Consider the following 260848-nt stretch of genomic DNA (forward strand, 5'->3'; position numbering starts at 1 on the left):
TACACCTCTGGTGATCGTCGAGGGGACACTGAATAGTGCACGGTACATCCAAACCGTCATCGAACCCATCGTTCTACCATTCCTAGACCGGCAAGGGAACTTGCTGTTCCAACAGGACAATGCACGTCCGCATGTATCCCGTGCCACCCAACGTGCTCTAGAAAGTGTAAGTCAACTACCCTGGCCAGCAAGATCTCCGGATCTGTCCTCCAATGAGCATGGTTGGGACTGGATGAAGCGTCGTCTCACGCGGTCTGCACGTCCAGCACGAACGCTGGTCCAACTGAGGCGCCAGGTGGAAATGGCATGGCAAGCCGTTCCACAGGACTACATCCAGCATCTCTACGATCGTCTCCATGGGAGAATAGCAGCCTGCATTGCTGCGAAAGGTGGATATACACTGTACTAGTGGCGACATTGTGCATGCTCTGTTGCCTGTGTCTATGTGCCTGTGGTTCTGTCAGTGTGATCATGTGATGTATCTGACCCCAGGAATGTGTCAATAAAGTTTCCCCTTCCTGGGACAATGAATTCACGGTGTTCTTATTTCAATTTCCACGAGTGTATAATTTTGAGACATACTGTTACATTTCGGACGTGTTAAGGCTCGTGGCTGTGTCCTATATTATAAGTCCCTGTGCCATTATATTTCAACAAATTAGTGGAAGACCCATATCATTGTGACCTATCTCAATACAGAGAGTGCTAAACTGTTTCCGTGTTCAGCATATTCACTAGATCTCTCACCCACTGAAAACATCTGGTCATGGATTCCTGAGAGACTGACACACCACCACTTACAGCCACTACGAACTCTGGCAGAGAGTTAAAGCGGCATGGAATTACATACCCTTAGCTGTCATCTAGGCTCAGTTAGATTTTACGCCTTGGCAGGCTAGAACCTTTGTTGCTGAAAGATGGGTCAGTTGTGTGTACTCAATTTCACAACCTGTATAGCCCCAAATCACCTTAACCACTTGTGCATGTTAAGTAATATTACGTTATTTGCAATTATAATAGCAATCAGAGTACAACTGTGACACTGTAAATTTTATTCTGAATTAGCAGCTATTGTAATAGAGAGGAAACCAGTTGTTTATCAGTAGTGCTAAAGGTAACTGGAGGCTTTATTCATATTCTCAGTGAATATAAGAGGCAAAGATGAAAGAAATGGTGTGATAGACAGTGACAGGGACACTGCAAGGTGTCAGCGGGGAGGCGGCGCCTGGCTGCGAGCTCTGCGTGGCACACTGCTGCGCCTGCTGCCACGGCTGCTGCTGACGCTGCTGCTGCCGCTGCTGCTGCTGCTGACTGGCTGCTGCTGCACACTGCCGCTGACAGACTGCTGTTGCACACTGCAGCGCCGCTGCGGCCCAGGACTGTGACTGTAGCTGCTCGATGGTGCTACTTCACTTCGCTGCTCCTACAAGACGTACATATCTACATTCCATTGTCTTGTAATTATATATATACAGTCCTGTCAAATTAATGTCACCACCACCTATGCTTGACATAAAAAAAAGCACTCCGTCTTCAGGCTTTAGTGGCCTACCGGGACCATCCGACCGCCTTGTCATCCTCAGTGGGGGATGAGGATAGGAGGGTTATGGGGTCAGTACACCACTCTTCCGGTCGTGATGATGGTATTCTTGACCAAAGCCGCTACTTTTCGGTCGAGTAGCTCCTCAGTTGGCATCACGAGGCTGAGTGCACCCCGAAAAATGGCAATAGCGCATCTCGGCCTGGATGGTCACCCATCCAAGTGCTGCCCACGCCTGACAGCGCTTAACTTCGGTAATCTCAAGGGAACCGGTGGATCCATTGCGGCAAGGCTACTGCATGTTCGACAACACCCAGTAATCTCCTATAGATGGCAGGTGGCAGCACTATCAGTGGATTGTACATGGTGATCAAAAATCAGTATAAATTTGAAAACTGAATAAATCACTGAGTAATGTAGATAGAGAGGTACAAATTGACACAAATGCTTGGAATGACATGAGGTTTTATTAGAACCCAAAAAATACAAAAGCTCAAAAAATGTCGGACAGATGGCGCTTCATCTTCCTCAAGAATACCTGCAGTCGAGGAATGATGTTGTGAACAGCACTGTAAAGCATGTCCGGAGTTATGGTGAGGCATTGGCGTCGGATGTTATCTTTCAGCATCCCTAGAGATGTCGGTCGATCACGATACACTTGCGACTTCAGGTAACCCCAAAGCCAATAATCGCACGGACTGAAGTCTGGAAACCTGGGAGGCCAAGCATGACGAAAGTGGCTACTGATCACACGAACATCACCAAACGACACGCGCAAGAGATCTTTCACGCGTCTAGCAATGTGGGGTGGAGCGCCAGCCTGCATAAACATCGTACGTTCCAGCAGGTGTTTACGAGCCAGGCTGGGGATGATGCGATTCTGTAACATATCGGCGTACCTCTCTCCCGTCACGGTAGCCGTTACAAAACCAGAATCACGCACTTCCTCGAAGAAAAATGGCCCGATAACGGTAGATGTGGTAAATCCAACCCAAACCGTGACTTTCTCGTCGTGCAATGGCGTTCCCACAACAGTTCTAGGATTTTCGGTAGCCCAAAGTTTGCAGCTGTGGGCTTTGACAGACCCTCGAAGCGTGAAATGAGCTTGGTCGGTCCACAACACGTTACTCAACCAATCGTCATCTTCCGCCATTTTTTGAAACGCGCAAACCGCAAGTGCCCTCCGCTTCACTAAATCGCCAGGTATCAGTTCATGATGCCGATGGATTTTGTACGGATAGCATCGGAGCGTACGCCTAAATGCCAACCAAGCAGTAGTGTATGGAATGCCGGTGCGACGTGCGATTGCACGAGAGCTGACTTCCCCGTGCATAGGCGAACCCGCTAGAGTCTCCATTTCTTCCTGAACTGTCTCATCAGCACTACGCCTTGTGCTCGGTCGGCCACTACGGGGTCTATCGTCTAAACAACCGGTGGCTTCGAACTTCGAAATCATTCTCGCCACAGCTGCATTTGTCAACGGATCTTTACCCGGTAGAATCCCCTTCCTATGGCGATAGCATCATAACGCTGAACTAGCACATTCCCCATTCTGATAATAGAGCTTCACTAAAAGCGCCTTTTCAGGTAACGTCAACATGCTGCGACTGCTGGCGCATCTGATTCTCTCTCTCATTACAACTCCTTTTATACACGATTGTCATGCGCAGTCACTGACGTTTTCTGTCCAGCGCCATCTGTCGGACATTTTGGGAACTTTTTTTTGTTCTAATAAAACCCCATGTTATTCCAACCATGTGTGTCAGTTTTTACCTCTCTGTCTACATTATTCCGTGGTTTATTAAGTTTTCAAATTTATACTGACTTTTTGATCATCTGGTATATAAGGCATGTCACAGGTAATCGGAAACAGAGGAGTCACTGTTGTGATGTGGAGATGGAGCGATTTAGTTGATGTCCAAAAGGGCATGATTATTGGTTTTCAGGCCAAGTATGGAAGCATTTCCGAAACAGCTAAGTTTGTCACATGTTCTTGAGCCACTGTCGTATACCGTGATTGGCAAAATGGCACTGTTCAAAACTCGCACGGGAGGGCCGTAGATGTTAGGGGTGAAAAAAACTATGGTAACATGTGTGGGGGAATAGATATGCAACAGATGAGCGACTGACTGCGCATATGAACCAAGGGGCTACCAACATGTCTCTTCAATGATCATTCAGTGAACGTTGCTGCTTATTAGCCTCCGCAGCATGCAGTTGACTCCAGGCTGCAGGTACAGAGCTATGCGTGATTGGGATAAACTTGTCTAAGGAAAAAAAATAGAAGATGAAGAGAAAAGAGAAATGAAAGAAATTACGAATAGTTGCTATGCCATGCTCCACTTTGGCGCGCCGTCAGAGCAACGTCCATTCTATTATTGACCATTAGAAGGGGAACGTGGGATCGTCCAATTTTGGCTGGCACGATTCGTTGAGATTCCAGCTCTGAGGCGGTTTGGCGAAGATACTCTGTAAATAGTCCGCGAAAGTGGTCCGACAGTGTCGATGTCGGCGAAGGGTGTGGTGATGTACTTGGAGGCGTGTCCAGAAGTCCGCCGTATGGACAGTGTCGTCCCGGAAGAGATAGTTGATAGTCATACCACTGCTCCATGTGATGGCACGTCACGTAGACGATGGAAAGCAGGTCGTGTGAGCATACATCATCATGGTAGAAGAAACGTGATGTGGGGGGTACTCAGAGGTACAAAGCCACAATCTTCTGTACAAGGGTCCAAACAGCTGCTGCTGGCCCACATTAAAAACGATGTAAATCTGTATCTTCGACATTGCACTTGAGGCACACGGGTGAGACCACCAGCGCGATGCAATGCCGTTTCTCTCTTGTAGTATATTTGCCGTTGGCGAGAAGATACCACGTTACGGTGGTGTCAGTGGTGTCGTATGGCTGGTGCATCGTTTTCCAAACTGTAGGCCGTGAAACCAGGGGCGACGTGCTTCGACGTGGTTTCGGGGTGGTTACGTTCGGAGAAGGCGGTAGATATCGTCGTCTGTCTGGTCCTGGGGAGCTCGGTCCATATGTAGCTGTATTCCTAAAAGAAACAGCCAATGTGCGACATCGGACATGGGGTGTGTGCCAAAGACGTCGGTGGGAGTCTAAACTAGTATTTTGGGTTTTCCATAACTGGAGCATAATATTGGTGTAAAGTGCCGAAGTCGTGGCTTTCACGTTAACCAGATCGAGGCGACCATCCCGCTTCAGTAAAATGAGGGCATCACGGTGGACTTTGAAGATGTGTCCAGAACATATTAAATACCAAAAAGCTGCCTGTAGCCTGGCTGCCATTGCCGCAGTGATGGACAGATTCTTCGCGATGTGGGGTGTCCGGGCTGCCAGATGGGTCATTGACGAAGGCGACTCTGGCACATATTCAGCGGGCGTAGTAGGTGATTTTGTATGCTTGCCCGGAAGCGTTGCAGCAGCGCCCGAAAATTGATCGCCGAGGTGCGGCGACTGTTTCGCGTGTACCCCAACCCGAGACAGCGAAGGGTGTCAACCAGTTCAAAGGGGACTTCGCTATCTGCGGGAAGGCCGCGGCTCCCTGCCCCCTGCAGTGTTACGGGTAATCCGCTGCATCGCACTTGGTACGTCGGCCCCTGAACGTATGACGAGGGCCAAATCGTCCGCATAATCTCGGCAGCGGAACACATGATCCCGAGTGGAATGTCTATCAAGCTTCGCCGCAAATGACTGATTCGTTCGCGATGGCATAAACCACCGTCAACAGTGGGCAACACTGCCGTACAAAGCGTTCAGTCCGTATAGGTTCTGCAAGTCTGCCGTTGACCTGAAGCCAGGACGTTGCCCTACAATGGAGCCGCATAATCACCTCCGTGAACGTCGGGGGAATAGCCATCCGCTCCACCACTGCGCTGAGGAATGCATGGTGGACGCGGTCAAACGCTTGGTTGCCGCAGTGATGGACAGATTCTTCGCGATGTGGGGTGTCCGGGCTGCCAGATGGGTCATTGACGAAGGCGACTCTGGCACATATTCAGCGGGCGTTGTAGGTGATTTTGTATGCTTGCCCGGAAGCGTTGCAGCAGCGCCCGAAAATTGATCGCCGAGGTGCGGCGACTGTTTCGCGTGTACCCCAACCCGAGACAGCGAAGGGTGTCAACTAGTTCAAAGGGGACTTCGCTATCTGCGGGAAGGCCGCGGCTCCCTGCCCCCTGCAGTGTTACGGGTAATCCGCTGCATCGCACTTGGTACGTCGGCCCCTGAACGTATGACGAGGGCCAAATCGTCCGCATAATCTCGGCAGCGGAACACATGATCCCGAGTGGAATGTCTATCAAGCTTCGCCGCAAATGACTGATTCGTTCGCGATGGCATAAACCACCGTCAACAGTGGGCAACACTGCCGTACAAAGCGTTCAGTCCGTATAGGTTCTGCAAGTCTGCCGTTGACCTGAAGCCAGGACGTTGCCCTACAATGGAGCCGCATAATCACCTCCGTGAACGTCGGGGGAATAGCCATCCGCTCCACCACTGCGCTGAGGAATGCATGGTGGACGCGGTCAAACGCTTGGTTGAAGTCGATGGAGATTAAAGCGCCTGGCAGTCGCGAGTGTGTTGCCACAGCGATCACATCTCGATATTCACTGAGGGCTGTCTTTATATTACGATCGCCGCCAAAGGATGTTTGTTCGTGGGAAACAATTTCTGTTAATATATGTTTGAGTCGCACAGCTAGAAGGCGTGTGAAAATCTTGAAATTGGAAATGAGTAATGTGGTCGGCCGATAACTATCGAGTCGTGTTCCTCCTGCAGGTTTCGGGACTGGTATGAGTAAGCCAGCCATGAATGTTGGTGGTGTGAGTGCCGCCCGGATAAAAGTTCGCAGTGCATGTCCCTCCATCGTGGCAACATCAAATCTTGGAAGGTTCTGTAAAATTCAAGCGGTAGGCCATCCGAGCCGGGAGATCGATTCAGTGATCCTTTGGCCACAGCGCCATGGACGTCATAGGTGGACTTTTTTGCAGTCAGGAGAGTTGCAGTCACGGTGTTTAGTGCACAACGTATCACCTGGGCAATCTTAGCAATGGCCTCTACACCGGCAGGTACTACCTGATAGAGAAGTCTGTAGTGTGTTGCGAAAGCATCCGCAATGGCAACTTGCGAAGTCAGCCGTCGCCCATCAGGTAGGTCTAAAGTTGTCATTTAGGCCTGTCGGCGTCGACGAACGTTTTGAACAATATGATGCCTAGAAGATTTTTCACCGTTAATCCTATCTTGGCGACGTGCTCATATAATGGTTCCTTCTAGATGCCACCTAGTCAAGGTTAAATACCTTGTCTTGATGCGTCGAGCTTCTTTAGGCGGCCAGGGGATGGAGGATAATCCATGAGCTGGCGTAAAGCGCTGTAGTACAAATCTGTTGTGTGGTGGTCCCACCTAGCTTTGGCTCTGCCATAGTGTGTCAAGCTGCGTCGGATGGCAGGTTTGGCTTACAGTAACCACCATTGCAGTGTGGTCTCGTAACGCATGGTGCGTTGAACACAAGGGTGCCACATGTCGGTGACCTGTTGTCGATATTCAGGGTCCCGCCGTAGCAGGATGTTGATGGTTCAAATGGCTCTGAGCACTATGGGACTTAACATCTGAGGTCATCAGTCCCCTAGAACTTAGAACTACTTAAACCTAACTAACCTAAGGAAATCACACACATCCATGCCCGAGGCAGGATTCGAACCTGTGACCGTAGCGGTCGCGCGGTTCTAGACTGAAGCGCCTAGAAACGCTCGGCCACCAGCGGCCGGCTCGGGATGTTGAGTTTCCAAGGTCCTGCAATGCGTCGTATAGATTGCCTATGTAGGTTCATGGTACAGATGCAGATGTCATTCCGGCCGGGGTGGCCGAGCGGTTCTGGCGCTACATTCTGGAACCACGCGACCGCTACGGTCGCAGGTTCGAATCCTGCCTCAGGCATGGATGTGTGTGATGTCCTTAGGTTAGTTAGGTTTAAGTAGTTCTAAGTACTCAGAAGAGCGTCAGAGACATATATTCCATCGAGTCGTCTGGCGGAGTGGCTCGTGATGTGTGTATGCTCCGGGCGGTCGCCGTGTACCACTCTCCAAGTGTCAAGGAGACGAAGAAGGCGGACGAGGAAGCGAAGTTCCGGACATGTAGTGAAATGGGGTAGTGATTTGTACGCTAGAGAACACAGTTGAACTCTCCACCTACGATGAGATGACCATATCTGCCGAGGAATAAAGGCATGGTATCTTCTGCATAGAACGGGGAGCGATCCCTCCGTTTATCAGTGCCCGATGGGGCGTAGAGATTTATGATTCTGATTCTTTCGACTGTTGTGGCCACCCTTCGCGCCGTTGGGAGATACGCGATATCGGTAACTGCGATCCCTTCTCGGAGGAGGGTGATTGCGTTTGTGTGTTCCATATCCGCCGGGCGACATACGTCTCGTATTCATAACACCCAGACCAAGTTGCTGTCCTCAGTTCTTGTAGCAGGGCGATTTCGATGTCCACTGCTTTTAGTGTGTCATGGAGCAGTTGAAGTTTAAAGTGGGAGCCAGTATTATTGGTGCTGATGGTAGCTATTCGGTATGCCTGATGAGGGATCCGTGCTGTCGATGCTTCGCTAGCTGGTGAAGATTGTCGTGGTGGATTCTAGAAGTTCATAGTAGTCGCAGGAGTCGTCGAAGAGACATACCTCATTTTAGTTTGGTCTAACGAAGGGACAGATCTCATTTCCGCATCGGGTGGAGGTGGTAAATCCGTGTCATCCACCCATGCCAAAAATTTCTGTAAGTTTCAATATTGGTGAGAGGTGGCAGCGCCGGCCGAGTTGGTGCAACTGCGGGCGTGCTATGTTCCATGGCTTCCGAGCGTCGAGGCTTGCTCACGATCTCTGTTGGGCGGCTCACTGTCTTGTGGATGACGTGTCTCCTTGGCAGAGGAAAAAGGGTTATCCCTTCGTCCTGCGCGGGGTCTCAGTGATCGATTATGATGTCTTGCGGTGTTTTTTCATCGTTTGGGCGACTTTTGCTTCCGGCAACGTGTTTCGGTGTCTGTGGAAGGAAGAGATACGCATCGTTTTGGTACAAAAGCCTCGGGTGCTGTGATGCGGTCTTCAGTCTTCATAAAACTCGCTGGTATCCTTGTGAACTTCTAGCGTGCTTGTGTCCGGCTCTAAGTCATGTTCGCAGGCGGCACTGCGGATGGCAAGGTGCTAGGACCCCTCCGGGTGTATCGGTCCAGAGAGACGCTCATGAACTGCGTCTTGTGAAGACTGGACGTGCAGTGTCGCAGCATAGGTGATTGGAAGGGCAGTTGTGTTTCGGTCGGTGTTTGTATCATCATGCCGTAGTTGCGCAATGCGGCGTTGCAGGCATTCATTACAGACATGGCTTTCTTTGCCACAACTGGAACAAATTTTAGGTCTTCCGACGTCAATGACGACTGCACGACAGCCGCCAATAGAAATGTACGATGGGATGTACCGTTTGAGATCTATTCGGACCTGTCTCACACTATTAAACACCAGATACGTCGTAGACTGTGCCCATGTCTCGGCTACGTGACTCTGGACTTTTCCGTACGGGCTTAGCGTCGTGATGACTTAATCTTCATTCACCTCGAAAGGCAGTTGGAATACACCGGTCGTTCGAAGGCGGATGGTGAAAACTGACTTTTCTCTTGCTGAACGCTGTGTTATTGAAAATTTGGTAGGTCCCAGTGTGGGACGTATTAGTTACGTAGTATGCATGACACAGTAACAGTGAAATTTTAATAGTCACGTGAAATAACGCCCATGCTAAGTCTACAATGCGAAGTCCGTGAGTACGTAATGTGAAGAGCACTTTTGAAGTTGGTAGACAATCACAGGGACTGGCTTACCATATTTGGGGCATTCGTCCATATACTAGGTATAGGAAGTGACTTATCTGAATTGTCAAATGAGGTCATCAACGGCGTTTGGTCGACGAGAGGAGGAGGGTGGGGGGGGGGGGGGCGGCGTTACTTCAGTGTAGGTAAACGTGAACTTTTCGTGCCTTTTTTTTTTTAGGAAAGTACATAGTGGGTCGAGTAACGGCACTATTTTATATAAAGTTAATGGAAACGTGTGCCTTTATTGTTCATAGTAAATACCGATTAGCACACTGTGTGATGCGTAAGAGGCATGGTGCACGTGAGCAGCACGCTGTCCAAATAAATGTTGAGGAGCCACATTTTAATAGTAGCTGTTCAGTGATATCTGATATTTATAAGACATTCAAAGGAGGCCAATAATGTTGGCACCAATATTAACGGTGCGGCATTAACGCCAAAGATTTAAAAATTTTTCGGCAGTTTAGAAAGTGCCCGCTCCTCTGTATCAGTGGTAGAGAGGGTATAGAACGGAGACTGGGAGAAACAGGAAAAGAGTTTCTGAAAAAGACAAATTTGTTAACGTTTAATGTAATGTTTGGAAATATTTTGTGAAAGTATACGTCTGAGTGTAGCCTTGAATGGAAATGTGAAGTGCACGAAAACATTCCAGAAGTTCGCAGTTCGAATAACTAATAAAGAGATACTGAACAAAGATGACAGACAAAAATTACGGCACAACCTTAGTAAAACAAGTAATCAGTTGACTTGACACATCCGGAGGCATCAAGGCATAGGCTAGCTTGCCCCAGTGACGCACAAGTCCCAGCGCTCGACAGTTTGGTTTACCCACTTGATGCTATAGGCCACAAATTGTATGCTCTGCAACTGTCGAGGAGTGCACGTCACTTTCCTTTCGTCGAGACCCAAGAGAAAGACGAGCCATGGCCCGTACGTCACATCACGTGACACTGCAGGACCTACGAGTGCCAGTAGCTGTTTCCAACGGGGAACGACTAACTATTTCAGACGAGTTTAATAATTCTTGACTGCATGTTTAAGCACATGCAAGTTCTCGATACCAAATGACAATATTAAGACCTTTTGTGGGTACCTTTTCAGTTAAATATTGATTTACTGTGTGCCCTGTACGGAGCCGAGCGTTCTCGAAGTATGGCGGACAAACCGACTAGTGTGACGTCACAAGTTCCTTGCAAGGCCCGTATATCTCGTTGGCTCGGCCTTTCGATCTTTTCAGTGATGAGAAATTCAGGTCTAATATTAAAATGTAAGTGAATTAAGAATAGGATAGCGATCTTTTATCAACAAAACACCTATATCTGAATAGTGGTAAGTCTTCTTAAACCCCAGTCTCGAACACTACGTTTAGCCAAAACGGGTACACAAAATCAGTTCAGTAGACAAACATACTGAAGCTGTCCTTCACTTTTCAGGGATTATTGCCGAAATTGGAGTTTCAACGAATTCAAAATGGGATATGGAGACAGTGAAAAAAGCAATCGAGGGCATATTAGTTAGGAAGTTCAGCATCACGGTAGCAAAAGAGGGCCTTTCTTTCCCTAGTAATTCCTTAGGTGAATATGCTTCTGCCATTAGACGAGGGGAAAGTACATCAATTGTACCATCTTGGATAAGATTTAGAAACAGTTTCAGTGATCAGTTACAACATGAACCACTCAAACACTTTTACACATGTAGGCAACTTGCTCATAAAGAAAATATAACTAAAAAAGTAGTTCATGATTTAGCGGGACATTTGAAAGTGAGTCATCAATTCAACAAGAACAAGAAGACTCTAGGCAGTCTTCACATTGGCCCTCCTCCTCGAGCGACACGGACGCGTTACCACGCGCCACTCACCCTGCCGTGAGGGCGGATCCACTGCCTTGGGTGCACTAGGAGGTGTATAGGAAGCAAACAAGTGACGCTTAAGGTGTCCCATGCGATGTGCAATATTCTCCGCCACCGCTACACACTGAGATAGGAGCCTGAAGGTGACTGACCACAGCCAACAGCACATTCAGCTTTGGCAATATATGCGAACAGCTGAAGGTGCTATTGGCTACGGTCAGTCACCTTCAGGCTGCTACCGCGGTGTGTAGGGTGTGTAGTGGAGGCGGAGAATCTGGCACGATTAGAAGTGACAGATGAAAATTTTTATCAAGGCTAGGATTCGATCTTGGGTCTCTTTCTCACCAGGCAGATTCCCTGGCTACTATGTCACACTGGCACAGTGGCTTTACACTGCACACAACTGCATGATCTACCCTAGCATGGCTTCCTCCTTGATCCAAATTCGCATTCATGCATCAGCTCACTTACTAGTCCCCCTAAACTCGAACAGCATTGCAGAGGCTGTCCAACTTGAATGGAATAGCATCTCACCATCGATGGAAACGTGCAATCCTGCCTGAATATGAGGCATAAGTGCGTTTAAACAAATGAAACAATATGGTTCCAGAGTCCTTTTAAGGTGGTGGTGGTGGTTAGTGTTTAACGTCCCGTCGACAACGAGGTCATTAGAGACGGAGCGCAAGCTCGGGTTAGGGAAGGATTGGTAAGGAAATCGGCCGTGCCCTTTCAAAGGAACCATCCCGGCATTTGCCTGAAGCGATTTAGGGAAATCACGGAAAACCTAAATCAGGATGGCCGGAGACGGGATTGAATCGTCGTCCTCCCGAACGCAAGTCTAGTGTGCTAACCACTGCGCCACCTCGCTCGGTACCTTTTAAGGTGTCAAATATCTGTGACATATAAATGCAGACTGAAGCGACAAATGAAAATTTAAACCAAGGCCAGGATTCGCATGTAGGTCTCCTGCTCACTAGGCAGATGTGCTAACCACTACCGAATTATGACAAAGTGGCTTTGTACAAACATTTGGGCTAACCTAGCATGTCTCCCTCTCAATCCTGTTTGCCATTCACGCCTCAGCCCACTTGGTATCCCCCCTACACTTGAACAGCAGTGTAGAGGCTCTTCAATTATATTGGAACAGCACCTCAGCATCGAACGGAATGGGGGTTCTGCCTGAAATCCAAATATAGGTGCTTTTAATAAAATGAAACTACATGGTTCCACAGACATTTTCAAGTTTCAAGTCTGCTAGTGTAGTCCATACAGCTGTGCAAAGCCATTGTGATGCAGTGGCGTAGTATTTAGTGCATTTGCTTAGAGCGCACCAGATCGGCCTTCGACTTCTGCACTTGATATAAATTTTCATTGTTGCTTATGGCTCCTTATATACATCCTTATTATCATTCGTTTACACAACTATTATAAAAGTGCAAAAAGGCATATGTGTGTGCTATTGGTGTGACTTCCATTAGTCAATTTTGAAACAGGACAAAGCAGTGCAGGAGTGGGGGGGGGGGGGGGTGGAGAGGGAGGGGAGGGTATAAAACTTGTAGAGGGAGACCAAGGGTTCACCACAGTCAGCAGGTTCCAATGGATTTAAGATAAAGAGGTACACAAGTGTGAAGAGGTGTGTCAAAGGGTCTCAGACTGTAGATGACAATAAGAAAGGCACCTGGTCCCAGGAGCGCTGCAGCAGCGACAGGTACTTGGCGCGGTCGTCCTCCTTCTCCCTGCGCAGCACGTCCACCCTGGTGCGCAGCAGTGCCACCTCCTCCTGCAGCAGCTCCAGCTGCTGGCGCTCCTCGATGGTCAGCAGCTGCTGCTGCAGCTGCTTGTTGGCCGGCCCGCGATAGCAGCCGACCTTCACCAGGCTTTGGCGCTCCAGTTCCAGGCGCTCCACCTGCCATCCACATACCAATTTGCACAATTCTCTTCATCACAATTGCACTATTTGATGTGGAAAGTCTTATACTGTTAACGCATTGGCTAAATGGTAACAAAATGATAACTCCAACCCTATGGGACATTTTGATTAAATTCATTCTTATCTGAGCTTATTTTCAAAACAGAAAAGGTCATTCTAACTGATAAAGAATGGTTTGGTTACATTGTAGTTATTGGGTGTGGCTAACGGTACTAGAACTTTTCAGGTGGACGTCACAATTCCGCCTTCTGATGGGATGTGCACATGCATGCTTGGACTTGACCTAAGGTCGACTCATTGCCATGAGGGACGCGTTAGCATCGTACCAATAGACCACACAGAGACTTGGCTGTAGTGCAATGACTGTAGAATGAGCAGTGATGAGATGGTCTCAGGACACTAGTGTAGCAAGGAGAGTAGACACAGTTTCTTCCTTCGACGATTGTACAACGTGGAGATAATAGGACTGTTAGAACAGCTCTGACGAATACACAGATGACAACACTGGAAATACAGGCAGACAGCGTCCGTAATGAATAGATTACTGGAAATTGGGTTTGAGCTGCCATGCATCATTTGCTACTGACACCATACCACAGTGGATAGAAACTTGCACAGTGTAGAGCCATAGTCAACTGGGATACTGAGTGACATACTGTGGTGTTCAGCTAAGAGTCTCACTTCTGAGTACGGCCGTCAGATCGGAGCTAACGTTCCTGTAGAAGGATAAAGGTCACGAAAACTGTGATTCTCGAGACCCATCATTGAATCATAGGGTGGGGAGCTATTGGATATCAAAAGACGAGTGATCTGGTAAATGTTTAAGCCATGCTCAATGATCGCCAGTATTAGACAAGGATGTTACAGCCTGTTATAATATTCATCATGAACAGGGTATTAAATGGCATATTTCAGCAGGATACCACTTTGCAGTTCGCACCTCATACATCGTAATGAATATACGTATCGTTGACTGGTCTGCCAGATTTCCTAATTTGTCATGCATAGCATGTCTGCGCTTTTATTGGAAGACCTATACTTTCAAACCAGTCCTCAGCCAGCAATATTTTCGAACTGAAACAGCGTGTATTCTAGGTATAGCAAAAGTGAAGAAGACATTGACAGTCTCTTTGATTTCTTACTGCCACAAATACAATGGTTTATTCGTGCCTGTGGTGTCACGTATGGCACTGATGTCGATAAGATTCATCAGTTCTGATGGGAACGGTAGCTTATTTATTACCTCTTATTTGACGGACATATCTACAGAGTTTGATAAATAACTGTTGCTTCATGGTGTATTCTTTTCAAATGGCTCTGAGCACTATGGGACTGAAGATCTGAGGTCATGAGTCCCCTTAACTTAGAACTACTTAAACCTAACTAAGTTAAGGACATCGATGCCCGAGGCAGGACTCGAACTTGCGACTGTAGCGGTTGCGCGGTTCCAGATTGAAGCGCCTAGAACCGCTCGGACACACCGGCTGGCTGTAGCACTTTCAGTTTCCATCAGTGTATGACAGTGTATTTCCAAACATAAATATTCTTCCTCAATACGACTACACGCATCCACAGAGAAGTTTGCATACTGATACATCAAGTGTATCTTAAAAACTTTAAATGCGTCCACATGTCCTTATCTCCTTACTTTAAGTCCAGAAATAAATGCTGTCATTGTTTCTGTGCTTTAAGTTAATTAAATTTTCTCACGAATATCACTGAAGCTATTCGCCGTTTTGTTAACAGCACTTCTAGTCTCGTCTACAAGAAGTATTGTACCATCTATGTAACCTTTGTAGTAATGAAGCCCTGAATCTCAAAGTGCGTCGCCGTATATGTGAACGTTGCTGTGAAGTGCACTGAATACTAATAAGTTATAGCAGCTGAATAAGTAATCTCACAGTAGTAAAAATCGATTATAATATTATTCTGTGGGAGAGCATTAGATGCAGCAATACATGCTGTTACATGTCGTGGCAAGCGGCTGGACTTGTGTCGATCGGTGATGACAGGTAAGTGTTACTTGAGTACACTGTGAGAACAACGAACAGAAAAAACGCACTGGTTTCCCTTTCCTAAGGATCGGAGTCCAAATACATGTGTAGACTGACTGATGAAAGTGTCCACTGTTGGTCAAACGCACTTGAAACAAACGGTGAGACTGTTGCTTCAAAATAATCTCAATCTGTCTTCTATCGTATCCGTGTTGAACATAGGTAATTCCTTGTCCGTGAAGTCACTGATGTCAACAGGGCGTTAAACTCTAGACTCGTGTCCGTCTTTTTGAGATGCTACAATCTCTGCGGGATGGAGGGAGGAGGGAGTGGAATTTAATAAATAAGTAGCGAACCTGACAGTACTTCACAATTGATAAATGTGTATGGGAATTGGATATAGTCCTAACCTTCTTCTCCCACCTCTGTCCATCACTTCTTCTCCCATCTCTATCTCCATCTCATCGTCCCCCCGCCTCTCTGTGTCCCTTCTCCTTCCGCCTCTCTACATCCATTTCCACCCCGCTTACTCTCTATTACCTCTTCCTCTTCTCCCTGATCTTGAGCCTTGTTTATTGTTATTGCCGATGAATCCTTAATAGGGAACTGAAGTCGCTTAAAATGAGTGGTTGAATCAGTTGAGATCATTGGTATACGGGTTATGAGATACCTCTCCTGTTGCTGGGTCTCTGAGGATAGCAGCCTTAATGACAGTATTACTCATTGTTTTAATCTGCAGATGGGTAGAATTACAAAGTTTCTGACGATTGAGAGTCTATGGTAGTACTCCTATCATAAGCCGCAAAGCCATAAATACAACTTTCTTGTTTTCTGTGAAAACCGGGTGCAATGAAGCACATAGTTGTGTGTACATTTAAAAAAAATATTTTAAGGAGAAAGAATATTTATGAGAGAAATAATTTGTTTAATGGTTTAAATGCTCCGCTATTGTAGTTCAGACTGTCTGCAGGAAAGAAAGCTAAAAGAAATATGTAGTCTATGTCTGTCTTGATATTTATTACAGTATCATGAAAAATTTGGAGTAAATATGTCAGTAAGTTGTCGAAACATTGTCTTACAACGTTCCCCTTTATATATTTTACATGCATATTTATATACAATGTGTATAGAAAATATAATAGCTTATGATCATCTGATTATTCATTAGAGCATATTTAAGAATTTATGTGGCTTATTCCTGTCCGAAAGTTTATTAGAGATTCGTGTAACACTTTGAAGTTCATCGGCTAAGAACTTTTCGAGAATTTTGCTAACAGCGTTTCTCCACATATGTGTTAGGTTAGGTTAGGTTAGGTTAGGTTAGTGTTGTTTAACGTCCCATCGACAACGAGGTGATTAGAGACGGAGCGCAAGCTCGGGTTGGGGAAGGATGGGGAAGGAAATGGGCCGTGCCCTTTCAAAGGAACCATCCCGGCATTTGTCTGAAACGATTTAGGGAAATCACGGAAAACCTAAATCAGGATGGCTGGAGACGCGATTGAACCGTCGTCCTCCCGAATACGAGTCCAGTGTGCTAACCACTGCGCCACCTCGCTCGGTGTCCACATATGTGTATATATATGTAAGTATGTATGTGTGTGTGTGTGTGTGTGTGTGTGTGTGTGTGTGTGTGTGTGTGTGTGTGTGTGTGTGTGGCCTACGTCCGTCCAAACGTTTGTTAGAGCTTCGTGTGGAAATTTGAAGTAAATCAGTCAAGAAATTTTAGAGATTTTTGGTAACAACGTATCGGCTTTATGGAGTACACAGATATTTGTTTACAATAGGTGTTTCAAAATATATAACCCACATCTAACCGAAGATTTATTAGAGTATCGTGTAAGAATTTAAAATGAACTGGCCAAAAACTTCTCGATATTTTTGGTAACAACGTCAAACAACCACTCGTCTTTGTAAGCTCACTGGACAAATAATCAGTAATTAGAGAAATCACTACAGGCATCATTTAATACCGTGTAATGCAGCCACTGGACTTGATAACAATTTATTTGGTTATGTTTGCAGGCAAATCGCATCCAGGTTAAGGCGCCCGCAGAGAATTTGATTGTGCAATCCCACCAAACTGTGAAGATGCCGATGTCGGCGTTTCTCCCGCTGTTCCAACAAGTCCCACATATTTTCTGTGGGGTTCAAGTCAGATGATTTTGCAGGTGAATCGAATTGTGATAGGCCGAGGGAGTAACCCGAAAACCAGTCATATATTCTTACAGGCCGATGGTTTTTGCTGTAGTCGTCTTGAAAAAAAAAAAAAAAAAAAAAAAGGTTCAAATGGCTCTGAGCATTATGGGACTTAACATCTGTGGTCATCAGTCCTCTAGAACTTAGAACTACTTAAACCTAACTAACCTAAGGACATCACACACATCCATGCCCAAGGCAGGATTCGAACCTGCGACCGTAGCAGTCGCGCGGTTCCAGACTGTAGCGCCTAGAACCGCTCGGCCACCGAGGCCGGCGTCGTCTTGAAAAACTGAAAAACTGGGGTATCAGTAGCATACTCATTACACAGACGTTGACTGAAGGAGAAAGCCCGATCGTTCAGAATTTTTAAATGAACATGCGGGTTTATGTTAGTGACAATCTCGGCGAACGAGTCCAGTTCATTACTAGAAAAACGCCGCCGAAACATCGCAGACCCACCTCCGGCTTCAGCCTGACCTTGCACACATACAGGATGAAATGTTTCACTTGACTCGAGGACGTACGTCATTTTAATATAGGCAAAAAAAGTGATTCGTCAGACCACAATGCGTTCCGCCAATCAGCTACTGTCCAAGGACGATGATTTACAGCCCGCTGAAGACGCGCAACTTTTTGTGGCTGTGTGAGCCATGGCCTCTTGCGAGGTGACCGACTGAAAATGTTCATTGGATGCAGTTCCCGTTGCTATGTTATCGCTCTGTAATAGACTGGGATGGACTTCCATTGCCTGCAGCAGTTCCTGTCGGGTTCGCACGCGACTTTTATTCACAAGCTGTGAAATGTGTCTTCGGTTCCTCTTACTCAGGTTCTTCTGACCGCAGTTCTGACGACGTGTTTCGTGACCACGTGCGTTACACCACTTCTTGACACGCTGAATAGTTCGCCGCGAAACACCAACAAATTCAGCAACTTCACACACCGCACAACCAAACACGTTTGCTCCTTTGTGGCTCTCTGTCACGTTCTTACATTTACCTACGTCTACGTATACTGTCCGCTTGAAACACAAATATCTCACTGATCGTTACTTCCTCAGAGACATGTAGAGGCTGTGCGGTTGAAAACGTGAGTCGATCATTCCACCACTGGTAAACACTTAACGACTCATCTGTGCTTGCGCACTGGGGTGACTAATTTTTTGTGCTGTGAGTCTGTATTAGTTTAATAGTACATTAGTATAGTAGTAGAAGGGTAAAAGAATTTCGGTTTGCATCAGAATCCTTGAACATATTCTCATTTCGAATATATTAAACTTTCGTGAGACTGAGGAGCTTATGTCCACGAATCAGCAGGGTTTTATGAAGTATCGCTCATGCGTAACTCAGCTTGCCCTTTTGTCATATGATACACTGCAAACTATAGATGAAGGACAACAGGCAGAGTCCATATTTCTTGATTTGCGGAAAGCATTTGACACGATGCCCCATTGTAGGCTGTTAACGAAGGTACAAGCATTTGGAATAAGCTCACATATATCTGAGTGGCTTGAAGGCTTCTTAAGTAATAAACCCAGTATGTTGTCGTCGATGGCGAGTGTTCATCAGAAACAAGGGTATCGTCAGGAGTATAATACAGTAGTACCTGTTCCATTGATCACGAATATGGCATTTTGTAATGATATGGAACGTTTAACGTAAGTTTTCTTCACATACTATAATAAATTTTGTACAGTGATTGCTTCATATCTAATTCATTTATTGGGTAGAAGGAGTTATCATTCACAAATTCTTTTAATTTGTCCTTAAATGTTGGTTGACTATCTGTCAGACTTTCAGCGCTATTTGGCAAATGAACAAAGATTTTTGTGGCAGCATAATTCACCCCTTTCTGTGCCAAAGTCAGATTTAGCACATAATAGTGAAGATCATCCTTTCTATGCACTTCGCTATCGTTTTTGGATTGTGTATGGGTTATTAATAACAAATTTCATAAGTGAATATATGTATTGCGAACGTACTGTGAATGAGCTCCAGCTGTTATTCTGTGCAATGATTACTTTTTTTATAATGACAACCTACTCCAAAATATGTTGCCATATGAAAGCAGTGAATGAAAATAGACATAGTAGGATAATTTAGTGATATGTTTATCGCCAAAATTTGGAATAACCCTAATAATATAAGTAGCAAAACCTGTTTCAGCAGATCATCAACGTGTTTCTACCAATTTAATTTCTAATCAGTCCACACAACCAAAATGTTTGTATATTCTGCCTTACCAACAGACTTCTGTTCACAGTCTTTATTTATCAATGGTGTTATGCCTTGTCCTGTACAGAATTGTATGTGTTGTGTTTTCTCAAAATTTAATGAGAGTCCATTTGCAGAGAATCACTTAATAATTTTCTAATCGACATTATTTACAATTTCCTCAGCTGATTATTGTTCCTTGCGTGTGCTTGCTACACTTGTATAATCAGCAAAAACAACTAGCTTTGCATCTTCATGGATGTAGAATGGCAAGTCATGAGCATTATTAATAACAATAATAGATCCAAGACTGAACCCTGTGGAACATCATTCATAATACTTCCCCAGTTAGAGGACTCTGCTGTTTTGCAGACTATCTGCATTGTTAGTTTCAGCCTTCTGCATTCTTCCAGTTAAATATGAAATAAACCATCTGGGCAATGTCCCACTTATACCACAATACTTAAGCTTACCTAGAAGAATTTCACTATTCACGAAGTCAGAAGCCCTTGAGAGATCACAAAATATCACAATGAGTGATGTTCCGTTATTCAGATAATTAAATATTTGATCAGTGAAAGCATACATAGCATTGTCTGTCAAAAAGCGTTTGTGAAGACCAAATTGACATATTGTTTGTACTTCATTTTTACAAAAATGTGATGCTACTCTTGACTACATTACTTTTTGAAGAATTTTGGATAAAGCTGTCAGAAGTGAGATTGGATAGTAGTTGTTAGCATCAGATGCATTCCCACTTTTATGCACGGGTTAACAATAGCATATTTCAGTCTACCTGGAAAAATCACCTGTTTCAGTGAGCTACTATATATATGAGTAACAACCCTTCTTATCTGTTGGGAACAAGCTTTTAGTACTCTTTTGGAAATGCCATCAGTTCCATGTGAGCTTTTACTTTTGAGTGAATGTACTATTTTCCTAATTTCAGCAGGAAAGTTGGGTTAAATTCAATTTTATCAAATTATGTAGCTATTGCCACTTCCATATACTGCATTTTCTAATGAATAGCTAGATCCTATTTTCTCTAGAATACTTAAAAATGCTTATTAAAATATTTTCTGCTCCTGACTTTTTGATAGTAAACTTTTCATTGAGTTTGATGGATATACAATCTTCCTGTGGTCTCAGTTGCCCTCTTTCCCTTATAACAGTATTCCAAACTGTTTTAATTTTACTATAGATGTGCTATGCACATACTTCGGGACTTGTTAATAGCTTTTCTTAGTACAGTGCAGTACTTTTTATAATGTTTCACTGTTTCTGGACCATTACTCTAGCTATAAGATGCGTTTCCCTTTTCTGTTTACAAGATATTTTTGTCCCTTTAGTAAGTGATGTCTTTTTAGATGGTTACTTGCAATTATATTTTAGTGTTTTCTTAAGGAAACTGTTTTCAGATATACTCACAAAGCACTCTCTCTTCAGGCCACAAGTGGCCCGTCGGGACCATCCAACCGCCGTGTCATCCTCACCTAAGGATGTGGATAGGAGGGCGTGTGGTCAGAACACCGCTCTCCCGGTCGTTAAGATGGTTTTCTATAAATGAGATTTGCACTCTGCAGCGGTGTGTGCTCTGATATGAAACTTCCTGGCAGATTAAAACTGTGTGCCCGACCGAGACTCGAACTCGGGACCTTTGCCTTTCGCGGGCAAGCGCTTGCCCGCGAAAGGCAAAGGTCCCCAGTTCGAGTCTCGGTCGGGCACACAGTTTTAATCTGCCAGGAAGTTTCATGGTTTTCTATAACCGAAGCCGCTACTATTCGGTCGGGTAGCCCGTCAATTGACATCACAATTCTGAGTGCACCCCGAAAAATGGCAACAGCGCATGGCGGCCCTGATGGTGGCCCATCCGAGTGCTGGCCACACCCGACAGCGCTTAACTTCGGTGATTTGACGGGAACCGGTGTATCCACTGAGGCAAGGCCACTGCCATACTCACAAAGGTATCATTAAATACATTAAATTTTAAATTAGCTTCAGGTTCCCTGTACACCTCATTCCAGTCTAACTGTTCAAGCTTTCCCTAAAATTTTCAATTGTTAAATCGTTAATTCATCGCACTGTTTTTGAGGACTGTTTTGCATTACTGTATGGAGCTACGTCATACACTGTAACTAGCTGTGCATCATATTCAGACCACTCTTAGGACGAAAAGTTTTTATTGGATTAAATTTATCTTGCTCTATAAAAACATTATACATCAGTGTACTGATTTCCTGTATCACTCGTGAACAAAAATCAATAACTGACGTTACATTGAAAGAATCAGGTAATACTTCAAGGTAAAGCTTTCTATCGGACTCTTTCAGAAAATCTACATTGATATCCCCACAAACAATAATTTACTTACCTCTGTCTGACATATAGTACAACAAAGAACTCAGGTTTTCCAAATATAACTGAAAATTTCCTAATGGGGACCTATGAATGGGTACAATTATAAAAGTACCATCATTAAGTTTAAGCGCACACGGGTATGTTTGTCTGTATTGCTCTGATCAAAATATTTCAATTTCTAAACTTTTCTCACTATGACATATTTTTACACAGAAGAGCCAAAGAAACTGGTACACCTGCCTAATATTGTGTAGGGCCGCCACGAGCACGCAGAAGTGCCGCAACATGACGTGGCACGGACTCGATTGATGCCTGAAGTATTAAAGGGAACTGATACCATGAGTCCTTCAGGCCTGTTCATAAATCCGTTAGAGTACTACGAGGTGGAGAGCTCTTCTGAATAGCACGTTGCAAAGCATCCCAGATCTGGACGTATCAGGGGTCACTCCAAATGTTCAGAGCCTCCAGCAGCTTGAACAGTCCCCTGATGACATTCTGGGTCCATGGATTCATGAGGTTGTCTCCATAACCATACATACCGTATCCGCTCGATACAATTTGAAACGAGATCCGTCCGACCGGCAACATGTTTCCCGTCATCAACAGTCCAACGTCGGTGTTGACGGGCCCAGGCGAGGTGTACACTCATCAAGGGTACGGCTCCGAAAGTTCATATCGATGATGTTTCGTTGAAAGTTTCGCACGCTGACACTTGTTGATGCTCCAGCATTGAAATCTGCAGCAATTTGTGGAAGGGTTGCACTTCTGTCCCTTTGAAGGATTCTCTTCAGTCGTCCTTGGTCCCGTTCTTGCAGGATATTTTCCTGCCGCAGCGCTGTCGGGGATTTGATGTTTTGCCGGATTCCTGATATTCACAGTACGCTCGTGTAATGGCAGTACGGGAAAATCCCCACTTCATCACTACCTCGGAGATGCTGAGTCCCGTCACTCTTGCGGCAACTATAGCACCACGTTCAAACTTACTTAAATCTTGATAACGTGCCACCGTGGAAGCAGTAACCGATCTAACAACTGCACCAGACACTTGTTGTCTTAAATAGGCGTCGCCGACCGCAACTCCGTATTTTGCCTGTTTACATATCTCTGCCAGTTTCTTTGGCGCTTCACTGTATATGGCAACCCCTCCTCTCTCCATAGTGTCTCTATTTACATGTGCTGAAAGTTTTATCCACCTGCATTTACCTTTTCCATATCTGTGACTATGTGACGTTCAGACAGGCATAGTACATATACTCCACCCTCAGTTTATAAACTGATGGTACCCGACGTCGACATCAGTCCACATAGTTGTGATGTATGAATGCGCCATAATCGAAGCAGCTCCAATCCCGATTGGTCAGCTATCTTAAGACGCGCAGAAAGCTCGAAATAAGGATAGCCGGCATTACCGAAGAGATTTTACGCTCGCAAATGTTCCCGTGAGAAAACGACGTTTGCTGTATTCCATCGGCCTCTGACGACTTCGGATGTGCTTATTTAGAGCTTCTAGAAAAGCACCTGAAGACGATAAACAGATGTCACATGAAGTAAAAGATCTGCTTTTAGACCCATCTCTCAGCGGACAACCCAAGCTACTATTTCGATTAAAAAATCTAAGATATCTAATAAAACATTTCAATACGGCAATTTCAACCTCCAATTCGTTATCAGCGATCTCATAATACCTTACATCTGAGGTTTCAGTCGAATACGCTAAAAGTATAATTCTTGACTCGCCATATTGTAACCAACATTTTGGATTCTGAAATTCCGACATCGGATTAATAATCAGTGTCATGAGAACACAGTTTTGTAGAATTTTATATCAAGTTTTCCTTTACATCTAGGTTCTGAAGCGGGTTGGCCCACTGCGCGTCGGTATTTTAGCTTTCACGTCCACGTAAGCTGCAACGAGCAGAACTTCAAATTTGTGTGTCGATAATCGCTGCGGCAATGGGTCCCTTGATCCCGATGTACGGTTCCCGTCTCCCGTGGCAAAGAAGTGGTATACGGCATCGAATATGGAGGTAAATGCACAGAGGTACATAAGCTCACTGGAGAACCTCCTTAAAGGAGTACGGGTGGTGGCTATGGTGCGATGTCGACTGCGCAGAAGTGGTACGACACGGTGACGTCATCCTCCGTCGCTGGCGTAAGTCATAGGTATGGTGTTTACATGCCAGTCGATTGTATGGAATCAGCGTAGTAAGATGGGTAGACTTGACAGAATTCCAGAAAGTTGCTATCGTGTTTGGACGTGCTCATCACCACTCGGTGAATGAAATTGCCTGATTTGTTGTTGTACCAACGCGAACTGACCAAAGTGTCTGTAAGGAATAGTGTTGCACGCGATATCATGTAACCCGGTGTAAGAACAGTAATCGTCACAAGACCCTAATCGAAAGGGCCGGAGAGTCACACCTCGTCAATGACAGTCGGTGTCAAATGTGGGAAGAATTTGTGCTGTCAGTGAATGAATTCCATCTCAACCAGTTTCCGAGCGAACACTGCGTAGGAAACCTCGGGCAATGAACATTGGGAGTCAAGTATCTTACGGATGGCCATTTCTCAGGGCAAGGGCACCATGTAAAGATGCTCGTCTTCAAAGAGCCAAAGGAAACAGAAACTGACTGGAGGCGTGAAGTGTCATGTAATGCCTCATTGCCTGTTTTCACTCTTGCGAAACGTCGAGTGCATCGATGGTCCAAAGAAGCACGTAACCTGCAGGGTGTAGTTTAGGTTGGAGATGGTTCTGTCACGATTTACGGGTGTTTTTCGTACCTTCACTAGATTCCACACACTCATGTAGTAGAAAAATATGGATCAATATGGATCAGGATGGTTATTAAACATTCCTGATCACCAAACGTTGCCCTTTCTGCTACAGGTTCATGATGAGCATGCTATGGACGCTTCCTGCTGCAGGATGACCACAGCGGATTCACAGGGCTGCATTTATGCACTGTACCGTACCTCCACTGGCCCGGTAAATCATGCTATCTCCCCCCCCCCCCCCCCCCCCCCCCGCTCTCTCTCTCTCTCGACGAATATCGGGCTCCTGACGAAAAAATCCGGGAATTAACATCGTACTGTGTGAGCGGACGATACTGCATAAATAAGCAACTTTCACACGTCGCGGCTGAATGCGTGGAGATGCTGAAATTAAGGCACAAGATGTGGAAAAGTTCTGTTATTCCGCATTGCTCTAGACCAAACGAAATGTCGACAAGCTAGATCCACACTCCACTAATACGATAGCTGAGCTGATTGCCACTTTGGAAGACCCGACATTCGTACAGACGACCACAACCGAAACAGGAGCCATAATCTCTGACAGTATGTCACCTCTATAACTGATTAGGCGCCACCACAATAGCTGTCCCAACCTCATAGTTGCAGCAATGGTCGACGTTGTGTTCCGAGTGCAGCGGAAGTGTGGCAACATCTTGATGGTATGGCTGAAAGACCACTCTGGGGTGCCTGGAAATAAACAAATACATAACCTAGCAAAGCAAACCTCTCTCCACGGCGGTATTAAATATCATAAATTCCCTCTCAGAGACATTGTACCCCTGGACAGAAAGCTCCTGTCACAGGACTGGTAGGAGGAATGATCTACGACATCTAAAATAAAAGGCAGCGAATACACAGTAATTCGTCCCACGATTCTAAGAGTACCATGATATGATAAGGCACAAACATCAAGGAGCTTCATGGCAGTTATTGCACGGCTGAAATTTAATCATTGGGAATTCAACAAACACCCCTGTCGTCTCAGCCTAAGCGCAACCCCTCTATGTGATTGCGGAGAGAAAGAAGCTCCAAACTATATATTCCCACATTGTCCTCGGAACATGTATCACGTAAGTGTCTTTACATGTAATCTTTGGGCTGCTGGTCATAAAAGCTTCCAAATCTTGTTAGTATCCAATGATACAGCAACGTATAAAATATTATACGAGTTGCTTAAGAGTGACAACATCCAGCTATAACTCCCTGTGCTGCTATCTAATGCTATTGGTAATTAGAATTCGAGCTTGCACATTTAACTGTCCTTATCCTTTCGTGGCTACTCAGCACGATGTGGAACACTCAGCCTATAAATGAATCTCTAAGTACATCCTTTGTGTAAGTGTCTGAATACTGGTGAATGGACATGTGTGGGTGCAAAACACAAATCTGGTTATTGTATACTATTCTCATGATCTGTCTACATGGTACTTCTAAAGCTGCACAAATATTAATTTCTCTGTCTGAAGCATTAAGACAATTTGTATAGTACCTACATAAGAAAATTTTGTTGTTAATTTGGAGACATTATCATTAATGTCGATTGAAATGGGGAGATTCCAAAAGTGTACGTATGCTATTATATCATTTTTTTACTGTGTTATCAGTAGGATTTTTACGGCATACTACGTGTGCTTATATTGTGTTAAAAGTTTGGCCTTGTTTACTCGTTTCACTGTACTGTGGATGTAAAATTTTTTTCATGTCGAATTCTGTCCTTTGTTAAGCCTATGTAACATCGTACAAGGGCAGGACTTAAACTAATGTATACAGGGTGGCCCATTGATAGTGACCGGGCCAAATATCTCACGTAATAAGCATCAAACGAGAAAACTACAAAGAACGAAACTTGTCTAGCTTGAAGGGGGAAACCAGATGGCGCTATGGCTGGCCCTCTACATGGCGCTGTCATAGGTCAAACGGATATCAACTGCGTCTTTTTAAATAGGAACCCCCATTTTTTATTATATGTTAGTATAGTACGTAAAGAAATATGAATGTTTTAGTTGGACCACTTTGTTAGCTTTTTGATAGCCGGCGCTGTAGTAGTGACAAACGTATAAGTACGTGGTATCACGTAACATTCCGCCAGTGCGGTTGGTGTTTGCTTCGTGATACGTTACCGGTGTTGAAATGGACTGTTTACCAATTGCGGAAAAGGTCGATATCGCGTTGATGTATGTCTATTGTGATCAAAATGCCTAACGGGCGTGTGCTATGTATGCTGCTCGCTATCGTGTACGACATCATCCAAGTGTCCGGACCGTTCGCCGGATAGATACGTTATTTAAGGAAACAGGAAGTGTTCAGCCACATGTGAAATGTCAACCACGACGTGTAACAAATGATGATGCCCAAGTAGGTGTTTTAGCTGCTGTCACGGCTAATTCGGACATCAGTATCAGACAAATTGCGCGAGAATCGGGAATCTCAAAAATGTCGTTGTTGAAAATGCTACATCAATATCGACTGCACCCGTACCATATTGCTATGCACCAGGAATTGAATGGCGACGACTTTGAACGTCGTGTACAGTTCTGCCACTGGGCACATGAGATATTATGGGACGATGACAGATTTTTTGCTCGTGTTCTATTTAGCGACGAAGCGTCATTCACTAAGAGCGGTACCGCAAACTGGCACAATGTGCTCTATTGGGCAACGGGAAATCCACGATGGCTGCGACAAGTGGAACATCAGCGGCATTGGCGTGTTAATGTATGGTGCGGCATTATGGGAGGAAGAATAATTGGCCCCCATTTTATCGATGGCAATCTAAATGATGCAATGTATGCTGATTTCCTACGTAATGTTCTACCGATGTTATTGCAAGATCTTTTACTGTATGGCAGAATGGCGATGTGCTTCCAACATGATGGATGTCCGGCACATGGCTCGCGTGCGGTCGAAGCGGTACTGAACAGCATATTTCATGACAGGTGGATTGGTCGTCGATGCACCATACCATGGCCTGCACGTTCACCGGATCTGAAGTCCCAGGATTTCTTTCTGTGGGGAAAGGTGAAGGATATTTGCTATCGTGATCCACCGACAACGCCTGACAACATGCGGCAACGCATTCTCAATCCATGTGCGAACATTACGGAAGGCGAACTACTCGCTGTTGAGAGGTATGTCGTTACACGTACTGCCAAATGGATTGAGGTTGACGGACATCATTTTTAGCATTTATTGCATTAATTTGGTATATGCAGGTAATCACGCTGTAACAGCATGCGTTCTCAGAAATGATAAATTCAGAAAGGTACATGTATCACATTGGAACAAACGAAATAAAATGTTCAAACGTACCTACGTTCTGATTTTAATTTTAAAAAACCTACCTTTTACCAACTGTTCGTCTAAAATTGTGTGCCATATGTGACAATTAGAACGTCATCCATCACAAAGCGAAACAAGTGGTCCAACTAGAACAGTCATATTTCTTTACGTACTACATGAATATGTAATAAAAAATGGGGGTTCCTGTTTAAAAAAAACGCAGTTTATATCCGTTTGATCTATGGCGGCGCCATCTAGCGGGTCAACCATAGCGACATCTGGTTTCCCCCTTCAAGCTAAACGAGTTTCGTTTGTTGTAGTTTTTTCGTGAGATATTTGACCTGGTCACGATCAATGGAGCACCCTGTATACTAGATTGTCAAAACAAGCTGTAGAATCATATTACCAGTGTTGAGACAGCTGTATGAGTACGTACCGAAAGCCAATAAATTAAAAAAATCACCTTGTCTTAATCGTACAAAAAATGTCTGGGAGTTTTTGCGACTGTTGAGGAAAGATATATTCACCATCCCGCGATCTGGTAGCGCCGCAGGATCATTAATGCTGCTTCAGCTGGATATGTCATAACTGAAGAATGTTATGGACTCACTTCCTCGCCGAATTGGGGACATTATTAAGGCTAGGTGTTCCGTGGTATTAGCGGGATGTCTGGTGGAGGTGAGTAACTTTTTGTCCGCAGTGTTTCCCTGTGTCACGGTTCCCGGGCACGAGAAGCGCCTACCTTGGTCTGCAGCTGGGCGGCGCGCGCGCGCTCCTGGCGCCAGCGGGCGTCGGCCTGCGCGGCGGCCTGCTCGCGCTCGTCCATGCGCGTGTGCAGCACGGCCACCAGCTCCAGCAGCCGGCGGCGCTCCGCCTCGGCCGCCTGCAGCGCCGGCGTGTACCTGCCAGAGCCGCACTCCGAGGGCGTGCTGCGCGGGCTGCCGCACACGCTGCCCTCCACCCTGCCAGAGGGCACGCGCACACGCCTCTCAGTTAACGCCATCAAATACTCAAGTTCCGCTAAATTGGGAGAAAATTCAAGATTTTTGTTTTAACTATTTATAATGCTAGCCAAACTGTCAATCCTTTTCAATTGCTGATTATGTATGGGAATTGCATATACGTCCTAACCTTCTCCTCTCTCCCCCTCCCTCTCCACCTCCTCGTCGCCCCTCTCCCTGTTCATCTCCTCCTCCTCCTCCTCCTCCTCCTTCTCTCCCTTTCCCCTCTTTCTGCCCATCTCCTTCTCCTTCCCCACTCTCTCTCCACCGCCTCCTTCTCCTCCCTCTCTCTGTGCCCATCACCTCCCCTCTGACTGTCCACCTCCTCCCCCTCCCTGCCAACCTCCTCCTCCCCCTCCCTGTCCACCTCCTCCCCCCTCCCTGTCCTCCTGCTCACCTCCATGTACACCCCCTACCTGTCCTCCTCCTCCTCATCCACATCCTGAAAAGAAGTTAATATTCTTACTCAAAATATTCGTGATTTCTTTCTATCGAAGACGTTATCTGGGATTCCGCCTTGAGAAGCAGTTTCTTGAAATCAGAGAAAAAGATTTACGACGGGAAGACAGAAAAGCTTCTTAATCGGTGCATAACATTTTTAGTAAGTCTAATTGAAGAAATGAAAAACAGGTTACCAGAAAATTTGCCGTTGATGGAAAAAATTTCGATGCAGAGTGTGCACTTGCTTCTTACTTGTTCAATGTTTCGTAGCACGGGAGCGAAATATCGCAGAACTTCATGCGCGATGATGCCTTCTCAGCGTGAAGTAACGGAAAATGACCTCTCAAAACTTGTACAAGTTCATGTCCACGTCAGCTATCTCGGCCCATGTGAGAATCGGCCTATGTGAGAACGCCTTCAACGCTGTTTGAGTCAGGTGTGTAACATTAGTTTGTGTAGTTTCTTGACTGCTGTGCGTCTGGTTTTTAGGCATGAAACCATCTCAAAGAAATGGCAGAAGTATTCCCAACGAATCACAGATTCACTTCTGCTGCAAAACTGGAATACTAAGGCTGGAATACGTGATGTGAATAAATCTCTCCTCAACATGACATGCGACAAATACCTTTTGTATGTTCCGTTTCCGAAACGAAAGTGGATTTAGATATTACTAGCGCTGTAAATGAACTCAATATAACATTTTTGAGATCACTTGAGATACAACAAGGTTTGAGAGCAGAAACAATATTGCAGGCTTTGCTAGAACAATCTGAGTGTACCAGTATCATAGTCGTGTTAAGCGATGCCAAAAACGAAAGAATAAAGGAAGAAGAGTTAGATGAAGAAAGTGAAGAAATGAGAGAGAAAAAAAGCATCTGAGGTCCCAACATACACATCAGAGGATTCTTCTGTGGGTCTGAACATGTAAATGTTTTATTGCTGTTCTCACAAACGCATTTTGTTTTCTGTGTGAAAGTAGTATGACCTGAATTTAAAAAATCCCGCATAGCTACCTGGCAAAGATATATACAAACACAGAGGAACTATACTCGTAGTGCAAAGGCTGGAGGCTGTCATACAGCCGCCTCGTGCGTACACGTGCGCGAGCTGGCGCCATCTCGGAATGCTGACTACTGCTAGTGTCAGTATATTGCTGCCTCCAAACATACAGCTGCAGCCTAATTGCTGGACGCCACATGCAGTAACGCTGTTTTAAGCTAGCGTAACTTGGACACGGTGTAGATGGCTTTTTCAGCTCACAATGAAGTCTTAGTAAATCCATATTTATCCCCTGCTATGGCGACAGACACAGTCATGAAGGGTCAGCGTAGCATTCGCGTTGTTATTATAAACTGTTTTTATGGAAGAAAGTGGTGAAGTCACGTACTCGGTATTCGTGTACATCTGTGCGTCACAGACCCAATGGCAACACATTCTGACAAATAGTATGGGAGGTTCTCAGCTGAGGATACAAACCTTCCCTCTTACAATAGTGAGTAGGCTCACAAAATATGAGCACAATGAAATTAACTGTGAAGTGAAAGAGGCTTTTCGTAGTGATACATAACAAACTACTAATTTTTCTATAACTCTAGAACTATAACAGTTCCAACAGTAAAATTGGAGAAACTGCTATTAATGTCATAAAAAATATGTGGCATAAATGTGGTAAACCTGCCATCTACAGGGTAGAATTTCGAAGTTTCAGAAGCTTACTCTTCTAACAAACTAAAAAAAGTCTGTTACTTTATCTCGTTCCGTTAATTTTGTAATTTGTCATATGCTAAGAAATTTTCAAAGATTTATGTATGAGTGAATCGATGGTAGTCCTTAGGGACTATCTTTAGCGTGATACACAGCAGGGAGGCAGTAATATCTCAGAGTTCTTCGTAGCGGCAGCCAATCACAGCTTGTTCTGCAAAAGTCTGAAAGGGCCGGTTTATGCTTTAGGCACTCATCGTCGAACTTCTGTAGGGGGACGCAGATTTAGTAGAAGAAGTCACATTCGGCGTTAGTTGATGAGATCACATGCTGGTCTTGTGCTTACAGAATACAGTGCTGTTGCCATTTTCTGCTTTAATTTACAAGTCATTTTACTTCTGACACTCCTTTCACACAAGAAAATCAACTCATTTTATTATCATCTCGAGTAAACCGGAACTCAATGATCAGTCAATGAGTTTGTGCTTCATATCCATGTGGTTCAGGATATCCACTCAACCTTCCATCATCAATTTTTGTACAACGTTTACATAGCCTCTATTAGTGGGAAGCAAGTCAGTTAATCACTTAACTGACTTTCTGCTGAACATTATCTTTGAATGTTGTGAAAAATTTTGCTGGATTGTTGTCTTTCTTTGCAGAGGTGAAGCACGTATGTATGAGTAATGAATATAATTACTGTTTTGTTCGTGCGCTAAAGTTTCATGAATTATGTGCGCTGTTACCTCTTCTTTCCTCCATTGTTAGTGAGCTCTCACATTATCTTGATGGATTAGCTATACTGTCACTGGTCCTACTTACAGGATAGTCTTGCTTGTAAAATGTTATGGGCTGAATGTTCAATTGTGACTGATTTTCCCTGGGATTTGTATCTATCATCATCACTTACCATCTATATGAGGATTTCATAAACCTAAAACAGATACTGTTATGTGTAAGTCCCTATGTAACTGTACTTTAGTCAACAGAAGTCTTGCATGAGGAGCTGTACAGATAGGTCTTTTTATTAACTGTAATTTTCAGCTTCACAAGTGTAGTCAACAAGCAGTGCATCCATCTGTGATCATAAGAAGTATATTCCTTTGCGTTATAATCAAGTCGTCTCTGAGAAATTCTGAATTGATATGCAATCAATAGCATAGTGCTCTTCAATACGTACATATAGGTTTACATGCTATACAGATAGCACTCACATGTTCACTGAATGGATGAATACACTAAGTGAGAATACAGTTACATTACAGTCCTCAGTCACATGTTGTATTCTTTCAGGATCTGACCATTCATGTACCCAGTAAACTGAGATTAACTCGATGTAGCATAACATGGGGTGAGATAGCCATAGGAAAAATGTATATTGTAGTTCTTATGTGTGAAAGATAATTACCTATAATCAAGCAAAGTCAGGTCTATAATAACTAGACTCGAATCTCTAAGAATCCACAATAAATGCTAACGACAGCTACCTTACAAATGGAACTACTATCGTTTTAATAGTTAGAAAAGGATTTAAAAAAATGATTTTAAAATCGGAGACATGTCTGTTTTTCCACCCACCAAGGCCATCTGCGTATGAAGATAATTCCAAAACCAGTGCCTCCTATATATTTTCATAGGAACTGAAACAGATACGGCAAGCACAATAGCACAATTAACCCTTAACTACTCTAGTGAAATGCTCATACGCTAATGCTCTAGAGGGGTCTCTACGTACCTCAGTACGATAAACGAAACTGTAATTTAAATAAATTTTGTTTTAAATTGCACTTTTATCACTGAATATTATAAACATTTTTACGCATTTGAAATATGATTACAAACCATTATGGCACACTGAAAATTCGTGACTGGAAAAAACAACTTTTGAGCTCACACACTATTTAGGTTTTCTTGTCTGCATTTCTTGCATGCATGTAGCATCTTGATTTCCTCATGGATTCTGGCTCTGAAGATATTGTGGCAAGAGGAGTACCACCAAGTTTAACAAAAACGCCTCTCAGTTCACGGGAAAGGGATAAGACATCTCGAAGAAGCATATGGGATTTTACTAAATCCATTCCAAGCCTCTGTAGCAATTCTCTTCTTTTTAAATCATCAGTTTGATCAAGTTGTTTGGTGCAGTGAAGTAAAATAGCAGCATTGACTCCTCCTATTCTTAAAATGACATAAAATACAGACATTGACCATCTGTGTGTTCGCCTTCATACCGCATAGTTGGCGCACATTTGGTCCAAAGCGTCCACTCCTCCTTTTCAGGTATTGTAATCAATTATCATTTAAGGTTTTCTCTTTTGAGTACCAATTTTCTGATCGTGGTGCACAGATGAAAGCAATACAACAGCTCGACCTTTCCGAGGAAAATAGGAACAGATTGTCTTTCCTTCGTTATGCCCAAATAATGCAGATTCAACTGGGCGCTTTCTGTTTGGTTGGAATTCTCCTGAGATCTGCCGTTTATTTAGCTTTAGATTTCCCAAGACAGTCAACTTTTTGGCTTATAGTTGATCACAGAGTTCAAATGACGTGAACCAATTGTCTACTGTCACATTTCTATTGCTTCTCTCAATTGGTGTTATTAATTTCACACATCCTGTGTTGGAATTGATAATATACTTTTATTTGTCCCTTTGCCTGTGTAGACAAACGCATTGCATAATTAGAATGTTCGTGAATCACAAAGGCACATAACTTTGAGGCTGTATTTGCCTGTCTTCTTAGGCATATACTTGCGAAATTTGCACCTATCACGAAAGGGTACTGGCATTTCATCGATTGTCATCTTCGCTCCTGGAGCATAACACTTTTCACATTTGTCTGTAAGGAGTTCCCAGACATCTCTAATAGCTGCAAGTCTGTCATTAGCCTTCCTAGCATCTCTTGTAGCAGCACAATCGAAACGCAAACAAGACAAAATGAATAAAAATCTATAAATGCACATAGTGGCTCGAAACACATCACGACCAGTTCCATCATTAGCAAAAAGTCCAACATTTTCGTGTTTAGATTTCTTTACTGCAGATAAATGAAGCAGATCTATAAATGCTCTCAGCTCTATTATATCAAGCGGCTTTATAAATGCTGGTTTAGGAGCTCTGTATTTGTTTGACATACCATGTATCTTGACGTCTGTATTAGTGAGAATTAGCTGTAATAAATCTTCAGTAATGAACAACTCCGAGCAGATAATACATCAGTTGAATCAAGCATTTTTGATTCAGGTCTAGCGCCTGGAAGCTGACTAACTACGTTGTGAGCATGGGTACGAGTTGTAGGAGGAGGTTCTTTGGACCACTTGTAGCATTGCTTCTTTCCAAAAAAATATTTGTCAATGGAAGGCCTAATGAACGCCTCTTCATCTGATTCTTTATAACTACTTTTTGATGTAACTTCGGAGGTGGAATCATGATCACTTAGTATAAATTCATCCTCATTTGTTGTGCTCTCCCTATCAGATTGTTAAAACGCAGGATCATTCACTATTATTTCCAACTCGTCATCTGTTAATGACTTCGATGATGCCATTCTCAAAAATAATGCATCCATACTCACATAACTTTAAAAATTGATGTTATCACTGAAATTTTGCTCTTTTCGAAGTACTCTAAAACTCCCGTCGCGTAAAACACTATATGAGATAATAAAACAACAACTTACATTATTACTCTGATAGGGTATTCTCAGGCCACTTTCTCTTTATCTCACAAAATATTACCGGAAACACCGCATCCAACACTCCGCAATAAACAGCATCACTTCACTGAGGACTACCAAGAACACAGGTGCCATCTGTTGTTCCATGCACATAGTATGTATTGTATTCATATCGCCTGGGGTTCTCCAGGGCTGCACTAGAGCAATTAAGGGTTAAGTAGAGTAAAATTTCAGCTACGTACTTTCGTCTTTCCACACAGTTATCAGCATTCACTTTTGGCAATGATGAATAAGAGCATGCATGCCGCACTTATAAAAACCTAAAGCAGTTGAGGCTAGCAGTTGTCTCACTCCTTTGATGACAGTAAGAGGGCCTGGAAAATGTTGATCACATAGTCCAGCCTTCATAAACCCAAAGAGATACAAATGTCAAGGTGTAAACTCAGTACTGTATGGTGTTTGTAGTAGAACATCCACATACGTAATCGTTACCATACTTGCAAAACCATTGTGGGTCCTGGCATTACAGTGTTGCAAGCAGAAGCTTGTCTTTGTCTACTGTCCAACTCAGTGAAGTTGGGCTTTAAGCCTATGTGTGTCGTCTTATGGTTCTGAACTGACAGTTGCTTCAGGATCCAAGACGTAGAAAACAACACACCCTGCCTATCCCAGAAGACTGTACACATTACTTTACTTGCAAATGGTTGTGTCCTGAACTTCTTATTTGATGGATTCATGTTCTGCACACCACAGATTATTTACAGATACTACAAAGAGCAATGTGGGGATTTGTCTGAAGAGATTTAGGGAAATATTCGAAACTCTAATTCAGCGTAGCTGTGTGGTCATGTAAATCCCTATTTCTCCCAAAAACGAGTTGTAATGGCCACAGGTATCTATGCACAGTGTGTACTGACCAAGCAACCAACAGAAAGTGTGGTGAATGTAAGGTTGTCCGCCTCGCATTGCTCACTTGGGCTGCTCCAGCTGGTCCAGGCGCAGCTGCAGCTGCTCGACCAGTCTGTCCTTCTGCGCCAGCTGCGCCGTCTGCGTGGTCAGCTGCGCCCTGAGCGCCGCCAGGTCGTCCTCCAACTGCCTGCCGCGTTCGCGCATGCGCTCAGCCTCCACCGACAGCAGCGCCCGCTTGTCCTCCGCTGCCTCCTCTGCTGACCGCAGCTGCGCCGTCAGCGCCGCCACCAGCTGGTTGTCGTGCTCGCCTTTCTCCAGCAGTACTGTCATCTGCCAAATGCATTAGGGGCACCAAAGTTTACCTTCCTATAACTTCAGAAAGGATTCTGTAGTAAGTAACTTACCTTTTATTTCACTTCTTCACATATTCGTCCTCTCCTACATAGTTTACCCTTATTAACACAGACTACCCATCAAGTGTTTCCTGATTAACGTAAATCTCAAACAGAATCATCCATCAAGCAACTGACACAAAAGCATCAAAATCAACTAAACACATTAAAAATCCAGGTGTTGATCCAACAGTTCCTCCACCAACAGTAGTACTGCCACTACCAGTTCCACATTGGGAAACATTAGTATAACCAATGGTATGCTCATGACGTCCTAAAATCGCTTCCATTTCATCACTTCATATCAACTTCATCTCATCACCATGCCATAAAGTATAACAATATACGATATGCTATGAAGGTAGCAGTCCCAAACTATAAATAATCAAATAGAATTCACTCCAGTTAAAAGACAATTTTCCTTTTCCAGAAACCTCCTTTATCTTAGACTGCTCTTATTTCAAATACAATAGCCCTAAAACATTTTCCTTTGAAATTAAAGACACTTACTAAGCTTTCAGTTCAAAACCGTCTTGTAAAATGTCCATTCCTTCGACAATATTCCCATACCATACATTCGATCACGATTTTCACCTATTCCCTGTTCCAGAGGCGTAGCCATCTGGCAATAAAACTAAGGTAACTTCCTATCTGACAACGCAGGAAGGTGGTTTAAAATTTTTATCAAACTAAACCCTCAGTGTTGAAGTCGTCAGATCAGCAACAGCAGAAGCCAGGAAGATTATGGTTTAACATAAGATTAATGGTGAACTCACTGAATAAAACACAAAATCAGAATGCATAAGACTATGTTAGAAAAGAGACCGTATCTTTATAAGAAACCATCCTTAAATTAACCTTAAGTAATTTTAGAAAACCACAGAAAATATAAATATATATGGTCAGATGGGGATTTGAAACTTTTTCCTCTCCAGTGCCAGCCTCGTCGTCTCAGAGAAGCACCTGCAACCTAGGTACCATGTAAGCTATACTTTAATGTCTCAACACATGTCCTATCATACTCTCCCTTTTCTAGTCTGTGTTATTCATACCTTCCTTTCTTCGCCAGTTATCTGGAGAAGCTTCTCGTTCTTTAAATTATCAGTCCATCCAATTTTCAACACTCTTCTGTAGCAACATATCTTCAACGCATCGATTGTCTTCTGTTCCGGCTTTTTCACAGTCCATGATGCATTACCACAGAATGCTGTGCTCCGAACGTTCATTCTCAGAAATTCTTCCTCAAATCAAGTCCTTTGTTTGTCGCTAGTATACCTCTTTTTGCCAGGAATGGACTCTTTGTCTCTGCTAGTGTAATTTTTATGTCCTCCTTGTTCCATCTATCATGGGTTATTTTGCTTCCAAGATAGCAAAATCCTTTAACTTAGTCTACAAACTCTTCACCAGTACTGATGTTAAGCTTCTCGCTATTCTCAATTTTGCTGCTTCTCATTACTTTCGACTTTCTTTGGTTTCCTCGGAGTCTGCATTCTGTACTCATTAGACTTATTATTCCATTCAACACGTCCTGTAATTTTAAATGAGATAGGTCCGCATTTAAAAGATACAAACCACAAAATACCTAATATAGATGGATCACTTCAAATATTACATAAGTTACAAAAAGGGAAAATCATGGATGTAATGGAAGAAATTGTAATTTACATACATCTAAAAGATCAGTCAGAGTGACTTTTAATTGAGCAATAAGACCTGTGAAATGGGAAATTCATAGACAACTTTCTACCAGTTGTAAGGCGAAGCATTACACAAGCACAGAATGTATAATTATCACTACACTCATTCATAAATATGACTGTAATGTGAAACATCACGGAACCATAAAGCAGTTTTTAGTTGACTCTCATAGTTCTCAGTCCTGTTTCATTGGAGTACTGTGATATGTAAAATCTTTGTACCAACTATTCAGAAATGACGTGCTCCTACAATAGCCGAACAAATATTTACAAGTTATTTTAAGGAAATTACATATAGTCATATTTACACCAATGATGAATGATAATTAAATAAAACTGAGAACAAAAGCTTATGCACGTTAAGTAACAAATTTGTATAAAATAATTATAATCTTCCTAGTGTTAAGTACGTTATATATAAGAGCTTTGCAACAACTGCTCGAAAGTAACATGCTCCTCTCGAAAGTAACGTGCTCCTAAAATACTATGGACACCTCGGATTTATTTTACGAGCATAACATGATGTCATAAGAGGAACGACGTATATGACAAAATCTGCTACTGAAAAATCATCCATAAAGTAAGTTAGAATGCAACTAGTGTATCTACAGATATGACTTGTTCCTACATCAAAAGCACAAGTGTCACTAATGTATCCAATATATGATACTTCAGTTTTAGATACTTGGAAATCGCCTAATGCCGAAAAATGTACAATCGTGCAGGAAATAAACAGAATGGCAGTTGAAGGCTTCAAGAAATCTTTCAAAAAAAGGTCCCGTAGTCCCGTAATTCTTCTTCACCTACATTGAGGATAGCAATATGATAATCAAATCTTATCCTTGATATATTTTCACCCTTAGTTTTAACTTCCTCTTATTCCGCCATTATTTCCGGCATTTTTTCTTCGCTCTGTAGACTTAACAGTAGAGGCGAATGATCCTATACTTTCCAAAGCCTTCCTCAAGTCTTGCGACGTGACCATTGTGGCATGTCATTTGGTCTGCAGCAAATAATCTCTTTCTACATTATCTGTCTGATCATTCGCATCACGTTTTCCTTTATGATACCAAGCTACCTCTCACACCAGCACATGCAAATGTGATACCATTCCGTCTACTACTACGCCTTTCCATTTCTTACAGACATTAATACTCATAATTATCTCATGCTCTCCATCCAATCCAATCACTGACAAAGTATGGAAATTATTCAGAAAGTATTATTGATGCCACATCGTCAAGCGGCATCCTCTGGATTTTAAAGCTCATCAGCAAGTACACTCCTGGAAATGGAAAAAAGAAAACATTGACACCGGTGTGTCAGACCCACCATACTTGCTCCGGACACTGCGGAGAGGGCTGTACAAGCAATGACCACACGCACGGCACAGCGGACACACCAGGAACCGCGGTGTTGGCCGTCGAATGGCGCTAGCTGCGCAGCATTTGTGCACCGCCGCCGTCAGTGTCAGCCAGTTTGCCGTGGCATACGGAGCTCCATCGCAGTCTTTAACACTGGTAGCATCCGCGACAGCGTGGACGTGAACCGTATATGCAGCTGACGGACTTTGAGCGAGGGCGTATAGTGGGCATGCGGGAGGCCGGGTGGACGTACCGCCGAATTGCTCAACACGTGGGGCGTGAGGTCTCCACAGTACATCGATGTTGTCGCCAGTAGTCGGCGGAAGGTGCACGTGCCCGTCGACCTGGGACCGGACCGCAGCGACGCACGGATACACGCCAAGACCGTAGGATCCTAAGCAGTGCCGTAGGGGACCGCACCGCCACTTCCCAGCAAATTAGGGACACTGTTGCTCCTGGGGTATCGGCGAAGACCATTCGCAACCGTCTCCATGAAGCTGGGCTACGGTCCCGCACACCGTTAGGCCGTCTTCCGCTCACGCCCCAACATCGTGCAGCCCGCCTCCAGTGGTGTCGCGACAGGCGTGAATGGAGGGACGAATGGAGACGTGTCGTCTTCAGCGATGAGAGTCGCCTCTGCCTTGGTGCCAATGATGGACATATGCGTGTTTCGCGCCGTGCAGGTGAGCGCCACAATCAGGACTGCATACGACCAAGGCACACAGGGCCAACACCCGGCATCATGGTGTGGGGAGCGATCTCCTACACTGGCCGTACACCTCTGGTGATCGTCGAGGGGACACTGAATAGTGCACGGTACATCCAAACCGTCATCGAACCCATCGTTCTACCATTCCTAGACCGGCAAGGGAACTTGCTGTTCCAACAGGACAATGCACGTCCGCATGTATCCTGTGCCACCCAACGTGCTCTAGAAGGTGTTAGTCAACTACCCTGGCCAGCAAGATCTCCGGATCTGTCCCTCATTGAGCATGTTTGGGACTGGATGAAGCGTCGTCTCACGCGGTCTGCACTCCCAGCACGAACGCTGGTCCAACTGAGGCGCCAGGTGGAAATGGCATGGCAAGCCGTTCCACAGGACTACATCTAGCATCTCTACGATCGTCTCCATGGGAGGATAGCAGCCTGCATTGCAGCGAAAGGTGGATATACACTGTACTAGTGCCGACATTGTGCATGCTCTGTTGCCTGTGTCTATGTGCCTGTGGTTCTGTCAGTGTGATCATGTGATGTATCTGACCCCAGGAATGTGTCAATAAAGTTTCCCCTTCCTGGGACAATGAATTCACGGTGTTCTTATTGCAATTTCCAGGAGTGTATATCTCACACTTACTCTAAAACTGCACTTGGGGGCACTACAAGAACGGCATTGTACATCCTGGAGAGCTGTATTCTCAAAATTCTAAGAGCCCAGATTTTAACATGAGTTAAAAATCTTATGTTGTGCACGACTTTGTACAGAACGTTAAGGAGAGGCTGGCTACAGAATGTTGAGGCAACTCTTGTCATGAGAAAGCTGGACAGCAGCAGAAATGATTCGTGAAGAAGTTACTCAGCAGACAGAAGATTTACTAACTTGTATTTCACCACATGTACGAAAACTCTTTACAGATAGCGCAGCAAAAAACAGAGTTCATATAATACAACAGCTACAACGATGATGTTGGAGCTGTGACAAGATGGCGAAGAAACAGTTGTGTGTGAGGCTCTGGTCAGATGGGGATTTGAATACAGGATGTCTTAGGAAGAATGCTCAATAGGAACGGTCATTAGGAGCACAAAAGTGTAGTATATATGAGCTCTAAAAAGCATATCTTAAGAGTTACGTGCATTTCTTTATCTTCTCTTCTACTACAAGTTCTTTGCTTTCCATATTTTGAGAGATGGCAGTGCGGACGAAAACAAGAAAAATGACCAGTAAACATGATCTCTAAAGCGCATAATTTAACAGCTATGAGCATTTTTTCATCTTCACTCCTGTGACACACTTCGGTTCTACTGAATAAATGCCGAGAGCCTCTAGGTATCCATTTTAGAGCCCATGTTTACTAGACAGTTTTCTGCTTGTTTTGGTCCATACAACCTCCTCCGAAAATATGGAAGACAAAGAGAGATTTGTTTCACAGTATCGAAGATAAAGAAATGCAAGTAACTATTAAGGTATGCATTTGAGAGCCCATAGTTACTGGAATTTGTGTTTCGAATGACCGTTCATGTTGTATCACTGAATGTTGATAATTCCTTCAGAGAAACTGCTAAAAGGTATGGGTGAAAGTTCCCATACTTATCTTACTTAAGGCATGTGGAATTGATGATCTGCCAGCAGAACTGTTGAAGCGTCTGGGAAACAAGGCAAGAAAAGAAATAGTCTACCTCTGTAATCAGATATATGACAAAGGGGAATGGCCTGGGGACTTCCTTGCAACAGTTATGATACCAGTAGAGAAAAAGAGAAACACTAAAAATGTGACGAGCATAGGGCCATCAGTCTAAGTTCTCATGCTGTTAAGGTGTTGCTGAGAGTGTTGAATAGAAGGCTACATGTCAAGCTGGATAGAGAAATTGCAGAGAAGCAGTTCGGATTTAGAAGAGAAAAAGGAACAAGAGATGAGGTTGGCCTGTTAAGAACTATAGGGGAAAGATATATGGAAAAAGGCAGAGAAATCTTTGCTGTTTTTATAGACTTGGAAAAGAATTTTGACTGAGTTCAGTGGAACAAGCTGATGGATATTTTGAATAGGAAAGGAGTAGACTGGAAAGAGAGACGACTGATACAGAATCTATATTTACACCACAAAGTATGGATAAGGACTGAAAATGAAATGTCAGAAGGAAGCAAGATTGGACGAGGTGTTAGACAAGGTTGTTGCCTTTCCCCACACTTGTTTAACGCATGCCTTGAAGAGATTATTGCGAAAGGCTTAGATAGGAAAAGAGGAATATGTATTGGTGGAAAGAGAATAGAACATATAACATTTGCTGATGACATGGTATTAGTGGCAGAAAGTGAGCGGACAGTGAATAACATGCTGAAAGGTCTGAATGAAACTTGTGTGGAATATGGGACGCAAATAAACACAACAAAAATAAAGAGTATCGTCATTAGCACAAGACGCAGACTGCCCAATATGAAAATAGGACAAGCTGCCATTAGCCAAGTAAGTGCATTTAAATATCTTGGAAGCACAATAACCGAAGACTTGAGATGTCACCAGGAGGCGAAAACTCCATTTGCCATCATGAAGAAAATGAAATAAAGTCCCCTGCTTCTTGACAGAGCGTAGGGGAACAATGCAGGAGACCCGCACCGCCATACTAGGCAAGGTCCTGGTGGAGGTGGTTTGCCGTCCCCTTCCTCCGATCTCATGGGGATGAATGATGATGATGAAGAAGACGACACAAAACACCCAGTCATCTCAAGGAAGGTGTAAATCCCTGACCCCTGCAGGGATCGAACCCGGGACTCCGTGCTCGGGAAGGAAGGACGTTACCGCGAGACCACCAGCTGTGGACATAGCGAAGGAGGCATTCAACAGAAAGAGGAGACTCTTATGTGCCAAATTAGATAGACGTCTAAGGAAAAGACACGGCAAATGTTTTGTGTGGAGTGTGGAACTGTATGGGTCAGAAACATGGACATTAGACGAGAGGATGAAAAAAGGTTAGAAGCATTTGAGATGTGGATGTGGAGGAGAATGGAGAGGATAAGCTGGATGGAAAGGGTCAGTAAAGAAAGTATATTGGAAAAGGTTGGTGAGAGAAGATGTCTGCTGAAGGCTATAAGAGAAAGGAAAAATAACTGGTTGGGACATTCATTGAGAAGGGAGTGCTTGCTAGCAGATGCTTTGGAAGGACTCGTTTGTGGGAGAAGACTGAGAGAAAGAAGGAGATACAATATGATAGACGACACAAAGGGAAGAGGAAATTAAGAGGGCCTGAAGACCAGACGGCCTGGAGAACTACCGTGTGAAAACCTGCCTTTCGGCAGAACGCTATTGATGATGATGATGGTCTTACTCTTTGGTTAATGTTTTCTGGAACTATTACATTTTAGAGGATAAATCTTTAACTTCTGATTCACGTACAGTGATTGAAAGTGCACTGGGATTGGTTTAGTTTGTCGTGGTTCCCGTAACAAGTGTCGTTTCGCCGTTTTAATGTCTTCTCGTAGTCTACAAACGAGTGGTAAGTTGCTAAACTGAACTCTCTTATTTTTTCGTTTTGAGTGTTAGTCTGAAAATAGCCTTCAACCTGAATTTGATGTTCCATTTCTAAAGCAACGTTGGTTATCTGATATTTGCACATCTCTATTAAGAAGTAATGCTTTATTAACTGTTTTGGCGTACACTTTTTAACCATGTGAGTGAAATTTGGGGGCAGTTTATAACTGACATTTCCCTCTGGTACCTCTCTCCAGCCTTCCAAACTCCACAGAACTCCTCCTGCATACCTTGTGGGAATAGCACATGCGGTAGATGGGATATTCTGGAGAAATGGGTTAGCCACAGCCTAGAGGATTGCGTCCAGAATGAAAACGCCGATTTGAAACTTTCTGGCAAATTAAAACCGTTTGCTGGATCGAAATGGTAAGTGGTGTCTGGATAACTCAGTCTGTAAGAGCATGGCTGAGGTTTTATCCCTAGACTAGCAGCTTTAACCTGCCAGATGGTGTTAGTTCAGTGCTCACTCCATGACAGAGTGAATGATTCCTTCTGGAGCTACGTGAGTGACAACGCTATAGTTAAACTGCAGCTGCCGCCTGTGGCTAAGAAGTGCTGGAGTGGTTAAGTGGTTCCAGCACACATTACGGGCACCACTGACAAGCAGTGATGCAGACGGAGCGGGTTTGGCAGGCTGCGGGTCGGCCTACCTTCTGCTTGAGGTCGCGCAGCTCCGCCTCCAGCACCTTGGTGCGGGCGCGCTGCCCCTCCAGCCGCCTCCTGGAGTCCTCCAGCTGGAGCTGCGTCTCGCGCAGCGACGTCACCGTCTGCTCGTGCGCCGCCCGCCGCTCCTTTTCCATCTGCTGCAGCAGCTGCGCCAACAACACCTTGTCCAACAACTAATGTCAAGATTACGGCTGTTTCTGGGAAAAAGTTATTGGTTCGAGATGCTACATTGTTAGAATAGTAAATGGAAATGAGCGTTTGGCGTCATTGGCCGGGAGGCCCCCTACGGGGCAGGTCCGGCCGCCTTGGTGCGAGTCTTATTACATTCGACGCCACATTGGGCGACCTGCGCGCCGGATGGGGGTGAAATGATGATGAAGACAACATAACACCCAGTCCCTGAGTGGAGAAAATGTCTGACTCAGCCGGGGACCGAACCCGGGCCCCTTAGGACGGCAGTCCGTCACGCTGACCATTTTTTTTTTAATCAGGGATGGGAAGGAAAAATCTTTTGTGGGAATCAATACTTATTTATTTACTTTTATTTACTGTTTTTTAATACAAAGTAAATGTGGTTTTACTTTATACCAAAACATAAATAAATGTATCTAGCACCGCATCGTGCTCTGAGTAAAAAAAAAAAAAAAAAAAAAATCGGCACGTTCCTACATCGAGGTAATGTATATGGTGAAAACGAAAAAAAAAGAGTGCTTCATACAGGATGTAGAAGGGTGTGTCGCTACTCTCCTTACGCTTCATCATCCAGGTACGTCTTCACGTATATCATGTTATTCCACCGAGAATCGAACTTAGTCTTGTCAGCTCACTCAATGGGTGTCTTCTACTACCTGTTGATGATCCAACTGCGTGGAGGGTCGCGTAGGGCACTCCCTAAGTAATTAGAAAAATACTGTCTGTATTTTGGGTTCCGTACGATCTTGCAACGACGTTCTTGTAGGTAGTTCCAAAAGTCGAACACATCTTTAGGTCCATCGTGAAATAAGTAGTGTACCGCATGCGCACGGATCCACGTAACAGCGTTGGTCTTGGCACGCGGGAAATACTGTTGATCCGGAAATAGTAGAAACCGAGGTGTAATGTGTTCCGGAATCACTGGTAGAAAATACGACAAAATTTGTCGCACCAAGCGCCATACGTCTTCTGTCGCGCCACATGTGAGACGGTGTTCGTCCGTGTCTGGTATCCCGCAGTCTACGCAGAGAGGCGATTCCGCCATGTTTATCTTGTGGAGGCGTGATCGGGTGATCTGTTTACCATTGACTGTGATATACCATGTGGATCGGACGGCTGTGTCCAGTGTAACCGCGTTAATCGTCTTCCACACCACCTTCCAATTAATCTGAGGGTTTTTGGTCTCCACGATGTTTGGTGGGCGCCTCTGCTGTAGGACATGATATATATCCCGCGCCGACGCCTGTTTCGTCGTTGCTACTGCGATACGGACATAGCTGTGTTCAATGTAAAAGTTCCCGAAGTAATAGAAGGGTGGGGGTATGTCTTGCGTCGTCAGTGGGGGCATAAGGGAGGGCGGAGCTAAGGACTCCAACAGCAAACCTGTCAAACTTTCCGCGTGGTAGCGCCACAGCTTGATGTGTGAGCTGACATACAGGGCCACAGCTCTGTCGTGGACATGGACTAGACTAAGACCTCCCCTTTCTGGGGGAAGGGTCAGTGACTCAAAACTGACTTTGAAGAGCATGTCTGTACTGACGTAGGCTCTGAATGCCGCTAATAGACGTCGAGCCATCAGTAACGGTATTGGAAGAACACGCGCTATATGTGGAAGGCGCGATGCGAGGTAAACATTGACGAAGTGTGTCCTTTGGAGAAAGTCCAGGGTCCGCAGACGAAGGTTGAAGATCTGGACCCGAATTTTTTCTAATAAACGGCGGTAGTTAAGAGCCGCAGAGCGCCGTATGTCGTTGTGAAACTCTATTCCGAGACATTTGATAGTGTCACGAAGCTGTAGGGGTTCGACACACGATGGGGTCAACCCGTCTCCTATGGCCATGGCGACGGATTTGGCGACGTTGAGACAGCTGCCGGAAGCCACACCGTACGTGGTAATAAATTCTAGTGCTCTGTTGACATAGTCGTGATTGCGGAACACGAGGACCAGGTCGTCTGCATATGCTGTACAGCGAAATGTGACGTCACGTAGGGTAAGACCGGTGAGGCGTTGACGGAGGCCACAGAGGAGCGGTTCCAGTGCCATAGCATATAGTAACGTCGACAAGGGGCAGCCTTGACGCACGGAGCGGTAAATCGCGAGGGACTGCGAGAGACGTCCGTTAACGAGCACTTTGGAAGTCGCCCCTCGGAGGAGGCGCATCACGACATCTGTGAATTGCTGTGGGTACTGCATATTCTGGAGAACGGACGTTAGGTACGCGTGATCCACTCGATCGAAAGCTTGGCTAAAATCTAGTGATGCCAACGCTCCCGGGATGCGGCGTGCCCTGGCTAGGGCTATTAAGTCGCGGTATCGACACAGTGCTGTGTGGATGTTGTTGATACCCCCTAGGGAAGTCTGATCTGGCGAGATGACGTAAGGTAGGGTTGGTCGTAGACGGTTTGCTAACAGTCTGGTGAATATCTTCATGTGGCAGTTGACGAGTGTTAGCGGGCGGTAATCTTGTATTCGAGCCCCACCTTTAGGTTTGTGAACCGGTATAATTATTCCTTCTACGAAGGTCGCAGGGAGCGGCACCGCGGGGGACATAAGTTCCCGACAGATGTCTGTTAACTTGGGAGCCAGTAAATAATGGAAAGTTCTATTAAACTCCACAGGGAGACCGTCCGGGCCAGGAGATTTATTCGCCGCTCCTTTACCGATGGCATCGATAACTTCGTCTTCCGTAATGTCGTTCAATAATTCAGTTTGTACATCCTGTGGGACAACGCCGTAAACTAGTTGTGAGACTGCTGTCACCGTCGTTGGGTCGGAACATTGAGCAGAATAAAGTCGTGCGTAATGGTCGAAGAAGGCTGCAGCAATATCGCGTTGTGTGGTGTGACGACGGCCGTCCTCAGTGGTGACGGCATGTATCAGCGCCCGTCTTCGCAGTGTTCGTTCTCGGATGACGTGGTACATGGTGGGTCGTTCCGTTGCGAGTCTGTCTTGTGTTCGCGCTCGGACGATCGTCCCTTCTAGGTGGCCGCGCATATGGGCTACGATCTGTGCTTTCGCACGCTGAACTGTCAACTGTCGTTCCGGTGTGGGTGGCAAGGAGGCGCATTCGCGAAGGACGCTGAAATAAAAATAAAGGGTCTGCCGCCTCCAAGCAGCAGTCTCACGACCATACGTAATAAAAGTTCGCCGTAGAGCCGGCTTGGCGCAGGTTAACCACCGACTAATCGAGGTAGGATACGTTGGGAGACGGCGGACGCACAAACTCCACGTGCCTTCGATGGCGCGTCGACAATCCGGAGAAGCGAGATGAGCAAGGTTTAATTTCCAGTGATGTTGGCTACGCCACACCCGTTGGCGACGAAGGGTGACGGCTCATATATAGGCCTCGTGATCAGAAAAGGCTACTGGCCACACCTCCACGTCACTCACCGTTGCCGCGAGAGAACGGGAGACGTAAATCATATCGATGCGACTAGACGAGTGACTCGTGAAATGGGTGTATCCAGGTCCATTTCCTCGAACATGTTCCCACGTATCTACCAGCTGGAGATCGTCGATGAGTGTTCCAAGTTCGGGGCACGGTGAATGGCGTGGCAGCTGATCTTTAGGTGCTTGGGTGCAATTGAAATCGCCCCCTAATATCAAGTCATCGTGCCTGCCCTGAAAAAGGGGTGCTATTCCTTCTGCGAAGAAGAGCGATCGGTCACGACGGCGATTCGCTCCGGAAGGAGCGTACACATTAATAAAGCGGACGCCTTGCACAGTTACGGCCATTCCTCTACCGTCGGGGAGATATCGGACTTCGTCCGCCTCGAGGCCCTCTCTGAGGAGAATTGCGACTCCACTGTTAGTTGGCGAGGCGTGGGACACATGAACCGTATAACCATACATCCCTGGGAAATCGGCGACGAAGACTTCTTGGAGAAAGACAGTGTCAACGTCTGCTGCATTGAGCATGTCTTGGAGGAGCGACAACTTCGTAAGTGTCCGAATGGTGTTAATGTTGATGGTCGTTAAGCGATAAGTCTGTAGATCGTCTCCTGCGGTGGGGACCGCCGTCAGTGTCGCCGTAAAAGGTGGGGCCTGTGATCTGCTGGCCGCGTCCGCGCCGTCATCTGTTGCTACTCGGGAGGGGCCGAGTTGTGGGAGGAGAGACCCCTCTCCTCATCCACCACAGCGGCCGTAGAATCGTCTTTAATGTCATCCGCCCAAGGTCCGTAAGTTAACGGTGGCTGCGGTAGAACACTTATGGGCTGAGTGAGTAAGGGTGAATCCGCAGTTGTTTCCGGTTGTGTACCAACGGCTGGTAATGTGTTGGCCATCCGTTTGCCCAAGAGAGCGGAATCGGGTTTGTCAAAATCAGACAAAGTGACCGGTGAGGGCGATCTCGAGTCATCCATTTTCCTCGTCGTTTTGTCGGCCGTCCGGTCGTCAACTGGAGAAGACGTCCGCTGGAGGCAATCGTTTGAGTGTGTGCGACGTCGCTTTTTATGTTTTCTCGGTGACCTTTGTTTGCGGACGTGGGTTTCTGTGTCCGAAAGAGCTTGTGGCTCCAGTATAGGATCCCCCTCTGGTAGAAAGGCAGAGGTTGGTACAACCCTAGCGTCGAGTTCCATTCTCTCGTCCGAATCTTCATGTGGAATCGATGGGCGGCGTTCTGCAACCTCTGCAGACACCGTAATGGTGTTGGTCAATCCAGGACCGGCGACAGGCACGCATTCTAACGCTTCCTGTCTTCCTGGGGGTTGTCGTCTGTCATGACAGTCGATCGTGTCACGTCTGCGTAATTGAGAGGGAGGGCCGTGAGCGTAGGTGGTGGTGTCGTGTCATGCAATGGAAGTTGTGTAACCCGACGTTGAATACACGCCAAGCGCACATGACCCTCCTGGCCGCAACCAGAACAAGTACGAGGTTGTCCGTCGTACATTATCATTGCTCGACAGCCACCTATGACTAAGTAGGACGGCACATGTTTCTTTAATTCAATTTTCACTTGACGGACGCCGTTGAGGACCTGGTACGTCTCGAAGGTGTTCCATTTTTCGGCCACGTGACTAATTACCGTCCCATAAGGGCGGAAAGCTGAGGTAACGACCTCCGGTGGTACTTCGAAAGGGAGTTCGAAGACTCTTAGTGTGCGTAATCCTAGTCCAGCATGGTCAACAGTAACCTCTCCGATGTGACCATCGGAGTGTTTGAACTTGAGAGTATTCGCGCATCTGTTCACAACTTCGTGACATAACTCGTCATCGACTATCTTGACGTAAACGACGCTACTTGTGATGGATAGGTGGATACCGATGATGTGCTGTGTTGGTATTTGAACTTCGTCACGGATGAATCGTTCGACTTCAAAGGCTCGTGGTCGTGCGTAGTCGGGCTGGAAGGTGATCTTGATGGTAGCTTTTCTGTACGAATGAGCCATGGCGACTCAGTGTTAACGGACGCGAGTATTAGCTGCGGCGAGGAAGTAAACAAACTAGGCGCGCTCGCGACTCTGCGGACGGGACGTAAACAAGACGTCCTCGCCGCTCACCGGTCGAAAGCAGACTGAAAATTTTTCACTAGAGGACCATTCAGCTATCTTTTTTTTTTCTTTCTTTGTATTTTGTTGCGTATTGTTCGTTGCCTTTGGTCTGCGCGGACGTCACAAGACATCCATCCACGTTGATCGTTGATTCCTTTACTCAGTTTTTTTTTTTTTTTTCCAGAGGGCGAGCAGCCCTCTGACCGAGCCGATGTTGGTGGATTTAATTTCTAGTGAAAGGTTGTGCCATCTGTCACAGTAACTGAGATATCAATATTTCACTATCAAAAATGGTACACAAGGAAGAAACAAATTAGTATTTACGCCATCTGTCATGTTTATTCATTAAAAGTGGAAGCAGTTGTTTCGTTGCACAGTTAGATGTGAAAGAAAACATAAATTCCATTGCCGTATATATGCAGACTGAAGCGACGGACAAAACTTTGTACCAAGGCTAGATTTGAATCCAGGCCTCCTGCTCACTACATACATACGTTAATCACTACGCCACCCTGCACAATTGCACAGAATACTCTAACACGCCTCCCTCCTCAATTCAAATTCACATTCCCGCATCAGCTCAGCTCACTAAACTCACTAAACTCGAACAGTATTTTCATTTGTCGCTTCAGTCTGCATATATACTTAATAGATGTTTGAGATTTTAAAAGGTCGCCGCAACCGTATAGTCTTATTTGATTAAAGCAACTATGCTTAGGTTTCAGGCAGGATCCACCGTTTCTTCCGATACTGAGGTGTTATTCCAATACAGTTGGAGACCCTCTGCAATGTAGTTAGAATTTAGAGGGAGTACCAAGTGGGCTGAGGTGTGAATGGGAATTTGCTCTGAGGATGGAGGCGAGCTAGGGGAGTCCGTGCAGTTCTGAGAAATCATTGTTCTAGGATGGCATAGTGGCTAGCTCACCTGCCCAGTGAGTAGGAAATCTAGGTTCGGATCACGGTCTTAATACAAATTTGCATTTGCTTCTTCAGGATTCATATATACATCATAGATGTTTGAGGCTTTAGGTGGTCCTTTGATAAATTTCTTGATCCTATTGTATCATTGGTATCAAGAAGTTGTATACATAGATAATGAAATATAACAGTGATGTCTTCAAGAACAACTGAGCGAAGTAGAACGGTTAAAGTACACTAAGATGACAAAAGTCATAGGACAGCTATACACACATATACAGAAGGCTCTAATATCGCTGACACAAGGTATAAGAAAGCAGTTCACTAATGGAGCTGTCATTTGTACTCAGATGATTCATGTGAAACGGTCTCGGATGTGATTAAGGCCCACGCGACGCGAGTTAACAGACTTTGAACGCGGAATGGTATTTCGATCTAGACACATGGCAGATTCTGTTTCGGGAATAGTTTGGTAATTCAATATTCCGAAATCCACCGTGTCAAGAGTGTGTCGTGCATACAAATTTCTGGCATTACCTCTCATCACGGACAACGCATTGGTCAACGGCCTTCACTTAACGAACGAGAGGAGCGGCGTTTGCGTGGAGTCGTCAGTGCTAAGAGACTAGCAGCTCTGCATGAAATAACCGCACAAATCAACGTCGGATGCTATTACCTTTGCTAACAGCACAACACTGCCTGCAGCGCCTCTCCTGGGGTGTATCAGTTGGGCCCTAGACGATTGGAATACCGTGTCCTAGTCAGATGAGTCCCGATTTCAGTTGGTAAGTGCTGATGATGGGGTTCCAGTATGGCCTCGTATAGAAATTGTCAAGAAGGCACTGTGGCTCGACAATGATGTGGGCTGTGTTTACATGGAATATGCGGGGTCCTCTGGTCCACCCGAACCGATCTTTGACGGGAAATGGCTCTGTTCGGCTACTCGGAGACCATTTGCAGCCATTTTGGACGTCATGTTCCCAAACAAAGATGTAATTGTCACCGGGCCAGAATTGTTCGCGACTGGTTTTAAGAACATTATGGAAAATTCGAGCGAATGTTTCGTCCACCCAGGCCGCCCTGCAAGAATCCCATAGAATATGTATGGGACGTAATTCAGAGGTCAGTTCGAGCAAAAAACCCTGCACCGGCAACACTTTCGCAATGATGGACGACTGTAGAGGCATCATGGCTCAGTATCTCTGCAGGGGACTTCCAACGATCTGCTGAGTCCATGCCACGTTGAGCTGCCGCACTACGCAGGGAAAAAGGAGGTCCGACGCGATATTAGGAGGTTCCCCACGACTTTTGTCACCGTAGTGTACATCTGTATTCCTGCTTATTATCGTACTTTAGAAATCTGACGGACCGTAAAATTTACAATGCATTCTTCAACAAGAGAGGTATGTTTGGTTTTTGAGAATGAAAAGTATACAGTAGATTAGAAGAATATCGGCAAGCGGTAAGGGGGCAGTGGGCAAACAGCTGATTCGCGCGTTCCCTTACGAGTAGAGTTCATGGTCAGAACTGTTGTGTTTCTCAACTGACGTTAATGGTCTCCTATTTCTTTCATTTTTAGGATTCAGTAGCTAAATCGGTAAAAACGGAGCACTTGTAGGATCACTTTATTATCCGTCAGTCCGTCCGATTGTTAGCAGTCCTTCTATTCAGGAACGGCTAGATGTTTTGAATTGAGATTTATGTCACGTACTAAGGCCTATGACCCTTTACATGTGTAAAAAACTTAAGTTTTATCTCAATGCAGTCATAAGATACGGCTGTTAATGAAACGTAAGATTTTATGTTGACTGTGCTACAAACATAGCACCATTCTTATCCATCATCTATCAGAGGTCATTGGAACAGCGGAAAGTTCCACGGGACTGGAAGAAGGCCCAGGTCATACAAATCTATAAAAAGGGTACAAAATCGGATGCACATAATTACCAGCCAATTTCACTGACATCGATTTGTTTTAGAATCATGGAACATATTTTGTGTTCAGACATAATGACCTTACTTGACTCTGAGAAGCTTATCTGCAGAAACCACCACGGTTTTAGGAATGCAAGACACAGCTGACCCTCTTTGTGCATGATATACAACAGCCTGTAGATACCGCCTCCCAAGTTGATGCCATATTTCTCGACTTTCGAAAGGCTTTCGACTCAGTTCTTCACTGTCGCTTGCTCCAAAAAGTGCTCGCTTACCGCCTATCCCATGACATATGCGGGTGGATGGATAGTTTTCTAACAGGCAGGGAACAGCATGTAGTCCTGAACGCGGTGACTTCAACGGAAACAAGCGTAACTTCAGGTGTGCCCCAGGGCAGTATAATAGGTCCGCTGCTTTTTACCATTTACATAAAAGATCTGATTGATGGTATTGACAGCGGCATTAGACTGTTTGCCGATAATGCTATAGTCTATAGGAAAGTAGTATCACACGAAAGTTGTGAACAAATCAATGAAGATTTGCAGAAAATAAATGCGTGGTGTAATGATTGGCAGTTATCTTTCAATATTAGTAAGTGTAACTTCCTGCATATAACAAGGCGAAAAATCCCCATTAATGTACGAGTACAAAATAAATTCCCAGTCTTTGGAAGTAATAACATCCGTCAAGTATTTGGATGCGACTATTCGAAACGATCTCAAATGAAATGATCAGATTACACAAGTAACGGGCAAGGCAAACTCTAGATTGCGGTTTGTAGGTAAAACCCTGAAGCGATGCAATCCTTCAGCAAAAGAAATAGCTTACAATACGTTAGTTCCCCCGGAGTAGACAACATTCCATTGGAACTACTGACGGCCTTGGGAGAGCCAGTCCTGACAAAACTCTACCATCTGGTGAGCAAGATGTATGAGACAGGCGAAATACCCTCAGACTTCAAGAAGAATATAATAATTCCAATCCCAAAGAAAGCAGGTGTTGACAGAAGTGAAAATTACCGAACTATCAGTTTAATAAGTCACAGCTGCAAAAATGAAAAGAAACCAGATGACAGTTATAAGAGTCGAAGGACATGAAAGGGAAGCAGTGGTTGGGAAGGGAGTGAGACAGGGTTGTAGTCTCTCCCCGATGTTATTCAATCTGTATATTGAGCAAGCAGTAAAGGAAACAAAAGAAAAATTTGGAGTAGGTATTAAAATACATGGAGAAGAAATAAAAACTTTGAGGTTCGCCGATGACATCGTAATTCTGTCAGAGACAGCAAAGGACTTGGAAGAGCAGTTGAACGGAATGGATAGTGTCTTGAAAGGAGGATATAAGATGAACATCAACAAGAGCAAAACGAGGATAATGGAATGTAGTCGAATTAAGTCGGGTGATGCTGAGGGAATTAGATTAGGTAATGAGACACTTAAAGTAGTAAAGGAGTTTTGCTATTTGGGGAGCAAAATAACTGATGATAGTCGAAGTAGAGAGGATATAAAATGTAGACTGGCAGTGGCAAGGAAAGCGTTTCTGAAGAAGAGAAATTTGTTAACATCGAGTCTAGATTTAAGTGTCAGGAAGTCATTTCTGAAAGTATTTGTACGGAGTGTAGCCATGTATGGAAGTGAAACATGGACGATAAATAGTTTGGACAAGAAGAGAATAGAAGCTTTCGAAATGTGGTGCTACAGAAGAATGCTGAAGATTAGATGGGTGGATCACATAACTAATGAGGAAGTAATGAATAGGATTGGGGAGAAGAGAAGTTTGTGGCACAACTTGACCAGAAGAAGGGATCGGTTGGTAGGACATGTTCTGAGGCATCATTTAGTATTGGAGGGCAGCGTAGAGGGTAAAAATCGTAGAGGGAGACCAAGAGATGACTACACTAAGCAGATTCAGAAAGATGTGGGTTGCAGTGGGTTCTGGGAGATGAAGAAGCTTGCACAGGATAGAGTAGCATAGAGAGCTGCATCAAACCAGTCTCATGACTGAAGACCACAACAACAACAACGTTAGTTCGTCCAGTTTTAGAGTATTGTTCGTCTGTATGGGACCCTTACCTGTCGGGTCTGATTCAAGAGATTGAGAAGATCCAAAGAAGAGCGGCAACATTCGTGACTGGTACATTTAGCCAACGCGAGAGTGTTAGAAATCTCATAGAAAGTTTGAAGTGGGACACACTTGTAGATAGATAGCGCGGAAGGGGCTGCTCACTAAATTCCGAAATCTGAACTTCGCCTGTAGAGCATATATATTACCACCAACTTTCAAATCGCGCAATGATCACCATTCAAAGATAAGGAAAATTAGAGCTCATACAGAGGCGTTCAGACAGTCGTTTTTCCCTCGCGTGGGACAGACGGAGGGATATATGACCTGTGCGAATTGTGCCCTCCGCCACACACCGTTTGGTGGCCAGCGGAATATATATGTAGATGTAGATGTATTTTGATACCTTGCCAGTATCGATATCGATAATACGTCTAACTCATCAAAATTCTCGATACTGGGATGGTTGAACTACCTACATACATACATAACCCTCGGTGCGTGAGTTCTAGTCTCACGTATCCGTAATTTTTATCTGCAGTACCAGTTCCAAAAGATAGTTCTGTTGAAACATGAATGTAGACATTATCACGCAGATGTAAACAATAAACAGACCAGAAAACCTTATAAGTGACCATTCTTTAACTGAGTCCATGAAAACGTATATGGTGACAAAAAAGCACACTGAAGATGTTGCATATACAGTTGTTTTTGTTTTTGCGATGTTCAGTCCGATGAATGGTTTAAAGCAGTGTCCAGGCTACTCTATTCGATGCATGTCTTTTTTTCTATGGATAACTACTGCAACTTACTCGTACATGCATTTGAAACTTTGTAGAGTATTTGCACCTTGGCCTTCCTCTAAAATGTGTACACCGTTATCAAATTGACGAATCGTTCAATCTTCAGGATGTGTCCCATTAACTAATCTCTTCTTTTGGTCAAGTTGTGCTATATACTCGTATTTGTTTTTCCCGAAACAGATTCAGTCCCACCACATTTGTATTCGACCTACCTTTCTTATATTTAGCATTAGTGTATATTTAAAGTTCTTCCATCCTGTTTGAACGTCTTATTGTCTACCTTGCCCTTCTGTACAAGACTATACTCCAGAAAAAATACTTCAGAAAAACCTCCCTAGCACTTAAATTCATATCAGATGCTAAAAAACTCCTCCTATTCGGAAATAATTTCTGCATTTTATATCGTTTCTGTTTTGGTCATTATCAGTTATTTTGCTGTCCACTTTTAGTGTCTACTACTTTTAGTGTCTTATTTCCTAACAGAGTTCTATCAGCATCGCCTGATGAGATCGTTAAATTTCATATGGGTGTGAGAATTAAAATAACATCTATTACTATAATTTATGATCTCGCAGTGGTCTTAGACGAGTGAAAGTAGGCAATGGTTGTTAACGGCATCGTGTGACTGTTTTTAGTACAGACGCTATTATCTTTGTGTTTTGAACTAAATGTCAGAATGACTCTCATTTAACATATTTATTTCAGTAGTTTAGTTTTATCAGATATACTGCAGCTAAGGAACAATACAGGTATGGGCGATAGGATCACACCATGCGGTGTTAATTACCGTTGCTCATAAAGTTCGGTGATTGTTCTTACTCCAAATTCAGTGGATGTATCTTAGGCAGAAAAATAGAGTAAAAAACTCGAATCAAGCATAAATAATAAATTTTCCAAACACTAATATGGACCTTACAAGAGGTCAATGTGAGTGACCCTGATGTCAATGCCTTTCTTAAACAGTAATACAAATTATGCTATAGCTACATTTTATGACTGAGAGTTATAATCTGTCTGGGCCTGGCTAATCTGTTGTAGATGCTGTGAAAATTAACTTGACCCTTGCGCAGTACTGCATTCTCATCCTTGAGCACTCGCTGAGCCCAACCCTCTGTTCCACAAGGGGTGCTCACCCCTGATGACAGTCACATGTGCACCTACGCATTTCGAGCGTTCTCGTTGCTGTCTCTTTACTACATGGCATGGCAACACAGTTTTAGTGCATCGTATGTCCAGCGAAACTTCTGCTTAATAAGGCATGTATAATTATATGCAATCCCATTACATTTCATGTTGGAAGAAGAAAGCAATGGAGCACAGATATCATTAAAAAGTGGAATTGTAACAAGGGTAAGCTACTCGTGTCGCACAATAAAGAAAATAAAGGAGAAGGAGGGGAAACAATGCTACAAGTACTTCTCGAGGCTTCACTTCTTCAGGAAAGATGTTGACGAAAAAGAAAACTTTGTATTTAAGTAATAATGATGGATCCAGGGGACTGTCTAACTTCCACATGACACATGTTTTTAATTTTACATTTTAAGTATAAAAGTAAGTGACGTTGTTCACTACACTACATTTTTTACCTTTTTATGAGATTCCTTTGTGGCACTCTGTGGTCGCTCTTGTATTGCTTTAAGTGATTGTTTATGGATTGGGTATGTTGCCTTCAATTTTATTTTGTTTTATTATTTATATATTGCTTTGTCTTTTAATACTTAGGCAAAGAGGGATGAATATAATTGCCTGCTGGGCAAATTAGCTATTATAAAGAATGGACCTACACTCATTTAAACCGTGTTTTATACTTTGACAGTGGTTGCGTATATTTTAGAGATAATCTGAAATTTTTATAAGTAAGAATAGACAAAAGGTACATACATATAATAAAACAATAAAATCTGAAGGCACCATCTCGAATACTAAAGCTACCTGTCGACTATAAGTTACATCTTTATACAAATTTTTTGAAACAAGCTGTCAGTTGACGCTTCTATTAAGCGGTACTGAAGCAGAAATTTCTTTTATAAGTTTTAAGCTTTTTGGTGGATGCAACTTCGAGAATATTTTTTAACCTTTTCTTATCTTTCGTTAGCTAGGTGCTGAACTTGCAACAGACGCCTGTCTCTCTGTTTGCTCCTTTCGACTTAATTGCCGATGTCTGATGATGGCAGTAGCAGAAAAGTCGTAATAAAGTAAATTTTATAAGCGATCTAGACGGTTTTACTCGTAAAATACCCACAATGATCATTACCCATAGAGGGAACTCGTTTTCTTTATTACTTGTGTGAATGTCTATATTTGTCAAATTATTTGTTGTACTCATTTGCACACTCGCTAGCTGTAGCTTACAAGTTATCCTTGTCGACACCCCTGAGCACCACCTACAGTGATAGGAACCGACTTACTTCGTGCGCATTCTACCGCATTGTCTCGACTTTAGACAGCAGTGTCCGGCTGCAGCGTATATTTTAGAGATAATCTGAAATTTTTATAAGTAAGAATAGACAAAAGGTACATACATATAATAAAACAATAAAATCTGAAGGCACCATCTCGAATACTAAAGCTACCTGTCGACTATAAGTTACATCTTTATACAAATTTTTTGAAACAAGCTGTCAGTTGACGCTTCTATTAAGCGGTACTGAAGCAGAAATTTCTTTTATAAGTTTTAAGCTTTTTGGTGGATGCAACTTCGAGAATATTTTTTAACCTTTTCTTATCTTTCGTTAGCTAGGTGCTGAACTTGCAACAGACGCCTGTCTCTCTGTTTGTTCCTTTCGACTTAATTGCCGATGTCTGATGATGGCAGTAGCAGAAAAGTCGTAATAAAGTAAATTTTATAAGCGATCTAGACGGTTTTACTCGTAAAATACCCACAATGATCATTACCCATAGAGGGAACTCGTTTTCTTTATTACTTGTGTGAATGTCTATATTTGTCGAATTATTTGTTGTACTCATTTGCACACTCGCTAGCTGTAGCTTACAAGTTATCCTTGTCGACACCCCTGAGCACCACCTACAGTGATAGGAACCGACTTACTTCGTGCGCATTCTACCGCGTTGTCTCGACTTTAGACAGCAGTGTCCGGCTGCAGCCGCGCCTCACCTGGCTCTGCGCTGGGCTGACGCCGTGGTCTCCGCTGCTGGAGGCGGCCTGGCCCGGCTGCTGCTGCTGCTGAGACAGCCTGTCCTGGAGCTCCGCCACTCGCCGCTGCAGCTGCAGGATCTGCTGCGCGCGCCCGCGGAACGACCCCAGCTGAGTCACTGCCACCGCCTCCCCCACCTGCCAAACACGCTCATCTACCCAAAAAGAAAAAAAAACTACCCCCACTGCCTAACGGCTGTAGGTGGGAAAGTGGCTATATCTGCATCAGTAAATTTTACAGGATAGAAATTAAAAAAAGGAAAAGGCTCACAGTGGGTCATACACCAATAGTCTGTCTGTAAAATCTTATTTTATATTCAGTGGGACGAATTTATGAGAGTAGTTATGCTCCTCTCAAACACAAGTACTTATGTAATGAATAAGATATAATGGAAACTAACGTTTCACCATCTGCTCAAAGTAACAGACATGTTAACTAATTACGCTGCTCTTTGTATGAACTGGAACGCAAAAAACGAGACATTTAATTACAATCAAAATTATTCCAAATATTGGAGACATGACAGTACAAAAATGATTAGAATGACAGGTCTGTGTACGCACTTTGGCCATGAGGATTCAGTATGGTGTGAAGCCACCACATTCAGCTATTAGAACATCTACATGTCATGGCAGAGAATCAAAGATATGTTGTTGTGCAATAAATAGCTATGAGGTTTGTAGCTGCAAAGCAAAACATCAATAGTGGTTGCAGAAGGAGCAGAACCAACAAGCTGCTGGCCAACCACATCCCAGACATATTCGATAGGTGCTCCGCATTGTCCTGCTGAAATATTGCATGTGGAGCTGCTGCAGGAGGTGTACAGCCTTGGATTCTGCAACCTCCCTGATGTAACTGTTGTTGTTCAGTTGACCTCAACACAGAGGAGGCGATGTGGCATGCTATCGTCTACGGCACCCCACATCGTTCCACTTGGTGTTTGTCCTCTATGCTAGTCAACAATGCGTTTTTCCCGACTGTTTCCACCATGGTAGCGTCTATTTACGAGGACTGATCAACAAAGACGTAGACTGATTTTTTTCACAAATATTTGTTACTCCATTTCAGTGTTTAAATGATCTTTTTGAAAGTACTCACCTCCTACTTGAATACACTTTTCATATCGTCTCTGCCAGTCCTTGAACACATGGTTTTCTCAGTTTGTTGAGAATCGCCTCACTTTTCTTGATCTTTGCTTCTGAGATCTCAAATAAAATGCCCCTAAAGCTTTGCCTTTCGTGATGAGAATGAAAAATTCATTCAGATGTGGTACCCAGGTAATGCTGAACTGAACCAGAAGTTGCATGATTTAATTTGCGACAGAAGATCACGCATTGTCATGACGAAGTTTCCACCCACTCTGAGAAGGTTCTGGTCGTCTCCTTACAATGTGCTTCGTCAGTTTAGCCAATACTGACGCGCAGTATGCTGCTGTAACGGAAATCTGAGCGGTCATTGCCTACTGCAACATCATTGCTTGACAATCAAAAATGTAATCACTATCACTTTCCCTGCAGATGAAACAACTTTCGCCCTTTATGGTGCTGGAGAGTCTGTCGAAGTCCACACTGTGTTGGCTTGTTTTCCTTCGGGATCATAATGATGCAGCCGTCAATCATAACCAGCGATAATCGATTCCACAAACGCATCCCCTTCATCAACAAAGGGGCGTAACACCTCACACCTTGTCTCCCTTCACACAGCCTATTATTCGGGTGTCGACAAGCGTGGCACCCAACGGGCATAAACATGGCTCATATGGAGATGATCATGCATAATCGTGAAGAGACAGCCATATTAAATTCTCAACACTTCACTGAGGTTAGGTGATGTTGTTCCCTGATCCTAATGGAGAATCACAGGAGCTGTGCTGATGTTTACTTCAGTGACAGCAGAAGCCGAAACACTTCACTTAACACAGACAAGTCGGTCTTCTTTGACTTTCTTGAACCTAACAAGCACTGTTACACTGTTACACGAGGTGGTTCATCCTCGCTATAGGTTTGTTCCTGTTTTTCGCAAGTTTCAATGGCTATACCAATGATAATGATAATGATGATGTTTGGTTTGTGGGGCGCTCAACTGTGCGGTCATCAGCGCCCATACAAAGTCCCAGTTTGTACACAATGCAATCTAGCCGCTGTTACGAATGATGAGGATGATGAATTGATGGGGACAACACAAACACCCAGTCCCCGGGCAGAGAAAATGGCTATATCGTTTAAACGAACACAAAACGTTTGCGCAGTATTCCTCTTCTCGTGTCACCTCCACTGGCTGGTAACCGAAATGAAGAGAGCGTCTACAAAATAGAACTTTATTACCAACCAACCGATACGGGAGTGCTGTCGCCTGTGGACATGAAACCCTCTCTCTTCAAATACCCATGGCACAGATATGAAACTACCGCGGAAATTACAGGAAAAAAAATCAATGTCAGTCCTTGTTGACTAGCTGTTGTACGTGTGCACAGTGTTTATTCATCTCAATCAATACATCAGTCGAAGGCGTCAACTTGCTGCGGTCAGCACCCAGTGGCGCGGGTTGGCCCTGGCTTTGACAGCAGCAAAACCAGGTGGCGTGAGGCGACAGCCGCAGTTAGAGAGCCTGTATATAGAGAGAGTGGCCATAGCTGAAGTCGCCAGTGATTGGTTGATTAGCTTTGGCGCCATTTTTCTGCCAAACGTCTCTCATGCTTCCTATGTTCGCCGTGCTTTTGAGTTGAATTGAAGTCCAGAGGACTTTCGGAAACAATTAAAAGGTATTTGAATTATTGAGAGACTTGTTATGTGTTGTGCATGCATGTTCGATTTAGTTGTACATTGTTTTTAGTACGGAATTAGCGTTTGCGATCTTAAATACGAGTTGAAATAATGAAGCGTTTTGTGATGAAGTCGGTAGGCCAACATGTTTGAAGTAAACATGCTAGTAATTGTACAGTATTGTTTTTGACATCTGTAATTCGTTCTGCAGACGTTCGTAAACGATGCTAGGTTGTGCTGCATTTGGTTGTTCCAATAGAAGCGAAAGTGGATTTCGCATGTTAGAATTTCCACGCAATGGTTGCTGTAACATTATTCGTAGTAAATAATTGTAGGAACTCTTGAAGACAGTTTTTAATAGGCCTACTTACTGTGGGGTAGAAGGGATACGGTAGTTTTCTTGCCATATTTGGTCGTTATTACAGTAGCCTACATTTAACATTACCTGATTTTTGTAATCTTTTTCGTTTGTTATCTAGAGAGGTATTCAGTATATATATATGAAAGAAAGTCGTAAGCAGTTGTTTACTTGTGACATGCAAAAAGTTTGAAGACGTGACAAGAAGTACTAATACGTGTCACACTTTTTGCGTGTCACAAGCAAACATGTGCTTACGACTTTCATTCATCTGACGTAATACAGATACGTTAAGTCTTTAGCGTTATGCACTTCCGATACAAAAGAAATCCTATACACTTTTTTTATTCACTTTACTTTCATTGCAAAATGTGTAGTGAACGAACTTTAAAGGAGGCAAATGCAAGTAACGAATAATTTTTACAGCCACTGTATCAAATTTTCCTGTGCTGTACGTAGTAGGCTTCTATGAGTATATTATAGCTGTAAAGGAAGGCATTTAACGAATGATTTAGCCATATTGTCTTGTGCTTTTGATTCGGTGAGTGTGTACTCCACTACTCCGCTACTGGCCATTCAAAAGCCCCGCCCGCAGTTTGGCAGAAAAATGGCCGCCGTATCGTCCGGTTGGCCACTCTCTCCCTATACAGGCTCTCTGGCAGCAGTGGCACCGCACAGTAGGACGCCGCGGCGCGGCTCGTGTTGTAGCCATGTCAACAACGGTGCTACGTCACCTACTGAGTCAACACAGCTGGGCCCGCACTTGTCACACAAAGTGGCAGGGAAGAGAAGAGGCACACCTACGTCCGGAACCAAGGACCTCGATGTAAGATGCAGTCTCAGTGGCCCACAGATGCAAGTCTGCAGTAGCAGAGTGAATGCATCTAGGTAAGCAGCGGTTCGGCGGCAAGTCAGTTTCAGGTGCGAATCCTGGACCCTAGGAAAGTGCCCAGAAGTCGGCTGAAGTCAGCCAGAAGGTAGCCTCTGGGTGGAATGTGCCAACATGGTCTACAGCGATGTCATTGACACCACTATTTTATTTCAAAACTTTCACTTTATACTTTAAACTCTTTTCTCTGAAATTCACCTTCTCACAATTTTTCTAGGTCTCTTTTGAAAAATTCACGAACTGAACTAAACCACTGAGGTATACGATTTTTGTATTTCCCTAACAGATAAGCTATAAAAGTCTTTTATCTTTGTACTCTCTGAGTCTTGAATATTGTCAAAACACCACAGTTTGCTTCTGCAAGGCTTATGTTGCTCATGAATCTGCACCCTGAGCCTCTTTCTTGCATCTCTAAACCTTCTACGTCACCTCTGGTTTTTGTACTATTAGTAGATGTAAGTGTGCCAACATGTTAGACAGCTGTCCTGTATCTTGTTGCAGGAAAAAGAAATGAAATGAAAATCTTCCGCGGATCACCAAGACTATGTAAGAACTACAATACTATGACAAACAAGTTTTTGTTAAAACAGTAAGGAACATAATGAAACAGACCATATGGTTTTACGTTAGGACAGAAATATAGAATAAAACATCTTACTGTCTAATTAAGTGCAGGTTGGCCGACAAAAAATAAACAAAAATTCCCTCATTGGTGCGACTCAGTGCGACTTTTCAGACGTGCCTCGTTTTTATTTTGTATATGTAGACAAAACCATCCACGTCTCTGTCATTAGATGCTTTTACCTTAAAGCATTTCTGCAGTGTCAAGTACAGAACATTAAAGAATATGAAATAGCTTTGTCAAAAACGTGAACTTGCCTCATTTTTGCACTGTGATCTTCGTTTACTCCTCAGCACATTTTTTAGACACTTTTTTACAGAAATAGGGATGCTTGAAGAAAGAATAGAGGAGTTAACTGTGAGGATGTGGCCTCTGCATTCGGCACAATTTTATTGGATGTACAGCCGGCCGGTGTGGCCGTGTTGTTCTAGGCGCTTCAGTCTGGAACCGCGTGACCACTACGGTCGCAGGTTCGAATCCTGCCTCGGGCATGGATGTGTGTGATGTCCTTAGGTTAGTTAGGTTTAAGTAGTTCAAAGTTCTAGGGGACTGATGACCTCAGATGTTAAGTCCCATAGTGCTCAGAGCAATTTCAACCATTTTTTATTGGATGTACAGTACATGGTCCTCGAAGTGCTCTCGATCGACATCACCACTAAGTACCATGCAGTCATCTAATCGTCAGGAAGGGCCAAAATAAAATAAAAATTATTCAAATGACTCTGAGCGCTATGGGACTTAACATCTGAAGTCATCAGTTCCGTAGACGTAGAACTACTTAAACCTAACTAAACTAAGGACATCACACACATCCATGCCCGAGGCAGGATTCTAACCCGCAACCGTAGTGGTCGCTTGGTTCCAGACTGAAGCGCCAAAAATAAAAACTGAAACAACAATTACTAACAAATGACATCTCAAACTTCGGGGAATAGATATTTAACAATTACTGTACGACAACTCACAAGGATCGGTCGTTATACCGGGTGTTTCAGAACTCTTTCTCTGGTAACGAACATTCATAAGGCATAGAATATGACAGAGACAAATAATTTTTTTTTGGAACATTGTTCCAGGAAACAGCGCTCTGGTAATATTATCATTTATTTAGTGAACATAGTAGTGGTCGCGTATAAGTTGTTACTTTTAATTTGTGGATGACTGGTTTCGATCTGCTGCAGAGATCATCATCATCATCACATCATCATCATCATCAGACCTACACTGCAGCATTCTCAACGCCAGCACTGACGGGCCTGCTCTACGCCAGGGATTCCCACTACCACAAAGGAATTTAGATCTGATGATGATCTCTGTAGCAGATCGAAACCTGTTGTCCACAAATAAAATGTAACAACTTACACGGGACCATGACTGTGTTTACTAAATAAAACTTAGAGAAAAACCTTTTCGCTGCTATTGCACTAACTAATTCGGGTTATTGTGTTGATACATACTTGCTGTTATTTTGTTTGTTGCAGGGCCCAGTGGTGTAACAGCAGTAGGATCGAATATCATTTGCAAACACATGTACTCAAACCAAGAGAACGCCAAACGTGTTCTCATATCACGAGATACAGTCACAAAAAACAGTCCAGAGAAAATTCCAGACGGCATACCATAGACAGCCACCAGAAGTCAAATTAAAAGTATTAAGATATGCTATGCGAAGGTCAAGAAAACAGGGCCCGTCCGTGATTTCTCTAGAAGAGGGAAGCCTGGACCTAGTGTGCTGACAGTTCGACAGTGAGATGCCTTCGTAAGACTTCCAAGCTGTCAGTCCCCAGAGCTTCACGTGAGTTGCAGATTCCGAAGACATCAGTGCACCGCATCCTACATAGACAACTTCTTTATTATACGTACAAAATCCAGATCGTGCAGTCCGTCCAGCCAACGGATTACAGTGCTCGTTAAGGCTTCACTGTTGTCATATCGGCCGAGACTGAGGAAAACGATGGATATCTGAAACGTGTTGTTTTCTCTGATGAGACCACATTTCATTTGAACTTTGTTGTTAACCGAGCCAAAGCTAGGGTACGGAGGTTAGACAATTCCTGCGCTGTGTTTGGGATCGTCAGAGAAAGCCATAAGCTGAACGTGGGGTGCGGTCTTATGCACAGTAAAATCATAGGATCTTTTTTCTTCAGTGAAACGAGTGTCTTGAGATGTTGCCGTAACCAGTCTTCCCACAGAGTCAGGATATTCCAGACTTAATTTTTCAACAAGATTGTGCGTCACCTCGTTGGTGGTTAGATGTTCGTGCCTATCTGGATAAAACGTTTCCGGCAAGATAAATCGGGCGTGGTTGTCCATCACCGGACACAACACCACTAGATTTTTCCTTTAGGGTTACGTCAAGGACCAGGTTTAATATATACCAGCGAACAACATCGCAGCTTTACGGCGCAGAGTTACCGAAGTCATAGCATGAAATCCTCAAGAAATTTTGATCAAGACGTGGGTGGAATGGGAATATCGTTTGGATATCGTTCAGGGAACGAGATGAGCACAAGCCGGAATTTATTAGTTGTGTGCGTTTGTGTTAGCAAAAACTTGAATACGTTACTTGATCTTCAAGATAAACGATATGTATCTATATTTTATATTTTCTACCTTTTGTATGTTTGTAATCAGAGAAAGGTTTTTGGGACATCTTGTGTTTCTTCTTCCAGGTTCTCCAGAGAAAGTCAAAAATGCATCACATCAATTTCAGTCGGCACTTGGTCCACTTCCTTAGCTGAAATAGCCGTTACTCTGCTTATTTATACTCGTGAAGAATAATGTAGCTCAGTCAGGTAGGCAATTGGCAATGTGGAGAAAGGAGAACGCTGAACCACCTAGCACATGAGTGCTAAATAGGTACAGACAAAATATCCCAAACTTATAAGTCTTTTCACAGCTATAAGAGACCTTATTAACAGTGAAGCCTATAATATACACAGAAGCATGTTAACAGAATATGAAAACAGACCTCGATAAGTTTGTATCATGAGTGCTGAGAGCTAGAGAGCTTACTTGATGAATTGTATGAAGTAGAATTATTGTGTGTGTGTAGTGAGGGAAACAGTGTTGTGATTTGTGAGCGTCCATCACTTCCGACAGCATCACCTAAGGCATGATCTAAAAGGAAGTGTCGGGACATCTTCAAGACTGCAGATGATGCGATTTATCCATAAGAAAGTAGCACCGCCAGAAAACCGTATCGATTAGCGAAGAAATGGTTCAAATGGCTCTGAGCGCTATGGGACCTAACATCTGACGTCCCCTATAACTTAGAACTACTTAAACCTAACCAAACTAAAGACATCACCCACATCCATGCCCGAGGCAGGATTCGAACCTGAGACCGTAGCGGTAGCGCGGTTCCAGACTGAAGCGCCTAGAACCGTTCGGCCACAACGGTGGGCATCGATTACCAGAATGACTTGCAGAGCGTTCGTGAATTATTCGTGGGCTCTCGCAGTTGACTCTGAAGGTCAATAAATGTACATACACAGGGGAAAAAATCCACTGATGTAAATACACTATTGATGACAATTTGCTGGAAATAGTAACTCGACGCGGCATAGCCTCAACATGGCGTTGGAAGCCCCTGCAGAAATATTGAGCTATGTTCCATCCAGACAAATCCATAATTGCTAAAGCGTTGCCAGTGCAGGATTCTGCATACGAACTGACCTCTCGATAATGTCCATAAATCTTCTATGGAATTCATGTTGTGAGATCTGGGTCGCCAAACCTTTCTCTAGACCTGTCCATCATTCTGCTCAATAAAATCGTGAGCAATTGTGACCTAGTGACATAGTGCATTGTCAGCCATAAAAATTCTATCTTCATTTGGGAATGCGAAGTACGTGAACGGCTGCAAATGGTCTCCAAGTAGCCGAACCTCCAAAGGACGCAGACTATTGCATTCAAACACAGCCCACACCATTATGGAGCCACCACCAACGTCCATGGTAGCTTGTTGACAACTTGGGTCAAGAGCTTAGTGGTGTCTGCGCTACATTCGAACTCTATCATCAGCTCTTACCAACTGAAACCGAGGCTCATCTGACCAGTCGTCTAGGATCCAATTGTTATGGCGATGAGCGCAGGAGAGGCGCAGCAGAGGCACTCGCGCCGGTGGTCTGCTGCCATAGCCCCTTAACAACAGATTTCTCCACATTGTCCTAATGGATGCGTTTGTCGTTTGTCCCACAGTGATTTTTAAGGTTATTTCAGGCAGAGCTGCTTGTCTGTTAGCACCGACAGCTCTAAGCAAAACTCGCTGCTCTCGGTCGTTCAGTGAAGGCTGTTGGCGACTGCGTTGTCCGTGGTGAGAGGTAATACCTGAAATCTGGTATTCTCGGCACACTCTTGACGCTGTGGACATCGGAATACTGAATTCCCTAAGGGCTTCCGAAACGCCCCTGGGCAGCGCGCATATAGGCCGCCGCCGCCGACCGAGCTGCCTCACATTCTCCCAGTGTCAGTACTTTCAGTACGTCACATCAGGACTCAGTTCGCATTGCACTTAGTAGGTCGCACTGTGCTCTGGTCTTCCACAGTGACAGTCGTCGCCTTGCACCTTAGCTAGGTGCGGGAGAGCGTTAGTCATTGAATATAGTTGTGATATGGATGCTGACAGGATTCAAGAATTACTACATGTTATTTGTTTGTTGTTAACCACAGAACTTCAGACTGGACATAATTGAAGTTAAGTACTCAGTTGGTTCTGTAGTAAAGTTTATTTAAACAACGTGTGCATTTTCTGTTGTAGTGAGACGGAACCGGACATCCATCTATCACACCAACCTCAGCTCATCCAGCCAGGAACCGCAAAGCGTTACAAGAGGCACAGGGCACTACAATTCTGTGTTGATAGTCTCTTAATTCCCGTTGTGCAGCAATCATCACGTCAGAAACCTTTTCACATGAATCATCTGAGCATAAATGACAACTCCACCAACACACTGCCGATTTATCATGTGTACGCTAAGCAATTGTCGTCTGCATATGTGCATATCGCTATCCCTTCCGGAACGCTTACCAGTTAGGACTGATAGAAGTGACAGAGAAGATCCAACAAAGGGCGGTACGTGTTGTCAGGGAATTGTTTGATCGACAGGATGGCATTACAGAAATGCTCAACAAATTCCAGTGACAGGTGCCGTAAGGGAGGTGTTGTGCATCATCGAGAGGTTTACTATCGTAATTTCTAGTGAAGACAAGAGAATTTTAGAAACTGGAGCTAATGAGACTTTTGTGTTAGCAGAAGCCAACACCGTGTTACAAGTGGAGGCCGAAATGCACGCGTATTAGCTCACGCAGGCTGGCATGAGGAGGGAAGAATTATACTGACGTGAGGTCTGGAAGATGACAAGGAATGAGAATTCAGAAAGCGGACGTAATTAGTTTGATACTTAACTTTAATCCATTAATGATGAACGTCGCTCTTGATGGTACATGATTCAGAATATTATCTGTTCAGAATACATTCTTGAAGATATTTCTTATAGTAACTGAATTTGGCGCCTTGCTAGGTCTTAGCAAATGACGTAGCTGAAGGCTATGCTAAACTGTCGTCTCTGTAAATGAGAGCGTATGTAGACAGTGAACCATCGCTAGCAAAGTCGGCTGTACAACTTGGGCGAGTGCTAGGGAGTCTCTCTAGACTAGACCTGCCGTGTGGCGGCGCTCGGTCTGCAATGACTGATAGTGGCGACACGCGGGTCGGACGTATACTACCGGACCGCGGCCGATTTAGAGGCTACCACCTAGCAAGTGTGGTGTCTGACGGTGACACCACAAGGACTCTTACCAACTATTATTCGTTCCTTGCACCATTCAGGAGTGGAATATCGAAGGGGGGGATTAGTTAGTGATACCAGAAATATTTATGTGAATCAAGCAGCATGCACTCCAACAGAATCACAGTAAGCAGAAGAAACCTCTCAAGCTACTGCCAATAATGCAGAGTGCCTCTACACAATGTAGCGCTATAACCTTTTCATACACTGCACATGTAAGTAATGGTAATTACTAACAAATATAGATTTGCATAATACTAACATAACGTAGCGAGGAGAGAAGGTTAGAGGTTTAGCGACGCTTTTATGACGATGTCATTAGAGAATATCAGCTATTTCGTTCTGAAAGCAATGCCTCCGGTATTTATCTTAATCAACGTCAATGTAGGTGGCCGAACGGTGTATTTGAACCGCTGTCCTCCAAAATGCGAATCCACCTAGTCACAGCTGCGACATTTCGCTTGGTCACAAACTAGGCATGTGTCCCTAACACTGGATGAGATTTAGCATTTATCCCTGCAGCCACGAGTTATAAGATTCTGTTGGAAAATTTTTCTTTGGGAAAGAATTACAAATAGCAGATATAACTTACACAGCAATCAGATGAAAATTTGAACTGTAAGTTATGACGTTCGGAAGGATGGCCAGACTCTAGTGATAAAAGGTTGGGCAAGATATGAGAAACCAATCAGAGGAAATGTGTCAGTTGTAAAGTAAGTAGTAGATGACCTCCTCAGTGCTGTCTTATGGACCCAGTAGTAGTGCCAGTATTGGATATCAACCTCTTCCCTAAATTTACCTATCACTCATTTACCTGTCACCCATAACAAGACAAACCACTATAGACCATTAACATGAAGTGCGGTCTTAGTTATGATCAACTAGCTGCAAACCAGTACTGTGAGTAATGGGAAAGACTCTGGCTATGTCTCTGAGTATATCTTTTGGAGGCTGCATGGAAATGGGCCACAAGGTAGGGGGTAGTGAACTAGTGAGCAGGCAGCAAGATACGGACCTCGTTGGCGAGCGCGCGCTGCGCCAGCTGCAGGTCCCTGCGCAGCTGCGCGCACTGGCTGCGGCTGTCGCACAGCTTGGCGTTGGTGGCGGACAGCCGCTCCGTAAGCTGGCGCACCTGCTCCTCCGGGCTGGCCGCGCCCTCGCCCTCCGCTGCCGCCACCGGAGTCGGAGGGGGCGGCGCGCACCGCAGGCGCTCCACCTCCGCAGTCAGCGACGACACCTGTTCGCAGGTAGGCAGAGTTCGTACCTGTTTATCCGTATCTTCCTTCGTTACTTTAAATACTAATGGCTTGCCGTCTGAAGAGCGAGATACCAAAGCAAGATTGGTATCTCGAAACGCAACCATAAGAGAAGACAGTCGCTGCAATTTGATTTATGTCATTATCACTGCACTGAAATATTATCAAACAAATAAGTATTATTAATTTTTAAATAGAAATAACGTGTTATTCATTTTTAATTACTAATTGCATGAAAATGAGATTATGAAATAAATTAAAATTTGATACGAAATACGAACTAATTTATTGTTAAAACCGAAAAACTATGTACACTGTACTTTTCAATATTCCGTTTGTATTTATTTACAAGCTCTAAAAATAAAAGAAATTGGTTCAAGTGGTTCAAATGGCTCTGAGCACTATGGGACTTAACATCTGTGGTCATCAGTACCCTAAAACTTAGAACTACTTAAACCTAACTAACCTAAGGACATCACACACATCCATGCCCGAGGCAGGATTCGAACCTGCGACCGTAGCAGTCACGCGATTCCGGACGGAGCGCCTTACCCGCGAGAATAAAAGAAATACTTAATTTTCTATTGATGTTTCAAATATTCATACGTTTCAGTTTCTTATGAATATTCACATTTTGATGCAATTAGTAATTAAAAATGAAATATGTTGTGTTAGAAAAATTATGTTTGAATGTTAGTAGATTAATAGTTGATGTTCATAATGAAAACTGCACTCAAATAAAAGTACAAAAAAATAATCTGGCAAAAATCGAAGCAACGACTTTACAATTACAAGACTAGAATGTTATACAAGCAGCCAAGGGCACCCATTTTAAATAGCTAGAACTTTTTGAACTAACACTGTTCTGGTTTTGAAACCTCTAAAATCAGTTTTTTCTAGTGTTTCTGAGAAGAGTTTCATACTGGTTTAGGAAATTTCTATCTGGACGTCCTACAAGTATGAAGGCAACGAAACGGGATCAGTCCAGAAGGAATCACTGTAAGTATTGCCAACTAAGGAAGACATACAGAATTTATATTCTCTTGGACTACGATTGATAAAATTGAGTGGAAGTTATCATAATTATAAACATTGAAGACAGTGGTTTATATTAGATGACTATAGGGAGGATGACGAATACTGTGGTGGAACTGGTACCAGAGACTGTGCTGTCTGTGGTTTGGTTGTTACAGGTGCTGCAGTAGTGAGTGTTTGGTGCCAGTTTTAGTGTTCCTCGTCACTGGCCCGTGTCCACCAGGCCACACAGTGAGGTGCTGGGGCTGCTGGCCGCTGCCTCACCTTGTCCTCGGCGGCGCGCTGGCGGTTCCTGGTGGCCTCGAGCTCTGCGCACATGTCGCGCAGCCGGCGGCTCAACTCGCTGACCTGCGCGGCCGCCACCTCAGACGCCAGCCGCGGCGGCTCCGCCCTCTTGCTGCCCCTGGCACAAACACAGCTGTTCGTGCTCACTGCTGGCCACTGCGCCCATCCCCAACACCATCAGAATGGTCTGCTCTGCATCATGTTCGTCTTCAAATAAAGCTACACTACTGGCCATTAAAATTGCTACACCAAGAAGAAATGCAGATAATAAACGGGTATTCATTGGAAAAATATATTATACTAGAACTGACATGTGATTACATTTTCACGCAACTTCGGTGCATAGATCCTGAGAAATCAGTATCCAGAACAACAACCTCTAGCCGCAATAACGGCTTGATACGCCTGGGCATTGAGTCAAACAGAGCTTGGATGGCGTGTACAGGTACAGCTGCCCATGCAGCTTCAACACGATACCACAGTTCATCAAGAGCAGTGACTGGCGCATTGTGACGAGCCAGTTGCTCGGCCACCATTGACCAGACATCTTCAATTGGTGAGAGATCTGGTGAATGTGTTGGCCAGGGCAGCAGTCGAACATTTTCTGTATCCAGAAAGGCCCGTACAGGACCTGCATCATGCGATCGTGCATTATCCTCCTGAAATGTAGGGTTTCACAGGGATCGAATGAAGGGTAGAGCCAAGGGTCGTAACACATCTGAAATGTAAGGTCCACTTTTCAAAGTGCCGTCAATGCGAACAAGAGGTGACCGAGACGTGTAACCAATGGCACCCCATACCATCACGCCGGGTGATACGCCAGTATGGCGATGACGAATACTCGCTTCCAATGTGCGTTCAGTGCGATGTTGCCGAACACGGATGCGACCATCATGATACTGGCTGCACGATCCGTAACAGCCATGCGGATAAGATGCCTGTCATCTCGACTGCTAGTCATCCGAGGCCGTTGGGATCCAGCACGGCGTTCCGTATTACCCTCCTAAACCCACGAATTCCATATTCTACTAACAGTAATTGGATATCGACCAATGCGGGGAGCGATGTCGCGATACGATAAACAGCAATCGCGATAGACTACAATCCGACCTTTATCAAAGTCGGAAACGTGATGGTACGCATTTCTTCTCCTTACACGAGGCATCACAACAACGTTTCACCAGGCAACGCCGGTCAACTGCTGTTTGTGTATGAGAAATCGGTTGAAAAGTTTCCTCATGTCAGCACGTTGTAGCTCTCGCCACCGGCGCCACCTTGTGTCAACGCTCAGAAAAGCTAATCATTTGGATATCACAGAATCGTCGTCCTGTAGGTTAAATTTTGCGTGTGTAGCACGTCATCTTCGTGGTGTAGCAATTTTAATGGTCAGTAGTGTATATATATTTTATGCTGTCGACCGTGCATCACTTTTGGAACACTTCGCAGCATCTGGAAGGTAGAAGTATCCCATGTACCCAGCGTGAATTCCACTGACCGACATTTTCAAGTCTTTCATATACGTTTTATGGCTGATTTATTATAAGGTACCTTAGGTCTCCAGTGTCGTACCACCCTTCCCGAAATTATGGGCGTGGGTGTACAGAAACCTTACTCGAAAACATATTCGTATATGCCTGTGTTTCCTGTAAGATGTGTACTAGTACACTGACCAAAAAAAAAAAAAAAAAAAAATCGTAACCCAAAAAATAATTAATATAAAGTAATGTAACTTTGGAGATATGTTTGACTAGGTAACTTATTTAAGTGATTAACAATTTAATATCACATGTTAATGTATGCACCAGACAAGTCATTGCCAATGTAAAATGCTGGTCCATTAATAGCCGGTGAAACCGCCAGAATGTTGAATGCAAGCATGCAAACGTGCATGCATTGTGTCGTATAGGTGCCAGATGTCAATTTGTGGGCTACAGTTTCATGCCTGCCGATCAATACAGGGACACTGGAGTTGTCATCTGATGATGTACCGTATGTGCTCCCTTAGAGACAGATCTGGTGATTGAGAAGGCTGACAGTATGTCGAAATTCTGCAGAGCATATTGGGTTACAATAATGGTACGTGGGCGTGCGTTATCCACATGGAAGACGCCCTTTGGAATGCTGTTCGCCAATGGCAGCACAATAAGTCGAATCACCAGACTTGACGAACAAATTAGCAGTCAGGGTGGGTGGGATAGACACTTGTGTGCTCCTGCTGTTATACGAAATGGCACCTCAGACCGTAACTCCAGCCGTAGTCCCAGTGTGTCTAACATGCAGACATATTGGTTGCAAGCCCTCAACTGGTCTCCCCCTAACCGGCACAAGGCCATTATTTGAACTAAGGCACAACCGGCTTCCATCAGAAAATATAACAGACCTCCATTCTGCCGTCCGACGAGCTCTAACTTGACACCACTGACGTCGCAAATGGCGTTGGCTTTCGGTGGGTGGAAGCCACGCTACAGCACGTCTGGATCGGAACTGTCTTTGAAGTAACCGATTTGTAACAACTCGTTGTGTCACTGTAGTGTCAACTATTGCTGAAATTGGTGCTGCAGATGCTATCAGCAATCATGAACATTGGCTGCATTCCTCCCAAATTTTCCTGCAGTATCGCAGAGGAAACATGCACCTTCTCGTAGCCCTTTCAGACGACCTCGTTCGAACTCTGTGAGGTGGTGATAATAGCACCTTCCTCGCCTTAGAGGCTTTCTTGACTAACATCAACTCCCCACGCCCAGTCTCAGAGGAAACTAACACTCACGACCGTTACAGAGTCCATTTAAAACAAACCTGATTTTCATCCACACAGTGGCACTACTAGCGCCACTCTTATGCGACTGACGCGAAATTTGAATACAGTTCATCTTCTGTCACGCAACTCCTTCTTCGTATTGCGTTTGTTCTCTGTCAGTGTATTTCTCAGACTGTGTCCTGTTGCGATGAGAAGATGAATGCATTGTTTCTACACTAAGATGTACAGGAACGGTGGATGCACCGGCTTGTGATTTATATATTATGGTTTGAGTTGACAATGTGTGCAGCATGTTCTTTAAGTTGTGACGAGGCCTAATGGTATTAAAAAATTTTTTGCGCTTGGAAACGGTATAATGTTTCCCAAAACACGTAATCACACGATTAACGACTGGGCTGAATATCCTCAATATTGCTTCAATAACAGTTGTATGACGGCTTCACATCAGTTACATATCCATGTTTAGAAACAACAGAACACCTTGAACGACTTCAGATAGGACATTCATATTCACAGAACATCTACATTAGTATGACATCACAGTGACTTATGGTGTGGTGTGCTATTGGGTACAACCATAAATCGCAAATGGTGCATGTCCATGTCACTGTGATCGGTTTGCCCTACGTGAATGACATCCTGCGACCTGTAGCCTTACCTTTCCTACATAAGTCCCCAGACGCCACTTTCCAGCAAGACAATGCGCGACCACATGCAACTTCTAATCAAGCTGCGGGCCAATGGGGTATCGTCTCAGTTGTGCGACTGGATTCGTTATTTCCTGTCAGGAAGGTTGCAGTTCGTAGTAATAGACGGCAAATCATAGAGTAAAACTGAAGTGATATCAGGAGTTCCCCAGGGAAGCGTCCTGGGACCTCTGCTGTTCGTGATCTATGTAAATAACCTGGGTGTCAATCTGAGCAGTTCTCTTAGGTTGTTCGCAGATGATGCTGTAATTTACCGTCTAGTAAGGTCATCCGAAGACCAGTATCAGTTGCAAAGCGATTTAGAAAAGATTGCTCTATGGTGTGGCAGGTGGCAGTTGACGCTAAATAACGAAAAGTGTGAAGTGATCCACATGAGTTCTAACAGAAATCCGTTGGAATTCGATTACTCGATAAATAATACAATTCTCAATGCTGTCAATTCAACTAAGTACCTGGGTGTTAAAATTACGAACAACTTCAGTTCGAAAGGCCACATAGACAATATTGTGGGGAAGGCGAGCCAAAGGTTGCGTTTCATTGGCAGGACACTTAGAAGATGCAACAAGTCCACTAAAGATACAGCTTACACTACACTCTTTCGTCCTCTGTTAGAATATTGCTGCGCGGTGTGGGATCCTTACCAGGTGGGATTGACGGAGGACATCGAGAGGGTGCAAAGAAGGGCAGCTCGTTTTGTATTATCACGTAATAGGGGAGAGAGTGTGGCAGATATGATACGCGAGTTGGGATGGAAGTCATTAAAGCAAAGACGTTTTCCGTCGCGGCGAGATCTATTTACGAAATTTCAGTCACCAACTTTCTCTTCCGAATTCGAAAATATTTTTTTGAGCCCAGCCTACATAAGTAGGAATGATCATCAAAATAAAATAAGAGAAATCTGAGCTCCAACAGAAAGGTTTAGGTGTTCGTTCTTCCCGCGCGCTGTTCGGAAGTGGAATGGTAGAAAGATAATATGATTGTGGTTCGGTGAACCCTCTGCCAAGCACTTGAATGTGAATTTCAGAATAAGCATATAGATGTAGATGTTCTTGCAGGAACACGTGCCTTCTTGGTGTCACAGTGTGCCAGCCTTTTGCCCTGGTCCTCCAGATGTGTGGAATATGTTGAGACGACAGTAGTAGCGCTATGACTCAACACCACAGCTGAGCTTTGGAACCAGGTAAGTACAACATGGATGGCTGAAACACAGGACGCCTTCCGCGCCTTACGTGCGTCGACGGCATCACGCTTGGAACATGTTATCAGGGCCAGTGGCGGACCCTGTTCCTACTAGACAACAGGACACAAGCTGAACCGAGGTGACTGAAATGCTAATCATTTCTGCAGAACCTATTAACGTATATGACCTGTGAATATGAACGTTCTACCTCTAGTCATTCAAGGTGTTCTGCTTTTTCTGAACATTAGTGTACTAAATGTACAGTTTCGGCAATGAACGATTCATTGCAGTGATAGTGTTGAGGCCCATTTCAGTTGTCAAACACTACACTTATAGCCCTTTTTTAAGGAAATATCTCAAGAAATATGCTTATGCCGACTCCAGATGTCACCGAATGGACCTGACTGCTAGCAGTGTAATAGCCACTAAAGCTGCGAGGCAGTCCTACGACGTACTGAAGATGTGCTCCATTTCATGATGCGTTGCTGTTCGTTCCCTCAGGATAATGACCGTTAGATTTACCTATGGATCCTTTAGAGAAAGAGTTCCATGTGATAACAGGAGGTGTGTTGAACAGTGAAGGAATAAATTTTTTGTCCCTATATTTTAGTTTATAAGTTTTTTTATCTGTTTTATTGTTGCAGTAGGCCTGTCTCTCATAACCTCACTCCAGTATAATAAGCAACCTTACATGTCTGCCATGTCAACAATCTGGGTGACAATCCATTACAAAACCCTGGCTTTCATGAAAAGACTGAGTAGGTATTGCTATATGACGTCGGTAGAGTTCGTAGTTACAATGGAAAATTATTTAGAAGTAAAAATGTTACTAAATTAATTAGTTAAAATACTGTAAACAGTGAAGATTTTAAGGCCACCCCTCTAATGAAGAAAATTGCAGCACAAAATATCCAAATAATTAAACTGAGAGAAGGTGCACCTTAGTTCACTGGTGTCAGTTCTTGAGGTATTGTTGATAGTAGTAACATTACAAATCGGTTAACGTAAGATAACGCAGTCGTAAGAGACATCGATTTTTTAAAATTGTCGAGCGTGTACCTTAGTTAACTCTTGGTCATATCCTGATGTGTAGTTGACAGTAGTAACATTAGAAAGCAGTTAACATAACACACACGTAAGAGAATGCGATTTTTGAAAACTGTCGAGCGTTGAGGGAACTTCGCCAATTTGGATAAAGAGAATACTGATTCGCAGTTCGTCACGGGTTTTTCATCCGTGAGAAACGTTTCACGCAAATACTTCGTAAAATGTTGAGAGCATATCCTCAGCATCACATGGTGATCTACAGACAGTCCATCCGCGAACGGGACAGACGCAAGGAGTCAAAACTGTACTGCTACCCTAGGTGTCCTCCACCAGACGCCACTTGGACCAGAGAGAGATTAATGCGTTAAAAGCGCAGAGCTACAGTAGATGACGTCACCTGGTGGGAGCGGCGGTGGCCGGCGCGCTGGCGTGCTGACGCAGCTGCTCGACGCTGCGACGCAGTTGGCAGTTCTCGGTGCTGAGGGCGCGCACCCGCGCGCGCAGTTTCTTACATGTCTCTCGTGGAAACACCTCTGCTGCCTCAGATTCATCACTGCTCGACGAAAATTTTACCTGCGTGCGAGCCCTTCTGAATAGAACGATGCTGCCAGCACGGCACTGAAAACAGTTACTCCGAGTAATGTTAATTGCTTTACTATAAAGAAGAATAAATCTTTGCCGTTGATAATAGTGTACTTAACAGACATGAGTTTTGACTCTGGAAATCGATTTTCTAATGATTCCTATCAAATTATTTTATCTGAAAGTAGTAATTGTTCAGTGAGAGGCATCCAATAAGCCACCTGAAATCGCTTGTGATTGCCACAGTGACCGAGTTTCTGATACTGTCAGAAAGGGTAACTTTGGCCCACTTTCCCATCTTCCTTGACATATTAAGCTCTGATTATTTAACAGGGTGCTGGCAAATCATAGTATTAACAACTGCAGCTCTTGTGTGAATAAATCAGTGCGGTTTTATTGTATTTTAGAAACTGTTAATGTAAGCAATAAAATAACGTCGCCAGAACAGGCCATGAAGGTCCTACAGTCCGACCGGCCGCTGTGTCATCCTCATACCACAGGTGTCACTGGATGCAGATGTGGAGAGGCATATGGTAAGCACTCCGTTCTCCCGGCCGTTTTGTCAGTTTACGGGACCGGAGCCGCTACTTCTCAATCAAATAGCTCCTCGGTTTGCCTCACAAGGGCTGAGTGCACTTCGCTTGCCAACAGCGCTCAGCAGACTGGTTGGTAATCCCTTGAGGTGTCAGCCCAGCCCGAGAGCACTTAACTCCAGTGATCTGACAGGAGCCGGTGTTACCACTGCGGCAAGGCCGTTGGCTTATGTGTGCAATGTTCTTTTTTTTTTAAAAATGGTGCCTTTTTGCATTTATTTGGGGTAACTTTGTTCCAAACGTTCAGATCTGTTCACAGTAAGCCAAAAATGCATGAAACACCAACTAAAAGGGATTACATATTTAATCGATTGGTAGTAAACTTCAGTGGGTCATTTATATAAAAAAAATAAAGTTAAATATTATAAAAACAAAAACAAACAAGGAAAATGCTACTTAGTTTACTTTCATTATTTCAAGAATTCCAAAAGCACAACACAATTTAAAAGCTAACAAACTTGATTATAAAAACTGTCCTGTTGAGGAACAGAAAATAGGTTTCATTTAATCTATTTTGGGTTGGTTTATTGTCAAAAAATCCTTTAATAAGTCTTTCAGGTCACCTCCAACATTCAGCAACACAACCAGACTTACTAATCTTCAGATTTTCCTGGAAGATTCTCCGCATTAAAAATAACAGTGTCCAAATAATTAATGACACAGTCTTCATGGTTTACTTTGCCAATAGCGATCAATGACCGCTGCTACGGTTTTGAAAACGTTTCACTTTCTTTATCTTATTCTGCCAGTAGAATATGATTAGGACCACCATATTATGAGTAACTTGGTTATACAATTCTCTCTTGTTTTGTCTTTTTGGGCTTGGACAGTCAAGAAGAGACAGGTGGCACAGTTGCAAGCAGGTCGAGATCCTTAACTGATATGCTTTTTCCAGCAGCTCATCGAACTTCTTTATCCTCTTCCTAGCAGCACATCAGGATGGTATCTAGTCAATTCTATTTGTCTCTAGCTATTCTAAGAATGCCTCTCTTGTTAAGTCAACTTCATTTTTCTTACATGGCGAGCTTCAAGGAGCTTTTGCCAATTTAGTGGGACAATTAAAAACTTTTCAAATCTGGAAATAAAGTTTTGGACCATAATTCTTTTTAAAATCATTATCAGTTCATTTAGTAGCACAATAAACAGTTGTCAGTTTAACAGGAAAGAATTCCGCTGAAAATAGTAAGAATTTTTAGAAATAACTGCTGGTAGGTAATTAAATCGACAAAATGTAATCCTAAAACTGTTTGTGCCGAAGTTACCTAGAACTTGGGAGTCTAAACAATAAAGCAGTAACAAAATTCTCTTTACTAGCATGAAAACGAAAGATTCAAATTGGAAAACCAGTATTCTGCCTCGATTAATAGAGGCAGTAATGAGAGATTCGTAAAGTGGCTACTGCTGCTACCTATCGTTTAATACAACATGACGTATGTATGAGTTGTGTGCCATTGAATTTGTTCTTTCTGGGACAGTGTTACATGTAAGAAGAATATATATCTGGAGTCTCCTATGAAACCCCTGGGTTGATTACAGCCGAATTTGGCACATGAACAGAAACTTTCATGAGTATCAGCACTCTGGTGTTTATAAACTCCTAGCTGCCCTGTACAATGGGCGTTTTGGTTAGGAATGGTATCAGCCTGCCTTACAGACTTGTTTTGCAAGGCAGCCTACATGTCAGTCCATAACATATTGTAAGAGTAGTATCAGTCCACTTTATCGACTTCTTTTGCAGGTGCTACAAATGTAGATGTCCCTGCCTGGTGCAAGTAAAAAATTGAGATGGAGAGAGGAAAGGATGGACAGACAGAGGGGGCAGGAGAGGATTGGTAGGGAGAGAGGAGGACAGGAGGAAGGGGCCAGAAGAAGGGCAGGCAGAGATGAAGATGCAGAGAAAGGGAGGAGGGGACAGACATAGGGTGGTGGAGGAGCTAGGCAGAGGTATAAGGGAAGGTAGAGGTGGACACAGAGAGGGCAAGGAGGAGGAGATATATGTAACATATGTGTCAAACACATATTTGAGTGTAACCATGTGGCATAAGGTTAGTATATACAGGGCGTTTCAGAAAGGATGGTCAATATTCATGGATATGACATAAATGACAATTCGAAACAGAAAGGTCAAGTAAACATGAGATCTAAAATGCACACATTAAGAGCTATGAGCAATTATTGATCTTCAATATTGTGAAACAAACCTCTTCTACTGCAAGCTCTTTGTTTTCCATAGTTTTGTAAGTGGTAGTATGGACTAAAACAAGGAAAAAATCCCAGTGAACATGAGCTCTAAAATGCATACCATGAAAGTTATGAGCAATTGTTCATTAGGAGAGTTGTGTTTCGAAGCAGTGAAGATGAACAAGTGCTCATAGCTCTTAAGATATGCGTTTTACTGCCTGTGTTTACTTGACTCTTTTGTTTTGATTGATCATTCTTGTCACATTCCTGAATATTGACCATCACTTCTGAAGCACCCTGTATATATCAACCAGCATGTGTGTGTTTGTATGGCCACCATATAACCCCTGGATCAGTTTCAAACAAATTTGGTGGGCAGAGAAAGGAGGAGAGTGACAGACAGGTAGTCAGAGGAGATGATGGACAGGGAGAAGGATGATGAGGGTAGGATAGAGAGAGGGAAAAAGAAGATGATCAGAGAGAGTGGAAGTAGGGGATGGGCAAAGAGAGAGGGGAGGATAGGGATATGAAGGAGAGAGGTGCAATGTGTAGTGGGGTAGTGAGCAGGTGGAAAAGAAAATAGGGGAGGAGGAGATGGATACAGAGTGGTGGAGGAAAACACATACAGATCATGGGGGGAGGAAAATATGATCAGTGAGCGAGAGTGATAGACAGAGAGACAGGGGAAGGAAGAAGTTGACACAGAGATAAGAAGGAGGAGACAGATAGATAGAGGAGGAAGGATGAGGTGGACAGAGAGAGGGGAAAAGGGGAGAGGGGAAGAAGTGGGCACAGACAGGGGAAGGAGGAGAGTTTAGAAAAATAAGTGTGGAACACTTACACGAATAAAGCCTCTGTGAAAGGCTAATTGGTTTTGTAAATGTCCATTTTACTATTTTATTGAACAAATATTGTAATTGTAACGGCGTATTTTTACAGAAAAGTGAAATGGTTGTGTGGCATTATTGGTCAGGAGAACCTATCTGGAATTATTCGGTCCCTGCCATAAAGTTTTGTATTTGACACATTGGTGACGTGCATGCCGATGTAGATGAGAGGATGAGGGCAACACAACCACATAGTCCCCGAGCGAAGGAAATCTTCGACCTGGCCAGGAATGGAACCCAGGATTTCGAGATCTAGAGTCAGCTACTATAATCTCCAGACCACAAGCTGCGGACATTTTAACAGGAACATTAATTACAAAATTAATTTTATGAGTTTGTAGACACTTTTTGTAATCAGGAAGATGGGCACGCTCTGAGACTACTGAAGTGAAAAGTATGAACAGTGAGCCAGTCACTAGCAGATCAATGGTGGGTTGCATGCAGCTTGCAGTCCATGTTCTGTGCCACGCCGTTATATCGGGTATTCAGAAAGTAACTATGCAGTGCCATGTTGTAGGGTGCTAAGTAATGACTGATATGATTCTCAATTATTAACATAACATTTTCCATTGTTTAACATATTTGAACAATATCTGAACCATACCTGACCATGTATTTGTATTTGTTCGTAGGTCCGGTTTGTCTGAAGACAAACGTCTTTGTGTGACATCATCGTCATTCAGGTCATCACGCTGACGGTTGAACAAAGAGGGTTTCTTGTGGAGCATGTGTTCCGAAATGGAGACAAGTTTACTTCAGCAGTAAAAGCTGCATTTGCAGCGAAGTTCCCAGGAGTGAAGATGTCTAACCGCAATGTTGTACGGAACCTCATGACCAAGTTTAGAAAGACCGGAAGCGTTCATAATGCTCCGAAATCAGGCAATCCATCCACATTCACTTCCGAAAAGAAGGTGGCAGAAGTGCAAGACATGATGCTGTGAAGTCTAAAGAAATCGGTTAGACGACTAGCTCACGTGTCTGTGGGTTCCGCTCGCAAGATTCTCCGGAAGTCATTGTCCATGTATCCGTACAAAACGTCGGTCGTGCATGAACTGAGAGACACCGATCGCCCGCGCGTGTGAAGTTTTGTCGACAGGACAATGGTGGAAGGATTCTTGACACAAAGTTTTTCACGGATGAGGCATGGGTTCACCGCACCGGTTACGTGAATAGCCAGAACAGTCGTGTGTGGACTATGGAGAATCCGCATGAATTTAAGGTGTCCCAACAGCATTGGTGACTCGTAAACCCATCATTGGGCAGATCTTCTTTCAGCACACCATAAATGCAGAACGGTACGGCACCTGCATTGTGGAGCCCTTCTCAGGTGAACTGAATAAGAACGAAGTTGAGAATATCTGGTTCCAACAGGCTGGGGCGTCTGCACATACCGCCTACAAGGTAATGAACTTTTTAAAGGACTTCTTAGGTGATCCCATCGTCTCTCGAGAACTCTGGTCTCCGCGTTCATTTTACTTGGCTCCACCGGATTTCTTTCTGTGCGGTACATTGAAGGGAAAGGACTTTGAAGGCAATCCTCACACCAGACAAGAACTCCAAGCTGCTCTGACACGTCACATTCGGAACATCACTCCCGATGTTCTGCACAGCGTCTTCAGGAACATGCAGAAACTTGTACAACTGTTTCAAGTTCAAGGGGATCACTTCCAACTTCTCTTATAACTTCCATGACTTTAATACGGCAAGCTATAAACTCCATAGTTACTTATTGAACAAGCTATAGATGATGCCCTGTCCTGTTCCAGAAAAGTTGTTCCCACATTGCAGATAACGAGTGAGAAGGCTCAGAGCACAAAGAAGGAGGATATGACTGACCCCATTGCAACTTCTGAGGTGTGAAACAAGCAACAGTCGTTTGTTTAAGATCGCTGTACATGTCCTTCTTTCTCCTTCCAATTTGGCGTCGAACCGACGCAGTGTCTTCTGCACCGACCCTAGCACCATCCGGATCAGAGCCCTTGTGAACCGCGTAGCCTACCTTAATAATGTGACCATAAACCATATTGAGCAAGTGCTATATTTTCTGTAGTTCTCACATAAAAATTGCCTCATTTCTTATGTAATTAACAAAATGATAATATTTTAGTAAAGACAGTTCTCATGTGATTAATAAAAAATAAAGGTTGTAGATATGCTTTCTTCATCAGAGTTAGGTAATCTATTTCGGATACCCATCACCTATAGATAAACAACCGTCAAACAACTGTCAACACGTTGAGATTAAGACTTCTTCAAATGCCTCAGGCAGGTTGGCACCATCTCAATGTATCACTACATTGTTTTCCACCGTGATTGACTTCTCTTAACTGCACCCACAGGCTTATTCATAATTTATATTAATGGTCACTTAAGGTAGAAAGAGGGTGTACCGATCCCTTTGCAACTTCCGAAGCGTGATGGTTGATGTAAAGGTCAACTACTGTTTACAACAGATGGATCAAGGGGCGGCGGTTTACCACAACTGTCAGACCAATCAAAGTCCTGCTGTGAGTGTGGGTCGTGAATCCTACCAGGATAACTCAGTGTTTAAGAGCTTTGATCAAAAAAAGTTCTGCGTTAAAGTCTCAGTCAAATGATTCAAATGGCTCTGACCACTATGGGACTTAACTTCTGAGGTCATCAGTCCCCTAGAACTTAGAACCACTTATACCTAACTAACCTAAAGACATCCCACACATCCATGCCCGAGGCAGGATTCGAACCTGCGACCGTAGCGGTCGCGCGGTTCCAGACTATAGCGGCTAGAACCGCTCCACCACACCGGCCGGCAAAGTCTCAGTCCCGAACGTACTTTCATTCGATGTGGTTCTTTTAGATTGATGGACATACTGAACAATAATATGATTCAAGTTCCAATATGAGCTGTCGAATGCCTTCGTTTGTCTGCTTTCGTAAAGCACACGTGCTGCGTGTTTTTCATCAAGCGGAAAAAACGGAACAGTGTGCCGTAGTAAAATCTGTTGTTTGGGCGCATTATCTCGAACAGAAATTGATGAAGATTACAAGGGACCTGCTCCTTCCTTTTCAGCAGTTAAGAAATGATTGGCGACATTCAAATCTCACCGTAGATCACTCGAAGCCGATTCTCGTCCGAAAAATGCAACTACAGACCAAAATATCGAGGAATAGCACTTTGGACCAGTGAAAGACCATTGATTAATGACGTAAAAGACAGATCTAAGCATAAGTGCATCAGACGTTGGTGCACGGTTACTTTGTCTAAAAATAAACGGCATTTGTTGGATGTTGACGAAAAGCAAGAAGAGGATAGTAGGTTCTTAAGAGCGTGTGGAGCAGCACTGAAAATAACCCAGTTGAGTTTGTGCGTTACTACTGTGGACAAAACGTAGACTCAGTACTTCATGCTTCAATGGCAAACGAAGCAGTGGGCGAAGGCCGTTGGCCCTCCACAAGAAAACAGTCGAACTCTACTCGATTTATCTACTGGAATGTTAACGCCCGTAGTTTCTAGGATGGGAAAGCGATTCTTCTTATTTATTCATTCACAAAGAATGAGGCGATATTCGGTTTATGCTGTGCGAGATTTCTAAATCACGTCAAGGAAAGGACAACGCAGGTAGTTTATGTGACTCTCATCAGAAAAATGGACATTCTGTTAAAGATTTCGAATGCGAATAGCCGAAAACTCCACATTCACTTACCCACATACTCTTACTTCCAAAGAAATCTGTGACTCGAAAATGTTTTTAATCCAGTGAAGAAGTTACGGCAGGCATAGATGGATGCATTTTTCACCTAACAAGTATTAATGAGAAGAAGACACAATATTTTAAAAATAATTTAGAAAGGCTAGTGTGTGATGAGATATATATAGAAAGAGACGTTAATGCCAAATTCAATCTGTTCTGTAGTAAATTTGTATGAACATTTGAATGTTGAGTTCCTAAAAAATTATCCAGAAGATCCATTAAAAAAACAGAAGTAAGCCATGGATAACTAAGGAGATGAAAATCCCATGTAAGTGGAAGACGAAAACTAACATATAAAGGTTGGAATAAGTCAAGATCCGAAATTGCTTGCACACTACAAATAATTCTGCAGTATTTTAAGGAAAGTTATCAAAATATCCAAAACATGCACATCCTGACAGAAATAAATAACACAGGTAATAAGATTAAAGCTGTATGGGATATTGTCAAATAGGAGACAGAACAGCCAGTCAGTGTATAACATACCACATAAATTCAACTAAATGGCAATGTTTTGACTGATGATTCAAAAGCTACAAGTACTTTTAACAGTCACTTTATAAATGTAGTAGCAAAAATACAATTACATTATTTAGACGACGAAGCAAGAGAATATATTAAAACTGTCATTCCACAAAACCTTACCAACATCCTTTCCACAAAACCCTACCAACATCCTTCAATGAAATTAATAAATCCTAAAAATTCTAAAAAGCAAAACTTTATGTTATGTTGATGGAATTTCAAACAGAGTTCTGAAAAGATATTCCAGCTTAATAAGTAATGTTCTTAACGATACACACAATACCTAACTGGCACAGGGAATTGTTCCAGGCTGTTTAAAATATTCAACTGTTAAACTTCTTCATAAGGAAGGTGGTAAGACAGACCTAAACAGTACCATCGAAATCTTCATAAAGACATTTTTTTAAATATATACGGAAGGGTAATGGACTCAAGGGTAGTCAAACCATTAAGTGGAAACAATTTCCACCGAGTGCCACCTATCTGCAGTCCCTGTCCATTGACTCCTGTTCGCTACTCTTGAGATTTCCACAGGAGGTCAGACGTAATTGTGCATCCACATTGAAGATGGTTGATCCATTGCCGAGCTAGACGTATCAGTTATATGACTAGCTGGGCAATGGATCAACCTTCTTTAATGCGGGTGCAGAATTACGACCGATCTCTTGTGAGAATCTTAGAATAGCGAACAGGAACATGGATCGGCCTTGAGACATGTTGAGATTTTCGGCGCATTATGATGACACTGTGTCCCGGGTGGTGCAATGGTTAATGGATCTGCCCAGTAAGCGAAATCCCAGTCTGGTACACATTTTCAGACGTCGTCGCTGATTCCGCGTAATGTCTCAGTGCAGATGACAGCAGCTATCCCCTTCCATCTACATTTAATGTTTAACAGCTACGGATTTCGCATGGTGTCTGTTCTTTTGGACATGCCCGAAAGAAGAGACACCTCATATTCATTAAAGGGAACGATTTCCTTAGCATATCATAGTATTGCAGAAGGGATTCTCGACTGAGAATGCTTTTTATACATTCATTCATAAACTAGTACAAGCCTTAAATTAAAAAAAAAACAACGCTAGGTGATATTTTTTGTAATCTTTTCAAGGCATTTTACTGACGAAAAAGTGAGCTGGAAGAAGCTTGTTACTGAGCTTATCCAGTAACTAAGCTCAGATTATTTTGCTAACCTTGATAATAATTGAATAAACCACCTGCCATATTTCCACTCAGTGAAATCCTATGTTCTGGGGTAACACCACACTTACAAAGTACTGACAGCACAAAAGCGAGCAGTAAGAATAATATGTCGTGTTCACCCAAAGATGCCATTCAGGTACCTCTCCAAGGAAATAGGGATTTTAACTGTGTTGTCATGATACATATGTTCGCTAATGAAATTTGTCATAAGTATTCCATCACAATTTTAAAAGAACAGTGATGTCCATGCCTACAACACTACATAGAAAGCTGATCTCCATTATCCGTTATTAAAGTTGTCAGTGGCTCAGAAAGGAGTTTAATATACATCAATAAAAATCTTCCATCATTTGTCCGATAATATAAACCATCCGTCAGGTCGCAAAGCAAGCTTTAAACCTAACTTAAAATCATTTCTCCTGGAGAACTCCTTCTATTCTATTGATCAATTAGCCAATAAGCAAACTAATGATTCAATAACGTTAACACTAGCTACATGATTTCAATAGAATCGCTCAAATGATCTATGAAGCTAATAACTAACTATCTTTCAATGCCAGTCTGACAAAATGTCTATTTCTCCGTCTACTTCATAAACATGTAACCATGCAATAAAAATTAACGACTGCATTCCTTACAGTATTATAATTTTATAACATTATTTTGTCAGTCATAGAGTGTGAAAATTAATGTTGTTTCCATACTGTGGGGAGGAATTGTATGTGTACATTTTCAGAGCTCACACTTATCTGACCGTTGACGTGACATTTGTTTCTGTGATCGGACGCCATCTGCCACATCATCATCGTAGACAGACTAATCGATGAGTCTGCAAATAATATAACTGTTCTACATGTCTAGCTGTTTGTGGACTGATTTTCTGAGGCAGAGATGGACAACAACCCAGCAATCTATAATTGGGCATGAGAAATGAATGATAAGCAATACAGAGAAACTGGTATACTCGATGAGTGGTCGTTCGTCAAGCACGCGGATTAGGTTTGTCTGAAGGTGTATGTGATATAACCAGAAAAATTCAGATTTACATGCCTCATTGCGTATAACTTATTTCTACCTCGACAAGGACTGACTACCAATCAGGTATCTAAGAGGTTGGTCCTAGAGCTCCAGCGAAAAAAATTGAGGCGTATTGTTTCAGCATTTGCCGGAAGACCTATGGTATTACTAACTACAAGGCTTACATGTTTGCTACAACATCCCTACTATAGTACTTAACTGCTTCGGTTATGAAGAAACTGAGAAATATTTGCTAAAAATAAACCATTGAATAATTTATATTGTTCTGTTCGTGCATCTCTGAACATGACAATTACATAATTTTTTCATAATGCGGGGCCACAGTCTTAATATATTTCTTTAAAGTCAGTACTGCCATTAGACTGTTGTTCTTATGCTGTGTTCAAATGGTTCAAATGGCTCTGAACACTATGGGACTTAACATCTGAGGTCATCAGTCCCCTAGAACTTAGAAATACTTAAACCTAACTAATCTAAGGACATCACACACATCCATGCCCGAGGCAGGATTCGAACCTGCGACCGTAGCAGTCGCGAGGTTCCAGACTGTAGCGCCTAGAACCGCTCGTTTGCAGTGTTACATTTACACTTACACCATCATGCTTTCGGCTTCAAAGTGATATTATGATATGTTTTAAGTGTTATACAGTGCCTAAGATGGCATACTCTCGTATTTCATATACATTATTAGACACATTGTCTAAGGGCCGATATTTCTGGTAAAGCCTACTGCTTTGTTTCATCAATGAGACAATGTGTCCAATAGTATATTTAGACAATGTGTCTAATAGTGTATTTTAAGTACGAGAGTATGCCAACTTAGGCACTGTATAACACTTAAAACACTTGATAATGGCACTTTGAAGCCGAAATCATGATCGTGTAAGTGCAAATGTAACACTGCAAATAAATAACAGTCTAATGGCGGTACTGACTTTAAAGATATGACAATTACAAAACAGAATCAACACCCTTCCTGATGTTTTGCAGGAATTAACACACAAGCTAGTTTGTAAGCCATTCGAGTACATCTGTCTATTCCATGGTGCATCATGTCATATGGATCAAATATCGCTTTTAACTGTGGCTTCAACTATGAGCTGATAAACAATACTGTGTACAACAAAAAATACGTTAAATTTGCTCCTTCTGACTACTGTCTAATAAAAACCAACAAGCAGCGTGATAGTGTTTCCCCCCACATGAACACCACATTTTAGAGAGACTTGAAAAAAGTCAGTATCCAGTTATAAGCATTATTTCATAATCAAAAGTAAAAACAGAAATAATCCAAAGAGGTTTGTTAAAAAACGAAAAATTAGACACTACTGCAAGTAATCAATTAAGCTATCTAAATCTGAGATAAACTAGAGTCTAAAAAAAGTTCACCTTCTCTTGGTGAAGTGCAATCTCCATGCAGCCAATTTTGCAGACAGGTATATGATAATAATGATCACATTTTTAAAGGGACTAAAGTTGACGGTTATTAGTCCCTCGATCCTTACATGACGTTCGAGGTCGGAGTGTATTTTGGATTTTCAGTAGTATGAATGATATCGTATATTACATTGGATGCAAAAATGATTAACTAGGTCGGCAAATTTCAGCTGTGTTTAAAGTAAAACTAAGATCATTCTATATAAAGTTAAAATTACGAGGTAATATATGTAGATTGTGTATAGTATGTCCAAGAAAAAATGCAGAAGATAGTTTATTGTTTAGGACGGTTTCAAGAACAGAACAAAGAGGGGTAGGCGGGCGCTTAACGACAAAACACTGAGTGCAGACTAAGTCTTTCCCACAAAAAAAAGAGTTGTGGCTGTTTTATGCATTTTCTGCAAACTTGTTTTTTTATGATTTCGGCGTCACACTCTTTCAAACTAAAACAAATAGGAATTAGTGTATCAGACATGTTACAGTAAGTGTGATTTGGAGGTTCATATACAGAGAAATAACTGTCCAGGTTCCACAGAAGAGAAAAAAAGTCAGTTTTTATATCATTATTCCTAATTGACCGTAGACAACAACAAAAAAAATCTATAGCAGACTTTTACATACAGCGAACCGTTACGTTATGTTTGCAAAACTAATATTTCTGACGAAAGTACCGACCATCATCGCTGCTTTTCAGAGGCATTCTACGTACATAAATTCTACCAAAGAATGTTGCCCTTTAATCTTAACTCGTACTAAACTCAGGCACACATGGATCAGCTGAGGGCTAAGGATAATATTCGAAATCATTTGAAGCTGTAATTTATTTTCAAAGAAGTGAGACCATGACAAGGTTGCACATAGATGCCAAAATTGTCTAGGTGACTGAGAGCGAGAAGCATTTTGTGTTTTACAGGAGTCAAAGTATTCAAACCAACATCATTTTGTAAGCAAGGATTCAAGTAAGAGCTTAAAAACTCATCAGAAAAATTGAAAGCACTGTAGTTACAAGAGATGAACGAAAGTAAAGACGAGACGGAACAGAGCCAAGGTCAACAGTTAAATTTAGGACTATCTACGAAGTTCTCCAATATATTATGATCGTCCAACGCATGAACACATGCTGTGAATCCTGCGACAGTTGTATGTTTAAGATCGATGTACATGTACCTGTTCTTCTTCCAATTTGGCGTCGAAAACCGAAGCAGCATCTCCTGCTCCGTCCCCAGCACCATTCGGATCAGACATGATGTTCAGCTTTCAGTCGCGTAAGCAAACTTATGACAGTGCCGGGAAGCGCTACTGAGCATGTGCTACACCTTGCGGAGTTCTCATGTAAAAATTGCCTCGTTTTTTAGATAATTAACAAAATGTTGACATTTTAGTGAAGCCAGTTCTCGTCTGCTAAATAAAAAATAAAGATCATATATATGCTTTCATCTGAGATGGTTAATTATCTGTGGACAGCCATCGCTTATAGATAAACAACGGCCAGTACATTGAGATTAAAACTTCATATTCCTGAAGTAAGTTCGTATGATTTCAATGTTATCTCCACGCTGTTTCTCATTGTGATTAGTACCTGACTTCTCTCAGTTACACAGCAGTTACTATCCTGACGTCACTTATAAGCCAGGAATAAAATCAAGTTCTAAATTTTTAGGCAGACGGTTTATGTTTAATACTATGAGTACACATTTTAGGTGATTTCTTCAGATACCGTAGTCTCTTTTGAACATAATGTGTGACTGTATGAAATAAATCCTCAACATTCCTAGGGTAAAACAGTTATTTACTGACAGGGATGTTCATGTTATTGTAGTTGCATCTGTCATACTGACAGCTCGTGTGACCCTATAAGGCGATATAAGACCCTGTAGCATAGTGACAGTGTCATTGTAGTCGAGTCTGTGGGGAACACTGAGGTAAGTATTTTTCAAAGATTTTTTTCTCCTTTTTCAAAAGGTATTATTATGTATCCGTGCCTGGGAAACACAGATGTTACCATGGATGTAAACATCGTCCCTGAAATCGTGCGATGTTTTTTTTTTCCCAAACGCGAATGTTTCAGTACATGTGAATATTATTATAATTAAATATATCCGAAGAAAGGACTTCTTTCTTTAGATACAGTGTGTTGGTGAAATAAGTTTTCACTATGTAACATAAATAAATTAGGGTCCTACATGTGGCAACATATTTACATACAATGAAAGGATTTGGTGAATATAACGTAGGTCTAGTGCTATGATTACGAAGGACAAAACAGAAATAGTATCACACGCCCTAAGAAACCAGCAGAAATATTTTCCTCGTCGCATAAGTATATGTAATTATCAGGCGAATAAATGACGGGGATGATGGTCGTCCCTGTTTGCAAATATTAAAATTGTATGATATCAAGTATGCAAGCCGAACGGAAGACACTTCAACAGAAAGATTTCGAAATTAAACAGTATTATTTTGATTCGTAAATTTTGCTAATGTTATATGGCAAGTGGTATTTATTTTTTGTTGTACATCATCGTCAGTTACATTCTGTTTACACAACATAAGCCTGTACATTCACTTAGTCTGCATGCTGTTTCCATGTGCTGTTGATAATCTATACAATCTCTCATCTCTTGTTTGTACCTGAGTTGTGTATGTTATTGGTCGTGTGATAGCTTAGAATCCTATACAGGTAAAGCTGTAAAACAGATTTATTTACATTCTAAGTGGTGAACTGGAAGTTCGTTATTAACACAGCGACTCGTACTTTTGGAATAACTATTGTACACGTAGTTCTGGGAAGCATTTTCTCACAGCTGCAAAGTCATATGTCTTGATCACATATTATTCGCCTGCCTACGAAATATGGCGAACATTCACGTATTTCCTGCAGGAGCCGGCTTCTGCCAGCGACCTTCAAGTGCAGCCCGCTGCAAGTCTGCGGGGCGGGTCTCCTGCTGGTCTTTCTGCTGTTCTTGCAGCCAGAAGCTGTTGGCTGCGCGCCGGCCTGCCAGATATTCCGCCGCCCAGTAGCCGCAAACGGCCGCCGCCAGGAGCGCTGCCATCACCACCAGCTTGACGCGCATGCACAGCAGCGGGCTGCACGCGTAGCCGTACAGGAAGCCCACGGTCTCCCACAAGCGCACGTTGCTGTAGGCCGCCTTCTCGCGGCCACGAAACAGAATGCCACACACAGCTGCAATTAACACACCCGTCATTAATTACCCCTACCCTTTATACCCCGAGTTCTAAATAACTTCATCCGGGGCTACAGAACACCGGAGTTACAACAGACTCAGCAAAGGACCTATACTGGTATCTCAATTTTTTGACCTGTAGTTCCCACCACGCCACTGAAACACTGTGGGACAGCAGTGCGAATTTGGTATGTAGGGTCGCTGCAAATCCTTCGCGGTACTGGAATTGTGTTTTAAAAGAATCTGTCGAAATCAGACTAGCAGATAATATCATTAATCGTGATAATGGATACCCGCTAAGTAAAACGTGGAATCCAGTTTTATCAGATATGAATAAACAACGGCATCTGAATTGGGCGGCTATGAATAACCACTTGTAACGATGTATCGTTTTCAACAGTATTCACTACTGGAGGCGCTGCAACTCTTTTTGCGCCATGGGGCAGCAGGAATGATTGAGCGCATGCACACTGTATCTAGCGCATGCGCTGTTGTACTTCTGATGCATATAAAGGTGCAGTCACTTAAGAGTGGAATCCACCACCCTTCAGACCTACAAATCCTTGATCCGCCCCATCCTCTGTTATGCCAGCGTAGCTTGGATTTCCGCCCCTCCCTGGTTCTATAAAGCCCTCCAAATCCTCGAACGCCATGCGCTCCACCTCGCCTTCCGCATCCGTCTTCTGTCCCCCACGCACCCTCTACGACCTCATCCCCTCCCCCCACCTTCTCCTTTTCCTTGAACACATCCGCACACTATTTATTGTCCGCCGCCTTGATCCCCTCACCCCCTGGTGTCTCCCATCCTATCCACCTCCAACCAGTTGCCGCGCCTTTACTGTTGTGTCCCACCCTCTCTCCATCTCCACACCATCCACCTCCTTTCCCAACGCCACTTCCACCGTCTACCCATCCTGGATGATGAGATTCGCCCTGACATCTACCCTTCCTACCAACTCTAAACCCATCTTCCTGCCTCTTCCTCCGGGCTCCCTCTCCTCCCCCTCCCTCCTCCTGAGCGGCTTCCCCCTCCTACTCCCCCTCCCACTCTTGTGCCCCCTTTCAGTGTCTCTGCACTCCCTCCTGGCCTGTCTTCCCTCTTCATCTCCCACACCACGTGTCTCCTGCCTCTTTGTGTACCCGCTGACGCCCCTACTCTCTTCATCCCGCCACTTTCCCTGCTGCCCTTTGCTCTCCACGCCCCCCCCCCCCCCCTTTTCCATCCTCTCTGACCTTTACTTCAGCAGGTTCCACCTGGCAGTTTTATTCTTAATCATGTGCGCTTCAAGTGGGTTTTAAGTGTGTTGTTCTGTAGTGTTTTTAATCAAAAAAATGGTTCAAATGGCTCTGAGCACTATGGGACTCAACTGCTGTGGTCATTAGTCCCCTAGAACTTAGAACTACTTAAGCCTAACTAACCTAAGGACATTACACACATCCATGCCCGAGGCAGGATTCGAACCTGCGACCGTAGCGGTCACACGGTTCCTGACTGCGCGCCTAGAACCGCGAGACCACCGCGGCCGGCTGTTTTTAATCCTATGGCCGACTTTTAAACTGTGAATGTCCATTCAGTGTCTTCTCCATGTTTTAAGAATCGCCAACTGTATTTTTTAACTTTCTGGTGACTTTTTTAACTGTCCGTCATGAACGTCTCCATGTCAGTCTATTTTTACCTCCATTTTCTCCCATTCCTCTGTTTTATGTTACCCTTTTGTTATCGCCTTATGTATGTACCATTTTATCCTAATTTTAGTTGTGATGTCACTTGGCAGAAGAGCGGCGGATTGTGCCGCTGACAGCCTTCCCCTGTCCATATGGTGCAGGGGAATGAAATCACAATAAAGAAAAGAAAAACAAACAGTGGAATCAGTTATCAGCGAGAGCAACGCAGCTTTTCTCACCTGATGATGGCGGCCAGGTGGACCGCTGAATATTGCGCTCAGATGACAGTTTGATCCAGCTGGACACCCGACAAGAATGTGATAAACTACAGACCTCAGCTAAAAATTCTTGGCCTTCGACCTGGATGAAAGCAAATCCCGCCTTTTCTGCATTTTAAGGTCAAGAGTATAAATGATCTTAGCTACTCAGTATCCTGCTTGCACGTGTACGGTAGGGCACTGCATCCACGTGGCAGATCACAGTGAGCGGCGGCCATTCGATCACTATCCATGCAGTTCGGTCTTGCTCGCTTCCACGCAGGCGAGCACTCGCCGATTGCGACTGAACTGGCTTGTCACCCTCTCCATGATGCTAAGGGTATATCGTGGTTTGCTACTCCATTAGGCAGAATTTCGTTGCTTAGGTGCTTCGGTATGAGTACTATATGGCTATGCATTCCGTGCAGGTGGCTGTGTCCTTCACCCCCTCCTACCCTCCTTCCCCCCCTCCCACCCCCCTCTCTCTCTCTCTCTTTCCTGCGCGGGATTAGCCGAGCGGTCTAATTCGCCGCAGTCATGGACTGTGCGGCTGTGCGGCTGGTCCCGGCGGAGGTTCGAGTCCTCCCTCTGGCAGGGGTGTGTGTGTTTGTCCTTAGGATAATTTAGGTTAAGTAGTGTGTAAGCTTAGGGACTGATGACCTTAGTAGTTAAGTCCCATAAGATTTCACACACATTTGAACATTTCTCTCTCTCTCTCTCTCTCTCTTTCTCTCTCTCTCTCTCTCTCTCTCTCTCTCACACACACACACACACACACACACACACACACACAGACACGTGCGCTATAGCCTAGTGAACACTATGCGCAGTGCATGAAATAAATATAACAATCTACATGCCGATGCGGCTACAGGTGCACACAGAGAACGCTAATTAGCCTGCTGAATAGTGCAGAAAGTCGCCCACGCTCCGTTAGGTCTGCAGTCATCTCACAAGATTTTGTGGAAACTATTCTGTATAAGAAATGGATTTTTGCGTTTTGTCAGCTATGTAGTCAGCTTCATGGCGAAGTGACCATTACATCGTTAAAGGTCTTAGTTATTGCGATACCTTGCATTTAAGTAACACACCGCGAGGAATTTGAAAAGTTTGCAATGAAAAATAGGGGTGGCTATGATTTTACGTTTGATACATATTACTGTATATCTTTCTGTGTATGAAATTTACCTAACACATAGGATTTTTCTTTGGACATGGTAGGAGGTAACTATCTATTTCCAGTCTCTAGAAAATGAATTTTATATAGCGCACTCAGTTACAGTAACAGGTGCCAGAAATAAAACCAGAATAATTTATTTATAATATCCCTCATGTCTCGTTAATGGTCTGAGATTTTGACAAATGACAGCATGCAAAGATGAGAGAGAATTTTGCCATGTGGGTAATAAGAGGAACTTCATTATCTGCCTGTAATATGCATGTTTAATGGTTTTGTAAGATGGTGCAATATTGCACTAGACCTTCAGGCTCACTGACCATAATGTGTTGTTAGGCACCATTGAGCTAAAGTGCTGTGTAATATCAGTGATACTATGCTGTGGCAGGAATTGTAGACAGTTATTAAAGCTGTCATCCCCAAAAATTTACTTGAAATGTTGATTACTGAAGTAAAGTCTCTTTCCCACAGGCTTAGTTAATAATAATCTGAATCTCAACGTGTCAACAGGCTCATGACCTGCTACTGTCGACAGTTGTGAAAGGGACATCATCTGTAGAAGACGACAGGTAGGAGCCCTCTATAGATCCCCCTGGCACGGTGAGATGAATCTGCACATTTCCAAATAGAACTCTTGTGTGTACTGCTGGTTCAGTACAAGTAAACTCTGGAATACATACTAATCAATGCAAGGGAAGTGTTATCTACCACACTATTCAAGTAACTATACATTTTTCCAGTAGAACAATGTAGTTTTTAAGAGTCATCGTCAGTTGGTGAAACGAGAATTGTTGTAGGCTTTGCAACAACATAAGTGAAGAAATCACACTTTTATTTTTATACCAAGGATGTGCTTTTTCGTAAGCTATTGACCTGACTTGTTCTCAGTTGCTCACTTAAGGCTCGGTTCAGCTTCAAAAACTTATTACGATATTTTTGAAGCCACAATTGTGTAGAATATCATATCAAAACCATGAGTTGATACCTCATCTTAGGAACAAAGCCGGAGAGGAGTTGTGTATGAGGGCAACCTCGGCACCCTCTGTGAAACATTGGATGATACTCACGAATGCCAGGCAGTACGGGCCATCTGGCAGCTTGCTCCTAAACGCATCAATTGCGACTCGAGAACCATCGTGCTTTATGTCATATTCGATCTACCCTGAAGGTTTCAAACCCACTTTGAAAATGCTGCACATGATGACAATCGAAACTGGATACCACGCAGAAACATTTGCCATCGGTCGCGATAATGGTCGCCTGCAGGATGCTTACCGTTGCACGCTGCACGATGCTTACGAAGCGCGGACGGCGATAAAACATGAGAAAAATGTGGAGCAGGAGGATTCTGTGGTCGTGAAACGTCTCGTGTACGGTGATAGTATAGCAGATTAGCTGTGAGTATAGGTTCTCCATAAATTCATTTTTGATGTGATAGAGATCTTAGATTACCTATAAACGCCTATTTCTCGATACAGCTGACGAGATGGATTGCTGGCACATTAACAAAGACATACACTCCTGGAAATGGAAAAAAGAACACATTGACACCGGTGTGTCAGACCCACCATACTTGCTCCGGACACTGCGAGAGGGCTGTACAAGCAATGACGACACGCACGGCACAACGGACACACCAGGAACCGCGGTGTTGGCCGTCGAATGGCGCTAGCTGCGCAGCATTTGTGCACCGCCGCCGTCAGTGTCAGCCAGTTTGCCGTGGCATACGGAGCTCCATCGCAGTCTTTAACACTGGTAGCATGCCGCGACAGCGTGGACGTGAACCGTATGTGCAGTTGACGGACTTTGAGCGAGGGCGTATAGTGGGCATGCGGGAGGCCGGGTCGACGTACCGCCGAATTGCTCAACACGTGGGGCGTGAGGTCTCCACAGTACATCGATGTTGTCGCCAGTGGTCGGCGGAAGGTGCACGTGCCCGTCGACCTGGGACCGGACCGCAGCGACGCACGGATGCACGCCAAGACCGTAGGATCCTACGCAGTGCCGTAGGGGACTGCACCGCCACTTCCCAGCAAATTAGGGACACTGTTGCTTCTGGGGTATCGGCGAGGACCATTCGCAACCGTCTCCATGAAGCTGGGCTACGGTCCCGCACACCGTTAGGCCGTCTTCCGCTCACGCCCCAACATCATGCAGCCAGCCTCCAGTGGTGTCGTGACAGGCGTGAATGGAGAGACGAATGGAGACGTGTCGTCTTCAGCGATGAGAGTCGCTTCTGCCTTGGTGCCAATGATGGTCGTATGCGTGTTTGGCGCCGTGCAGGTGAGCGCCACAATCAGGACTGCATACGACCGAGGCACACAGGGCCAACACCCGGCAACATGGTGTGGGGAGCGATCTCCTACACTGGCCGTACGCCTCTGGTGATCGTCGAGGGGACACTAAACAGTGCACGGTACATCCAAACCGTCATCGAACCCATCGTTCTACCATTCCTAGACCGGCAAGGGAACTTGCTGTTCCAACAGGACAATGCACGTCTGCATGGTGGAAATGGCATGGCAAGCCGTTCCACAGGACTACATCCAGCATCTCTACGATCGTCTCCATGGGAGAATAGCAGCCTGCATTGCTGCGAAAGGTGGATATACACTGTACTAGTGCCGACATTGTGCATGCTCTGTTGCCTGTGTCTATGTGCCTGTGGTTCTGTCAGTGTGATCATGTGATGTATGTGACTCCAGGAATGTGTCAATAAAGTTTCCCCTTCCTGGGACAATGAATTCACGGTGTTCTTATTTCAATTTCCAGGAGTGTATTTCTAAAATCTGACTTAGTTACTCCTCGGCCATATCCGCAAGGAGAAATAGGATAATATTTTTTTGTATTTCAATCTGCTTATTAGTTACTGCAGAAAACGTGGCCCAACAAGCGCAATACCACTACATTTTTTCGGGCGATAGCCGCTTTATTGTTACTTCACATTTCAAAAACTATGCTTTTCAACCGTCCGCAATGTACTATTGGTAAGATTTGCAGAATGTAGGATTTCCCTCATGGACACACCTCACTTTGGACAGAGCAACTTTAACTCCTAGAGTGAGGGCTTAATGATAACTGAAGTTTTTACAAAAAGCAGGAAATGTTGTCCAAGGATCAATAATTATTTTGTAAATAGATTTACCTTGGTTTTTCATTAGTTTTTCCAAAACATCATAAAAATCGGTAATCTTATAGGCCGACTAAGCGGAATGACCCTTAATAAACCACAATGTCTGCTTTGTGACGCAGCTGCATCTACACATGCATGTTAGTGAGGTGACATTGTGCAAACTTCTCTGTGTTTTGGCAAAAGAAGCAAATTTTAGCATGGTAACATAAAAAATATAGGTTTTTACTCAATAATCGATACTGATAATATTTCTCTGAAGAAAGTAGGTAAGAAGAACGAGTTATTTAAATCTCTTCTTTTGTTGCAATTTCAGTGGAATTGTGCAACCCACTGTTTTTTTTAATAATGGACAGCTGGTATTACACCGAAGACTTTTCGTGGTCACTTCAATGATTTGAGAAATATGACGAAAATCGCAACAAATAGTACACGGCCATTTTGATCCTGTAAGTGATGGACTGAACTTATTCACCCCAGATACCTTCTAGTTTTTCAATTATATTGTTAATCTGTTTTCCCCTTCACGAGCAGTCGACAAAGTTCTGCAAGTCATCTGAGTCATAACAGTTTAAGAACTACAAATATAATGTCTCAAGAGCAATCGCTAGTCCAGAGCTAAAAAGGATACTCGTTCTATTGGTAAAAAAATAGAAAAAAAGTGGCTGATTTATGAGCCGCTGCAGCGGCTCAACGAGATAAAATAATTTATATCTTTAACAAATCAAAAAATATTTGAGGAAAAAGAATTCATGAATTTCGATGAGGATAGGAATAAAAAGATGGATCCCTGTGTACAGTGTTTCAGTACCAGCTGTACTTTATTAAAAACACAGGGGGTTACAGGACTCCACTGCGACAAAGGGACCGATTTAAATAAGCCAGACTTCTTACCCATTTTCCTCAGCGAAACATCATCAGTAGCGAATTCTGACTAAAGCCTACATATTTTTCTTGCCGTATTAAAACTTTCGTCTTTTGCCAAAACTCACTGGGGTTTACACAATGTAGTCTCACTAACACGCCAGTGCATATGAAGTTGAAACAAAAAGCTGAAACTGTGTTTTATTAAGCGAAGAACTCAGGACAAGGCAGGAGAATAGCTTATGAGAAAGCACACCATCAGTGCAGTATTTTGCCCGTCTTCAGAAACTGTAGTCGTAGATAATGAAACAATAAGCAAGCAGTTGCATAAAATAAATTTAGCTTCTTTACCGGTTTCGGGCACTTAGTGCCCTTCTTCAGAAGGCTGTGGAGGAGAATACACCATAAATAAGTACAAGTCAGATAGCAATATTAAAATTAGGGACGAAAAGTTTAAAAATATTTTAAAAATTAAAAGATAAAAAATGTTACATACTTATGCCTATCGCATTATTTGCGAGAGTCAGTAATAAAGCGCAAAAAAAAACAAACGTATGCAGTAGCAATAAATAATAGAACACTGAAACCGTTAATACAATAAGAGCTCTTAGAAGCATACGAGTAGTTCACAGTGTCTGCATAAAACTGGTACGAAGAAGCGAAACAAAAAGTGGAGACATCACGCCAGAACACGAGCCGATCAGCCAATGGCATGCATATCTTCAAGTTGGTTTCAGAGTGGGGATGGAAGTACGATAAAATAATGAAACAAAATAAATATGATTGTCATAAGGCATAAATAAAATTGTAGGTGAATAAAAGGAGCTTAGTAAATAATATTGGCCGGCCGGGATGGCCGAACGGTTCTAGGCACTACAGTCCGGAACCACGCTGCTGCTGCGGTCGCAGGTTCGAATCCTGCCTCGGACATGGGTTTGTGTGATGTCCTTAGGTTAGTTATGTTTAAGTAGTTCTAAGTCTAGGGGAATGATGATGTTAAGTCCCATAGTGCTTATAGGCATTTGAACCATTTTTTGAATGAACCTATCAACAAAAATAAAGTGCGAAGTGCATCATGGGGCTGGAACATGTGACTGGAGTAAGTGGAGAGACTAATCTCTACATTTCGGTAAAGAAATTAAATTTCTTTTATGCACTGGTTGCATTTTATTTCATTATGCACGTAATCAGTGTAAAACCAGACGTGTAAGTTCTTCACTTACGTTGTTGCTAAACCCACAGAAATTTTTCGTTTCATCACCTCTCGATGACCTTTAAATATTGAATTGTTTCGTTGAAAATCAATACCTACTTGAAAAGCGCAGAAGATAATGAAGTTCTGCTTGTTAATGACATGGTTTGCATAACATCATCTGCCATAACCTCGATTCGATATCTCAAACCGTTAACGAGATGTCAGAGATTTTGTGAATACTTCAGCGTGGCTTCATCACTAATTTGCGCTATCAGCACTTGTACACTACGTAAAATCCATTTTCTCGACGTTGGAGACAGAGTGAGAACTGCTTCCATGTCTGAAGACAAATTCAATATGTTAGCTAAATTTCAAGTGCAGCAACGTACGACGTGATATGCACCAAACAGAAAATCATAGGGCTCAGCGTTTTTCATTGTAAACTTTTTCGAATTTCCTCCTGTGTCTTACTAAAATGCGAAATAACACAATTACTTTGACGCTTCACGTTATGATGCGCATTTTGGCATGAATCTGACATATAAACATACGTAGCGCTAAACTAAATCTTTTTACACACAACATTTCTGTGAACTCGTTTGAGAAGCAGTGCGCAGGCGCGCATCGTTTCTGCCAGCGCAGCGCGTCGCGGCCGGCGGCGCAGAACGCGGACAAACAGCGCCTCGCACGTGCAAGCTTGCCGGCAGGGCCCTGGGTCCGCGAGAGTCGGTGACGCCACATGGCTGCCATCGAGACCCACGAGAAAGGCAGACCACGACGCGTACATCACAGCACGTCACGCTGCTGATCTTAGGAGTGCCTGCAACCGTCTCCGGCGGGAGCGAGTAACTCAGACCAGTTGAATAATTCTTAAATGCATGCGAGCTGTGGACAGCACACGACAAAATTAATGCCTTTAGTGGGCACTTTTTCAATTAAATATTGATATCTCATGGGGCCTGCACGGAGCGGAGCGTTCGTGTAGTGTCGCGGACTATTACGCCGTCACAAATTTGTTGCAGGGCCCATAAATGCCGTCGATCCCGGCTGCCGTTGTCTGCTGCTTCATTAGATAATACGGGGCTATTTTCTGCGCTATTGTAGTGGAAATCGCCGACAGCGGTGGTCTTTCGGTTCTAGGCGCTTCAGTCGGGAACCGCGCGACTGCTACGGTCGCAGGTTCGAATCCTGCCTCGGGCATGGATGTGTGTGATGTCCTTAGGTTAGTTAGTTTTAAGTAGTCCTAAGTTCTAGGGGACTGATGACCTTAGATGTTAAGTCCCAGAGTGCTCAGAGCCATTTGAACCATTTTGTAGTGGAAATCAATATTGAGGCAAGGACATTTGCGGGAAAATTAACTTTGTCGGTTGGAATAGTTGTGGGCAATGTGTATGCAATAATATGAAATCAAGTATATGATAAATGCAGTCGAATGGTACCGCATTTGATGTCAGTAGTACACTATGTAAGAAGACATCAAAATGGTTCAAATGGCTCTGAGCACTATGGGACTTAACTTCTGAGGTCGTCAGTCCCCTGGAACTTAGAACTACTTAAACCTAACTAACCTAAGGACATCACACACATCCATGCCCGAGGTAGGATTCGAACCTGCGACCGTAGCGGTCGCGCGGTTCCAGACTGTAGCGCCTTCAACCGGTCGGTCACCCCGGCCGGCAAGACATCAACGATTCTAGTAGTAGCGGGTGGAGCTTGGTATAAACGCAGTCAGCTCTGTACGGTGTTAGTGCGTGCGTACGTATCCTTTCTTAAGATAGGAAACAGAGACCATTAGCGACAGCGTGTGTTTTGTTCACAAACCACGATTATGATAAAGTCATGCGGAAAACGGTTATCATGTGATGAAAAAGGAAAAATCAGGGGTACAAGTATGGAAATGCCGTGTGGCTAGACCCTCCCGTCGGGTAGACCGTTGGTTTGGTTCAAGTCTATCGATTGATGCCACTTCGGAGACTTGCGTGTCGGTGGGGATGAAATGATGACGATAAGGAAAACACTATACCCAGTCCCTGAGCGGAGTGAATCTCCGACCCAACCGGGAATCGAACACGGGCCGTTAGACATGACATTTCGTCGTGCTGACCACTCAGCTACGTGGGGCGGACAATGGTACAGGTACATCGGACTATGTAATCGGCATGTCACCAAGAAGCTGAGCCGTTGCAGCACAGCGATGGATTACTTAGTTACTGGGCGCACGATAGGGGCAGTAGGGAAAATATGGGCAAAGTAGAAGATTAGCTGAGGCATAGAAAGGGTTCCTTTTGCGCAAAGCGAGGGCCATAGACTATTATTCTTCTCGAGCTGTTGCTGATTCACAGTTGACAGTAACTACCAGATGTACACGACAAATTTTGTCACATGATAAACGTCTTTTATTGAAGAAACGGCTTCAGAAAGCCGTTCTAACACCCAATCGAAAAGAGGCTAGATTGAAGTTTGCTGAAAAACGTATGTCATGGACTTAGGAATGGCGAAAAGTGATCTTCAGTAGTGACAAGAAGTTTAATTTAGTTCGGCAGAATGGATTTCATTGTTATTGTTGTGATATGCGAACAAAGCAGCAGGCAAGAATGAGCAGAGATATCGAAGGTGAAAGCGTTATGCCTTGTTCAGCCTTCTGCAGTAAAGGTAAGTCATGCATTGCTTGGCCGAACACTAGTATGAACTGTAACACGTACACTGAAATGCTGTAAACATAACTGATTAGAATGTATGAGAACATAGGTGACGAAAGTCTAGTGCTTCGACAATATGATATATGGTTCTGGTAGAAACAAAGAATGGTTTGAAGATAAAGATACCGATGTCTAGACTGGCCTGCACGTAGCACGGATTTGTAACGCGTGGAACACGTTTGTGGAATAAATGCAAGCTGTATTTACCGCAGTGGAAGCTAATTTGAAGTCGTATGTGAGCTGTAAAAAGAGATACGAGACCAGTGGGCGACAATTTCACAGCTAACAAAATCTATGCCGAAGAGATGTACTTAGGGAGAACAGAGGTTGGGCAAAGTACAAACAGCGCAATAGGACAACAGGACAGTGAGTGCTTTTATACCAATTTCTATACAGGAAATGCAAACTCTTTACTTTGTTACTAGTGTTATGAAAGACACTATGTAATTTCGTCACGATTGTTTATGTGTTATATGTATCTACTACTCTAGTAGTAAATTCGATATGTCATGCTTAAGACATTGCACTATTACACTACCAGCCATTAAAATTACTACTCCAAGAATAAATGCAGATGATAAACGAATATTCATTGGACAAATATATTATACTAGAACTGACATCTGATTACATTTTCACGCAATCTGGGTGCATAGATCCTGAGAAATCATTACCCAGAACAACCACCTCTAGCCGTAATAACAGCCTTGATGCACCTGGGCATTGAGTCGAACAGAGCTTGGATGGCGTGTACAAGTACAGCTGCCCATGGAGCTTCGACACGATACCACAGTTCATCCAGAGTAGTGACTGGCGTGTTGTGACGAGCCAGTTGCTCGGCCACCATTGACCAGACGTTGGTGAGAGATCTGGAGAATGTGCTGGCCAGGGCAGCAGTCGTATATTTTCTGTATACAGAATGGCCCATACAGGACCTACAACATGCGGTCGTGCATTATCTCGCTGAAATGGATTCGCAGGGATCGAATGGAGGGTAGAGCCACGGGTCGTAACACATCTGAAATGTAACGTCCACTGTTCAAAGTGCCGTCAATGCGAGCAAGAGATGACCGAGACGTGTAACCAATGGCACCCCATACCATCACGCTGGGTGATACGCCAGTATGGCGATGAGGAATATATACTTCCAATGTGTGTTCACCGCGATGTCGCCAAACACGGATGCGACCATCATGATGCTGTAAACAGAACCTGGAGTCATCCGAAAGAATGAAATTTTGCCATTCGCGCTCCCAGGTTCGTCGTTGAGTACACCACCGCAGGCGCTCCTGTCTGGGATAACTGCAGCCACGGTCTCCGAGCTGATAGTCCATGCAGCTGCAAACGTCGTCGAACGGTTCGTGCAGATGGTTGTTGTCTTGCAAACCTCCACATCTGTTGAGTAAGGGATGCAGACGTGGCTGCACGATTCATAACAGCCATGCGGATAAGATGCCTGTAATCTCGACTGCTAGTGATACGAGGCCGTTGGGGTCCAGCACGGCGTTCCGTATTAGCCTCTTGAACCCACTGATTCCATATTCTGCTAACAGTCATTGGATCTCGACCAAGGCGAACAGCAGTGTTGCGATACGATAAACTGCAATCGCGATAGGCTACAATCCGACCTTTATCAAAGTCGGAAACGTGATGATACGCATTTATCCTCCTTACACTAGGCATCACAACGACGTTTCACCAGGCAACGCCGGTCAACTGCTGTTTGTGCACGAGATATCGGTTAGAAACTTTCCTCATGTCAGCACGTTGTAGATGTCGCCACAGGCGCCAACCTTGTGTGAATGCTCTGAAAAGCTAGTCACTTGCATATCAGAGCATCTTCTTCGTGTCGGTTAAATTTCGCGTTTGTAGCACGTCATATTCATGCTGTAGCAATTTTAATGGCCAGTAGTGTACTGTCGTGGAACCCTGCCTTCATACTGATTTCCACTGCTGTAGTTCAAGCAGCCTCGCGCTGGCCTTCGCTAAGCAGGTAGCTCGCTTTCCTTCTGTGTACGCCCTCTTAATTTCGTTAAAAATGTTCAGAGAGATCTTCAGAAGGCCGTAACCAGTCAAGTGTTGCATACAGCTAGTAGCGGATAGTGGACGTACAGTTGACGACGAGAATTCCGCAGTCTGCAATGCCCCAGAAGGCGGCGAGGAGGAAGAAGGGCGCGGCGTTGTTGGCGTCGGGCGCCCACAGCAAGAGCGCGGCCAGCACCAGGCAGTAGGAGCCCCCGTACGCCGACACCAGCGCCGCGTGGCCCGCCGACCGGCCGCGCCAGCCCAGCGCCACCGACGCTGCGCAGTTGCAGGCGCCGTAGCACGCCACCACGCCGCCGATGTGCGCGATGCCCCACGAGCACGACACGAACGCCTGCGCAGCGGAAGTCGTTAAGCAGCGTGCGTGCGTGTGCGTGCGTGTGTTCGTACGTGCGTGTGCGTGTTTGTTTGTGTGTGTGTGTTTACACTGAGCTGACAAAAGTCATGCGATATCGATATGCACAAATACAGATGGCGGTAGAATCGCGGGCACAAGGAATAAAAGGGCGGTGCATTGCTGGAGCCCTCACCTCCCGCAAACTCGATCCTCCTCACCCGCTTATCTCACCCATCCTCTCCTGCCCCCGCCCGCTGCCGCGCCTGTATTGCCACGTCCCACCCGGTCTCCATCTCTCTACTCTCCTTACCCTCTCCCAAGGTGGCTTCCGCCAGCTCCCCCTCCCTGATGATGTCCTCCTCCCCTCCGTATTCCCCTGCTACCAGCTTTGATCCTCCCTCCCTCTTCCTGTGTTCGTTCCTTTGGGCACCCTCCCTCACTCCTCCCTTTCTCCCCACTCTTCCCCTAGGCTTCCCCTCCCCTGTCCCTCTACTCCTCCACCGATCTCCTCAGCCATTGGCATCTTGGTTCTCCCCTCTCCAACCCCCTCACCCTTCTTCCCTTCTCGGCAGGTCCCTGGACTCGCACACGCTACGTGGGCATCCGGGCACCGGAGATCATCGCTATCAGTGTCTCGTGTGTGCCGTCGTGTTTAGTGTTCAGCGTTCACCGTCGCACTCCATCGTTCACCTGTGCCATCGCCATCTTCAGTGTTTGTGCGTCATGTCAACAGTTTGCAGTGTGGATTATCGTCGAGTGTGTCTTTATGTGTCAACTGTTTTATTGCCCACCGTTCTGTAACTTGTGTGTATGCTTTCTGTTTTTTCTTATTGTGTATTCTATGGCTGAAGAGCAGCATCGAACGCTGCTGACAGCCTTCCTGGTGTACAGGTTTTAAAATAGCAATAAAGAGGAAGAAACTGGAGCCCTCATTTGTACTCCGGTGAGCCGCAAGGGATTATCCGAGCGGTCTAAGGCTCTGCAGTCATGGACTGTGTGGCTGGTCCCGGCTGAAGAGTGATTTCAGGTGTGCCGCAGGGGAGTCTCATAGGACCGTTGCTATTCACAATATACATAACTGACCTTGTGGATGACATCAGAAGTTTGCTGAGGATTTTTGCGGATGATGCTGTGGTATATCGAGAGTAACATTGGAAAATTGTACTGAAATGCAGGAGGATCTGCAGCGCATTCATGCATGGTGCAGGGAATGGCAATTGAATGTCAATGTAGACAAGTGTAATGTGCTGTGAATACATAGAAAGAAAGATCCCTTATCATTTAGCTACAAAATAGCAGGTCAGCAACTGGAAGCAGTTAGTTCTATAAATTATCTGGGAGTACGCATTAGGAGTGATTTAAAATGGAATGATCATATAAAGTTGATCGTCCATAAAGCAGATGCCAGACTGAGATTCATTGGAAGAGTCCTAAGGAAATGCAATCCGAAAACAAAGGAAGTAGGTTACAGTACGCTTGTTCGCCCACTGCTTGAATACTGCTCAGAAGTGTGGGATCCGTACCAGATAGGGTTGATAGAAGAGATAGAGAAGATCCAACGGAGAGCAGCGCGCTTCGTTACAGGATCATTTAGTAATCGCGAAAGCGTTATGGAGATGACAGATAAACTGCAGTGGAAGACTCTGCAGGAGAGACGCTCAGTAGCTCGGTACGGGCTTTTGTTGAAGTTTCGAGAACGTACCTTCACCGAAGAGTCAAGCAGTATATTGCTCCATCCTACGTATATCTCGCAAAGAGACCATGAGGATAAAATCAGAGAGATTAGAGCCCACACAGACGCATACCGACAATCCTTCTTTCCACGTACAATACGAGACTGGAATAGAAGGGAGAACCGATAGAGGTACTCAGAGTACCCTCCACCACACATCCTTAGGTGCCTTGTGGAGTATGGATGTAGATGTAGATTGTAGTTGAGGTTCGAGTCCTCCATCGGGCGCCGGCCGGTGTGGCAGTGCGGTTCTAGGCGCTTCAGTCTGGAACCACGTGACCGTTGCAGCTGCATGTTCGAATCTTGCCTCGGGCATGGTTGTGTGTGACGTCCTTAGGTTAGTTAGAATTAAGTAGTTCTAAGTTCTAGGGGACTGATGACAACGGATGTTAAGTCCCATAGTGCTCAGAGACATTTGAACCATTTTGAACCTCCCTCGGGCACAGGTGTGTATGTTTGTCCTTAGGCTAATTTAGGTTAAGTAGTGTGAAGCTTAGGGACTGATGAACTTCGCAGTTATGTCCCATAAGATTTCACACACACATTTGAACTTTTTTTTCTTGTACTCTGGTGATTCATTTGGAAAGGTTCCCACAGTGATCGTGTCCACTCGAGGGGAATTAACAGACTGTGAACGCAGAATGGTTGTTTGAGCTAGAGGCATGGGATATTTCATTTCGGAAATCATTAGGAACCCAATATTTCGAGATCCTCAGTGTCGAAAGCGTGCCGTTGGCCTCCTCTTGACGACCGAAAGCAGTGGCGTTTGCGTAGACTTGTCAGAGCTAACAGGCAAGCAACACTGCATAAAAGAACCCCAGCAATCAATCTGGGACGTACCATGAACGAGTCCGTTGCGACTACGAGGCGAAATTTGGCGTTTTGGCGTTAGTTGGCTATGGTAGCAGACGACCGTGCGAGTGTCTGTGCTACCAGCACGGCATCGCCTGCAGGGGCTCTACTGGGCCCGTGACGACGACAGCTGGAACTAATACGTTTGGAAATCCGTGGCCTAGTCAGATGCAACCAGATTTCAGTTGGTAAGAGCTGATGGTAGGGTTCAAGGTGTTGCACACACCACGAATCAATAAACCAAAGTTATCAACGATGCAGTGTGCACGCTGATGGTGGCCCCATGATGGTGGAAGTTGTGTTTACATGGACTGCTCTGGGTCCTGATTATGTTGGGCTACTTGGAAACCATTTGCAGCCATCTTCCCAAAACACGATGTAATTTTTTATGGATGGCGATGCGCCATGTCACCAGGCCACAATTGTTCACCACTAGTTTGAAGAACATTTTGCACCGTTTGAGCGATTAATTTGCCACTCAGATCGCCGGACATGAAACTCATCAAACAATTATGGAATATAATTGGAAGGTTAGTTCGTGCCCAAAATCATGTACTGGCAATTCCGTTCCTCAATAAGGACAGTATGGCTGAATATTTCTACGAGAGACTTCCAGAGACTTGTTGAGTCCATGCCACGTCGAATTTCTACACTGGGCAAAAGGAAATCCGACCCGAAGTTAGGAGGTATTTCAAGACTTTTTTCACCTCATTGTGTGTGTGTGCGTGTGTCTCTGCCCCTCTCACTCTCTCTCTCTGTCTCTCTCTCTCTCTCTCTCTCTCTCTCTCTCTCTCTCTCTCTCTCTCTGTGTGTGTGTGTGTGTGTGTGTGTGTGTGTGTGTGTGTGTGTGTGTACACTGAGCTGACAAGTCATGCGACATCGATATGCACAAAGACAGAAGGCGGTAGCATCGCGTACGTGTGTTAAAGGAAGGAAGTATAGTGTTCAACGTTTTGTCGACAGACAAGGACAACAAGCTTGGATTATAAAATCTGGGGAAGCAAATAGACTATACCCTTTCCAGGGGAACTATCCCGTTATTAGCCTTGAACGATTTAGGAAAAAGATATTCTGTGTGTGTGTGTGTGTGTGAGTGGGTTTTGTGTGTATATGTGTAGAACTGTGCCCCTTTTGTGAATCTGTTCCTTCTGGCGTATGAGATATTCAAACAACTTGCAGGAATGAATTGGAGCGATGGGTTCAGCAGCTGCCGGTCCCGGCTGAGGTTCGAGTCCTCGCTCGAGCATGGGTGTGTGTGTTTGTCCTTAGGATAATTTAGGTTAAGTAGTGTGTAAGCTTAGGGATTGATGAACTTCGCAGTTAAGTCCCATAAGATTTCACACACACATTTTCAGGAACTGCAGATATTCGATATCTGAACACACCTTCATTTTCGAGCCAAAAGTGCTATGAGGGAGCCGGCCGGAGTGGCCGATGGGTTCTAGGCGCTACAGTCTGGAACCGCGCGACCGCTACGGTCGCAGGTTCGAATTCTGCCTCGGGCATGGCTGCGTGTGTTGTCCTTAGGTTAGTTAGGTTTAAGTAGTTCTAAATTCTACGGGACTGATGACCTCAGAAGTTCCGTCCCATAATGCTCAGAACCATTTTTTTGCAATGAGGGAATCCCGTGCAATGAAATTTTAATCCCTGATAGGCGGTGCTACGCCACCCAAGAACCATAACACATCATTGACGGAGGGCAGTACACACATCGAAAACAAACCAGCACACCAAATGACTAAATAAGACTAACGTTAAAAGTTTTTGAATATGAGTTACCAATGGGTGAGGTAGTATTATCTCTATTCCTCTGCTGCACCAGGGAGGGAACATGATGTGAAGTAAAATTTAGGCGAAACCCCTCCGTCTTTATTTGTAAGGTAACTTGATAATTTAATCCCAACTCCATCCTTAAAAACACTGCCCTGATAACTTCAAGTGCTTGGCAGAATCTCTGTGTTGTTGTATCTTATTTGATAAGCATTGCATAGGAAATGTTTATCAATAACAGATTTACTCTACTGTTGTAAATGTGTGTGATGCTTATGCTCCATACACAAGACCTCCGCCGGCCAGGGTGGCCGGGCGGTTCTAGGTGCTACAGTCTGGAACCGCGCAACCGCTACGGTCGCAGGTTCGAACCCTTCTCGGGCATGGATGTGTGTGATGTCATTAGGTTACTTAGATTTAAGTAGTTCTAAGTTTTAGGGGACTGATGACCTCAGAAGTTAAATCCCATAGTGCTCAGAGCCATTTGAACCATTTTTGGTGGTAAAAGATACGTGACATTTATCTATGGGATGAGTTCGCTGGCTGGCTATGAGGACCTGAGGTCCGCAGGAGTTGGATCGAAAACTAGTTGTAAAAGTCTTCTCTCGCTAAGAGGCAAAGCCGCTGGCAGGAATACACTGGACGACGCCCATTCTTTGGGATGGCCACGGCGCCCTGGTGTCAGCGAAAACAGGTTGGACTAGGCCACACTCGGCGAGCTGTAAACTGGTACTGTGAACTCCAATGAAACGAACACTTATTAAAAAATAGGGATCTGCAAGTGGATGGGAAAACGTGAGACACACAGAGTGAGAGAAATCCGCTGGACTCCAAAGAAATCAGCAGTAATTGATGCGTAAGGTTTCTAAGGAAGACCGAGATTGACTCATCAAAATTATTTCCTTAGTGGGAATGAAAACGAATGAGTGGCAAACTGGTAGTGGGAGAGAACTGTTGCCTCTGCCCTCGTTCTAAGAGTGAAATGTGTATTTATGGCTAATGACAACAGATTCTCTAAGAGGAGAGTGATTGCTAGGATTTTTATGAATTTTCATTGGACGGAACTAGAGAGATACGGTGTGATTGGGTGCTGAGATTTCGGCACTGGCAGTACCAATAAAATTCTTAGAAGGAGAGGATATGAACACTTCGTCTTAGAGCTCAAGAGAGGCAACATGTGGTCTGCGTCCGTGCTTCCATATAGGTAACATTTTGGCTGATGGTCTTTTGAGGCTCTGTCTCAGAGCTGATCACAGATCTTGGGCCAAACTTGTAACTTTCATATATCACTGCCGTCATTCTCTGTATCTGAGTTTTACAATGATGGTAATCATGTGCCAAATTTACACGCATGTGTTGACATGGACACGAAGCTAGTTGTTTCTGCTTTTCTAAATCAGTGCATCACATACTCAGCTAGTGAACTCAAAATGTGCTCAGGCAAGAGTTCTGATGATCATATTTAATTTTCTGTGTCTTTCCCTTGTCATGTTAACTAATTCATCAATCAATGGCAGTTTAGGTGGACCTAGAAAATTGTATGACACTGTTAGCATTTCCTTTCCAATTCCAACCCGCTGTTTCGAGGTGTTATCGCATATGTTCAAAAATCCATTTCAACCATTGTGCACTCAGCAATTCCTTGCATTATGTGCTCAAAGTATGGAGTCAAGTCCATCAGTTTTAGCAACAAACAGGACTTCATTGTGACGTGCAGTTTCATTCGACAGTTTGATGAAACCCTTCTTCGTTATATCTGTTTGAGTTATGATAGCCATATTTCATGCTCAACTGGCCCATACCTATTCAAGTTCAGATATACAGTAATACCCGCTGTGTGACTTTGTCTTAATATTTAACATCATCTTATGGCGAGTAACCGTTTCGGACTGGTTCAAATGGTTCTAAGCACCATGGTACTTAACATCTGAGGTCATCAGTCCCCTAGACCTAGAACTACTTAAACTTAACTAACCTAAGGACATCACACACATCCATGCCCGAGGTAGGATTCTAACCTTCGACCGTAGCAGCATGGCGGTTCCGGACTGAAGCACCTAGAACCGCTCGGTCACAGCGGCAGGCAGACTTTTTCACTGTGCAGGTCTCTCAGTTCAGATCTTAACAGAATCACAGGATTATGCTTAAAGCTCAGTTGTAGTCTCATGCAGGACTGCAAAGATATACCTGCAGAAAAGTCAACAATTAATTTCCTAACTACATTTATTTGATATCATAATTAAAAATCGATGGCGAATATGGTGTGGACAGATGATGAGATCATTTCCCGAAAATACAATATTCTCGTCCAGCACAGTGTAAATCTGGCTGAGTGTTTCATAACACAGCATAATGAGAAAAATTAATCTCATTTGGCGCACAGACAGGTGCCTTGTATTTAAGTGTCCTTGGTAAAGTAGTATTTTCTCTGTGGAGGACTGAACTCTGTGAAGTCTATATTAAGGAAGGTGCCTTGCACTTCAGTGGCTTCAGTAACATAGCGCTCTTCTGTGTGGAGAACTAAACTCTGTGATCTCCTCTCTGAAAAAGTTGTCTTGCACTTATGTGGCCTCTTCTATGTGAGGGACTAGCCTCTGGGAAGTCTCTGTTGACGAAGGTGCCTTGCTCGTAAGTGGCCTCGGTAATGCACCCTCTTGTGTGTGGGGGACTAACCTCTGGCAAGTCCACATTGAAGAAGGTGCCCTGGATTTAAGTGGCATTGGTGGATAGCCTTTTCCATGCGGGGGACTAACCTCTGTGAAGTCCGCGTTGAAGAAGGCCTGCGTGAGCCCAGTGAAGATGGTGATGGGCACCAACAGCAGCTGCACGGGATCGCGGTGCAGGTTGGCAGCAGCGCTCACCAGCCGCAGTGTAGCTCTCATGTCACCATACTCCTCGTCCTCTTGGTCACTGTGGACACCCACCACTCAGCTTCAGCCAAGGCTAGCACTGCTGGACAGACATACAGGTAACACATTGCTCCAACTGTTGGTTTAAATAGCTGATGTTGTGGAAGTAGCAGTGACTCAGTTAATTTATCTACTTTACTGAGTGTTGAACTTCTTGGCTAAGGCTTTACTTAAATAAATCCACCATCCTCACATTTTATATATATTTTTATTTATTCCACTATGTGTTATAGACTTTCATCTTTCTTCAGCTGGCATAATACGTATACTGACTGACGAAAAAAGGGAAGCATCGAGAAGGCTTAGTTGGATATCAGTATAACATCATACATGGAGTCATCGTCAGAGGGTATGTAAGTGATTAGACTTGCAATTTTCTATAGCCAGTAGAATAGCCACTGGAGGACATTGGTTTCTCGTGTTAACTGTTGTTATTGGGTCTGGTAGGGTATATAAGGGGCAGGAAGAGCTTCGGATGTTGAGTGATCACTGTGAAGGTCATGGAGAGAGAGAATGTGTACAGCATCTGGCAGAGTTCGAAAGGGGTCTTCCTGTCAGCCTCCATTTGGCTGGAAACGCCAAATTTGTGGGGCATTCAAATATGACAGCTGCCTCATGTTGGACTGCTTGGGAACGTGAGGGTACAAATACCCGTTGTCTGACCACCACAGGAGAGGTTTGCCATATTGTACACCAATCACACTATAACCTCTTCATATGTGCCCCTGCCTTCAGAGAACAAATAATGGAGCCGCTGCAACATTCTGTGCCATCCCGAATGTTTGGTTGGACATTTGGTTGCAGGCGCGCTAGACAATTATCATCACATGTGCAGGTTGCCACTAATACCGCAACACAAAAGGTTGTGTTTGGAATGGTACGATGAATGGGAAGCATGGACTGTCGACTGAATGGTGTCGCATTTTGTTAAGCGACGAATCACGGCTTTGCACTATCCATGATCATCACCAGTTAGTGTTCCAAAGACTTAGGGAGATGTACCATTGTTCCAGTGTTTTGGAGAAACACAATGGTGTTAACGCCTGTCGCCTTGGTAAGGGGGCCGTAGGGAACGACTACAGGTTATGAATGGTAGTGATTGAGGGAACTCTGGCGGTACAATGGTATGTGATGGACATTTTGTGTCTTCAAGTGTTACCCCTAACATGACCCTATTGTGAAGCCATGCTTCAACATGACAATGCTCCTCCATACACAGGAATAGTCTGCACGATGTTGAGATACTCCCGTGGCCAGCAAACTCTCTACGTCCGTCTGCAATACAAGATGTGGGGTACCAAGTCTGACATCAATTCTATCACAGTACCAGTATCCAGGGTATGAAGGACCAGCGGCTACAGGTGTGGGTCAGTTTACCTCTGGAGAGGATACAATGGCTATACGAAACCTTTCCCAACCAAATCAGTCTATAAACCTAGGCTAGAGGGGAGAGGGTACGGATATTTGGCTAATAATGTCACGTTCTTTGCATTTTTATCATCTGAGACTAGTGCTTGCAAACTTCATCCTGAAATCCTCAATTAATTACTGGATATATTCCAGTCTCTGTTTTCCTGTACAGTTTTAACTCTCTAGATGGCCTACCATCCTGTCCCTTTTTTTGTCAGTGTTTTCCATGTATTCCTTTCTCCATCTCTTCTCTGGATAACCTCCTCATTTCTTGCTCATCAGTCCACCTAATTTTCAACAGTATTCTGAAGCACCAAATCTGAAATGCTTCGATTCTCTTCTTTTCCGGTTTTTTTGACGATCCATGTTTCAGTACCGTAGAATGAGTGCTCCAAACGTATAGCCTCTGAAATTTCTTCCTCAAATTACGGCCTATGTTTGATAGGAGCAGAAATCTCTTGGCTAGGAATGCTCTTTTTGGAAGTTATAGTCTGCTTTTTTACGTTCTCCTTGCTCCGTTCGCCAAGGGTTGTTTTTCAGCCTAAGTGGCAGAATTCCTTGACACCGCCTACTTCGTGATTACCAATTTTGATGTTAAGTTTCTTGCTGTTGCCATTTCTCCTACTGCTTATTACTTTCATCTTTCTTCAATTTACTGTCAATGCATATTCTATACTCATTAAACCGTTCATTCCATTCAACACATCTTGTAATTCTTCTTCAGTTTCACCGAGGATAGCAATGTCCTCAGTGAGTCTTACCATTGACATCCCTTCATCCTGAATTTTAATCCCTCCCTTGAACCTTTCTTTTAAATTTCTGTCGTTCCTTTTTCGATGAAGGGGCGAAAGATTTACCCATCCCTTCGTTCTTGGTCTTCCAATCTTATTGTTAGCTCTTCATTCTTATACATACTGTATATTACCCATCTTCCTCTATAGTTTACCTCTATTTTTCTCAGCATGTCGAACATCTTGTACCATTTTATAGAACGCTTTTTCCAGGTCGACAAATTCTATGATCCAGTCTTGATTTTTCTTTAGTCTCGTATCCATTATCTACTACAACATCATACCTGTTTCCTCTGGTGCCTTTCCCTTTCCTAAATTCAAACTGATCATTATCTAACAGATCGACAATTTTCTTTTCCAATTTTCTGTAAATTACTTTCGTCAGCAATTTGGATGCATAGATTTAGCTGATAGTGAGATAATTCTCGCACTTAACGGCTCTTGCAGTCTTCGGAATTGTGTGGATAATGTTTTTCCGTAAGTCTGATGGTATGTCGCCAGTCTTACACATTCTACACACCAATGTGAATAGCCGCGCAGGATTACCCGAGCGGTCTGAAGCGCTGCAGTCATGGACTGTGCGGCTGGTCGTGGCGGAGGTTCGAGTCCTCCCTCCGGCATGGGTGTGTGTGTGTTTGTCCTTAGGATCATTTAGGTTATGTAGTGTGTAAGCAGGACCCGTGGTCTAGGGGAAGCCGGCACGGTAGCACAGCGTGTTCGGTCAGAGGGTTAGCAGTCCTCTGTAATAAAAAAAACTGAGCTAATTGATCAACAACGAACTTAAACGGATGTCTTACGACGCCCACCCCGAGCAGATGCAGCGAACAAAAGCGAACAAAATGAGATTTAAAAAAAAAGGGGGGTAGCGTCTTTGATTCATAATCAAAACGTCTTCGGTCCCGGGTTCGATCCCTGCCACTGCCTACATTTTGATAAATAATCAGCATTGGCGGCCGAAGACTTCCGGCATAAGAAGTCAGCCTCATTCTGCCAACGGCCTTGTCAAAGAGGGCGGAGGAGCGGATAGAGGTTCAGGGTACTCTCTTATCCTAGGGGTGGGAAATTGCCCCTAAAGGCGGAAGAATCAGCAATGAACAACGACATGAGGATGTAGAAGGCAATGGAAACCCCTGCATTAAAGACACGTAAAGTGTATCCACGCGACATGTGCCCTGTAGTTGAAGAAGTGTCATGACGATCTCTCCATTGGCAAAAGATTCCGGAATAGTCCCCCATTCGGATCTCTGGGAGGGGACTGCCAAGGGGGAGGTTACCATGAGAAAAAGATTGAATATTGAACGAAGGGATAAGGTTCTACGAGTCGGGGCGTGGAATGTCAGAAGCTTGAACATGGTAGGGAAACTAGAGAATCTGAAAAGGGAAATGCAAAGGCTCAATCTAGATATAGTAGGGGTCAGTGAAGTGAAGTGGAAGGAAGACAAGGATTTCTGGTCAGATGAGTATCGGGTATTATCAACAGCAGCAGAAAATGGTATAACAGGTGTAGGATTCGTTATGAATAGGAAGGTAGGGCAGAGGGTGTGTTACTGTGAACAGTTCAGTGATCGGGTTGTTCTAATCAGAATCGACAGCAGACCGTTACCGGTAGTTCAGGTATACATGCCGACGTCGCAAGCTGAAGATGAACAGATAGAGAAAGTGTATGAGGATATTGAAAGGGTAATGCAGTATGTAAAGGGGGACGAAAATCTAATAGTCATGGGCGACTGGAATGCAGTTGTAGGGGAAGGCGTAGAAGAAAAGGTTACAGGAGAATATGGGCTTGGGACAAGGAATGAAAGAGGAGAAAGACTAATTGAGTTCTGTAACGAGTTTCAGCTAGTAATAGCGAATACCCTGTTCAAGAATCACAAGAGGAGGAGGTATACTTGGAAAAGGCCGGGAGATATGGGAAGATTTCAATTAGATTACATTATGGTCAGACAGATATTCCGAAATCAGATACTGGATTGTAAGGCGTACCCTGGAGCAGATATAGACTCAGATCACAATATAGTACTGATGAAGAGTAGGCTGAAGTTCAAGACATTAGTCAGGAAGAATCAATACGCTAAGAAGTGGGATACGGAAGTCCTAAGGAATGACGAGATACGTTTGAAGTTCTCTAACGCTGTAGATACAGCAATAAGGAATAGCGCAGTAGGCAGCACAGTTGAAGAGGAATGGACGTCTCTGAAAAGGGCCATCACAGAAGTTGGGAAGGAAAACATAGGTACAAAGAAGGTAGCTGCGAAGAAACCATGGTTAAGAGAAGAAATACTTCAGTTGATTGATGAAAGGAGGAAGTACAAACATGTTCCGGGAAAATCAGGAATACAGAAATACAAGTCACTGAGGAATGAAATAAATAGGAAGTGCAGGGAAGCTAAGACGAAATGGCTGCAGGAAAAATGAGAAGACATCGAAAAAGATATGATTGTCGGAAGAACAGACTCAGCATACAGGAAAGTCAAAACAACCTTTGGTGACATTAAAAGCAACGGTGGTAACATTAAGAGTGCAACGGAAATTCCACTGTTAAATGCAGAGGAGAGAGCAGATAGGTGGAAAGAGTACATTGAAAGCCTCTATGAGGGTGAAGATTTGTCTGATTTGATAGAAGAAGAAAAAGGAGTCGATTTAGAAGAGATAGGGGATCTAGTATTAGAATCGGAATTTAAAAGAGCTTTGGAGGACTTACGGTCAAATAAGGCAGAAGGGATAGATAACAATCCATCAGAATTTCTAAAATCATTAGGGGAAGTGGCAACAAAACGACTATTCACGTTGCTGTGTAGAATATATGAGTCTGGCGACATACCATCTGACTTTCGGAAAAACATCATCCACACAATTCCGAAGACGGCAAGAGCTGACAAGTGCGAGAATTATCGCAAAATCAGCTTAACAACTCATGCATCGAAGCTGCTTACAAGAATAATGTACAGAAGAATGGAAAAGAAAATTTAGAATGCGCTAGGTGACGATCAGTTTGGTTTTAGGAATAGAAAAATGCATGAGAGAGGCAATTCTGACGTTACGGCTAATAATGGAAGCAAGGCTAAAGAAAAATCAAGACACTTTCATAGGATTTGTCGACCTGGAAAAAGCGTTCGACAATATAAAATGGTGCAAGCTGTTGAAGATTCTGAAAAAGTAGGAGTAAGCTATAGGGAGAGACGGGTCATATACAATATCTACAAAAACCAAGAGGGAATAATAAGAGTGGACGATCAAGAACGAAGTGCACATATTAAGAAGGGAGTAAGACAAGGCTGTAGACTTTCGCCCCTACTCTTCAATCTGTACACCGAGGAAGCAATGATGAAAATAAAAGAAAGGTTCAGGAGTGGAATTAAAATAGAAGGTGAAAGGATATCAATGATACGATTCGCTGATGACATTGCTATTCTGAGTGAAAATGAAGAAGCATTAAATGATCTGCTGAGCGGAATGAACAGTCTAATGAGTACACAGTATGGTTTGAGAGTAAATCGGAGAAAGACGAAGGTAATGAGAAGTAGTAGAAATGAGAACAGCGAAAAACTTAACATCAGGATTGATAGTCACGAAGTCAGTGAAGTTAAGGGATTCTGCTACCTAGACAGTAAAGTAACCAATGACGGACGGACCAAGGAGGACATCAAAAGCAGACTCGCTAGGGTAAAAAAGGCATTTCTGGCCAAGAGAAGTCTACTAATATCAAATACCGACCTTAATTTGAGGAAGAAATTTCTGAGGATGTACGTCTGGAGTTCAGCATTGTATGTCAGTGAAACATGAACTGTGGGAAAACCGGAACAGAAGAGAATCTAAGCATTTGAGTTGTGGTGCTATAGACGAATGTTGAAAATTAGGTGGACTGATAAGGTAAGGAATGAGGAGGTTCTACGCAAAATCGGAGAGGAAAGGAATATGTGGAAAACATTGATAAGGAGAAGGGACAGGATGATAGGACATCTGCTAAGACATGAGGGAATGACTTCCATAGTACTAGAGGGAGCTGTAGAGGGCAAAAACTTTAGAGGAAGACAGATATTGGAATACGTCAAGCAAATAATTGAGGACGTAGGTTGCAAGTGCTACTCTGAGCTCTGAGATGAAGAGGTTAGCACAGGAAAGGAATTCGTGGCGGGCCGCATCAAACCAGTCAGTAGACTGATGACAAAAAAAAAAAAAAAAAAAAAAAAAAAAAAAGCCGCTTAGGGTCTGATGCCCTTAGCAGTTATGTCCGATAAGATTTAACACACATTTTTTGAACCAATGTGAATAGTCGTTTTGTTGCCAATTCTCACAATTTTAACTCCACCCTTGAACCTTTTTTTTCTTAATTTCTGGCATTTCTTCTTCGATGTAGGGGTCAAAGTTCTGATGGAATGTTAACTATCCCTTCCGGCTTATTTGGTCTTAAGTCTTCCAAAGCTCTTCTAAATCATGATTCTAAAATTGAATTCCCGCATATCTTTCCTGTCAACACCTGTTTGTTCTTCTATCGTGTCATCAGATAAGTCTTCTCCCTCGTAGAGACCTTAATTGTACTCTTGCTACCTATCCTCTCTATCCTCTGCATTAACAGTGGTATTCCTATTGCATCGTTAGTGTCACCACTGTCGCTTAAAATTTCACCGAGGGTTGTTTCGAATTTTCTATATGTTGACTCCATCCTGCGGACAACCATTCCTTTTCGAGATGCTTACATTTTTCATACAGCCATTTCGCCTTAGCTTCCCTGCATTTCCTATTATTTCATTTCTAAGTGATTTCTGTTTTTGTATACCTGAATTTCCCTGAACATTTTTATAATTTATTCTTTCATTGATAGACTGAAATATTTCTTCAGTTACCCGTGGTTTCCTAGCAATTACCTTCTTTGTACCTATGATTTTCTTTCGAAGTTCTGAGATTGCCCTTTTTAGAGACGTCAATTACTCTTCAACTGAATTGCCTACTGAGCTGTTCACTATCGTAGTATCTATTCTTAGACAACATGAAGCGTGTATCTTCATTTTTTAGTATTACTGTATTCTACTTCTTTGTTGTTGATTGTTCCTGTCTAGACTCTTAAACTCCACTCGACTTTTCATCAGTACTAAATTGTGATCTGAGACTATATCTATCTGTTCCTGGATACGCCTTAAAATCCAATAATTTATTTCGGAATCTCTGCGTGAGTATGATGTAATCTAACTGGAATCTCCCCGTATCTCCCGACCTTTTCCAAGTATACTTCCTCCTCTTCTGATTCTTGAACATATTCATTATTGGTATTTGAAATTTGTTACAGAACTCAATTTGTTCTCTCCTGTCTCATTCCTAGTACGAAGCGTAGGTTCTCCTGTATCCGTTTTTTCTACTCCATATGTGTTTTTTTTAATACTATGACAACTGACTCGCATGGTAATTTACCAAGCATAGTAATGAATGGTTAACTAAATTGTTCTGAATATTACAAAAACAATACCGAACATTTTATATTAAGGAAATAAGATTGCATATTTTACCCACAGTCATAAACTGATGTATTGGACTGTAATTTAGAATGAATAAAGACAGAACAAATGAATAACATACATAGATTGGATGGTTTAATATTAGCCGAGAGAACGAAATGTATGACCATTTATTTGCTATTAGTATCACGTTTTTTCAGGATTGTATTTGAAGTTTGCGTTATAAACGTAATTTATGAAACTTTCTTGGAAACAATTTGTTGGTTAGTTCTGCCTGGTCATTTACAATGTCATTTGGTGAAGTATTTGGCGAGTATGCAGCATTTCAGTATAATGGTCCACCATTTTCTAGTTTCAATGCAAACGGTGTTGAATGGGAGTATGATAATTACCCGTGACCACCGAAGTTTGTACGGAAATTATATAATTGTTCTAGAATACACGTTTCGAAATAGCATTAACAAGTGATCCGAGTGATATCAACAATAGTACCTAAGCTGTAAATATGCAGAACAGTTCAATAGTTCATCAAGACACAACGGAGTTAAGGACATTAACTGCCAGTGGGCAGGGATTTATATCAATCGGGAAAGTTGAAAATTTGTGCCAGGCCAAGATTCGAATCCTCGTCTCCTGCTTACTAGCCAGGTGCACTGACCACTTCGCCATGCGGACACAGACTACCCTTGCACGACTCCTGTCACACCCAAATTCTCAACCTACCCACACGCTACTGATGTTGTGTCCCTTGCCTATTATCCTCATTGCTCACGGCATTTCGCCAATTCCTTTAAGGGTTTGAGCTTGGGGTGCATCTGCACTGGAGCGATCGTTGCCTATCCTCACACATGTATCAACAGTTCATTTAGAGTCGAATACGGATTCTGCACTTTATATACATAACCAAGACACTGGGAACCAGTAATAAATTGAAGAATAAAAGCAACTACATCGATAGTTTGGAAGGAACCGGCAAATTTCGATTTTAGTCAGTATATGAAACTAATGGACAATAATACGAATCATAATCTGGGAACTATTCAATGAAGAATGAATTAATTATGTTCTACGTTAGTAAATCAAATTACAGAGGGCGCTCTTTAATTTCGGAAGGTAGTGGACGATACACGGAAAGAACCTCAGAAATATTCACAAAGAACATTGAGATATTCGTAGTGAAGTTGTTGTTAAGTAGGAAGAAATTAAATTCAGCCTTAAAATATTTACGAAATGTGTAAAACGAAGCTTAGAAATTGATCAATAAAGTGAGATTTTTTCCTCACAGTCTGAGTCATTCCTCTTAGTCATCCTTTCAAACACGAACAATATGTTTAGTGTGACCTACATGAAAGAAGAATCTTGCGAATGTGACACAAAATAAGGAGGTACAAAAATGCTTATGAAGGCTGATTAAGTTTAAATTAACGCTTATCTTATAATCAGAGAGGCTATAACTTTGGAATATGAGAAGTTACATATCCAGTTTTATATCCACCTACTTGCTTCCGCACGCCAACAATGTCTGTATCACACAAACGCCAAAATTTTCAGCTTTACTGTAGAAAACATTGATTAAGAAATTTTGTCAGATGAAAAAGTAACATCTGCAAGCCATTTGCCTATTTCTGACCGTAGCCCTGTAATTATGTAGGAAGTGCAGTAGTTGGGCCATTAAGGCATCCACGAAGGGAACAATGGGATAACGTGAATAAATGGCCAAGTTTCAGCATAAATAATTACCAACCATAGCATAAAAGTGGAAGACTACTACTCATGCATAAACGTTTGGCAGTGAGAAAAGTAATTATCACCTCTAAATATATATTTAACAAAGAGCAATTTCTTCTACAAACAATTTCCCCGTCAAATGTTTGTGTAAATAGAGCGCCAAAGACAAAGAACTTTTAAATAGCTATTCGTTTTTATTTCTAAGGGACGTTGTCCATCTTTTAACATGTCTCATCTTGCCGTTCAACTACAGTTAAAAGTCTTTGTAGTACATGTTATGGTTTTTCTATTACTCAGTGACTCGATGTTTCAAATATGTATCATAATTTGTGTTTTAAATGTATGAGTTTCCTTTACGATTATAGTGAGTTTATGCCATTAACGTTTTATTTATCTCAAGATGTGTGTTCTACTAATACAACTAGGGAGTAAATGAAGTGAGTGGTAAAATCCAAGTTCTTGGAAGATGTCTGTGAAATGCTGTTTGATTTTCTAATATAACACAATATTGTTCTTTTACGCTTTCTAGGGGGATATATTTCACTAATTTTAGTTGTTTTACAGGGATCCGTAAATGTATTGAAATCCAACCAATGAAAAGTGTTAGAGAATATGTGAAAATACGCTAAATAAACAGGAGTTTTTGTATATATTTCAAAAAGCTGACAAGCACTAAAAAACATATCGAATTGAGGTCTTTGATCAGATTTTAAAAGAATAGTTCTCTTCGTGTCATCCATCTGAGCACTACGACTCCATAAAAAGACTGTTACAATTAGAATGTAACCAACAGCATAAGAGGGACGTTCAATGACATTTTTTCCGAAAGCAGGTTGGTATTATTAGGGTTTCCAGTACACGATATTATTCCCCACTCCTTTGGCTACAAACCCCTACTTTTCGACTTAATATGCGTTCAGTGCGATGGCCTTACGCCACCTTACTGGAAAGGCCTGTATGCCCACAAGATACAATTCTTCTGGTCGATGTCGGAGTCGACAGTAATAACCTTCCCCTCATCCACGTAGTGTTCCCCGCCTTGTGCATCAATCATTACGCCAAACAGATGGAAGTCGAAAGATGCGAGATCCGGACTGTAGGGTGAATGAGGAAGAACAGTAGAATGAAGTTTTATGAACAGACCTTCGTGAGGTCATACGTCGTCATGGAGAAGGAGAAATTTGTTTGCATGTCCGTGGCGACGAACAACATGAAGTCCTTTCTTCAATCTTTTGACGGTGGCACAATACACTTCAGAGTTGCTCATTGCACCATGAGAGAGGGGATCAAGCAGAACAACCCGTTACAGTCCCAAGAGACCATTCACCAAGTGTTTGCTGTGACTCTTCGGTCATCTCGAATGAGAGTGTCCGCACGTTCCAACACTGCAGCAGTCACAGCTGTAATGCGTCTGGACGACATGGGGGATATCGAACAAGTTAGAGCGACCTTGTTGCGATGATGAAAGACGTCTCGCAGAATGACTTGCCGTGGTTTTATTCACTGCCAGGTCTCCATAGACATTCAAGAAGCAACTATGATTATATGCGATGCTCTGGATCTCCACCAAAAGAGACTTAATGATAGCTCTCTGCTTCGAACGCACCTCCATTACAGACACAATTTTGAAGGCTACTTCTAGATCCACCAACTATCGGAAATTCATGAAACTATAAGAGCTGGATCGGGAATTTTCAAAGATGTCGCGTAACAAATTCCGCATTTTTTAAGCCGAAATGGATCAAGAAAAGTGTGTTGAATTAACTGTTGAACGCCCCTCTTACGTCTCTGTTGCCTGAAACAAACTGTCAGTCTGTATGAAATTCAATAGGATGATCCCTTCTAAGGTCTTGTTGAAATTTAGCTATAGAACTTTTCAGCATTACCTATATGGGTGAGCTTGAGCCAACATGAAATATGCGCGTCCTACTGGGATATCTTACAGTATTTGAACTATTCTGGCAGTTTATTTGCAAAGAACAAAATTAAAACGATACAAGACACAATGTAATGATACACGTAGTGCTCTTAAAATGGATCAGTTTTTTTTATCTTCCACTGTTTTATCAATAAGTACATAAGCCGTGGTCTTCCACAAAGTTCTAGCTGTCACCATCTAGAGAAAGCATCCCCCTGCTCGGAAACACTCATAAAGCTGTACTGATGAGTAGTTGTATAAGTATGTACAATTAGGAGGTTGTCCTTAGGAATGACAATAGCGACAAATCTAACATCATTGAACAGATGAGTGGGAGCTTAACACACAGCACAACTGTGTAACCAAAGTCATGGGAATGCTGGATTGTTCTTGGAAAGGAAGGGACAAAGTCATTGGAATCCTGGATTGTTCTTGGAAAGGAAGGGACAAAAGAGGCGTGTGTCACACTAGTTTGTTGTGAGAACTACAGGTAGTGATACAAAGACGCTTGCTTGGTGTGTACCTGTGGAGCTGGTGCAGGCCCACAGCGACGAACGCCACGGCGCAGGCGATGCAGGCCACCAGCACTCCGTAGAGCGTGACCAGCTGCCTGGTCGAGGGCGGTCGGAAGTTGGGGTTGGCGGCGGCGCCGCGGTCGGAGGGGCAGAAGTCGGCGCCGCACAGCGCGCCAGGGACCGTCTCCGTGCCTCCCGCCGTGAGGACTGCGAGATTAGCACGGGGGAAGGCGCTTCAGGTATAACACCAATTCTGACAAGTAATGATACAATAGCAGCTAACTGATGGCAAATATACAGTGTGGTCCATTGATAGTGACCGGGCCAAATATCTCACGAAATAAGCATCAAACGAAAAAACTACAAAGAACGAAACTCGTCTAGCTTGAAGGGGGAAACCAGATGGCGCTATCGTTGGCCCGCTAGATGGCCCTGCCATAGGTCAAACGGATATCAACTGCTTTTTAAAAAAAATAGGAGCCCCCATTTTATTACATATTCGCGTAGTAGATAAGGAAATATGAATGTTTTATTTGGACCACATTTTTCGGTTTGTGAAAGACGGCGCTGTAATAGTTGCAAACGTGTAAGTACGTGGTATCACGTAACAGTCCGCCAGTGCGGACGGTATTTGTTTCGTGATACATTATCCGTGTTAAAATGGACCCTTTACCAATTGCGGAAAAGGTCGATATCGTGTTGATGTACGGCTATTGTGATCAAAATGCCCAACGGGCGTGTGCTATGTATTCTGCTCGGTATCCTGGACAACATCATCGAAGTCTCCGGACCGTTTCCCGAATAGTTACGTTATTCAAGGAAACAGGAAGTGTGCAGCCACATGTGAAACGTCAACCACGACCTGCAACAAATGATGATGCCCAAGTAGGTGTTTTAGCTGCTATCGTGGCTAATCCGCACATCAGTAGCAGACAAATTGCGCCAGAATCGGAAATCTCAAAAACGTCGGTGTTGAGGTTGCTACATCAACATCGATTCCACCCGTATCATACTTCTATGCACCAGGGACTGCACGGCGTCGACTTTGAACGTTGTGTACAGTTCTGCCACTGAGCAGAAGACTAATTACGCGACGATGACAGATTTTTTGCACGCGTTCTATTTAGTGAAGAAGCGTCAGTCACCAACAGCGGTAACGTAAACCGGCGTAATATGCACTATTGGGCAACAGAAAATCCACGATGACTGCGAAAAGTGGAACATCAGCGACCTTGGCGGGTTAATGTATGGTGTGGTATTATGGGAGGAAGGATAATTGGCGCCCATTTTATCGATCGCAATCTGATTGGTGCAATGTATGCTGATTTCCTACGTAATGTTCTACTGATGTTACTACAAGATGTTACACTGAATGACAGAATGGCTATGTACTTCCAACATGATGAATGTTCGGCACATTTCTCGCGTGCGGTTGAAGCGCTATTGAATAGCAAATTTCATGACAGGTGGATTGGTTGTCGAAGCACCATACCATGGCCAGCACTTTCACCGGATATGACGTCCCCGGATCACCTTTTGTGAAGAAAGGTGAAGGATATTTCCTATCGTGATCCACCGACAACGCCTGACAACATGCGTCAGCGACCTGTCAGTGCATCTGCGAACATTACGGAAGGCTAACTACTCATTGTTGAGAGGGATGTCGTTTACACGTATTGCCAAATGCATTGAGGTTGACGGACATCATTTGAGCGTTTATTGCATTAATGTGGTATTTACCGGTAATCACGCTGTAACAGCATGCGTTCTCAGAAATGATAAGTTCACAAAGGTAGATGTATCACATTGGAACAACCGAAATAAAATGTTCAAACGTACCTACGTTCTGTATTTTAATTTCAAAAACCTACCTGTTACCAACTGTTGGTCTAGAATTGTGAGCCATATGTTTGTGACTATTACAGCGCCATCTATCACAAAGCGAAAAATGTGGTCCAACTAAAACATTCGTATTTCTTTACGTACTACACGAATATGTAATAAAAATGGGGGTTCCTATTTAAAAAAAAAAAAGGCAGTTGATATCCGTCTGACCTATGGCAGCACCAATTATTGGGCCAACCATAGCGCCATCTGGTTTCGATCCTTGTACTTTTTTCGTTTTACGCTTATTTCGTGAGATATTTGGCCCTGTCACGATCAATGGAGCACCCTGTTTACTCTCTCTCTTATATATGTATATACGCTGTCTCTGTCCGAACACGCCTCTGAAGGCCCAACGATACCGACAGACCGCCGTTTCATCCTCACCAAAGGTGTCGCTGGACGCGAATATGGAGGGGCGTGGAGTCAGAAAACTGCTCTTCCGGCCGTTGTCAGTTTTCGGACCGCGGCCTTTATATCTCAGTCAAGAAGCTACTCAATTAGCCTCATGAGGGCTGCGTTCACCCCGGTTGCAAACAGCGCTCGGCGGCCCAGGACGGTCATCCACGCAAGTTGCAACTAAACCCGACAGCACTTAGCTTCGGTGATCTGATGGGGACCGATGTCATCACAGTGGAAACACCGCTGGCAGCGTTAACTACAAGGTACACTCTTTGACATGAAAATTTCCCGGCGGCCCGCCGTTGCAGAGCCTGACTCTGCGTCAATCGCGAGTTGAAACAAATAATCTGGCCACATTGATACGTATTCTAATTCCGGCTATCTGAACCATCTGGCAACATTGTATGCTGTGGCGCTTCCTGGAGGAAGTTCAAGGGAGTTTGTTCTGACTGTGATCGGGGTCTAGTGACGCTGGCATGGTGGCTCTGCGTATTCGGTCCTTGCAATAAAAGAAACTGAGTGAACAGGCATCACGGGATGTTCGCCCCGAACAAATACAACGAATGATAACTAACAAAATGAGGAGGAAAAATGTGGTAAAAAGCTGAGATCTCTCGATCGAGACCCATTCTCTGCTACACTTTTTAACTCCCGGCAGCAGCAACCGTAGCGACCCTTAAGTTCTCTCACCCCTTGTCGAAGACGCATGCTATCGCCGATCTCGTTTGGTAGTATGAAATTCTTTACTGTTGTCGAGTGATGCTCCTACAAAAATGTCCATTATCTGCTTTTAGCACTCGACAGCAAAGGAGGCATACGACTAATCCTAAAATGACGATTTTTCTATTATACTAATATGGCACAAAACTACTTCTATTTCTACATCTACATCTACATCTACATGGATACTCTGAAAATAACATTTAAGTGACTGGCAGAAGGTTCATTGAAACACCTTCACAATTCTCTATTATTCCAATCTCGTAAAGCACGCGGAAAGAATGAACACATATATCTTTCCATACGATCTCTGATTTCCCTTATTTTATCGTGGTGATCGTTTCACCCTATGTAGGTCGGTGTCAACAAAATATTTTCGCATGCGGAGGACAACGTTGGTGATTGGAATTTCGTGAGATGATTCTGTCGTAACGAAAAACGTCTTTCTTTTAGCGATTTCCAGCCCAAATCCTGTATCGTTTCTGTGACACTCTCTCCCATATTTCGCGATAATACAAAACGTGTTGCCTTTCTTTGAACTTTCTCGATGTACTCCGTCAGTCCTATCTGGTAAGAATCCCACACCGCGCAGCACTATTCTAAAAGAGGACGGACAAGCGAGTGTATGTAGGCAGTCTCTTTAGTAGGTCTGTTACATTTTCTGAGTGTCCTGCCAATAAAAAGCAGTCTTTGGTTGGCCTTCCCCACAACATTTTCTATGCGTTCCTTCCAATTTAAGTTGTTCGTAATTGTAATACCTAGATTTTAGTTGAATTTACGGCTTATCGATAAGACTGATTTATGGTGTAATTGACATTTAACGACTTCCTTTTAGCACTCATGTGGATGACCTCACAGTTTTCGTTATTCAGGTCAACTGCCACTTTTCGTACCATTCAGGTATCTTTCCTAAATCGTTTCGCAATTTGTTTTGATCTTCTCATGACTTTATTAGTCGATAAACGACAGTGTCATCTGCAAACAACCGAAGACGGCTGCTCAGATTGTCTCCCTTTATATAGACAAGGAACAGCAAAGGGACTATAACACTATCTTGGGGAACGCCAGAAATCACTTCTGTTTTACTTGATGACTTTCCGCCAGTTACTACGAACTGTGACCTCTCTGACAGGAAATCACAAATCCAGTCACATAAGTGAGACGATATTCCATAAGCACGCAATTTCACTACGAGCCGCTTGTGTGGTACTTTGTCTTTTGCCTTCCGGAAATCCAGAAATACGGAATCGATCTAAAATCCCTTGTCAATAGCACTCGACACTTAAAGTGAATAAAGAGCTAGCTGTGTTTCACAGGATCGAATTTTTCTGAACCCATGTTGATTGTTTGTCAATAGACCGTTTTCTTCGAGGTAATTCATAATGTTCGAACACAATATACACTCCTGGAAATGGAAAAAAGAACACATTGACACCGGTGTGTAAGATCCACCATGCTTGCTCCGGACACTGCGAGAGGGCTGTACAAGCAATGATCACACGCACGGCACAGCGGACACACAAGGAACCGCGGTGTTGGCCGTCGAATGGAGCTAGCTGCGCAGCATTTGTGCACCGCCGCCGTCAGTGTCAGCCAGTTTGCCGTGGCATACGGAGCTCCATCGCAGTCTTTAACACTGGTAGCATGCCGCGACAGCGTGGACGTGAACCGTATGTGCAGTTGACGGACTTTGAGCGAGGGCGTATAGTGGGCATGCGGGAGGCCGGGTGGACGTACCGCCGAATTGCTCAACACGGGGGGCGTGAGGTCTCCGCAGTACATCGATGTTGTCGCTAGTGGTCGGCGGAAGGTGCACGTGCCCGTCGACCTGGGACCGGACCGCAGCGACGCACGGATGCACGCCAAGACCGTAGGATCCTACGCAGTGCCATAGGGGACCGCACCGCCACTTCCCAGCAAATTAGGGACACTGTTGCTCCTGGGGTATCGGCGAGGACCATTCGCAACCGTCTACATGAAGCTGGACTACGGTCCCGCACACCGTTAGGCCGTATTCCGCTCACGCCCCAACATCGTGCAGCCCGCCTCCAGTGGTGTCGCGACAGGCGTGAATGGAGGGACGAATGGAGACGTGTCGTCTTCAGCGATGAGAGTCGCTTCTGCCTTGGTGCCAATGATAGTCGTCTACGTGTTTGGCGCCGTGCAGGTGAGCGCCCAATCAGGACTGCATACGACCGAGGCACACAGGGCCAACACCCGGCATCATGGTGTGGGGAGCGATCTCCTACACTGGCCGTACACCTCTGGTGATCGTCGAGGGGACACTGAATAGTGCACGGTACATCCAAACCGTCATCGAACCCATCGTTCTACCATTCCTAGACCGGCAAGGGAACTTGCTGTTCCAACAGGACAAAGCACGTCCGCATGTATCCCGTGCCACCCAACGTGCTCTAGATGGTGTAAGTCAACTACCCGGGCCAGCAAGATCTCCGGATCTGTCCCCCATTGAGCATGTTTGGGACTGGATGAAGCGTCGTCTCACGCGGTGTGCACGTCCAGCACGAACGCTGGTCCAACTGAGGCGCCAGGTGGAAATGGCATGGCAAGCCATTCCACAGGACTACATCCAGCATCTCTACGATCGTCTCCATGGGAGAATAGCAGCCTGCATTGCTGCGAAAGGTGGATATACACTGTACTAGTGCCGACATTGTGCATGCTCTGTTGCCTGTGTCTATGTGACTGTGGTTCTGTCAGTGTGATCATGTGATGTATGTGACCCCAGGAATGTGTCAATAAAGTTTCCCCTTCCTGGGACAATGAATTCACGTTGTTCTTATTTCAGTTTCCCGGAGTGTATGTTCTAGAATCCTGCTACATATTGACGTTAACGATATGGCCCTGTAATTAAGTGGATTACTCATGCTATCGTTCTTGAATATTGGTGTGACCTGTGCAACTTTCCAGTCTTTGGGTACGCATCTTTCGTCGAGCGAACGGTTTTATATGATTGTTAAGTATGGAGCTAATGCATCAGCATACTCCGAAAGGAACCTAACTGGTATAGAGTTTGGACCAGAAGACTTGCTTTTATTAAGTGTTTTAAGTTGCTTCGCTACTCCGAGGATATTTACTTCTACGTTACTCATGTTGGCAGCTGTTCTTTATCCGATTTCTGGAATATTTACTTCGTGTTCTTTTGTGAAGGCATTTCGGAAGACTGTGATTAGTGACTCTGTTTTGGCAGCACTGTCTTCGATAGTATCTGCATTGCTATCGCGTAGAGAAGGCATTGTTTGTTTCTTGCCGCTAACATACTTCACATATGACCAGAATATCTTTGCATTATCTGCCAGATTTCGAGACAACATTTCGTTGTGGAAACTGTTATAGGCACCTCGCATTGAAGTCCGCGCTTAATTTAGAGCTTCTGTAAAAGATCGCCAATCTTGGGGATTTGGCATGTTTGTTTCGTTGTTTCTGCAACAGTGCTCTAACCCGTTTTGCGTACCGACGAGGATCAGCTCCGTCGTTTGTTAATTTATTTGGTATAAATGTCTCAATTGCTGCCGATACTATTTCTCTGAATTGAAGCCACATCTGGTCTACACTTATACTATTAATTTGGAATGAGTGGAGATTGTCTCTCAGGAAGGCGTCAAGTGGATTTATATCTGCTTTGGCGGCGCAGTGGTTAGCACACTGGACTCGCATTCGGGGGGACGACGGTTCAATCCCGTCTCCGGCCATCCTGATTTAGGTTTTCCGTGATTTCCCTAAACCGTTTCAGGCAAATGCCGGGATGGTTCCTTTGAAAGGGCACGGCCGAATTCCTTCCTAACCCTTCCCTAACCTGAGCTTTCGCTCCGTCTCTAATGACCTCGTTGTCGACGGGACGTTAAACACTAACCACCACCACCACCACCCCTATATCTGCTTTTTTGAATAGTTATATTTTTCGCTTATTTTTCTAGGATTTGTGAATTACAATATTCAATCTCGGTAAGACAACCCTGTTTTCACTAATCCCTGAATCAGTTTTGATGCTCGTTATTAACTGAGGATTTTTGTTGCTAAGAGGTCAAGTGTGTTTTCACAACCGTTTACTATTCGCGTGGTCTCATGAATTAACTGCTGGAAATAATTTTCAGAGAATGCGTTTAACACAATTTCGGATGATATTTTATGCTTACCTCCGGAATTAAACATGTATTTCCGCCAACATATCGAGAGTAAATTAAAGTCACCACCAAGTATTATCTTATGAGTCGGGTACGTGTTTGAAATCAAACTCAAGTTTTCTTTGAACCCTTCAGCAACTGTATCATCTGAATTGGGAGGTCGGTTAAAGGATCCAATAATTATTTTATTCCAACAATGACCTCTGCCCGTACTAACGCACAGGAAGTACCTACTTCAATTTCGCGACAAGTTAAACTACTTCTAAGAGCAACAAACACGCCGTCGCTAACCGTGTTTAGCCTATCCTTTCGGTACACCGTTAGGTTCTTCGCAAAAATTTCGGCTGTCACTATGACCGGCTTTAGCCAGCTTTCAGTGACTTCAACGATTTGAGAATCAGTGGTTTCTATTAGCGCTTGGAGCTCTGGTACTTTCCCAACACAGCTACGGCAATTTACATCTGTTATACAAATGGTTCCTTTATCTACGCTCTTCAGGTGTTCAGCCTGCTCCTTTTGTGGCTGAATCCCTTGTGTTTTCCCGAGAGTTTGTGATTCAATTATGTTGTTTAATGTTTTTATTAATCCTTTATGTCTCACATCTTTAGTGGCGGTTCTTCATCCAATTATTTCGTCAAGCGACAGTAAGTAACGATGGTGCAATGTGTTTCACTGTTGTCGTTTGATACAGAAAAAGTGTGTGAATGCTTTGCAGCACGTGATGTACAGTAAGGAGGCAAACTGCACATTTTGACGTTTCAAGGAGAACTTAACACTAATAGAAAGTTATTTTTGAGGTATTCAGTTAGATTTAAACCAACAAAACTGTCCATATTCTAAGTTACTCTGAGGGGGAGGAAGTTGCTAACGCTGGTATCAACAATCGTCTACAGAGGGTATCTAACTACTGTTACAGAAATTCGTCACACAGGAAGTATATTAATCAATATGTTTCTGTCATAGCTATTTCACTGAGATGTGGCTTCTACGTGACGAGCAAACCTGTAAGGTGGCAGAATAAATGAAGGCCAATTTCGCACCTTACATAAGAGTTTTATACATTGTAATGGGAAGGTGAATATGACACATAACTTACTTAGGCAGTAATGAGCAGATTTGCCTATAAGTTTGTAATGCAAAAGGGATGACACTCATTCGACAGTATTAATACACTGCTCCTATATAATCCATGTCAATGAGCAGAAGGTGAAACAAGCAGCGAGAAGAAACGTTCTGTGTGGAAGCAGGAGCAGACAGAAGCAGAGGCCGCACCATCGGAGGCACTACGAAAACCTCTTAGGGGGCGTCCCGCAGCGGGAGTCAGCGACGGACAGGTGACGCATACTGGAGAGCAAGTAACAGGCCACCAGAAGTAAGACACAAAAAGCTTTAGAAAAGTGTGTTTCGGAATTGCAAATGCATAAGAATGAAACCAGTGACGCAGTTTATCACGTGAACAGACATTTGATGTATGCATGTAACTTTAGGCGTCTGGAGCGGGCACAAAACGTCCGATTGGCGCTCCTATTGGTCGAAAAAAGCTGTGACGTGGAGAACTAAAGAACCTAGGTGGGGAGACAGTTCGGCTACGAGAAAGACAAGAGTAAAACTGTCGAATCTTCTCTGAACTGGTGTCAAGTGCAGAACAGGGCGCATGCAGGTATGATGTAGAGGAGAAATTTGTGTGAACACTGCATTCACTGCGGCTGACATTCAGCTAGATATTAGCTGTAGCGTCGTTGAGCTCCAACTGTGGAGAAACGAACCAGCCAGTGAGTTAATTGTTCTTGTGAGGACTGAGAGGGCATTTTAATACGCACGCTGCTACAGCCATGCACGTGCATATCGCCATATTGCAAGGCTTGGGATGAGTACACGTTTTCTCGCATAACGAGAAACATTCAATCCATATATCGAGGAAGGAATGACAGAAATCGAAGAAAACGTTCAAAAGATGGATTAAAATCTAGGTTAAAAGCGTGTTAATGATAAGATTCGCTGAGGACATTTCTTTCCTCGGTGAAAGTGAAGAAGAACTGCAAGTTGTGTTGAATGGAATAACAGTCTAATGAGTACAGAATATGGATTGAGAATAAATGGAAGAAAGACAAAAGTAATGAGGAGTAGCAGAAATCCGAACAGCGAGAAATTTAACATCAAAACTGGTGATACAAAGTAGACAATGTTCAGGAATTCTGCTACTTAGGCTGTAAAATAATCCATGACGAATGGATCAAGGAGGACATAAAAGCAGACTATCACTGGCGAAAATAGCACTTCTGGACAAGAGAAGTGTGCTCTCGTGAAAGATGGAAGTTGATTTGAGGAAGAGGCAGAGATTGGAATAAATTCAGCAGATAATTGAGAATGTAGCTTGCAAGTGTTACTCTGAGATAAAAATGTTGGCACAGGAGAGTAAGTCGTGACAGGCAGCATCAAACACGCCTGTGAAAAAAAGTAAATAAATAAAAGAAAGAAAGAAAGAAAGAAAGAAAGAAAGGGAAGTGTGAATGCAAAAAGCGTGATAAAGTGTCAGTAGAAATAATGGGCAGGAAGGTCTGTTTATTTTATTTTTTTAACATATTTCATTCCCTTCCCTTAAGGGGGAGGGCGGGCTTTTCTAGTGCTTGCATCGCACTTTTTAACCATAGGCGTGATTTACAATTTTCTTTTCTTTTTATTACAATTTGAAGTGCTTGCAGAAAGGTGCTTTACATATTTTTTTGCACTCTGTTGTGGTCATTATCAGTATACATTTTGAATAACAATACATGATTAACAAGATTATATAATTAACGAGGTTATATTTTGGTTTAACAAAGTATATAGTACTAGACGTTAACAATGAGACATAATTCAGAGGTTATATTTTAGTTTCTCAATGTATATTTTGCTAGAATTAACAAAGTTTATAATAATAGGATAGTAATAGAATTTAGAAGGGGAGAAGGTAAGGGAGAGGTTTGGGGGGATAGTAAGAGATAAAGATGTAAGTATTGGCATAAGGTAATATAAGATTATGATTGTCCACATTGTTGTGCATTGTGTTGCTGTGCGGAATTTACATGGGACAATAGAGTGTGCGAGTGTATAGTGTTTTTGTGTGTGATTTGTGTGTAATATTTCTTAGTTTAAGTCTGTGTTCGGTTGTGGAGCAGAGGGGAGGAGAGCAAATGAGAAGAGGTTTTTGAAGTTAGTCTATGGGTAACGTATAATGATGTTACTATTGTTACTAGTTTTTGTTGTACGATTATGGCTATTTTCTATTTTCATATTTGTCAGTGGCAGATCAGGATTGAGTAGTTGAAGAGTGTGCCGGCTTGTTTAAGTGTGCGAGTGTTGTCGTCTTGTTGTTTTGTGTGTGTGTGTGTGTGTGAGAGAGAGAGAGAGAGAGAGAGAGAGAGTGAGAGTGTTATGTGATTGGTGGTGGGGTGTTGGTTTCCGTGTTATAGGTCTGTCTGTGTTTTATTGTGTGAGGTCTAGGTGGGGAGGGCTAGTGGTATGGGTTATCAGCGGTTCCATAGTGGGGGCTAAGTCTGGGAAGTGGGTTGTGTGTTTTGTGCTACTGTACGCGCTGGGCAGATATATTTGTGTTTGGGGAGTCGTTGAATATGAGGTCTTGTTGTAATTAGGTTTTCCACGTCAGGTCTTTGCGTTAGTATTCGTTGTACGTAGCTCGCGCGCAGTTTTCTCAGTCGTGTCTGGAGTGGTTCCAGTTCCACGTTAGCTATTTCGTATACGTCGTTGCTGGGCGTCCTTGCCGGGAGTCTCGCGAGGTTACGGAGCAGTCGTCGTTCTGTGCTATATAGTCTGTCTGCTACCGTGTGCGGGATGCCTCCCAGCGGGGCGCTGGCGTATTCAGGGACAGGTCTGATAAAGGTTTTGTATGTGTGTACGGCTGCTTCCATGCTGCAGCCACGGAGGCGTCCTTGTACTTGTCGTATCAGTCTTTGGCGTTTTCTGGTCTTGTCGAGAAGGTAATTCAGGTGAGTCAGCCAGCTCTTGTGTTTGTCTAGGAATACGCCAAGGTACCTGGCCGTGTTGACAAGTCTGAGTGGCGTGTTCCAGGGTGTTAATTGTATGTCGTTGTCGTTTTGTTGTCTCTTTTTGGTCAAGTTTCTGTGTCGAAAGAGTACAGTTTGTGTCTTTGCTGGGTTTGGTCTGATTCTCCACTTTTCCATCTAGTCTTCGAGTCGTTATAGGTATGCGTCCGTCTTTCTTTGTATAGTTGATGTACTGAGTGATGTACACCAGTAAGCTGTGTCGTCTGCGTAAAGGGCTATTGTTTCGTCTCGGGATTGGGTTGTCGGTATATCTGCTGTGTACAGCAGCGGAGACAGGATGCCGCCTTGTGGCACTCCTGCTTGTGGGGTGAAAGGTTGCGAAGAGGCGTTGTATACATGTATCCTGCATACTCGGTCGGTGAGGTATGCTTTTACGAGCCGGACCATTTTGATAGGGATCCCTATCTCGCACAGCTTGTATAGGAGTCCGTCATGCCATAGCTTGTCAAACGCCCTCTCAATATCCAGGAATAATGCGAGGGTGTACCGTCCATTGTTAAAGCCCTGTGTGACTCCGTTCACAAGTTTGAACAGTGGATCATTCGTGGAGTGCTTACTGCGGAAGCCGGCTTGGATCAGGGGAAGGAGTTCTTCTGTTCTATGTATGTCTTGTGTCTGTGATGATTCTTTCACAGGTTTTTCCCAGTACGTCTAAAAGAGAGATGGCTCTGTAGGATCGTGGGTCGGTTCTTAGTTTGTCTGGTTTAGGGATCATGATTGTCTTCCTTGTTTTCCAGGCAGTTGGGATGGTCTCTGTGCTGATGCAATAATTGAATATGAGAGAGAGGATAGGGATGAGTGTAAGGAGGGGTGAATTTTGTAGGTGAATTCGTCGTATGTCGTTTAGGCCTGGCGCTGAGTTCCGTCCCGTCAGTATCGCGTCCATTATTTCCGTGTCAGCTATCAGTTTAGTTAAGAAGTTTTCGTTTTCTTTCTCTACTGTGTGTGTTGAGTTGTCGGGGGACTCGGAGCTCTACTGCTCATCTGAAAACCTCATCGAAGTTGTCATGTAGGAAGAAATATACTTCTTCTAACACGTCTTTATAGATGTCTGCTCATTGTTTGTAATTAGTGTGTTAGTAGTTGTTGCTCATTGTCCCGTCAGTGTTTTATGGAACTTAAACGAAAGTGTTGTTAAGTATAAGTGTGAGTAGAAAAGTTTGTTTGGGAAAGTGTGAGTAAAAATTCACTGTGAGCAGAAAATAAGTAAGTCATAAGTAAATTCGATACGTTACGCACTTAAAAACGACAGTACGTTTCCCGAGACGAGGGCGAAGTTGTAGAAGGCGTAGAAGACTGCGAAGAAGCGCAGCTGCGCGTGGTGCGCGGGGCGCGCGGCTAGTTCCGCCCAGCGGCGCGCGCTGGCGCTGAGGTAGGCGCTCTTGGCCGTCCAGAGGGGGCCGCTAGCCAAGCCCATCACAGCGGCCGCGGGCAGCAGCGTCTCGGAGCGCGGCCACAGCTGCAGCGCCACGAACGGCACATACAGCAGCATGCAGCCCGCCACCGTCCACTTGTAGCCCAGGTACCTGGCACACGTCCACAACAGGCTTCAAATCGTGCCACATCAGTCTCGATTGACGTGATTCTAGACGTACCGGAACATGACGAAATACGGATCATTGTCTATGTAGCAACGTGACACGGAGGCAGAATGGTTCACAATCGATTCAGAAATAGGCTACATCTCAACTAACCATTCGAAAACTGTTCGTTGTACTTCCTTTTGCATATTTGACTAACTGGGATTCGAATCATAACGTGTTGGTGCTGCGATTTCAAATGCCTCTGTATGCAGTCAGACCTTGAAGGTCAAATTAAGGTCAAAACGGACTGAAGTCGGTATAGCTACCCCCTTATTTAAGTTGTTTATAGGTGATTAATTTGAATAAAAGCACAAGGTGTAATGATAATTTTTACTTATGGACCGTCTGACAGCAACTGAATAAAACACAATTTTTGTGCCAGAATACAAAAGAACTCACAAGCTGAAAACTTACAAACACACTCAACAAACACACACAATGACAACACCACACAGAAAAGAATCAGATGGAACACCATGACCTACACACATAAACTAACACACAGTGTTGCAAACATCCTAAAGAGACAGGGTTTCAAAATAGCATATAAGCCTGGGCAAACCCTCCAATCACATCTAAGCCAGCCAACTACCAAGGGGGACAAATTCCAACAATCAGGAATATATAAACTTGAATATCGAAGTTGTGATGCAGTATACATAGGCATGACAAGCAGGAAATTTGAAACAAGATGCAAAGAACATATTAGATATTGGAAGTATGATACAAACCATTCCACATTTGCAGAGCATTTAAAACACAATAATCATCATCCTACAAACATGGAACAAGAAACGAAAATAATGAGAATAAGCAACCATGACAAACATCTTTTACAAACGCAAGAAAACTTCCACATCCAGAAAGCGATAGCAGTAAAAAAAAAAAAAAAAAAAAAAAAAAACCATGTGATAAATGAACAAACACACATCAGCACAGACTCCTTACTACACTTAACAAAGGAAATGATAACATAAAACAAAAAAACTCTTCCCCACACCATCTGGACACACACACACACACACACACACACACACACACACACACACACACACAAACGCACACACAAATGCATACACGAACAGATCACAGATACTTCAATAATTAAACTCGAAAGTTTGGCAATAACATTCGATCTTTGGTAAAAACATTTGACAGTCGGCCAAAACATTGCATTGAAACAAGCGTTTAGTTCATAGTGCTGTGGAATGTGGAAAAAAACGCAAATTGGCATTGATAAGAAGAAGAACAACACCAAAATTGCAACAGGAGCGTAATATGTAAGAAATTGTCCACGCAACCTGTAAGTACAGTTCAAAACATTACTACTTAATACGAAATACCAACCACCAGAACTGCTTATAACCTATAGGCACAGTGACAAAAATGTAAATTAAATAGCTAACATATGTACATATTCCAGGCCACTGATGATGCCTTGCAGAAAATAAAGGCGAAACGCGTATGGCACTAAAACTGTATTTTATTCTGTTGCTGTCATACGGTCCATAAGTAAAAATTATCAATATACCGTAATATTACACGCCACTGAGGAAGACAGGACCAAAAAGTTGAAGAAAAAAAAGCACAATGTTTCAGTCTGACATCTACTGCAGCTCGACCTTACTGTCTGAGATACCAAAAGTCTTAACTGCCATTCCTCTCAGCCTAAACAACCTCACATGCACTGAATCCGCCCCCCCCCCCCTCCACAAATATACACAATTAATGGACAAATTCATCTATGCCTTAACTGAACACAGCATATATGAAGAAATATACCGTTATGGTTTGTCAATGTCGACATCACTAGAGGAAGAGTACAAGCTCCTCTGGAAAAATATGGTGGAATTATATGACTTTTCTGTTCTACCTATATAGCTAATTATATTTTTCGATAAAAACTTCGTTCTGAGATGAGAGGTCGGGGGTACATAATACTGTGCACAGATATACCTTTCTTTTCTTTTCCCTAGCCTTTGTTCCGTCCAGTTCCAGATCTGTTGTTTCAAGATTTATCAAATTTTATTTTTTATGTAACTTTGTGGCTGGATGTGTTTTTCACGTCATAGTCTTCAAGGTAATGTAAGGAAGGAAAGTTGTATGCGCCGTCTGTATGTGACTTAAGGTAGTTTACCTGCGTATCGTTTAAAAAAAAAAAAGTGGTTCAAAAGGCTCTGAGCACTATGGGACTCAACATCTGAGGTCATTAGTCACCTAGAACTTAAAACTACTTAAACCTAACTAATCCAGACATCACACACATCCATGCCCTCGGCAGGATTCGAAACTGGTAACGTAGCGGTCGCGCTCTTCGAGACTGTAGCGCCTAGAACCACTCGGCCACCCCGGCCGGCGCTTATTCTGCCTGACGTAGAATTCGGGGACTAGGCCATCATGTTAACGAACGTCGGAAACTACCCAAAAACTACACTCAGGCGTGCGGTTTGTGTGTGTGTGTGTGTGTGTGTGTGTGTGTGTGCGGAGGGGGGGCTGTTCAAATGGCTCTGAGCACTATGGGACTTAACATCTGAGGTCATCAGTCCCCTAGAACTTAGAACTAGTTAAACCTAACTAACCTAAGGTCATCACACACATCCATGCCTGAGGCAGGATTTGAACCTGCGACCCTAGCGGTCGCGCGGTTCCAGACGGAAGTACACTGTTATAGAGAAAATGGGCGTAATGCAGAATGTAAATGCCACTCTCTCACTTTAACAACATTGTCAGTCAGATTAATATTTATGTTTTAGGTCATGATCTCGGTGTTCCCCAGTACTACATTTGTTATACATGGTTTATGACTTCTTTACATGAGGGAATTGTGGGCCATATGTCCATATAACTGCAAATGTAACCCTTACAGAACTTGTGCCCGAAGGTCCCAATTGGAGGAGACAGAGAACATGGAGAGAGAGAGAGGTATTGTGGAGTCTTAAATTCTAATTGCACCGACCAGGCTCTTGAGTGATTCTGGGAAACAGCACTGAAGACATTTGACTGTAGCAGTCTCCTCCTTCAACTTATGGTAAAGAGGGCACCGGTTCGCAAAATATTTTACCTGGGCCAAGCAGCAGTCTGTCACAAAGGCAGCCAGTTGACGGAAAGTAGATGGAGAAGTCATTTAAGAGAGACTGCTGTGACTGAGCCTTTGTGCAAATGGCGGGAATGTCACAAAACTCGGCGCATTTGATGTTACAAACTGGGACAATACGGACAGGGTGGCTAGTCCACATGTTCAGTGGAGGTAAGTCTGTAACTCCCATGATGCCAGGGAGTCGCTAGATTCTTTTAGCGAGCGGCAAAAAATGTATATACTTCATGAGCACGACTGTCTGGAAAGCTTAACAGCATTATTTCAGAAACTGGGAATGGTTTGCCTGGAAAGATTAGATCTGTCCGTAAATGAGCGGCTGTGGTCCCGTCTAGGTAGATGTTTTTTGACAAAACATGGCCATACTTAGCGTCAGAACGCCGCATCCCTTTTCTAAAATCCTCTTTTTTTTCAGACAAGAGAGATTCTGAGTCGCTGAGTGGCTCCACTCAGGGTATGGAAAGTAGAGTCTTGTCCCTCCCCCTCTCCCCCCCAACCCCTCTCCACTCCCTTTGGAACCCTGGTGCTGCGTCTTGATTGGCCACCAGGCCAACTAAAGGGGGGAGATTCAATGAGTAGAGGATAGTTCGACTGGTTTGTGCAATGTGCAGGTAGTTTCCTGTATACTAATTCGACTCCAGTAACATCAAAAGTCGTTGTGATTCATTGCCTTCTTCGTCTTCAGGCCCTCCACTGGTGGGGAAATTCAGATCTTCCCCTAGTGAGTGAGACTTGTCTTCTGTATCTTGAGGTTGCCTAAGAGCCATTGGCAGTTACCAACTGTATCGACAGTGGAACTGCATACCATCTCGGACATATCGTGTGTCACGAGAGTGAACTTATTCGTCCAGAATCGGTCGTCTGACGTTTGACAAGTTCAGCGCAAAGGGTCGTGCCAGTGACTCAAATTAGTTGGGACAGACCTGCGAACGGGTGGAACTCACACTGCAATTTGGCGGGATTTCAGGGCTCTGATAGAGAAGTTTTCCGCGTTCTGATCAGAACGCCAGACCGCGTAGTTTGCAAATTTTCGTGGACGCCTCAGAACATTAGAGCTGCCGCAGCGTGCAACTCCTCGCCTATATGGTACCGTTTTCTGCTGCCATCTAAACAAGGTGAAAGGTTAAAATACTGCTGAATCGGCGTAGAGCTACTAAGTAATATTCACAGCTCCCTGTTCTCAGGTGGAAATGGCGGGAATACTTGGTTGTAGTTATACTTGGTTGTAGTTGATATACTTGGTTGTAGTTGATTCCCTTTGAGTAGAGTTAGAACACACAGTGGTTTCACGTAAACAATGTCAGACTACTTTGTAAACGGGATTAATTCAGGGGAGAATTTGCTTAGCTTCTACCCTAATAAATTCTTTGCCAATCAAACACTATTCCTCTTCTGATTTGTCATTTTCTTATGTAAGATTTATCAGCTCGTTGTTCTTATAAAATGCTTAATAAAACTTGTCATTGTTTTGTAATGTTAAACACGCCACTGTTGTCATTCACACTCCCTCAATTGTTTATTTTTTATTTTATTCTGGTCGTACATTGGTACACTAGCAATTTAAGATTCAATCTTATTAAACAAAATTATTTTATTATTAATTTGAGTTCTGAAAGTGACCACAGGCATAGGCAACAAAAGTGCCACGAGTAAGGTTATTAATTCCATATATATAAATTTAGGGTTTAGCTCACGATTTGAAGGTTGTTGAGAGATAATAATTTCTTTATGTAAACATAATAACATTTACCATCACCCAGACATATACTTATGATTAAAGCAAGCGACAGCATACAACTGTAAATAATTAGCTGTCTGATGGTTAGTGTAAGTCATCGTCCCACTGTTATCGAACAAGAACCAATCTCATTGTAGTCTGTGCTCCAGAGTTTCCAAACAATCTGAAATATTTATCGATTCTGCACTGGGCCTCTTAGCCAAGGCGTAATATGGCAGACATGTAGATTAGGCAAAAACAAGCCTGAACACACAGTTTTCCCTTCTTAAGTCTGTCCTGAGAAAGCATACATGGTTTTCAACCAAGTTTTTTTATTGTGAAATTAATGACTCTGTGCCTGAGTTTCAGATGGACATTAATATAAAACCCCCAGCAATTTCCTTGAAATATGGGCATGATTGGCGCAGAAAATTCTGTCATATGCCGCCTATACGTGAATCATAGTGTGTATACTAACACTAGACACAGCCGAAAATCATATATCGACAAGTACACCTCTGAATATGTTATATATCTCCATTACTTTTCGCTGATGTCTCGGATGGCTGACGAGAGATTACCATGACATGAAACAATTTGCCTACACCGTACCTATATTATTAGTGTGTGACAACAAAGTGTATGTTAAACACGGATGCAGTATCCTGTCGACAGAAACAATGACGTCATGGCGCTTTCTGTAGCACATCAAAGAAGATAAATCTCCCTACTGTAAACTGAAATGCTCTATGCAGTTGTATCTCTGTTTGGCCGTTACGCTACCTCCATGTGTTAGTTTATCTCTCATATTCAATCAGCGTTCTAAAATGAGATGCACACGTCAGGGTATTAGCGTACATTTGATAATGAGTGTGGCAGTGCACAGCTCTTTATTCTCGATAACGATGTCAGCAACAACCACACAAGCCGAATTTGTCTCTACTTGATGCCTTGTCGTGAGGGACTTTATTGTATAACGCGGTTAACAGACCAAGTAATTAAAACAGAAGTATGTGGACATACTATGTCAGAGCAATTGTATAATTCCTTCAGCTTACTTGAAATCGTAATGATATTCACATCACACATTGATAGTACAAATCTCTAGGCTGAAATTAGCATCGGCATGTCTAACAAGTGTATGATTTATGGACGGAATCGCGAACGAGCAGCCATCGAAAGAAGCTTGGCCGACAACATATGTTTTGTATTTGGAGCGAGCTAACCCAATACATTCTACATCATACGTCGAACAGCACGACGACGCTGATGTGAGAGATGAATGTAGGTTTACTTTCATTCTGTACAGGCTACAGGTGACGTACAACGTTTAATTCAAAAACATGTTCCTCAGACATCCTGCATGTTATGGAGAGAGCACCTTCAAAGCTTCTTATACACATACGCAGTATGTTTCCGATCGCCCATAATAAAATCTATAAATGTACAAACACTTTATGCATAGTTAATAGACCAACAAAATAAATATAAGGTACAATGCAATATGGTTTAGATTTTAGCCTCTTCTAAGCATCCACCCGTTACCACCAGAGCAACTGCACAAACTCTTGGCATTCTGTAGACAAGATTTTGCAGTGCTTTTGCAGATATCGCCATCCAACATCACTATAAATTATCCCATTGATCTTCAACATTAGGTTACCTCAGTTTTCCGACATCCCTGTCAGTTTCATCTAGAAACAGTTCAATGGAATTTAAGTCAGGTGACTGACTTGGCCTTGTTCTTCAGTTCCTCACATTTTTCTACAGAAAGCCTCTACACAATTTAGAAGCATGTTTGGTATTGTCCTGCTGCAGAACAAACCCACGACCAAACCATATCTTGCTACATGGATCGGCGTTGTTGATCAGCATCCTCTTTTATCCTTCCTGCTTAATGTTCCTTTAATTTTGATTAGATCACCGACACTGTCACATGCAAACATCCCCACACCATGATCGACTCTCCACCATAGTTAACTGTTGGTGTCACACATGCCTCTCCATATGTTCTCCACGAAATTGACGAACAACCATTCGACGATGGCTACTAAATACTTTAAATAACACCCTGGGCCTCCTGCACACTCAAGTTTTTATGCTGCTGCGCCCAATGAAATCTTTTCCTTATTTTGCTTGTGTATTAAAGGTTTTTTGCCGCTGTGCATTCCTTTAAACCTTCTTCACGAAGACAGTGTTGCACTGTTAAGACAGAGATTGGAGCTCATTGCATACACCTTAGAATTTCAGGTGCAGACTGAGTCCTCTGACATTTGTTCTGTACACATATGTACTGATCATCGCTGTGTGATGTTACTTGGAGTCTCCCAGATCGCGATACACTTGCACTGGCACCAGTTTGCTTGAATGGTTGCAAAGTATACACCATTATAGATTAGGTTACGCCAACGTTTATAGGTATAGTCCAACTAGAATAGATTTCCTGATGGAGAGCTCGAATAATAGCACTTTTTCAATTCCAATCTCCTGCTTTCATCGCAGTCGGAGGTAATACGATCTGAGACTGATCACATTTAAAGACACACTGCTACAAGCACATAGTGTTCTGTAAACTAATGCAAACTGATTCCTACACAAACAACTGAAAGACTGAGGCTCATTTGGACTGAATTGTCTTAGTTAACGGCACGTCAGTGTTGCTGTGGATGCTCATTAGCGCCTCTCTATGTGAACATATAGTCAAATACACAAACAAGCGCTAGTCGTTACATGTATATACTTGTTTTATTATCATAGTTTACATCTACATCTACATCTCCATTACTGTTCACTGATGTCTCGGATGGCTGACGAGAGATTACCATGATATGAAACAATTTGCTCCTATATTATTAGTGTGTGATAGCAAAGTGGGGACATAATAGAATATTTAAAACGAAATCTCCATTTTAACAACAAATCCATTGCTGTCATAGGTGATGGAAAGCTTTTGACCTGTGGTGTATATACACATATACTCTAAAGACAGACGGTTGCTACATGTTGGGCCATGTGATCATATTGGTATTAGTAAGTTAATTACACTTTGAGAAATGGACGCGATGTTGAAAAAAATTACAACAGAGAGGAAAACAAATAGTTTAAGAGCAAATATATATTTCACATATTTTTTTCGTGATTCAAAAATTTTTACCACTTTGAGGTGGAAAGCGCATTGTCCATCCCATTTAATCTTCCACCATAAAACACTGACACATTCTTATTATTTAATATCAATCGCTCCTCATCATTCATCTCGGGAAAGCGTGAAGGCAGGAACACTTTTTCCGCCACAAGTACAGCATTTCTATATTATATGGCTACTTTTTTAATGTTAATGACTTGGAACTTCTTGTTTATTGGTAAGACTGAAAGCCTTGTGACAAGTTTCTGAAGGCTGACTCCACTACCAGTTTGTCATATTGGCACACACGTAACAAACATTCAGTATGTGATAAAAAAATTCATATAACAGAATAACCATTTTCACAGTGCATTAACTATTATTATGAATTCATACCTGCAGAAGTCTCTGTTGATTGTTAGCACACCATCATGTTGGATGCAGCTCAGTGGTTAAATCTCAAAACATAATAATACACAAGAGGAAATGTACAGCTGCACAAGTCGATGGAGGGGGTCTGCAGTAAAGTGTTAAAGAGGAGCAGACGTTGATGAAATTAATGTGTGATGTCCTTATCAAATACCAGATGTCCTCAGACTACCTTCTTTACAGGGAGCCCATGCATGTAGCGAGCTGCCTACCGTTTCTGCAATACGTCTACACTAAGTTGTGCCATCACTGAATGTTTGTTGCTGATGCTCCTTTTCCTACAGAGAGTGTGCAGTGATGGGCAACCCTTATCTTCCAGATTGTGACTGTCAAGTGTCGGCAAGAGATTTATTTCCTATAGTAGTTTTTTGTTACCTGTGACCAGTACTGTTGATTGCACTGACATAACTGAGTTAAGTGCCAGAAGAACACTCTCTAACGGAATACTAGCAGTGAAGATGTTATGCTGATGTTGGTTCTTTGTCAACCATGCAGCTAATCCCGTATCCATTTCATGATATGTAGTTAATAGTTAATCGTGTGGCACCCAGAGGCGATTATACTTCTATCACAAAACTCACTGTAGGCAATCTCTCTGACACAGAGGCATGATTGGTGGTTTTAAGACCTTGACAACTGAAGATTATGGTATACACTGCGACGAGCATCATTGCTAACATCAAGCATTTAGCAAACTGAAAGCAGCTGGTGAGTTCGCCATGTTAACACAATTCAAATTTGTTAGTCAATGGCAGCATTCCTGTTACAACTTTTTGTTATAACAATGCTGATGATGCAACTGTCAGCTTGTGAATATCACCAGTGTGTGTGTGTGTGTGTTTGTGTGTGTGTGTGCTCTAGGGACTAATCGACGAGAGAATATCGAACAAAAAAGTATAATGAGCTTATTTCCAGAAATGAATGGTTTAGATTCTAGAGACCGTTTCTTCAATGATACTTTGTTACGGAGACTGTTGTTTAATATGCGCTGTGCTTTTCTACCATAGTTAAAGTAGCCATGGTTTGCTCCTAGAGGGTGCTGCTGTTCCTCATACGTCATAAACTGGCGCCCTCTCCTGCCATAGTAATTGGTTATGTGTCCGATTTACTTCTCTTGCTGAGCCACCTTGTAGTGGACGTGATACAGCGTTGTACACAATGCTTCCATATTCACATTGAGAGCTTGCCAACACGGTGTTTACTTATGGGAAGGCAAATGTAATGGGCGGCAGCTAGCAAGGTTACATCAGGAGACCTATCCCTGCCGACAACAGCCACAGCATTCAATATTTGTAACAGTGTTTCGTGGTTTATCTGAGACGTGATAGTTTCAGGAAACGGGAAATCAAGAAGGATGTACCCAAAATGTTCAGACACCAGACTTGGAGGAAAATGTGTTTAACACTGTGGAAGGCAGCCGCCGTGTCAGTACCAGGCAATTGGCCTGCGAGTACTGCGTAAGCCAGATGACCATATGGAACATTCTTCCATTCTTCATAGCAGTTGTTACTAGCCTTATCACTTACAGCGTGTGCACGGCTTACTAACGACAAACGTTCCACATCGGGAGCAGTTTAGTCACTAATTTCTTCACCATGCAACCATAATTCCTGGCTTTGTGTCATCCATCCCATTTCACACAAGAGTCCTTCTTTACATGCAATGATATCTTCAAATTTCATAACAGTCATCTGTGTCATAGAATGCAGAGACCCTGTAGTATGGTGACAGCGAATCATCAGCATCAGTGGGGCCAGAATGTGTGGACTGGGATAATGCCAACCGATCATGCAGTTTCCTTATTCTGTGGTTATACAAAAATCTACACAGCTGCATGGCTGTGCATTTGAATAGAAGCTGTTGAGACATCTCTGTGTGTAACAATTATATGCTGTATAATATTAAGCCAAAATATCATGCAACTTTTTTTAAAATGGAACCAATAATAAGCTGATCTGACACTACTGTCATGTATCATGCACCATTTTCTAATACCTGATATGCCATCAAGCCAGTTTCTAACGGAGTACTTATGCACTAAGCATGGTTGGTTATGGGGGCTCACGAAGCATATCTGCACACTGAGATATGCACTGTATGAGTATGTGGTAACTAATTTATTGAAGACGATAGTTTTTTGAATGTGAATACAGGCACTTGAAGAGCTGCGTAAATAAATACATAGTTTTGATCATTTACTGCTAATCCAACTTAAAAATAAATATGAATTGTCTGAAGTGCACATATAAGCACTGTTGTTGTTACCATTTCCTTGAGTGTTCAAATTGATAGACAGTTTGAGATTTTGAAATGATGTATTGTTGAAGACTTTTGTATGCTGAGGTGGCTATGTGAAACAGGAAACATGTCGTGCAATACCTCTAAATTTATACTACATATTGTATGATTGCTGTGAGGGGTGAGTAGTTCACGAGATGATCGTGCAGCAATAATCCATATGCTGCAACGCCTAGATGAATGTTTTGTGTTGATTCAAATTCAGTACATATAACTACAGTTAAAGTTTCCACTGCCTCGTCTTGCTTTGAACAATCTGTCACCACTAAGGATGCTAATTCTTTAAATTTCTGTTGACTGGGTATTCATTCAAATTCATCACCCTCATATTTAGAAGGCCAAAGCCTTGTGTACATATTATACAGTACACTGAAATCAATATGACCCCATTCAAGCTGTATGTTATCATATCGACATACGCAGAATTTAAGTACACTCTAGCTTTGTGTAGTTTACATTCGTCAAATACTTTTGAGTCGTTTTTCCAATTCCCCTTCCTGCCTGTTTGCAAAACAAGAATAACAAATGAAGGCATTTCGAGCTAAATTGATGTCTTAATAGGCGATATTTGTTTGGGTATCTCTGAAAAGATTGGATACTCACTAAGTTCCCATGAACAGAATTAATGGTACCTGAGCACCTGCATTCAATACACACAAAAGTTTCATGCTCTTTATTTAATATTAGTTAACCCAACACAATTTTGTTTTCGCGCCAGTCTAGCATTCAAATTGAAGAATTTATTATCCTAAAAAAAATTCACATTTTGAGTGGGATACAGTCATTAAAGTGGTTTCTTATCGATCATCATTAAAACAAATACGTTCTTCGTTGTACGGAATCCTCTCACGAAACTTCAATCACCAATTTTCCCCTCCGAATGCAAAAATACACTCCTGGAAATTGAAATAAGAACACCGTGAATTCATTGTCCCAGGAAGGCGAAACTTTATTGACACATTCCTGGGGTCAGATACATCACATGATCACACTGACAGAACCACAGGCACATAGACACAGGAAACTGAGCATGCACAATGTCGGCACTAGTACAGTGTATATCCACCTTTCGCAGCAATGCAGGCTGCTATTCTCCCATGGAGACGATCGTAGAGATGCTGGATGTAGTCCTGTGGAACGGCTTGCCATGCCATTTCCACCTGGCGCCTCAGTTGGACCAGCGTTCGTGCTGGACGTGCAGACCGCGTGAGACGACGCTTCATCCAGTCCCAAACATGCTCAATGGGGTACAGATCCGGAGATCTTGCAGGCCAGGGTAGTTGACTTACACCTTCTAGAGCACGTTGGGTGGCACGGGATACATGCGGACGTGCATTGTCCTGTTGGAACAGCAAGTTCCCTTGCCGGTCTAGGAATGGTAGAACGATGGGTTCGATGCCGGTTTGGATGTACCGTGCACTATTCAGTGTCCCCTCGACGATCACCAGAGGTGTACGGCCAGTGTAGGAGACCGCTCCCCACACCATGATGCCGGGTGTTGGCCCTGTGTGCCTCGGTCGTATGCAGTCCTGATTGTGGCGCTCACCTGCACGGCGCCAAACACGCATACGACCATCATTGGCACCAAGGCAGAAGCGACTCTCATCGCTGAAGACGACACGTCTCCATTTGTCCCTCCATTCACGCCTGTCGCGACACCACTGGAGGCGGGCTGCACGATGTTGGGGCGTGAGCGGAAGACGGCCTAACGGTGTGCGGGACCGTAGCCCAGCTTCATGGAGACGGTTGCGAATGGTCCTCGCCGATACCCCAGGAGCAACAGTGTCCCTAATTTGCTGGGAAGTGGCGGTGCGGTCCCCTACGGCACTGCGTAGGATCCTACGGTCTTGGCGTGGATCCGTGCGTCGCTGCGGCCCGGTCCCAGGTCGACGGGCACGTGCACCATCCGCCGACCACTGGCGACAACATCGATGTACTGTGGAGACCTCACGCCCCACGTGTTGAGCAATTCGGCGGTACGTCCACCAGGCCTCCCGCATGCCCACTATACGCCCTCGCTCAAAGTCCGTCAACTGCACATACGGTTCACGTCCACGCTGTCGCGGCGATGGAGCTCCGTATGCCACGGCAAACTGGCTGACACTGACGGCGGCGGTGCACAAATGCTGCGTAGCTAGCGCCATTCGACGGCCAACACCGCGGTTCCTGGTGTGTCTGCTGTGCCGTGCGTGTGATCATTGCTTGTACAGCCCTCTCGCAGTGTCCGGAGCAAGTATGGTGGGTCTGACACACCGGTGTCAATGTGTTCTTTTTTCCATTTCCAGGAGTGTATTTTGTTGACGTTGACCTATATAGGGAAAAACGGTGCCCTGTTCGCTATTGGAATAACAAAATTATTGTGAAGCCAATTAGGTGAACACTCTGCCAGCGAATTGGGTGTGATTTGCAGAGTAGCCAAGTAGATGTAGATGTAGATCTGTCTATGAACCACCCTGCATTTTGTAAAACATTCAGGTTCAAAGTTAATGCAGTGACATATCTTTTGAAGGTTGATGTGATTCCAAACTTTCTTGTTCGGTCGACCTCGATTCCATTAAGTTCATACCCTATTTCTTGAAACAGGAAGAAGAATGCCTTACATGTAAGTTGCGATCTCACTGCTGGAGAAGTTTGATTATTCTTCTACACAAATCTTCGTTTCAAGTATAGGAAATTGTTGCCCAAAATTGTTAAATCATCTTGAGGTTGAATGAAAATTCTTATCTTGTTACTATTAAGCATCGCCAAAGCAAAAGATTTGTGGATAAAATATCCCTGATGAATGATCCAAACGCCATATTATATTGAAGTTGTTATAACAAGTGATTTCATTGCGAGGTTTCAGTTCTAGATTCCTAATATGTTATCATATGATGCTTTCAATGTGAAATGGTGGTCTGATGGGTGTGTGCAGCGTTTTAATACTTCGTAGCCATGATGCTTCAAGTGAATGCATTTTACGATGTCCTCACCGTGAAAACTACTAGATTTACGTATTGGTTTACAATGCTATACTCGAGATGGTCTAATGTCAGAACAGTCACTGGGAGGCGAATGGGATTGCAAGGCCCCACAACAGTCTTATAACCTTCCCCCACATAGGCAAGAGCGTGTGGGTCATATGGATTATTCTATCATTAAGTTACGTATTAATTGTGATATTACATTCAACACAGTTCATGCTGGCAGGTATAATACAGACCAACTGATCTGACTCTATATTATTCTCCAAAACTTGGCTCATTGAGAAACCTAGTAGTGATCCTATTGAACCGTCGTGGCTAAAGTCTACTGTATCTTTCACTGTTTTTATTTCTGTTTTAAACGTACTATCGTTTGCATGTAATACAAAGCTTTTTTTAAAATCGTTTTACATAAGCATTCAAATAGTATTGCATGAAATGAGGATGTTTCGATAATTTTGCAACTAAGTAGATGCTATTTTATGTTTCCAGACTGAACAGTGTAATACTCCACTCCTCATTGTATCGATCTATGGGGACTAAATAGTTTGCTCTTAATACTGACCCACTTTCATTTGAAGTAAGAATGTGTGACGTCACATCTAACCTTCGCTGATGCAGTGGTGTCCTTACTGTCTGTTGTTAGGAGAAATATCAGGCAGAAATGTTCAGAGATATGAATCAAATTCGTAGATTGTAGAATACCTGGTTTTTGTTAGGAAGGAATTGGTACAATTCTTCTAGTGGTCTGAAATCATCGTTTGACTGAAGATAGTACAAAAAATGGTTCAAATGGCTCTGAGCACTATGGGACTTAACATCTATGGTCATCAGTCCCCTAGAACTTAGAACTACTTAAACCTAACTAACCTAAGGACATCACACAACACCCAGTCATCACGAGGCAGAGAAATCGAACCCGGGAAGATAGTACACATTTTTCCTGAATGAAATTTTCACTGTGCCGTGGAGTGTGCGCTGATGTGAAATTTCCTGGCAGATTAAAACTGTGTGCCAGACCGAGACTCGATCTCGGGACCTGTGCCTTTCCGCGCATGTGAGCTACCCAAGCACGACACGAATATGCAGTTCAGCAGATAACGTACCGAGAGTATGCAGCTAAACTATATAAAACTGAAATATGGGCGTGAAAATGATCGCAAATGTGCAACTAAGTGGAAAAACTGTGGCCACAGCGTAATTATAATAATGATGCTTCATCTTTATGTAAGTACACATATATTTTCGACAAATTCTGCCTTGCCACTTACAATTGTTCCACTTGTATCTGTTTAGTCACCAGCAAATAATTTTTTTGTATTTATACAGCATGTACATGAATGTGTAAACACCTGAAAATGGGCACAAGCCCGAAACCGGTCGTGTGACGAATAAATAATCTTTTATTGTGACTGGTAGTGGAAATTTATTTTCTTTGACCAGCTTACGTCCTAGATGCGGGTTCACCTAGGAATCTCGTATATGGAAATACAGTATAGTCTAGAATCTAGATATCAAAAACAGGCTTAGGAAATCTATTTCGCATTTGTGTATCCTCCCAGATTTACGTAAGGCTCAAACTGTGAAATCATTTGTTCATTCTTCAAAAATAAAAAGGTCTTATACTCTGAAAACAGCAACTACTATATTATGCATCTGAATTGTAGGAGGAAGATTTGAGCTATATTTTGCTGTACATGACTGCGAGCTTCTTGGAGGTACATAAGCTGTTGGACAGCTGTATCTGACTACACTGCTGCGAGTTACATGATATGGGATACATTATTTGGACTAAACAATTTATTCAACATACTTTGGTGACCACTTCTACACCGCAAAATAAATATTCTTCTTAACGAAAAGTTGTTTCATAGAGAACGTAAGCGTGTAATGCATAGTGTTACCAGCTACATGCGGTACACGCTGTCGATTTATTTGAGATTGCAACACAATTTCATAGACAAATAAATGAAATTAACAATTCACTAAGAATGATTTGGTAATCAACAAATCACATAACATAAATTTTGTCTTCCAAGAAAAAATGTTATCGTTTATTTAAGCATGTGCTCAAACTGTTGACCATAAACTGAAAAGCACATCTGCAATCGCCGTTCGAAAAAACGGTGAACAGGTGTAATTGCGGTGCATGATAAATAGAACATGCACAAGCGATTCGATAGCACATACCGTGTGACGTAGTTGGGGCTTTGTCATAGAGTTCTTTCAGTGCTCTCCAAAGAAAGAAATGAAGAGGAGTGAAATCTGGGGACCTCACAGGCCGTTTGAGAACAAAATTTCGTCCTATCCAACGTCCAGAAAATTTCGGCTGCCCACTGGTACATATTACGCAAATTTGCATTAGCGTGGTTAGTAAAAGCTGCTTATTCGATAAAAAGCACACGCTGGAAAAACGTAGGGTTATCTCTCAGATGCTAAAGGGCAAACTTACAAAATTCTGTACGACGTTCGAAATCAGGGTTGTCGAATGCCGGATGTTGTGATAGCTGGTAGGGATGGAAATTCTTTTGATGCACTACGGGAATGACGCCCGTCTGGCTGATTCCCCATTCCTTGGCAATATGTCTCACACCACGGTGTGGATTCATAAGCGCCGTAGCCAGAACACATTCCTCGTGTTCTCCATCAGTTGCAGTCTTTCTTGTCCTCTTTTTGAAATTCAAGCACCCCGTCCGCACTAGGGTCTTAATAATTCGTGCAGTTTCCTTGTTCTCAAGTTGTAGGACATTTCTCGGATTTTTTACGACAGGTTTCGACCTCAATATTAACAAAAGCTGTATCCGTGCAATTGTCTTCTCAACAGCTATCGAATGAACTTATAAAAAGTATACGGTTTCATTTAAAAACACGTACTTGCTTCAATACCCTCACTGACACCAGCGCTAAAACAAACAAAAACTGCATACCCCTGGACGGTCTAACATTTACCGAAAACGGCGTTTCGATATGTGCAACCGTTCACGAAATAAGTGGGGTGTTATGTCAAATGTGGTTCATCCTATACATACATACTGATTGAAAAAAAATATCTTGTTACTAAGGAGGAGTTTTGTAACATAAATGGACAGTTGATAGGCATATTTTTAAAACTGAAGGATTACGTCTATTCAGATTTTACGCAGATCGCGTTAGAGTAGCGCTAGCAGCGTCACTAACGAAACTCCTCCCGCACAGGCCACGAAGGCCAAACGGTACCGACCAGCCACCGTGTCATCCTCATCCACAGGCGTCATTGGATGCGGATATGGAGGGGCATGTGGTCAGCACACCGCTCTCCCGGCCGTATGTGAGTTTCGGAGACCGTAGCCGCTGTTCTCGGTCAAGTAGCTCCTTAGTTTGCCTCACAAGGGATGAGTGCTCCCCGCTTGCCAACAGCGCTCGGCACATCGGATGGTCACCCAGCCCGACAGCTCTTACTTCACTGATCTGACGGGAACCGGTGTTACCATTGCAGCAAGACCGTTGGCAGTAACGTCACTATGAGGATGCAAATCAGGGTTGCTTTAAATAGACGCTCTAAGTGTCGTATGTGTTTGTTTATTTGAGATTGGATGTGGTGAGTTGCTGTTAGTCACGTATGCCTGCAAGGCGACAAAGACGCCTTTACCAACACCGCACTGAGTTTGAAAAAGTTCGTATATTAAGGCTACGAGAAGCTGAGTATTCCTTCTGCTATATTGCAAAAAGACTTGGCAGGAATGTACCCACAGTTCATGACTTCTGGCAGCGGTGGTCACGAAAATGTGTGGTCACAAGAAGACCGAGCCCCAGACGCCCGCAAGACTCTACCGAAAGGGAAGACCATCACGTTTGGCATTGGGCTCTGTCGCATTGTACTGAATCTGCAGCTGCTATTCGAGCAGCAGTACTAGCCCCACTGCACCTAAACCTACATTTACGGTCTGAGGTGCGACTTCTTATGACAGCGGGAGCACTAACGTGGCTATCTCATGCACTGTGATGGCATATTTGTAAATCAATCTGGTGCTGTGATTCATGAACAGCATTCAGGGGGTGTTTTCCAGCAGGATAATGCCTGCCCATATACTGCTGTTGTTACCCAACATGCCCTACAGAGTGTCGACGTGTTACCACGGCCTGCTCGATCACCAGATCTGCCTACAAGCGGCCACAAATCGACATTCCGTACCTCTACAACACAATGCACGTGCATTTGTATGTTTGCATTCAACATTCCGGGGGCTATATCAGTTATTAATGTACTGGCGTTTCACGTTTGCAATGGCTTATCACTTGCAATGTTAATCACCAAAATATAATAGCTACGCAAATGTAATCCCAAACTTTCATTACTCTACATTAATAAATTTTTGGTGTTGAGCTTTTTGTCGTCAGTGTGTGTGTGTGTGTGTGTGTGTGTGTGTGTGTGTGTGTGTTTGTTTGTCTGGGGTACATCTGTCTTGTGTTAAACATTACATGCTACTTGTAGCCTGCACAGACTGAAAATACATCTAAATCTATCTCCTGAATGAGCACTGTCACGAGTCCACCATATGATGTGCACATTTAAGTGCAATACATTGAGCTGATTAGGTCAGACTATTTGTTGATACTATCACGTAAACATACACACTTGTTAGACATGTCGATGTTAATCTCAACTTAGAAGCCTACACTGTCAATGTGTGATGCAAATAGCATTACGATTTCAAGCAAGCTGATGGAATTACATAATACTCTGATTTAATATGTCCACTCACCTTTACATTAGTTCTTCGGTCTGTTACATGCGATGCACAAGGAAATCTCTTGTGGCAAGGCAGCAAGTAGACACACATTCAGCTTGCTTTGTTGCTGACTTCCTCATTCAGAACTAAAGAGTTGTATACTGCTACATTCAGCGTCAAATACATCTAAAGTGTCTTTTGACTTAAGTGTACGCCTTAATTTACAATACAAAACTTGTTGGGCATGTGAGGATTAACTGTCAAACGAGACAGCATAACGAGCAGGTAGAGATACAACTGCAGAGAGTTATTCAGTTCTGCATTAGATAGTTATACCTGCTTGGTGGTGGTTGCAGAAAGCGCAATGACGTTTTTATATCTGTCGATGGGATACCACAGCAAATTTAACACACAATATGGCGTCATTCTTTAGTACTGTAAGTGTGACTTAGATTTCAGACTTGACAGAGCTTTTCAGATCATGGTAGCCTTTCGTCAGGCATCAAAGATCGCAGTAAATGTGATGTAAGCAGAGATATATTTGTCGCTAAATGTTTTTCTTAAATGTCTGTTGCTGATACAGTATGATCCATCAGTAGGGGGAATACGGATGTTTCGTCTTTCTAGAATAACTTGCGCCCATATTTGAAGAAAACTGCTGGTAGATTTCTTATTAAATATCTGTCTGCAATTCAGTCAGCGAGTCAATACTTACATAATCACTGACTCGGTAGGAATACTTGTGTGCTTCCTCTTGATAAAATGAGGATTGCAAAAATGTGTGCTCAGGTTTGTTGCTGTTTAATTGAAATGTGTGCCATATTATGCTGTGACTGAGAGGTGTACTGCATAACTGATAAATAATTCAGATCGTTCGGATACTTATGAGCAGAGGCTGCATTGTGAGTGGCTGTTGCTCCACAACAGTGGGACGAAGATCCAACAATGAGATGAAGACCTACACTTAAGATCTGGCGATCCAGCCCGGCTAGTGGCGCGGTCTAACACGCTGCTTCCCGAGCGGGAAGACGTTCCAGTCCTCGGCACGAATCCACCCGGCAGATTAGTGTTGAGGTCTCGCGTGCCGGCTAGCCTTTGGATGGTTTTTAAGGCGGTTTTCCGTCTACCTTGGCGAATGCGGGCTGGTTCCCCTTACTCCACCTCAATTACAGTGTGTAGGCGATTGCTGCGAGAACACCATTTCCACGTATGCATACACCATAATTACTCTACTACGCAACCATTTGGGGTTACACTGGTATGAGACGTTCCCAGGGGGGGGGGGGGGAGGTCACTGGCGGTCGAACCGCACAATAACCCTGGGTTCGGTGAGGGGCGGCGGTGGGGTGGATGGACTGCTGTGGACTGTTGTGGGGTTGTGAACCACTGAAGGTTGAGGTCGAAGCCTCTCCGTCGTTTCTAGTCCCCGGTTTAACAAAATACAATGCAACATCTGGCAACTAACTATTTACAATTTGCAGGTACAGTCTGCACTGCAAATGTCTTCTTTTACAAGAATAGACACATTCACACAGCAGACACACAGTTCCACATGTGCTGAATGTCGATGCCTTTGCAGTGGCGCTCAACTTTGTGGTAAGCTCGTTCGAACTCTGTTTGTGGATAAAAGTTTCGCTGCCAGCATTTGACCTTCAAGGGGGGGGAGGAGGGTGGGGGGGAGGTGGTGGTGTAGAATTTCTTATCAGCCGACTGCGCCAAAATTCTGGGCTAAAGCTTTAAATATGATTGCGTTCACAGCGACCGTTACAAGGTAAAATTAAAACAATTACAGCCCTCTGTCGCGAAAATGAAGTCTTTTTGACATAGGTTTCGGCCACTTCTAAGAGTGCCTTCATCAGAAATAAAGCATTTAGAACTAGCATGTCACATATAAAATTAATATGAAGTGATAACGTTTGTGACCACGCGGTTCTACACGCTACGGTCTGGAAACACGCGACTGCTACGGTCGCAGGTTTGAATCCTGCCTCGGGCATGGATGTATGTGATGTCCTTAGGTTAGTTAGGTTTAAGTAGTTCTAAGTTCTAGGGTACTGATGACCTCAGCGGTTAAGTCCCATAGTGCTCAGAGTCGTTTGACCCATTTGATAACGCTTTAGTCACAAAATATTAAAATAGAAAACATAGAGGCAGCATCTAAGGGCTGCACCACATGTCCACCTGTGGTAGTGTTCACAGCCGTTAGCTGCCTGCCTCTGCGTCTTCTATTTTATTATTTCGTGGCTAAAGCGTTATTGCTTCATATTTGTTTTATACGTGACATCTTGTACTTCTCATGAAGGCATTCTTAGAAGTGGCCGAAACCTAGGTCCAAAAGATTTCATTTTCGCGACCGAGGGCTGCAATTATTTTAATTTTATTCTTAACTAAATTCCAAACTTCTCTGCAGTGTCTCATGAAGTGATGGCACGTAACACTGTTGAAAGTTATCTGTCCGAGGGATGGGTACCTCAAGAGCAGCAGTTGCCTCACTGCTGTTCAAGAAGAATGGGCTAGGTACAAGTATCAGGTTTCATCCTCTTCGCTCTCCCATTATCGTCATACAACACAAAAAGGAACACCACACTATACATATATCCATTACACTTACATACACTTCAAAATACACATAAGGATCAACTCCCACATATCCTCGAGGAAGAGCCACTGTGAGCGGCAGAAGAAAACCTTTTCTGGTTAGGTAGCTAAAGCTACCACTTGTAATATCCCATCCAGCAATGCTGTATGGCTTTATTTTACTTTTCATAGCAGAAGACAGTGTCTCTTTCATTTTTCACGTACGTATTAAAACAAATTTTAACAATATTACGAGAGCGAAAGCTGTTACTAACCATATAGCGGAAATACTGAGTCGCAAACAGGCACAACAGAAAGACTCTCACAATCAAAGCTTTTGGTCATTAAGAGCTTCGTCAACAAAAGACACATAAACGCACACGCACTCTCAAGCAAACGAAACTCACACACACGACTGCTGTCTTAGGCAACTGAAACCACACTAGCAGGTCGGAGTGTAGTTTCAGTTGCCTGAGACTGCAGTCATGTGTTCAAATGGCTCTGAGGACTATGGGACTTAACATCTGAAGTCATCAGTCCACTAGCCTTACAACTACACTACTGGCCATAAAAACTGCTACACCACGAAGATGACTTGCTACAGACGCGAAATTTAACCGACAGGAAGACGATGGTGTGATATGCAAATGATTAGCTTTTCAGAGCATTCACACAAGGTTGGCGCCGGTGGCGACACCTACAACGTGCTGACATGAGGAAAGTTTCCAACTGATTTCTCATACACAAACAGCAGTTGAGCGGCGTTGCCTGATGAAACGTTGTTGTGATGCCTCGTGTAAGGAGGAGAAATGCGTACCATCACGTTCCCGACTTTGATAAATGTCGGATTGTAGCCTATCGCGGTTGCGGTTTATCGTATCGCGACATTGCTGCTCGAGTTGGTCGAGATCCAATGTCCCTTAGCAGAGTATGGAATCGGTGGGTTCAGAAGGTAATACGGAACGCCGTGCTGGATCCCAACGGCCTCGTATCACTACCAGTCGAGACGACAGGCATCTTATCCGCATGGTTGTAACGGATCGAGCAGCCACGTCTCGGTGCCTGAGTCAACAGATGGGGACGTTTGTAAGACAACAACCATCTGCACCAACAGTTCGATGATGTTTGCAGCGGCATGGACTATCAGCTCGGAGACTATGGTTGCGGTTACCCTTGACGCTGCATCACAGACAGGAGCGCCTGCGATGGTGTACACAACGACGAACCTGGGCGCACGTATGGCAAAACGTCATTTTTTCCGATGAATCCAGGTTCTGTTTACAGCATCATGATGGTCGCATCCGTGTTTGGCGACATCGCAGCGAACGCACATTGGAAGCGTGTATTCGTCATCGCCATACTGGCGTATCAATGGCGTGATGGTATGGGGTGCCATTGGTTACATGTCTCGGTCACCTCTTGTTCACATTGACGGCACTTTGAACAGTGGACGTTACATTTCAGATGTGTTATGACCCGTGGCTCTACCGTTCATTCGATCCCTGCGAAACCCTACATTTCAGCAGGATAATGCACGACCGTATGTTGCAGGTCCTGTACGGGCCTTTCTGGACACAGAAAACGTTCGTCTGCTGCCCTGGCCAGCACATTCTCCAGATCTCTCACCAAATAAAAACGTCTGGTCAATGGTGGCCGAGCAAGTGGCTCGTCACAATACGCCAGTCATTATTGATGAACTGTGGTATCGTGTTGAAGCTGCATAGGCAGCTGTACATGTACACGCCATCCAAGCTCCTTTTGACTCAATGCCCAGGCGTGTGAAGGCCATTATTAAGGCCAGAGGTGGTTGTTCTGGCTACTGATTTCTCAGGATCTATGCACCCAAATTGCGTGAAAATGTAATCACATGCCAGTTCTAGTATAATATATTTGTCCAATTAATACTCGTTTATCGTCTGCATTTCTTCATGGTGTAGCAACTTTAATGGCCAGTAGTGTACTTAAACCTGACTAACCCAAGGTCAGCACACACATCCATAGCCGTGGCAGGATTCGAACATGTGATCGTAGCAGCAGTGCGGTTCTGGACTGAAGCGCCTAGAACCGCTCGGTCAGAACGGCCGGCTGGAGTCGTGTGTGTGAGTTGCCTTTGCATGAGCGAGTGTGTGTGTATATCCGTATATGATGAGTAGCAGCTTTCCTTCTCATAATATTGTTACATTGCATCCTGAATTTTCCATTGTTTGAAAACAAATTTTAACCATGGTGGATTCAATCAGACCATATCTGGTTTTTATCATCACAGCCACACCACGCCGGCCGTGTGCGAACAACGAGGCTTCAGGACAAATGTAGCTCTGACCTTTAGTTCAGTATGAGTAGCGCGTGTTACAGAGTGATCGGAGCAGTACCTGATGACCAGAGAAGGCAGGAGGGCGCAGGAGACGACGAGCACGGCGCACTGCACCACCAGCGCCCGCGTCCCCAGGTCTGCAGCGCCGTTGACGGTGCTCTGAAGGGTGACGGCGCCGTCGTGTGCCGTGAAGTGCAGCGTGAAGGCCGCGCTCAGGCACAGCACGCCCACCACGAGCCGGCGCCGCTCTGGCCCTGTGTCCACATCTGGCCCAGCCGCCACCGCCCCACTGGATGATGAAGCCCCATCTGGCTTACTGCCCGAGTCGCCCACAAAGGACTCGTTCACGAACACACACTGCGCCATCACAGTTCCTGCTCTGGGCTTCACGTCGCTGTAACGGGAGCCATCGACACATCCACCGTTCACGCCCTCCGTGTTTTGTTTAGGCATCTCCTGCTCCGGTGAACTACCACGGAACTGGTCACGAGAACTGCTTTCACCTATTCCTTTTTGGGACCGCAGTTGGTCAGATTTTCCTGTATCTACTCTGTGTACTAGAATCGGTTCAGATGCCATTTTCTTGAAGGGCTTCTTCAGGTTGGGATTAACGATTCTTTTCACTGCCGTCGAGTCTTTCTCATTCCCTTCAGCTGTTTGTACAACGCTTCCACAGCTACTTGTTTCTGAACGCTCTTCCACTGAATGAATACTGTCGCACTGAGAGAACAACGGACTATTAAAACCATCCAGTCGTTCAACAAAAGTCAAATTATTACTGTTGTCGTTACTATAGGTGCAATTGTTCCTTTTTTCATACGGCTGCTGATTTGCCGGCACCACCTCCTCAAGAATGGCTGGCAAACTGGAGCGTCTCATATCTAAGGTGAATCCTTGAGGCCTAGACTGTTTCATGATCACTTTATCATTAACGACAAACCGACTTCCACACGTAGTAAACCTATACCGCACTACTAAACTACGAGAAACTTAAAGGCATACAAGGCACGTCGCACGTTCAACGGCGCTAGCATGTTAAAACATATAGTTTACTTTTCTTGCTACGTAGACACAAGTTAAAGGGGCCATCACTTACATTAACGGATTTATGAGACAATACTTGTGAATCACAGAAAAGTCTGAAATCTTCTCTGAGATTGGAGTTGTTATGGACACCCAGATTCACAGTTTCCTTTCTCATCCCTTGTGCATAGATACTAGTCATTAAATGTGCAGCATTGTTGACAAAATGGTATGAGACACGATCATAGTGCGTGCTTTAAATATGATATTTCAAAACACAATCCGCATTGGTGTACTCGTCATCAGATATCTACTAACTTCCTTATCATGACGCCAGTGGTTCAGTATAAAATTCAGACTTCTACTACTGAGGATTTTGTATCGTTTACTGACAGTACAGCCTTTCATATAATCACTGTATCACTATATCTGCCCCTATTAAAAGGAAACAGTCTCTTATCTAAGGGTGTTGTTTCGTATCCATTGAAAATTTCAGTGCGTTCATTCTTATCAGATATACAAGGGGAACAACTGTGCAAAATACACTACACACTTACCTGAGAGTCTTCCTAAGGCTCACTTACGAGTGTAGTGTAGCTGATCCACTCACGCCGGTATATCCTTCAGTGGGACATAATTAATTGCAGATATGAAGCATATAGCCTGCTCATGGTTACGCCAACCAACTACGACATTCAAATACATATCGGAAGAGATCGCGACGGCACTGGAGCTTCTCTGGATGAAAGATAATCACAGAAATGGTAAATTCCAGCCACTAAATGTTTCATCGAACCTCTTTGCATAACCAACCTTAGCCAACACTCCACGTTACACAGTACACTGGTTCTTGCACCACAGTTTATATTCTTTTAGCACTCAGCTATGACAAGACTGGTCTTGACAGGTACAGCACGGAATGAGTTTCCACCGCTGACGCGATAGGATAACACACAATCACGTGTCGATTAGCGGAAACAACTGAAGTCGACCTTGTTTCCAAAGATACCACCAAAGCGCAAGACAACTCGCTTACTAAGACAGTCACAACTTTGCCACAGCTGACTGTATTGAATTCTGTTTTGATGTTTTTTCTTTTTTTATATAATTTGTAGTTTTGCAGTGAGTGTTAGAATAAGATTTCTGATGCTGATACCAAGAGCTGTCAGAAGTTTACATCTAATGTACAACTGTTTTAGAATATTGTTTACATAATTTTGGGCGATTAATGTTACCACAATGTTTCATATGCAGTGAATTTCGTGTAACCTGCTACTTACGGCCCCACATTTGCTAATATTGCCGTGGATTATTAGTGCTGTAGATTGCTATGCCTTAGTGTGTGTAATTTTCTGTGCCAACAACCCAGAATTTCGGCGCCTTCAAGGGTGAAATAAAATGTTTTATAGTTAAAAAGATACTCTCGTACATACAGGCCATTGGAGTTGCCACACTGCAATTCCACTTTTTTAGAGGCATTGGTTAACGTTGTAATCTTCTTCGAACATTTGAGAAACCTGTTTGGTATTCTGTCATTGCTTTGTGAATGAGCGCCAATTTATTGAAAATAAAATTTTGTAGTTGAATTAAGTGACGAATGTTGCGCTTTTCGGATAATACTCCTTTGAACACAATTCGTTATTTATGGTTTTTACCACCTAATCTTCAAGGCAATTCTTGCCTTTCGTGTACCAATGTGCTGCTATTTAACGTAAATCAAAGACTGCTGTGTTTATGCTCCCATGTATCATTTGCAGTGCTGAGTACTAGGGCCGACCAGCCACGGTATTATCTTGTCTTTTTCCTGTGACGACTATGTAGCACGTTACGAAAGAGTGACGAGTTCTACATCTATATCTATACTGCGCAAGCCTCAATACGGGACAGCATTCCTCATCCCATGAAACAAATTACAATATGGTGCCCATCCAAGTTCACAGAGGTTGCCCAGACGTCAGCATGCCGTCACCAGTGATACCAAAGCCACATACTAAAACGTAATTATGTAAAAGCTTATGATTTACAAGTGCCACAACCCAGATGATCTGTGCCGGGAAGCTACCATTTACACTTTCTGCCATGTGGACTTACCACATCTCGCCAGAATAGTTAGGAAAGCTGTAATATGTAATTTTATAGTGTCTGAGTCAACAGATCTCAATAATTGCGAGTCGCGACCAAAGGGTCATCGGCGACTACATTCCAACCCTTGAGTTGCCAGTAGACTGCACTTATCTACCCTCATACACAGGAGTAATGTCTCGCACACACCATAAGCTGTGTGCATGAACTACTCACATCTAAGTCTCAGCTGTTCGTCACAATAAGAATAACACTTCAAACACATTTTTAAAGCACACAGCCTGTGCGACTTTACTTCTATGAAGTCAGTAGCTCTGTATGGTCAAACGAAGTTTATTGTAAAACATAACATAATTCCACCAAGCTGTATTTTAAATTACCTTATTTGCACTGCTAGTGACAGACAATTTTCGTTTTCTAATGCATCTAGAAAACACACAGCACACTAGAATAAAAGAAGAAAGCAAATAGATGAAAGTCATGTAACTACGTCGGAGGTAGAATAAAACGTAGTAGCTACAAGTACTTATAGTACATCGTTCTCAGTTCATTAATAAAATCACGTGACATATATATTTGTGCAAAGAACGGTCATGAATGGTCATCTTCCAAAATATAAGTGCATGACACGCAAAGTGTTTCCGAGGACAGTAACATGACTGACTTATTAAAACGTCACATCTAGCCACAAGCACCAGCGAAACAAACCGTGTAATGCTCGCTACAAATCGCACTGTATGCACTTGTTTGTACGACTGTCACAAGTGCATGAATGTACTGGAAAATTCAAATTCTTCATCCCATATTCAGTCCTTTACGGTGTGGAATTTTCAAAAATACTGAAACACGTATTTTTTATTTCTAGTCGAGAAGTCAAATATCAATTTTCATATATGTAGGTTTAAAACAATTTAGTACTTAATTAATAATGACGTATTTTCTGAAAAAAACTTTCACTCACTGTTTTATCTCATAGTGGTTGAATTTCCAAAAATGCTGAAACACGATTTTTTAAATTTTTGATTGAGAAACCAAATACCAGTTTTCGTAGCTCCAGCTTCAAAATTGCCGTAATAGGGACATGTTCACAAAAACTCTTTTATATCCAATTTCATCCCCTTAGGAATCGAATTTCGAACATTTCTTCCTTAAACGACGGCTGCAGTTTAATACCATAGTCTTGCTCCCCATGCTCCAGCGGTCTGATAGAGATCTCTTCATTAAAACTTAAATATCTCTGCTCTTTGTACTACGATTGATTTTATCATTAGTCTTGTTATCATCTCATGTAGCATTTAACAGGTTTTCCCACTAATTATCTTTTTGCAGTATTATTCTCAAATGTTTAAACGGTTAACTGTCAGCTTGAATGTGTGCAGTGTAGACAGCACACTGCCATATCCCATAATGATACATTAAACATATTACTAAGTATATGACTTACTGAATTATAGCTCGTTCTAAGAATGATCGTTAAAATCTCAACAACCTCACGAAATCTGTGATTTTCAGAACGTTAAAAATCTACTGATGTCATTGAAGGATACCAGTACTGCTTCGAGTCACATAGCTCTTTAGAATAACATTTTCCATATATCCCCTTCGTTTTTCGGTAGAATTATTGGATATTATTTCTGCTGCTACATTTTATGAGGGCCGTAGAGGCCATAGACACGGGTTCACAGGTAGATGCCGTGTTTCTTGACTTCCGCAAGGCGTACGATACAGTTCCCCACAGTCGTTTAATGAACCAAGTAAGAGCATATGGACTATCAGACCAATTGTGTGATTGGATAGAGGAGTTCCTAGATAACAGAACGCTGCATGTCATTCTCAATTGAGAGAAGTCTTCCGAAGTAAGAGTGATTTCAGGTGTGCCGCAGGAGAGTGTTGCTATTCACAATATACATAAATGACTTTGTGGAAGACATCGGAAGTTCACTGAGGCTTTTTGCAGATAATGCTGTGGTGTATCGAGAGGTTGTAACATTGGAAAATTGTACTGAAATTCAGGAGGATCTGCAGCGAATTGACGCATGGTGCAGGGAATGGCAATTGAATGTCAATGTAGACAAGTGTACGGTGCTGCGAATACATAGAAAGAAAGATCCCTTATCATTTAGCTACAAAATAGCAGGTCAGCAACTGGAAGCAGTTAATTCCATAAATTATCTGGGAGTACGCATTAGGAGTGATTTGAAATGGAATGATCAAAGCAGATACCAGACTGAGATTCATTGGAAGAATACTAAGGGAATGCAATCCGAAAACAAAGGAAGTAGGTTACAGTACGCTTGTTCGCCCACTGCTTGAATACTGCTGAGCAGTGTGGGATCCGTACCAGATAGGGTTGATATAAGAGATAGAGAAGATCCAACGGAGAGCAGCGCGCTTCGTTACAGGATCATTTAGTAATCGCGAAAGCGTTACGGAGATGATAGATAAACTGCAGTAGAAGATTCCGCAGCAGAGACGCTCAGTAGCCCGGTACAGGCTTTTGTTGAAGTTTCGAGAACATACCTTCACCGAAGAGTCAAGCAGTATATTGCTCACTCCTACGTATATCTCGCGAAGAGACCATGAGGATAAAATCAGAGAGATTAGAGCCCACACAGAAGCATACCGACAATCCTTCTTTACGAACAATGCGAGATTGGAATAGAAGGGAGAACCGATAAAAGTACTCAGGGTACCCTCCACCACACACCGTCAGGTGTATGGATGTAGATGTAGATGTAGAAAACGGTTGCCGCTTGTGAATTGCAGCGACACTATAGTGAGCTGTCTGAAGGTCTTGTGCACTGGTGGTTGCGCTGTCTCTCATTTCACTGTATTCCATACATAATTTCAGTACAAATATTATTAATTTGTATTATGACGTGCATATTAAAATGACCTTTTCACAGCTTCACATGAGTTTAAACCATTATCTTCCTCCCTACCTTTAATAGTATTTGTTTATTAAAGTAATTTTCTTCAGAGGGAAGGTAATGCAGAATCTTTTTCTTATTCTGACAGCTATACATATTAGTTTTTCTGCTTATAAAATATTGTAACCCTATTAGTTTTCTATTGCTTGTAGATATTTTCAGTGGAATTGCTGAGATACGTTTTAGGGAATACATTTCCAGATGTTGACACTAAGTACTCATCTCTAACTACCTCTATTATCTTATTATTTCTTTTTTAAATGTATATGTCTCATTGTTATGTTGCTTAAATTTTTAATTTTTACCAGATGTCGATCATAGTCAGATAACGCCTTTACAACACATCAAAAATTATTTCTTTAAGCAGTCTATTAAAATTTTCAAAGGTAATCTTGCAAGCTTCCTGTGAACAGTTGGTATATTCATTGCTGAATGTTTTTAACTCTTTATTTCACTCAAATCATTTAAGAAATCTGCGTTGAACGTCATAGTGTTTTAATTTCAAAGTCTAGCAATGCAAATTCGGCATTGGAGACTTAAATTCAAATGTAAAATTGAGCCTATATTTCCATTTCATTGTCGTTGCATTTCTCGCTCGAGGCATACAGTCGTCGCAAATTGTGAATTCTGAATTTTATGATATGCAGTGAACTGATGTTATATTACTTATAGAAACGCTTCTCGCTCTATAGAGTTGTTTGCAAGCAGTGAGCGAAATTAACGTCAGTTTTCTTTGTGTCCCATACAGCAATTTTAACGTGAGTAACATGTCTTACTCGACAACGATATCGTTCAAGGACTGCAGTTTTTATCCTGTCAAAGGACTCTTGCGTAGCTGGCACTCGATAACTGCGTTATATAATTGCATAATAATGATTAAAGCAGTAGTTTGTCTTCTTATTTTCGCAACGTCGCTTTCTGGAGTGCTGAATATATCTGGAAATTAAATGAGGTTTGTACTCTGCAGCGCAGTGTGCGCTGATATGAAACTTCCTGGCAGATTAGAACTCTGTGCCATACCGAGACTCGACCTTTGCCTTTAGCGGGCAAGTGCTCTATTATTTGAGCTACCCAAGCACGACTCACAACCCGTCCTCACAGCTTTACGTCTGCCAGTACCTCGTCTCCTACCTTCCAAACTTCACAGAAGCTCTCCTGCGAACCTTGCAGAACTAGCACTCCTGGAAGAAAGGATATTCCGGAGACATGGCTTAGCCACAGCCTGGGGGATGTTTCCAGAATGAGATATGAAAGTTCCTGGCAGCATTAAAGCTGTGAGGACTGGTCGTGAGTCGTGTTTGAGTAGCTCAGATGGTAGAGCACTTGCCCGCGAAAGGCAAAGGTCTCGAGTTCGAGTCTCAGTCTGGCACACAGTTTTAATCTGCCAGGAACTTTCATATCTGGAAATGAGTCAACAGACACTTCTTGAGTCGCACGTTGATAGAAAAAGATAATCCTCTTTTTTATTAAAGCTACTGTAAAACGTACTACATACTTACTTACTTATTTTTGTTCTTATTATTTTTATTTCTTTCAGGTTCCACTCACCGTACTCGCTTCCGTCGCCGACATCCTTAACGCACGCTTTTGGGGTGACTGGATCAAATCTTAGTGATGGAAGAAATTTTCTTCGTCAATAATAACCAGCAACGGGAGTAAGTGTGGGGCATCAATCTTCTGTTCAACAAACTTTGTGCCAAATTCCTAAATTAAATCCCAAACATCTACAGTGTGTCTCATGTAGCGAGGGCATGTGGTCCTGTTCACAGTGATCCATCCGTCGGATGGGGACCTATGCTCGGCGCCCCCTTCGTGCAATTCGAGAGACCTGGGCTGTTGGCCACCAGTGATTTCACAATCTCCCTACCGTTAATCAACAACAACACTGCACTACACACCACTGACAATATAGAATAAGTCGAAGCAAGCCAACAATAAACTACTTCCATTAGGACCTTGCCCAGGACGGATATCCAGAGTTCCCACGTACGCCCCCACCTGCCATTCATTAAGTGCAGGACGAAATTTGACTGATAATATCAGTGTCGGTAAGAAAAAGAGAGCGGGAGACTCTTTACCGTGTTGAATATATATTCGACAAAATAATAGCTTTCATTGTCAAGCAACTCACAAATACCGAGGAAAATGTGTCAATTCTGGACCATACTGGACAAGATACTTTTGCTCTTAAATGAACGTTCAGTTGTGATTTTTATGTTCGTTCCACATCTTGTAAGTAAATTTATTATCTACGAAGGAACAACTGCGCCAAATTCATCACTATGGACAACTAATAATAACAAACTGTATGTGCTGCAACCACACACATTTAAAATTAAGTTTTGGTAACTTATTTCATGACCCAAAGAACTTAACATAAATGAGCTTTTTCAAAATGTATTTAATTTCCTGCTACTGATTACAAAACTTAATTTCAGAAATTTGTCTGAACATCATTCCATCGAGTGAAGTACATATACCAGTGAAGCATGAAATCTATTACTAACTACAACAAATTCATAGTCGTGGTTTGACGTGGAATTGCAGTGGTTTACTGAATTATGAACTGAAGAGTTGACTCCTTCTAAAACATAGCCAGAGCCAATATTTCACGAAGTACTGTGAACTTGATAAAACATGTTGAACAATGTGTACGATCCGTTCAGCACCTGTAGAAGAAATAATGAGTTAGTACACTTTCTCGAAGATGGTTTAAAGACTTAGCGATGTTGAGGATCTCAACAGAGGACTACCACAACAATTTCCTACGTTCACTTCTGTCGAGGAAATAACTGGGGACAGAGAAGATATACAACAAAAGGATTCAGATAAAAGTTGCAGGTGGCATATAGTAATCTACATACGTTCATTAAAACTTCTCTAGCTCTTTGTCTACATTTTTTCAAAATTACCTTATCTATTCAGTGGAATGTAGACTCTTTGTTACTGATAAAATTTAATTCAAGTATTGAACAAGAATGCACAGAATGTAAAAAGCACACATAGCACAGGGAATCATTGTAATCAAAAGGCGAAGTATACTGCTCTCTACTTCATCACTGCAGGACTTGATATCAAAACGCCATGATTCGAAAACCCCATAGTTCTTCTCGAAATGTCATGTGATAGATAAGTAGATTAAATGCAGATAGGTAGATAAGAATTTCATTCCATAGCTACCTAGTAGGGAAGTCCTTAAGAATGCTGAACATGTCATAAAACAAAAATGTGTAGTACATACTTACAAAAGAAAAGATATGGTAATGTTCGTTCCACAGACCCTAAGTGAAATAATCGAAAATGATGTAATACAAGTACAAATAGATTGAAACATATTTCTATCTAAAAGCAAATATTAGACTTGTCACACTTAATTGAATATACAGGATGGACCGCTTTAATCCAAAATGTGGAATAACTGGGAATAGAGAAGAGATACAGCAAAAGGTTTCAGATAAAAGTTGTAGTTAGCAAAGAGTTCACACATTGTTATTAATGGCCAAGACATCGAATGTAATTTTTAAGGTGATTTGGAAGTTAAATGGGAATAGTAGATTCAAGATTTGAAAAGAGCGGCAAATTTTACATATAAAACGATACATTAGGCAGGGTCATCACAAGTTCAGTGAAGGTCAAATAAGGAAATATGTGTTTCGTTCTAGTAGAGATTAAATATAGGAGTGATACAGCAAAATACAGTGGTAGACAGAAATCTGGAGGGACATCATGTGGAATTAGAGGAAAGAGGACTTACCTGACGACTTGTAAATCAAAGACCTACGTTTAATTAGGTTGTTCTGTCTTGCAATCGTCAAAATAACATTTATACCTTGTGAAGTATTTTTTTCTGCCAATAAACACATTATTTAAACTAGAAGATCGAATCTCTCTCGGCTGTTTTCAAATCCAGATCACAAATAGGAGTTTCTATGAAACCAAATAGAACCTTAGAATGACTCTCTGTAATTAACTTCAATATTATCGTTATTGCTAATGATACATGATCCCTTACGCTCCTTCCAATTTGTATCTAACATTGTATTTTGCTGTATCCTTGCTCTACTCTGATGTACTCCCTACTAGAACCAGAAACATATTTGCTTATTTGACCTCCACTGAGCCTTGTGATGACCTTGAACAATGTATCATTTTATACATACAATTTTCCTGTCTTTTCAAAGCTTAAATCAAATGTTAGTCTTCCCATTTAAAAAAATCACTTTAGCCTTAAAAAAGCCATGAAAAGTACATTCATGATATGCAGCCATTAGTAGCAATGTTGACCCTCTTTATCACCTAAAATTTTTATCTAAAACATTTTACCGTATCTCACCTCTATCCCCAGTTATTCCCCATTATGGTTTAAAATTGTCCATCCAGTATAATGCAGTTTCTTCAATACTTCCTTTCACAGTCAGCATACTACAATGAATTGTGCAAAATTCATATTTAATGTTTTACTCACATTGCTTGATATTATTAGTAACTTAGACATCAGTCGGTTCCACTAATAAGTCCTTTATGTAGTAGAAATATTTCCCTGCCAATAAATTGTTCACAATTCTCTTAAATGTTGTGCATTTCAGGCCAAACTTTAGATGGCTGCTACTGTGGACATCTCTCTGAACACTAGTTTTTAACTTTTAGTACTTATTGCAAACATTGATTGCATGGATTGAGTTGTCAGATAGGAAAAAGGTAATCATTTAATTTCATTAAGGAATAAATATACTGGGAAGCTGCACTTATTATTCATTGTTTCTGGAGCACCTATCTGCAGAACACTCTTGAATTCATATAAAACATTAGTTGTATTATGCACCTGTGAACTTGGACTTGATGAATTAGCCCAAAATATGAACTTTCATGATATCATGGATTGAAGGTAAAAAAAGTATGCCAGCTTTTTTATTTTTATGTCTGCTTCTCCTCCTGTCAGTCTCCTATTCCACTGTAACGCTCACTCTCTTTATTTTTTACTCGATTTGAAATCTTTTTATAGTTAAGTTTATATTACTTTCTTCAGTGTTTACTTTCTTCAGTAGTTTTGAAGTGTTATTCGGAAAGAGATATAGCACCAACTTCAAAGTTGTTTCTGACTGACAGACAGAATTTCAGCTTGCACAATAAGGTTATTTTATTTCTTGAGTAACGAATTTTTGTTTATCGTCTACCTCTCTGAAGTTAGGTTTATAGACTTTATATCCTCATCAGTATTAAGATTTGACATAAGAATTGGCATAGCATGGTCTAAGAGACCACCCACTGAGTACAAATACTGTTGTTTTTAATAATTATTTTGATCATGTTGACTTGCCTATAAACATATTATCAGTGGCTGCTTTGGTTCAATTAGCGGTCCTTTGAAAGTATACAATAGGAATGTAATTGACTGCATACTTTTACAAGAAAACACAAGAAATTCTACATTGATATCATCAGAAACCACTATTCCTCTATTTCTTATTGTTAAATAAGCCAGTGTAGCTTTATGGATGGATTAAAATTTACTGCCATTGCTGTGTATTCACGAACTGATATAAAATTTTTTGTATGAAATTTTGTTTATCACACTTGTTTCCTGACACTACTGTATGGAAAACTTATTAACGTCTGTGTTTTTAAATCTGTGGTAATATCTGGTGAACGTGGCCTGTCCGTCTTTCTCCAGTTCAGCTCTACAGACACGAGGCGCTATCCCAATTGCTGTAGCATATCAATACTAGTAGTCATACGTTTTCCAGAGTAGCAGGTAGTATCAACTGCATTTACTGATTGTAATTCTTCGATGCAAATAAATATTCACTAGTTTCATCCTTAGCCTTACAATATTCAGATGTAGTAACAATAACTGATATTTTATGCTGAGTGATATACAAGGTGAAAAATCAATTTCGAGTGATTCCGAAAATTTTGAAATAATAGCTGTTTGCATAGATTCAGTATCCTAGAATTATGGGCCGGCCGCGGTGGTCTCACGGTTAAGGCGTTCAGTCCGGAACCGCGTGACTGCTACGGTCGCAGGTTCGAATCCTGCCTCGGGCATGGATGTGTGTGATGTCCTTAGGTTAGTTAGGTTTAAGTAGTTCTAAGTTCTAGGGGACTGATGACCTTAGATGTTTAGTCCCATAGTGCTCAGAGCCATTTGAAACTAGAATTATGTTTTTTCGTTGGATCCGCAAACGAAATACTTCTGTTAAACCAAAACTCTCTTAGAACTGGAGGATATACTCAGTTCGGACCAGAAACATGCCACCAAACGTAATTTCAGACTACTTCAAGCAATCTTCCCATTTTTAAAGTGAAAGGTAATGTAAGTCTGGAGTAATGTCTAATAAGTGTCCAAAGTAGGTTCAAAGGACATTAAGTCTACGGAGAAAAGTAGCTGACATGCGTTATACAATTGTCTTCATTTCTTCTAGAAGAAAGACACATTCTTACCAACCTGCAGGAACATCTCTCTGGAGAGTTTGCAGGTTTTCCCAACAGTGATCTCCAGAGGTCGATTCACCATCGCCATGAAGATCAGCAGGCTCCGTCTAAAGCGGTCGTCACTCTCGTTCCATCCGCATCTGAATGCAGAGATCAGCAGTTCCTCGCTCTGTAACAGAATGGAGATACTGCTGGGGAATCCGAAAAGATAATGTATGTCTGACTATTCTCTTCGTCACGTGCCATATTCCAGCTCGTTCCATGAGTGGGTGTACGGTTGGCAAGAAAACTCTGGAACGGGGACATAAGGATCTACAAGTGCTGTAGACATGTCCTGACAATCAAACAAAAAATTATTTATTTGACAATTTTTTGGAGATGATTATTAGAACTTTGTGACTATCCGTCGTCATAGGGGGCTGTTCCGCGTCAAAATAGCAAGTTTACCGTGTCCCAGGATGACAGTGCCACTATTTAGGTCACCTGTTTTGCCACTGCCGGTTTGAGGAATATGTGGATGAACTTCGTCAGATAGTATTCACGGGAGGGGTGTAAGCCAAGAACTAAAGTAAAAGCTCGAATCGGATTGCCAGATCAAAAGGTTTGTAAAAACAAAATGTTAGTCTTGGCCAGATAATGGAGGGGCATTTACCCACTTCCATGGGCTTTGGGTAAAGGGTTTAACGTCTTATCGACAAGAGTGCATTATAGAGCATCGAATGAAGAGCACCAACCATTAATAACTGGGGTAACGTGCAACAGCCGAATAAGGATCCAGAATAGAACACTACATCTAATGCAAACAATGTATTCAGTTCTGCTGGTGTAGTTTGTTTAAAATTGCTAATCTTCTCAATTTGCAGTGCGCGTATATTTGTCATATCAGTGCTTGTCATATTAGTGCTGAAGAGGTCACTAGGAATGTACTTATTGAAATAGGTTGGTGGAGAACGTAACTCCTTGTCTGAATATGTTTTTCCCATGCATAATGTGAACCCAATACAGAAGTTGGGTTATAACGCCACTTGATGTCCTTTTTCTGATAAAATGTTCTTTATATCACGGATTTCGTTGTTTGTAATTATATCACTTTCTCTAATGTCGCTATCGTTGTTGTAATTGAACATCACACAAAACCGTTAGCTATTAGTGCCAAAGGCTAACGACAGTGAAATTTTTGTTACGTAATAAAACGTATCTCTACAACCCCTGCCCAGGCGGATAACGTTATACAAGAACTCTTTCATACTCTGTATTGCGTTTTCATTACATGGTGCTGCTATCACTCTAGCGGCGGTTATATCCATCAAATTACTCTTAAATATCGATTTGAGAATAGTCAGTGATGAAACAGGAAACAAGCACTATGGTTGAGGTAGCAGCTAGCATAGTACGGAAAGTAAACGCGACACTTACCTGGTCGGTTACCATCTGCCCGAAGACGCAGAACATGCCAGTCTGGTACAGCAGGAAGGGTATCATGGCGGTCAGAGTCAGTGGTTGCGTCACTCCTCCACCGGACTGCAACAGCTGTCCATTACGCAACGTTTCATTTTATCTCTTTCAGAAAATAAATAAAATTATTCTTTTTGCAATGTGAAATACATTTATATCTTCGCATCTGTCTAACGATTTAGAAGTAGAGTTGGAAGAGTCGGTCAGTTCAATTTTCCACTTCAGTTTTGAAATTGTGTAACTTCCCATGAACATTCTGTCCTGACAAGTGTACTGCGATCGTAAAAGCAAAAGCAGCGAAATGTATATCGCTGTGTGACTTTACTTTACGGCTGAGCAGCGAACACGGTGGCGTAATTGACAGAATGAGGGCTTGCTTACACGTAGCGTTTCACAGCGTTTCTTGACCCAAGTAATATTACTGTATTTGCGCTACACTTGCTGGTAGTCGGCAACCATGCATTACTAACCGCTAATCCATCTAATCAAATACTATTCATAGTCTTAAAGTACGTGATAGCCCTACAGAACGGGACATGAGGGTTTATTATAATTTTATCATGTTTTCATGCTATGTGAGGATGCCATCCATCGTTATAAATTTTATTTGTCTCTTTTAACTTGAAGGAGACACTCAGTCTGATCATTATCGTATCTATCGAAGCAAGTCATTGTATAAAACAAAAATGTGCGGTCATAGACTATTTTTGATTTCACATGTTGTCAAACGTCGGATCGCTGTTATCTTCAAAGTAATAACGTCACACCTCGTCTTCCACAGTGTTTGTAAATACCAGTACGTTCTGTCAACATGTAGTAACACTTCGTTGTTTGAGAAAATGGTCAGTATTGCTAAACAAAAAACTCTGAAATAATTCCTGTATGCTGAAAGTGGTAACACGTGTTTGAGAAAGAGGTCAGTATTGATAAACAACGAACTCTGAAAGACTTCCTGATCTGCTGAAGATGAAAAATGGTTCGTGTTCATGCAAGGATTACGAATACTCTTGATTTTTGATTTGTCACATCAGTTCCAACTTTTCAGACGTTTCTGGTATGAGCTGAGGAAGTATGAAGCTTTCCATTGTTAAACACAGCGCAATTAGCGGTAAAAGTAAACTGTTTGCTCATAAGTTTGCAAAATTTGGGTAGCGCGATTGTTAACCGATTAGACTTGAACAGGTAGGAAACAGCAGCCACCAACCTTCCGCAGTGCTTTTAAAAGCGAGTGGAGATTTGGCAAAGACTGTGATCCAAACGTGGCGTACTCCTCTCGTTCGACATAAGTCACAAAAGAAACTGACGGAGTCGTATTTCGACGAAGGAGAAAGAATTAAAAATTGTCCGGTCCACGGAGAAACAAATGTCGAACGTCTTTTGGGATCTAGGTGACATAATAACGACGGGTTTTTTGGAGAATGAGGAATGACTTCAATGCAGCACATCAAGAATATGCGCAGTATATGAAGTAAATTGAGGTACATCTTGTATGAAAATGTAAGACCATACACTTGTTCACAAACCTCTACACAGATCTGTTCATAGTGGCAGTCAAGCCACGGAACGGAAAACAAAAATATCACACAATGTGTTTCAAATGACAGCATTCACATGGACGGAACGGAAAGGAACGCCAACATGAAGGATTCCCAGGCAGAAAGTTTTGACGTTGACACTGGTGAGTGGGTGGTGGCGTCGTCTTTTAACAGCGTAAGTTAACCTATTGTCTCCACGCTTACTCAAGCTATACTTCTTCATTTTGTGCTTACGAGTCTTCTTAATCTCTATTTACTTGCTTGCCAAGTCATCGTGAACTGTTGTGAAGCGTCTATGATGTGGCCTTGAACAATTTTCGTCAGTCTGTTCTTCCACAAAAGAAGCCAAATATCTGAAAGTGAAAAGTCATATGGCTACACAGTGTCGGGAAAAAGGAAAATCCTCCACTATGGACAAATAAGATAAGAAATAGAGGAAAATTTTTTAAATTCAAATACTTTTTAACAGTGGAAAATTTCTGTTGAAGGAGGAAAAGTACACGTGTTTTCCACGTTATTTAATACTTATAAGGGGAAAAAACACGACAATGGATGACATAAATAGGCTCTATGTGTTATCTTCGAAATTCTGTATTATGTGTTTGTACACATGTATTCACTTGAGAAAATAAAGGCCAATTTTTAAAATTTTTGAATGATTAATCCTAGCGTGATACTATAAGACAGAATTAATGGGCAGTAATTGCCCTTAGGAAGCGAAAAATACAGCACTGCTTATGCACACTGTAAGCTAGAGATCCCTCTGTTAAATTCAGATTGCATGCAGATATGTATCGTAAAACATGCCCTGGATAAAAAATGCCTCCTCTACCTAAAGTTTTGCCACAAGAAATGCCACCTTAACGCTATCTGGCTACAGTTTCTGTAAAAGAATGAACCAAGAGAGATATCGCTTAATTTGTACAACGTAACAACAGGGAGCGTAAGTGAACATCTGAACGGATTCTATGGTCGTACTACCTTGCAATAAGATCATAGCGTTGATTTACAACTTGTTAAAAGTAGCTAAGCTTGCAGCCATGTTATGTGCAATGAGCATGATTCGCTGAGTCATTTACTTCAATTTTTTTATTTAGAAATCTGTAATTTAAAGACAAAAGCAATCACGTCCTACGTAAACAGTTGAATTGCCAGGCCAGCCCTCTTAGCATCTCCTCTTGACAACGTACCTTCTGGTATGAAAAAAACATAGGAAGAAGTAGCCGAGGCGTAATGCTGACTGCAGATTCGAGAAACATGTGTACTGATCGTACTAGTCGCCCAGTAAGACCAATCTATAACATTACCTTTCATAGATTAATGCACACTGCAAAGTACAAATTCTACGGCAAAGATATTCGTATCTTTAAACAGTGACAAGGGATCATGAATAAACCGTTTAAACTTTGATTCGAGAGAGAACAAGTCCATCTAAAAGGTAATTGTGGCCTGAATGATGCACGCAGTTGCCCTCCCACACATGAAACTCGTGCTATAATAAATAATTGCAAAGGGAAGATGTAAACAAAAGAATTTTATGTGCATCAGAAAGTGCTGCAAACTCTTCAGTAGACAAGAGTGGGATGAATTCAATGGCCCTAGTATTTGGATGGACTCATGTAAACCCGATTCTGAACGGTGTCTCAAAAGCTGACCATCAAACCAAACAACGAATGTTATGTTTGAAGACAAGATAAATGCACGCTGTAGGTTTGGAAATTCTGCAAATACTAATATACCGCACAATGCAAACCAGAATCTCGGGAAACATTTTAGTACCGGATCTTATTGTTACCAACTGAATGCAACTCCAGTTATACTTATACACTAGACACCCACACTGTCGCCACTGCACTGCAAAACGCGCCGGCCGGTAGCCCAAGCGAGAATAGCCGTACATTTGTCCGTTTAAGTGGACACTGATACGAACAATCTCCAGATATTTAGCTACAAAATTCCGTTTGTTTCGTGCAAATTTGGCTATTAGACTCAAGAGTTACTAGTACGACGACTACTTTTGCCCTGTCTTGCAGAGCACTGAGAGAGCAAACATGTATGTTCTCCTACTATTCTTGTTTCGATTTCAATAGAGAATTGTTGTTTTGATATTTGCTAGCCTGTCTGCATTATCGAATAATTGTTTGTCAGCTTTTCATCTCTGGCGTTTATGCTATGGGTGTATAATGTAGTGCTTTTGTGAAAAATTATAGCAGAACGGGTAGAATAATGAAGTCTGGATGAAGCCCAAGTTTCGTGGAAATAAACATATAAAAATAGACCACGAAACCGCTAGTTATGAACAGAGGGAAGAAAATATGGGTGAAAGTGAAGTGAGTGCGAGTGTCAGCGCTTCAAGTAAGAAGCTTGCAGGTGCTGCCCGTTTTCCAAGTGCCACTCAAATGCGTGGCGTCGAATACATTGTGTGAACAGCGTTTCTGCTTTTACAAGCACAAACATTCTAATTTCCATTAGGTTATTTAATGAAATTATAGAATAATACCCTTGTAACACATGTGGTAGAAACGTCACTTTGCACGAAGTGTAAGGTGTCAGGCAAATACAACACCGTCCATGAAAACCCTGACATGATAAGCAAATCCAGTAGTATGTCACATAGCTCCGAATAAATCGTGACATTAAATTAACCAAAGTAATACGAGTATCGAGTGAGCAAATGGAATACCACAGACTAACACAACAATGCCTATATGCATGTCATACCTTCCCACCGTGAGACAGACGCAGTTCCGAGGGGAGAAACGAGAACAGAAGCCGAGAGCAGAGCCGTGTTAAGCCAGAAGGCCCTACGATAAGGGACGGACTGGATACCCACGTCCCCAGCTAACCACTAGGACAACGCCAGCTGCAAGTTTTAGCATGAGACTTCTTCGCGTTTCTGTTACGTCAAGGACCACCCCCCAGCCCATGTTAAAAGCTAGAGCCCTTCAGAAAAACAGTATAGATCTTATGATAACACAAAAAGGGCCACTACCACCCGCAAGGATTAGCGTGAGACTTTTTCGCGTCTTTGTTACATTAGGACCACCACCCAGCCCATGTTAAAAGATAGAGCCCTCCAGAAGAACAGTATAGATCTTACGATAACGCTAAAAGGACCACACCAGCTGCAAGTTTTAGCGTGAGACTTTTTAGCGTCTCTGTTACGTTGCAAACTTTAAAAACATTGCCCCATCTCATTGGATAGACAGAATTTTTGTAGGCAGAGCTTAAGGTTAACATTGAGACCCTGATTGGTCAGATGAAAACACAGCCAGATAGTGTTTTTTAAACCAACTTCGGTAAATGGTAGTAAGGAGAAGTTAGGAGAGCTTAGTTAGTTCCGAGACGGCGAGCTGGATGGCTGCTGCGCCAGCCGCCGCCCCCTGACGAACACCAACAAGGTAATGAACACACGCGATGCCGCACAGCAGCGCATAAAGCTTCACTCAGAACTACAGAAGTCTCATCTGTTAACCCCCTTTTTGCGTAATACTAGTGTCGATCGTTAATTAAAACTCATGGTGTTCACATTTGCCACTTGAAGTAAAGATCTGAAACGCGATGATTTTTCTGTTATATAGTTATTGAGAAGCCACATCAGCCACTGTAATTTACGACAAGTTAGATAAGTAATGAAAGATAATTGAGGGTCACTGTAGACCATTTGATAGTTTTCTCTCTTGTGAAACTTAATTTAAACCTAGATTATAGATGTGATATGGCATAGGTCATCCTTCGATCCATTGTAGAACTTGGAAACCCACTCAGGGAATATTCGTTCACATTTTTGTTGAACGCAGTTGGTTTTTACCATCCTGTATTAAAACACTTCCTTTTATCAATAGTGCAATATATAAACAATGTTTTGTGAGTAGAATAAAATTTCCAATGGTAAACTTAACTGCTTTTTCGACATTATTTTACCAGCTAACTAAAAATAGGAAAGCCTTAAACCCCTTCCACTAAATGTAGTTAGTATTAAGATTCTTTTACAGGGAGTGCAGTGGAGCTGATGCTGAGATCATTTAGTATTTGGTTATATCATCGCTAGTCTCACTGAACTCTTCTGAATTCTACATATCATGTGTGGTCTGGCGTTTCCTTACCAGCAAAAGGTCCCAGATTCAAACTAGTTAATTCCCTAAAAAACACGCTCAGACCGTCGTTGCGCGAAAGTGGTAGGGAGACACGATATAGAACAAACAGACACTACCCAGAATGTTAGAGAAGATGTGGGGAAAACCAAGGGAATCATTTGTAGTTTGGTTCTAAAGTGTTTGTAATGTAAATGTACCTCCAATACAATGTTATGTCACGTAAACAGAAGCAGACTGTACGAAAACTTTGTAAGATTAGTGTATACTTAAATCTGTTCGGAAAGGGCGAAGTTCGGGTGCAGTTCTTTGGGCAGTGACGAACATTCCCTCATCTCCCAAAAACAAGACTGTTGGTGGAGTTTTAACTGAGGTGAGTGAATATACAATGTTGAAAGAAGCGAAAGAATTAGTTATCTTAAATAATATAGAATCTTACCCAAGGCATATCGCTGCTGGTTTTGATAGCAGATGGCAGAAACGTGACCATACATCCCTAAATGGCTTCGTGTAAGCCACTGCTTTTGATACTGGTAAGGTTCTGAATATTGAAGGAATTAGTAAGTCCTGCGACACTGTAGCAGAAATACTCTGCACAACATGTGTGCAAAAAGACTGTGATGGTTCTAGTGTAGGTATGGAAGGGGCTGGTATTGCTAACATTTTCAGATAGTCTATGCAGTCAAGAAGTCTTCTGTATACAAACTGTCTTGAGGATGGAGAAGATAACGCTTGTCAGAAAATGGTAGAAGGTAAACCTTATAAGCTTTCAGTCAGAATTAATAAACTGAAGAGTATTGGGCATGTAAAGAAATGAAAGGAATCACAACTTCTGAAGACATGCAAGGCAAAAATGTTAGATGGTAAAGGTGGCCTGACAAAGACTGAAACACACAGGATCCAGAATTATTGTGGTATGACAATTAGGAGTAACTGCAACATTGTATAAGCAGTGAGAACCCTGACAAAGATTGAAACACACAGGATCCAGAATTATTGTGTTATGACAATTAGGAATAACTGCAACAATGTATAAGCAATGAGAACAGTTATCTGGGCTATAATCTTTCACAAATTTCAATAGATGAGAAATCACAACCTCACATTTTCCCACGGCAACCCGACAGCAGGTGCAAATTCAACAACCTATCTAGAGCTTCCAGTTACAGCCACAAACATTCAATTCCAGAAAATATCCTACTTGCTGTAAACCCATTTCCATAGACCTTAGCCAACAAGATCTCTTAAAAAAACTGTTTACGTGGCGAAACTCAGAACCCGAATGAATGTTTGAATTCTGTCATTTGGACAAGGCTACCAAAATCAGTTTTTGCTAGAAAAAAAACAGTAAAATTTGGTTTTTATGGTGCAATGATACGCTTCAATGCTGGCGTGTCTAAGGAGACTGATGTGTTAAGACTCTTGGGAAAACAGGATGACATCAGTACTGCAAATGGACTGATATGCATCGACGCTATGCTGAAATTTCTGCAGGTAATGCTACGAGGGAGGCCATGATAGCCAGAAAATCAAAGAAAAAAAGGAAGAATAAAGAGGAAGAAGCTGAACCATAGTATAGCCTTGAAATGTATAAAATACAGTAACAAATCATTATGTGATTTGAGAATTGTATTTCACCAGTATACTATAAAAGTTCAGGTCCTTATCTCCAGTTTGTTCAGAAAGTGTACTTGAAGTTTGCCCATCTTAACACTGTTTTCTTATGAGAGTTCCTTCGCGAGTGTTTCCCCTTAAACGGCAAGTTCTCAGCTAACACCTGGCATGCACGCCTTTGATTAGCTTGCTTCACAGTTTAGCGCAGTGTTTCAAATCTTTTTTTATTGGCTTCTAGCATACAAACTTTTTAGCCATCACAGATAAGTTTACTGACACACATAACTAGGTAACAATTTTCTTCGTCAGTGTTTCAACTCATATATCCCTACTGAGCTCGTGAAAGACTACAGTTAGACTACAGTTAGACATCTATTGTTCGGTACAGAATCATCTTTGTAGAGTGTTTGCGATTTAGGATACGCCAAATAAAAATAACATTTGGGAAGTTGTGCCTGAGACAGACAACTGTTAAACACCATAAAACTACATATTTGAGCATGGGAACACTGCAACATTTGTATCTAAAGTAGAAAGTCCTTTTGGAGGGGATAAAAGTATGTACGTAAATACACGGGAACAGCTCGAGTCCTAAAATACATAATAGTTTACATTATTATCAACACAAAATGAGAAGTCTCGTACATGGTATGCGAGGTTACGGGTAAAAAGACATTTATTCTGATCATTTCGTGTTAACAGGAACAATATGTAGTACTAGGTAACAAAACTTTTAAAATTTTCTATTAGAAACGGGCACAAAAATGAACTGTGTTAGAGTGCAATATCCAAAAACTTTAATTTCTGTGTATTCGTGAAAACACCTATGGAATCAAGAAACAGCCGCAGAAAGAAATGTGCGTGATGTACAAATATATAAGTACGGCTTTTTAGCGTGTCTGCAACGCGATTTTGCAAATGTTCCTGTGGCAACGCCTCTTCATAGTTCTATAGACGGCTACCAGTGGCGAAGCATCCACTAGGGATCTAAGGCTGAGCCTAGCCAAAAAATTTCAAAAGAATTCATCCAGACTGAATTTAATCCGATCTGCTCACTTATCCTCATCAATGTTTTCAAATATTTTACTTTAGAGATTCCTGTTGCACCCGGCAGTATAATGCATCACACCACTAGCTCGTAGCAGCTCGGAATTCCGTGCTTCTCACGAGCATGCGCAGTAAGCCCGTTTCTTTAACGTGGCGGAATGGGGTTTCCACTGCGTGGATACGGTTTTTACAAGCTGGCGTTTGATTTGTTTCTACTTCTCACCAGCAGACGGATACACCTCTAAGTGGAATGACAAGTCATTCAGTATTTCCCTAACAGATAGCGCTAGTTCGCGCCATCTAGCACGCTAACACAAGCCAGGAAAATGAGAAACCAGTAACTCATAATTTAAATGTTTACTTAAAACAAAAAGATCCAAAAGACAGTTATAATTCACAGAAAATAAATGTGAATGCATTATCGATTATAGGAAATAGCCTATGTATTTTCATTGTTCCTCAGATTAAAATTTAGTGACCTTGCTTATTTCAAATGTTAGTAGTTCCGTAACGTTTTTGTAGGTTTTCATATCAACAATACTAGACGTGCTTATGGTGAAACCTGGAACATGAACTTCGTAGTTTAAATGTAGTAAGTAGTGGTAATGATTAACTGATTAGTGAACTATATTTCGGCGTGCCCTGTTACGTGTCATCATCAGTTTGTGTTATTGTTGTGTTGTTTAGAGGAAAACCGTAAACTGTCTAATATTTAAACCATGGTCTTGTAACCTGTGGTACTGCTGACTACCTCAAATTGCTATGGACGCGTTTCTTTCCAGATCCACTGAATTTTTAATAGAAAGCTCTGCATTCTTCTCTCGTCTTTCTTTGGAAGATACACTCCTGGTGAAAGAACGAAACCCGACTCGAAGTCCGTCTATTAAAAAATCATATGGAAAATTTGTAAGACGCTTCCAAACACAATGGTACAATTCAACACCGTGGTTAAGTGGCAGCGCTCTAAGGAACAAACTTTTTTATTATTACTGTGTACTATTTGGAATGGGTAATGGCGGTATTGAATGTGGTTAAGTGGAGAGTAGGCGAAGGGAGTCGTCAAAATTTCATTTCTAAGGCTAAAAAGGGTGAATGTTCTATTTCACATATCACAGCAACTGTTAAATCGAATCAGCTATGTACAGTAAGAACTGACCATGCTCCTTCAGAAACAACATGACTGGAAGCTTTGAAACATAACGAGGAGGTTGATCCAAACAGAAACAGTATGAAGAGACTTATTTCGACTACCTGCTTTTTAGCGTGACAAGAGTTAGCTCTTCGAGTTCATGACTAATCTGAGGTGTCAGTAAATAAATGAAATTATTTAGAACTTTCGGATTTCGTAGCAGAAGAAGAACCATATCTGAAAGATCATTCAGCATCCAATGGAGTATTTAAAGAAACTTTCTCTGGCACATAGAACGAATTGATAGAAACTCCTGCATTGCTCTCCTTTCTTTCTTTGGAAGAAACGCTCCTGGTGAAAGAACGAATGGATGTTGTTATAGAACAAGCTTCAATTGAAATTACTTCCTTTTATATCAAAACAAGCCAACTAGAAGTTAAATTAGTGTAATTTTTCGCTTTGCAAATAATGAATCAGGAGAAATACAAGAGAGAGTCGTAATCTTAATAGAACTGTGACAGGAGCCCGAACAATTGACGCACTAGAACATGCATTGATACTATGAAATGGGGCATTGATAATGGATAAGTGCTAGCCGAAATCTAGATTTGCCGAATAAAACCGACAAGAAAAGGACGACTGATTGCTCTGCTCTACCATTTGAAAGAGATTCGTAGGGTTTTCGACATATCAAAGACCGAAGTGCGCAATGCATAGCCACGGTTTTGTTGCAAGTGCTAAGCAGTCGGAATACTGATAAAAGCAAATCAGCCCGCACCTCGTGGTCGTGCGGTAGCGTTCTCGCTTCCCACGCCCGGGTTCCCGGGTTAGATTCTCGGCGGGGTCAGGGATTTTCTCTGCCTCGTGATGGCTGGGTGCTGTGTGATGTCCTTAGGTTAGTTAGGTTTAAGTAGTTTTAAGTTATCGCGGACTGATGACCATCGATGTTAAGCCCCATAGTGCTCAGAGCCATTTGAACCAAAAGAAAATCAATATTGCAAATATACGACGGCTGCAGTGCAATGTCAGGGGAAAATTATGGTGTCCATTCTGTTGTGAATCAAGCATATCCTCATGCTCTCTTTATCCATTGCAACGACCAAGCGAGGTGACGCAGTGGTTAGTACACTGGACTCGCAATCGGGAGGACGACGGTTCAAACCCGCGTCCGGCCATCCTGGTTTAGGTTTTCCGTGATTTCCTTAAATAGTTTCAGACAAGTTCCGGGATGGTTCCTTTGGAATGGCACGGCCGGCTTCCTTCCCCATCTTTCCCTAATACTAGCTTGTGCTCCGTCTCTGCCATTGCTACACACATCAGTTGAACCTGGTCCTCCTCTACGTTTGTAAAAAAAATTACGCTAGTAAAAATTTTTGTGGCACGTCTATTAGGATTTTAAGCATTGTTTAGCCGTTCCCGTCAAAGAAGAGGACTTCTGAGAGAATGGGGGTTTAAACCACGAAGTCCTCGTGAAACAAGGTGGAATTTTCATTCACACGCTGTGCAAATCATTATTGTTCACTATACAGACCTAAGAGCACCATTAAAGATGTGATAAACAATTAAGGTAATTGGGCTAAATAGTATACTGGATGCCAAACTTTTCTTTTCCTACTGCAGCTGTACAATTCGATTTTGCAGCGTAAAAGTATCTTGTTTGACATCTTGCAAAGTAAAGCTTGCGGATATAAGATGTTGTAAGCTCCGAATTGAAAACTTCACTAACGAGTGGAAGTTAAGGGCCTTGTAAATTCAGCAGGAGTGTCTGAAATTAATTTAAAAATAACAGAAGTAAATATTCAGAAATCGAAAAGGCTAGCATTCAAAACAATTGACACAATATTAATAAACATGGAATCTAGATTCCAGGACTTTCGTGAAACAGATTTCACAGAACTTGTACATGAGAAAAAGTTGACATTTTATAGTAGGCCATACAATTTCCCGATGTGTGAAGTTGAAAAACTACTTAAAATATATCCTTTCTTTGCCAGTGAAAAACTGGAAGGAGAAATTACGTTTATTATAGCACTGTGGATGAACGTTTACATCCTCAGGGCCTCCTTAAATCCATTATAAAAGATAGATTAAAAATGTGTTCTCTGAATTACTGTCGGTTCTTACAATTCCAGCAACTACCGCGTTTTGCGACAGAAGCTTGAGTACATTGAAATACTTTAAAACATACCTTCGCAACACAATGACAAATTACAGGCTGTCAAATTTGGCGATTTTGGCTATAGCGAAGGGAACTGTGAAATATTCAACCAAACGGTAGGAGTTCATATCTTGTGTTATCGATGTTTACGCGCCGGAAAATGACAGGAAGATAGAACTAATTAGAAAAAGATGTAGCGGTGAGTTACTTTGTGTTAGTATTTTGATAAATGTGTAGCTATTTACTATTTTTATGAGTTCATTTATAACAATTTCTGTAGTAGTTTCAATCATAATAGAAATATGTTGTTAAGGTACTTTTGCCGTGTCTCTGTTTTAAAAGTAATTGTCTTAAGATTTTTTCTTTTCGAGAAATTCGTAATTCTTAGCTTGCCCTACAAAAATTCCACTCTTCGTCACTGACGGCTACTGTTTACGCCTAGAACTGTTTGCGCTTCGCAGCTGAAAGCTGTGAAAAGCGCTGCCAGGTGTCAGTTGACTCGACTGTCTGAGTGTCTTAGTAGTAAAGAACAAATTTGTTAAAACTTCATTCATCTCAGTATTTATGATGTCACATGTCTTGAACTATATATCATACAATGATATATTTGTGTAGGTGCATGGCGATACTGTCTGCGAAATATGTTGAGAAAGGAATTAATAGCCAAGAAGTAATAAAGTTAAAAGTTATGCATGAGCAGAAGTTTTTCACCCATCTCACAGTTTATGACGTCATATCTCCCGAACCATTATTGGTAGATGGTTCTTATCCCGACAGCGGTTGTAGCCTGACAGTAAGGGGCACATGTACGAAGTTAGGTTGAAATTGGTACAATTGTTTAGAAGATGTGGAAGACACACACAAGCACACATTTTTATGATTTGAATGAATCAAGAACTGAAGTAGAAGAAAATCCATAAAAACAAATCCTACTCACTAGATGAAACAATGGGCAAGGAGTCTGAGCATCTTAGTCGGAAACGGTTAGAGTTACGTGTGAGTTACGTGTGAGCAAGGTAATGTTGCAGTCTAACATTAGGTACGGACTATGTCTTCATTTTGTAACGCGGACTTTCTCGGTGGGTGTCTTGACTGCGAAGCTGCAGAATAACACACTAAAGTGCTTTCTGTCGTGGACTGTCATCACATAAAGTACAGATCAATATTACGACGTGCGAATGATGAAGTAACGTGTTTGCCAAGTTCAAATGTTATCGTTTTTTCTATAAGCTAGTATTCCATAAAGTGATTGGAAGGTTGCGATGTCGATTAATGTGTTTGTCAAGTACGTTATTTTAAATTCATGCCACTGTATTTAACATAGATTTGTGCACATGTGCTTCACATCCTAAGCTAATATCGGAAAAAATAACAATAGACTTTCTGCTGCATCTGTATACAACAGAACATTTTCCAAATATACATTTGTGCAGATGTGCTTCATATCCTAAACTAATTTCAGAAAAGTTAATAGTAGACTTTCTGCTGCATCTATATACAACCGAGCATTTTCAAAAGGGCAGCCCCAACGACACATTACGGTAGTATGGTTAACTCCCCAACACGGGTTGTTAACCCATAATTTCATACAGCAAATTTTTTGTTTCGTATGTTTCTCGTCTCTCTTACGTGTTGATCAATGCTGTATGTTGAGTAACCAGTTTTTTAATACAATGTACAAGTAAAAAATATGCACGTCCTAATTAACGAATCGAACGTACAACATTCAGTGCGTAAGAATTATGAACGCAATGTTGGAATCTGAAAAATAACCACCACTAAAAATAAAGTTATAGACGACTATGAAAAAATACACTCCTGGAAATTGAAATAAGAACACCGTGAATTCATTGTCCCAGGAAGGGGAAACTTTATTGACACATTCCTGGGGTCAGATACATCACATGATCACACTGACAGAACCACAGGCACATAGACACAGGCAACAGAGCATGCACAATGTCGGCACTAGTACAGTGTATATCCACCTTTCGCAGCAATGCAGGCTGCTATTCTCCCATGGAGACGATCGTAGAGATGCTGGATGTAGTCCTGTGGAACGGCTTGCCATGCCATTTCCACCTGGCGCCTCAGTTGGACCAGCGTTCGTGCTGGACGTGCAGACCGCGTGAGACGACGCTTCATCCAGTCCCAACCATGCTCATTGGAGGACAGATCCGGAGATCTTGCTGGCCAGGGTAGTTGACTTACACCTTCTAGAGCACGTTGGGTGGCACGGGATACATGCGGACGTGCATTGTCCTGTTGGAACAGCAAGTTCCCTTGCCGGTCTAGGAATGGTAGAACGATGGGTTCGATGACGGTTTGGATGTACCGTGCACTATTCAGTGTCCCCTCGACGATCACCAGAGGTGTAGGAGATCGCTACCCACACCATGATGCCGGGTGTTGGCCCTGTGTGCCTCGGTCGTATGCAGTCCTGATTGTGGCGCTCACCTGCACGGCGCCAAACACGCATACGACTATCATTGGCACCAAGGCAGAAGCGACTCTCATCGCTGAAGACGACACGTCTCCATTAGTCCCTCCATTCACGCCTGTCGCGACACCACTGGAGGCGGGCTGCACGATGTTGGGGCGTGAGCGGAATACGGCCTATCGGTGTGCTGGACCGTAGCCCAGCTTCATGGAGACGGTTGCGAATGGTCCTCGCCGATACCCCAGGAGCAACAGTGTCCCTAATTTGCTGGGAAGTGGCGGTGCGGTCCCCTACGGCACTGCGTAGGATCCTACGGTCTTGGGGTCTTGGCGTGGATCCTTGCGTCGCTGCGGTCCGGTCCCAGGTCGACGGGCACGTGCACCTTCCGCCGACCACTGGCGGCAACATCGATGTACTGTGGAGACCTCACGCCCCACGTGTTGAGCAATTCGGCGGTACGTCCACCTGGCCTCCCGCATGCCCACTATACGCCCTCGCTCAAAGTCCGTCAACTGCACATACGGTTCACGTCCACGCTGTCGCGGCATGCTACCAGTGTTAAAGACTGCGATGGAGCTCCGTATGCCACGGCAAACTGGCTGACACAGACGGCGGCGGTGCACAAATGCTGCGCAGCTAGCTCCATTCGACGGCCAACACCGCTGCTCCTGGTGTGTCCGCTGTGCCGTGCGTGTGATCATTGCTTGTACAGCCCTCTCGCAGTGTCCGGAGCAAGTATGGTGGGTCTGACACACCGGTGTCAATGTGTTCTTTTTTCCATTTCCAGGAGTGTAATTTGATCAAAAAATTGTTACTGAAGGCATTGTATCAGAACAAGTCTCCAGTTATTCGATGTCAACTGGAATGAAATTATTGGTGTAGTAATACATTTTAAATTTGAGACGTATGTGTAACTGTAAACGGAACCTTAAACAACAAGTCGAGAATGGGCATAGTATTAAAGTTTTTTACAAAACAGTATTGTAGGTTACAACAAAGATTTTAGTATGTAGCACGGATTATTGTCGTGTGAAGTCGGTATGCAGTGATTACATATTGATAAGAAAGATGTCAAACGAGTCTGATGATTCACGGAATGAGGTCCCAATGGAGAAAGTTCCTTGCGTTGGAGGGAGATCGTAAATCAGCTACGGGTTATGTTAATTAAACAGTTGTTTATTTACAGAATTTGTAGATACGTCTGCTAGCAACTAACAGAAAAAAAATGTTACATGAATGTACACTGACTATTGCCCGAACCGTTCATATTGACTTTCCCACGAGTCAACTTTTGAGGCAAAGCTGCAGCAACAGTGTTGTGGCATTTGCGTGTACGGCCTACTATTTCCGCGCTTTGACTATGCCTCAGACTGCCTTCTTGCGGCCTGTGCCTCGCAGTGGGAAGATTGTGTAATAGATGGATTTTTTCTTTTTTAATGCTTCCCTCTGTAACATTGCGACCAGCTGCATTATGTTCGTTCGATGTACATTATGCGTTCTGCGCTTCGAGGTTCATACTAACTTCACCGCAACTAATCCATGCCGTGCGCGCTATAAACATGGAACCACTATAATGTTAATTTAAAAGGGGTGACGCGTAAAACAAGTGACGTTAAAATTAAAACACTGCAGCATTAAGAGCAGCAATTACACTGTGAGGCAGAAAAATCGCGAGTATACAACATAGTGCTGTTAATGCACGTCTGTTTTCCGCTTCAACGAGCTGCAGTTCCAGGCTATGAACGTTATTATTACGTGCCGCAGCTTCCAGTTGCTGTGAATTGCTCATGGCGTATACTCCGTGTCTTAGAAGCAGTATCACGTCGCTTCCATTACTCATGGATAAAATTTTTACTGTGTTTCTTTTATAATAGTTTACTTACAAAAATCAGCATGCTTACTTACCACACCGACAACGAGGAGATTAGAACATAAGGCGCCCATGTTAACGAAGAGGAGAATTATAATCGATTTGCTCATTGCTGCCTCCAGCAGGTCCACAGTTCTGTAACAGAGAGGTAAATTATTCTGCCCATTACAAACTTAAGAACATAAATCTACCGCTGTAGCTCTACCTAATGCAACTCCTAATGTGAAAGAACAACACAGTTATTTTTGATACAAACATAGTCGTTATATTTCACAATTACACAAATAGAAGTGTACACAACAAAGAGTATACCTAATAGGCTACAGACAAAAGTTATAAATTGGTAGTTTAAACATAGAGCTTACAACCGGACTAAAACAGCCAAGCAAATCTGTGTCACCGAGCACTGCCACAAATATAACCGTGAAATGAAATATTATAGGTACCGTGGAACAAACACCATGTTTCTCTGATTGCATAATTATGGGGCCTAACGAAATAAAGACGTCAGAAAATATAATAAACTATGGTGGAGATTTCAGTTCAAACAGAGCTTGGGTTGTGGGTCTTAATTCATTAATACCTCATTTATAAGAGCTGGAAAATGTTGGCAGAATATGCGTTTCACAGGGTAGCACTCTGGGCTCTGAATAACAAATGAATATCAAAGTGCAAAATGGGAGCCAGCAGTCGAATTCGGCTATAAACAGCAGCGTGAGACAAGCGAATCGTTCAGTCTGGTTGCTGTTGGAGCAGCATCTCCATGAAACTGAAGAAGACGACTGGGTCAGTCATAGAAGTCTCGTAGAGAAATGTAGAAACAACAGCTCGGCAGAAAACCAGAAAGTATTCCAGTAATAGTCATTGAGTGCAGAATAAAATGTGACTAGTTTCTAAATCAAATTAATGAATTAATCGATGAACTAGGACTAACGCTTTATCAAGAGTAACTAGTGCCAAATAGGTGTTACAAACCTGAGGATGATCAGATGATGGCGAACGTTGGTCACTAGTTGTTGGTACAACTGGTTGTCAGAGCCATCTTCACAGAATGATTCTGCCATTTGAAGTGCTCTACCTACGATGTAGGAGTCCTGGACTTCAGTATTTTGTTGATGACCATAATTATGTCGTTCATCTGAAACTTCCTCACGCCGCTTTGCCATAGTCGCAACATTGTGGTTCAGAACGTGAAGCTCGGCGGTGACCATGAGCATGAGCCTGATGAAGAGGACGTCTGTGCAGAGGGTGACGAGCCCGCTGAGAATGACGCAGTAGCCCTCTATGATGTAGAGCATCTCGTAAGTGGGCGACGCCTCCACGTCCAGGGGCAGCCAGACCGGCAGCGGCAGCTTCCGCGGGACTTCCGCAGACTCGCCTGCGGCTGCGAGCAGCGCGCGGGACACGAGAGGGGCCGCCAGCCAGCCGACGGAGGCCACCATCGTCGACACCTGCTCAACAGAGCGTGCACCACACCTCCAGTTTCCCCTTAGAAAATGTCTGGTACTGTAATACAAAAAATTAAAATACAGAGGAAAAAAATTATTTTTATAAGAAAATGAAACGCCTACAGCTGTCCTTATGATCTCATTTATCGTGTAGCTACCAGTTTCAGCGCTTCAGTGCTCCATCTCCAATTCTTAGTTGATGCTGAAGGGGCTGTCTCGATACACATATCTACATCTACATTTATACTCCGCAAGCCACCCAACGGTGTGTGGCGGAGGGCACTTTACGTGCCACTGTCATTACCTCCCTTTTCTGTTCCAGTCGCGTATGGCTGGCGGGAAGAACGACTGCTGGAAAGCCTCCATGCGCGCTCGAATCTCTCTAATTTTACATTCGTGATCTCCTCGGGAGGTATAAGTAGGGGGAAGCAATATATTAGATACCTCATCCAAAAACGCACCCTCTCGAAACCTGGACAGCAAGTTACACCGCGATGCAGAGCGCCTCTCTTGCAGAGTCTGCCACTTGAGTTTGCTAAACATCTCCGTAACGCTATCACGCTTACCAAACAACCCGCGCCGCTCTTCTTTGGATTTTCTCTATCTCTTCCGTTAACCCGATCTGGTACGGATCCCACACCGATCAGCAATACTCAAGCATGGGCCGAACGAGTGTTTTGTAAGCCACCTCCTTCGTTAATGGACTACATTTTCTAAGGACTCCCCCAATGAATCTCAACCTGGTACCCGCCTTACCAACAATTAATTTTATATGATCATTCCACTTCAAATCGTTCAGCAAGCGTACTCCCAGATATTTTACAGAAGTAACTGCTACCGCTGTCATATAATCATACAATAAAGGGTCCTTCTTTCTACGTATTCGCAATACATTACATTTGTCTATGTTAAGGGTCAGTTGCCACTCCCTGCACCAAGTGCCTATTCGCTGTAGATCTTCCTGTATTTCGCTACAATTTTCTAATGCTGCATCTCCTCTGTATACTACAGTATCATCCGCGAAAAGCCGCATGGAAATTCCGACACTATGTACTAGCTCATATATATATATATATATATATATAGTTAAAAAGTAATGGTCCCATAACACTCCCCTCCCCTGTGGCACGCCAGAGGTTACTTTAACGGTTGTGGACGTCTCTCCATTAAGAACAACATGCTGTGTACTGTTTGCTAAAAACTCTTCAGCCACACAGCTGGCCTGATATTCCGTAGGCTCTTACTTTGTTTATCAGGTGACAGTGCGGAACTGTATCGAACGCCTTCCGGAAGTCAAGGAAAATAGCATCTACCTGGGAGCCTGTATCTAATATTTTCTGGGTCTCATGAACAAATAAAGCGAGTTGGGTCTCACACGATCGCTGCATGCATCAGTGACCAACATAACTAGTTTACATCGACTACTGTAACTGTGATGTCAAAACTCCAACCATCAAGGGAATTAGGACAATCACGTCTTAAAGAATGCCTACAGTATAAGATCAACACCCTCTGCAAGATTCAAGTTTCTATTCATAGCAATCGGAGCTGGACAATGATGAGTCAGCGGATCAGTCTGACCCTATTTCAGTCCCTTAGGGGCTGAACTTCCAAAAACAGTGAATCAGGTATTTTTTTCATCTCTAACCGAGAAGCTAAACACCAAGAATTATCTTTAAAAATGCTTTCAGAATGAAATATATTCGTAAAAAGTTTCATCCCCTGGTTTACCCCCTAAGGGCTGAATTTCCAGGAACAGTGACATGCTTTTGTTTTATTTCCAACAGAGAAGCAGCATACAAATTTTCACAGATTTAGCGTCAAACATGCTTGCATAATGAAATAGTTCCATAAAAAGTTTCATTACATGTTTCACCTCCATACGGCTTGAATTTCCAAAAGCAGTGAAACACGTACTTTTTTATTTCTACTGAGGATCCAAATTTAAATTTTCATATATTTAGCTTTAAATGGTTTCATAATAAAATATTTTCATAAAAAACCTCATCCCCTATTTCACCCCCATAGGGATTCAAGTTCCAAAAACACTGAAACACAATTTTTTATTTGCAACCGAAAAGTAAAAAACAGATGCACATAGATGTAGCCTTAAAATACTATAATAGCTCTTTAATAAATATATATTTTCAAAAAAATCTTCACCCACTGTTCCACCCCCATAGGACTAAATTTACAAAAAAGCTAAAGCACGTATTTTTTTATTTCTGACTGACAAACAAAATACTAATTCTTGTAGGTCTAGCTTCAAAGTTACCTTAATAGCGACATTTTTCAAAAAAACTCTTTATCCACTACTTCACCCCCTTAGAGTTGGAATTTCGAAAAACCCCTTCTTAAACGACGCCTAGAGTATAAAATCCACGGCGAAACTAAATTTCAAGATTCTATGCTTAGTAGTTACAAGGTGATGAGACAGTTAGCCTCAGTGAGTTAGCCAGTTGACACATTGCCTATTATACAATATAGAGATTACCCAGGTGTTCAGAAAATAACTACGCAGTGCCATGTTGCGGTGTGCTAAGTAATGACTGATATGACTGTCAATTATTAATACAACATTTTCCATTGTTTCGCATATCTTAACCATATTTGAGCAAGTATTTGTATTTATTCGCAGGTCTGATTCGATTCAAGACCAGCGTCTTGTGTTACATTATGGTGATCCAGATCATCACGCTGACGATTGGACAAAGATTGCTTCTTGTGGAGCATGTGTTTCGAAATGGAGACAAGTTTACCTCAGCAGTAGAAGCTGCATTTTCAGCGAAGTTCCCTGGAGTGAAGATGCCTAACCGCAATGCTGTACGGAACCTCATCGCCAAGTTTTGAAAGACCGGAAGCGTTCATAATGCTCCAAAAACAGGCAGTCCATCCACATCCACATCCGAAGGTGGAGGAGGTGCAAGACATGATGCTGCAAAGTCCAAAGAAATCAGTTGGTCGAGTAGCTCAGCAGGCCCATGCATCCGTGGGTTCCACTCACAAGATTCTCCAACGTCCATGTATCGTTAGAAAGTTTCAGTCGTGCATGAACTGAGGGACACCGATCGCCCGCCGCGTGTGAACTTTTGCAACTGGTTTCTCTCCTTCCTGCAGGGTAGTAGTGAAGGGAGTCTCGACACAACGTGTTTCGCGGATGAGGCTTGGTTTCACCTCTCCTGTTACCTGAATAGCTAGAATAGTCATGTGTGGGCTATGGAGAATCCGCGTGAATTTAAGGTGACCCCATTGGATGATCAGGAGGTTGGTGTTTGGTGCACTGTGACTCGTAAACATATCATTGGGCCGATCTTCTTTCAGGACACCATAAATGCAGAACGGTATTGCACTTGCATTCTGGAGCCCTTCCTAGGTAAATTGGATGAGTTCGAAATTGAGAATGCCTCGTTCCAACAGGATAGGCGACTACACATATAGCCCACAAGGCGATGAACTTTCTAAAGGACATCTTCGGTGACCGCGAGATATCTGAATGGTGTGAAAACTGGCAGTTCACACTAAATAACTAAAAGTAAGAGCACATACATATGACTGCTAAAAGGAGCCCGTTAAACTTCGGTTACACGATAAATCATTCTAAAGGCCATAAATTCAACTAAATACTTAGAAATTACAATTATGAACAACTTAAATTGGTAGGAACAAATAGAAAATGTTGTAGGGAGGGCTAAGGAAAGACTGCGTTTTATTGGCAGGACACTTACAAAATGTTACAGATCTAGAAAAAGTTCAAAGAAGGGCAGCGTGTTTTGTGTTATCGTGAAATAAGGAAGAGAGTGCCATTGAAATGATACAGGATTTGGACTGGAAATCATTAAAAAAAAAGGCGTTTTTCGTTGCGTGCGAATCTTCTCACGAAATTCCAATCACCAAATTTCTCCTCCGAATGTGAAAATGTTTTTAGTTCAGTGGAGCATTCTCTACGTCCTGTCACACATCTTGCACGCTGTTAGGGAAACACACTGTACACTCGGAGCAGAGACGGACGGGGAGTCATTCACCGTCGATATGGGCCATGGATACGGAAATCAACTGACACAACGACTTTCACAAAGGATACACTGTTAAGGTCAGTTACGTTGGAATGAGCATCTCGGAAACAGCTAAGTTGGTCAGCTGTTCGCAAGCTACTGTCGTGGGCATGGCTTAAATGGCTCTGAGCACTATGGGACTTAACATCTGGGGTCATCAGTCCCCTAGAACTTAGAACTACTTAAACCTAACTAACCTAAGGACATCAAACACATCCATGCCCGAGGCAGGATTCGAACCTGCGACCGTAGCGGTCACACGGTTCCAGACTGAAGCGCCTAGAACCGCACCACCACACCGGCCGGCTCGTGGGCATGTATGGAAAGTGGTTTAAGAAAGCGAAACCACGACTAGGCGACAAGCTATTGGACGTACATGCCTCATCACACAGCGTGAAAGTCAGGGGCTCTGTAAAGCAGTACAGGCGTGATATATGGCAGATCTGGCGATGAAGTACAATGCTGGTTCAGGCGAAAGTGTTTCGGAACATACCGGTCAGTGCTCGCTGTTGAACATGGGGATTCGCAGCAGACGCTACCATGTTGACACAATGACATCTCAGCTACGATTACAGTTCGCACGTTACCCTCGAGATCGAACTGTGGATCAGTGGAAATCTGTCACCTGGCTGGACGAATGGCAGTTCTTCTTACGCCAGGTTGATGGTTGTGTGCGGACACCTAGTCGCCCAGTGAACGGCTACTCAAAACATGCACTTGCACTTGGATGTAGGCCAGCTGATCAGCGTTGTGCCATGGCGGGAGGCTCATCTGATAGTCATTGCAGGTACCATGACAGCTGTGGGATACGTGAACATTATAGCGCATCATTGTCTCCCGTTGGCATCTTCAACATGATAAATGTCGAATAAAATATTCTCGGACTTCTTGCCGCGTCAAATCTTGGTAAAACCTCGAGCTTTCGACGATATTCACCACCATCGGCTAAGAGTTTCCATCATCCAGCTCAGAAGAAATCCGTTCTAACTACATTGATATATAGAGCAAGAACTGTGTCAGACAAAGACCATTTAAATTCTGAAATTAATCACCTAAAATACGTATTTCGTAGGAACGCCTATGGTTCACGGGATGTAAAGTCAGCGTTCTGCAAGAGAAAGAAAGGTGAAAATAATGATTATTCGCATGATGAACAACCTAGCGCGTTTCTTCCTTTCTTCGGTTCTATTTCCAGTAAAATTGGCAGGATCCTTCGTAGACGAGGTTTAAGACCGATCTTTCGACCTCCAAGGAAAATCAAGGGGATGTTGCGTCCTGTGAAGGACTGCCTGGGTCTCAGGATTCCTGGTATTTACAAAGTTCCTTGTGAATGTGGAAGTAGTTACATTGGTCAGTCAGTCCGGACCATTTCCGATAGCTGTACAGAACATCAACGTAACATTAAAAATAGGGAGCTGGAAAAATCGGCAATTGTGGAGCATAGCCTCACTAGGAAACATAAAATTTTGTTTGGTGAAACAAAAGTTCTGTCTAAGGCCTCCACATACTGGGACTCGGTAATTAAAGAGGCGATAGAAATTAGAATGTGCGATAACAATTTTAATCGTGACAATGATTACAATCTTAGTGGTGCATGGAAGCGAGCGCTCGATATGGAGAAGCGTCAGAGAGATTCGCCGCGGGTCTTCGATACTCCGGGAGCGATGGCGCCACCAGTGCAGGCGTCGACAACATCTGCGACACCGTGACGTATTCGCCGTCCAATCAGGAGCCGTCCAATCACAAGCCGTCCTGGGGCTACATAAGGTCCACCACAGCTGCTGTTTAGCCAGTCAGTTTCCTGACTATGTCGATGGTGGTGAATATCGTCGAAAGCTCGAGGTTTTACCAAGATTTGACGCGGCAAGAAGTCCGAGAATATTTCATTCAACAGTGCCGTCGCGAAAGACTTCGTTCTCATAATAAATGTCACTGTAACAAGGCCGGACTATTGCTATCATGGCTTGAGAGGTATGACAGCTGTCTCACGTTGATGTCTTGGCCACCAGATTTTCCTGAACTAAACCTATTCGATCATATCTGGGATGCTATCGAAATCCAGCGTCCTGGTCATAACCACAGTTCCGTAAAGTACTGAAATTGCACATCTGGTTTCACGTACCTCCGAAAACCATCCAAAGTTATGTTGAATCCATGTCAGGCAGAAACAATGCCGTATTGCTTTCCAAAGGCGGACTAAACTAGGTGCCCCACCTAAATAATTTCCGAGGTTGTTCACGGACTTTTTTAACATGTTGCTGCAAGAATTACGTTGTCTTCGATGTCTCGCTACAGACGAAAAATGTAATTGTGATTTATTCAGATTATTACAGCAGTTAAAACAATGACAGAGCTTGCGGTATGCACATATAAGAACAAGTATTCGCAACACAGCAGCCATTACTTGCTACAGCATCCCCCATCTCATCTGCAACATCGTAGTTCTTCCCCCCCCCCTCCCAATTTTGAATTTCTGGTTTCGTAATATTACTTATTACGTAGGTAAATTCACAATGCAAATTTCAGTGCATCAGCGTAGAACTTAACCTGCATATATAGCAGCACTCGTTCGGCGAGATCCTCGTAACGGCTTCGAATCTTCTTGCTTGCCTCTTGACGACCGTACAGCCTCCTGGAGTCAGACAGTACCTCCAGCATCTGGTGTAACATGCCTCTGTCTGCGATGAAAATTGCAGTCTGAAAGCAGATAGTGTCAGTCCATAGTCGGTACCACTGTTTTTCACATTTGTCTTGACCTAGTGTTCGTAGTTGCGGTATAATTACTTGAGATATGTCAAATGCGTCTTCTCAACTAGTAAAATATTTTCCTTCTACTTTATTTAAAACATCGTCAGTCGTTGCATTTTGCTTTCGATTTCCACATACATCTAGAAATGTCGCCTGTATGCACATATTCTAGTCATTCCTACGTTTAGCAGGAGTTTTTGAGCTAGTTCCACATTTCCTTGTAGCGCTACATATTTCTCTATGTATAACAGGAAAAAAATAATGAATCACCATTAGTTTCGGTCTTTTTATTGATATTATAAAATGCCTGTTACATACGTTTAGTCAGCAGACCGTACATTATTATCAACTGTGCTTTAGCTTTTCCTTGTTTTACGTCAAGAATCTATTACGCTGGAAGCCAAACTGAAGTTAGGCCAACACAAATATCAAAAGCATGAATAACAGGGAATTATGCATGCAGAGGGAACTTCAGTAAGAAAACTGAAATCAGACGATAATGCAACCATTGACGAGCCTTTAAACGAAGAAGATAAAACTCGTGTGTTAAAAAAATAAACGTTATTTCGTAGTTGCAAAAATGGATTTCCAGAACAGTAAGTAGTTCTTAGGAAGAAATTAGTAAAGAGAAAAGTATGAGAACAGTCTGCAAAAGGAATAAATTAAAAATAGATTTGCTGATAGCTTTCTGCTGTATTTTTGGCGCAGTTGATATCAAATACATACACTATGTGATAAAAAGTATCCGGAGATGGACAGCAGATGTCAATATGGTATTCAAATTGTTCCCGCACTGCAGCGAGCATGTCTTCAGCTACAGCTTCCACACCTGCTCTTCTGCAATGTCTCAGTTCATTCATTGTCGTTGGTAACGGAGGCACATAAACAAAGTCTTTTATAAACCCCATAAGAAATAATCACATACAACCAGGTCTGGTGTCCTTGGAGGTCAGTGAAATAAGGCTGAATCATGTGGTCCACAGCGACCGACCCATCATTCAGTTAACATTGACGCACTTCCAGATTCCAGTGTGGCGCTGCCCCATCCTGTTGGAGAATGAAGTCGTTCGAATCAGTCTCCAGCTGCGGGAAAAGAAACTCCTTAAGCATATCGAGATATGTGCTTCTTTTAATAGTAGCGGATGTGTTCGACGTCTGTGTCTGACACTAGGGGACGGACAGGCTATTTGCCTTTACACAAACAATCTGTTTCTCGAACTGTTCATGCCATTGTCTAACGCTCTGTGCTGTAGCAGCGGTCCACACCATAACTGGTACGAAAGGCACGCTGAATAATTATTACTGACCCACACTGCGCAAAATGTAGAACACAGAACTCTTTCTGTTCTCTGAACACCATTTTTAACAGAACTAAAGTGGGAGCACACTGCTGCTACCTATCGGGAACCATGCATAGCTAGAGAGTTTGCACTTTCCAACAGTATTTTGTAGATGTTGTTGTTGTTGTTGTTGTTGTTGTTGGTGTTGTAGCCTTCAGTCCAGAGACTGGTCTGATAGAGCTCTCCATGCTACTCTATCCTGTGCAAGTTTCTTAATCTCTGAGTAACTACTGCAACCTACATCCTTCTAAATATGTTTAGTGTATTCATGCCTTGGTCTCCCTCTACGTTTTTACCCTCCGCGCTTCCCTTCAATACTTAATTGATGATCCCTTCATGTCTCAGAACGTGTCCTACCAACCAATCCCTTCTTCTAGTCAGGTTGTGCCACAAATTACTCTTCTCCCCAGTACCTCCTCATTAGTTACGTGATCTACCCATCTAATCTTCAGCATTCTTCAGTAGCACTAAGCTTCTTTTCTCTTCTTGTCTACTATTCATCGTCCAAGTTTCACTTCCATACATAGCTCCACTCCATACAAATACTTTCAGAAAAGACTTCATGACGCTTAAGTCTATACCCTGTTAACAAATTTCTCTTCTTCAGTAACGCTTTCCTTCCCATTGACAGTCTATATTTTATATCATTTCTACTTCGGCCATCATCAATTATTTTGCTCCCCAAATAGCAAAACTCATTTACTGCTTTAAGTGTTTCATTTCCTAATCTAATTCCCTCGGCATTACCTGGTTTAATTCGACTACATTCCATTTCTTCGTTTTGCTTTTGTTGATGTTCATCTTATATCCTCCTTTCACGACACTGTCCATTCCGTTCAACTGCTCTGACAGAATTACAATGTCATCGGCAATTTTCAAATATTTTGTTTCTTCTCCTTGGATTTTAATTCCTACTCCGAATTTTTCTTTTGTCTCCTTTACTGCTTACTCAATATACAGATTGAATAACGTCGGGGATAGGCTACAACCCTGTCTCACTCCCTTCTCAACTACCGCTTCCCTTTGATGCCCCTCGATTCTTGTAACTGCCATCTCGTTTCTGTTCAAATTGTAAATAGCCTTTCGCTCCCTGTATTGAGAGTATTCCAGTCAACATTGACAAAAGCTTTCTCTAAGTCTAAAAATACTAGAAAGATAGGTTTGCCTTTCCTTAATCAATCTTCTAAGATAAGTCGTAGGGTCAGTATCGCCTCACGTGTTCGAACTTTTCTACGGAATCCAAACTGATCTTCCTCGAGGTCGGTTTCTATCGGTTTTTCCATTCGCATGTAAATAAATCGTGTTAGTATTTTGCAGCCGTGACTTATTAAACTGATAGTTCGATAATTTTCACACCGCTTTCTTTGGGATTGGAATTACTATATTCTTTTTGAAGTGTGAGGGTACTTCGCATGCCTCACACATCTTGCTCACCATATTGCAAGATAATGGTTAGGAATTTTAAATTAGATGATTCTTTTTGATACACCATGCACTTAGCACAAGTTGTCTATTTCCCATCTTGCATTGTGACGTCAGAGTAGTAGGAGAGGAGTGATGGTCGATACCTAGCAACGTCTCGTGAGATCGTTATCAAATCAGGTTATCAGAAATCTGAGAACTATGCAGACAGCGTTGACAATCTAATGTCCCCTCTACCACTGCTGTGCCACGACTAATAGCAAAATGTAATAAAGAAAGCGACAGCTAATAAAAACCGAGGTTTTTGGATTTGTGGGAAAACGTTTAACTGTCTCTCACGTGCATAACTCAAATTAACCCTGAGTATCTAGGATACTGACACAGGTCGTAAATTGTGGAGTAATTGATAGTACAACTGTCGGAGGTTACCGAGCCACTGTATCCCAGATGATCACGAGCAGGGCGCAAGTGCACTCCGATGCTCTCTACGTTACCCATTCCTCACAGAGGACCGGCATGTAACACCATCTGCTCGTTGAAACGATAATTCCCAAAGTATCATTGAATATTCGTTCTTACAATTGCTGTTTCACAAGTCACTCGTGATTATCAACACCTCAGCAGGAGCAGGTAGTCGTTGCCCAGAATGATAAAGAAAGACGAACGTGGTGAAAAGTCAGGCTTCAGTCTTACCTTTATAAAAACACCATCGCTGATAATGAAAGCAAATGAGCACAATGCAGAATCCACTAGGTCTTCTGGAGGGTCCATGTAGAGCTTCAAGGCAGCAAAGACCGGGTGATACAGGAGAAAGATGAGAGAGAAAGCGGAGAGAAGAGCGGCTTTGACTTTACTGCCGTCACTTTTTTGTTGATACAACCCCAGCAGTCGCAGCATAGATGCGTTGCGCCCCAGTAGTGCCACAGGTGACTCAGCCGTCGCCGCCATGATCAGCACCTAGAAAAGAGGAAACAGCACGGCCATACTTATTGCATATGGCATCGCGAAGTTTGTGCATCACAGTGGAAAACGTATTTTTCCGTGAAAAAAACTCGCAATAGTTATCAACAATTCCACTTAATGAAGTGTTAATCACTATCGACCCAGTTACTGTTCCATGCATATAATACAGAAAGTATGTAGGATCAAATGGCTCTGACTTAACATCTGAGGTCATCAGTCCCCTACAACTTAGAAATACTTATACCTAACTAACCTAAGGACATCACACACATCCATGCCCAAGGCAGGATTCGAACCTGTGACCGTAGCAATCGCGCGGTTCCAGACTGAAGCGCTTCGAACCGCTCGGCCTCACCTGCCGGCAAAAGTACGTAGTTTCAGACCAATGTAAGCAGCAGTATTTGTGCAGAAATGTCCACAATATGATCTAGCGTGGAGAGCTGCATCAAACCGGTCTTCAGACTGAAGACCACAACAATAACAAATCTAAGTAGTTAGACAGGGAGTTGGAATGCGCGCCTCCACATACGACTTCTTTTCGGTGACCATTGTGCCACATTGGCCGGTGGTGTGATGAAGCGAAACATGTCTAAAGGTGGAGACATTAGCAGATGCGTGGGCTGAATACCACCTGATAAGATAAATGGGTGTAGAAACAGGAGGTTTTTGTGATGGTAACAAGATAAAGATATTTGGCAGTGGGCACAGAATATGTTTTCATATGTGAAATAACTGGTTGATAACAGATACTTTCCTTGATAATTGAAATGTAATAATTGTACTGCTCCTGAAGATAGGTACAGAGCCACCTACATCCACCCAATCTGGCGTCTTGTGAATTCCCTCTCTTCAAAGTAATCAACAAGCATATTGCAATCATTCTGTTCATAACCGATCTTAATGGTCAGAACCTTGTTGTTATGTTGTTGCAGAGGCTTAATGCAGTTGAGTAAGTAAATGATCTAGGCTGGAAGTCACTTTTGGAATATTATTACGACACTAATGTACGCAAAGAACTCGCCATTCGGTCTCCATACGCTGAGAAAATGTTTTATGACCTGCCACCACGGAACAACGTAAGGTGTCGGTACAACCTGACATTTTATCATCACTTAGCCAGCGGCGTTAACAACTGGCCCACGGTGGCGCTTCCGACGCAGTATGTACGAATGCGCGTGAAGTCAGTTAGTGACGGAACAAAGATCTGAACAATCACAATAACTATGTTGAAAAGTAATGAGCACCGATGTACGACAGCAAGTCAATACAAATAGCATGAAATAAAGTTTGTTCTTGAGATCCTTAGTCATCTTCCATTATAAAGAAATGTTCTATAAGAATATCTGAGAGACGAATCAAACTAGGTGCCATCTTAATACAGATGTTGTGTTTGTTATGTGGCGTTAATGAACGTGACGTCGGTGTGCTTTCTATTTTTTTTTTGGTACTTCAAACAGAGACCAAACTGACTGGCTACATTGTGGTACATACGTAGAATTTTATTTGAAAGGAATTTCAGAACATAGCTTTGAATCCTGCGTAGCATTAACAATACGAGACTTACGATGAAGTTAAATGCTTAAATGAAATAGCTTAAACGCTATACTAAGTTTATAATATAAATGTCACAGCTCTTATTTGTTTTAAAGCTCGTTCTACTCTTCTGTTTACTGCGAACAACAATGCTGCTGAAATCCTCAGGGAACATACTATCAGAAATAACAATCATATATAGTTTTTTTTAAACTTTAGAACTTCTTTAAAGAGAGCTTACAATGTTATTTGAATAGTGGACACAGACACAAAGATATGATATTATAATTATATACTGACTGAAAACGTTCTTCTATTGTTAACATTTGACTAACGCGTAGTGTTTTCCTTTGATGCGTTCAATACATGGAAACGAAATATAAAAAATCACAAAATTTTCAGTTTTAGTTGTGATATGAACCGATTTCCTGATAAAACTGAAAACATAGCCTGAAGTCTTTAATAAGTTGAGATTCCCATTTTATTATCACACAGCAAATACCGTTATTATTACTACAAAAAACCAATTCAACAAATAAATAGCTTATGCGAGAAACTCAAACACACCGATGTGATAAGTACAATGGGAAAGGATATCAACAGCAAAATTGTAAGAGCAATGACCCTCACTGATTAATCAAGAAAACTGTACCAGAGTATAAGAAGAGGTGAAAAGTATTATGATAACCACTGATCAGGAACAAAACAAGAGACGAAAAAAGAAATGGATGTCTGATGGAATTCTTTCACTGATAGATGAATGCTGAAAGCAAGTAGCCAGGTAGATTAACTAATTACAATATGGGTCAGAAATTTATGAAATCAAAGGGAAGACCAGCAAAAAACAAATGGTACGACACCAATGTGAAGAAACTGAAGGGTTACAAGCTTCATCTGATGATTTTAACTTACATAAGAAACTAAATGAAACTTCTGGAATATATGTTAGGAAAAGTATCTCATTAACGATAAACAAAGATAAAGAAAAATAGTTCATGATGCTGTGGCGGAGAAACAGATGTGGGAAGACTATATATACTCTTTTCAGATGATAAACCAAATGTTGCGTTACTCAGAATTATCCAACAGGACCTGAAATTACGAAAATAGAAATTGGGAAAGTCACGCGAAACTGAAAAACAAAGTGCTTGATGAAATTCCAGTGGAACTCATTAAGCTTCTTGATGAAGAAGTTAACAGAGTCTTACATGACCATTTTAACAAAATTTACGGGGCAGGTCGTTATCCTGCCCAATGGCTATTATCAGCTTACTCAAAAAGAGGAACACGAGAAAATGTGGAGATCAGAGTTTCATTAATCTTATGATCCATTCACTGGAAATATTTCAGAAAGCCATCTGTTGAAAGTGTATGACAAATGTCAGAAACTCACTAGTGAGGCACAGTTAGAGTTTAGGAAGGGCTTAGGTACAAGTCTAGCAACAGTTGCATTGCAAGTTCTACAGCAAAAGTTCTATGATCAGAATAGAACTATAGGCCTTTGTTGTACTGATTATGAAAATGCCTTCATATACACTTATGGAAATGGAAAAAAGAACACATTGACACCGGTGTGTCAGACCCACCATACTTGCTCCGGACACTGCGAGAGCGCTGTACAAGCAATTATCACACGCACGGCACAGCGGACACACCAGGAACCGCCGTGTTGGCCGTCGAATGGCGCTAGCTGCGCAGCATTTGTGCACCGCCGCCGTCAGTGTCAGCCAGTTTGCCGTGGCATACGGAGCTCCATCGCAGTCTTTAACACTGGTAGCATGCCGCGACAGCGTGGACGTGAACCGTATGTGCAGTTGACGGACTTTGAGCGAGGGCGTATAGTGGGCATGCGGGAAGCCGGGTGGACGTACCGCCGAATTGCTCAACACGTGGGGTGTGAGGTCTCCACAGTACATCGATGTTGTCGCCAGTGGTCGGCGGAAGGTGCACGTGCCCGTCGACCTGGGACCGGACCGCAGCGACGCAGGAAGCACGGATGCACGCCAAGACCGTAGGATCCTACGCAGTGCCGTAGGAGACCGCACCGCCATTTCCCAGCAAATTAGGGACACTGTTGCTCCTGGGGTATCGGCGAGGACCATTCGCAACCGTCTCCATGAAGCTGGGCTACGGTCCCGCACACCGTTAGGCCGTCTTCCGCTCACGCCCCAACATCGTGCAGCCCGCCTCCAGTAGTGTCGCGACAGGCGTGAATGGAGGGACGAATGGAGACGTGTCGTCTTCAGCGATGAGAGTCGCCAATGATGGTCGTATGCGTGTTTGGCGCCGTGCAGGTGAGCGCCACAATCAGGACTGCATACGACCGTTGCACACAGGGCCAACACCCGGCATCATGGTGTGGGAAGCGATCTCCTACACTGGCTGTACACCTCTGGTGATTGTCGAGGGGACACTGAATAGTGCACGGTACATCCAAACCGTCATCGAACCCATCGTTCTACCATTCCTAGACCGGCAAGGGAACTTGCTGTTCCAACAGGACAATGCCCGTCCACATGTATCCCGTGCCACCCAACGTGCTCTAGAAGGCGTAAGTCAACTACCCTGGCCAGCAAGATCTCCGGATCTGTCCCCCATTGAGCATGTTTGGGACTGGATGAAGCGTCGTCTCACGCGGCTTGCACGTCCAGCACGAACGCTGGTCCAACTGAGGCGCCAGGTGGAAATGGCATGGCAAGCCGTTCCACAGGACTACATCCAGCATCTCTACGATCGTCTCCATGGGAGAATAGCAGCCTGCATTGCTGCGAAAGATGGATATACACTGTACTAGTGCCGACATTGTGCATGCTCTGTTGCCTGTGTCTATGTGCCTGTGGTTCTGTCAGTGTGATCATGTGATGTATCTGACCCCAGGAATGTGTCAATAAGGTTTCCCCTTCCTGGGACAATGAATTCACGGTGTTCTTATTTCAATTTCCAGGAGTGTATTTGCGGAAATTCTAAAACAAGACTGGCTGTAGATTACAAGGAGATGCTCTGTGTAGAGAATTTATTTTGTAATCAAACAGCATATGCTGAGTTTGATAATGAGGCACCGTCTTGGTTAATGACTGTAGAGAAGTATAATAACGATGGGTTCTGTCACTCCTGTTATACAGTTTGTACTCAGAAGGTACTTATCAGAAAGAGGCATAAAGGTTAACGGAGTTTGCATCAACAACATTATCTATGCTGATGATACGGTATTGACCGCTGACAATATGTGCGATCTACAATTCGTCACCGTAATAGGTTAAAGCGTTGATCCGTGTCTGCATATCAAAATTAAAAAGAGCAGTTACATGATCGTCACACGACAGCCATACCCTGTACAAACACAAATCTACGATTTGATGGCTATTTTTTAAATACAAAGAGCAGATACCTTGAAATGTGACTCTGTGAAAAGTGGAGGAAAGACATGGCGGTGAAATTCCGTACAGGGAACACACGTAGCGTCTTCATAAAATTTTAAAAATCTGTGGCAGGTACAGACCTAGACCTGAACCGTAGAGTTCGATTGGTAAGATGCTATATCTGTTCTGCACTTACATATTGTTCGGAAGGACGGACACTACATATGACAATAGCAAGGATGATAGTGTCTTTTAAAATATGAATTTACTACAGAATGTTTGGAATAACATGAACAGCTAGAGTAACTAACACTGAATTGTTGCAAAGAATACACAAACAGTTAGAAATGTAAACAACCTGTAAAAGAAGAAAAACTACAGACCTACAACAAATATTACGAAACACATAAACTCTGCTGCCAAAGTTGGTAAGGAGAAAGTAAGACTGAAGGAAAAGAAGGAAAGGGCCAAGAGGGCTATCTTGGTTGCGTAACATAAAGCAGTGAACAGGATTATCAGATGCAGAACAACTAATTAATACTGCGGTCCATAGAATAAACATGCATCGTGCGGTCGCAAACATGCGTCAATGGATTAACGGCGGAAGAAGAAGGAGAACAAGAAGAAGAAGAAAAATTCACGTTACTTGAAGGCGAGAGTTCCACTAGAGTCAGACACTTTATTGGTATTTCAACCTAATACAGAGTTCCATTGCTGTTATCCATCGATTGCGGCAGGGTATAAAGTCCACTAATTTTATGGTAAAGTTGTAAAGAAAATGATAATTCAAGAAAGATTGAACTCAATGCTGTACAGGCACTTGATCAACATATTCTGAGAGCAAGATAAGTTTGAACAAGTGTCAGACCATGCTTGCTGCGCAACATTTTATGCACCTTATGTTTTGTGTCATAAGGGACATTTAAGCGACATGCCACAATGCATGCATAGTGTAAAGCACAGTTCTAATGCCCCAAACGGATTTTGTCTTTGGTATGTTGCGTATGTTGAACCACACACTTACCTCAATTCGCTACACGGAATAACATACAATAAGTCTTATAAACTTGTTAGAATCACAGACATGAACATCGCTGAAAGATCATAATAATCTGCAACAATACAAGTAATCGTAGTTAATAGTAGAACAACAGAATATGTGAGAATGAATGTAAACCAGCATTGTGAGTGAGAGCCAGGATTAAAATAGCTACGAATATGATTTAAGACCATATTGAATACAAAGGAAGTAGCGAGGAGCAGACAGCTACCTTATACTGGAAGGATGAAAGTTCATGCGGTTGACAGAGAAAGGTTTAATGAAAGGTTCTCAGTCAATTCTGATGAATTCAAAAGGGTCTATACAATTAACGCATAAAAGTTGCATTATTTATAATTTTTCTTTACATTAGTACTTTTGATTCTGACGCAAGGATTATCACACGGCTAGATAAATATTGCAGATCTTACAGTGTCGCAGCCATACATCTAACTTCTAGAATTAATGCTCTAGTGTCGCATAGGGAGTTGCTCTTCTGACGATACTGGTGGTTGCACACAGCTTAATCAACATTTTTGAAGGCGACAGGGCCTGTAGAGGTCTGCAGAGGCGACGTACCTGCAGGCGCTGCGCCATGAGCTGCTTCTCCCGTCAGGCACGCGGGATCGCCGAGGCGGGAGAGTCTAGCTAGCCTTACATCACGTGGGTTGCGACAGTCGCAGGAAAATCGAGTCACGCCAACTACCTCTCAACATGTCATTTGTAGCTTATTAAACTGTCTCCTTTTAATTGTCCAGTGTGGGTTTCCGAAGTCACGTTCATAAAGAGTTCACTTCAGTTCACTGATGCAACTAATTGTCAAAAACTTTTATGTTTCTCATAAGAGTCTTGCATAGTAATTATCCCTCTACTGTTTATGCTATTCTAGTTATTTTCAATAAGTTTTAATACATACATTACACTGCCAAAAGAGGACGTCGCTAATGGAATTCAGTTGCTACACAGAAGATGTATTTCACACGCGTGCAACACATAGGGGATCGTTAGGACTGTATTCGGACATGTACTTTTTGGACGTATTTCTGTTCTTCAAAACATATTGCTGTTTTTTTGATTATATTTTTCATACGTGGCTTCAGTGGGTTGTCACTTTCCTGATACCAGTTCAATACATTTGTCAAACAGTAGTACGTTTTTTAGCCATAAATTTTACCTGAAAGCCTGAAAATATTTGTTTAATAATGATATTTACTTTCTGTTCCTACTGTCTTAGTAGAGCCGTAACTTTACCACAGTTACTTACTAAACTGACATATGTCGATTAGATTCCTTCCTCCTCAAGTGTCTTCGACGCAGAGTTTGCTGAAACACAATCAAAAACTTCCGCCAAAACACAGACATAATTCACTTTATGTAATTCCCTGGCAGCTTTCTAGGTGATGCTTCGTGTTACACTCACTTCTAAAATCCGCCATACCATGGCTGCGTCTCTTTCTAGGTGGTTACTGAGATTTTTAAAGAAAACCTTATACAACACTAACCTAACTCTGTTAGAGACACATGAAGTAAAACTGTTACAGAATTAGATGCCTAGGTTACTGTGGCTAATGACAGTTTTAAGAAAATAATTTTCGGCCTTCTGCTGCATTACTCTGGAAACTAAATAGGAACTACCAGACAGAGACACAGACTAATGCAACCTAATACCCAAAAGAGTTTTTTTCTTGCTACTGCATTATTCCAAATATTGTCAATACGCTCGACTCAGTATTTGTTCCGTAGATAACTCGGCTTGTTTCACTTACCACTTTTATAGTCTCTGTCGTTATCTTGTTGTAACGATAGCTGTTTTCCAATTTTGTATGTGAAGAAAGGCTATCTCTGCTACATCAGCCAACATCTCAGGAAAAAATTCACTATCAAAATCTTATTTGCGTCTCAGTTTATCTGGGCGAACTATAAAGAATGCTTAGGAAATGTTTAGAGGTGCATTGTGTGGTCATCCTGTGAGTCATAACTATGCAGTGAGACATCTACACTAGGTCAAACTGCTTCGGTTATGCATGACTTCTTATAACCACTGCTTCTGTTATTTCTTACTATAATTTAAGAGGTCTAAGTTGTTGAGTGCTGTTGCATAAAAATTACAGAACTTCTGTTATCAAGAGCTCTTAATTCTTCCGTTTGCTCCGGGATCTTCGACCGATGGTCGTTTAGTGGCTTGTTCACGTTTCGCCAGTGGCCAGTGGCTAGAGGCGGGTTGGAGTCGATCGCGCGACCTATGGCCACATGTCCAGCGGTCGGCTGATACCACTGGGCCTCCCCAGGCCTGTTTAATTTTCATTTTCATGTGGTCTCTTTTTACGAATTCTGTTTCACACTCTCTATGGTGTATTCTTAAATTATTGTCTGATACAGTTCATCACGATTTAAGAAAAGAGGAGGATTTGGCTTCAACGTGCCGTCGACATCGAGGTCACTAGTGTTGGGTACGAAAAACTTGAATCTGGACTGCTGGACGGATCAGGATTTCCGAATACGCTACCAGTGCCCCACACGTACTTCATGACTGCATTCGTCTCCCTGGCGTCTTTTACTCAACATGACTGTGCCCTGCCGTCACTGACATATCCTGCGCTGTTTCTTAACTGTTCAGCATAGTGCAATCCGCTCCGTCCTTAATGAGTGGCTCTATGGCTAAGTAGGTGTCACACTATAGAGTCAGCCATTTGCATTCATCTCAGTCGATCCTATGATTTTCTGCATCACTTCCCCGTCAAAGGCCTTCGGAAATACTTTTTTAGTGTTCCACATTACACCTTGGTTCGAAGTGCAAGTTCAAATTTAGGCACCACTACATCATTTAGGTACCACTACACCTGGTTAGGTAAGTCACTTCAAGGATCCCAGTCTAACGAAGACTCAGGCACCACCTGGTACATTGGTATCGACACAGAACAGTCAGTGACAAACAGTGTGCGAAGAGAGATCTCCTTCACTGTCGTCCGTTTCTGAGTTGCTGCAACAGCTGATAACCAAGCCAGTGAGCCCACCGACTGTGGTTTCTCATAAATCGACGGACGTCCGATGCGTTCTTGGTCCAGTGACCTTGAAAATCTCGGTTATCCCACGACTTCTTCTATGGAATCGCCGGTGCATCTTTTGCTGATAATCTGGTCGTAATCAAATGCCTCGAGATCATGCGTAAGGCCGGTTCTGTCAGGCAGAGTCACTGACACGGGCAGGACAACGTCTGATGATGTCATCTTCAGGAGCCTCTTCGATTACTTTAATCTGCGAGCAGGCAAAAGCGCCCATGACGGCTGATTAATGCACAATTCAGACAAGGACTGCAGTGTAACATCTTACACTGTACTCTATATGGCCGGCCGGAGTGGCCGTGCCGTTCTAGGCGCTACAGTCTCGAACGGAGCGACCGCTACGGCCACAGCTTCAAATCCTGCTTCGGGCATGTATGTGTGTGATGTCCTTAGGTTAGTTAGGTTTAATTAGTCCTAAGTTCTAGGCGACTGATGACCTCAGAAATTAAGTCGCATAGTGCTCAGAGCCATTAGAACCATTTGTACTCTATATGCATTGTGTACGAAAGGCACGAGGGAGCCACTTTCATACGTTAACATGCAAGATACCATGATTGATTGGGACAGAAAGCATGCTGATAAGACGTGCATCATGTACTAATTCGAAATGGCTAATGGCCGAATCTAGTCTTTAAGTAAAGACAATGAAGTCGACATTGTGCAACCTACCTGGAACAATGGTGCCGTCCTTGTGGGCCGGCCGCTGTGACCGAGCGGTTATAGGCGCTTCAGTTTGGAACCGCGCGACCGCTACTGTCGCAGGTTCGAATCCTGCCTCGGGCATGGATGTGTATGATGTCCGTAGGTTAGTTAGGTTTAAGTAGTTCTAAGTTCTAGGGGACTGATGACCTTAGAAATTAAGTCCCATAGTGCTCAGAGCCATGTGAACCATTTGAACCGTCCTTGTCACAACATGTGGCTGCGAGAGGGTGCGGTAGCAACTAAGTTCATACCTAATCACAGCAATGTAATTAGTACATTTCAGACAACGAATTTTTTCCTGTACCAAAGATATAGAAATAAATTTTCAATCAGCAAACCTGAAGGAAAGAGATGTTGAATATCGAATATTTTAAAGTATCTTTTTCTTATTTAGAATTTTTAATTAATGTACATTGCCATGAATATGAGATCTATCTATATACTTAGTCTGACATTATGAAGGATAACCTCCATTGTTCGTGTCAGGCAAGCGTAGCCTCTGATTTCCTATAATGTGCTAAAAATTAATTGGACAGTTTCTGAAACAGAGGAAGGCGGAAGAAAGGGGAGGGGATGGGTGGAAAATCATTACACCCAGCCACACAGGGCACTGCAGTACTGGAAAGGCGAAAGAGTGAAATTTCTATTGAATCAGGACTCGAAGCCCAGATGATTGGCTTCTTTTTTCCCTCTTTTTATATAGTTGTTGTATCGGCAGGAATCTAAGACTACCACTTTTTTCCATGCTGATCTACCATGTTGGCAACCATCTTCCCCAACTGGAGACGCCTGGTGTCCACCCCAAATTCTCAAATTATCGCATGAGGCATTGCAGCGTCCCTCATTCATTACACCTCCTACTAGCAAATTCTTGATTTCTGTAGGCTTTCGAACGATATTTGAGCATGCACACCAAAACATATCTCTTAGAGCCGTCGTGCACAATTTTATTAATGTAACTGAGTGTTGTCTGTCCTGTCAGACATGTCCAATCATGTCTGCCGTCCTGATATTGCTCCGCATTGCATTAACTGCTCCACATTGATTCGCCCCGCCTGTATGGTTATAACCTGACTTAGTGAATGAACTAGGTTTGTTTCCCAGACTCTGTTCCAAAAGGTAAGGTTCTGCTTAGGTAACATCTCTAGGGGCTCCTCTTTCCAATACAGCTGCCGATTGTTTTATACACACATCAAAAGAGTTTTTCATCACCCAAGTTCCGAGAGTTCCGTAACCTGTACAGAAAATTTGAATAGAGATCAACGTAAACATCATTTCCACCATTTTTGTTGCTCATGAAAACCACACAGTGCATGTTGAACCACCATAAAGCGAGACCTTCAGAAGTGGTGGCCCAGATTGCTGTACACACCAGTGCAGTAGCACGTCCTCTTGCATTGACGCTTGCCTGCTTTCGTCGTGGCATACTATCCACATGATCATCAAGGGACTGCTGGTCCAGATTGTCCCACGTAGAACCCTGGGAGTGGCTGGTGGGTCACGTCGTCCATAAACAGCCCTTTTCCATCAATCCCAGGCATGTTCGATAGGTTTCATGTCTGGAGAACATACTGGCCACTCTAGTCGAGCAAAGTCGTTATCCTGAAGAAGGTCATTCACAAGATGTGCATGATGGTGGCGCCAACTGTCGTCCATGAAGACGAATGCCTCACCAATATCCTGCCGATATGGTTCCACTATCGGCCAGAGGATGGCATTTACGTATCGTATAGCCGTTACGGCGTCTTCCATCAGGTTGCCTCCCAACGATTGTCTGGTTGAAGGCATGTGCGACTCTCATTGGTGAAGAGAACGTGATGCCAATCCTGAGCGGTCCATTCGGAATGTTGTTGGGCCCATCTGTACCAAGCTGCATGGTGTTGTGGTTGCAAAGATGGACTTCGCCATGAACGTCAGGAGTGAAGCTGCGCATCATGCAGCCTACTGCATATAGTTTGAGTCGTAACACGATGTCCTGTGGCTGCACGAAAAGCATTATTCAACATGGTGGCGTTGCTGTTAGGTTTTTCCGAGCCATAATCCACAGGTAGCGGTCATCCACTGCAGTAGTATCCCTTGGGCGGACTGAGCGAGGCACGTCATGGACAGGTCCTGTCAGTCGGTATCGCCTCCATGTCCGAACAACATCGCTTTGGTTCACTCCGAGACGCCAGGACACTTCTCTTGTTGAGAGCCCTTCCTGGCATAAAGTAACAGTGCGGATGCGATCGAACTGCGGTATTGACCGTCTAGGCGTGATTGAACTACAGACAATATGAGCCGTGTACCTCCTTCCTGGTGGAATAACTGGAACTGATCGGGTGTCTGAAACCCTCCGGCTAATAGGCGCTGCTCATGTATGGTTGTTTATATCTCTGAACAGTCATAGAGACTGTGTCTGTTGTACAATATCCACTCAACATCTATCTTCAGGAGTTCTGGGAACAGGGGTGGTGCAAAACTTATTTTGATGTGTGTATTTAACGGAGTAACACCCATCATCATTGCTGGAAAATGAAAAGCTCTTCCTATTATATCACACATAGTTCGCTTTACCAGAAACCCACTGCCTCTTAATTCTAAGCGACTGGCTCCCATGAGTCACCCTTACTCATAGCAACGCACAACCACTACTATGTTGTCGCACACTGAAAACACCCAATGTAGCATTGCTCACAGGTAGTATGTGTGGTTTTAGTTCCATTATCTCCTTTCAGCATTGACGACCCTGTGCCTTGCCCTGAACAACTGCATGGCACAGTACTTCCTACCAGATGAATCTTGCGAGTGGGACATAAAGTAATTTTCCTGCTCGACATTGATGTAGCAAACCTCAGTCATTGCCACATACTGATCCCCGTCGTGCTCTACTAGTAATATCCTATCCCCTTAAAACTGTATGAATTTCCCCATTGTTTCTAGCCGAACGAGATAGTGTACATCGTGTAACATTTGAATAATGCGCACTTGCCCACCATCATTTATTTCATGATACATACATCCATGCGTTACCTGTTTCTACTTTCACCATTTCCCCAAGGTAACAGAAAGGCAGGTTATGCTGCTAGGCTCCACTACTAACTGTAGTTCTGATGATAGTTCTCCCCGTTTTTTTTCTCAAACCCTTCAGAAACTGCTTGGGTCACAATATGACCAGATCCAGTGTCTCCATAATGCCTAGTGAGTTGTTCTTGCAAGTTCGTCAGCTCCACTATTTAATCTTCAGATACTATCCACTTGTGACGGCAACAATCCTTTTAATATACACTCCTGGAAATTAAAATAAGAACACCGTGAATTCATTGTCCCAGGAAGGGGAAACTTTATTGACACATTCCTGGGGTCAGATACATCACATGATCACACTGACAGAACCACAAGCATATAGACACAGGCAACAGAGCATGCACAATGTCGGCACTAGTACAGTGTATATCCACCTTTCGCAGCAATGCAGGCTGCTATTCTCCCATGGAGACGATCGTAGAGATGCTGGATGTAGTCCTGTGGAACGGCTTGCCATGCCATTTCCACCTGGCGCCTCTGTTGGACCAGCGTTCGTTCTGGACGTGCAGACCGCGTGAGACGACGCTTCATCCAGTCCCAAACATGCTCAATGGGGGACAGATCCGGAGATCTTGCTGGCCAGGGTAGTTGACTTACACCTTCTAGAGCACGTTGGGTGGCACGGGATACATGCGGACGTGCATTGTCCTGTTGGAACAGCAAGTTCCCTTGCCGGTCTAGGAATGGTAGAACGATGGGTTCGATGACGGTTTGGATGTACCGTGCACTATTCAGTGTCCCCTCGACGATCACCAGAGGTGTATGGCCAGTGTAGGAGATCGCTCCCCACACCATGATGCCGGGTGTTGGCCCTGTGTGCCTCAGTCGTATGCAGTCCTGATTGTGGCGCTCACCTGCACGGCGCCAAACACGCAGACGACCATCATTGGCACCAAGGCAGAAGCGACTCTCATCGCTGAAGACGACACGTCTCCATTCGTCCCTCCATTCACGCCTGTCGCGACACCACTGGAGGCGGGCTGCACGATGTTGGGGCGTGAGCGGAAGACGGCCTAACGTTGTGCGGGACCGTAGCCCAGCTTCATGGAGACGGTTGCGAATGGTCCTCGCCAATACCCCAGGAGCAACAGTGTCCCTAATTTGCTGGGAAGTGGCGGTGCGGTCCCCTACGGCACTGCGTAGGATCCTACGGTCTTGGCGTGCATCTGTGCGTCACTGCGGTCCGGTCCCAGGTCGACGGGCACGTGCACCTTCCGCCGATCACTGGCGACAACATCGATGTACTGTGGAGACCTCACGACCTACGTGTTGAACAATTCGGCGGTACGTCCTCCCGGCCTCCCACATGCCCACTATACGCCCTCGCTAAAGTCCGTCAACTGCTCATACGGTTCACGTCCACGCTGTCGCGGCATGCTACCAGTGTTAAAGACTGCGATGGAGCTCCGTATGCCACGGCAAACTGGCTGACACTGACGGCGGGGGTGCACAAATGCTGCGCAGCTAGCGCCATTCGACGGCCAACACCGCGGTTCCTGGTGTGTCCGCTGTGCCGTGCGTGTGATCATTGCTTGTACAGCCCTCTCGCAGTGTCCGGAGCAAGTATGGTGGGTCTGACACACCGGTGTCAATGTCAATGTGTTCTGTTTTCCATTTCCAGGAGTGTAATTTATGCATCCAATACTTGCATCCATGCTCTGTGTGACATGCTACTCCACAGTTGTCCTAGGACAGCCGCTGTGGCCGAGCGGTTCTAGGCGCTTCAGTCCGGAACCACACGGCTGCTACAGTCGCAGGTTCAAATCCTGCTTCGGGCATCATTATTTGATGTTCTTAGGTTAGTTAGCTTTAAGTAGTTCTAAGTCTAGGGGACTGATGACCTCAGATTTTAAGTCCCATAGTGCTTAGAGCCATTTGAACCATTTGAACAGTTGTCCAATTCCCTTCTGTCAATTCTCTTATGGCTTTTGTTTCTCTATTCTGATCTATGTCACTTGCATCTGCTGTCCCAAATACTGGCTTACGTATCCTGCCTCCAGCGTCTATCCATCCCCGTTTCAACCTCCATGCTTCATGTGACGCTACTCTCACTACTTCCCACATCTGACCCTTAAATTTTGCGTGTGCTATGAGCGACATCTAGCGTCCTTCTAATACCTCCCTGAATACTCTATTACTACTCAACACATCTCTTCACCATCACCTGCATGACTTTGCCTGCGGATCTGGCATTGGCACCACCTTGATCTAACGAGAAAAATGACCTATTATGGTTGACGCAAAACAATTTCCTGCTGACATTCGGATGAACAGTCCTAGCACATCCACGCCAATAAAACGATAGAGTTCCATTGCTTCTGAAAAACTTCGCAGTAGTACTTGTTTCAGAATAAAATCCACACGCCGCAGCTGCTGCACACAATTCTTGCAGTACTGATCTGCTTCCTTTTTCTGTCCTCTACACCAGTAGTTCTCAGCCGCCCTCTCGTTCGTCGTTCTGCAACCTCCATGGCTGGATAAAACGTGATCATGCATTTCCATCAATACTTCTTCCCTCAGCTTTGCTGGTACAGCCTCTCATCATCCTAATTTCGTCTCCCTAACAATAATCCGTCACACTGTTGCTGACTTTTATATGGCTTACATTCTCTCAGCATTCTGTGTAGCTTCTCTCTCAGTAAAGTCTTGACCTAGTGCTTGTGCCACTGCTATCTTCCTGCTTAGCACATCTGCAGTACCTTGCTTCTTCCCAGGTTTGTGGATTACTTCACTGAGATTTAATGCCCACTTTGATCTACTGGATAGGTCTCTCAAATCTAGTAGCCTCGTTAAAGCAGCACGCTCTGTCATTAGTTTAAACTTCTTTCCATACAGGTAATTCCACAAATATGTTAATACCTACGTCTCGGCGGGGTCAGGGATTTTCTCTGCCTCGTGATGACTGGGTGTAGTGTGGCGTCCTTAGGTTAGTTAGGTTTTAGTAGTTCTAAGTTCTAGGGGACTGATGACCATAGATGTTAAGTCCCATAGTGCTCAGAGCCATTTGAACCATTTGAATGCCTACATCTAGCTAAGTACTCCTCTCTGTCATAGAATAATTTCTCTCTGCTCCACTAAGTTATCTTGACACAGAAGCTATAGGTTGTTTATTTACATCGCCCACATGACACAAAACGCAGCCGCGAGGGGTAGCGGCGCAGTCTGAAGTGCCTTGTCATGGTTTATGTGGTTCCCCCCGTCGGAGGTACGAGTCCTCCCTCGGGCATAGGTGTGTATTTTGTGCTTAGTGTAAGATAGTTTAAGTTAGATTAAGTAGTGTGTAAGCTTAGGGCCAATGACCTCAGCAGTTTGGTCCCATAAGACCTTACTACAAATTTCCACTTTACAGATTATCACACGATAACATAAACTAACTACGAATATATGGGAACACTAACATTGGACTCTACGTTAATACATCCTTTAATCTGGTGAGCACTCTCTGACCCTCATCAGATCACACAAACTTTATACTCTTCTTTAAAAACAGCGTAAGTGGCCATGATACATGTGCAGCTGCTCTCAGGAACTTTCTATAATAATTAGTGAGGCCCAGAAAGGACTATGACTCTTTGCTTGTTCCTGGTACTGGAAAATCGTCCACTGCTGTATCAATATCAGATCAGTCCTCACACCATCCTTGCTGACTGCATGATCTAAATAATTCAAAACCATTCAAAGTGACATTTTTCTTGGACTCAGTGTTAGATGTGCAGCTCGTAATCTCTTGAACAGCTCCCTTAGTCTTTGTCTACGATCCTGCATAGCCATTGAAAAAAAACATTACGTCATCTAGATACACCAGACATTGACAAGACTTCAGTCCTATCATCACACCATCAACAAACACTGGAATGTCACTGATGCATTGTTTAAACTAAATCTTAGTCTTCTTTAGTGATAATGTCCCCAACGGGCAGAAAACGAAGTCTTCGCTCTATCCTGTGGCACCACTTCTAACTTATTGTACCCTCTCCTCAAGTCCGTTGTTGACGATTACTGGCACTGCCGAAGATTATCAATCGTCTCCATGATGTTTGTAATTGGATAACCATTTGTTGTAGTCTTATTACTCAAGTGAGGAATTTGCAAGAGAAACTGTATTTCCTCAAACTGTCTGCAGACTTATTCGGTACAATTACAGTTCCAGCCTCCCATGGGCTACTACTCTCTTCTATAACTCTATCAGCGAACTGTTGTTTAATATACTCCTCTGAAATTGGTTGCAAGCAGTTTGGTATTCTGTACAGCCTCCAGTGTACTGACGCTTCGTTCCCTATTGGAACCCTGGTTGCATCAATGGTGTTGCCGACAACAGCCCTGGTGGAAAAAATACCTCTTGAAACCCTAATAACAACTCTTTCATTAGAGCTCTGTCTGTTCCCTTCAGATGTGTCACCTTTTCACAAAATGGAGTCTCAGCAGCATCGTATGCCCTCTTGTTGATACACATTCTGTACAGTAATTCTCCTTCTCTGGAACTTGTAATGCAGCCACCAATGTTCCTTTAACAACTTAACCTCCTTGGCGCCATAATTATCCACACTGAAGGGTACTACCTTACATCTGTCCTTCTACTGCACACTTACGATACTTCACTTTTCCAAAAAACACACTGCACCTAATATATTACTATCTTCCAGCGGTTCCACTACTCACAATATACGTACTGAAAAGTCAGGCTCCAATTTCACTCACAGAAACTTTTAAGTAACCTTTGACACGCAATCACGTGAATTAAGCCTTGATGTCATTGTTCAGATTTTAACTGGATTACCTTGTACAAAAGACGCTCCTCACAACAGATTAACATAGAAGACAGCTTCCCCACTAAGCTCCACCAAACATCATCAGAGGTCAATTATGTCATGATGTGGATACAGAATGCCTGATCCTAGGATCATATCCCTCACTTACATGAGACAGCACTTCCACACACTGCCTAAAGATGGTTGCCTCTAAATGAAAATTCATCACTATCGATCCTAGTGGCTGTATACCACTATCCCCTACCATACACGACTTATAGTGGGTTCCACTGATTCTTACCCACTAGCTCTCTCGAGGCTACCGACACGTGCACCCCTGTATCTAAGAAAAACTTACACTCTTCACCATCTATTACACCCAATATAACACATTCTGCTTCTGAAGTCACTTTTTTACTGCATTTGCTTTAACCAGGAACACCTTTCGGTGAAAGTGAGTTTCCTCTTAAGTTTAATGGGCGCTTATTACCTGCCATATCACCCATATCGTTATTCCCATAATATTGTTGTTGGTCTAAGCACCCTGACTGTTATTCCGATCCAAATGCTGATAGTTCATACCTCCCTTATCATTACGTGGCTAGCAGGACTGCCTGCACACATGCCCCGTATGATATAAATGAAAACGTCTTATATTTGCTGCGAATGTACTTTGACCATCTCTTACTCCTGTCGCAACACCACTCTCATCAAATTCCGACGCCAACCTAACTGCTGTATGAAGATCTAATGTGCACTCGTGTGCAGCATCCTAGAAGTCTCTGGTACCAAACCCCTCTGCACAGCATTGAGTCCCCTTTTCTCAGCTTCCTTTAGTGACTATTTACCTCCTTACTTAGTCTTAACTCATACGTGTGAAAATTAAGCTTTCTAATTCTATCGGGAGAATCCTTCTTGGCTTCATTAGGCCTCTTAGAAATACTACTCATTTGTTCATGGAAAAACCGCATGCCATTTTGCTTCATGTATATGTGTACCAATACCAGCATGAGTTGCTCAAAAGTTTTTGCTTTGTCCAGTGCCTCTACCTAACATACGAATAATTTCTCTTTCCCTGACTGGACCAATCTTGCTACGTAAAACAACAGTTTGTCCGCCCAACCTCCTATGTCAGCGAGTGACACAAGATCCTCCACAGACGATAACACATCCTCAGGCAACCTGCCAGAAAAGGGGGAAACAAGGTTCGCAACAGCTGGATCTGTCCCCCGACTCAGTGATTTCAACAATCCAAATTCTTCATCCTGCTTTTCTGATTTATTATTCATAAACGTATTCTCCGCCTTCAGCTGTACTACCTGATTAATTAACGACTGCATAGCCTCCTCTCTGGTGACCCATTTTGTCTCTCTGATTTCGGCTTTACATCACTCTTACTCATATTTACGACTCAGAAATAACAACTTGGAAATGACTTGAATAGCACATTGGTCCGCTAATTTCACTTTCCTGAAAATTTTCTCTGCCTTATCATGAACCACCTGGACTCCTTACACTGCCTAGTCATACGACCGAAATGGCGACAAGTGAAACAAACAGCCGCTACAGACTGGACGCAATGGGAAGAACACATGCAACCGCTCAGACTGTAGCCATTCATCCACGGAAATTTCTTTAAAAAGAGTGAAATCCACCGTTTCTTCCAGTCACACAAAAGTAATGCTGCAGTTGTCATAGCCCTTAACTCTTGGCTCCATAATGGTCACCCCACAAAAACAACAGTTTCACTCATCCCACAATGAAGATATCATAGTTTCCGTTCGGTCAATGCGCTGCAGGGATTAATAAACTCTCCGGTGTTCACTGCAGCGACATCGGCTCTCCTGAAACCACGGACATCACTGACACCACTGAAGAGTGCCGGCAGTGGAGCGGTCGTGTGCCGATGTTGCTCAGCAGATGCACTGATGACCGATAAACAACAGGTTATTAGCTTCGTACAAACATCACGTAATTAGTAATGTGAGGCAGACATGTCCCACTCAAGTGACTCAGACTAGCGAAGACCTGCAGTGGAGAGCAATTTTTTTCAGCCTGTGTTGATAAGTATCATTTGTCACAGAGTATGCTACTTTAAAACAGAAAAAAACTTATCATTTCTGCTTTCTGGTATATAAAAAAGAATACACTGGGTTCTACAGTAGTTAATTGCTATCACTCAAAACATCAATCTTGAAAAAAATGAACCAAGTTATGAAGCTTGATTCTAGACCTGATAAATGCAGAGTCATTCTGCTACTTGTTCATTTAAGTGAGGGCAGTGGAAGTATAATACAAATTCTGCACACTGAAGCATAGCTCACACTTTAAACACATCCATGAACTCAGTGCTAAGAGAGTACGATGGCTGCATGACTGGAGTTTTCAAGAAATTTACGAAGTCCTGAGGTTCTGAAGCTTCTCGAACTAATTATAGCTGGATATGCCTCGATGTTGCAGTTGGAGGACTATGGTTACAACGTGTTTGTGCATGTTCAGCTGTGCAAATGGCTTAAATTTATAGGTGAGTGTAAGGTGGTTACTGCCATTTGAAGCAAACTTACAGAAAGGCATCAAAGTTGTTAGGCAATTGGCTGTTATTTGCTTCCTAAACCTCCGATGCCACTGTTATGTTATCTTCCACACTATTTTTGGTGGTTACCTCAAGTGTTTGAGAGTAATGTGCTTACCTTTAAGTATGGCCCTTGTTACAAACAGTATGATTTGAATGTACAACGTCAAACTGATGGATCTCCTCCTATTAAAGTGATTGTGAAGGCTGAAAAAGGAACAAATAAAATAAATTTTCGGTATATACGTTTCTTCTTTAAAAATTCACAGCCACTGTAGCTTATACAGTCGCAACCTTGATTGCTAGTACCCCATACATCTCTATGTAGACAGCATGACAGCAAAGCACTGGATGGCTGGTGGAGAAAAGATGGGTCATACTCTATAGTAATTTGAGCATCAGCATGTGGCCTTTTATGATACAGCTCATTCCAACCCATCTGAGTAAACTGCACTTGAACGTCATGTTTAACATTCTTAATTTCCTTTACTGCATGGCAGTCACTATCCACTTTCATGCCTATATTTATAGGCTTCAATCTGTAGACATTCAAATTAAACACTGAGCCAACATCACTACGCTGGAACTATGTAACTGCAACATGATGAACAGTAGTGTGTACTGATCATATATTTCTGGTATCCTGTTTGCACACTGCTGTCACTGAACGAGTGGTGGTGGTAATTTCAATAGACTCTTGAACAGATATATGCCCTACTCCAGCATGGCAGTTAGTGGTGCATCAGTAGGCTGTTGCAATGGTGAAAAGAAAAAGAATTATAAGTAGTTGAACACACACACACAATGAATAATGAGAGTAAATTGTTAGTAATAATAATTACATTCGAATGTGGCTGTATGCTACTTTTTATCCTGTTGGGGTGTGGTGGCTTCATGCTACTTCTAATACAGCTAACAGATCACAAGTAATGATGGTTTGTAGGTTCTTACTCGGTTGATGAGCGGTAGGGGTAAGCAACTGTAATATCCAAACAACGATGTCCACTCTCTAATTGAATATATTGATAATTACCTGACAAAAATAAAAGTCTTTAACATTTCTGTCTAAGATAAAAATATATATAAATTATTTATTCATTTTGTGGAACATAGGTTACAGAACAACTTCACCCAAACTGTTTATCCATGAAGTCAATAGCTGAAATGTCGTGGCCATCTTAAGTCTCTTGATGTTGAAGAAGTTGTTAATGCTCGTAGTACCAAAATAAAATGGAGTACGGTTTCGCTGCATTGGCCCAGGTTTTATCACGTTTAAGAACAATATTCAGTTCGCTTACTGGCATCAGTGTAGCGGTGTAACCCATTCATCCAACAATTAGGTCAACAACCAAGTACTCTTTGTATGTGAAATAATGTAAGTAAGTATAATTGAAATACTTTTCAATAAAACACTTTCTTAAAGTAAATCTTCTACATTTTCGACAGATGTTTGACAGAACAGATCTTGACTGCTGAGACTTTTCGTACATCGACTTTTTGTTAGCCTGTACATGGGTTTCATGTTGGTGCAATGGAGACAAGTAACAGTCTGACCTCACCATGTCTGTCCACCATCAACACTCAAACTAGACTTCTTTTTGATTCCACTGACACTCTTATTGCAGTGTGAAAACTTCAGAGAGTAACATAAAGCACAGACAGAGGTGTTACATTTCAACAGATCAGAGAGATTCACTAATATCGATGTAGTTTACTTGGTATACAGAAATCATTGTTTAAATCATGAGCACATTTTGCAAAATATTATTTGTTAGGTAATTATAGAATATAGCTTTTTATAACATGTTTTTAATCATTTTTGTTTGTTGAGAACAAGACCAGCTCTTGATAGCTGGTGTAGTATGCAAGTCATTTCTCCTGTGAAAAATCAAAGCTTTTAGACAACAGGTGAGAATCTATGCATGAAAGGATTTTTAAGTGTAAAGGAAATAATGCAAAATAATAATAAATGAAACATGAAATACAGGTCCCCAAACAACAAAACAGACTGATAAAATCACACTGAGAAATATGTTTTGCAACAGCCAAGAAATATCCAGACGTAATCAGACACAGATGCATCGCTATCCACTACAGCAAATGAATTAAACAAGTGTTGACTCAAGGTTTGCCAAAGTCTGCCATAGACTGCAATTTTGGTAGCCATCTTGTGATGTCATAGTTAGCCATATTGTGACCTTTGTCTTGACCATGGATGGAGAGGGGGCATGGTTTACCTGACAGTCAAAGTGTGCTAGGTCTAGTACAGGCCCTCTTCTTCTGTGTGGATATTTGTGTTGCTGGAAACAAGGTCATTTCCTGATCAAAGTACTGGACATGCCTGTGTAAGCCTGCATGACAGAGGAAACACTATTTATGTTCTCTCAGGAACTAGTGGCATGGAGCCATTTGGATCCTAAATGGGGTTGAGTAATGGTTTCTTGTAAACCTATGGATTCCATGTCTGCATGGCAGTAGACAAAATCTTGTCAGAAACAACTAACATCCAAATCTTATTTCTTAAGGGGAAACTCTCTCCATAGTCTTTCTTGTATACAGAATGCAGATGCTGTTACTTCTACATACTTCGTCTCGTTACGTTGAACTGTTGTAATTTTCATTTCGACACATTTAATAGATATCATCGGGCGAGGTGGCGCAGTGGTTAGACACTGGACTCGCATTCGGGAAGACGACGGTTCAATCCCGTGTCCGGCCATCCTGATTTAGGTTTTCCGTGATTTCCCTAACTCGCTCCAGGCAAATGCCGGGATGGTTCCTTTCAAAGGGCACGGTCGCCTTCCTTCCCCGTCCTTCCCTAATCTGATGAGACCGATGACCTCGCTGTCTGGTCTCCTTCCGCAAAAACAACGACAACAATAGATATCATCTCAGTTAATGTTTACATCCCACTTTTACGTGCTTCAAGGACAGATGTATACATCTGACCAACAGGTGGAAAAAGAAAGAGAGAGAGAGAGAGACAGAGAAAAGAAAACAAAGGAAATCTGGTCTCCCAAAAGTTGTAGAAGACGAGATACCGAAAACTTATGATCTATCAGACGTTGGCCATCATTTACCTGTGAAGTCTTGATGTTTTCAATTGTCTTTTTGTCTGTCTGCATTCATTATTGCTGGTCGGTGGTCCTTGCCCACGCATGAATACACAGCAAGACCGGTGGCACATTGCGACACATAAGGGACGCCTTCCAATTCAGCCAAGCCGACCATCTCTGGTGCAGCGATAGAACTGTAGCTTACCAGGTGTGCTCCCTAACTCAGCTACACTATGGACATTAACACTTTATTACGAAATGTGGTCAGAGGCCCACATAGAATAAGAAACACACGTCATCTCCCAACTTCTGTAAGGCATAACATTCGACTACAAATACACTTACATCCCACGTTAAAAAAATCAGCACAGTGTAATACACTCCTGGAAATGGAAAAAAGAACACATTGACACCGGTGTGTCAGACCCACCATACTTGCTCCGGACACTGCGAGAGGGCTGTACAAGCAATGACCACACGCACGGCACAGCGGACACACCAGGAACCACGGTGTTGGCCGTCGAATGGCGCTAGCTGCGCAGCATTTATGCACCGCCGCCGTCAGTGTCCGCCAGTTTGCCGTGGCATACGGAGATCCATCGCAGTCTTTAACACTGGTAGCATGCCGCGACAGCGTGGACGTGAACCGTATGTGCAGTTGATGGACTTTGAGCGAGGGCGTATAGTGGGCATGCGGGAGGCCGGGTGGACGTACCGCCGAATTGCTCAACACGTGGGGCGTGAGGTCTCCACAGTACATCGATGTTGCCGCCAGTGGTCGGCGGAAGGTGCACGTGCCCGTCGACCTGGGACCGGACCGCAGCGACGCAAGGATCCACGCCAAGACCCCAAGACCGTAGGATCCTACGCAGTGCCGTAGGGGACCGCACCGCCACTTCCCAGCAAATTAGGGACACTGTTGCTCCTGGGGTATCGGCGAGGACCATTCGCAACCGTCTCCATGAAACTGGGCTACGGTCCCGCACACCGTTAGGCCGTCTTCCTCTCACGCCCCAACATCGTGCAGCCCGCCTCCAGTGGTGTCGCGACAGGCGTGAATGGAGGGACGAATGGAGACGTGTCGTCTTCAGCGATGAGAGTCGCTTCTGCCTTGGTGCCAATGATGGTCGTATTCGTGTTTGGCGCCGTGCAGGTGAGCGCCACAATCAGGACTGCATACGACCGATGCACACAGGGCCAACACCCGGCATCATGGTGTGGGGAGCGATCTCCTACACTGGCCGTACACCTCTGGTGATTGTCGAGGGGACACTGAATAGTGCACGGTACATCCAAACCGTCATCGAACCCATCGTTCTACCATTCCTAGACCGGCAAGGGAACTTGCTGTTCCAACAGGACAATGCACGTCGGCATGTATCCCGTGCCACCCAACGTGCTCTAGAAGGTGTAAGTCAACTACCCTGGCCAGCAAGATCTCCGGATCTGTCCCCCATTGAGCATGTTTGGGACTGGATGAAGCGTCGTCTCACGCGGTCTGCACGTCCACCACGAACGCTGGTCCAACTGAGGCGCCAGGTGGAAATGGCATGGCAAGCCGTTCTACAGGACTACATCCAGCATCTCTACGATCGTCTCCATGGGAGAATAGCAGCCTGCATTGCTGCGAAAGGTGGATATACACTGTACTAGTGCCGACATTGTGCATACTCTGTTGCCTGTGTCTATATGCCTGTGGTTCTGTCAGTGTGATCATGTGATGTATCTGACCCCAGGAATGTGTCAATAAAGTTTCCCCTTCCTGGGACAATGAATTCACAGTATTCTTATTTCAATTTCCAAGAGTGTATATTAAGAAATACACAGATATCGCAATCAAACAATTCATACAGTGCAACATTTTAACAAATGCACCGATGTCCAACATTACAATATTAGCACAGTATAATGTTTTAACAAATATCCCACATTAAACAATTAGCACAGTACGATTTTAACAAATACACCAATATTTCACATTCATCAATTTCCACAGTGTGATATTTTGAAAGACACACAGATATTGCGCATTAAACAATTAGCATTCAGAGACAAATACGCTCTTACTACACACAAAATCTACTTTTTACTTTAAGAAACTTACCACATATGAGAGATTGATGCTTCCCAACCATAGCCCAGTGTCCACTCACCTGAAATGAGACCAACATGCTGCTAGTATTGAGATGTGGTTGGTATGCAATCAGAAGCGATCTCGATAAAACCAACAGCCCTTCGCCTGTAGACAAGGAAAGCACTCAGCAGATAAGGCTTTAGCGACTGTAGTGGACACAGTTGCAGTGGCATTAAATCACTCAAAATTTCTTTATTACTTTTCTCTCCAATTGTTGATGATATTTCCAGTAATGAGTCGTTATTGATGTTCAGGCACCTTACCATAACAATACCACTAGCAAAGTTCTAATGTACTGTAAAACATGTACTAGAAACGTCCCAGGACACTGGCAATGACAGTTATATAATGAGTTGTTTCATAGTGACAGAAGCTAACAACCATGATGTAACCAGTCAAGTATGACTGACAGAAGACACAGAGATCATCCAAGGAATAGCGGCACATTTCGCACGAGATCGTGAAGTTGGCGCGAAAACATTACAAAAATTCTCAATGAACTCCGGTGGCAGACGCTACAAGAGACGCATTGTGCATCACGGAAAGGTTTATTATTGAAATCCCAAGAGGGCACATTCCAGGAAGAGTCAGATGACATATCACTTCCTCCAACATACGTTTCACGAAATGACTGCAAAGGGAAAATCCGAGAAATTGGAGCTAATGTACAGGCTTACCGATCATCATTCTTACCCACACGCTGACTGCGAATAGAAAGCAGTAGGGGGGGGGGGGGGGGGGGGGGGAGCGTCAGATAGTGATACCAGTACCAGAAATACTGTCCCCCACACAGTGTCAAGTAGCTTGTAGAGTATGTAAATGCACTGTAAATGAAATTTTTTATTGTTTACGATTTCTTATTTTTTTAGTCACCAGTCTTCACACTGGCTTAATGCGACCCGCTACGACTTCTTCTCCTGTACCAATGTTTTCATCTCAGAGTAGCACTTGCAACCTACGTCCCCAATTATTTGCTGGATGTATTCCAATCTCTGTCTTCCTCCACAGTTTTTGCCCTCTACAACTCTCTCTAGTACCATGGAAGTCGTTCCATCACGTCTCAACAGATGTCCTATCATCGCCGGCCAGTGTGGCTCAGCGGTTCTAGACGCTTCAATCTGGAACCGCACTACCGCTACGGTCACAGGTTCGAATCCTGCCTCGGCATGGATGTGTGTGATGTCCTTAGGTTAGTTCCCCAGATGTTAAGTCCCACAGGGCTCAGAGCCATTTGAATACATTGTCATGGTCCTAAAGTCAGTCTTATAAAAGAAGAAGACGGAATAAACTCCGAGAGGATGCTTATTGTCCCGTTCCTCATATTCCAGATTATATTTTAATTAGGACAGTAAGTAAAAAAAATGAAAGTGATACGGAAACGGATGTAAAGTAAGAGGAAGAACCCTTAAGATAAACGCCAAAGTGTGTCTCACATGTGGTAACTCATTCTCACTTACTGCCAACTTACTTCCTGTCAGCTTATCTACTTCTAAGAAAGCAAGTTTTTTTAAAATGTTTAACCATATGAAAAACTGATTCATCTTCAGACAGTTTAAACGGGTCAGAATTGAACAGAATGTTCAAGAAACAAATACTGGTTTCAGAAATCATACTAAATTGGAATACCTTGTCAGAGCTGTAAAATCCGCCTTTTGAAGGAAGAAGACGGACCAAACTTCGAGAACATACATATTGTCCTGTGTTATAACGCACTGTCGGAGGCTTGCAGAGATCAACAGTGCCATCATCATCTATACACCGTTATGGACGCATGGCACATGGGACAGCGGGCCACTCCCTGCAGGACTGAACACCACGACAAAAACTGTAGCCAGGAGAAAGTAACATACAGCTACGAGTAACCTGATCCACCTAGTCACGACCGATGCACCTCTCTACCTTCCCACTGTAAATTATCTGTCATTTTTCTTTGTATTACTTACTGTCCTACTCAAAATATAATCTGGAATATGAGGAACGGCACAATATGCATGTTCTCAAAGTTTATTCCGTCTTCTTCCTTTATCAGACTAACATTAGGCCTCTGACCGTGTGATCAGATCTAGAATTATGTCTGTAATGGGTTTTTATTTTTTGAACATAGTGTTAAATTCTGACCAGAATGATCTATATTGATGGTTAAACTTTTTTTAAAATCTTACTTTCTTGTATTCAACTGAGAATATTTTAAACAACTGTTCTTTTAGATCAGTTTCCTTTAATTGATATATTTATTGGTATCAGTAAATTCCAGGATCACTTTGCATCCTATGTATAACTAGCTGAAGCATGCATGCCAGTTTTGACTCGTCTTATTTTTACACGTTATGACTTGTTGCAGTAGAGCAGAGTGAGAGGTATGTTACATTCTCTATTCTAATATCTGTCATTTGTTTTTAATCCATTAATGTAGAAGTTAGTAATGTACTTACTTTTAGTTCTATTGTAGAATCTGAAGAGGGCTATCGTATAGCCGAAACCAGTTATTCTGTTCAAAAAGCTACCAATTCAAGACAAATAAAAAGAGTCTATTAACTTGTTTAAATAATGAGCTGTAGTAGTTGCTGAACATTAATTCATGGGACGCCGACGCGCCCTCTCTGACTGCTGCATACCATCGCTACTCTGAAGTGCCCGGCTCGAGACTGCTGCGGCTCTAGCAAGTCAACAGAGGCAGCCTGACCCACTGACCGCAGCGTGACCGGAGGGACCAAGTTCCAGGTGAAGTGCAGTGGTAGGATTCACACAAACTGTGGAAGCGACACTCACACATCGTTAGCCATCAATGAGAAACTGACTTTATAATCTGTAAATGTGTATCTCTAATGCAAAGTAAACTATGGAGAACACCAAAAACACCAACATGTCTGTTACGTCCCTCATGTCTAAAGTATGATGTAAACTAATGTGTATATAGGAAACAGTTCCAAATCCATCATTTTATGCAAGTACACCAGTGTACGACTACTCTCCTCCAAAATCAGTCATTTTTTTCTTAAAAGACGTATGATGGCTGTTCAAAAAGTACCACATTTTTATTTACAAAATCAAGTTTTATTCAGATGCAACTTAAAAGTAGCCCCCTGTTGCTTCTACACACCTCTCCCAATGCTGCTCTCGCTGGAAAGCCTCTTGACACGGTGGGCAGCAGCTCTAGTTAATTCTGCACAATGCTATTCCTATTCTGAAATCTGGTCCCTTTGTCAGTCTTTTTCAGTTAAGCCAGAAGTCACTCGATTCTAGATCAGGGTAACAGGGAAGTTTATATACCACAGTCGTGTTGTATTTGGCCAAAAAATGCTGAATTAATTGAGAACAATGAGCGGGTATTTCACCGTGGTGAAGGAACCAACTGCTTCCTGTCCACAAGTCTGGCTATTAGCATGTTACTGCTTCACGAAGGTGACACAGATCCCCTTGGTAGTACTCATTACCGATATTGGAAATTTTGGGGTGTGCTTGTGGTGGAGAACACTATTGGAGTCAAAAGAGAAGGTCAGCATGCTTTTCTCATTGCTGCGGATTTGCCTCACTTTTTTGGGCATCAGGGATGATGGGTGCTTCCACTGCGATGACTGTGAACTCTTTTTCTGGGTCATACCCATAAACCCAGCACTCGACACCGGTGGGTACTATATTAAGTAAGTTGGAATTATTGCTCACAGTATCGAATAACTTCAATGCGATCTCTGAACGAAGCTGCTTCTGCTCAGCTCTTAGCAACTTTGGCACAAATTTTGCTGAGATTCTCCCGACGGCCAAGCGTTCCTTTAAAATGGAATGAATGGATCCATTAGTAATTTTAATCTCATCTATAAGTTCTCTGATCGTGATTCATTTACATTTCATCACCAGGGTCCTTACAGGATCAATCACAACCTCATTTCCGCATGCTGAGGGCCTACCTGAACGTGCTACGCTGTTCACTGATGAGCGGCCATCTTTGAAGCGATTGTAACAATCCTTTATCTACGTGGTATCCATTTCTTAGTCCCCAATCACTTTTCGAATCTTGCAGATGGTTTCAACTTCAGAGCCGCGAATCTTCTAAACAAAATTTTATGCAATAACTTCGTTCTACAATCTACTTCTTCTGTCATTTTTCACACGAAACAAAATTTACACGTGTTCACCTGTCAATGGCTAGCCAGCGACTAGTTGTTCATATAGTATGGAAAAAATATAGGCAAGCACTCTACGAATGCCTACAAACAAGGTGATTGCGTACGACGCAATACCAATGTTGTTCTCAACAATAAAAATGAGATCGGATACATTTTAAGTAGCCCTTGTACATATGTATATACGTTGAAACCAATTAATCATGTATCGAAATAAGCGAATTTTTCATTGATATCATTTAATTGTACAAGGCTTATTTTTAAGTCAGTACAGTTTTGGAATTAAAAAAAAGACGTGCTAAGATATCTCAATATTATTATTTTTACACGAAAGCCTATACCTTAACCTACGGACTGACGCCATTACAGTCTGATTCTTGCTTATTTACGTTGTGTACTGAGTGTTTAAGATGCCTCCCATAATCGTGAGTCCCGCCGACTGTGAAGTACGGGCTGTTATGAGATTTATTAGTGCTAAAGGCCTAAAAGCGATCGATATTCATCGTGAGATCTGTGCAGTTCAAAACGGTACTTACTTAAAAAACACGCCTCGTGCTTTGAAATCAGTGAATTTTACACCTCTTTTACTGTCAGAGAGAAAAATGGAAAAATGGCTAAAACTTTAATGATGGACTTAAACTAAGGTAAATGTCAAGCAACAGTATCAGTTGCTAATCCAAGTCATGGAGATGCATGTAGGCAATATGTTTGCGGTCTTTACAACATAACTCATTAGAGAGATAGTAATCTATTTTATATCTCAACAAATGGGTAGTGACCTAAGAGGAAAGTGACTAATATGCCATTATCAGTGTCAAGTTTTGTTATTCTCTCTGCAAACATATTTTTCATATTTTTCCACATTTTTCACATTTTTCATGCTTTCTGTATTTTCCATATTTTTCCATATGTTATGTGTAAATTTACAAGAATATTTTTACTCTCATTGTGTGCCTGAGAGGGATTCTCTATGATTCAACAGCGACCTGGATTTCGCGACCAAGCCAGAGAATATGCAAAGCGACCACAAGATCACTTCTTCCTCTTCTTCCAAAGGTCAACACAGAAAAAAATTCAGTCATCAATGCTAGCAGCAAAGCTAACCCTTATATACACAAGAACACAAATGGATTGATGTGGGGGTGAATTGCTTACTTGATATCTTAAATACAGCGTTATGCCTACTGATCGGTGCAAAATCTCACACCATATCCACTTATCAACGGTGACATACGATTGTACTTTCTCATATGTTATTGACACAGAATACAGTCCAACTGTGGCTGCCAAGCAGATGATGAATTTGTTTCCACTAAACTCTAGCTTCTGTTGTGCTCTCCACCACTAAATTGTATAAGAAATGTTGGAAAATGAGAAACATATGTGTATTCCACATTTATTACTGAATCAGCGGAAACGGTTCAATTATTCATCCATTTCAGATAATGATGCAAGTTTCACACAGGAGTGACACAGGTAACTTTATGATCTGGCACTGTATGGCCATAATTCAGAAATGAGACAAGTGTGCATTTACGTAACTGACATCATGATTGTTATGCCCATATCTCTATTTGGGTAAATGTTACCCCAAAGAATGGTTAGATGTGATACAATACAGATTTAATTATTTTGTAATCAAAACCGTTAACAGAAAGAGCTTTTACAGTTCAAATAGAGAAGCGATATACATATTACGAAGTTCTGATGTCATTGATTAAATAGTGTTCGTTATTTTCTTTGCTCTGCAGAACTGGATTTATTGAATAACTTCATTAAAGTTTTTTCCTGTTGCTTTTCCTCTAACATTTTGGAGAAGTACTTATTGTGCTTCATGGATGTGCAGCTGGAAGAGCATTCACGTATGTAAAGAATAGATATGGAACCAACATTGACAAGTGTGTGTCTACTTTCATGATTTTTCTCCAGTTACTAAAATGTTCTCTCAACTCTGGATTGTCACCCTTATTCTGCAAAACGATTTTTATTCCTAATTTTATGTATTTATTCATATCCCTTCTTTGTAATATCATTAATCGATGGCATTTAATCTTTCCTGAAAGAGTCTTATGACAGCATATCAAAAAACTTAGGACTATCACAGATAAGATCAGCTGCTGACTTATAGTTATTTAAAACCTCTGTTAGATGAGATATGAACCAGTGCTGTTCTCAGTTGAACAACAGTTATTATATCCAAAGTCTGACATACAAAGTATTTCTACGAAATGTGACACTCCTCTAGAGTACATTGTTTTCTCAAATGTTTTCGAAAGATACGTCAGTAACAATTCATTTAGGTTTTCGTCATAATTTTTTTGTCATGTGGTTTAATAACAGGCTACTTTATCTCTCTCTGGAAAAATTCTCTATGTTACTAAAAGTTATATATATTACTAAGAACATCACTGATAAAGTTAGAACAAGTGTCCAGAACGTTTCTTCAAAATTTTATCCACACCACTAACTCTTCAGTTTTCAGAACTTTTGCAAATCTGCTAATACCAATAAAGGATGTCACTGCTACTTCTAACTCCATAGTTTTTTATTCAGAATTACGTTTCTCAGTACACCCCCTCCCTTTATCAACAGAATTATTTTATGTTATTTCAGCTGGTATATTTATTTAATTACTATAAAAACAGTTGCCTCTTACGAATTTCCTGTAATAGTACAGTCAATTGATGAATGACTCTTTCTGCACAGGCTGGTTGTCCGGACTCTTTCTTAACTGCACTCCATAGTTGTTATAGTTGTATTAACATCATTATTGAGTTGTGTTACCAAGTGCATATTAATGGGATCTTTTAATAGTATCTCTTTATTGTAGTACATTTGAAGAGTGCAAGTAATGAAAGTTATGGTTCTTAATATATCAGCTACACATATTCCTTTTTCTCATTTATGTTTTAACTTCTTTAGCTATCTACAAATTAAGGGAATTTCTTGGAAGACAACTTTAACACAATTTCATTCCTAAAGACCTCATCTCGGTCTCATTTTGACACTTATTATCTCGATCTCCCTTTCGCATCTTATTCTTAAAAATAAACCTTAAATCCTTGTAATATTAAACAGGCCCTCTGTTTCATATTAACATGTCTCTGCGTTCTATAATGTTACATTGTTTATTCTTTACCTGTTTCCATGATAGACAATAGCCCAATGTAATTTTTGAAGTCTATAAAAATGACGTAAAAGATAATCTTGCAAGCTTGTTGTGTACAGTTGGAACATTCATTACTAAATACTGCTGGTGCAGTGTTTCTCTTTAACCCTCTAAGAAATCTACATTGTACACCACAAGTAGTTATCTAGTTCTTCTAACCTGACCAGTAATCGAAAAATGAATCATAAATAGCTGCGAGTTCCCCATTGGGTATCCATACACAGTTGCATTGCGAGATGCTTTCATACACATCGTCTTGTTAAGACAGACACAGCTGGGAAGCAGGACAATTTCTTCCTGGACGTCCGAGCGGCACTCCTCAATATACCACATTGTCCTCTATTAACCAAGAACACAACCATATGGAGTATCTCCACGAATGTGTGATCGGTTCAACGAATATTTGACTAATAGAACCCAGTGCGTAATACTGGACGACGATACCTGCTGCGTAATCTTTCGTTATACACAGAACTAGTTGCAATTCCCTGCATTGCCAGAGATGTTTAGTATCTGCCATACAAAGTAATTGGCCCTGTGCCTTGTTGATATTAGTAGTGGAACAACAATGACACCACCCCAGGTTGCATTGTTGCCATATTTACTGAAGATGGCGGATCTAAGATGGAGGCGATAGATATGACAATGTCGCAATGATGTAATGGTGGGAAGTTCAAATTTTGGTGCGAAAATAGGTCAACTGGACTACATATACTAACCTAACGCCCTTCTCTCCCCTCCCCCACCAACCCACCCCTAGAAAATGGCGGGTAAATAGGTCACTTGGGCTACCTCCATTAACCTGAGCCATCTGACCACCACCTCTTCCTTGGAATTACCGGAAAAAGGACTCGGACTGTTCTCGGCTGCTTGAGTGCATGGATGTAAGTCATTATTTTGCATAAAGTGTTTATTTAAACAACTAGAGTTGTCATAGTCTGCAGCTCCAATCAGTGTGTTCAAGATGAGGTCAAGAGTTCAACTGACCTAGTACACAGTGCTACCACCAGATGGTGCTGTCGTCCCTTCTGTGATGTAATCCAAGATGGTGGTCTGGGGAAAAAATGGTGGGAAAGAAATTAGCCTGTTCTGGACTGCTGGAGAGAGTAATCTGTGTACCTAATTTATTTTGGAACACTTTAATTAGGGATAGATTTAATGTAGTTCATTTATTACACCGATACAAAACATTCCCTCTGATGTACTTGGGGTCACAATACACAGCCTACAGACTACTCGTAAATTACCGAAGTAATGAAGTACACTTATGTGCAGACCCGAAAACAACTCGTAAATTGTCGAAATAATGCATCTAAAACACTCTACAGACACGCCCATTAAGATAAACTATCCAAATAATGAATAGAGTTTATTTAGGGATGGATTACACACAGTTTATTTATGACACTGATACAAAACACTCACTGTGTCATGCTTGGGGTCACAGTAAATAGTTTACAGACTTGCAGACTACTCGTAAATCACCGAAATAATGTCATACACTAAAGTGCAGAGACAGAAACAACTCGTAAATTGTCAAAATAATGCATGTAAAAGTCTCTGCAAATGTGCTTGCTAATTGTCAACTGTCGAAATTATATGTTGCACAGCCTGCACACCTGTTCACAAAATTATTCAGCAGACACGAAAACAACTCGTAAATTGTCAAAATATAATGTATGTTTAATGCTATGCAGACACACTCACAATGCTTAAATGGCCGAAATAATGCAGTGTACAAACACTCATTGCACGTGAAAAATGCTTTCTAACTATCATCAACCACAACAAGTCAGCGAACTCTTCCCTACAAAGGTCCCAAGGCATGCACACTGGATGGTGCACTCACACCAGTCCCGTACGCGAGATGGCTCTGGGCCATGTGCATGTGTTTATCATGTCTCTCTACCTGCAGTCCAGCCGAGCGACTCACCATTGTAGGTGCATATAAAAGCTTGTCAGTGTTATACTGATGTCACAGGTCTACGTAAATTACAGCCAAGTCTCTCTCTCTGAAGGAGCTATAGAAATCTATTGCAATGCTTCCCAGAATAGCACAAGGTGCATTGATCCTAGCGATCCTAACGGGACATGCGAGATGTGTCTAGCTGTTCACGTGTTTACCTGCCCAGTGTGCCTGGCGCATCGCCACAAAATGTTCGCATAGCGACTCACCTTCACAGGTACAGCTACAAGGTTCTCAATGTTATTCTGACATCACATGGTTATGTAAATAAGAGCCACGTCTAACGCTCAGAAATCATAAAGTGCGGAACATAGAGTTAATGCTTGCTTTTGTAGGAGCTTGTGATGTCTCAGCTTGTCTGCGTGGAAACTCTTGTCCTAACAGAGTCTGTTTACGAAAATAGCCCACAATAACACCCAATGCACTCCTCCTGATGGTCCTAACATAGCATCCCATACATGATGTGTTAACTTTCCTGGAAATCGTTAAGGCTTTCTTTCAACAAACATCTCCAAAATTCAAATGTTCTTACCGCCATGTAGAGGCGCTTATGTCCCAGCACAAGGGATGTCTTGTGAATGAATGGAACATTCTGATCGCCTCTTAATGAATTTATCCGGCAAATTACTGATGCTGCCAGTGTGGAAGCACTGTCCACCTTTTTCTTTCTGCAGACGAGACTTCCAGCAGCAAAACTATTTTGTATAAATCACTATATTGCACTGACAGTTAAACCCTGCAAAAGCAGCCTACAGATCGGCAAATACGGAAAGACTTGCTCAATTACACTGCTCTGCTACTGAATATGGAAGCTTGAATATTTCAGAGTGAAAGTAATCTCCATGTGCCATATTGATGTTGTAAACACACAATTCATATCCTGCGCCATGCAAAACCGCCCCTTTTTCATCATGCATATATGAGGGTTGGAACTATAATAGTGGCAACTATCTATTTACAGCTCATACAAAATAGCTACATTTTTAAATGTTTTATTGATCTTCAAAGTAGTCGCTGGCATTGTGTATAACCCAATGGCAGCGATGTTGAAGTTGTAGGATACTCTTAGCAGTGTCAGTTGTGTTGACAGTTTGAATGGCATGGTCTATTGCCCAACGAATTTGAAGCAGATCTGAAGTGAATGCCATAAAGTGTTTCCTTCACTTTAGAAATTGAGTTGAACTTGTGAGAGCTTAAGTCAGGGGAGTGCAGTAGTTGGTATACCACTTAGTAGCACCATCAATCAAACAAATGAGTAACAGCTTGCACTGTACATGGTTGAGCATTTTCCTGTAAAATGATGGTCAGGTCCTGCAGAAAGTGTCATCACTTCTGTGTCTAAGCTGGTCGTAGGTTGTGTTCCAAAAATGAACCGCATAGAGACGGAAGTGATGATACTTTCTGCAGGACCTGACCATCATTTTACAGGACAATGCTCAAGCATTTACAGTGCTACCTGTTACTGATTTGTTTGACTGATGGGGCTCCTAAGTGCTATACTACCTACTGCACTCCCCTGACTTAAGCCCTCGTAAGTTCAACTCAGTTTTTAAAGGGTAGGAAACACGTCATGGCATTCACTTCAGAACTGCTACACATTCGTCGGGCAATAGACCGCGCTGCTCGAACTGTCAATACAACTGGCACTCTTAAGAGTATCCTATGACTTCCACATTGCTGGCATGCATTCGGTGTTATTCTGGGCTATTTTCGTAAACAGGTTCTGTTAGGACAAGAGTATCCATGCAGGAAAGCTGAGACCTTACAAAAGCTCCTACAAAAGCGACAGTAAACTATTTCTATGACACTTTACGATTTCCATGAGGTAGACCTGGCTCTTAATTACATTGCCATATGACGTCAGTATAACATTCAATACCTTTTAGCTGCATCTCCAATCGTTAGCCACTATGTGAACACTTCGTGGTGATATGTCAGCCACACTGGGCAGGTAAAGCCGTGCATGGCTACACGCATCTTGCATATACTGTTAGGGAAGCATTGCAACAGATTTCTATAGCACACTCAGAGAGAGAGACTTTGCTGTTGATTTCGTAGACCTGTGACGTCAGTATAACACTGACAACCTTTTATCTGCGCCTACAGTGGTGAGTTGCTTGGCAATAAGGTCTTCACTGGACTGCAGGTAGAGAGGCATCATGTCAGCAACGATAAACATATGCATGCGGGCCCAAAGGCGTCTTGCACATGGGACCAGCACGAGTACACCATCCAGTATGCATGCCTTGGGACCTTGATAAGGAAGAGTTTGCTGATACGATGTAATTGACGATAGTTCGAAAGCGTTTTTTATGTGCAATGAGTGTTTGTGCACTGCATTATTTTTGGCTGTTTAAGCAATGTGAGTGTGTTAGCATAGTACTACATATGCATTATCTTTGGACAATTTATGAGTTGTTTTCGTGTCTGTTGCATTATTTTGGGAACAGGTGTGCAGGCTGTGCAATGCATAATTTCGACAGTTGACAATTAACAAACGTGTTTGCAGGGCCTTTTACATTCATTATTTTGACAATTTACTAGTTGTTTGTGTCTCTGCACAGCAGTGTGCTGCATTATTTCAGTGTTTTTCGAGTAGTTTGCAGGTCTGTTGATTATTTGTTGTGACCTCAAGCATGCTACAGTGGCTGTTTTACATCATTGTAATAAATAAACTACGTGAAATCTGTCCCTAACTAAACTTTATGCATTATTTCGACAATTTATAAATAATGAACGCGACTGCAGAGCACTTTAGATGCATTACTTTGACAATTTACAAGTTTTTTCGTGCCTGCACATCAGTGTACTGCATTATTTCGATAATGTACGGGTAGTTTGCAGATCTATAGGCTGTTTATTGTGACCTCAAGCACACCAGAGGAAGTGTTTTATATCAGTGTTACAAATGAACTATGTGAAATCTGTCCCTAAATTAACTGTTCCAAAATAAATGAAGTATACCGCTTTCTCTCTCCAGCTGGCTAGAAAAGGCTGAGTGTTTTCCCGACAATTTTCCCCCCAGACTGACATCTTTGATTAGATCATAGAAGGGACGACAGTGCCCTCTGGTGGCAGTACTGTGTACTAGGTCAGTTGGACTCCACACCTCATGGCGAAAACACTGGATGGAGCTACTGCCTATGACAACTCAATCTGTGTAAATGAACACAGTATGCAAAATAATGTCTTACATCCATCCTATCCAAGAGTTCAGCACAGGTCAAGTTCTATTTCCATCAATTCCAAGGAAGTGATGTTGGTCGGACGACTTAGGTTAGTGGAGGTAGCCCAAGTGACCTATTTTCCTGCCATTTTCTTAGGTTAGTGGAGGTACCCAAAGTGACCTTTCTTCAGCCAAAATTTGAACTTCCCACCAATTTATGAGGGTGGAGAGGAGAGGAAGGGTTTACATTAGTGGAGGTAGCCCAATTGACCTATTTTCCCGCCAAAATTTGAACTTCGCACCATGATATCATTGCGATATTGCCATATCTATCTCCGCCATCTTGGATCCGCGATCTTGAATAAATACGGGAATAATGCAACCTGGGGTGGCGTCCTTGTTGTTCTACTATTGATGTTCATAGCGAATGTATGCCGTATGGGAAACTGTAGCTGCTTTAAATCGAGGGATATATTTGAATCACTAGGCGTCAACGGAATGCGATGACTAAATACTTCACTTTTATAAAAAAATGATTCAGTACATTTTGCGACAACTATCTCAATGTGTTTTTGGACTATTCGTCTCCTATTGTTTCAGCTCAGTTTTCACAGTTTCAAGTACGACTATCTTTGAGTACCTCTCGAGCTTCTCGAACAGTTTACGTCACAGTGCGGCAAATCTCGGGCTATGTTTGATCTTTTGATCGACCAGCGATCTAATAAATTTTTTTCATACCATATCCACGACCTGCCTTAGCGTTTCTATGGCTCTGTGGATTTTAAAAATAAAAATCACTGTCAAATAGGGGCTAAAATATCGTCTAGGGTATATGTCACATGTAACAACGGTAAATAATAAATAAACGAAGAGTTTGCAATCGTGGTTCTGTCAAATCGTCGAGCTTTCGCTGGTCCCGCTATCTAATGATGTCTGATGGAACCACCGCTGAGACGTGTCTGCCGCTTAATTTATTCTCTCGATAGGAGTTTACAATCAATTACAACGAGCCTCTCTTCTCTATGAATATAGATGTACATGTCGTTACTCCTACCTACTTTTTTTGTATGTTGCTTTCATCGTGTTGGAATTTTAATGTCCAGCAATGCACATACAGTATTGGTGTTGCATTTAATCGTGCGATCGGCCCTCATATTTCAATTAAGTTGTTGCATTTATGCAGTTGTCGCAAAGAGTAACCTCCGAAGTCTTTGATATGCTGTAGACTGATATTGTTATATTACATACAGAAACGCGTTTCGGTCTATGTAGAATTGTTTGCATGCAATGAGTGAAATTAACGTCAGTTTTCTTTGTGTGTGGTAGAGCAATTTTAGCATAAGTATCAGGTCTTAGTCGATAACGATATCGCTCAAGGACTTTTAAAGCATCCTTGCCTAGCTGGCCGTCGATAACTACGTTGTGTAAAAGCATAATAATGGTTTAGGCTGTAGTCTGTAATCTTCTTTTCCGCAAAAAAACATTCCCCCATCGATAACCTATATAACTTTACTGCTGTGTTATCAATAAATAATTCTTTTCATATTCAGTCTACAATTACTGTCAAAATCATACAATTCCTAAATTACTTCCAATATATTGAAGTGTATTTCCATAAAAATTAAGTACGAGTGGTAACATCCTATAATGTCGCTTTCTAGACTGCTGCATGTATCTGGAAATAAGTTACAAGGCACTTCGTTTTCTTTATGAAAGTAGCTGTACAGCATTCCACATACTTACATTTTATTATTATTATTCAAATTATTGTTCTCAACATTCGGTCAGCACACCTGGATCGGTAGCCGAAATCCCAAACGCATGCCCGTGTAGTGGCGCTTGACTCGATCGTGGCTGGTGTCGGAGGAAATTTTCGCTCTCGTTAACAGCCGGCAAAGGGAGTAAGTGTGGGGTGTCAAGTTCCTCACCATCACATTTTGCGCCAACACCTTAATCAGGTGCTGTTGCCAAAACTTCCTTGTATAGAGCGTCTCCATGTTGTTCATTACGGTATTTTTATTTTTTTACTCAACTAGTAAATTTTTTGCTATTGATTGGTGTCTTATGAATTTCTTTGACTACAGGCCTGGTGTAAACTTTGGAGCAGCCATCAAGTGTGTATTTCTGCATCCTTTTAATTTCGCCTAATGATTCTTTCATTAATTTTACAAACTATTTCATCCTATTTGAATTCAATTGAAAGTCTGTCCTTGTGTAATGTTTGAAGTAGGCGCTACTATTGGTGTCTGAAGTTTGAGTAATCTTGGCTTGATGACCTTAGAGTAATAAGTGCAGCTAAATTTTGTTAAGCTACGACTGGCTGCGAATCGTGTGTCCCACAACATTGCTTTATCATGAACCTCTGTAATTGGTCAAGATATCGAGTTTGTTTAGTTAATTTGTATTGTGTACTAGATTCAGCACCTTACCGCGCCAATCTAGCACCCTGCTGCGTGGGGAATACATTTATATCTTCTCAGATCTCGAATACTACTAAAAGCAGGATTAGAAGAGTCAATCAGTTTAACTTCCCATGACCAGTTTTGAAATTGTATAACATCCCATGAAAATTCTACCCTAACTGGTGAACTGCAATCGCAAAAACGAAAGAAAGCAAATGTACATCGCTGTCTGACGAGGCTTTGGCGGTGTGCAGTGAAAACGATGGTGGTCATTGGCGCAGGAAGAGCATGTACGTTTAGGGAAAGGGCGTTGCTTGGACATACATTTATAGAAGCGCGTGAAACAAACTGAAACATTATCGTACATACAGTAAACATTTACGTTGTCGGCACCCAAATACAGTATTAGACATAGTCTTAATGCACGGACGGCGTGTTAACGACGGCAGTACATCATGGGGAACACGTGTTTATTATAATTTGACGACGTTTTTATATTATGTGATGGTGATGGTAAATAGAATTTGCCTCACTTACACTCCTGGAAATTGAAATAAGAACACCGTGAATTCATTGTCCCAGGAAGGCGAAACTTTATTTACACATTCCTGGGGTCAGATACATCACATGATCACACTGATAGAACCACAGGCACATAGACACAGGCAACAGAGCATGCACAATGTCGGCACTAGTACAGTGTATATCCACCTTTCGCAGCAATGCAGGCTGCTATTCTCCCATGGAGACGATCGTAGAGATGCTGGATGTAGTCCTGTGGAACGGCTTGCCATGCCATTTCCACCTGGCGCCTCAGTTGGACCAGCGTTCGTGCTGGACGTGCAGACCGCGTGAGACGACGATTCATCCAGTCCCAAACATGCTCAATGGGGGACAGATCCGGAGACCTTGCTGGCCGGGGTAGTTGACTTACACCTTCTAGAGCACGTTGGGTGGCACGGGATACATGCCGACGTGCATTGTCCTGTTGGAACAGCAAGTTCCCCTGCCGGTCTAGGAATGGTAGAACGATGGGTTCGATGACGGTTTGGATGTACCGTGCACTATTCAGTGTCCCCTTGACGATCACCAGAGGTGTACGGCCAGTGTGGGAGATCGCTCCCCACACCATGATGCCGGGTGTTGGCCCTGTGTGCCTCGGTCGTATGCAGTCCTGATTGTGGCGCTCACCTGCACGGCGCCAAACACGCATACGACCATCATTGGCACCAAGGCAGAAGCGACTCTCATCGCTGAAGACGACACGTCTCCATTCGTCCCTCCATTCACGCCTGTCGCGACACCACTGGAGGCGGGCTGCACGATGTTGGGGCGTGAGAGGAAGACGGTCTAACGGTGTGCGGGACAGTAGCCCAGCTTCATGGAGACGGTTGCGAATGGTCCTCGCCGATACCCCAGGAGCAACAGTGTCCCTGCACGTTCTGTCAACATGTGGTGGCACTTAAGTATTGGAGAAAATTGACAACAGTGCTAAATAATGGGCTCTCGAACAATTCCTGCATGTTGATAATGTAATAAATGTTGACACATGCTTGAGAAAAGTGGTCAGGATTGCTAAACAACAGACACTGATAGAATTTCTAACCTGCTCCAGATGAAACCATAGTTTGTTTCCATGCAAGGATGAAGAATAATCATGATTTGGGATTTGTCACATCAAAAACGTTATTTGGATTCCTGACAGGCATGAGGTGAGGCAGAGTATTTGAAGCTTTGGATTGCCAGTGTGACTAGTGTTAATGATAAACTGTCAGTAGTGGGGGGGGGGGGGGAGGGGGGGAGTGGGGGGAGCTAAGGGCGGCTGCTGCAGGGGAAACGCCGAGAACTGGTAGGGAAGTGCCGTTCTAAACAAGCTTACGCTTACATTTTTTGTATATTAACAGGAGTCCCTACACGCTCAAACTTGCATGGTGGCCATTTAAAAAGATCTGTCCCTCTATTTTGGTTGGTGTTTAAAAAGGCTTTCAGATGAAAATGCAACAAAAACAGCTACTTATGTCAGTCTGTTTTGTTAACCATTTGCAACTTTGTGAGAAGCGTCACTATTCGTCAATTTTGAGTAAAATCAACAAATTTCTCATGCTGACGTACTGTAATTTGCTTCTTTTGCCAAAACACAGCAGAATTTACGCAGTGTCACCTTACTAACATATTGTGAAGACACAGTTGCTGTAGAATTCTCAAACATTGGTTTATTAAATCTATTAAGTGAGGAACTCAGGGAAAGTAAAGTCACTAGCTTATGATAAAGCACAGCCTTGGTACAAAATTACACGTGGAATGTTTTCACTTATTTTGTTCCAAAACACACAGTATATCTCCTTAAAAACCACGTTCTTCCATGGAAAAAATGCTACAGCACGCAAGATAATGAAGTTTTGCTTAATAACAACATGGCTAAATAGTCTATTCTATACGTCTATCGTTTGAGAAAATCTCATTTCAATATCGCAAACCGTTTATAAAAATATGAGGAGTGTTGTGGATATTTCACTCTGGCTTTATCGCTGGTGCAAGCCCTTGCAAATGAGTGTGCTACATCTGATCAATTTTCTCGAGGTTGGTGACAGACACAGACCTCCACTAAAGTCTAAAGAAAAATCCAGCATGTTAGCAAAATTTCATAAACAGTAGGATGTATAACATGCACCAAATGCATAATCAGAGCGACCTCTGTTTTTCATTATTTCGAATTTAGACTTTCACGAAGTGTCTTACTTCCACGCATATATCACAATAAATATGACCTTTAACGAAATGATTGGCATATCATCATGAAGCTGACATATAAAACCATAAGTAATCAAAAAATGATTTTGTTCACCGAATAGTTTCTGTAAAATCGTTTGAGTCTGTCATCACCGACCGGCAGAAAGGGGGTAGACACTGTCGGCGTCCCAATACGAAGAAACTAGTCAACTAGTCCGGCCCTTTGAACGAAATTTGGTCACCGCACATCAGCTACTGTATCGTGTGCAGAGTCTGTCAACTTATTGCAACGCTTTAAAATGGAATAAGTGGATATCTTAGCAAACATTGTGATACATACGAGCCTTGTTCTTTTTGTTTCAATCTCAATCGAAAGAGAAATCGACGGAGTGGTATTCTGGCGAAGAAGAAAAAATTTAAAGAAATGTCCGATCCATTAACAAACAGAAGTCGAATGCCTGTCGGGATGGGGAGCACATAAAAATGATGGCTTTTTTGGAGAATGGGCAATTATTTCAGTGTAGTTCAGCAAGAACATGTCCGGCACATAAAAAATTGAAGCATATCTCATTCTAGATTGCAAAACCATACACTTGTCCGCAAAACACTGCACAGTTTGCTAAACTGCAGTTGTCGCTTCCACATAAAGAGCGATTTACAGTGGATTTCACGGCACGAAACATAACGGAAAAACATCACATAACACTCTTTCTAATTGGCATCACATACAGACAGGCCTAACTGAAAGGAAAATCAGGATCATGAGTTCTCACGAAAAAACTTTGACTTTGAAGCTGGGGGTTGGAGATGGGGCGGACGATAGAGTTGTCTCCCAACATCGTAAATTAATGTATTCTCTCCACTCTCACTCGCATTTTTGTTCTGCATTTTGTGTTTTTGAGCATTCTTCATTTTTATTTCATTACGTGCCTTCTCATCGTGACTTTTGTGAAGAGTCCATGTGGCCTAGGATATTTGCTCGATGAGTGTTCTTCCACGAAAGAGGCCATATACCTGAAAGCGAAAAGTGATTATTGGTAAGTAATACTAGGACAAAAAGAGGCTACGCTATGCATCATTAAGATCACAAATAGAGGAACAGGTTATCATTAAAATTACTTTTTTTAACACTAAAAAATAACATTCCACCAATGGAGAAAAGTACAGCTGTTTATGGCGTTACCTGATAATTATAAACAAAACAAATCGCAACAGATAACGTAAATAGGCTGTATGTATTGCCTTCTAAATATCATATGATGTGTTTGTATGTATATATTCATTGAAAAAATAATGCACAGTTTTAAAATGTTTGGATGACTTGTCCTATTTATAAATTGTGAGATACAAGTAATAATCAGTATTTCCCTTCAGGATGCGAAATATTTAACGCCACCTACACATTCTCTAAGCTACCCACCCTTCTTTTATATTCAGATTACATGGAAATAAAGCTATATGCCTGCAATTTTTTAAAGCAATGTAGTATCAGAAGCATAGGTTTAGTTTACTTAGCAAAACATTACAACAGAGAGCACAATTGAACATCAGTAGATGAGTAAGGAGATTGCTACGTAGCCTTGACCCTGAGTGTGAGGTAACACTTTCGGTGTCGAATTATGCGTGAGGAAGTAGGCGAGGCCTCCTGCCCCCCTTCCTCCTCTCCCCTGAGGAACCGCCATCCTGCCCATGCATCTAACGGCAGTTGTTCGAGCTATATCCAAGGCACATCAGTCACTCTCCTCCCACTGAGGACCCTCGTCCTACCCAATCACTCCTTCCACCTCCCCCTGGACCAATAAGACTTGAGCTTGCCCTTCCCCTCCTCATCCATCATAATTACAGTAACTGTCAGGGTGAATTTCATCATTCGAGGTCTGCCTACTGTAGTGGAAGAAAAACCACGAGACGTCAGCAACCGGCCACCACCACTCACAGGCAGAGTAAGAAGACATGTATATAGAACTAACACCTTGCCCTAATAATTAATACTTGTTTTACAATTGTGAGTTAATTCTAAGTACAAAGTTAAACAGTTGCTGCTGCACATTATTTAACGAGTAACAGTTTCTGCATTGTATAATTTAATAGCCAATACGCTCTTCATGAAACATTAAATGTTTAACAAATTACGCTGATGTCCCAAATTACATAATTTCTGCAATGCGCCTGTATTTAAGAACAAATATGGTCATGATGAGACATTATATATTTAACAAATTACATCAATATTCTACATTAAACAATTTCTGCAGTACATTATTAGCAACAAATACACTATTGATGTGGCTTTAAAAGATAAACAAATTATACAACATGATATTTAAACAAATAAACTCTTGACAAACAGTGTATGTCTTGCAATTTATGCGCAGACATAAAGCTATGTAATTACAGGATGACATATTCTGCAAAATATCTTTAGATCTTGACAAAATTTATAACGTAAGATACTTCGATAATGCTGTTTACGACTAGTGTAATGACATTATGGCACATTCTGCAAAGAGACTGAAAATACTGCAAAATTTGACCAGCAAGGTGGAAGATTTCAACATATTTATTACAAAGCCTGGTGTGATTCTAAATTTGAATCTTGTGAGCCATTTGATGTTCTTGTGTTTCTAATTCTGCAAATAACTCCTCTAGACGAATGTGTGTGACTGGATATTGTCACACATAAAAATGGTAGCCAGTACTTCCATTATTAGTAGCCAAAAATGGTCACTTTCACACCTCGTATCGCAATTAACATAGTTAGCAGCAAAGTGTTCGTACTTTCTGTAATTTGGTATAGCTTACCTGATTTTTCCACAAATAACTGCTCTAAGCACACAACTGGTGCAAAAACATAACCATCGATCTCTTCCCAGGTTTCACATTGCCTCCACCAATCCCACTGTGATCATCACTTTGGTAAGAATAGCCTGGAAGAAATCTCTAGTAGTCTCCTTCAAACATGGATTGGGATTACACAGTACGGTTATAGAGACAAAACTGTCACACACCGCTACACATGCAGCATACCTTATCAGAAATAGGGATATTGAAAAAATGACATCTCGGGTTAGTGTCCTACAAGCTAGAAGATAATGGGCAGGGGCACTACGTCAGTAGTGTACCGATAAGTTGAGAATTTGTGTTTGACAGGAGGACTGCTAGGGTACAATGACAACTGTGTCCGGATGACTCAGAGTATCTGCCTAGCAAGCAGGAGATCCGGATTTGAATCTCAGCCTGGCACATATTTTCAGCTTTCCTCATTGATGTAAATCAGTCCCTAGTAACAGCTACGTATCGTAATTCGTTTACCTTGATTGAAAATGGCTGCGGAATCTAAATGGAGTCTGTTCTTTTGAACATGTCCAAAAAAATAGACGCCACTATAAGAACACTACTGGCCATTAAAATTGCTACACCAAAAAGAAATGCAGATGATAAACGGGTATTCATTGGACAAATATATTATACTAGAACTGACATGTGATTACATTTTCACGCAATTGGGTGCATAGATCCTGAGAAATCAGTACCCAGAACAACCAACTATGACCGTAAAAACGGCCTTGATATGTCTGGGCATTGAGTCAAACAGTACTTGGATGGCGTGTACAGGTACAGCTGCCCATGAATCTTCAACACGATACCCCAGTTCATCAAGAGTAGTGACTGGCGTATTGTGACGAGCCAGTTGCTCGCCCACCATTGACCAGACGCTTTCAATTGGTGAGAGATCTGGAGAAAGTGCTGGCCAGGGCAGCAGTTGAAAATTTTCTATATGCAGAAAAGCAGGTACAGGACATGCAGCATGCGGTCGTGCATTATCCTGCTGAAATGTAGGGTTTCGCAGGGATCGAATGAAGGGTAGAGCCACCGGTCATAACACATCTGAAATATAACGTCTACTGTTCAACGTGCCGTCAATGCGAACAAGATATGACCGAGACGTGTAACCAATGGCACCCCATACCATCAAGCTAAGTGATACGCTAGTATGGAGATGGCGAATACACGCTTCCAATGTGCGGACACCGCGATGTCGCCAAACACGGATGCGACCATCATTATGCTGTAAACAGAACTTAGAGTCATCCGAAAAAAATGACGTTTTGCCATCCGTGCACCCATGTTCGTCGTTGAGTACACCATCGCAGGCGCTCCTGTCTGTGATGCAGCGTCAAGGGTAAACGCAGCCATGGTCTCCGAGTTAATAGTCCATGCTGCTGAAAACGTCGTCTAACTGTTCGTGCAGATGGTTGTTGTCTTGCAAACGTCCCCATCTGCTGACTCAGGGATCGAGACTTGGCTGCACGATCCGTTGCAGCCATGGGGATAAGATGCCTGTCATCTCGACTGCTAGTGATACGAGGCCTTTGGGATCCAGCACGGCGTTCCGTATTACCCTCCTGAACCCACCGATTCCATATTCTGCTAACAGTCATTGGATCTCGACCAACGCGAGCAGCAATGTCGCGATACGATAAACCGCAATCACGATAGGCTACAATCCGACCTTTATCAAAGTCGGAAACGTGATGTAAGGATTTTTTTTATCCTTACACGAGGCATCACAACAATGACACACCAGGCAACGCCGGTCAACTGCTGTTTGTGTAGGAGAAATAGGTTGAAACTTTTCTCATGTCAGCATGTTGTAGGGGTCACCACCGGGTCCAACCTTGTGTGAATGCTCTGAAAAGCTAATCATTTGCATATCACAGCACCTTCTTCCTGTCGGTTAAATTTCGCGTCTGTAGCACCTCATCTTCGTGGTGTACTAATTTTAATGGCCAGTAGTGTAATTAACTGACTTCTGAAGCTGAAGGTATTATTCATTTCTCCAATACGACATGGGAGGTTATTTGCCGTGTTGTTCAGGCAAGTGCGTGAAAGTTGAGGAGAGAAATGATGAGCAATACTTTGATAAGACGCTAGAGAAGACAGTATGAAAATCTCTGCAACCAGGTTAGCTGTGCATATTATGATGAAATGTGATCAAAGAGTTGAACATCTCAGATACACTTCTATGCGCCGTGATCTTTCCTGAGAAAGACCTTGAGTGATAACACTGCTGTTGAAACTTCCTGGCAGATTAAAACTGTGTGCCGGACCGAGACTCGAACTCGGGACCTTTGTCTTTCGCATGCAAGGGCTCTACCAACTGAGTTACCCAAGCACAACTCGTGCCCCGTCCTCACAGCTTTACTTCTGCCAGTACCTCGTCTCCTACCTTCCGAACTTTACAGAAGCTCATTCTGGAAACATCCCCTAGGCTGTGTCTCCGCAATATCCTTTCTTTCAGGACTGTTAGTTCTTTAAGGTTCGCAGGAGAGCTTCTGCAAAGTTTGGAAGGTAGGAGACGAGGTACTGGCAGAAGTAAAGCTGTGAGGACGGGTCGTGAGTCGTGCTTGGGTAGCTCAGTTGGTAGAGAACTTGCCCGCGAAAGCCAAAGGTCCCGAGTTCGAGTCTCGGTCCGGCACACAGTTTTAATCTGCCAGGAAGTTTCATATCAGCGCACACTACGCTGCACAGTGACTCTCATTCTGGAAACATTCCTGATGTCAGTAACTGGAAGTCAAACAAATCGTACAGGTTCCTTTTTCATGTCAAGTTGGAAGAGCTTTTTATATTTTTGTAGGGCACAGAGAGATGCTGATGGCTTCTTCCACATTGTAGTTAAGTAATCTGTCCAGTTTAGATTTCGTTTTATAGTATTACACCTAGACTGTTTGTTGATCGAAAGGAGTTGATATTTGTTCCATTTAGATATAAAGATCGTAAGTATTCCCGATATTTCGGCCTAATGAGCCTAGAATGGCCAACCAGTACCGCTTGGGTTCTGGATGGGTTGAGCTTTCAACCTATATCTGAAAGTGTCGGAGGCTTTGTGCATCTATAGGTAGCTTCAGGTCATCTGTTGCAGATGTTCTGCTTCCATTTTTACAGAAACAGTATTGATATTCGTCTAGTAAGTCGTTTGTTATTAGGTAGTTTGTCAGATGGTCGTGGATTATATGTATTCTAAGGCCATGGACCATACAAAAAGAATGTAAATATGGGGGTAATCAGAGAATACTGTATCAATGTCCTAATTTTGCAGTGGCTTAACTACTGCGTGTTTCTAGGCCTTTGGAAAAGCACTTGTGGTTAAAGAGAGGTTGAAGACATCTGTTATAGCGGGCAGCTGTGGGTCAGTAATAAGCTTCATCATTTGGACTGTGATGTCATTGAGTCCAGCATATGCCGATCTGGCATGCGTGGTGACCGTTTTTTTATGCTATTGCAAGTAACATGCTTTAGATAAACTTTCGTGGCTAAAGTAATTTACCCTTGCGATGTAATAGGTGAGTCTATGTCTCGTTTGTTGTTGAGTTGTGATTGCAGGTAATGTGAAGTACCGGTTCAGTTTATTGGCTGGGAGAATTGGATCAAGTGCAGCTTTACCTTTGCCTACGCCAAGACCATGCAGGTTTTTCCATATGACAGATGGATAACTTCTGTCGTCGATTAATGTGCGGGTAGGACAGCATTTCTCAGAGCTTAACTGAGTCTGTTCCGCTTCTTGTAAAGTATATGATTTTCAGGTGTGGGGCAAAGGTTATATGTACAATATGTCGCTTCTCTGGGATTGGCAGGCTGCTTTACTTCTGTTCGTTAGCTAAGGTGCAAATTTTCTTCTTACTTTTCTTATCTTTAGGGGAGCTTATATGCCATATAGTTTAGTAATTTTGTTTAAAAAAATCGTGAACTTTTCTGTTTATGTCCGAGTTAGGAACAGAAGCCATCCCCCGAACTTTTTTCCTGCGCCTCACTTGCACGTAATGTATCTGACGTCTCGGTAAGTAGCCATTTGTGCTGCCTTTATGGAACGTTCTAGCGAGAATTATGTCACTGGCAGAGTAATAGGTGCAGGTATTTAAGAGCTAAGAATTACTCTGAGTATTTCATAGCAAATATATCGATGTGAGTGTGATTGCTGTTCGTACGATGTGTAGGACCAAGCTGAAATTGCGATACACTTCCAGAAGAAAGCATCCGCTTTAATTTCAGCAGGAAGGACTATTGTAGAGAAAATTTATGTTATAGTCACCAATTATAATTATGTGCTCGTATGTCGATACAAGACTGTAAAGATGATTTTCGAAGCAGGTAAACGCGCCTGTTTTAGGATGTTGTAGAGGACAGATATCAGTCACTTTCTGTTAACGAGTTTGTTCTCTGCGACCATATATTCAATTTGTTTACTTTCAATATTGTTAGATGTGTGTAACACAAGGGGTGATAAATCAGAGCGCATGTACAACTCCACTCCCTCATGTGTTGCAGCTTTCGTATCTTATACATATTTAGCTCTCTGGATTTACGGAAAGTGAGGGAATACTTGATTCGAGCCAGGACTCTGGCAGAAGTACCGTATTACACGAATGTCTATGAGATGAGCTGGTAGAGATTGGATATTTGGGTGTGCAACGTGGAGTTGGGTCTGTCGCTGGAGACCTTCGACTCCAGGTCAGCGCTGGCAAGGAAACAAAGCATAGCAAAACGTGATGAGGTGGGGGGAGCACGGCTTCCTACAAGTGCAAGCGGCAGATATCTTCAGGGAGTAGGGAGGTTTTGTGGCCAAGGCCTGAGAGGTTTGCAGGAATCGCTAAACAGGTGACTGGTAACAGGAAAATTGCTACCTTCCACTTTTTCAAGAAGTCGCATCTAAATACTTAGCTGAACAAGTAACACTTTTTTTTTGGGGGGGGGGGGGGAGGGTGATCAGTCTTCTGAGTGATTTGACGTGGCCAGGCACGAATTGCTCTTCTGTTCCAACCTTTCCATCTCAGAGTACTACATAAAACCTGCGTCCTCAATTATTTACTGGATATATTCCAATCTCTGTCTTTTACCCACTACAGCTCCCTCTAATACCATAGAAGTTATTGCCTGATGTCTTAACAGGTGTCCTTTCATCCCGTCCCTCCTTCTTGTCAGTGTTATCCATATACTCCTTTCTTCATCGATTCTGGAGAGAATTTCATCATTCCTTATCAGTCCACCTAATATTTAACACTATTCTGTAGCACCACATCTCAAATGCTTCGATTCTCTTCAGTTCCGGTTTTCCCACAGCCCATCTCCCACTACCGCACAATTCTGTGCTCCAAATATAAATTGTCAAAAATTTCTTAGACCTACGTTTGATATTAACAGACTTACCTTGGCCAGGAATGACCTTTTTGCCAGTGCTAGTCTGCATTCTATTTCCTCCTTGCTCCTTCTGTCATAGATTATTTTATAGCCTAGGTAGCAGAACACGGTAACTTCAACTACTTCGCGACCACCAATTTTGATTTTACTTTCCTCACTGTTCTCATTTCTGCCACCAACCATTACTTTTGTCTTTCTTCGATTTATTCCCAATCCATATTCTGTACTCATTAGGCTGTTCATTCCATTAAACAGATACTGTAATTGTTCTTCATTTTCACTAAGGATAACAAAGTCATCAGCGAATCTTATCACTGATATCTTTTCACTTTGAATTTTGAACTCACTCTTGAAAAATTCTTTTTTTTACGTCACAGCTTCTTCTATGTGTAGAGTGAAAAGTAGGGGCGAAAGACTACATCCCTATCTTACACTGTTTTTAATCCGAGCTTCGTTCTATGTCTTCCACTCTCAGTGTTCCCTCTTGTGTTTCATACATATTATGTGTTATCCATCTTTCCACATAGCTTGCTCCTACTTAGAATTTTAAACAACTTGCACCATATTACATCGTCGAGCGCTTTTCCCAGGGCGGTAAGTCTCATGAACGTTTCTTCATTTTGCTTCAGTCTTGCTTTCATTATCATCTGTATTTTCAGAACTGCCACTCTGGTGTCTAAAGTGATCGTCATTTAACTGATCTGGAATTTTCTTTTCTATTCTTCTGTATATTATTCTTTTCAGCAACTTGGTTGCATGATCTGTTACGTTGATTGTGTGATAACTCTCGAATTTGTCGGCTCTTGCAATCTTCGAAACTATGTGGATTATATTTTCAAAAGTACAATAGTTTACATTCTACACACCAACATGAATATTCGCTTTACTGACATTTCCCCCAATGATTTTAAAAATTTTATGGATCCTCTCTGCCTTATTTGATCTTAAGTCCCCCAAAGCTTTTTTAAATTCAGACTCTAATACTGGATCCCTATCTCCTTCCTATCTAATATTGTTTCTTCTTGTATCACGTCATCAGACAGCTCCTTCTCCCCATAGAGCCATTCAGCGTACTCTTTCCACCTATCCGCTCCCTCCACTGCATTTAATAGTGGAATTCCCACAGCACTGTTAAAGTTATCGCCCTTGCTTTTAATTGGACCGAAGATTGTTTGACTTTCGTATATGCTGAGTCAGTCATTCCAACAAAGATTTCTTTTTAGATTTCTTCTCATTTCTCCTGGAAACATTTCGCCTTAGCTTCCCTGCACATCCTCTTTATTTTGCTCTTAAGTCACCTGCATTTCTATATTCCTGACTTTCTCTGAGCATTTTTGTCCCTCCTTCTTTCGTCGATCAACTGAAGTATCTCTTCTGTTACCCATGGCTTCTTCACCATTATCTTCCTAGCATGTATGTTTCTCTATCCAGCTTCTTTGATTGCTGTTTTTAGATACGTCCATTTCTCTTCATCTGAACTGCCTTCTGAGCTATTCGTTATCAAAATATCTATAACCTCAGAGAACTTCAAACGTATCCCTTCATTCCTTAGTCCATCCATATCCCATTTCTTTGCCCATTAATTCATGTTGAGTAATCTCTTAAACTTCAGCCTACTCTTCATCATCACCAAATTTTGATGTGAGTCTGTATCTGCCTCTGAGGATGCATTACAATCCAATATTGATTTCCCAATTTCTGTCTGACCAGGATGTAATCTAACTGAAATCTTCATGCATCTTCCAACCTTCAACAAGCATACCTCGTCCTCTTGTCACTCTTTAAACAAAGTATTCGCTGTTACTAGCTGAAATTTATTGCTGAACTCAATTAGTCTTCCTCCTCTCTCATTCCTACTATGGAGCCGATATTATTCCATAACGCTCTCTTCTATTCCTTCCCCTGCAACCACATTCAATCCCCCACTGATTGGGAAAGATCGCCACGGCCTCAATGTGAGGATAATATATACACACTGGTTGCCAGTAGCTGCCAGAAAAATGTCCTACACAGAACTTCTAAATGGGCAATCGGTGATCTGCGCCGCTGTTGCTCTCTCTGGTCTACCTCCTCTATCCAACACTCACACCACCCCTAATGGACGCAGACCCAGTAGCGTCAGCATGCTTGTGAATACCACTCACTGGAGGAAGGAGAAGATACCATAAAATTTTTATTACACGGCTCATAAATTTAGCAGATCGCTGTAGCAGAGTTGCTGTAGTAGAGTTGCTGGATTTACCCATACAGTCTTATTACCAAAATACATCTCTAGCGACTGGAGTTGGTGCCTCTCTCTTGAGTATAACGAAGAGTTATGGTGACTATCGCAATCGATGCATTTGTGGTGACTGGCGCGAAATACGATGAAGGATCTCTAACCCTTTCTCTGAAACTCAGAGAGGCTTACAAATCCTTACTGATATACTGTCCATTGACCACTAGGGCTGCTGGATTCTTCTTCTGGGTGTAGCTGGATAAAATCTTCTCAGTTTTCAAGCCGCATCGATTCCAATGAAACTCTCGAACTTTCCTTTCTTGTGATTTCATTCCCTTGCCCCTTATGGGCATTGGAGGACTGGCAACGGCACGATCCGCCACTCTTCAGACGACCGATACATTTAATGAAAGATGAAAGTGATACATATAAAAGGCGATAAAAAAAGGTGGATGTAAGAACATAATAAGGAGAAACAGTGGGGCTAAAATATATACTTACACAGAGATGTTCATTGTGGGACTATTAAAAAATGTCCACCTGAAGACTGGAAACACAGTTGGCGATTTTCATAGCACATAGAATACACTTCAGGCACGCGCACAAGTTAAAAGTTGGCCACAATATAAAACAGACCAGAGCGATGGCACTGTAAAACCACTTTATGAGTTGGACGACAGAATGAAGAGTGAAATCTGCCAAGAGGGACCTGCCGAGGGAGGGGAGGCCTGAGAGGAAGGCAAAGAGGGGACAGGAGGGGGCAGAGGAGTTGGCGAGGGTATGAGGAAAAGCAAGGGGTCGGGGGGGGGGGGGACCTAGGGGCATGAGACGGGCGAGGTGGGAGATGAGAGGGAAGGCAAGTCAGGAGGGAGCGCAGAGATGCGGAAGAGGTGCACCGGAAAGGGAGCAAGTGTAGGAGGGAGGAAAAAACCGTTCAGGGGAACGGAAGAGGAGAATGAGCCCTGAGGACAGGGAGGGGGAAGGTGGGGTTAGAGTTGGTAGGAAGGGTAGGTATCAGGGTGAAGCTCATCATCTGGGAGGTGTGGGCGCTGGAAGTTGTGTTGGTACGGTAGGTAGAGAGGTGTGAACATGGAGAGAGGGTGGGACACAACGGTAAAAGTGCGGCAAAGTGCTGATGGTAGATAGGAAACACCAGGAGGTGAGGGAATCGAGTCTGTGGGTGATGTACAGGATGCAGATGTCTTTAGGGCAAAGAAGAAGATGTGTGAAAGGAATGAGATCATATAGGATCCATGTGGGGGACAGTAGGCAGAGTGGATGGCGTTGAAGGATTTAGAGAGCTTCATAGAATCTGGGCAGCGCAGAAATCCAGGCAACGCTGGCATAACAAAGGATGGGACAGATTAAGTATTTGTAGATGTGAAGGATGGTGCAAGGATGCAGTCCCCATGTCCGGCCGGACAGGAGTTTCAGGAGGTGTAGTCTGTTGTGAGCTTTCCGTTGGATCATAAGGAGATGGGGGATCAAGATGAGGTGACAGTCGAGGGTGAGGCCAAGGTATTTCAGGGTAGGAGTGAGGTCGATAGGATGGCCATCGTTGGTAAGATAAAAATCATGCAGCCAGAAGGAGCAGGTGGTATGACTTATGATGATTGTCTGGATCTTGGAAGAGATGATGCAAAGGAGCCACTGATTGCACCAAGCGGTAAAGTGATTTAGGTGGGTTCGAAGGGAGTGCTGGGACTGTTGAAGCGTAGAATGGAAGGCAAGGTAGGCGGTGTCATCAGCACATTGAAGGCGATAGATGGGCGGGGGTGATTTGGGCGTATCAGCGGTGTGCAGGAGATATAAGAGAGGAGAAAGCATATGATAGAAGGTACGGGAATTGCTGTTGCGAATGGTGACAGATAAAGGATAGCAGGAGAGGAAGGAAGCAGTGATACAGATAAAGTTCATAGGAAGGGCGTTGGTCTTGACAGGACTGGTCCTTTTTTCCTTTATTGTGATTTCAGTTTCCCATCCAGGACGGGCTGGCAGCAGCATAGGCACTGCTCTTCAGCCGAGTGATGTTACAAGTGTACAAGAGGACATTTTAAACAATAAAAAGGAGAAACATGGGAGATAGTATACAAAAATGGCTGACTATAAAATGGAGATATAAACAAAAAATGTTATACACAAAAAACCACACACTTTGTGTATTAAACGACACAATTCCAAGTATGGCAAGACCATACAAGTCACAGAACGATTAAAACAGCTACACAATGGGCAGCACAACATGAAAAAACCATAGACAACAATACCATACGCAAGTCGAGCACACGATTAGAAACCACACCTCTTGAAGACACTGTAGAACTGCAGTGAAATGAACACTGACGCACCGTACTCGACGATGGATAAGAAACTAGGAAGATCTGCCAGAAATGTGGCGTGGAGGGAGAAGGGAATAGGGGGGGGAGGGGCATTGCAAGAAAGGGGGTAGAGAAGGGGTATGGGGTGAGGGGTGCACTGAAGGGAGCTGGGGAGGGAAGGATGGGAGAGGAAAGAAGCCGAGGAGGGAGTGCTTTAGCTCAGAAGGGTGAAGGGGGAAAATCGCTCAGGAGGAAGGAGGGGATTGCAAACGGCGGGCCCTGGTGAAGGGGGAAACAAGGCTGGGCTACAGTTGGTGAGAAGAATAGACGTCATGGCGAAGTTCATCATCCAAGGTGCTGGAAATTACCCTGACGAAGGAGATGGAGGGTGTGGAGGTAGGATACAGTGATAGACGCACGGCAGTGGATGGGGAGTGGAGAGGAAGGAGGACACCAGGGATGGGACTTATATATATATATATATATATATATGTGTGTGTGTGTGTGTGTGTGTGTGTGTGTGTGTGTGTGTGTGTGGGGAGGGGTGGGGGTGGGATTTGTGCGTACGATAACGGCCGCTTGCACCAATCAGAGAGACACGAAAGGCTCATAGTAGCTCTGGCTCGCCGAGGGGAACGAGTGACGTCAGGTGAGACGAGGGGCCGGCTCCACGTATGAAACTGGCGCTCCCTATAAGCGTTAAGCATCCGACGTTGCTTCCTTTCGACATCCAAAGCCCGCACCCACCCCCTACTTAGTGTGTAGCCCTGGTTCATTCTACTCTTCGCCGCCTCTTTTATAACTGAGTCCCGGTATGTTGATGTGTAAGCCAAGACTCTTGTGTTCTCAGACTGTATTTTGTGTCCGTTTTCGAGGCAATGCTCAGCTATGGCCGATTTGTCAAGCTCCCTTTGCATAATATGTTCCTGGTGCTTGGTACAACGCTCCGCAACTGTGCGAATTGTCTGGCCTACATAGATGCTGCTGCACTCGCAAGGGACATCATACAAACCGGTCACACTAAGAGCTTGTCGTCTTTAACAGGGTGCAAAGTGTCTCGTACCTGTGGGGTGGGCTGGGACACTGGTGGCAATCCAATCCCTGCAGTAGACGTCCTAATATGCTGCTCGTTGCCCCACAGTATGGCGGGAAAACCTCCGGACTGGATTCTTCTGCCGATTCGCAAGGCGTCCTTCTTCGGTGACACCTGAAAGCGTTTCCAGTTCCTCTTTTGCTGTATCCTCAACAAGTGTCTCAGGTACTGCAGTTCAGACTGCAGGTGGTCGTCATCAGAAAGTGTAGCTGTCAAGTTGCTGATAGGTCGCTGATAGGTTTTTGTTGAAAACGGACAGGGAAAAGCTATAGAAAGTTAGAGGCCCGTTTCAGAAGCTTAATTGTAAATATTTTGGATCTACAATAACACAGAATAGAGGCAGCCCTGTTACAAACAAATAGTATCACCATGAATGTTAACGTACATAAGGGATAATTGCTATATATGACTTAAGAGAACCAGAGAAGTTTTGACAATTACTTATATGAATGAACTATAGTGAACTCTTAAAGAAAGCAACTTTCGGAAACCCACACTGGACGATTAAAAGAAGGCGGTTTAATAAGCTACAAATGACACGTTGTTGAGAGGTAGTTGGCGTGACTCGATTTTCCTGCAGCTATCGCAACCCACGTGATGTAAGGCCAGCTAGACCCTCCCTCCGTAGGAGAGGCTGATGGAGTCGCGGCTGCAGGTGCGTCCCTCCCTCCTGTCCTTGACACGCCCTGTCGCCGTGAGTAATCAGTTTGAAACAGGTAGTATTCTAATTTTCACCTTAGATGATACCTCACGACACGTTACTAGAGCGCTAAGTCTAAAAGTTAGATGTATGGCTGCAACAAATAAGATCTGCAATATTTAGCTACCCAAATGATGCCTTGCATCAAGATCAAACATATTAACATAAGATTAAATTTAAATCAGTGTACCTTTTCAGCGTAAATTGTATACAGCCTTTTGAAATCCCCACAATTACCTAACAATGTTTCACCACATCTTACTCCATTACTCGTACGCCGTCCGGTGTGGCCGAACGGTTCTAGGCGCTACAGTTTTGAACCACGTGACCTCTACGGTCGCAGGTTCGAATCCTGCCTCGGGCATGGATGTGTGTGATGTCCTTAGGTTGGTTAGGTTTAAGTAGTTCTTAGTTCTAGGGGACTGATGACCTCGGAAGTTAAGTGCCCTAGTGCTCAGAGCTATTTGAACCATTTTTTTACTCGTCCGTAAAATACAGGTTGATTCGGCTGCCCCTACAGGTGCTTTTTATGCAACCC

General features: G+C 42.9%; 3 protein-coding genes across 3 annotated transcripts; all 3 read right to left on the minus strand.

Moving 5' to 3' along the window:
• Window positions 1-1098: 1098 nt before the first annotated feature.
• Window positions 1099-90792, minus strand: LOC126343223 (coiled-coil domain-containing protein 13-like). Its single transcript, XM_050001925.1, has 10 exons — window positions 90696-90792; window positions 77749-77924; window positions 71639-71777; window positions 70099-70320; window positions 58621-58797; window positions 44095-44256; window positions 35815-36080; window positions 28769-28988; window positions 12942-13169; window positions 1099-1423 (listed from the first exon to the last, which is right to left on the minus strand). The coding sequence occupies exons 1-10, from the start codon at window positions 90771-90773 to the stop codon at window positions 1208-1210; spliced, it is 1884 nt and encodes a 627-aa protein (XP_049857882.1). The 5' UTR covers window positions 90774-90792; the 3' UTR covers window positions 1099-1207.
• A 1173-nt stretch (window positions 90793-91965) lies between these two features.
• Window positions 91966-163213, minus strand: LOC126341572 (UNC93-like protein). Its single transcript, XM_050001784.1, has 6 exons — window positions 161237-163213; window positions 137610-137896; window positions 125164-125362; window positions 113188-113344; window positions 105813-106077; window positions 91966-92712 (listed from the first exon to the last, which is right to left on the minus strand). The coding sequence occupies exons 1-6, from the start codon at window positions 162091-162093 to the stop codon at window positions 92393-92395; spliced, it is 2085 nt and encodes a 694-aa protein (XP_049857741.1). The 5' UTR covers window positions 162094-163213; the 3' UTR covers window positions 91966-92392.
• Window positions 163214-169242: 6029 nt separating this feature from the next.
• Window positions 169243-209488, minus strand: LOC126343383 (odorant receptor 43a-like). Its single transcript, XM_050001937.1, has 7 exons — window positions 209471-209488; window positions 202691-202954; window positions 191963-192438; window positions 191023-191122; window positions 175062-175175; window positions 173659-173814; window positions 169243-169882 (listed from the first exon to the last, which is right to left on the minus strand). Exons 1-7 carry the CDS (start codon window positions 209486-209488, stop codon window positions 169823-169825), a joined length of 1188 nt encoding a protein of 395 aa, XP_049857894.1. The 3' UTR covers window positions 169243-169822.
• Window positions 209489-260848: the final 51360 nt, after the last annotated feature.

The sequence above is a fragment of the Schistocerca gregaria genome, chromosome 1 (genome assembly GCF_023897955.1).
Source record: "Schistocerca gregaria isolate iqSchGreg1 chromosome 1, iqSchGreg1.2, whole genome shotgun sequence".
Classification (NCBI taxonomy): Eukaryota; Metazoa; Arthropoda; class Insecta; order Orthoptera; family Acrididae; genus Schistocerca; species Schistocerca gregaria.

Bases quoted from the DNA above. Each gene is read 5' to 3' on its own strand.
- LOC126343223 (XM_050001925.1), bottom strand. From the start codon at position 90,773: ATGTCTGATCCGAATGGTGCTGGGGACGGAGCAGGAGATGCTGCTTCG. The intron at 77,925-90,695 runs GTACATGTACAT...GCTCGCACGCAG, and splicing joins CCAAATTGGAAGAAGAACAG to GTAAAATTTTCGTCGAGCAG. The intron at 70,321-71,638 runs GTGAGGCAGCGG...ACCTGCGAACAG, and splicing joins AGCGCGCCGCCGAGGACAAG to GTGTCGTCGCTGACTGCGGA.
- LOC126343383 (XM_050001937.1), bottom strand. The intron at 192,439-202,690 runs GTAAGACTGAAG...TCTGTTGAGCAG, and splicing joins GCGATGGTGTTTTTATAAAG to GTGTCGACGATGGTGGCCTC. The intron at 169,883-173,658 runs GTTGGTAAGAAT...TTTCTTCTACAG, and splicing joins CCAGAGAGATGTTCCTGCAG to GTGCTGAACGGATCGTACAC.
- LOC126341572 (XM_050001784.1), bottom strand. From the start codon at position 162,093: ATGAAACAGTCTAGGCCTCAAGGATTCACCTTAGATATGAGACGCTCC. The intron at 137,897-161,236 runs GTACTGCTCCGA...GACGTGTGCCAG, and splicing joins CTGCCTTCTCTGGTCATCAG to GTACCTGGGCTACAAGTGGA. The intron at 125,363-137,609 runs GTGCGTAACGTA...CTAATCTCGCAG, and splicing joins AAACGTACTGTCGTTTTTAA to TCCTCACGGCGGGAGGCACG.